This window comes from Cyrtonyx montezumae, unplaced genomic scaffold (assembly GCF_038088225.1).
Source record: "Cyrtonyx montezumae isolate F1298 unplaced genomic scaffold, pur_monq_1.0 scaffold_25, whole genome shotgun sequence".
Lineage (NCBI taxonomy): Eukaryota > Metazoa > Chordata > Aves > Galliformes > Odontophoridae > Cyrtonyx > Cyrtonyx montezumae.
In genome coordinates this window covers 15,904,366-16,132,352 of record NW_027071992.1, presented here as the reverse complement: position 1 = coordinate 16,132,352, position 227,987 = coordinate 15,904,366, and the positions used below count along the sequence as shown (strand labels likewise).

The window sequence follows — 227,987 nt, the reverse complement described above, 5'->3', positions numbered from 1 at the left end:
AGCTGATGGGCATGTCCTGGGGCAGCCTAAGCTGCAGCTCAGTGGTCGTTGAACATTCTTTTGTGGAGCTCACTTCCAGGGGAAGATAACCATCTCAGGCAACACCCGCCTGACGCCCAAGCAGGAGGGGTTCCTCACGTAGACTGGAGAAATCTGGGAGATAAATAGAGGGGTCCTGCAGCCACGAAGTTGGAGGGTTTACTCTGGAGTGGCTTTCTCTTGGAGAAGCTTTCTCTTAGTAGAGACCTCCCGAGCTCATCACTGCCTGCTGCTTCCCGGAGAGGCCTTCTCTTTGGAGAGACCTCATGAGCTGATCACTGTTCGCTGCTGCCCCTCCCTGTGCTGACCCCGCGCTGCTTCTCCTGTGCTGACCCGGTGCTGCTTCTCCAGGACAGCTGCTTGCTGCTCAGGGCTGCCCGTCGCTGCTGCTGTTCTCCCCGCTTCTGCCACCCCTGCTCTTCTGCCTTGGACCGTCGGAGCCGCTTGCAACCGGACCGCCCCTGGGATCCTGGCTGGTGACTTTCCCTGTGTTACACAAATCCTTGCTTCTTTCCTATCGCTCGCCTTCCCTTCCCCATCACCCTAACAGTGTCCGCCTTCCCCATCTCCCTGGTTTATAGTGGTAAACTGGTCGGACCAACATTTGAACCGTTGTATCTTAATCTCACGCTGGGTATATACATAATCTAAGAACCTCATTGCCCTCTTCTATATTGGAGCGTGACATTTTTAATGGCGTAGTCGGCAGGATACCCTTCGTGAGAGTGTTGTCCTTCCAGATATAATTTGAACCTTTTTTCTGTGTGTGCCTCTTGGAGTTGTGAGGAGTGATATTTTTTCATTTAAATGTGCGTACCACTCCAAGTAGATCACTCTGAATTCTGAATTTGATAACGTAAGTGTGAAATTTGAACCTTTCTCTGTGCACCTCCTGGAGTTGCAAGGAGCGATATTTTTGAAAACTTTGATGTGGGCATTTCTCCAGGAAGACCGCTCCAAATTCTGAAACTTTACTTTTTATGTGTATACCTCTCGAGGACTTGTGAAATATGCTTCCTCGGGAAGACCCCTCTGCATTTGCTGTTTGAAAATGGAACCTTTTTCATACGCGCCTCTGGGGAAGTGAGGAACTGTGTACCTCTCCAAGAAGTTTGTTTACCCTAGAAAGTGTTGTTTTCAGCTTTTGTCTTTTTGTGTGCTCCTCTCAGCAAAAGGGAGGAGTGATTGGAACAGTATTTACCTTTGCTTGATAGGTGTGTTGTGCCTCCCTGAGTGGGGGTGAGGTGTTAGTTGTGCTTTTGAATACCTCCTCTCTCCCTCGGTGTAGACCTTTTGTGGGTGTTGAGAAAATGTGTGACAGTGCCACAATGAGTTGTGAAGATGTATTGAACTTTTGGAAAAGCATGGTGCTAAACCCTCGTTAACAGGGGTAGACTGGGCATGGCAGAACTGGTATAACATGCAGAGCGTCTCTGACCGTATTAGTGTTCTGCAAAAGAATGCTCGTACCCAAGTTGGAAAAGAGAAGGCATTTATTTGTGCGGTATTGGGCTCTGCTCTGGTTGCAGCTGTAGAATTCTGCGACCAGCAGCTTAAAGCAGAGAGCCAAGCTTTACAAGCTTTGCATGAATCAGTTAAAGTAAGTCAGGAATTGATAAAAGCTCTGCAAAATCAAATTGTAAACCTAGAAGAGCAAGTAGAAAGAGAAAAACATAATTCTGATCTGTTGCAAATAGCTTTAAGGGAAGTGTTAACGAGTAAGGATGCCAGTGGTGCTAGTGCATCTCAAGAAAAAACATATCCAAGGGAGGAACTGCAAGGTATAATGACAAGTGTAGACAAATTAGAAGCCTCCCCAGCTCAGTTGCATCCTTTAATAAAAACTGAGTATTCATACGATAATAGCGAGGATTTAGATCCTCAAATGAACATTAAAGAAATTCCTTTCTCTACTACTGAGCTAGCAAAATTGAAAAGAGATTTTGGCCGCTCTCCTAAAGAATCAGAAACAGAGTACGTATGGAGGGTCAGCCTCACAGGTGGAGATCAGATACTTTTAACCGAAAAAGAGGCTGAAGGTTATTGGGGACCAGGAGTATTTTTAACTACTGGTAACAATCACGCTTCTTGGTCCCTTACACAGAGAGCTGCCTATTGGGCAGGTGGTCTTAATCCCCTAGAAAGGGGAGACCCCCTTGCCATTACTGGAACCGTTGATCAACTAGTAGAGAATGTTCAGAAGGCTGCCTGTCTCCAAATGATGTATGACAGGAAGCTGCAGTTATACCATGAATCACCCATGATGTTGCCTGTTGATCCTGAGAGAATGACCCCTCTAATCAGGGGGCTTCCAGAATCGCTGAAACCCATAGGCATACAGTTGCAAGGAAAGATACAGGCTATGCCTCAGGGAGAAAGAACCCGGGCAGTTCTAGAAGGAACTGCAACCTCTAAAGTATGGACATGGGGAGAGGTTGCCCAAGAGTTAATTAACTATGGAAGAAAATATGGGCCGGTGGTTTCTTCCACCAGTAAATCTGAGCCAAGAGGAGTAAGGCTTGCAGCAGCCAGACTTGTCCTCAGGCCACCTAGCCCAAAGCTTAATGGAACTGAAAAGCTTTCATGCCCACTAAGAATGGGTAGGCGAAGCATTGATCATAAACGTAATGGTCTTTGGACACTGGGCTGGAAAAAGGGCATTCCACGAAACTTGATGGATGGACTGACAACAGATAGGCTCAAAATGCTGGTGACTGGATGGCCGACTAGATCTGAGGAAGGCAAAACCCTAAGTCCTAGTTGCCTCTCCAGCATCAGAACTACCAGAGTCATCAGGAAACTAATTCCTTCACCTCTCAAGTGAGCGGGGGGGGGGGGGGGGGGGGGGGGGTTGAAGGGTGAATGTTAGGAAGCTCACGACTGACACTGAAGGGACATTTGATTTGTTTTCATTATGTATATAAACGACTACCTGTAAACTGGACTGAACATGTCCAAACATGTCCAAGCTAGTCCTGGGCAAGGGTTGTGAAATCCCTTGTCTATGAGACAAGCTGATGGGCATGTCCTGGGGCAGCCTAAGCTGCAGCTCAGTGGCCATTGAACACTCTTTTGTGGAACTCACCTCCAGGGGAAGATAACCATCTCAGGTGATACCTGTCCGATGCCCAAGCAGGAGGGGTTCGAGGGGTTCCTCATGTAGACTGGAGAAATCTGGGAGATAAATTGAGGGGTCCTGCAGCCACGAAGTTGGAGGGTTTTCTCTGGAGTGGCTTTCTCTTGGAGAAGCTTTCTCTTAGTAGAGACCTCCCGAGCTCATCACTGCCTGCTGCTTCCCGGAGAGGCCTTCTCTTTGGAGAGACCTCACGAGCTGATCACTGTTCACTGCTGCCCCTCCTGGGGTTGACCCCTCGCCGCTTCTCCTGTGCTGACCCCGCACCCCTTCTCCTGTGCTGACCCGGTGCTGCTTCTCCAGGACAGCTGCTTGCTGCTCAGGGCTGCCCGTCGCTGCTGCTGTTCTCCCCGCTTCTGCCACCCCTGCTCTTCTGCCTCGGACCGTCGGAGCCGCTTGCAACCGGACCGCCCCTGGGATCCTGGCTGGTGACTTTCCCCACGTTGTACAAGCCCTTGCTTCTTTCCTATCTTTCCTATCGCTCGCCTTCCCTTCCCCATCACTCTAACAGTGTCCACCTTCCCCATCTCCCTGGTTTATAGTGGTAAACTGGTCAGACCAACATTTGAACCGTTGTATCTTAATCTCACGCTGGGTATATACATAATCTAAGAACCTCGTTGCCCTCCTTTATATTGGAGCGTGACAGGTGTTAGGATTAGACACAAACAATAGAGCCGAGCAATGTCGTGAGGATACTGCAATGCCCAACCTGATGCCCATCTCCACCAGCTTGGGCATCCACAGCAGGCAAGAGGTTACCACTACCACCAAACAACACATGGGGCCGGTGCAAGTAGCTGTGTGTGCTTCTGGACCTACAAATGGGTGGGCATATCCCAAACAAGTTCCCTCCCTCTCTGCACTGGGGAGTTTTGGAATGCCAGTGTATGGGTGCTATCTTGGGACTGGGAAGCTTGATGGGGGAGGAAAGAAAATGCACCCAACCCTGGAGCAGAGCTGGTAAATTATTTGGGGAGACGGATTTCTGGAAGCTCTCGTCTTTCCTGTGTGAGAGGAAATAAATGGCTTTTTTTTGTTGTTTTTTTTATGTCCTAGATCTTCTTTGGGGTTTTACACTCCATAAAAGGTGGATCCTGCCACCCACCTTCCTCATCTCCACTTAAAACTCAGAGCAACAAAGCAGCTCCCTGCTCCAGGGACTCTCTGGATTGTCATCGCCCTCTTAGGAGGTTGGTTTATTATTTATGAGCACTCTGAATCTGCTCTATTTTTAGGCAGTTTCTTTTTCCCCCTCCATGGGTTGGAATTCGTGACATACACGGAGGAACCAGCACTGCTGCTGCCACTCAGGAGCAGAGCAGTGCAGTTTGTAGGAAAGGTTTTAGATCCAATCTGCCTTGTAGTGGTTCACAGCCCTGATGTCCAAGCCAGTAGATGCAATGCAGTCCATGGGTGTATTCTGTCTGTGGGTCTGGTGCACTGAAATGGGGATGTGATGGATGGCAGCGCAGAGACAACTGGAAATTGCACAGCATCACCAGCTGACTCAGGGAGCCAAAATGCCACCCTGCTTGCAGGATGGTGGCAAAGCCAACACAATGACTAAGCCAACCTCTGCAGCTCGGCTCAGGCAGCCCTCCATGCAGGCAGCACCACCTCACTGCAGAGGTTGGTAATCTGTACACCTCGGACATAGGCAGCACCCCAGAATGCTGCGTGGCACCATGCAAAGATGCTCAGACCCCAAAAAACAGCTGCAACTCAGCACCCATCATTTCTGGCATCAAATGATCATGGTTGGAGCAAATTTGCAGAGCCAAGGTAGCTGAGAAATGAGTTTGCAGCCTTGGGCCAGCAGAACTGAGCTACATAGGACCTTAGACTATGCCTGGCCTAGCACCTCCTGGGTTTTGTTAATGCAGTGTGCAGCTCTCTACCCATGATTAGTCCCAGAGCAAAGTCTTCCAAGCTCCCCCAAGATAAAGCCTGCCACCTCACATGCAAAGAGCTGCCTGCACATGCAAAGCCTCTTTCAACACATTCTGGAATGCAACCTTGTTATTTTGCTCCAAGATGACATTGCTGTGACCTCCAGCTCCTCTAAAAAAAGAAAACAGGCAGGGAGGACAGCAAAGACAAGCAGCGTGGTTGCAGCTTGCTGCGATGAAGCCTCCCAGCTGAACTAAAGCAAAGCATTTTCTTTCCCATTCCATGGAAACAGCCAGTCACTGTGCCTTGATCTGAGATGAAAGCACAGCATCCAAGCAGGACACACTTTGTGGAATAAAAATAAAAATCCCCTTTTTGACCAGTTCTATTTTTACTGATACAGCTGCTAAATGTGGGCTGCGAGACCCACAGCACCATTAACCCCGGCACCTCTATAATGAGGTCACTTGTTTAAAAAAGGTCTCTGTCACCAAACCAGTCCCTATTGCCCCAAATTACCAGCTCCAAACTGTGCTAGTGCCAAGTCTGTGCCCATACCCTGTACTGATTTCCCAGGCCCAAATGCCAAGAATCTATGCCCAGGGGTGCAAGGTGCCATCACCTCCACAAACACCTGGCAGGGCTCAAGCAGGCTTCACCACCAGGCATTTCCAGTCCCTAAAAGAGCAGCAAATTAGGGCTGCAAAAAAAGAAAATGACCTCTGCACAGTGTTTACAGGGGAAAAGACACCTCTGAGTGCATGGAGCCCTTGCCTTGCTAAAGGGACTTTGTAGTCTGTGAGCTGCAAATCTGAGAGGGCCTGGGATGAGCAAACCCTTCTGCATGCTCAATTTCTCCAGCACTTTTGAGTCAAATTGGGTGAAACCGCTGCCCCATCTGATGGGAGATAGGAGGCAGGGAGACCCATGGTGTGGGGATGACTGCTCCATGAACACCACACTCCTCACAGCAACCCTGAGTCACCTCACTCTCAGTTTGTTCCCATAGGGTACAAGCCATCTATAAGCCATACTGGGGGGGCACTGGTCACCAAGCAGAGTCACAGGAACATCTGGAGCATCCTTTCCAGGGGACACAAAAACGCCTGGTGTGAGGGACGTGCAGGGCATCCCTTTGCTAGCTACCGCCCTGCTTTTGGGATGCCACCTCCATGTCAATCCACAGCCACGCAGCCATCACCAGGATGTGGGGTATGGACAGCTCATCCCAGAGGGGACACGGCACATTGCAGGCACCTGCCAGTCCTCTGTCTCCTCGGGATGCCCTGCTCTGTCACAGCCCTGTGTCCCCAGCAGCCCAGTCCTCCTCATGGCACCCACCAGTTTCAGGGCAGAGCAGGCTGTGCTCCAGGCAGGCTGCAAGCAGCATATGGCTGCGGGCAGGGGCATCACTGGCTTATCATTTTCTCTGCTGTGTTCTCTCCAGCACCATGATGGCAGCATGCAGGTGGCAGCCACAGGCACTGTGGTGGCATGGGGTGAGCATGGAGGGCACTGCTGGCAGAGGCAGCTGTTAGAGCAGGATTTGGGCCCACCAAAACAGAACAAAAAAAAAAAAAAACAACAAACAAATCCAACACCTTTTTTTTTTTTTTTTAAACAGAACATTATTGCTTTCCTCCTGAAGTCTAAACACAGCCATGATTCAGCACTATAACAATGCTGCCTCAAGCAGAAAGAAACAACCAACTCCTCTGCACCCTAAGGACAAGTCCCAAAGTGTGTGTACAGTGCTCACCAGCCAAGGGCAGAAACGCTGCCAGGACATCGTGCGGATGCAGAACTGGGCTGCACTGTTCCCACTGCTGAGCCTTAAACACTTGCACCAAAACAGTAACGTTCCTTAAAGCCACCTGCACCAACTGATGCTCCAAACTCAATTTAACACTTCATGGGTGTTAGATCAGGTCTGCAATACGAACAAAAAAAAAACCCACAGCGAGTCAAGCCTGGCAGCAGAAATCTTACTATTTAATACACCTGACAATTCTCCTTTCACAATATCCTCTCTCTTTCTTCTTCGCGGCATGCTAATTAGTAAGATGAAGTTTTAACGAGCCAGCTCACACCCAAACCACGCCCACTCTCACAGCCCAAATTTCCCCAGGATGCTGAACCCTTGGCCTCTCAGCCAAGGGAAAGAAGAGCCCAACAAACCTGTCCCCAACACCTCGGAGGTACAGATGCAAAAAGCGATGCCGTTACAAACCGCCCCGGTTCCGCGAGAGCATACGCTCAGCGCTCAGCCTCAAAAGGGAACGCGAGCGACGGATGCAACGCGCGTGACCCACGGCCCGGCTCCTGCTGCACCGGGTCCGCATTTCGTTTCTTTTACCCCTCGCTGTGCAGCTCGATAAACACACCCTTCCCGCACACAAGGTCCATAACGGACCCCCCTCCCACCCCATGAGCCCACGGCTCCGCGCAGGGGAAGGCGACCAAATGTCAGCACGGCTGGAACCGAAACCCGAGCCCACCCCAACGCCCAACCGCTACCATGCGATACGGGGAGGAAACGGGAACCCCTGGCACAGCGTCTGCAATTTTCCAGCCTTCGGGTCTCAGCGGGCAGCCCTGCTGCTGACACGCGACGCGAACGCCCACCCTACTGCCCCGGAGGGAGCGGAGAAGCAGAGGGAAGGCTGCGGGCTTCACCGCAGGGCACCCATCGGGGGACGGAGAGAGGGAGGGCAGCAAGGAGGGGCTGTCCCCGAACCCACCGAGGACACCGCATCCGAACACGGCTCAGCCCCTGCCCCCCCCTCCCCGCCCCGGGCTCATCCCAGCCGCCCGCACACTTACTCGCAGCCCCGGGCCGCGGCACGGCTCCCGGCAGCGGCACGGCCTGCCCCACCGCGGTTCCGGGGCTGGGCGGAACCGGACAGCCCGGCCCGGCCCCCCGCCCCGCCCCGCCCCGCCCCGAGCTCTGTGCCGGCGGTGCCCGCGGTGCTGTGGTTGCGGGTCGGGGTCGCGGTGCTGCCCCTCTTCGCTCATTACACACCTTCCCGAACGACGCTCCTTCAGACGTCGCTCGCAGCCCCTCCCCCCCCCTTGTTAAGCCCCGCACTGGGGGATCTCAGCCCTGATATCTCAGCTTGGATAACTCGGCAAGAGAAAGCGTGCCCGGAGCGAAGGGATGGATGGCTTTTCTATTTCTGGAGGCGTTACTGTGCCCTAAAAGTGTTTCTTGCGTGCTTTGATCTGCAGCTTGCACTAACGGCTCCCAGACTATCATAGAACCACAGAATCACGGAAAGCCGTGGGTTGGACCCACCCACCCAACCCCTGCTGTGAGCTGGCAGCCCCCCACCAGCTCAGGCTGCCCAGGGCCCCATCAGACCCGGCCCTGAGCACCTCCAGGGATGAGGTGCTCATATAGAAGGTTGTAGCCCAAGGTCACAGCATTTACTGGTCTCCTCTTTGCCAGGAATTCCCTGGTCTGTAAGAACAGAGCTGCCAGGGGTGGTTGCCCAAAATGGTTTTATTGAGAGCTCATCTTTGCTTTCCACTAGTGCGCCGGTGTGTAGTACATCTCTGAGGTGAACTTGGGGTGCACTCTCTGCACTCACCCCAGCTTCTTGAAGTGGCTGGAGTCCCACCTGGGAGAGGAGACAGGATGAAGCTCAGTGGAGGAAGAAGAGCAGAATCAAGGGATCGTGGGGAGTTGCTGCATTAGCATGGTGCCAACTAAGCTGCATGACAACCTCCTCTCTCCCCTGGATGCTCCCCAGAAGCTGTTCGAGAGAAGAAGCTGCCTCTGCAGTGGAAAAGTCCCCAAGGTAAACACGCAGGGATTAAAGTGCTGCAGGACATGGGGTGGATGAAAGGCAGCACGATGGGGAAGAGCTCCTTGCATGAGAAAAGCAGGCGGTTGCAGAAAGCACAAGAGGTACTTAAGGCAGCACTAAAGTGGCACCAAAATCCTGGAGGTGCTAAGCCATGATCAGACAGGTTCAGGGGCACCACCAAGATTTTGGGTGCTGTGCAGACCAAGCGCTGCAACACCTGCCCTTGAGGGGTGAAATTTAGTGGCTTCTTCTTCACAGATAGCAATAACACATGCTCCAGCTCAGCACCACGATTGTGCCTGCTCTGCCTTGTTGCGGCCACTTCATCTTTAAGGTGAAGGAACAGTACCTGTGTCAGTGCCCGCATGAGCATCACAAAGGCACTGCCCCTCAGGGTCTGCTGTCTGCACCATCACACCTAGAACAATCCTCTGAGCAATTCTGCATCAAACACTAACAAAAAGGGGCCTGGCATCTCGCTGGTGTTAGGTAAAATAATAGCTTTACACCAGGGCACCCTGCTTGTGACTGGAGCAGTCCCACACATAATCCGTTCATACCTAGGGCTCACATATGGGTTTGATGGCCAGGGGTGTAGGTGCACAGACCATCACTGCAGGGCTGTAACTGCAACATGGGATACTCCTGCAAGATACAACAGAGACAGAGTGAACAGTGGTCCTGAGAATGGAGGGCATGGTTATCCTAACCCTCTCAACCCAACTCATTCCAACCAACCGACCTCATCCTAACCTGACCCAGCCCAACTCAACTCAACCCATCTCAAACCAACCCAGCTCATCTGAACCCAACCCACCCCACTCAGACCCAAAACACCCATTTATCCATTCCCAGCTCATCCCAGCCCAGCTCAACCTTACAGTAGGTTCTGCTAGTGCATGGAGATGTCTTCTGATGGCAGGGTTCCCATCCACATTGTAATCCATCCCTTGCAGGCAGTAGTAGCGACCAGAGCATGGGCTGTAATAGCCCTGGAAGGGTTTCCCCTCCAACATAGTGTACACAGGCGGCAGGGATCGTGATGAGAGCCGTGACAGCCCGCGCAGCACATCATCAACCTCCCTCTCTGCAAGCAGAGGGACAGAGAGGGTAGTAAGAAGGAGCAGCAGGCATCTGATCAACCAGGTGGCCACTGGTGTGGCACAGCTGGCACTCTGGATGAGGGCAGTTACCAGATTTGTTGAGGTAGATGGGTTTCAGTGGGTATTGCACAGGCATGCTTTGTAGAAAGGTCTCCATTCTCTTCTGCAAGGAGTTACTGCAGCTTTTGCAGCATTGCCACTGTTTCACTGCAGGACCCAAGGTTGATGGCACCTGAGTAGCTCCAGTTTGGCAGGATGAAAAGGACCAAGGCATACCTTGGGAGACAGGGGGGAGGTAGGTGCTGTACTTGTTCCAGGCTGCGCTGTTGTAGGGACCTGCTCTCCAGGTAATGTATTTGTCCTCATTGACAAAAACTGGGCTGTATTTCTCTGGAATTAGAAGTGGACATGCAAGACTGGCCTGTGGGGCAGGTGGCTGCTGGTGGGGTTGGGCATGTGTGATGCAGCTGGAACATCTCTACTGCTCTCTGTGTCTCACAGACACAACACCATGGGTTCAGCGGCACTGCAGAGGGGCTGATGCTGGGGTCCTTGATAAGGGCCACAAGTACCTTAACAAGTGTGGGCCTTGACCACTGGTCAAGAGCCAACAAAGGCAGGATGAATGATGGCCCTGAGAATGAAGGAGGGCATGTCCATTCCAGCTCAACCCAACTCATCCCAACCCAGCCCTGGGGCCAGGAGGGATGTGCCCTTCAGGCATCACTGACCACCAGTAGGTATTGAGGGGCTACCAGTGGGGTGAGCCCAACAGACCTCAACGTAGGGATGGTGACAGGTGGTTACAGCAAAGCCACAAACACAAATGGCAAGTGAGGATCCCTTTTCCACCAGTGGGGAAACACAGGATGTAAAAGGAGGGGTAGACAGATTTGCACCTGACAATGGCAGCTCCCGGCCTTGTGGCCCTTAGTGATATACCTTGTGTGACACAGGTGGACAGATAGGAACTTGCAGTACCTTCAAACTTGGTCACCCAATACTTCTCAGGCCAGTAAGCAGAGGGATCGATGGCATTTTGGTACAAATACTCCTGCATCACAGCCTTAGTCAGTTTCTCAAGGCTCTGTTTCTCAGGCTGAACTTCCTGCGATGTACTTTGCTCCTGGGACATCGTTAATCCCTAGGAACAGTGAAGAGTGAGGTGAGATACCCAGCTGATGCAGCAGCATCTGCCTTTGAAGGCACTGGGGAATGTGGTGAAGCCAGTTATCAATTATCAGGCAGACTCTGGAGACCAAAACCCACCAGGCGGGTGAACATCCGTGTAGAGGATGTGCACTGGGGACAGAGAGTGGCTGGGTACTGCCACCTCTTCTCCCTTGCATTGTGGTGTCTGGAGACATCCAGGTACTTTACAAAGCAGAGGATGGTGTGGGGACAACAGGGTCACTATGTATGGGGCCAGCAGAGATAGGGAAAGGAGCTATGGGATAAAGCCCTACAGCTGGCAAGACGCCAATAGGGTGGAGTCTGCCAAGGTGCCTGGGCTGCAAGAGATAGCTGTGACATTCTTCTTCTTGCCCTCTGCTGGCTCTCTAATTATAACACACGTTAATGAGGCTGCAAGAGATAACCCATTTTGTGGTGTGCTTCACATCACAGCATGCCTGCTGACTAAACTATGTGGGGAGATCTGTATGACTGTGGACCACAGGGCCTCCTCACGGCGAGGCTGTGTCTCAGGGGTCTGTCCCTCTCCAGAAGCAAGGCTGGGGGAGAGGTTCTGCCATACTCAGGGCTGGGCAAGCCCCAGGGCTGTGAGCAGGGGCAGCTTCCAGTGCCTCCCATCTGCTCCCATCACTACCATGTCACCCAGCTGCCCTGCCTCATTTTCCCCTCCCCAGCAGATGCACTCTGAAACCTGCTGACAGACAGGAATTCTGTGTGAGAGCTTATGCTTATCAGCTCCATAAGTGCACTGGACCCACAGAATTGCACCAAGCCCAGGAGACAAGAAGCCAGAAGCACAGACACATTGCTGACCAGGGAACATGAACCTCCCCTGATGTGGAGAGTGAGGCGCCCCATGAACTCCCCATGCCCAGCCCTGAGCATCCTCAGCCAGGTCAGGGTAGAAACCCTGAGGCTATGCTATTACCTTGGTCACAAATTTGTTTTCTTTACATATCTGCGGTGGAGTCCTTGTGTACTTGGTCTTTTTCAGGGAGCATGGTAGCCGGTAATCGTCGGTGTAAGTGCTGACAGGTGTCCTGTACCTTTTGTCAGCGCGGAACATGGTGCTGCCGCCACAGATGGATCTTGGGGTGGCTCAAGGACACTGCACAGGGCTGGAGCCACCCAGCTTGTGAGGGAACCTGTGTGGAAAGGGAACGGGGACCCGGTGCTCTGGGGTCTCCTGGTGATGTTTACGCCACTGGTGATGTCACAGTGTGGGAATGGGGATTTGGTCACATTCTGTCTGTGTTGCGGCGTGTTCCAAAAGATACCAAGTCCTGAAGTAATGCTCAGTGACTGCTGCCTGCAACCCCGCATCCCTCCTATCGTCCCTCTATCCCTCCCACCGTGGGCACTGCTGCATTCCCCTGATCCCAGCCTTCCTCCCCTCTCACAGAGTAACAAGGGCAGGAAACTTTCAAGTCCGAGTCAAGACTGTTGTACTTTGGGAGGTGCAGGACCATGGCTTGTAGGCATTTTTGGGAGCCTGCTTTGCAGGGGAGTTGAACTAGATGATCTCCAGATATCCCTTCCAACCCCTACAGTTCTGTGATTCTGTGATTCTAGGCCCTCTCTCCTGTATTCCCCTGAAAAATCCAGAGCAGCACCACACAGCTCCAGCCACCACGAGGCATGGCACTGGGCTCCCACCCCCTGTGGCACTGGCTTTTGTGTTTGTCCACCCCCAATTTCAGCATCAGTGAGAGCTGGGGCACCATCCCAGCACTGCTCGAACCCTCACACCCCAGAGCCCACTTCGCTCCAATGACAAAGGCTGGCAGGCTGTTTTTTGTATGTATGCTTTTTAATATCATTAATTGTTACACTACACACAACCAGTAACAATGATAAATACTGCCATGGAAATGTTAAAAAAAAAATATTATACGTTTCATGGTTGTTTTTTTTTTTTTTTTCAAAAAACAAAACCAAAACCAACACATTTTTAAATAAATTAATGCATAAAACTGATGGTAGAAAAAAAAAAAAAAAGAAAACCCCAAACAAACCACAACACAACCGATCTGTTTAAGGCAATACCCTACACGGACGAGAACAGAAGTACAACATGTGCTACATGTCCTGAACAAGAAAGAAAAAAGGAAAAAAAGAACATACTGGATGCAGACTGATGCTTCGGGAGTGAAAAACTCCCCAAACCAGATAATAAAACCAATGGCCAAGTTAAGTGCAGCATTAATACACTCCGCATGTCACATGATTAGCAGGTTCCTAACATGGACTAAGGTCAAGCTACAACAAATTTATCTTCCTAATTAAAAGGTTATTCAGGTCAAACCCTACATTTAACTCTACTTTGCATTTGGCTGTTTCAGCTATGTTTCACTATATGCAAGGACAGCTGGAAATTCATCCCCTGTTCTGAGATTAAGGAAAGAGTTGGGTGGTCTCTCCTGAAAGGCATTTCCATTAAATATATCCCAGAAGGATCCCATTTTCAGTGACCCACAAATGCCTCCGCTGGGCACCAGGCACTGAGTGGTGGAAGGAGACCTTGGAAGCGTTTCCTTGGGTTTAGTTTCTTTCAAGCTGAGGACATGAAATGGACTTGATCTGAACACAGAAGAGGGCTGCCTCCCTGCCTGCCAGGTCATCTGGAGCCTGCTGGATGCACAGCCTGCTCTTTGCCAGCCCAGGAGAAGCCCAGCCATGGGCACAGCCATGGCATTTGCTGTTGAAGTTGGTGTGAAGCTCCATACCTGTCCAGACAGCCCATCAACCCCCAATTATTAATGCAGCCCAGAACTTGGCCACTAGAAGGTGGACAATAATCTAAATGCCAAAAATATCCCCCTCTCCCTCCAAATTTAAAAGAAAAGGGACAGTAGCCACTCCCTGCCAGCTTCCCCTGGTGGATCCCCATCAGCTGTGACGCATGAGGTCAGCAGTGCTGGCTCTCACCAGCATCGACCCATACGTTCCCAGTAAGGTGCATGTCTGCAGGGTGCTGCCAGGGGGCAAAGAAGCTTCCTGGGACATGGTCAGAGCCTCTTGTACTGCCCTGCTGGGGTGCTTGTGGAGGAAGCTATAGTACACGAAGAAAGAAACTCAGGTGGAGTTACTAAAACTTAAGACTTGTGATAGCCAACAGCTGTCTGGACTGCTTCGGGTTTGGGTAGGAGAGGGAGAATGCAGGATGGGGCTGAGAATCAATTTGGTGCAACTGCCTGTGTTGCTCCACACCAGTTAAAGGTGGGGATGGGGGAAAGATGATGGCTGCTTTGAGAAAAGAGTGAAAGGAGGACGTATGCAATATAACAAGGCTTGCAAATCTAGAACTAACCATTGGACATAGATATTGAAGTTTACCTGTGACAACTATCTATACTTCTATCACTGCTGCTGCTTCTCTTGCTTCCTTGTCTAACCCTTCCATCGTTTGGGAAGCTGTAGCTGTTGGTGTGACTGATGGTCAGTTCTGGCTCTCCCATCACAGCCCCACACAGCACACAATGGGACTCAGTTCCAGGATGCAGTGAGGTCTGGAAGTTGCACGTTAGCCACAGAGCAGCTCTGCATGCAAGTGGCATCTGCTTTCAGAACCCTTCAGAAAGGGTAGTGGTTCATTCCCTTCTTTATTAAACTGAAGGTTCAATAGTCCCCATGGAAGGATTTTAAATGGTTATGAATGTATTTAAGGGGACAAAGGGGAATATCTTCCTGTATTTTCTCCCCTGCAAAAACTCTGTCCTCTGCTAGAGCCATTCTCCCTGCAGAACTGCACCCTCACCAGCATTTGCTTCATAGCAGACAAGGGAACCACTGACAAATGTCCCAGCTGTGCCTCCCATGGGCGTCAGGCTCATGCAGGCATCTTGAGTCCCAGACCCTAGCAGGGTGATGGTGGCTCACACCAAGGTTTTAAAATCACTTGAGTGACCCTCATCCCCACAGCCTTCCTCTGGGCCTCTCAGGAGGACAAAGAGAAATCCCAGCTGTCTCACTGGCTCTCCCACCATCAAACTTGCTGCATCTCCTGCTGGGCTGTTGTGAGGAGAACTGGCCCAAGTCTTCCACCTTTCCATGGGTCTGCATCACATCACAGCTTTCAGGAGACCTCGCCTGGGGCAGGTAAAAGGGCAGCTAGGGGAGGGCAAACACCTCAGCAAGTAACAGGACTTATCTCAGCATGGCCTTTTGGTGGCCCTTCTTTTCCAGTGACACATCTGAAAGTAACATTTTAACGAGGCTTCAATTGTACCTTCCACTCCCTGATATAATTCCACCACCCCTCTCACCATTTGTTGCTATGGAAATGGCTCTTTCACAGACCGGGCACAATCAGTAAGATTTGCTCCTTCCAGAAGCAAATGCAGTTTGTCCTGCTGGTGTGTGGGTGCTCTGCTCTGTGCCATGGCATTCTGCATGCTCTGCTCCACGTAACCTCAATTAGCACTGGCCCTTGCCTTCCCAGCAAGCAGAGGAGTGCTCATCCAGACAGCATCTAGCTGCTGTGAACCTGGGATTGCCACCAGTGTCTGGGGTCACATGAAAGGATATAGTTTTTGGAAAGCAAGGCAACAGTTTAGCTGCACTACATAGGGTCTGAAATCTCGGATGGCAGCCCCTGTGAGAAGCCTGCACCTGGGTTAGTGTGGCATTGACCTTCTGTATGCAATCCCAGGTCACAGCTGACTCTTCAGTGATAAGCTGATGGCCCTTCTGCTTCAGAGTTGCATGGCTCTGCAATGGACAGGTTTGTCTGATGAAGTTCAGTTCAAGGTCTGGAGTGATCTCTTGCACAAGAAAGCCTTGACGGGAAGTGATAAGGATGCTGTGTCCTCCTAGAGGACACTGACCGATTACGAAAATATTTCTTTAGAGACATGAACAGCAGAGAGAGAGAGAAGCTGTGAAGAGACTGCTTGGAAAGATGCCAGAGGCCAAAGCCAGGGTACATTCAAGGTGGCACGTGCAGCCTGTGCTTGCTGAGCCCAGCAGCAGCCAGGTGACAAAGCCTGTTTTGGTATAGGTAGGAGTGGCCACACCCCATGTGCGCTTGAAGGAAGAATGGAAAAATGAAACGAGAGACCAGACAAAAGCATCTCCTATCATTACACAAATGCTAAAAATAAAAGCATGAAACTGCCCTGGGACTATGACAAATGAGCATTTCAATGATCTTTTCCATTCAATTAGAGCTCACTAACTGAGCCGTAAAACCACCAGCACTTCAAAATCCCTTAACTCTGCTAGCAGGGGATGGTGCTGTTGGGCCACCGAAGGTACTACACATTCTCTGTATCAGCATGCACACTGAGCAGCCAGCTGTGCAAAGGCAGCAGCCAAATAACTGGGAAACATATCCTTGCTAAACATCTGCCCCTAAAGCTGCTTAATCTCTCTACTAAGCTCCACTCTGCAGCATTCTGATACGTGAATACAGTCAGAAGCTGGTAAACTGAAGGAAAGAAGAGTTGTCTTGCTGTTCTTTGTAGAATTTTGAAATGATGCGTAATACTTCTACAGCATGCTTTTTGCATCTTGTTTGCAGAGCTATTCTAACAATAGTACCCACTGTACACTTGGTAATATCCATGCAAGATGATAGTGTCAAGGGATGGCACATTTCTTCACAGTGTTGCAGAAAGTAATGGATGTCTAGAGCGGATGTGACTTGCCTGAGGCTAGAGCAAACATCTAACATGTGCCAAAAGCAGCAAGGGCCCCATATCTCATTTCTGTGCTCTGATGGTCCAGTAGAGTCTCTGCAGTAGTATTTGGCTGCAGTGCCAGCTCAGGGGCACAGTGTTTTTTGAGTGTGCATCTAAAAGCAAGCTTTGGTCCTTGCTGGTATCAGCACTGTACTGAGACAGATAAGCATGAACTACTGGGACCTGTCCTAGGCCAAGGCAGCACTTGGCAGCCATTGCAATTATTGCTTGTTTTCCTTCTATCATTCCATCTGGTGCTCAGCTGGGTGTCTCCTTCCTTCAAAAGCATCTTCATTTTGCTGTTGAGTCACATGCACAGTGCTGCACTTTTCAAGCTTCCTGTGCATGGCTGTACAGCTTGCAGGCCATCCTGAGGACAAACTGCATGGAGAGAGAAGGTTTCTGCTCAGCATCTCAGACCAATGTGTCAGCCAGTGCACAGCTGAGCAGAGCAGCTGCCTTCTTAGCAGAAAGGAGATGGAGATCCAAACCAGAAGCAGCTGAGTCTGTCCTGTCCATGGGTGAGCACAGCAACTAGAAGTCCCTTTTGAAGTCTGTGCTCCAAGCTTGGCCCTCTGCTTTTGCAGTTGCAAGGCATCTGCAGGCAAGATAGCAAGAGGAGCATAGGAGAAAGGAAGGCCAAATGTACACCTTGAGGGCTGACATGCAGCGACATCAGATTAGATCCAGTGCCTCTTCCAAAAGCTGGCTTCAAGATAGGTCTGATAAGATGAAAGGAGCCTTTGGGGTGGTCATCTAGACATCAGCCTCCTTCCAGCCAAAGATTATACAGCCACAGGGAGAGCAGACTAGATCCTGTTATGTAAGGACCTTATTTCACACTAGGAAGATACACAGACATTTGCAAATGGGGTGTTTGCAGACTCGAGAAACAGAGTTGAGCACTGAGACCTTGCTGTTCAAAGACAACTCATGCTAAAGAGCAAAGCTAACTGATATGAGGAAAGGATTTGCCTAAACTCTAGTAATTGGGAGACTAAAAGTACTTAGAATGCTAGCAAAAAGCCAACCTGGCTTTAGGAGGCATCCTAATCCTGGCTTTAGGAGGCATTCCTTTGCTGGAGGTGCCAGCATCGCTATAAAGAAGCTATCTTAATTGCTTGCTAATTTAGATGAACAGTAATGCAACCTTTCATACTCAGTGGCATCTCTCCCTCTGCTATTCTGTACACTTTGGACTGAAAACAGGGCCTGAAAAGGCCATCTGGTATGGTGCCAACACTGGTACAAAGAAATGATTCTCTTTCTTGCAAGCAACCTGCAGTTTGGAGGGTACCCTGCATTTCTACAGCTCTTATGGCTTTACAGTGCTGCAGCAAAGAGTCAGGGACTGTGCTCTTTGCTTTTACCTTCTCCACTCTATGGTAGCAGATAACCTGCTGGCATAAGAGAGCAGTGGCAGAATGGCCACATATGTGTACTCCTTCCTGGGAACCCACCACAACATAACCTTTAGTGAGGGCACAAGGAAAAGCTCATGGCTGAAACAAAGGTCTGAACACAAGAGCACACAGGGAGATCCAACCCAATCTGCTGTTAACACAGAATGCTGGGCTGGCCATCATGTTCTGTAACAAGCCAATAGCCATACCTCATGATCATAACTGATTCAAAGGCTGAAGTTCGGAAGGGTTAGTGATCAGTCTTCTACGACAGCCACACGTGCATTGCCTTAATTCGTTCAGCCTTCCTGATAATGACTCTACACAGGTAACTACTTATCCCCACAATTTCTACTTTAATCCCCTAATAAAATATATGAACACAAAGCATAGAGAGGAGAAGCCAAAAAATTGCCATTTTATGGTCCTGTACTATCATGCCAAAACAGCTATTTGTGCAACCAAATCCTTCTGTGAGCAGGGAAAAACACCAGGCTTGTGCTTCTCTTTGTATGTGGAGAAAGCACTGGCCTAGTTAACATTTAAATTAGTCTCCCTCCCTCCCATGTGCAAATGAGTATCTCCCTCCAAGGGACTTTGAGCAGTTATGCTGGAAGCAGTTGCACATCACACAATGGAAAGGGTGGAGTGTGGCTGCAGGAACTGGAGAGTGCCTCAGAGCGCATGGCAGGCAAATAAAAGCAGCAACAGGGGCAAAAAAAAAGACTTGGTTGAGGTGCCATGGTGCAATGGTTATAGGGAGTTACAGTCCTGAGAAACTCAATCTCAGCACGTCTTCTTCGACACGTTGTTGAAACATGCAGGTGGTGTGATGGTGACCTGTGGGATCTGCAGTTTGCCAGAGGTGACCCGTGGAAACAGACACCTCATGGCTTGAGCACAATCACTAAAATGCTCTGAGCTCCTGAGCAAGGGCTGTGGGAAAGGCTGAGTGTGTGCAGACTGGCTAGAAGGCACAAACACTGACTCAGGAGGGTAAGTGCAATGGAGATGTTATATGGTACTGATGCTCAACTGCAAAATCCTGCCTTGTAAGTGTGAACCTTTAAAAAGATTGGGCCATGTACTACAGGATTTACTTAGGTCATGGGGTTTCTTTAAGGTTTTGACTACAATACCCATTTGAGAAAAAAAAGCTTGATATTTTCTTCCTACCCAGGGCTGTTAGAGCTCCCCTCATCCCTTCAGACAACTTGCTCTTTTCACACCTAAGCTAGCACTGGAGAGTAATGCAGGCACACAAAAGAAACAAGGAATGGGGGACTGGAAGCTTTGTGCTTCTTTAGAAATGTTTTTGAAATATTCTCCCTTCATCATTGCTATATGATGAGAAATTGAGAGGAGTTCTAATAGAGGAGCACTCTTCCTAGGGGAGCTGGCAAGTTAAGTAGCACTTCTGCACTAGGAGGCAGAGATGCTCAGTAAACAAGCCTGCTCAGTCACTTTCTGCTCCTTGGCAAATAGGGCAATAGTCATGCTTTAGGAAGGGGGGAAGCACAGCTTTCACAGTTGCTGAAGACAGCTACTGAATAAAGCCCAGGAGTCTGGAATGCCGGCTCTTTTGCTTTTGCTGTGGATGACATCATGCCTTGTACTGCATAGAAAAATACCCAGGGTGTTAAAGGTCCTTCTCATCACTAAAAGTACTTCTCATCACCAAGAGGGATGAGACTTCTAAAAGACTCAGATCGTGATGTGTAAATTTGAGATCATGATGTATAAATTTGAGGCAGGAGGTCTGTTCTTCAAAGTGGAGATCAGGCTCTTTCTTGTGGCCCAGAGGAATTCCGGTAGGAAATTAAAACTGCCCTTTTTCCCTCCACCAGTCTCTAAAGCAATGCTGATGTAAGGCAGGCAGTCTTTCTGGCTGAGCAGAGAAGGAGACAGCAGTGCTTGTGTCAAAAGTTTTCTTCTCAGAGAATGATGCCAGCTCACCCACTATCTGTATCCCATGTCTTCTGAAGCCAGCAGTGTAAAGCTGAGCAGGAAAGGACATGTATCCTAATTCCAGAAATCATTCTGCATGGAAAACAATCTGTTGGTGAGCTGGCAATTCAGTCCAGAAATCTAATGTAATGTCATGTTTCCTGACACAATTGGTCCTGATGTGGGACAGCTCTAACAGACAAAGCTTGGTTCACAGGTGGGCAGAGATGCAATATAAATAGTGGTTTACTCTTGTGGCTTCTTTTTTTTTCTCAGCTGAATCTGCTCATAATCCATCTGTTGCTCAAAACTCCCTTAAAGTCTGACACCACGAGGTTAACAAATCTCTCTCCCATAGGCACCAAGAGACGCGGTGTCAAAAAAATACCAGCAGCCAAGTGCTGTGGAAATATGCTTTCTTCTACTAGCTTTTTCGGCACTGACCTTCAGTTCCTGTCTTAGTAGGTTTCTTTTTTTCTTATCTGTACAAAGATTGAGACTTTTGGAAGCAAATGGGTCTCACAGGAATTAAGTATAAGCTGAAGTCAGTATATTCAACTGAACTGAATTCATGAGTATGGCATTCTCAGTCAAAGACTGAATCCCCTAAGAGCCTGGATGGATTGTAGATCAAATGTGATATGTTTGGTGATAATGTGGTGCCAAAGGTAGACTGCATTGGATATGTGACACAACAGCTCTAGCTAGTACTGACTCACAGTGAAATGCCACCTATTCACCCTCTTTGCAAGCGAATGAATTGTTTTGCGTTAGTCCTAGCTAGAGCTGCCATAAGAAAAGATGCCCTACTCTGTTGCCATTTGTGCCCCTGTTGTATAATTTTGGTTACACAGATCGAATCACACTTAGTGAATGACCTCAGGTAAAACCTCTCGACACCTCAGATTCACTCTTAGTCTTGCAGACAGATTGGTTTTGGAGGGTAGGATTAACTGCAATCCAACTTTCTGTTCTGGAACTGACACCTTACAAAACATCTCTGGTGTCTACAAAACCCCCAGAATGGTCTCTCGACCCTTCTGCATTCACTCTTCATACCAGTCAGCTGTGTCAGGCATCTCCTGGCACTTTGAGCAACTTGTTTTTTTGTTTAACTACAGTTTAAAATAACTTATCAGTCAATCATAAAATGAATTTTTGGGTTTCTCCTGGCTCCATGAACACAAAGAGGTGCACGTCCTACCATAGGAGGAAGCAATGGCTGTTAAGTTTTACAGTTATAGTGGAAAGCACTGATCACAGCCTGCCGGCCTCACTACTGGATGTGACAGGCGGTGGAGGAGGTGGCTTGGCAACACATGCAGGTAGGGTTGACCGACTTAGGGGGGATTAGGTCAAGGTCCTCGTCATCTGGGATCTCATCTAACCGGTACCCATCCTTTAGCAGCTGGATGTTCAAGTCTTGGTTGATCTGCTACAGACAAAGAGACAAACAGTCAAACACTTGAGACTTATCTCTTCTGATAGGTTGTATGAGGAAACAGGTCCCTTATTCTGGAATGTACTTCCCCTATATCACATATTAAATATATATGATATTTCCCAAACAAGAAATAGGAATCAGGAATAATCCAACTGGGAGCTAGGCAGTCCACACACTTAGGTTGGGGCATTATAGCAGCTGAAAGGCGATCAAGCTATCTGGTTCTTTGTAATCTCAGATTCAAGTACTATCTAACCAACTTGGAAGGAACAACCCTTCACGACAGGGCCCTCTAATAGCCACTTCTCAATGCTTCAGTGGTATTTTTCCCCTAGGAAGGAATAAAAGGGGGAAGAGTTTTCAATGGCTCATGTGCAGAATGGCTGCTCAGCAACTCAGATATAAAATCAGATCCTACAGAAGCAGCAGCCAGAGGCTGAGCAACTAATTCACTGGGAAGTTTGGGAATATATTTAGAAACAATGCAAGGGATTAACAAACCCAAACTTCCTGCCTTTTCTCTAAGAGAGAGTTCATATTTGTAAGTCCTCCCCAGAATTTCTGCTTGCTCCAAGGAGACACCCATCAAGCAAACCTGGCCCCCAAAAGGACCGGAAATAGCAAGTCCTTTATTTGTGTCTGTGGCAAGCAAACAGACATGGAGCTGCCATGACAGACAAGTTGATGCTTTTGTCCTCCATGGGGCAACACTGTAGACTCAGCAGAACTGGGAAAAGTTTCAGTGAAACAAAGGGTGGAAAGAACTGATGTGCAAATCTGTGCTTGTGCTATGCCAGTGTGGGGATGGAACCAGCTAGAACACTGAGAAGATAGCATGGTTTCTGCCATGGACCCTTCCAGAGTCTACACTACTGGTAAATTCCTTGTATGGCCATTTTTGGCTTCAAAAGGCCACCCTAAGCTGTTTCTTGTTGCTCTACTATCAGCAATAATGGCAAGGATGGCAGGAGAGAGTGTAACTCACCTCAGCTGATGAGTATCCCGAGGAGGAGTATCTGGACATATCAAAGTCATCATCACTGCAGGGAAGGACAAGACAGAGCAAAGAAGGAAACAGTCAGAGAGTCCTGTATTCCCAACTTAGTCCTGTCTAGTGGTGTGAAGGTGTCCTTCAGGCACAGAGAAATTATATCAAGGGAGTCTGGAGGGCAACTTTCATTTGTGAGCCTCAGACATTTCCATAAAAGTGCTCTTGCCTCTTCCTGCTTGTTTACACACACACAGTTATGAAAGCGCACAAGGAAGATAGTGAGCAGTCTGCAAGAGTGGTTTCAGCAGGAGGTAACTTCAGTGCTACAATCTGTCATGAAAACTTGCTTGCACCTTAATGTATATCATGTTATTAACACTTTGCCATACCTGTCCGTATCCAGGGCTACCAGTGGCTTTTCGTCTGGACTCTGATCTAATGATGAATAGCCCTTATTGGGAACGACAAGCCTGAAATAATTAAAGAATGTCCATTAACCACACAGTAAAGCTCAGTAACACACACAGCTGTATCAAAGTCATATGATAGATAAGGTTTCCCCATTTCATTGCTTTGCACTGGACATGCCCTGGGAACATGCTCTTCCCTGGAAGACAGAACTGTTGGAAGAGTCTGGGTGTCATTCTGATTAACCTGTTCAGTTAGCACTACATGCATTATCAGACTATTTTTTCCCCTAGCAATGAGTACATGAGTAGGATTAGGTCTTTCTGCCTGAATCTCTACCCAGCCCATAGTACAGCACTTCTGAGGTCTCACTCTTAAATTCAATAAGTAATGTGATAAATATGAGCTAGTGGGCACAGCACAGGAGCTGAGATGGTCTACCACTTCTTAAATCCCATTATTCTACGATGACTTTCAGTTAATCATAGGTGTTTCAATGGATGGTGATGACTTTGCACCTTTAATTGCCTGAGGGAATCTGTGTAATGGAATATAGACTTCAGAGCCTCTAAGATAAAGAAAATACATTATTCAATGGCATCCAGTTCACAACAGAGTTCTTTCATCCGCAAAACCGCACAAAGACTTGAGTTCATATTTAAAATAAGATCAACCAGACTGAGCAAATGGAGCAAGATACTATGTTTAGCAGCTGTGAACTCAAGAGTGTGATGAAAATCTCCTTGTTCAGTGGGTTAAATCAGATTCTCTCCCAAATGAATGACTGCTCCTTAACAAGGGACTAAGAATTTGGGAAAGTTCAAAAACTTTCTAAAGTATGTCTCATTCACACTCCAAATACTGTTTAACCAGCTGAAATGTTCTTCTTCTGCTCAGAAAAATTCTGGAAGTCATTATGATTTTGACAATATAAAGGCATTGAAGACAGGAAAGAATCAGGGATAGCAAAATATTCCAAATGTTATCACAAAGTAGATGTACATGCTCATGACTGGTTGCATTTTCTTATTGTTTTCATTGAAAATAAAGTCTAACTAAATTAATTTTAAAATGATGCAGAATTTCCAATCTGCTGCAACAGGAAACTGCAGAAAATGTGATCCACTTGCAAAATTCAATAAGCCTTCCCTTAGCTCTTCTGCTCCTTGCAAAGTACGTAGGCAGGAATTCAAGAAGCAAAGATGTCTGGAACTAAAACAGAAGCTGTGATCTGGCAGCAGCAGCTTGCCTACACAGATACCAGGAGCACTCACTTCCATACTAGCTTTTCAATTTTCAAGCTTCTGCTCCATACACAGTCACTGACAGTTATAACTGTACTGTGAATGAACAAAGCCCTATTGGGGGAACAAAGAGAACAGCCTTTTGAGGTGTTCTTTACTTGATTAAAATAACTCACTACATCTTTTTCTTGAGAAATGTCTTCTTTTTTCTTAGCAAAAGAACTACAGTATCTCTACAACAGACTGAAACTGTGATAATGTCTCAGCCTCTGATTTAAGTCTTTTCTTCACATTCCAATTGACCTTTCTTTTGGTTCTCAGTGTCCTTGGAACAAAGCTGGGCTGCAATCATACTTGATTTCATCTGTGGAGATGAGCTTTCTGTCTTAGTTTTGTTTGCTTAACATGAAATACATTACACTAACATCCAACTTTAGCTTATACTCAGAGCAGACTACAATATCTGTGTAGAAGGGGTGCAGATGGTGTTGAGGGCTCTGTCAGCACTTATAATGACAGTGTCAGCATCGCACCAACCTTGCTCTCATTTTATTTGCTGTTAGGAAGGCTGAGTGTGTTATGGATCCAGATCCTCTCACCTCTAAAGCTGTCTGCCTCTACAACTCAGAAGACCAAATGGAAAAGGCAGCCTGGTAGGTAAGGCTGGATGTCAGAAATTCTTACAGATAATACCAAAGAACAAAAGCCTCAGGGAAGGAGAAGGTAGTGGGACAAGGAGAGGCAACAAACTTCATCTGCATGAAGGAAAACGTTTGGCAGGGAGAAGAGCAGAACTGTTACAAAGGGAAATGTCTTTAGCTTTTTCTCCTGCTAAGACTGGAGGAAGCAGGCAGTCTTAAAGGACTATAAGCTAGATGTCATGCAGTGTACCCCATTGGAGTCTCTCACATTGCATGCAGACTTGTGATCAAGCCTGTGGTATTTCTGCCTTCCTGGCTGCCCTGTCTATGGCAGAACAGAGCAAACCATTCTGAGGTATTATGAGGTCTGTGCCAATGTGCTCTTTGTTTCCAGAAAGCTAAAGAAGCTGAGAGATGAATAACCATTGGGCATCAAGAACCTAAGCCAGATACCTCTCAGTTATATAGGAACAATGGAGATTTACTACATTTTCTGCTAACCTGAAGGCTGCAAACTTGTTTTGCAGATCTGAAGGGAAGCTTCTCAAAGCTGTGTGAAAAGTAACTAGGAAATGCAAGTCTGTTGCTGGCAGGCTTAGTTTGTCTGTGTAGGGGTTTACATACTTTCTCAGCGGTGCTCAGATCTTCATGGATGGAATGAAATTGAGCTCACTGTTCTAAAGCTTTTGTCAATGGGTGTCACTGCTTTACCCTTTCCCACCCAAATCACTCCTCCTTTTTCTGTCAGCTCTGAAGCAGCAGCCTCTCCAGGCAGAAGTCTCTCATTTAACAGGTAGGCATCAGCACTTATTCCATGCTCCCTCCCTCACTATCTTCCCCCACTAATTTCAGTGTTTCTAAATCTCTTGAGTAGCAAATCTGCTACCATTGCTCTTGGGAAGCTAGCACGCAGCCTACTACCAAAAAATCCAAGTCTTCCCCATCTGCATTTGGAAACCAATGAGGAGCAGTAGCCACGGAAAACCCATCTGAAGGCATCTGCTGAAATTATTACTGCCTCCAAGAGCCTGGCTCCTTTATGTATTCTCAAAAACCAAATTCAGAGCAGTGAGCAATGCAGTATCTTTCACCAGTGTCACAGGGGCTTGCAAATAAAACCTGACAAGGTCCTGGCATGATTTATAACTATTGGTGTGGGTTTGGGGAACTAATTTGAAACTGATCTGCTGGATGCGCTGCATAGGGAGAGGCTCTGACCTGCTGCTCCTCTTCTACTTAGTATGTAGTAATCCATGACACCTTCTCATTCATCATTAAAAATGCAGCCTTCATGTTGTACTGGTTCAGCTGAGACAGGGTTGGTTTTCTTCACTGTGTATGGTAAGATGATATGTGTGGGACATAGGAGAAAAAAATGTTGATTATACGCTAGTGTTTTAGGTGTTGCTGAACAGTGCTGGACAGAGCCAAGGACATTTCAGCTCCTCAGCTTCTCATACTGACCTGCCAGTGAGGGGGGCTGTGGCACAAGGAGCTGGAAGGGGACGTAACCACGAGAGCCGACTCAAACTGGCCAAAGGGATATTCCATACCACATTACATTATGCAAAAAAAAAAAAAAAGTTAAACTGAGGGCAGTTGGCCAAGGGAGCTACCACTGCTTGGGGACTGTCTGGGTATCAGTCAGTGAGTGGTGAACAATCTGTGCATCACTTGTTTTGTGTACATATGCATATATACATGTTATTATCATTCCTGTTATTTCTCTCTTCCTTTTCTGTCTAAGTCAATAGTGTTTATCCCAGCCTTTGAGTTCTAACTTTTATTTTTTCAATTCTCTCCCCCATCCCACTGGAAAGGAGGGTGGGAGCAAATGGCTTCATAGTGTAGTTCAGTTACCTGCTGGGTTAATCTGCAACACGTGCAGATTCTGCTGTCATTTCAAATGTGAGATCCTTCACTAAAAATTACCACCTTTCATGTAGCATGCAAAATGTGCACTTCTGCTGTGGTTCCTGCTCCCCGAATACAGAGAAGCAATACATTATTGTAGTGCAGCCTGCATGTTAAAAACAGAAATACTCTAAAATAATATACTCATCTAAAACCTTTTTTGTTTAGAGTCAATTGTAGCATTGTCTGATGTCATACAGCAATGAGGCAAAGTAGCTCCTGACCATGCTGTTCAAAGTGTGGAGGAGCTGAACAGCAAAGCACACAGAGATGGATTGTACACAAGCCTTCGTTAAGTTTATCAGTATGAGGAAGGGGTCATTTTCAAAAATCAGGAGAATTCCTGGGATGAAAGCAGCCAAGTCTGAACTAAGCTTTAAAACACTTTGCTGTTACATGAAGCAGAAATGTACACTTTCTTGCTGGTAGGATTATTCATTATGCAGAGCTGCCCAGAGCATTAAAGACAAATAAAACCCCTGATTTTTACCATGCTAAGCTCCCTGCTGTCTGCAAGCTCTGTTATCACTGGTCCCGGGCCCATCTGTGCCTGCATCTTCCCATGGGACAAGATGCAACACAAGACAGCGATTTGGGAAGGGTCATCACTGCTCTTGCAGTCTGTTTAGCAGTAGGGGAATGACAACGAACACTGTCCTTGCCATCTTAATGTCATTAGGAATTACACCTTAGAACACAGCTGAGTCCATACCTTGTCCGTGCCATCACATTGTTCTTCTTGGGCTGCTGATTAACTGGGCTACCCATGTTGCCATTCTTCAGGGAGCCCTTCCGAGCCAGCTCCCTCTGCTTCTCTGCATGTGGGACAGACAAGGGAAAAGCAAAATTAGGACAACAGCTTGGGTGGTCTCCATGTAGCTACAGAAATCCAGATTTGATAGTACCAAAAGCATGGTAGAATTAATAGCAGAGGACATGAGCACTCAATCTCCCAAGTAGTGATACTGTGAAGGCTGGATGAGCTGTGTTCCACTGCTTCCAAGCTCACTAGGGGCTAAAGGTAGCATGCCCTGACACACAGCAGCTTGCTGGCAATGCCACACAAAGACAGCCATGGGGCTGCAAGATGAGACCCAGGACAAATCTTGCCTCTCTGCAGCCATGGATTCTAAAACAGTACTGTGTGCTGGGCAAAGAATTTATCCTTTTACATTTTTTCTACTACAGACTGCCACTGAGGGACCCAGCTGGGACAGAAAAGTGCCTCCATAAATGCAGAACCATCATTTTAATTCTGGTCCAGCCTGGCTTCACACCAGAGTTATTACTTCCTAGGAAGGCAACTCAACAGAATAACACCCCACAGAAGAAATGTTGCTGCCTTCTCTCCTTCTCCTCATAACTGCCTGTGTTGTCCCCAGTGTGTCCTCTTTTATCTCACATTGAATCTTGCAAGCTTTATTTAAGGAAAAAAAAAAAAAAGTGAAACCTTGTGCAGCTACATTTTTAAACAGCATATTGGTGCTTAATTTTCAGAGCATGTTGTTTGCTGCTGAAATATACCTTTAATCTCTGACAGTGCATGGAGCTTTCTTTGTGTATTCATTGCAAGAGGGGATTAAACTTAGTTTCTCATATAGTAGAAGCTATTTCCCTTCTTAATAACTTCTCACCACAGGATCACAACTAGAGTTCAGGTGCAAAAGCTAAGCCTTCTGCAGAAATGTAGTGTTTGTGCTGTACTAATATGTTGCTGCCACCAGGATAGGAGGGATAGAAGCCCACGTGTGATGGGTTTTCATATAAACTGATTTTCAGTTTTCTGATTCAAAGTCCTTCCTTGCTTCTTTTGGTAAATCCGTTGGGCTGAGTCAGCAAGTACCCACAAAACTGAGCTTGTTGCCCCACATTCATCCTGCAGTGCCAGGCAAGGCTTGTAGGGAAATGAAGACTGTGGGACCAACAGGACCTTGCTAAAAACATTCTTCAGAGTGTGAGAAAATGTTGGAAACCACTTTTGTGTCGTGCCTGAATAATAGGGGTTTACCAGACTGCTGGCTGGGGAACCTGAATACTGAATTCGTTTTGCTTCTGCTTCCCCTGTGGCGTGTGAAACATGCTGATATATTTTTTTCTCAAACTTTTTATTCTCCTTGGAGAGGAAAGCACCTGTTACTTGTTAGGGGAAAACTGTGTGACATTAGGGTGTGCAAGTGCTCGTTGGCACAACCCTATCCAATCCACATACACAAGGCTGCCTTTTTCTGAGTGATAAGCAAGAAGAGATGCCTCAACACTGTGGTAATGAGCACAGACGAGGAAATGGCAGAGTACATACCCACACATCATGCCCAACCCTGCTCCTGCTGACATCAGAGGTGAATAAAAGCTCATTGAAGTCGGCAGGGGAAGGACCAGACCAATAACTCTCTCTGCCATAAGCAACAAAGAGACAGATACAGGATCGAAGGCAAAACCTTAAATCACAGTAATTTCTCATGACTAGAACTTGCAAATGCACTGGTTATCATTGTCTCCAGAAAAAAAAGGCTGACATTTTGCAGGCCATGTGAATGTTGCTATTCAGACATAGGGGGATAAAGCACGATTTTATGGAGGAAAAGGTTTACAACCCAAAATACAAAAACAACTTCCCCCCATTTACATCAGAAGCTCCAGTGCTGACCACAAATCTGCAGTGCTGAGACAAGTTGCCAATACTTCAACGTGCTGTGTAATTCACAAAAAGCATCTGACTCACAAACAAGATTTCATCCTCTGTCAAGACAGTTAAAGCCTGACTGAGCCTTTTAAATGTACTGGCACTCTTGGATTTCTATTGATTACTCTGTACAAGCACTAATGCTCTTTTCTGATTCAGATTACTCATTTGGTTGATAAATCTGGAGTTTAGCTAAATGTCTTTCTTCCTCCAATAGGTCTCCCCATGACTACTTCTACTCTCTTATTTAGTGCTAATTCAATGTGTGGGTCTGACTGATAATAAATTTCCTATTTAACCCCTTCTCTAGCTTATTCATTAGCTTGGAGTGAGCAATAGCACTGCAGGACAAAATGTGCCATTATCACATTCTAAAAGCATGAATCAACATTTCTGTCCCCTCTTCGATGCTACGAAACCTGGTATGTGCAACAAGCTTATATGAAGGCAGCAGACTTGAGGGAAAACTGATACCAACCCTACAAAACCACCTAATTCTGGGCAACTTGAAGGCACTAGAAGAATGAGGAAGGGTGGTTAACAGGTACTGCTGCCCGGCATGGAGAAAATAGGACACAGGAGAACAAATGAAGAAATGGAAGACTGCGATTTCCAAACACCAGCTATTTCTTGCCTGCTGAGTTTGCTGTTGGATGACCAGTGAAAGCTAATACAGCAGAGACACAGCAGAGGTGAACAACAGAGACTTGGAGTTTGGGAAACCAGAATGAAACATCGCTGCTCGTCAGATGTTTCAGATAAATCACTAAATGTTGGCAGTAAAAGGCAGCGTAATAGTAGGGCTCCAACAATGCTCTTACCATTTGCAAGTATTTGAAATGGGTTGTTCAGCTTTCATTTCATTTAGCTGCTTTTATTTTTTTGTATCACTGTATCTAGTGAAGTATTCACACCCATGTGCTTTGCCATATGCAGCTGATGCACTGTAGAATTTGGTTGCACCACTTCCAGCTAAACTAATTCTGCAGATTGTGCAGGAAGAACTTGTGGAGTGACACGTACACGTGACAATGCGTGTAAGTGGGGAGGGGGTCCAGGATCCTTCTGACACCACTGCTGCTCTGAACAGCAGAGGGACTGCCCTTTGTCTGGACCTGCCTACCACACCTCACTTTCTTGTCCACTGTGTCATTCTACTTTAAGACACTTTGTCCCCTGTCAATATTAAAATGATTTAAAGAAGCAAGGTAAATCTACTCAATGAGGAGGCTGCACCTTTATTCTAGCCTCACATCACCCTGCTCTGCCTCCTGTCCTGTCTGAGCCATGCAGCATCTGCTCCACAGCTGCTTCAAGGTAAGCTCCACTGGTGACCAGGCCCCAGAGAATGATTACAAGCAATGTTGAATTACTCACTGAAATTTAAAATTGTTACCTGTTCAGCTGGCTGTATGTGTCTAGCTTCTTTGTGACGAGGGAAGATGGCAATGGGCAAATGAAGCCGCAAAGAGTAACATGAGTGTGCCCATGTAAGACTGCAGACTTGAATAAATCCTTACAGTAATTCCTCTTGTTTCAGACTTTAAACAAAACCAAAACCAGTTCAAATTATGTTTTCCTGCTGTTGCTTGTTTGTTTTTAAATGAAATGTTGAACAGTTTCTTTGGTACTTGTTGCTATGTGTGGTACCGGTTTTGTCAATCTTCCTAGTCAAAAAAGGTAAAAATAGTCATGTATTTTGGTCTACAAAAGAACAACTACTGCTTTTGTAGCACTGAACAGAGCAGATAGACAAGGAATTTGGTGAACATCAGCTTGTGCTGTTCTGAACAGTTATTTGAAAGGTCCAACTCCCCGTATGTTGGGTTTAGGATGCCATCACCTCTCACTGCCACAGTGTATGACTGCAAGCATCCCCCCACGGGTCACAGCCTGATCAGCACAAATGCTATTGTGTGGTGGCAGATGAGGCTGATTTCCTTCCTAAGCAGTGTGGGCTGGAAGCAGGCAGGCAGTGACTGCTCCCATCTCTTTGCTGAGAGCTGAACCTTGCAAACTCAATTGCTTTTGAACCTGCCTGAGTGGGAGGAGAAGGAGCTCCCTGCCACAGGAACCATGTGGTGTGGGTCCATGGGATTCAATGCAGTGGGAGGACAAAGAGAAATTTTGTGACAGAGTTCTATTTTTCCATCTTTAAGATCTATGAAATGAGATTTTGAGATGTATTTGCTCCTTTGTCCCCCACTGTCAGCCAAGACCATTTCTGAAGCTGAGGATTTCAGCAATTTCCTGATGAATTCCACCTTCTCAAGCAAGCTGAGAATTTAAATTACACAGTACATAACATTAGTCTGTCTGTTCACATCCCGCTGAATGATCAACAGAGTGGTGAACAAATGGAGGGAAAAGAATGAAGTGCTGACTTCAGCTTCCACTCTGAGCCCAAGCCCCAAGCTTGGCTCAGGGTCACTCAGCCCCAGGACGTCAGTATGCATCTCCTTAACACTGCAGCCCTCCCTAACTTCAACCTCCAACAGAGAGAATTTGGCAGCTGGGACAGTGTCACTTCTTGGAGACGTTTCCAGGCGCACATCAATGGGGCTTTGCCTGCAGGCTGAGTGGGGCTGGACATAAGGGAGGTGAATGGATGCTATGTACTGCAGCTATGCTAGTCCTGATGAACGGAGATTTGGATTGTGCATGCGTGGCCACATGCACAGAAAAGACTTCACATAAGGAAGTGTCTGGCAGCTAAGTCACCCAAATACCAACTTGGGAAAGTTGTGCAAAACAATATTTTCAGCCAAAGTATCTCATTTTTGCTGACCCAGACAAACTTGGGGAGATTAGTGAGCTATGTCCAACTGTGACTCAAGCAAGAGCAGGCAAACGAATATGTCCTGTGAGGTCTCATCCAGGCCAGGCTTTAAGCCCCCAAGTAAATGCATATCCTTCTGTTTTGCCATCCCTTTGGCATGACTGAGAGCTGGCAAGAAAACCAATGATCTCTGTGTGGCTTTAAGCACTCTGCCTGACCAGAGACAGACGTGGTATATGGCAGAATACAGTGCAGAGAGAACGTTTTTATCTCTTTTCCAAGGATGCAGCCAGAGCATTGAACAGCAATGCAGGACTGACTCTTACAGTATGATGGTCTTAAGCACAGGCTCCACATGCCACAGAAGTTTATGTATGGCTGAGCTGGGGATACTACTTGCTTTTCTCTTTGGAAAAACCGAAGTGCCATGCTTTTCCAAAGTGTGGAGAACAGGTAAGTGACTGCTCCAGTCCTAAACCAGAATTCACTTACACAAGTCTCTTGAGACTGGTTTGTGTTCCAACAGCAGCCCCCTTGCCATAGACATGCTGCCCCAGCCCCAAAGCTCATTTACTTGACCTTCGTGTGAATTCAGGAAAGAATGGCTTTGCTACGTATACCCATTGCTAGGCATTGAGGTGGAGGACAGCTGGACATTCAGTGCAGCTAGGTATCTAGCAAAGCCAGTCTTAGGGACATCAACTTTAGGGAAAGTGTTTTCTGTTTTGAACACAGAGCACTTTACTTCCTCATGTCATGGCGTAATCATGAATCACCTTTGCAAAGCAGCAAGCTATATTTTACTGATGGGAGAAACTATTTAACCGCTTTCCCTTCAAGCCACAAAAAGCATCTGTGGCAGCAGGGATGGAGAGAATGGGTCTCCTGGCTCCCAGGGCTCTGCCTGGTCTGTCTGGGCAGCCATCATACTCAGACAGGTTGTGACTGCACAGCAGCAGGCAGCAGCCGATCTCTTTCAGCTCTGAACATCTATCTGGGCTGATTTCAAATGCATCTATTGTCACAGTTCCCAGCTCGCAAGGGCATTTCGTTGTGATTCAGCTTGTGCTTTTCCACTTAGTAAATACTGAGATTTTTATTCCTAATGGCTGCAAAGTACTGAATATAAAGATTTCATCCATCACTGTCAAAACTGGAAAGCATGCACAGCATTTTATTTAAATGTATTTATTTTTTCTCCTTTCACATTTACCTTTAGAAAGGGCTTTTTCAGTATTTTCAAATACATTCCAAAAAACCATCTTTTTCCTATTAGTCAAAAGAACAAAGTTAAATATCTGGGGAAGTGTTTGCAACCTGACAAGCACAGCTAAAAAGTTTCCTTTTATAAAGTGAATTCTACAAAATATAATCCATAAATTTGAGCTACTCTCTCCCTATATGTGTTTTAAAGGGACACAGAAAATGAGGTTGTTTCATCTGGAAATAATTTCTGCAAATGTTTCCTCCCTCACCGTTTCTATTAAACTAAATACAGGTTTAAGACAAAGCCACTTGCTTGGCCTGAGTTTGCTTTATGGTATATTAGATATAAAAACAAGAAAAAGAAAGTCTATTAAATGCAATTTAACTTTACCAGTAATAGCTCTCTTCATTTAAAGCATCACTCACTAGAGTCACAGCAATAATCAACCAGAGAAACAATCATAATGCCCACATCACATTTGTTATGGGTCCCGATGTTCTGTGAAGAAGTATTAAGGTCAGTGATGCATGCAGTGAGTGTGTTGTGTATTTGAGTTACACACACACAGTATAGATTTGTTTAGCTGAATACTCTGGGCTTCAGTTACAGAGATCACTCTGTAGTGCGTATTTGTATAAAAACCACTTGAACAAAGCCTGACACAAGTAAGCTTGAAACTGGATACACAATTAATCAAGTTTCCATGAGTCTAAAATATCCACTAAATGACTGCTCTATGGCAGGGAGCAGTGTTTTACAGCCTATATAAACTACAAATTTAATTTATTTTTAATATGTTGTAATTGGGAAAGCTTTCACTGGCTGGCAGACACCATGGGCTGGAATGACTTGTTGAGATTCCATTCAGAAATCAAAACAAATAAGGACAGAAGTGCTCGTGCCACAGGCAACATACGAGCTTGGAGAGGCTCTCAGGTTGCTGACTCCAGCTTAATGCTTGGAAAGGTGCTTTGGATTGTTTCTGTTCCTAAGGATGGACTCCAGCTTACCATTCCAGTCATGTTTCTAGCCTCAGTTTAGCAGCCAAATGTCAAATATTTGATCCATTCTGTTTTATCACTTGCTGCACTAGGTTTCTGCAACCCTATGCATATCAAACACAATCCTACATATTCTACTCCATAAAATGAAATGCAATGGCAAAGGGGCTGGTTAACAAGCTTAATGTATGGGTATTTCTTATTCCATCAGGCTTTGACAAATCCCAGCTCTGCAGTATGGTACATCCTGTTTTCTTCCCTGGAAAAGGGAAAGCTTAGTGCTGTTATGGACTTTCAAGCATTGTTTCACTAGATGTTCTGCATGTTTACTGTGAATCCTTGTGGGAGAACAGGATGCGTACAGCCCAGCACGCCTCTTCCTGCTATTCTGTTTATCAGCCAGAGTATTTGGAACAGTAGCAGCTCAGCTGGCGAGCTGTCCCACACAGCAAATCCACTCCCTTAGTCGGATTACTGACGTGATCTCTCCCTTAGTGAGATTTCCATTGTCTGGAAATTTGACAAAGAGCCTTAGAGCTCAATTAGTTATTTAAGAAGTTTATGATTAGCCAATCTGCTGATTAAGCTTTGTTAATTAGGTTGGCAGGAATTCTGTTTCAGAGGAATGCTAGCATCTAATTTAATGTTTCCTCTTGGAGTTGGGTGAGGATCCATGTGTAAGTCCCATGAGCGGCACACATACCTGCAAAAGCTGTGAGGCTCATGGGGCTGCTGGCAGAGCACTGGGGCACTGTGGCCTATGGAGACAGCTCAGCACAGAAGCCTTGTCTTTGTACCAGGTGCAGCCAGAAAACTCCCACAGCTCACCTCTGATGTTTTGACAGTTGGAGAGAGGCAGGCAGTGTATCTAGGGCAGGCACTGACCTCACAAAAAGCCTGGCCTGGCATTTTGATATTCACATTGCTCTCCTCTGGATTTGGCTGGCTGGCCAGACCAAGGGATGAGCAGGAACACCCTTCTTCTTCCTTCTGGCAGAGGGCTTGAAGAAAGCTCAGGGGTTCTTCCGTGGCTTTACATCCCCTTGTGTGCTTCAAGGGGTAGGCCCAGCTGGGTGCTGCAGCCTGCCCCTTGCTTGGCAGAGGGACCAGCAGGTTGCAGCCTTCCTTATCCAGTCTTGCTCCTGCTAGTCCCAAACTGCTAAGTGATTTAACCTTTTCCCATCCTCAAGGCACCTCCTATCTCTTTTTTTGTGAAAGGTTGCAATCTGGCAGCATAAAGTAGAAGAGGATGATGGAGGGGATGACAGACTGCTGTTGTCACCTATTTGCTACTCCTTAGTGTATTCCTCCTTCCAGGATAGCTGAGGGCTTGGGAACTGCCATTTCCTTCCACCTCCCCAGGGGGCTGTCAGTAAAACACAGCCATGCCTCAAATAGCAGTGGGAAATAGGACTGGTCAGAGAAAACTTCTGTCCCCACTGAAACTCCTAAGAAAAGATCCTGGAAGACTGGTCAGACAAAAGGGCCTCAAGGTGGCTGCTGCTTTGAGTGATGGAAGGAAGCAGGGCTGGGGAAAAGATAGCTGTAATCCCAAAACACAGAGGCCTGCAGCTTGTGTGTGCACTGCCAAGCCAAAGCCTTTGACTAACAAGCAACAATTCCGGCTGCAGAAGATTTCAAAGGGACTCAAAGAAGAGCCTGGCTCATCCTAGAGGTAACAGGTAGAGATGATGAGGAGATCCCTCACCAGGCTGCAGCTGCAGAGCCCTGGCTACCTGGCTGCCCTCCTCAGTGATCTCGTGAGGTAGAGACTGGGGTAGAATGGCACTTATACCTCCCATGAGCTGTATTCACTGAGGGAAGAAAAATACAGTGCGGATTTGTTTATCAAAAGACCATCAGCTAAGGATTTTCTATGCCATTTTTATGACAAAAGGAGGAAGGCAAGCAAAAGCAACATGGGAACTACAGTAATTTCTGTACACGCTGCACACGTGGAGGTTTGTGTTGGGCCACAGTGCATATATATTCAGCTTCGCTTGGCTAATACATTTTTATGAGCTGAAATCTCCAACTGCATTACAAACATACAGTTCATTGCGGTATAGCTGCATGTTTGACCGGAGCTGGGATGAAAAGAACAGAAGAGTTGTAAGAGCAGAAGGAAAGAGAGAAACAGCCTGAGGGGCTCAGCAAGCAGGGTTTTATTGCACTGAGGGACTAGCGAGTGTGTATATAAGACATAGTTCTTTGCCTGAGGAAATTAAGACAGAAAACAGAATGTGTATAAGCAGTACAGGCAGCTAAAATAGTAGGTATTTCAGTGGTCTACAGTTCCAACTTCTGTTTGAATTATCTTTTAATAATTAAGATTTACAACAGGTTTTAACTTCAGCATACAGATGCCTAAACACAGTAAATGCAGGTTGAAATTAATGATGAAGAAGTGGAGCATGGAGGGTCACCTTTTTTGTTGTTCCTGACAAAGACATTTAACTTTGCCAGAGTCAGTGTTAATTCCAGTCCTTTTTAAATAACTTGCCTGTCCTTCAGCCAGGTGGAAAGGCAGGGCAAAGGGGAGGAACAGGGATTTGGGAGCAGAGAGAAGCTGTCTGGGTACTGCTGGTACAGCAGGATGTGCAAGGAAAAAAACTACAGAATGCAGCTCAGAGAAGAGGTGATGAGCTGTCTTAAGCCACTGTGGTATATCAAAGAGCCTTTGCAGAGATACAATGCTGTTTTCATTTTCTTGTTGGCACTATTTTCTTTTTAAACTAATCTGACTGCTCACAACCTGTTTTAAATCAAGAACACAGATTTTCATTGCCAACCGTGTGCAAGACAAGTCATATCAATTGTAGTCTCTTTTTTGTCTCATTATTTGTCTGTGTGGAAGATTCAGCAGCTCCAAGGCATCTGAAATTACCCTGGGGACAGAAAGTCAGGGTGATGGGATTTGCTAACCTGCAGACAACTTCAGTGTGCAGCAACATCAGAAACTCCCCTAATTCACAGGCAGGGGGTAGAGCTCTGAGCTCCTTGAGACAAAATGTTCAGGCAAGCGCAGGAAGAATGAAGCAGCTGTGGTGTGTACACACACACATCCATCCCTGCTCAATAACTCCTTCATGACTAAAACTCCAGCTCACACACAATATGCTGAAAAGAGTCTGGCTTTTGCCAAGACCCAAACAGAAATAACTGTAACACTCAGATTTCCTGACAGTCTCTCCACCCCACTGATTCTGGCACACACGACGCTCAAGAAGGATGGGAAAAAGCTGTAAGCAGAGGGAAAGAGTGGCAGAAAATACTCTATGCTTTCAGCGGGCTGGTTGCTAACAGCTGCGTTTGCAAGGTGACTGGAAGGGCAATGTTGAGCTTTGGGGAATAAAAAATATTTAATGTCTCTTCAGATTAGAAGAGCAAAGAAAGCCCACTCCTTTCAGGCATGACTCTCAAGCAAAAACTTTGGGGCACTGGGATGCGCTGATCTATCTCCATGGGAGTCTCTCTGTGAGGAAAGAATGCATTTTCCGAATATCCATCACACAACCCAGCAAAGCCAGCTGAGTGAAAACATGCATCCTGCCTCTGAGCACACAGGGACAAAATATGAGCCAGAAAAACAACTCCAGCTGGCATTTTTTTGCATTCCCTGCATGTTCCCCAGGCATGTTAAATATTGTTGGCACAGGCCAGTGACGGAAACAAGCATTCCTCCTACCGCATCCCCGCAGGCCAGCAGCATACATGAGAGAGCAAGCTGCATCTCCTCTCCTGACCATGCTGACAATGATGCAGCAATGATGCTATCACCCCTACAGCATCCTTAGGTGGGAAAAGCACAGAGAGCCATTGCTCTTCCATGTTCCTCTGGAAAGGATGGAATTAAGAACTGGAGGCAGAAGGATTTTTCTTCTGCAATTTGCACTAATTTGATGCATAAAGCCAGTGAGGTAGAATAAAGAGGAACACAGTGAAGGACCTCTGACTCTACTGTGCTGGTGACAGTGCTTCCTGAAAGCTTGGAGCTGCTGCTCAGGGGTGGTTTACTGCAGCAAGGATGACTTCAGTTCTATTGCTTGGATGCTAATGATGAAATTCCCATCTTTGAGAGTAAAAATTCCAGGAACTCCAGAAAGAGAGGAAAATCTGGGGGTTAAAACCTATCATACTTTGTGCACTGGAAAGGCCTCAGTGACTGTTTGTTGGTTTTTTTTTACTACAAAGGTTGAACACACTCTAGTTGGTCTTGTGGAAGATTCTACTTAGGATTCACTGCTGGCTCTGTAATCTGGTCACCTGCACACATCTCAGGATGGTCAGCAGACATCTACTGGTGATAGTGCAGATGCTGTGGATCTGGAAAGGCATCTTACTGAAAGAGTTTGTTTACTGAGTACAGCTGACACTCACCAAGTGAAGTCAGCAATTACAACTAGGATCAGCCAGCTGAAATGACATCTGTAACTCCCAGGCTCAAAGATGTCTTTGGAATTTAAAAATGTCTTAAAACATTGTGGGCATAAAGAAAAAAAAAAAGTCAGTGCTTGAATAGATGGTTCTCATTTAGAGCACTCCTTGCCTCTGGAAATCTCTGAGGATCTGGGCACCAGACTGGGGTGACTTCAACACTGCTGAAAGGTCAGAGGAATCAGTATTTAGAAAAGCCTGCAGGTTTGCAGAATCACTGATGGCCATGAATAAGCCCTGATATCAATACTTAACCTCTCTATCTGCCTATCATACTTCCATCTGTGGCCAGCAGGGAGAGGGAGGGGATCCTGCCCCTCTGCTCCGCGCTGTGAGACCTCACCTGGAGCACCGCGTCCAGAGCTGGAGTGCTCAGCACAGGAGAGACGTGGGCCTGTGGGAGCGCGTCCAGAGGAGGGCCACAGAAATGATGCGAGGGATGGAACAGCTCCCTACGAGGACAGGCTGAGAGAGCTGGGGCTGTGCAGCATGGAGGAGAGAAGGCTCCGGGACACCTGAGAGCGGCCTGTCTGTATCTACAGGGGAGCTACAGGAAAGAAGAGGATAGACTCTTCATCATGGTCTATTGCAACAGGACAAAAGGAAACAGTTCCATATTAAAAGAGAGGAGATTTAGACTAGAAATGAAGAAAAGTTTTTTACAGTAATGGTAGTAAAGCCAGGGCAGGGCAGCGGTGGATGCCCTATCCCTTGAGATTTTCAAGGTCAGGCCAGACCTGGCTTTAAGCACCTGATTGAGCTGTAGTAGCTGGACGATATGACCTTTAAAGGTCCCTTCCAATTCAAACTATTCTGTGATTCTATGGCATCTTCTACAGACAGCAGCCCAGAGTATTCATATTATCAACAAATTGATAACCACTGCTAAGGGCCCTCTTGAGTGCTAACTACATGGTGAGTACTCAGGAAGCATAATGAAAAATCTGTGTAATTAAAGGACCAAAAAAAATGCCCTCAAGAACCTTTATTTTTAGATTATTTTTCTGCTTTTTTTTTTTCCCTCACAGTTCTGTCATTCTGCTTCTGGATAATAGAGCTGGTCTTTGAGGTCTGGCAAGTTTTTTTTTTTAATTTGTTAGAAAAGTTTTCTGCATTAGGAAAGTTTTAGCATGACTCCATAACCTTGTTAAATATGACAATCAGCTTTTTGTCAGAATCTCTTTGTTCCAAGCACTCCAAGACCATGAAAGAGAATTTCTTTCTTCTGGGCTGTAAGCAATACATCACAGTTTGCTCCAGACCAGCATTCATTTTCTCCCAAGGGAACCTCTGCATCTCTAACAGTCTTGAATACCTGTCCGCTGCCTCCACTCTTGCCCTAAATTCCTCTAAGAAGATCAAAACAGTGTTTTTCAAATTATTAAAATAACAGACGTCATTCTTCAGGATGTTTTAACCTTTTCTGCTTAAAAAATGCTCCTCTGTCCAATGGAAAAAAATGCATAGGACATTCCCTTAAAAAAACAAAATTATATCAGACAAAAATCTCTCTGCCAAGTCGATACTGAACTGCCTTCCCAAAAGGTGCCTGAGACATCACCATTGCCAAGAAGAGCCCAAACTGGTCTAAGGAACTGAGCTTGTTTGTCAACCATACTGCGTTTCACATGAACACCACTTTGAACTTGCTTCTGCTTTGTAATGTTTCACTGTTAGACTTTGTGAATGCCCTTGTTCTGCTAGGACTAGTAAGTGCAGAAAATCAGCTGCTTGCTCATATTAAACAATCACTCAACATTGAGAAATATGAATAAAATGCATGTCAGGAGACACATCTGTGAAAGAACAAACTACCCTGTGTGCTGGAGTCAATAAGAGATAAAAGCTAAGGAGAAAATTAATGCAGTCACTTTACAATTCAGGAAGTTTTGTGGATTAAAGAGGAAGAACAGAGAGCAAGAATTAGAATTTAAAAACATCTGTAACAGAGTGAAAATGAAGCAGCAATTGGGCATATCTTGTTTACCAGTGGATCTAGCATTTATGAAGAAGACTGCCACCCCATTCAAGTTATCTAAATCAACCTCTGCAAATTCTACCATGCTTGTGCTGGGATGCCAAAAGAGTAACTAGGTAGGAATTAGATAGGCTTTTCAGTAGTGATTAGAAAGTATCTGGCATTTGAAAAAATAAGTGCAGGTCAAATTAGGAATGGGATCATAGGATACTTCAAGTTGGAAGGCACTTCAGGAGGTCAATAGCCCAGTACTCTTGCTCAAAGCAGGGTGACCAATTGGACTAGGGTGGAGCTTTACTCAACCAGGTTTTGAAAACCTCCAAGGATGGAGGTGACATAGCCTCCCTGGGAAAAAAATAAAAAATAAAAAAATTACATTGCTTGGCTCTTCTTGCAGTGAAAAAGATTTTTCTTAAGCTGATGAAGGTGAGAAAAGAAACATGCCAGGAATGAAGTACCCACAAGACGCTGCAGGCAATGTGTTGCCAACTTGGATATGTAGATATCACTCCTCACTAGAGCTGAAGAAGTTTCTTACAAGTCTTTCCACTCCTCTTACAACTCTCCAGGTTATCCTGGCGATCCCCCATCTAATGGTCATGACCAGGCAAATTCAGATAGCTGGCACAGTCTGTTCTCTCTTTATTCCTGCCTTTCCTCTTTCTTTGTCTACCTTACCGTGAAGCAAAGAAGGGCATTGTCTGGTTTTGGGTCATCAGATTGTCCTGCCATTCAGACTCTCAGCAGGGAAGTCTGTCCTCGAGACCCCCTGGAGATGCTTGGGTTCACCTCATCAATTAGATAAGCCAAAGACACAGCATTTTTAATGTGGCCATGACACCACTTCCTAAGGAAGTTACTCCTGGGTTGCCATTAATGTTTAACAGACATAAAAAATAACAACATCAACAAAGAACTCGAGACTTCTCCTCATTTTGCTGATCACCCCCTTTCAAAGAAGGGTAACAAAATACTTTAAAAAGCCAAACCCAAGGACTATCCTAAACCGTAGCTTTTCTGCATGTTGACAGAACTGAGCTGGCTGTGTGAGCTGGGAGGTACTAATAACATCTGCCTGCATTGAAATATCTACACCAAAGTTTTTGGTGTAGATATGGTTCATCTACATTTGGTTTATCTACACCAAAACCAGATTTGGTTTATCTATACCAAAGTTGTTCCCACATTTTGCAATTGCTTTACTCCCCGTCTCATAGATCAGAAACTGAGTAAAGACACATTTCATCCTGGCAGTTAAAGCATTCAGGCAGAGAAAGGAGCTGAACTTGAATCCTCCATGTTCTGAGTGAAAGTCTGTATTAGCAGCTAAAAAAGGCACAGCTGTGTTGTGACTTAAGCCTCCCTATTTTTTATAGCAAAAATCACCTTGTAAATTAGACCAGGATTTGTGAATACTTTCAGAATGAACAAGTTCATATTCTAGCAAACATAAAAAAAGTGCTAGGGTTTACTAAAGACTTTGCTTGAAATACTTGTTTTACTTTAAATATTTTAAACAAAACCTGACAGTTTTAATTTTGAAGAGTGGACTCTGTTCTGGACTCAAGCAACCCATGGTTGACAGCATCACTTTAAATATTAAATATGCTAGCCTTGTTCAGGATCTATTTTTAACACTGCGTCATTTAACATGTCAAGTGCTGCTTCTCTGATCAACTTATACAAAGCACAATTGTCTCACTTGTACTCTTCATTTTTACCCCATCATTGCTAGTTCTACAACCAGGATTTAAAATAAATCAAGTTGTTTGTTTTTGAAAGCCTGTTCTTACTCCTGGGCTGGGCAGAAGAGGCAGATGGAGAAGGGATGTTTTCTGGCATGATCAGAGAGAGCTCTACTGCAGTGAAGGAGCTGCCAGCAGCCTGTGGGTCCAAAACACCTGGTGTGATTAAGCTCTCTTCTCCTAGCTAGCTCACAGTCTACTTGTGGCTAAAAGCACTTTTAAGTTCACAAACTTCAGACTACTGCACAATATGGGAGAACTGCATCATTCCTCCTAGAGACATCAATGCCTGCTGACTTGATGATACAAATTTCACAGCAGGAAGCAAAAAAAAAGTGGGCATATATGTAGGTTGTCTGGAAAAAGCAGGGATTGTCTAGCATTTAGATCAGAAGGTAGAAAAAAATCAGAGTTATAGCAAACTTAATATGATGTCTTCAGGTTTACAGTAGAGTTGCCTTAAAACTCTGTAGAAGATTTATTTTATGGTACAATAAATAGCAGTACTTTACAAGAAAGAACTGAAACAGTTACCCACCCAGAAACTTAGGCAGAATCAATCTAAACTCCTTCTGAAGTAAGAAGCAAGGGGAAAAAAAAGGCACGAGAATAAAGAACTGGAGGAGCATAGGACAGAGATGAAAGAAAAGATTTGGTTAGAGCATAAGGGACACAAAGAGGAAGGCAGGATCTGGGGAGAGGCAATGGCTGGACTGTGCAGACTTGAAAGGTTTCACTGCTGAAGAAAGCAGGAAGACATATGGAGAGCAGCATTTTGCAAGGTGGAGAGACCACCACTAGAATGGAGGTGGGAGGTTACAAAGGAGAAGCTGGAGATGACTCTTTAAGTAAATCTATGAGGAGCTGGAGCTACTTGCCAAATTGCACCTGAAACCCCTTTTCATCTCTTAATTGGATCCAGAGAAGGGAAGCGAAGGGTTGTATATGGCACATGCTTTCTTTTACAGGTGACTTTAGAAAAGAGGGCTTGGGGAATAAATATTTTAAACATGAACAAATCCTGTTTTTCCTTCTCGAAGGAGTTTCACAAAGGAGACTATGACTGTTTTGCACAGTACCAGACTGCAGTGTCTAATTTCCATGAATGATGCAATAAATGCCTACTCTCAGCACAAGCTATTCAGCCATGATTCAGGCAGTAATTAAAGCTCTTTGAACGATAGCTATGTTTAACAACTGGAGAAATGGGATCAGACCGTCCAATTACTGTGACTTTACAACTTTTAAAATAAAATCTTATGTTTCTAAGTATGTGGCATCTCTAAAAACAGCTTTATTTTCTTTCAGTGAGACCGGCCTTATAAAGAATAGCTGTCAAGTGGAATAGGAAAAGAGCTTGAGGTTTCAAAGAAAAGGAGAGGTGCCAGAGGGCTTTCCATACACAGCAGAGCAAAAAAGCTGCAACTAGTATGGACTGTGGTCATTCCTGAAGAGGACATCCCCCTCACTGCTTCTAGAGGTGAAGTCAGGGAACAGGCAAAGCTCCCTCACAGTCCCAGCAAGGAGCTTGCAAGATCCCAAAGCCTCATTGCACAACTGGTCTACCACCTGCACAGTAGTTCTGTTCCTATTCTGAAAGTTCTCCATGAAGCAGCAGTTCTGCTGTAAGAGGCTGATGCTACTGGTTTCTAGATTTGGAGGCAAAAATGACTGATCCCAGGTTCAGGGCTGAAGGGCTGAAGACCACCGGGGTATCCTCACCTAACAAGGATCCTGCTGTTGCCAGGACACATGATATTGATGGCATCCTCTTTTCCTGCTGTGGCAAACTAAAGTTTGCGTATTTGCCTGAGCTCTGAGCAATCCTTTAAAAACCCAGTGAAAACAGAACGAGTTTTCAGGATCCTGAGGCCATCCTCTGGATATAAGGACAGCAATGAAAGAACACAGATTGCACTGTGCTCCTATACCAACACAAATCCCTTCCCTTTCAGAAATTATGTGTTCCTTCTACTTGATAGTGTCTTGGTCTGCTGACAGAGCACTTTAGCCCAACACCCAATAAGCCCAACACCCATTAACCTTTTCCAGTTAAGAGCTGAGTGAGCAGCACAGAAAAGACAAAGGGGGAGCCCACATCACTGAACAGTCAGAACAAATTCAATTAACTGTCAGGTACACACTTAAGGCTCATCATTAATAAATCAAACACAGAAAAAAAATCCTGTATCATCCAATCTTCTTTGTGGATGCTGCAGTCTGTTCTGCAGCCAGCTCACACTAACTACACAAGGTTCTACGTGCTTTCCTCGACTTTTGCACAGAAACTCATCTACCTGCAGAGACATTGGAAGGAATTATGAAAACAGTCACAACCAGGAAGGCATTCCTTGCAGTGGGTCAGAGGAGCAAGTGGAGACCTACACTTGAGGACACAGGGCTTTGCAAGCCAGAAAATGAAGTAGTATCATCCCAGTGTTGTTTTTGGCAAAGGTGCCAGCACTGGAGTGGGCAGCCTTGTCAGCTCAGCTGATATCTGTATTTTTAAAGTCAGGAAAAAAAAAGCGTAAATCACTTTTAAAGGCAGGTCTCTATTTACTTCACAGAAAGCTGAGATGAGAGCAATAAGTACCGTGAAATGAGACCTCTGAACAAACAAGGGTCTTATCACTGCTGTGGTGCTGCCTGTTGTGGTTAAGTTTTGCCAGACAGGGCAGTTTTTATTCTAATCACTACTTCAATTACTGTGTTTTTCTCTCCTTCTATCAGAGACTCTCTGTAATTTGCTTAATTAGTCTACCTCACAAGCTACTGCTAGTGAAATAACCAGGACATGATGTGAGCTGCCTCTGATATCTGTGACAGATTAAGGTGGGTCAGGGCAGTGCAAAAAAGAGAACCTGCAGTTTGCAGACCTGGCCTTCTGCTTCAAGCACAAAATCCCTATTCAGATACTTTGGCAAACTTTGATTGCAAAGTGAAAACTGCATAGAAGCACTTCTTCAGGATTAGCTTACTTTCCTGGACTGACAAAACTGTAGGTACTGTAAAAACTCAGAGGCCAAAGTGTTCAGTTTTCACTACTAACCATCATAATAACTCATAGCCTCCTCCTCTTTGATTTTTTAGCTGATGACATGTTAGTTGAGACTGTTGTGTGCAATATAGGATGTGAGTGGGTACATGTCTATGAGCTCGTGAGGCACAAGGGTGCCCAGGGGTTTGTCTCAGGAGAGGTACACGTATGATGGCAGGGGGCTGGGAAAGCCAGTAATGCCATGGTGGGCTGGCAGAGCAAATCGAGCAAACCGCAGTGATAGAAAGACTACAACTGTCTGATGTAAATCACGCCTTGTCATGCACATATTTATTTGTCCATGTTGTGCTCCTGGGTTTCGCTGACTGGTACCTCCCCTACTACCATCTCATCCACCTACAAATATCCTCCTGCCCAGAGACCTCCACTGAACTTCACTGAGTTTCTCCTTTCCAATTTCTCGTAATGGACTTACTAATTATTGGAGCTGGTGTCAGCTACAGCATGTCACATACCCAATCCATCTTGCCCCTCTATTTCTCTCCTAACTAATCTGCAATAACATGCCTGTCACAACTGTTTTCCTGCCCTCATCTCTGCTGTTTTGCCTGCAGACAGCCTTACTACACTTAAAGTGATACAGCTGTTCACCCCCTCGTCCCCTTCGAAAAAGCCTTGAGATATCCTGCAGAAAGGATGTTGCAATAAATCTGCATATGTAATTTCTCTTCCAAATGGAAAGAGTAATATCACACAAAATAACGTTTAAATAAATTCCTCCCAGTCCCAGGAGACCTCCAAGCGATAAGCTATGCTTCTGCCTTCAAGATCCCAAGGCAATCAGTAGCACAGCTACACTGTCACTGTTCTCTGACTTCCACATTATTCATACCCTCCCTGCAAAGTACAGGCTGTGTTCAAGGAAATAGGTGCTCCCAAGGAAGGAAAAAAGCTTTGTGCACCTGAAGTAATGGTGTCACTTCAGGTCACCATGCAAACAATTATGTATATGTAAATCTGCAGTTTGTCAATACAGCCAGAACCTCGGGATTTAGCTAAAGAGTTGCAGCTTTTTTTTAATGTTCCTCTAATTTACCTACAGAGCTCCTTCCCAGAAACAACAGCTGCTGTACCTAATTAACATTAATCGCCTTGTTACAGAAGAGCAACTGGGAATAGTACAGTACTTGAGGTACTGACAAAAGGATACACTAATGGCATTGATTTGTCCAGTCTACTGCTAACTTCCCTTATTATTCTGCTTTCTCTATGAAACATTTAGGAGTCACAAGCTGTGAAGCAGACTGGGAAGAGATAATGCAGAAAAGTAGTCAAGGTTGCATGCAGGTACTGAGTCGTTCAGACTGCAGAAGCAGCTTGATACCTGATCCATTTGGGACAGCATCTCCCAGTGCCACTTTTTCATCTTGATCTGCAGCAAAAGCAGCTCTCAAGGAGGTCTCTGACAGAGGCACCCTTTTCAACAGCATTGGGACAAATTACTCTACTGTGCTTTGTGGCTCTTCAACCCAGCTGCTTTAAAACAAGCTCTGAACTTCCACACAACTCTAAGAAAGTGGTCAAATAACTACACAAATGTGAAGACCGAGCAGGAGAGTTCAAGGTAGCCTGTCTTTTACAGAGATGAGAGACCATCTGTAAAGTTTCAACCAGAAATGCACCAATTTTGTTAAGGTGAACTCTGACGGCTTTGCAGTTCTCAACTCATTAACTGATATTCCCAGTACTCCTCTTCCCTGACAGCATAGCAATTTACTATCTGCCATGAATGTGCAGCAGCAAGCTGGAAGGCAGGAGTCAGAGCCACAGCTTGTGCTGTCAACCTCTGGCTCCCAAAGTATTATTTCCTCTGTTCACCCTAGTCCCCACAAAGATGGGGCCCAGCCACAAATTAGATTCTCAGCTTTCTACAAGTCAAGCAGTCCAGAGAACAACATGATGTATGTCCTTGGGACAAGATTTCTGTTGCTGCTTGCCAGGGTTACTTGCTGTAAGTGAACATTTGAGTTACTTGTTTGAGGTTTGGGAGACTCTTGTTATAAACAGAAATTATAAACAGACACACTTAACTGGTGTCTCTATGCAGAATCCCTGTCCCCAGCTACGTGTTGTGGAAGCCAGGGGAATTAAATCCTCTTGCTGCCAGTAGGTAAAACCTTAGGATGTTTGAACATAGAGAATTCCAGGGATGGAGTGGTGAGCAACAAACAGGGATGGAACATGTTTCCTCAGGACATGGTTTTACAGTGCCACTGCCCATGTCTTCATATTCCATGCTCCAGCTCTGGGTACCAATGGTACCTTTTACCTTTTACCAATCATCAGCAAGCCTGTCAGCATCAGTAAAATCAGCAACAGTCACTCTTACAACTCAAGAATAATCCCTCTCAACATCTAACATGGAGAGACAAGATTGATAGAGAAAGAGAGAAGAGCCTCAGTGGTTTAACTGGGGATTTTATCTCTCCTTGGAGGGTGAGCATTATGGTTATACATCAGAGCACAATTTTTCCTATTTCCCCCTATTTCACGCTGAGCAACCTGCATGGCTCAAGCTCCATTGTGGCTGCTCAGCTGCTCTCAACTCCCTCTTGTCACACAGAAAACCAAAAGGCCAATCTGGGCTGACTCAAGAGGCTTTTACACTCACCCTAGAAACGTGTACAGGCATCAGGCATGCAAAACCTCCTTTCCTGCAGTAACTGGATGGAAACTGACCTGCTCTGAGTAGGATCTGCGCAGTGCTTCTTGGAGAAGAAAACAATGTTCTACTTTGCTACTGGCTGGAGGAAAGTGTTTGCAACCTATTAATTACTCTGCTCTGTTAGTGTTAGGACAGCTTCATGTCTCTTGAAGAAAGGGAAGCCTCTGTTCAGGTTGGTAGACTATAAATGAGTGAAAGCAGCTTATATGAAAGGAAGTTATGAGCCACTTGCTTCTCCTTATGGGGCTGACTAGTATCAGTCACTGTGGTTTTTGGTACTGTGATAAATACTAGTATGAAATCTAAACTGGCAGGGGAACAAAACCATAGCTAGGAGAGTGGGACAATTTTCCATCACATCTGCAATTCTGGTCATTTTTTACAATAACTTTGGTGAAGAAAATCTAAAAACACACACTTTCAAATTGGCATTATCAACTGGGTTTCCTCTTGATCATTTAACAGACAACCCCATGTGCAAGTAGTTCACTGAGTCTTAAGGGGAGATCCAGCTGGCCTAGATTAGACAGTCACTTGTTATACATATTCAGGCACCACGCTGAGCAATCTTCCAAAAGCAGTGCCATATCCTTCTACCTAGTTCAAGGACAGAGGTTCTTACAGCTACCACAGAACTCCCAAAATACCACCTTTCCCTGTTAACTGAATGGGAACTTTGCACTCAGGTGGTTGAGAGACTGATCCAGAACCTATCTGAAATAAAGATGACAAGGAAGTGCTGACACTGAGTGCGCTGCAACCCTGGTGGGTGTCTAGAAGAAAGAGCCTGCAGAGAATAATCTGAAGGTCAAAGGGCTGTGGAAAAAGGTACTGACTGACCACACCATTCGAGTCTTATCTGAGTCTGGCCTGGAGAGCGTGCACTTTCACAAATAGAGGAGATTTATCCTTTTTCAAGAACCAACATCAAAGGAGAGCTTCTCCAATTTTCCACCAAACAATCAAAACTCCCTGGTGGCAGCTTAGTTTTCAGAACCTGCCATCAACCCTTGTCACTTTTATTTGCCTGAAGCCAGTTACAGACATCTCCCTCCAGCCCACTAAGAGCAAGGCCATGTATCACACCTTGAGCATTGCAGTTTTCCTTCCCTCTGCAATGGTTGAGATCACAGAAAGACAGCATGGAAACTAGATTGCATGCTAGTCACGGCCACTGAGTAAGTGAAGGATACAGGTCTCAGAGGGACAAAGGCTGCTATGAGTAACTCTGTCTGTCTGCCCTTCTCTCATATGTTCAACTGCAGACAGGGACGTGGGGGATTTACAGTCACATTCCCAGGATGTGCTGATAAAGATGCCATTGCCACAGTCTCTCATCAGTGCTGTAGCCTGTGCTGCAACCAATTACCACATTGCTTATTTTGTTTTAGTACAGTGTCACACTGGCTGCTAGGTAAGACAGACAGACTGTCTGGATAGAGATTTTAGGGCAAAAAGTGAAAATAAAAATGCAAAATAGCAAAACAGATGGTATAAGCTTCATTAAAATACTATGTCATCTCCTGGGTATCCCATGGGGATCTGTTGCTTTCCAGTGGGTATGGAGCCCCTGAGATTTACACTTGGGGATTATTCTATTCCTCCCTCTCTCCTTATCACAACTCTGTTCTGTTTTCAAAAGGCTTGTGGTATGTGCTCCATCTGGATATGCCTTCTAATAAGGATGTGTTGGAGACATCTCCTAAGCACTAATGGGCACCCAGCCCCCCACACTGCTGCTGGAAGCTTCCATATCAAGTAATTTGCAAGCAAGAAGCTGGCCAAGTCATGAAGTCTCAAAAGAAAGACAAAGCAGGAGTGTTAGGAAAGTAAGAAATACATAATTAATATAGATATAATAGGTGATGAATTACATGAACCGGATATTATTTCCCCTTGATGTACAGTTCCCTTTTTAAAAGTGGTACCAGAAACAACCTAAATGTCTTACTGCTCCATTTACAAACCAGATATAACCTTTAAGAAGTCAATGAAAGTAAAAACTCACTGTGAAAATTTTCTTGTATCTAACTAACTCCCCAAAAGATGTGTGGCAACGGAATGTATTTACTAATAGGCTAGGAAAACAACCACAGCAGCAGGGGTTTGCAGTGAAGTATGCTCTTTCTGTCACACGTTAATCACAGTGGTCTCTGTAAGCAAAACTCACACTCATGCTGGGTTGATATTTAATTGAGCTCGTTTGAACTAAGCTTCCAGTAAGCACATATGACAGACTTATATATAAATCTTCACTGAGTATAAAAATGACATTTATTAACCTTCCATCAGAGAATTTGACATTTGAACAATTGATTCTGATTTAACACTGAAAAGGACCACTATCGATATGGAAAACTTGCAGTAGGATTAAAACCCTAGTCACTACCATCCCCAACAATAGCTCTGCCAGGTAAGCTACTAAATGTTTACTACCTTAACTTTGTCTAGGCTTAAAGGGATTAAAAAACAATCAAAATCCTGATGAGTTTAATGTAGAAGAGACTAAGGATTGAGTTAGAAGAAAAAGAATCAAAGCAGAGAGATGTGAGACGTTAAATGGCTTGAAAACTGCAAAGGTCGGGCATATTTTAAGAATGACAGCAGTGGGAGCTGATGTGGATTAAAGGCATATTACACTGGCTGCAGACAATGCCATCCGTCTCGTTTTGCCCCAGGTAACCTTGTGCTCATCAGAGTAAGGCTAAGAACAGAAAGCCAATCCAAATACCATTAAATATGTGTTCACCTAATTAAAGAGGCATACTGTATCCACAGGCAGAGAGCTTTCTGAGCAGACTTTTCTCATGAGTCCAGGCAGGAACATGCTCATCAGCTTTGTCAGATAATTGCTGTTAAGCAGGTAGATTTCAACCACAGTGTGGTCAACTGAATATTCACAGGGCAAGAGCACTAGCAGGTCCTAGTGACAGCATTCCTCTGTAACACTGCAAAGCTCTAACATAATACAAGTTCTGGGGGTTTTCTCTTTCTGTTATTCCCAGAAGCAGCCAAGTGAAGCTGTTTTTACTTTCATGGTTAAACGTGCTTTAATTTTCAGATGCAATACAGCCCTCTCAACTTATACCAGCTTTTCCAGTGCTGACACCATCTGCGTCAACTATTCTTTTTTTTTATTCCCCTTGGTGGAACTGAGATTGTTATACAGCACTTCAAATATCTTGCACAGGTGTAGCATTTCTACACCTTTATTTACCAGAAAAAATGGATTAATACTCTTCTAATATCTACCTTTCCCACTTTGCTAACGGCTAATGGCATTCATCAGTGGCCAAATAGAATACAATTTTCTTTATATGGTAAAGTAAAAAATTACAGCAGAAGAATTAATCATTCTGCTGTACCTGCTGTTTGGAAAAAAGCTGGTAAATGCTGCAGAAGCGTGACTGCGACGCATTTTAATGTCTTAGTCCATTTTTTATCATTCCTTGTCTTGCAATGATGCCACACTTCTTTATTTACTTCCAGTTGGTAAATTCTAATTTACAGCAGATTGCATTTCTCCTGGCACGTTTTTCTCACTTCTGTTATTGAAGCTTTCATGTTTTTTCTCTATGATATTTCTGAGACTTTGTTGCACTGATGTCTCCTAATTTTCTGAGCCAACTCCTGATTTATGTGCCACTGTCATTAATGAACTATTAATCCTCTGACCTGTCCTTTGTCAGGATCTGTATGGCACAACAGTGAATAAGGCTTTGGAAACAAGATGGCCATGTGTGGATAGCTATCCTCTTGTAAGAATTAGTCTTGTGAGGAAGTAGTGTATTGTGCTAATACATGGTACTGCTTCTACAACCTCAGAAATACTGCACAGAAATAGCAGTGAACTATTACAGATCTATAATTCCTCCACTTCACAATAACACAGCTCTGTCTTCTCCTGATAATGGTCCAAGTATCTGATCCTTTCCCTTTCATTTGTAGTCATATTTTCTTTTTGCAGCCCCTCCATATTCCTTCTTGTTTTCTGGCCAATTTGATAAAATTCTGTAGGTTTGAAAAAATATGCCCCCTTTTCAAAGAGGGCATATTTTTCCCAAGACAGAAAGTCCTTGAATGTTTATAGATCGGTTCCCCGAGCAATAGAATCATACTGATAAACTGCTCTGTGAGTTTTCTGAGCTGAGCTGGCATGTTCAGCTATACAAGTGGAGATCTGAATATGATCTCACTAGTACATCACTGTATTTCAGACCTTGGATTAAGCCTTTTCACCCTCCAACAGCAAAGACTCACCTAATTTCACTTGGAGTGGGGACGGCTTATAGTTCATGGCTACAGTCTCTCCCTCTCTTGTATCACAATCTCTGTCCGAAATAGATGCAGCTGTTGGATCCTGTGGAGACAGAAAATGAAACAAAACAGAAAGGTTTAGCTTAAGATTATGCAGTCACTTATCTAACTGGCTGTTATACAAGTTCCAACTCCACTGCCACAGTCAGGGCCACCAACCTCCAGATCTGGTTCTAGATCAGGTTGCCCAGGGCTTCATCCAACCTGGTCTTGAGCAATATGCCACCCTATGAACCACATGAATCACCACCTATGAACATTATATGCCACCCTCAGTCCTTCCCCATTAGATGGGGTCAGAAAAATCTCAGAGGCAGCTGTTCCACCATGGGTACCACATGCTCTGTGCCCCACATGCTGGTACGGCCATGGGCACCAACAGAGCCACCCTACGCAGCTCCTGGGTACTTTGGAGTCCTTCTGTGGCAGATTTTAAACCCTTTTGGGCCTACCTCTGCCCTTCCTTTTGCTGTTAAAATATTTTATATAGATCTTTTTTGTTGCTCTTTACAGCACAGGCTGGCTTCACCTTTAGGTGAGCTTTTGTCATGAAGATTTTCATCCTACAGTGACGGACAGCATTGCTGTAGTCCTCCTGAGCCGCCTAGTGTCACTTCCAGGGGCCTCGCACTTTTTGCCTACGCTTCACAAGACCCCCACCCAGCAGGCCAAACTCCCACCTTGCCTTGCTTGACTTCAAACATTTTGGAATTGCCTGCAGCTGTGCTCTGCAGAGGTGATCCTATATAACTTATCACTGTTGAGACAGGTTTTATCCCTTTCCCCCTATGACAAATGTGGACCTATCCTCCTTCAAAGCTAGGACACCCCTCAGGCCATAGGCACTGAGAAACTTATAGCCATCACAGACACTGATGCCTGTGATGGTGACATGAAATCCATGGAAGTGGATCCACTTCTGGAAGAAGTCATATAGAGGGATCTACCATCATCAGGTCTGGGCAGGCACCACAGCACTGTCTGATGTCAGACGTAGCTACATCCATCAGAAACACACCACAGGCTCTCAAGTTACATTTAGACAGCCTAGCTCGCTGAGCATGTTTTGGTCATGCACAGCCTTCCTCCTCCTTCAACACTAGGGCACTTCTCAGGCCACAGGCCTCCTGGCACAAGCATAGCCATGTTTTGTTCAGCATGGGACACTTTCAGAATCTAAATGCCATGGTCTTCAGCTGTCTCTGACTTCTCTTCTAAACCCTAGAAAAGAGGGGAACCCAGTGTCTGCAGTCCCTGTCACTGATCTGTTTGTGCCCTCATGAGCAGAGTACTCTAAGTGAAGACGTGTGTTATTAGAGAATATCTGCACACCTGCTTTGGGATGTATTGAGGAATTTTCTCAAACGGGAGGACACACTCTCCTCCCAGTAAGACGTTCTGACTTCTTGGGAGCAGCACTGATATGGTACTGATGGATTCTGATGTCTATGATGGTAACATGGAGCCCAGAGAGGTGAATCCACTTCTGGAGGAAGAAGTGATGGAGAATGGATCCACCATCACCATGGCTGGGCAGGCATCACCATGCTGTGCCTGCCATCAGACATACCTATATCCATTTATGGTGCAGCAGGGGCTCTGCACCTCCCCCCAGTTGGCCAACTGATTTCTACCACTGAGAATCTCATGATTTCACCATCAACTGGGAAGAGTCCCAGCTCCATCAGCTCCTATGACCCTTTCTTTCCTATCCCCCACTCCACGTCCCAACCCAAGACTTGGTATCTCTGTTGCACTAAGCCCTCAAGAAGAGGGCAAGATGGGGATTCTCAGCTGCTGCAGTGAGGTACCAGGTGGGCAGTGGATGGCCTTCAGGTTCCCTGCAGACACCAGGCAGAATTAACTTTACAGAACTCTCAGGTTTTTTAACATCTTTTATTGAAAATTTGAAGCCCATTGGACTCTGCATTTAGTACTATTGCTTTCCTAATGCATTCTCACCTAGAATTTATGAATCATACTGAACATGCAGATATATATATACACATATATAGTATATAAATACTTATTTATAATAGGTAGAGCTTCAGCAGGAAAACAAACATTTAGTATTAGGTTCAAAGTCTGAAGAAACACTGGCTAATTAATATTGCCAATCTCTGAATTTCTGGAATTTGCATTTTGTACACATTTTCTATTAAAAAATGCTTGATTTGGTAATGATAATTACATAAACCAGTTAGTGCTCTAAATAAGAAAGCACTCTGTGAACTCGATGAGCTCCCTTTCCCTTTGTGGGCTCAGCAAAAAAAACATGGAATCCTGCTTGGTGGACACCAAAGTGAAAGTGAGTCAGCAGCGTCTTTGCTGTTACGAAAGCAGACAGTACTCTTGGCTGCATTAGGCAGAACACTGCCAGCTGGTCAAGAGTGGTGATCCATACCCTCTATTCAGTACCTGGAGTGCTAGGTCAACTTTGAGGCCTCCCAGTACAAGAGAAACGTGGGCATACTGGAGAGTTCAATAGAGGGCCACCAAACTGACAGAAGGACAGGAGTACCACTCCTGCAAGGAGGGGTTGAGGGCTGCAACTGCTTACCCTGGAGAAGAAGAGGCTTGGAAAGGCAGGGATCCTATCAGTATCTGTAAATATTTGAATACAAATTAGAGAGAGTCTTTTTCAGTGGTGCCCACTGCCAGGACAAGAGGCAATTCTCAAAAACTGGAATGTAGGAGGTTTCTCCTAACCATCAGAAAGCATTTCTGTGCTGTGCTGGAGGTGGAGCACTAGAACAGGCTGCCCAGAGATGCTGTGGAGTATCCTTGGAGATCAGGAACACTACCCTAGGTGCTGGACCAGATGGACACAGAGGTCCATGCCAACTTCAGCTACTCTGATGCTCTGATTCTGTGAACCAGAGCCTCTTCCCCCCACATGCCTTCCTTCTCTTTGCTTTTTTTAATACATTATCTATTTTTACTACATTGTGCTTATGAGATAAAATGTGATTCTTGTATTAGGCTCTATCTTAAAAGAAACTCATCATATAACGTAATTTTATCAAAACTCTGATGCCTTGCACTGTTCAGCAGACTTTCTTTGACAGTACTTAAAATGGATGGTGCTTACAGGACTTTGCATTCAGTGACAAAAAACAGTACTGAAACTTCCTTTAAAATGCAACCACTGCCAGGAGGAGTGTAGTTGCAGCTTAATGATACAGTGAAAAAGGTCAGAGTATGTTGTAAACAACCAAGCCAGACTCTAGGAGAACACAATTAGACATGAATGATGAATGACATGGATCTTAGGTTAAAAATCCTACTTCTATGAAAAATACAAGATCTTTAATAACCACACTGAATGACAAAATAAGTAGCCAAATGATAAAAATACAACAGTTTAAATTAAATGAAGATAAAAGTGGCAGACAGAAGAGAAAAAAATCCGAATTTCATAAATGAAAGTGATGAGTCATCAAGGAAGAGATCCTGGATGATAGATTGCAGAAGACCAGAGTAACAGAATCATCAGCCAGGAAAAGACAATGGATGGGACATCTGAAAAAAGTTTAGATAATCCAGAGTGGGACGTGAATAGGGAGCAGCCAGCCTTTATTTTCTGCAAGAATATGATATCAACCAGCATTTAACAGCAAGCAGCGCTAAACAAACTCAGTATTCCATGCAACAGCTGATGGGCTATTATGCTAAAAAGGTACCATCAGTCTTCATGTCCATCATTTTTCACAGGTTCTGCAACAATGTGCAGGGCTCCACAGGAACAACCTATCCCCCTGAGGGTGACAAGGGAGCTGGCAGAAGTGTCTGCCAAGCTACTTTCCCCATCTGACAGCGTTCCTCATCAACTGGAGAGGTATCAGAGGATTGGAGGCTTGCCATTGTGACTCCCATCTTCAAAAAGGGTTGTAAGGAGATCTTAGGAACTAGAGGGCTATCAGCTTGGCCTTGGTGCCAGAGAAGGTTAGGAGATCACCTTGAGGGAGACCACATGGCATATGTGGAACAACAGGGGAGATCAGGTGCAGCCAGCATGGGTTCATAAAAGCAGGTCCTGCCTGACTAACATGATCTCATTCTATGATCAGTTGACCCACCTGGTGGATGAAGGAAAGGCTATTAACGTAGTCTATCCAGACTTCTAGCAAAGCCTTTGACACTGTCTCACAAAGTATTATCCTGGAGAAGTTGGCAGCCTGTAGCTTGGATGGTACACTCTTTGCTGGATAAGGAACTAAGTGGCTGGAGGGTTGGGCCCAGAGGGTGGTGGTGAATGGAGTTACATCCAGCTGGTGACCAGTCACAACTGCTCCTCATTAGTTGCAGATGAGAAAGTGTCCATCTGCCTGGGGGTAGGAAGGCCCTAGAGAGCAATCTGGACAGGCTGAATAGCTGGGCTGAGGCCAATGGGATGAAGTTCAACAAGGCCAAGTGCCAGGTCCTGCACTTTGGCCACAACAACCCCAGGCTAAATATTACAGGACTGGGGCAGAGTGGCTGGAAGACTGTGGGGAAGAAATGGACCTGGGGATGTTGGTCAGCATTTGGCTACACATGAGACAGCAGTGCCCAGGTGGCCAAAAAGGCCAGTGGCATCCTGGCTTGTGTCAGTGTTGCCAGCAGGAGTAGGGAAGTGATGGCCTCTTTGTACTCAGCCCTGGCAAGGCCAAACCTCCAATACTTTGTTCAGTTTTGGGCCCTTCAGTACAACAAAAACAATGATGAGGCACTGTGGCATATCCAGAGATAGGCAATGAAGCTGTGAGGGATCTGGAGCACAAGTCTTAAGGGGAGTGGCTGAGGGAGCTGGGATTGTTCAGTCTGGAGAAGAGGAGGCTCAGGGGAGACCTCATTGCTCTCTACAACTATGTGAAGGGAGGCTGCAGTGAGGCGAGGGTCAGCTTCTTCTCCCACATAACTAGCAATAGACTACACAGAGTGGCCTCAAGATGTGCTAGGGGAGGTTCAGGCTGGATATTAGAATGAACTTCTTCTCTGAGAGAGTGGTCAGGCACTGGAATGGGCTTGTCTGTGGAGGTGGTGGAGTCACTGTCCCTGGATGTGTTCAAGAAACATTTAGATGTTCTACTCAAGGAGATGGTTTAGTGGGGAAATATTGGTGGTAGGTGGATGGTTGGACTTGGATGATCTCAGAGGCTCATGTATCTATGATTCTGTGCATAGTATCTGAGCATAAGTGTTCTCCTTGCTACTGTGCCTACTTAAAGCACTTGTTTCTGTAGCAAAGTTATGGGGAGAAATGTTTACATCACTAGTTTAGCCTTCTGCTACAAGCACACGGAGATTCACTGTGTTCTTTTTCCACTGGAATTCACCTTGTTATTTTATGCTTTTCTTTAGACCTTCCTTAGATGAGGCACTCAGCTCAGACCCCAGTGTCACAGCTGTGCAGTGTGACTAGTCCCAGGCCAGATGTGGTTTCCCTACTTACTGGCCAGCAAACAGTGCTCACATGTGAAAGACAAGTGCAGAGATATGGTTGCACATCTTCCAGAATGGCTCTAGGAATTTAATGTATTTTAGATGTCTACTTTTCTTTTTTTCTTTAAATCCTGAAACATCCTTATCCCTTTTATTCTTAGGAGAAACATACAGTAAATCAAGCTATTGCGGGCCAGAGTTTAATCAAAGTTTTCTTTCCACATGCTCACAGCTTAACTGAGCCTGGGAAGGGCAGCATTTAAGCAGCAGAGCAATTCATTATTAGTTTGTTTTTCTTCTATGGGCTCAACACAATGGACCTTGAAAACTTTGCCATCCTGCTTGGTAGTATCTTGTGCTGTGTACAGTGTGCCATGCGTGAACATTAGAAGTTAGTTCTGACAAACCTCTGTGGTGCAGAATTAGTGGAAATCCTCAGTACACAGGGGCATGGGGAGAAGCTGAAAACATTTTCAACTTAAATCAGGGAGCTAAGAGTATGGCACATTCAGTAGAGTTTTTATTCTTTCTCCATTCCACCTCACTCCCCTTTATTTTTGCAGTACTTAGTATGAAACACAGGATCTGCTATAGTGCACAAAGTCAGCAGCCTGTAGAGTCCGAGAGTAAAATCTCACTGCTTGCCTCTCCCAATAAGCACACACTGACTGCAAAGTGAAATAACCCCAAAAACCCAGGAAACAACAGCATTACACCCTGAGCAATGGTGCTGACACAAACACACCCTTGAAGCACCTTTGGAAATGCAGCTTCTTTTCCTTCCTTCACAGTCAACACCTCTAACATCTTGTAAGCTTAACGAACCTCTGCCTTCCACCTCATGTCTCCTCTGGGACTCCAGTGCACGAGGAAAGGAATCGGTATATGCAGTTTCTGTGTCTGTCAGCTGCTCTGATGAACAGAAATGGTTACTGAGATGTCACCATGTGCCCACCCTTACCAACCCTTGACATCAGTCATTTTTACAGTTCTACATTCTGTTCTCTGTAGGAAATTCTGTGCTAATTAAAGCAGCTCTGCTTTTTGATAAAGCTGAGGTAGAAGTTCACCCTTACATTTTAGCTTCAAGGAAAGAAACAACGTACAAGTTGTTGGGTGTGACTATCAGCTGGTGAATCATGACGATCTGGCTGCTTGAGAATGCCACCCATTAGCTTTGTGTCTCTTCAGTACCACCTGTCTTCTGCCCAGCTTAAAGATACCAGAAGTCTTAGTACCAATGCAAAGGGGTACATTCAGGTCATTGAGAAGTTTCTATCACTCCCATCCTAGACTCAACAATTTAATCTGGTTTTCAAGTAAGGCACTAAGATCTCTGATCTTTCTAGGTTCTTTTCAGCCCTCCTTCCTAGACACCTTAATTTGTTAGTCTTGTTCAACTTCTTCATCCTCTTCCTTCTGGATGTTCATTTATATTCACTGCCAATAATCTGTGGGTCTTGACCGCAGTTACATTATTTCACAGAATCACAGAATCCCTAGGGTTGGAAGGGACCTCTGAGAGCTGTCTTCTCCAACTCCCTTGCAATGAATATGGACACTGCAACTAGATCAGGTTGCTCAGGGCCTTATCCAGCCTCACCCTAAAAGTCTCCAGGAAAGGGGCATCAACCACAACACTGGGTAACCCATTCCAGTGCCTTATCATCCTTACTGTAAAATACTTTTTCCTTATATCCAATCTAAATCTACTCTCCCTGAGCTTGAGGCCATTTCCCCTTGTTCTATTGCCACAGACACTGCTAAAGCATCTGTCCCCTTCTTTCCCGTAGCTACCCTTTAGATACTGAGAGGCTGCTATCAGGTTGTCACACAGCCTTCTCTTCTTCAGGCTGAAGGAATCATAGAGTCACCAAGGTTGGAAAAGACCCAAAAGATCATCCGTTCACCTATCACCAATAGCTCCCACTAAACCATGTCCTTCAACACAACATCCAAACATTCCTTGAACACCCCCATGGTTGGTGACTCCACCAGCTCTCTGGGCAGCCCATTACAGTGCCTGACCACCCTTTCAGAGAAGTGGTATTTCCTAATGCCCAGCCTGAATCTCCCTTGGCGCAGTTTGAAGCCATTCCCTCTAGTCCTATCACTGATTACACAAGAGAAGAGGCTGACCCTCAGCTCACTACAACCCCCCTTCAGGAAGATATAGAGAGCAATAAAGTCTCCCCTGAACCTCCTCTTCTCCAGGCTGAACATTCCCAGCTCCTTCAGCCTCTCCCCACACGACAAGGATATTTTTATTTCTTGTGGAATGCTGAAACTACTTAGGTCTAAGGCTTTTCCAACTCAAACCACTTTATGATTACATGATTTAATATGTGTGGAGCAATGATTGTACTAAATTACAGTGAAATGGTTTTAAGTAGCAGGAAAAGGTTCAAACACCGCTACTACTTTATGAATCTGGATTCTAAAGAAGGGCTTAGAAAAGTTGCCTAGAGCATTCTCACACGTATAAACATTGAACAGAAAAACAGAGGAACTGTTTTCTAAGGTCAGTATAAAATTACATAAAACTTCATAAAGGAAATGTTTGATTTGGAAAGAGCAAAACACAACACAGCAGGATTGGGTTACTACAGCTCTTGCATCTCTAAATGACAGCATAAGCACTGGTAGAGTTTGTATTTATGCAGAACAGAATATAGGAGGAGGATCAACTTAGGGAAAATAAGTAGTTATAGTGGCTCTGAAGCTTTGTAGTTTATCTGGTTTAAAGTAGACAGCACTCAGGTGACAAAGTAACAGTGCCATGAAGCTGAACAAAGCCAAAATATCCACGCTCCAGCACTATTGCTCAGGTCATCACGGTATGCTGTTGGGTCAAGGAACAAGGTGTGCAAATGCACACCCTGTGTTTGTCCTGTGCATGAAAAAAGAACCATGGTGCTCTACGCTTGGCTTCAAACAGTGAAGAGTGACACTGCTGCCAAGACATAGAACTAAGCCTGGAGACCCTTAGCACTCATCCACCCAGGCTGGGGAATGTGATGCTTCATTGCACCCTTGCTGTTGCGCTCCAGCTTTTCTGGCACACATCCCAGATGGGATGACAAAAGCTGTACATCCTCATGCTCTGACCTCTTTCCAGCTGCCCTTAGGCTGCTTGGCACTTCTTGCAGCCACTCATTCCCACATCCTTCTGAAGAAGAAAGGAGCCTGCTTCTAACCCCATCTCATTTAGGCAAGCAAACTAGTTTATCCTGGGAATTAGAAGTTATTTAATATATAGAAGTTCAAGGGTCACTTCTCTCTGGGTGAGCCAGAGGAAAACATGATTTTTTTAAGCCTGACATATTGACGGAATTCACTTCTTACTCACACAGTGACCAAAGCAGAAGGCTCCTAAGACATCATGGTCACCACCCGTCATCCCCGTGGGCACCTTGCTGAACCTGATGTATTAACCACTCATCTTACCAATAGCCACTCTGCACCTGTGAAAACAAGTGGTGTTTTGGCAACACGGCAACTGATGCACTGAAATAAACTCAGATAGCTACTGACTCATTTTCAAAAAAGCAATAAACAACAACTGTTTATTGACATTCTGCTAGTTCTGCCAATGCACCAGTCACAGCACTGCTGTTTTCTGAGCAACTGCTAAATAAATCTTATATAACAGTAACAAAAAGGCCTGCAATATCCACTATAGGATCTAGGTTTCAGATGCAATTAGTTCACTATCATATACAATACAAACCAGTATTTGATGCCATATTTTTTCCAGCAACTTGAAAAGCCTGCAGTGTTAATACTGCTGCATGATTAAAACCTCAAGTCTTATTAATTAAACTGAACCAGAACTACACTGACTTTACATTCTCCCCTGCACACTCGCAATAGGTGAAGCTCAACCCATCAGCAGGTGACAAGGAGCTGAGGTCCCTGTTTTGTTTAAAATGGGTCCAGAATTGCCAGTCTGTCTCCCCTTGGCATGGTGTTGAAAAGCTCCCTGGAAACTCTTGCCATAAAAGCACTGCCTGACTTTCACATTGAATCTGAACAAAATGCAACAAGCAGAACATGTAAGCAGTAGCAAGTGAACAAGAAGTTTCAAATGTCTGTTTTCCTGATCAGAAATGACATTTGCAGCACAGGGAAGAATGTCCCATTTTTTTAGATGATGATGTATGGCTAATCTTGGGAGTCCACAGTAACAGGGGAAGCACCAACTCTCTAAGCAGACCAAATGCTTTGGGAAAGCAATTGGGGGGCAAGGAAGAAAAATGGGAGTAATTACATGATCTCTGTTAGATTTCCCTTAGAGAAACCAGCAGCACAAGCAGCCTCCAGTCTTTTCCTTTCCATCATGACAGAGTATATTTAACACCGTATTTCCCTCCAGGCTCTTCTCATACACAAGCACCAGCCATCCCTATTATCACTTGCATTTATAGCTTTGATATCTTGTGCTAACTTTACATGACTTAAATTGGATCATTAACATTGCAAATCAGAGAAGTGCCACATTGCACTCCTCACTGCCTGCAGCATTTGACAAGTGGATGGTGTACAATAACTATTTTAAACCAGCTATTAACTTAGGTATGTTGTCAGGATGCTTCAGTACTAAAACATTTTGTCCACATAAAGGTTATATACATGAGGGCATTATGTCTTTCATTTTCTATCTCTGACTATACATGCACAGCTCTGAAAACCAACGAGGCACATGATTAAGGCAATAAAACACCACAAGCACTTAGTAAACACAAAAGCTTAGTAGCTGTTGTAAGAGTTAGTTTAGCAACTGGCATGTAGCCAGGATCTCAACCCCCCACAAGCATTTTTACAATTGCTTTTTTAAACTCAACTCATGAGGAAGAATATCCTCAAAACAATTAAAAATTGAGACATGTGCCTGAGACAAAGTCATAATGTATTTGGAGTCTGGAGGCAGAAATAGGAACCTGAGCTCCTACAGGTGCATCCTATTGAAAATTACATTAGTTGGCTCCAGTGCTGCCCCTGGAGTACCACTGCAGGAACTTACAGTGACTGAATTCATGCTTGTTGTGAGAAGAGAGCTTCCTTCAAAGGTATGTCCCACCTCTTCAAGGCTTTAATGAAGCGTCATCAACACCAAAGCTGTGTTTAAAAAAAGCTTTTCACCACAGATGACCTGTGCTTCCCTCCAAAGGCAGCCCTAACACCCATGGCTGAGAACATGCAAAACAAGTGGTGCCATCACTGCTAAAATGCCATGGTCACAGACAGATTTACAGATCCTCTTGCCCATGGCCTGTTTATAGACAGCCAGGCTGTTCCAGCTGTATGTGAAATACGAAACCAAAGCTTGCCTGTAGGAAACACTGAAAATGTTGGCTGGTCCTGGCAGGTACTGCAGTGATGACATATTCTGACAATAATGTCCCAGCACAATACAAATGACAGTAGGAGAGCCCTGTTCCAGTGCTGTAAGTTCTGTCCAACATCCTGGAGATTGGATAATCACCTTCATAGGCCATGAACTGGATTTAGCATGGCAAATCCTGTGTTGCTAGGCTTCCAGAGACTCTGGCAGTAAGAACAATAGCAGGAAAAGGCCGGGTCAGCTCAACATCCGTACCTTTTGCAGACCAAGGGCTACAGTCCACCACTCAGTGTCACAGTCATTAGTAGCAAACCTCTGGGGCCACCTGTTCTCCAGTTAGCAGACAGGACATTTTTTCATTGAAAGGCAGCTGATTTTCACATGTTCAATTCCTACACATGTTAAGATGAATGAGGTCTTGCTTTTTGCCCTGGAATACCACTGGCACCTTAAATCCATTTCCTTATTTTTTTTCTTTTCTGAACTGCTTGATTGCTCTTCCTGTTCATTTCTCCAGGGATCATTCTTTGTCATGCAGTGCTTTTGCCCCCTAGTAAATCTCTCCCAGAGGGCTCTGCATACTCCTTGCAGGATGTCTTCACTGTACACCTACTCTGTGTTTGCCAGATCTACTCTCTTCAACCCAAGATACTTCATGCAGGCTGCCTGCTGTTTCAAAAGCTGAGTTTGCACACCCCCGTTATTCAGTCTGCTCACATAATTAAGGACAAGGAGAAATTCTGAAGGCTTTCAGTAGGAAGTCACTGCATCTCTCTTTAACTATTCAGCCAAAACCATCCCAGGAAAACAACTAAAGTCAACTGGAGGGAAACCCCAAGGGTTCCCTGCTTTCCAGGGAAGCACAGGGTCTGGAGATGCTGCTGTAATAAATGCAAACAGGCAGCATACTGAGGGAGGAGCAAACGTGTGCTTTCAACCAGCACCAAAGTCACTTTGAATCCCAGAGAGGAGGGGTACTGAGTGAATGAAGGATAGGAAATGGGCAGCAAAGCTGGATCCAGTCAGAGACATGAAGGAGTAGTGTGAAGACCCACCACTCTGGGAGCGAGATTTCAAGTGGTTTCTCAGGAATAATGGATGCCCAATAACATTCAAAGCCATTTAAGAAAACTAAAAACTCAGAATACTCCAGTGTGACCCAAACAATGAGCAGCTGCCCAAAGTTCAGCCTCTGACACACTTCTAAGTCTGCAGACAGGAGAAGATCTCAGCAGCAACCACAACCCTGTCCAGAGCAGGGGATTCTGCCAGCCCTTACCCACAGCTTGTACCTAGAATCATAGAATGGTTTAGACTGGAAGCGATACCTCCAAGATCACCTAGTGTCAACCCCCCTGCTATAGGAAGGGACAACTCTCACTAGATCAGTTTTCTTAAAGCCCTATCGTATCAGGGACAGTCCATCCACAACCTCTCTGGGCAGCATGTTCCAGTGTCACATCCTAGTCTAAATCTACCCTTTCCCTGTGTGAAAGACAGAAATTGTTTTCCTTTCTTTTGCCTCAAAGCTTGCTTTGTAAGGCCTTTTCTGGTGACAAGACTCTGACTGATAACTGCCGGTTATCTGGATGGGTGTTATGGTGCCTCATTGTCTCTGCTTACGGTTGTAAAGATAAGCAGGAATAGGTGCAAATAGTCTTTTCTGGGGGGGTAGGCTTGGAGAAGCTGACCACCACAAATCAATGCGCCTGCATGGCAATGAAGGCAACATCCGCTGCTGGCTTATCTGTTGGGCCAGACATGTCACACAAAAAAAAAACTCCTGAGAAATGGGGGATAAAAGGCCTTCACTGAACTACGGATTTTTGGAGAAGAACTCCCAAAGAAAAGATCTTTGAGGAGAGCTCCCGAAGAGACTTAGGACGGACCCCGAGGCCTGCTTGCTGCCATCTCCCATCCCCCGCGGTGACCAGAAAGGTTCCTGAGATCAACGGACCTACTACGAACCTCGCTGGATCCACGGTGGTGATTATATCTCTCTTGCTTTCTGCCAAGTCTCCTTGCTTTTCATCTCTTTTCTATCGCACACCTTCCCTTCCCCATATCCCTAAGCAACTAGTATTTGTAATAAACTGGTTGGGCTAACATTTGACCCGTTGTGTCTTAATCTCGCCCTCGGGTATACATATACATATAAAGAACCTCGTCTCCCTCCTTTATATTGGAGCGTGACACCCTGTTTAAAGCTATTTCCCCTCATCCTGTCGCTACATATCCTTACGAAAAGTCCCACCCCAGCTTTTCTGTGGGCCTCCTTCAGGTACTGGAACACTGCTATAAGGTGCACCCAGAGCCCTCTCTTTTCCAGGCTGAACAGTCCCAGCTCTCAACCTGTCTCATAGCAGAGGTGCTCCAGCCCTCTGATCACCTTCATGGCCCTCCTCTGGACCCACTTCAACAGCTCCATGTCCTTCTTGTGTTGGGGTCCCCACAACTGGATGCAGTACTCCAGGTGGGGTCTCACGAGAGCAGAGCAGAGGGGCAGAACCTTCTCCCTTGACCAGCTGGTTGGTCATGCTTCTCTTCATGCCACCCAGGATACAGCTGGCTTTCTGGGCTTCAAGTGCACACTGCTGGCTCATGTTGAGTCTTTCATCAACCAGTGGTCTCAAATCCTTCTTCTCAGGACTGCTCTCAAGCCAATCTCTGCCCAGCCTGCATTTGTGCTTGGGACTGCCCTGATCGAGGTGCAGGACTGTGTACTTGGCCTTGTTGAACTTCATGAGGTTGGCATGAGCCCACATTTCAAGCCTGTCCAGGTCCTTCTGGACATTATCCTTTCCCTCTAGCATGTCAACTGTACCACTCAGCTTGGCATAATCTGCAAACTTGCTGAGGGTGCCCATGATCCCACTGTCCATGTCACCTACAAAGATGCTGGTTACTACCAATCACCTCATCTTCATTTTCGATGTCCCTTAGTAGACCCTTCAGGAGGATTTGCTCTATGATCTTGCCAGGAACTGAGGTGAGACTGGCCTGTAGTTTCCTCCCTGTGTTGTGCCTTGCCCCACAGCCCAGGCTGAAATCTCAGCTAGATGTCTGGTGGGTAAAAGCAATGAGTTTCAGAGGGCAGCACTTTGAAGGACTGCTTCTGTTTTCACGTCACCATGCTTTAAAGCCGCTTTATTCCAAAGCCACATTGTCCTGAGCACAGCCCAAGAGGTCACTTGCTCTGCCTGCAAAGGTAGATCTTAGCAGGAAAAACTTGCTGTTTTCTTTCCACTAGCACAGAGAACAATGCTGCCAAGCAGAGTGCTTAGCAGCCTTTTTCTCTTCAGTGCAGCGCTTTGAACTTGTCCCAAGAGATGGAGAGCTCAATCAACAGATTTCCATATTTATAAGGAGAGTTTCTGTTTAGCCAAGCCTGTGACAGAAATAACCCCACAAACGAGCAGAAGCAGCAGCACAGCAAACACATCTGAGGGGCGGGGATGTGAAAGCCAAGGCAGAACTTCAGCAGCTCTACCTCGGCATGGCTTTCCAGTCACACGCGAGAGATTCCAAAGGCACAAAACATTTTGGCTTCTAAAATAGGAGCCCACCTCACCCCCACGCCTGTGTCTCTGTTACTGGGTAGCGGCTGAGGAATACAGATTCTCGTCTGAACAAATGCTGTTTGGCTCAGCTCTCCCCTGACACACTGATATGAGAAGCAGACTCCTTATGCGACTAACCAGGGAAACTGAGATGAAGGCACAATGGCTGACTTAAAGAGAAACCACTCATTTTTATGAACGTTGCTTATAAATTATTCTGTCTCCAAAGGACAGAGATGCTTCCTCTCCTCCCATACCTAAGAAATAAAGAAAAGCATGGAAAATTAAGATCTCTTAAGAAAAAAACTATTTTTATTTGCAGAAGTAGCAGTTCTCCTCCCTTATTGAAACCAGTGGCACTAAGCTGGCTTTATGTTTCCCTTGCTTACTGCAGGACTGCAGTCCATTAGCTGCAAAGAGCCAGGACAGCATGCCATTCCATTGCTGGGGCTGGGCTCAGTGAGGTGCTCGACACCAGCAATGCTGCCAGAGGATGCAGATGGAAAGCAGCGAGGGTGCGTGAGGTTTTAGCACGCTGAGCTTCCAGCCCATGGCATGCAAAATGCCAGCCACGTTCCTCACTGTCCCTCGAGAGCATCTGAAGATATTTTGTTATCTTTCACATAGTGCAGTGGTCCGAACAGGGACCAGAGTATCCCTGAAATACTGAGGTAAATTCAGCTCAGCAGGAGTTGTTTGAAATAAGGGCAAACAGACACCATTTAACATTTTCAAAGAGAAGTTTAATTCTCTCCGTGCTCTCTGTAATGGAGCTGGTCTCCATCCGGCCCCAGCTTGTTTCCTCACCTTCCATGGACTGTGCCAGAAAGAGATATCATACCAGACAGCTTCTGCCTCACTTCTCCTTTGAAGGCAGCCCCTTTATCAGCCTAAATCAAGCCATCTGTCACCAGACCCCCCTTCAAAGCAATGCAGCAGATTGCAGAGGAAACACCACACAACGTAGGACGAAAAAGTCAAGGAAGATACTTCCCTGCACAAAAAGCCAAATGAGATCCCCTTCCTCCAGCAAGGGGAGAAGCTGTTTAGCTGGGAATGGAGAAAGAAGGGTGAGCACAGCCATCAGTACACTGAAGAATGCTCAATGGCTCCTGCTGCTTGCTTCCCTCCCTGTGGGCTGCTGCTCCTGCTCTGAAGCCCTACACAGGGCTCCAGAAGGCCTTGTTTGAAGTAGGCAGCTGCAAGACACCGAGGGTTTTGCCCTCTCACCAATTGCAGCATGAGGCTGATGAGGGCAAGGGACTGGCAGAGGGATGTCAAGAAGGAACCCTTGGATCTGCTTGGGGGACGTGAACTAGATTGAGAAGGGAGAGAGAAAAGGTGTGGAAGGGTGGCCATGAGTGGTGGAAGGATATTCCTGGGCAAACAGATCCAAGAAAACAAAGAAGAGATAGTATGGGGTCAGCTAACCTACTGTTGCTATTATTTACCCAGTGGGTACCTGAATATCCTTGTGCTACGGTTCAGAAGCCTTCCTGAAATGGTAAGAAATCAGTAGCTAAGGCTGGTGGCACAAAGCTGAGTGCTCCAACGGCCCTGAGCCATGCTGGTGTTGCTGTGCCAGGCCATGCCAGACTTTCTTTACAGCTCACTTCCCTCTGTTAAAACTGCAGGGAACTGATGTTACAGAAAAACAGCAGGGCTGGTTAGCCAAGCTCTGAAGTACAGCTGCTGCAGTTCCTGCAACCTGTGTGCTTTAATGGCACATTCATGTAACCCCTTGTCCTTGGTAATTCAGGGGTCGCACTGCAGATGAAGGTTAAGGCAACCTGGGAAGAGAACCTAAGTATGTGATTTCGGAAGCTGGGAGTCACATAGGGAATGGGGGAGCAGAACACACTGGAGAAAAAGATGATCTTGCTCTTACAGAAACCTGGGCTGTCCTAGGAGACAGGGACCTTTACTTTCAAGGTCTTACATGAAATGGCCAAGTGTCCTAAACCATATTTCCAACAAGAGGTTCAGTAAGTAAGGTCTCCGTTCTCTGCTGGGCTCCCGGCTTATAGCCCTGGAGTATGATTTGCTGAGTGCTTGCAACTGCTTCCAAAATGATTTGCTGCTAGGACATGTGCTGTGAACAGGTGAAAATTTATGAATCAGGGTTAAAAACAATCATCAGACAATTGGTGTGTTATGCTGAATACCTCAAAAAAAAAAAAAGTTACTTGTGAACTGAATGAACTCTGCCCATCTGAACAGAGAAATGGTCTTCAGTCATAAGATCATGAAGTACCCAGTGCCTAAGGTTCAAATTAGAGAGGTTGAATTTTTTGGGGGAGCTTAACTTGTCAGCTTGTATGCAGCTCTGGACACTCTCCTTACCCATCAGCTCTCCCCTTCTGACTGGTGATGCCTTGTGCCAGTGGATCCATAAGCCACAGTAATGGATTTGCATCGCAGCCTTTCACCCCACCATGGGATGTGTTAAGCCTCACTAAGTTTTGTTTTGGAGTTGGAGTCCAAGTACCAGCTAGCTCCTTAGCTCCTTTTTCTCCTCTTTGATCATTTTCTCCATCTTAACACGCCTTGTAATACTCTCTTCTACAAGAAGAACCAAGCTCACTATTTTCATCATCTCTTTCTTTTTCTAAACCAACTTTTTCTGGCTCTACAATGTCCTTTTTGAAAGTGGATGATCAGAAACACATGCAATGTCCCAGGCACCATGCTACTGATCTAGATCAGCCCTGCTGCATTTTATCTACTCTGCAGCATTTCCATCTTCTTGAATTTTTGTTTGCCTTTTTGTCTGTTACTATATCACCCAGATAGCTTTCTTTGTGCTCCCTGTAGTGACACTAAGCTCTTTTTCCTGTGTCTCAGCTCTTCTGTTCTCCTTTTTATCTTTCAAAGTGTTTTTGAAAGGTGTCTGAATCATCACCATTTTATATGTGGGTATTCTGGGATCCAGAGAGGTGAAGTTTTGTTCAACACAAAAGCAGGAAAGCTGGATTCTCCTCCATGGTTCTGAACTGTGAGATAAGAGCGTTTTCATAAATGCATTTCTACTGAATACACTTGAGAGCACGCACCAGAAGTAAGCACCAATATTACACTTCAGAGTACACCACAGAGGAAATGGACAGGAGACCATATTATAGTCCTGAAAAGTGGTTCCTTCCTGCAAGTTTTTGATATTAAGCAGAAAATTACATAAACAAATCAAAAGCCTTACAGGCCAGATTGTTCTTCAGACATTTTAAAGGTTGGGTGCAGTGTGCAACTTGCTTCTTTTACTTGACATCATCTTTTCCCAGAATTGCCTTGTGAACGGCTTCATTCTCTTTGCTCAGTTATCTTCCTCAGTAACTTTCTCCTTATCATCCAAACACTGTCATTCAGACAGAGCTCCCCAACATTTCACTTCTGTCGCAGATCTCTGATCAATGAATATAGAATCACCTCTTCACCGATCTGTTACATCTGACCATTCCTTCTCTCTGCGAGTTTAATTTACCTAAGGAGATCACAATTAAAATGGTAAGAACAGCATGAGCTTAAAAAATAAATAAAAAATGCACAGCTTCCCTCAACATCTTCCCCCTAAGGTACCTTCTCAGTTATATGTGTTAGGTTCGCATTTGCATCTATCTTTTGCTGCGTAGAAACAAATAAGCAAAACACAAGTATGGGATATCTCCGAAGGGCTTCAATCTGGTTTCTAAGTTTCCTGTAGAATTAATGCATGGGGAAGCATTAAGAAGACCTCTCATTACCTATGAATTTTTTTAGCTTAATGAGGATGTCTCAAACATGTATCTGGATACAGGAGAGATCGTTCACGAAAAGTTTCTGTGAGAAAGGTCCCTCGAGACTGTTTCTATCTCTTTATCCTCACAGCTTTCAATTAACACTGTAGGTGGGCACAGAAACACTTCCAGCTCATTACTTTCTTTTCAAATGCTGGTGGACTTGAGATATTTAGCTGAAACAGCCTTTTGTAGATAACTTAAATTCTATTATCATCAAAAGGACAGACATAGGAAAGAAATACTATTTTCCTTACCTATTAGTTCCATCTTTTGCAACGTTGAAGCAGTTTTGTGAATTAATTTAAGGTTTGTAACATCTGCACTGCTGGAAAATGCTATCTGAAACGTGCATCTTAAAAGCAGTGATAGATTTAAGCTGAACTCGGACACTTCACTTATGGAAAATCACAAATCAGGAATGTTACTTGCTCAAATATCCAGAAGCCTCCAACAAAACAGAAAATAGTAAATAAATTGGAGTCTCTCTGGATGATTGTTCTCATTATCTGGCTATTCAAGACAACAAGAGAAGCAACTAAGAAAGGTTGTCATTAGCTGCTAATTGAAGCAGTTTCAGAAAGCCTTGTTTAAACCTGGAAAGATAGAATGTCTTCTCAACTGCTGCCTAGTAAGTGTATTAGAGCAGTACTAAAGCAGTCTCATTAGGTGCTTGTCCCAAGCACCGCAGCTGAAAGAGAACTTCTGATGCTTCAGATGGAACTTTTGGTTTAAAAAGCTCATCTACATAGAGCCTAACCCCTGGATGGTTCTTCAGGATAATTCACTGCACACACACACCTAACCAAGCTGATGCTCCTGTTGAACAAACAAAAGATACCTAGCCGCATCCTAATGACCTTCAGAAGCAGCAGCAGAGTCCTGGCCCATTATGATGCCTGATCACATAATGTACTGATGACACAAATCATAATGATTAGGCTGTAAGGTAAGTACTGCCATCTCAGGACACAATTTTAGGTTTGCTGGCTTTTTACAGCTCTTTTGCACAACCTCTTTGGCTTTTACCATCTCCCTCATTCCCAGATCTCTTATTTTTACCCTTAAGCTCATGGCCCATAGCCGGGAACCCATTAGTGTCAAAGAAGGTCTCATGTGGAGATAATCATTGAAGGTGTGAGAAAGCTCAACTCCTCCCTAACAGCCTACCCACCGGTAACCTGTGCTCTAGACTGACAGAATGAGGATGATCTCAACTGAAACTGGTTACATTGCCATTTCAACACTTCTCTGTCTCTACAATGATTGAAGTAAAAAAATAATAATTAAAAAGTTCGCATCACTATTTTACCTCCAAAACAACATTTTCAGTCTAAACTACAGGATCAGTGACTGGAAACTCAGCACTGTCACACAAGCTTGTGTACTGTTACTGCAGAACGTTGGAAAGATCCCAAAACAGCACAACGAGGCTGTTCTGAGCCCAACAGGATAAGATCACAGAGACAGAAATAGGGTCATGCTCAGAAAACACCCAGAACAACTGGCTCATCTGTGCCACACAGATCAACAATTTAGTCGCAATCTGTGTGCCACTAAAATAAATTTCACATGCTAAGAATGACATCAAGACTGCATTATGTTTAGTCATAGGGTAGCTGTTGTACATCTACACTACCCTTATCTGTTTCTTATGCTTCTATATCAGCACTATTTCCAAACATCTGAAGCAGAACAGCAGTCAACGCTGAGTACATAACAGTGCTTAAGCAGTAAAATATAATGCACTTGAATTTCCCACCTCGGTCATTTTGGCGTTATCAAGAAGATGGAAACTATTTCCTGTTTGCAGGAGGTAATAGACTTTAACATAGTAAAATTAAATTATTCTGCTTTTACACTATGCATAATCCCTGCAGAATTGCTCTGAACAGAAACGGATATTAAATTGCACAAACAGTATAGTTTAGGGCCATTTATTCCAACTGTTCCAAGAGCCTTTCAGATATAACTACTTCCCCAGCTATATAAGGGCAGGATTCAGGGAATTTGTGTCTGCTTTTTAAGTTTCTAAATACATCTGTATGGCTGAACTCCAGTTTGAGCTACTAGTTCTTGGATCCAGCTTTCGCACCAAGTAAATTACAGAGGTAGTTGCCTGCTGCTGTCATGCCCATGATAATTCTGAGGTACTGACAGTGACACATGCACCCATGCAAAGAGACAAAGTGTGGCATTTTAATTATATAAGATACCATGCCAAACACATTTTCAGTTACGGCTATGCCCAGTACCTTGAACAAACATTCCTGCTTGTCCTGCATAAACAAGTAATTGTTCTCTATTTCCATCACACCAGTGGGTATTCAATTGCATTAATAAGCCACATTTAAAATTCAGAATTAAAAAAATGACACCCAGTAGAACACCCAATACATCTCACAAATGCATGAGCACACAATATCACAGATGCTTTGGAGATGCATTCTCCATGTATATCAGTCCAATTCCTCACTGTTTCCACATCCTTCCCCGACTAGCAAACAGCCATACTTTATGGCTTCTCCTAGAGAACATTGTTTCACAGATGCCACCAGAAGAAACATAGGTCTTGTACCATCAACAGATCTTACAGGACACAATTAGAACAGCAAAGGCATTCTTTTCATGGGAGAATATTCCAGCCCACTAACAACCAGCTAACAGGGTTTCTTACTAGGCCACACCACAATGACATCCTGCTGGGCTCCTTGAGAATTCTGCCTGAAAATGACTGCTAAGATCACTTTCTAATCACATCTGCACAGAGAGCACAAATGGATAGAGGCAGGTGAGCACAGAAGAGTCTATAACAATGGCTTGAATCAAGATGGAGCTACTCAGTGAGCCTCACACTATAAATGCAGTGATTTCATCCTTCATCCACAACCAGCTGCAAAACTGACAGGTTATTCAACCACAAATCTGAGACATTTGCTTGCAGTATGTTTTGTATCTCTTCCACAGCTTACAACAGCACAGTTCAGCTGGCAACCCAGGCTGGAATACTCTTTTTCTGTGAAAGGGCGGAGAAATGAATTTTCTGGCAACTCAGGCTACCTTAACATCTGATCATCTCCTCCAGCCTGGGGTGCTCACAAACCTATAGCCTGTGCAGCTACTGCGCTCCCAGTAGGGATGTAGCAAGGTTGGGAAGCTGGAAAAACACTCCTTTCACACATGCATGCAGCCCAAAACTCATTGCTGGAGCCACTGGCCCTCAAAGGCAGGATGCTTCTCCTTGACGCCAGTGCAGCGGGGCTGTGCTGATTCATGGATTCTGCTGTCACAGCAAAGCGTAGGCGTGTCGCGTGTCATACTTAGGATGACTGTCACAGGAACACCACAGATGAAAAAAAAAATCATCTCTCTAAGCATAAGACTCCTACAGCTGTTAAAAGTCTGTGAGGTAAGAGTTTAGACATCAATGCAGTGTGAAGACTCACCCCTGCTTCAAAAACAGATTAAATGTTACTTGAGTAAGCCTGGTTTCTATATGCAAACAATTACATGGTTCAAAACTCCCTATTTTTATTATTATTATTATTATTTCTAATATGCTTTCCTCACTGGATACAGTAGAAGGAAGACAGTCTCAAGGTCTGAAGAGAGTACCTTTGATGGAACCACACTCAAGACCTCCCTTGTAAAACCACTTCCAGCTGAAGGAACTTCACATTTTCATTACACTTTCTCTAGCTGAACACATTGCAACAGAGCTGAGGTTTAAGGATAGAGTCAATAGCTTTTCTTTTATTGTAGAAGAAAAATTAAAGGGTAAATGGGACTTCAGTGCAGAAATGCTTGATAAACATTGTATTCTTACCATGCAAGGAGAACAGCAAAGACTTAATTCAAGTACTGTCAAGATAACTGGATTGAAGAACAAACATTCCACCTCAGGATGTAAGAAGCTGCTTTTGTAGAAGCCACTGTGAAAACCATCTGTTAAGAGATTCACTTGCATTGTTGGAGGAACAATTGCCCAGCTGTTCTCCATAAATTAAAAAAAAAAAAAAAAGTACAATTCTAAAGGAATAGTGACAGTTTGGGGAGATGGTCAAAAAAATCTATTTCTTTTTGTAGCATTTCGAAGAAATACAAGGGAAATGCCACTAGCAAACTCCTTTTCCAGAAGAAAAGAAGAAAGCAAACTGCTTTAAATCCAAACACACCAGCAATATTGTACATCTTAAAACTAAAGCATTTCATTTAACAGACTGTATCACATAGCAAATCATTAAAGAACTTTTTTAACCTGTTAAGTACCCTTCCCCAAAAAAACTGCATCCACCAATGGAGGACCCTGAATATTATCTGAACCTGAAATCAGAAGTGGAATTAAGAGAAACAAAGCAGAAGGAGGATATCTCACCTGTTCCCCAGGAAACAAGCTGTTATACAGAGCTCTTCTATATAAGCCAAGTGAAAGCTCTTCTCATTTCTTTTTATTCTAACGACTATGGCAAGCTTCATGTGAACTGGCACCTAATCAAATCCTAAACTGTAGGAGAACAAGATGTAAGTTTTAATGTCCTGTGGTCAAGCCAGCTAACATAATTACTGAACACCCTAATCAAACCATCCCCAACAGCATCTGAAATGCCCTTGGCTCTCATTGCAGCAAGCAGATGAAGGGGCTGTATTCAGACTGGTGGCTCCGGATGTCAATCTTAGCCAGTGTGACAACTTCTTTCCAGAAGCCAGGACAGGACAGCTTCAGACAGCTCCGAACTGAGCTCTGCTCTCTTGAACTCAGATGCACGTGGCTCCAGTCCCTCCCTGTTCCTGTGTAGCTTTAGCTCATTTCTTCCTGTGCCAGATGTGACATTGTCACTCTTGTTTCTCCATGAACACTGCTAGAGGTGTGCATCACAGCCTCTAATTAGTACAATCAGTTAAGTGTTTTGTTAAAGCAGCAGATCTGGACTGTAAGGTCAGACCATTTCTCATACAACTCTACAGAAGAAAAGATTTTAAAATCCAAGCACAACTGTTCAACACAAAGATTTTAAATTACAATTATTATTATCCTGCTCCATACAGAATAAAGACTATTTTTTTACCCTGCAGGTTCCAAAATCATGACCGAAACTAGTTAAATGAAGTCCTTTCTGAAATATTGCTTAATGTATATTGGTAAGGCTGAGATAAATTATTTTCTATTTAAGCCAGACTAAAGTAAAAAAGCCTGGGAATATTCAAAAATAATAAAGAAACATTAAAAAAGGTAATAATGACTTTAATTTTTTTAAACTAAAACGTTATGCTTTTAAGAGACTGTCCTTTCACCTTTATGGATTCACACAACATTATTGGATGTGTAGGCTGCCTAGCGCCATAAACTGTAAAGATTAGGGCTACTGCTCCAGGCTAATAGTGTAATTTTCCACTGGATGGTTTTCATTTACAATTCACCTATTGTATCTTGAAGTCTAATTGTAGCCAAGCACATTTCCAGGCTGTTCAAAGTGTAATAAAAAAGCAAATAGCTTAGAAATGCAGCTTTAAGTTCGTAATTAGAAACATTCACTATTTCACGTGGCTTCCCCACAGCATAAGTTTGCAATTGTAACTTTCAGTGTGCTGTAAAAATATGCTGTGACAGGACACAGAAACAGGTACAGTAAGAAACAAGAACAAGAGAAACCATGCAGGAAGAGTCTGGATAAAGCTGAGACAGCAGAGTATCAGGGAATGTTTCCTGCAGGAGTGAGTATGAAAGAATTGTTTGTATTACATTCTCAGGCATTCAACATAATGTGACAATAGAAATCAGTGCCAGTTTCCCATGTTTCAGTTGTGAATGGGTTTATCAGCAGATTTGAAGTGGAGGGAGGTAAGTGGGAGACAAAGGAGAGGGAATGGTATGGAGACCCCAGAAAATGCTGGGTACTGGCAGCCCTCATCCTACTATACCTGGAGGCACTTGCTGGAGTAGCTTGAGGTACACCTCTGGCCTTATGGCCCCAGCTAATCCTAATTCTTCAGACCCTTCAGAGCTGCCAGCAGCAAGCCAATTTTTCCTTGTAGTGACTGACAACAGCCTATCATGCCTAGGCTAAAGCAGGCCACCCTGCAAGAGCCATGCAGTCCCTCCAAGCCAAACGGTAACCTGTAAAAACAGATCTATTGACAGTAAGGAATAGCAAACTGGAGGACTGCCAACAACTTTCCTCTGCAGCTAGTAGTATTGCAGAATTCGCTCTTCCTGAAAATCTGTTCATTTCTGTCCAAATAGCAATGGCATTGTAATTATTCTTGTTTATTGCCTTTACTGGACTGGAATTGGCAGTTCAAATGTGAGAAGTTTTCTACCATCTCATCAATTCTATTACTTTTGTCTTCTAGAGGCTTATGAGACTATGCAAGGGAAGACAGAGAAACAAGGAAGCTGCATTTAAAAAAGTGACGAGTCAGTCTATTCCAAGAAGACACATAAATGGGTGCTTTAATGAAAATGTAAGTTCTTTTTAACTTCACAGATTTTAAGACTTAATCCTTTTTCACTGCTGCCCTAAACTGACTGTTTCAGAGCGATGCTGACTAGCAAGCATTTCAGACCATTCTATTATCTGCTCAGCATCAATGCAAGTTATTTTTGCTTTAAAATATCCAGGGTTATGACTGACTTTCCAAAATATTAAAGTAAGCACCATACATTGGTTCTTCTAAAGATTCTTTTCTTCTTCTCCTGCTAGTACAGTCCGGATGTTTCTGCAGGGATTCTGAAAGATACAGGTGATACAGACAAATCCTCCTCGAGACAATGCTTTACAAACATCCCTGACATCTACCAAAAAAGAATGAGCTGAATATAAATAGATAATCTCTTCTGAAGAGTTCCACGTGGCTGCAGAATGCTCTCACTGCATTGTTATCAGATGTGCCAACATCCAACAACCTCCTGTCCATACTGTGCACGCACAGCCACCATCCAGCCACATGCCAACAGCAAGACATAGGTCACACCAGTCAGGCTACACAAAAGTTCAGCAAACATAAGGATGTAGTTTGGAGGGTTTTCCTTCCCCACCACTGCTATTCTTTTTGAATGCTTTGTAGAAGCAAGCATGTTGCTGATGCTGGCTCTTCTGTTTTGTAGCTTTCATCAGTATAGAGATTTCTACACCTGACCTCACCTGACCGTTACTGTACTCACAGTCCACCACTGAAACCCGAAGAAAAACTTTTTCCTTCAGTAGCATCAGTTGAGATTTACAATAGCATTTCTGCAGTGTTTTACAGAGTATTTCTGCAGCTTTTGCTGTCTTGCTAAGTACACTTATCACTGTCAAAACAAAATTATGAGAGAAGACAATGTAACATCTAAAATGATCTCCTTTTGGTATATCAGGATATAAAGAGCTCTATACAATGGGCAAGCTGGAGAATAAAGAGAAGATGATGGGGGGTTTTGCACAGCATAGTGTTGTAAGCTCCACCCTCCCAGGATGCAGACGTCCATAGCACTCACAGGATGCAGGGCACATTTCCCTCAACCACACAGGCTTCCAGAAAACAATTTTATCTTATAAAATATTCTCTTGTTATGATATGACTAACTCTGTACTGGAAACAGAGTTCCATATGCCTTACTGTTTTCCTATCTGCCTTAAGACAGCTCTACCCGCAGTGGGCACTGGTAGCACATGCAGAGTAGTCTGATCTGCCTACATACTGGAGGTGCCTACATTCCAAATCAGGCTCTGATATACAGTCCATGTATGTTCAGAATGGCAGCTGACTGGCCATCCACCATCTGTGATGTGTACTGAACCAACCAGCACCTGCCCTCTGATATTCTGCAGAGAAAAAGATTTGGTTTGTTGTACCCACACAGCACAGTTTGCTCATTCCCAGGTTCCTCCTGCATTTTCAGCTGGCCACATTCCTACTAGCCATCACCTCCTCTCTGCCATACAAATGACATCTGCAGACAATGGATCAACTAGGTGTCTCAGGAGAGGTGTGTCTGCTTTGAAGTAATATATTTTATACAGCTGTCAGGTTAACACCTTTCTGCAAGATTCTCAGCAGGAGGAGGCAGGTGTCCTCCAGAGACTTGCACGTCGGCTAACACTGGGGCAGTTTTATACCTGCTATGCTATTGTCTTCTTTTCCATCCAGGAAACGCTTTGACAATTTTTCCACCGCCCCAACAGGCTATCACTTCATCAGCAAAAAAAAAAAAAACAACCCTTGAAGCTTTCCTGAGGTTATTATTCAGAGATACGAAATAAAATGTATGGATAAATAAATAATAGTAAAAAAAAGAAAAAAAAAAAAAACAATGTAAAAGAGTTGCAGACAACGTTGTTGTGCCAGCAGACTGCAGATGAATAGGAGGAAAGGATAACTATGACATTTGAGTTAAAATCAAGCCACTGAGCTTGTATAAAGAGTCCTAGTGTTATAATTCCCTGGTCATACGCTGAGCAACAGACACCTAGCTACTTCAACTGCAGTTGTTTACAGAAGCTTACAGAGAGGGGGCAAAAGTGAATTTTCTTACAATCGTGGGCTACCTTTAATAGGATTCCCAAGCCTAAGGTAAAGAACCAGAAATGCAGGCAAAAGCAACAGCAATGCTAGAGATTAACTAATTTTAGAATCAACCACGCGCTGTTTGCTTGCAGCTGGTAAGTGACCTTTGCATTATTCACAGCTAGCAGGAAATTCCAGTCCACATTAATAAGCAGAATATTGCTCACTCTTCCAACAAAGCTTGCTTTAAATGTTTCCTTTCCACATATAGTCCTTAGCCATAGTCCTTAGCCATTTTCTACCAACTTATTATTCACACTGCTAACTTCAACACATCTGAATCAATGCAGTGCTTTGCAACAGTGGTAACTGCCACTCACACGAAATGCTGGACTTTGGAGTACTATATGGGAATGTTTTTCATCCTTCATAGCTATGCTACCACAGGCATTTATGGTACCATGCCATTGCTACAAGACAGTTGCTTTCTGCCAAGGATTCACCTCAAGTTTACTGAGAATATAAGAAAAGGAGTAGGAAAAACTTCTGCTGCAGCACTAAGCACAGGAATCCTGGCTCACACTAGGTCTGACGCATTCGAATCCCAAAAACATATATTCCTCTTCTTTTCTTGTAAGACAACGTTTAACCAGCTAGGGAAAACAGCCAATTTAGCATTTCCCTGCAGGTCATAGCTATAGCTAGAAATTCTTAATTAACAAGTTAAAACTCATTTACAAAAGGCTCATTATTTTTAGGACTGGTATTTGCAGCTTGCCAAACAGAAAAAAGCCTGATACATTGCACCAGAGTCACCAGAACACAAGACTCCAGCAGATTTTACCTCTTTTATATTTAACTCCCTTTTGCATTTGTCTCAACTCACATAAAGCAGACTTCAGAAGGAAGCATGTAACTTGCTGAAGGTGAACTCAGCTATGATGGGTGGGTTTTTTTGTTGTTTGTTGTTTGTTTTTATTATTATTTTAAAACAATAATTGAAAGAGTATTGAAAACTATGGTCTGTCATTGTATTTGGAAACCATGTCTATGTGTTTACTGTCAAATACGGTGACTTGAAGGCTTTGACTCCTTTAAGAGTCAATGTCTCCAACTTATTATCAAAATGCAAGGGCAGTTAGATTAAAAAAAAAAGACTTGTCAATTTGCCAATTCCTTTCCTATGATTAACCCTAGTGACTCGATGTTGTAAGGCACTGATGAAGGATGACACAGCTTTTCACCTAGGTGCCCTGCTTTAAATTGTAGATTTTGCTAACAGTCATTTATAAAGGCTGATATGGGAAGATTCAGCAGCTCAGGATTCAGCTCTTAGCGAATGCTGGAAAAGCCTACACATCTGCTTGTGTCCTACCCATCAGCCACACAGTGAAAACAGGCGTTCGGGTACTTCTGTCAGAACGTAAGAAAAGGATAGTTAGAGGTAAAACATAACAAAACTAGTTCTGTTCTACTTGGCTGATATCGGAACAATCTGACAGCAGCTAACAAATATCAAAAAAGATCAAAAAAGGATGGGAACAGACAAAATCTCTCATCCATGATGCCTTCAACAAAGAGATAATGCTCCTTTCTAGTGACGAAACCGACTGAAAGGTTCAATTCAGATGCCATTCTCTTCTTTGTGGATGCAGCTCAGGATCTAGTTGGCTTTCTGGGCCACCAGAGCAGTCTGCTGGCTCACGCCCAGCTTCCTATCCACCAGTACCCCATGGTCCTTTTTTGCAGAAACCTGGGGATACTGTATTTTGTACTGGCTAAGTAAGAATACAACATGCCAAAGAGCAGGATCACTTCTGCAGTACCCCTGGTGCCTTTTTATTCCAGCAGTCACCATGGCAGAGAATGCACTGCCAAATGCTGGGGTATCATGGGTGTAAGTACTTCTGAGCCCTATATGGGTTCTAGTACTACTCCACCTTATTCCAGCAGTCTGTCTCATGGGAAACAAGCCTTCTACAAGCTTGCTTCCTCTTCTTAGACAGCTGGATGATCTTGAAAAGGTGAGTAGATTTCCAGGAGAATGAACCAGCCCTGTGGTACTCTAGAACAGCATCCCCTCTGCTCTTCCTTCCCCACAAACTGCTCTGCACTGTCAGTAAGGGGGACCCCAGAAGGATTCACAGATCGCAGCAACTTAGGTTTTGTAGCTCCATCTGAACAGAAAGATGTAAGCCTTCTCTGCACTGCAGTGTTACAAACAGCAGCTCTGAAATCCAAGACAACGGTAAAAAGCTACATCCACAAAAATTCCTCCTTCCCCTTTTGAATGAAAAAGGGATTAGTGGTGAGCAGAACAGTCCTGAGAGCTGCAGACTGGTGGCAGAGACTGAACAGTTTGTCTGCACAGGGACACAGTGCAGTGAATTGCCTTCTCTGCAGAAAGGGATGAGCAAGCGAAGATCAGAGTAGCAGGGCTCAATCCAGCAGTGCTGCAGTGACTGCTTTTCATCCATGGCATTACCATCTCCACTGACCGTCTGCATCTGACCCACACTGCTTCCACAGTCACTTCACAGGATGGAAACATTTAGGACTTCTTTGTTATCTCCCACAGGAAAATGTATTTGCACAAAGTTCCTGGGGTGTGAATTGCAGTGAGATCATTATTCAGCAGTGCTGTGCAGAAGCAGATGGCCCATGCTGATTCTGGCTAGCAGGTACATTCCTGCACCAGGAGAGCGGATTCACTCAGAGTATGAGGCACAACTCCTCTGAGGGACACTGGCACCAGCCAGCTATGGGAGACTTGGTGCATGTGCATTTTACAATCACAGAGTCACCAAGGTTGAAAAAGACCTCTGAGATCATGCAGTCCAACCATCCACCTGCCACCAATATTTCCTCACTAAACCATGTCCCTTAGTACAACAACTAGATGTTTCTTGAACACCTCCAGGGGTGCTGACTACTTTTGCAAGTGACTTTTCTTATCTAAATTAAGAAAAATAGTCTAAGACTTTCTAAGATTTAAAATGTATGATCATTCTTACTGCAGTCACTACCTATACTAAAGATGTCAGACTGTGGCAACTGAAGCTATGATTCATCTTTCCTCCCAGTTTCAGGCACTGGTGTCTGTCCGAAGGCAGACAGACCTTTGCCCCAGAGCACTAGAGCTTTAAATAGGAACTAATTTTTATTTTGATTCAGATTTTGACACAAGTCCATAGAAGCAAAAAATGGAACTCTGCTAATGAAAACAGCACAGCAGGAGTTGAGCTGCTATATATGTAAACCAGTTATTATGTGATGGACAGCTAATTTATTTAAAGGGTCTGAGACACCAGTGCACGTTTCTCCCAAACCATGTTTTCATTCAATCTAAATTTGTGTGGGAGTGGGAAAAGCCAGCATTACTGTAACTGAAGCTTTCACAGAGCAATTTAATCTATTGCTTAGATTTTTTTTTCATCTTCTGCCTGAAGGAAATCATCTTTTAAAGCAAAAAAACCCACAACCAATAAACAGAGGAACATTGGGCTATTGGGGACAATAGGAGATGCATCAGCGAAACAGGAACAGAGAAGCTGAAACAAAGGGTAGAAGGAAGAAGCTTACAGCCTCAAAACATGATGAAAGTTAACAAAATATAAAATAATATTTAAAAGGGCCTTTCTAAATCGTCTCCTACAGTCTTAACCCAAAAGCTCACCCCTCATTAACACGCTCTGTACCCTTCAAGTCGTTACTCTGCAGACTGTTAGCTTGCACTGAACTACTGCCAGATTTTTCTGTAAAAACCATCCCTTCTGATTTCTATCTGAAGAATCACAGGATGGTTTGAGTTGGAAGGGATCCCAAGAAATAAGAGGTTGTAGAAAACCAGAGGTATGAACAAATCTTGCTTCCTAAAAGATGTATTTCTTTTGCTCCCTGATGTACTTTCCATCATAACCATGCCAGCTTGCCCCAGGGAAAGCAGAGAGCAGAACACAGCCAATTCAAGAACTGGGAACATGCTGAACAGCTTGCAGGCAACTGCCATGCAGACCCCAGGATGGATCTTGTTTATCCTTCCCACAGTGGGGTTTGTTTGGGCTGCTCTTCTGCCCTGCTGCTGGTTTTCACTGAGGCTGAAATGTGACATCTTTGGAAAGGAGAGTTAAAACTGGCTTGTATCAGCTTACAAAAACTTACCTGAGGGGAAACTGAGAGACATCACTACAACGAAAGCTTCCCGTCCTCCTGCAATCCAGCCACATTATAGATACAGGATGCACTTCAAGAAAAACCTTCCAACACATCTTTGTGTTTTCACAAGCTTCTGAAAACATGCTGACATTTTCCTGTGTGCCACAGAGGTGCTTGAAAGCAGCACTTAGCACAGCTGAGAAAATGGAATAAAACAACAGCATTCCACGCCTTAGCCTACATTTTAACCACAATGAAGTGCATTTCAGCATTTATCTCTAAATCTGAACACCACAGACTGTGGGCTTTTGTTCTAAAAAAATCAGGAGAAGTTAGAGAGAGGTTTTCCAGGGTCAGCTTTCTTCTTCTCTCCCATGCATATGTAATAATGCTTACATCAAGACACAGCCTGCATTAAATCCTTTTCTCCACACTCCAAGCTGTAGAAATGCAAGTCTCTAATTTCTGATTAGTTTCATTAGACATAAATGTGCTTCTTCCAGACCCACTCAAGCACTTATAATGGTCAGCCGCCACAGCATTCTGGTCCTGCATAGAAATTAAAGCACAGTTCCACTTTTGGAAACCAACTCTAAAAATATCCTTACTGGACTCAAAGTTAGCACATCTCAATGGCCTAGATCAAACACACTCTACTTCAGTTCTCTAGGAACACTGTCTTGGTGAGTAGTGCGCAACACAACTTTGTGGCATGATTCTTTCCCTCACCTATAATTAAAGGGTTGAATGCTTTTGAAGATTCACAGCCATACCTCACAAAAGAGGATCGTTAGTCTCACACTTGGCCTACAGTTTCCATTAAGAGTGATGCTACATGAAGCAGAAAGTCTTATGTGACCATCCAGTTCATGACTGAGCTGCTCTTAAAAAGAACGTTTCCCTACCCAAGCAGGTGAGTGTTAACCCAGCCAGCAAATGTGGAAGAACAGCAACGCTGCCAGTCTGTGTCACTATTTGGTTTAAGCTTTGGGAAGCCACTTCCATGCTTGAGTGTTACCACTCTTCATGTGCAGTTCTTTCATTCACTTGCCCTGCACTCTACTAACTTCATACAAGCCTGTCAGAGAACAAAACCCAGCCAGAACTTTATTTCCTCAAGAAAATCAACCTTTGAATCACAGAAGTGTTCATGGTAAAAATGTATTTAAGAGCTTGGGAGGCTTCCTGGAAGAATCAGCCTGCCCTACACACAACCATCTAACAGCATCTGGGACAACAAGCACACATGGGCAAAGGCAGAGCCAGGGTGTTAGGAAAAAGACAAAGAAAAGAGAAATAGGATGCTTCATATTTCAGTCCTTTCCCCCCACTTCCACATAGCATACTGCATTGTGCTTATGGCAATGCTAAGAAAAGGATTTTCAGGCCAAAGACTGCAGGAGTTCCCCTGTTCTTTGAGAACTGAAGCAAGTTAGGACCAGCAGACTTTATGCCTTGAGACTGGAACTGAAGCTACTGAATGAAGACTGACTACGTTACAAAGACTGTTAGTCCATAGATATTTCAAGGATGAAAGTTTATTTTCCTTTTTGCAGTGATTTAACAAGCAGACATTCCCTGTGGTGAGAGAACTTTATTAAAACAGCTGAATCTCTAGCAGTAAGCTTTACAAACCATCACGTAGCACAAATAAACTTTAGTTAACTAGTTTCTCAGAAAGAAAGCCAACAGAACATACTGAAGCACTGTTTTACAGAACACAATCGCAGAGATTAGGTTGTACTATACCTATCACAAGTGCAATAAGGCACAGGGCTTCACCAGGTTGGAATGACCTGAGGCACTGAACTGAAAAGGTAAAAAATCCTTTTTGCTCCTGCCAGTATTCCCTCTGTAAGTCTGGTTGTTTTCACTGCTTAAAGTGCAAGTTAAAGATTCATGATCAGTTGATACATTTCAGTGAATTAAATTCTTACTGGTATCAGTGACTTTGGAAAAAAAAAAAACAAAACAGCAGTCTGTGAGTATGAACATGACTGATTTGCTAACTTTCATTTATGCAAGTCTTCACTCTGATGACTGGTCTATAATTTTTGACAAAGTTAAAATTTCAATCTGAAGCTAAATCTAGTCTTACTTCATAGTTACTAGTTTTGTTCCCAGTAACAGACTGCATACATACACCCATCTTTATGTTTATCCACTTTCTGGTGTCATGACTAATTCATCTGATTTCCCTCCTCCTACTAAACATCTACTGCTAAAACTACATTTGAATAGAAATTAGAGCCCAAGTGCACAAATACAACTTTGAACAAGCCATGAATGTCTAAAACTTTGCATCTGAGATTATAAATGCACACAGAGTCAAGGTGTTGCAAATTTGATAAAGTTTCTGCCCAGCAAGATTTCAGAACTGGTCTCTGCCTCAGACCTTCTTCGCAGTTTGATGAGAAATGGCTTTCTTCACATTTTTCCAACTCACAACTGATTTCTCAGTGGGGAAATTATTATTCAACTACTTCAGCTTAATAACCTAAAAATCTTCCTCACGCCTCTGAAGAGATGATTACCAAGGAAGCCAGTGCTTTTGTAATTCAAACCTGAGTAACAGGCTTTCAGACAGTGACTCCACCAGTGCACTAGACTGACTGTGAAGTCACATTCTTCTGAATGTTTTATTTATACAATAGCAAATGTCTCTCACACAGGCTCTTTCTGAAATAAATATCTGTCCTGAATCTTTGAAGTTGGTGATTACATATTTAAAATTAAATTCACTTGTTAGTGAAAAGGGTGTCAAGTTCCAAATGAACATTTTAATACATGACAGGTATCACTGTGTTGAGATTGCAAAAATCAGCACTAATATCATAATCAAGAATTCTCCAGGAATCTCCATCTCCTGTTTCTGTAGTAATATTTTAAGATTTTTTTTTTCAAACCTGGATATGAGAATTTCTGTCTGCTTATGTGTCTCTTTCACACAGGACATATGGTAGAGCTTGGAAGAAGCCCTGCCACTTGTTTGCAGAATGCTTCTTCATCAGATTGGTGCAGGACTAGGATAAAAACCTAACCAGAATGCTGCTATCATCCACCAGAAGAAACAAGCACTGCATACTCACAGTCATGATAAAAAACAGCTTGCAACCTTCAGTATTCGAAGGAAAATTAAACCCCTCCATTTTTTAATTCTGTTTTGCTGACAGACAGGTGTACAAAAGTGCACTGCAAAAGAAAGCAGGCCCCAAAGCTAGAGTCATTAATGCTCTGAGTGATTAACTGAGTGACTTATTTCCCCACGAAAGTATTGACAAGTATTCCTCAAAGTGCCATTTAAAATTGCTGTAAATTACAGCAAGGTCTTCTTGAGCTGCAAGTGCTTTCGGTCTCTGACACGTTGATTGCTATACCTATGCTGTGAGCAGGTTGGCCTTGGCTGTGCAGACCACTTACCTGGAGCAAGAAAAGAAGCTGAGTCTAGCAGAAAGCAGAAACCTCTTTCCCTCTGAATAATGAAGTGGGAGGGTAAATTTAGGCTGTTCAGAAAATAAGCTGCTGCTAAGAGGACTGCTGCAGTTAACCACAGCAAAAAGTGCAAAACATATACCAAAGTATTATATTCAGTATTCCCTGGGAATGTTCTCTCCATCCCACCAAATTTTGTTGACAAGTTTGTGACTACCAAAGTTTCAGGAGACTTGCAAGTGTTGTTTCTTCCTTCAGAAGCCTTTTTAAAGGTCACTGGCCTCTGGTACTTTGACATCAGCCCTACTCCTGCTTAATTGCTGCTTTCTGGCAGAAATATCATCCCAGTGACATGGAACCAGTCCATGGCTCCCTCTTCTGTGCATGGGGTCAATGTGTGGGCTGCTGCTTTGAAATTGTTAATGGGCTCCTTTTCTCTGTGGTGCTAAAGCTTACCATAAATGTGACAGTTTCTGTGTCATGTCTCAGGTGATCCCACAACCAGTGTGCTTGTGCATACTGTCACCCTTTAGGCAACAGTTACACCTTGTCAATCACAAACCCTTACAAGCATCAGTTCTTTCACTTGAGCCTCTTTGCAGGTGCACACAAAGCTTGATGGTTCTCCCACCAGGGACAGTCCCTTGCAATTGCACACAACATATGTGGCTATGGTATAGTATTAAAAGCTAAATGTGATTCAAGAGCAACCTGGAATAACACGGGGTGGGAGGGCTAGCAGCAAAGACTATTTAAAACGGCGTGTTTAGCACCATCTTTATAAAAGGAAACTTGCTGATTTGCAAAATACAGGCACCTTAATCAGGAAAAGTCACAGCCAGAACAGCTCACAGTGTGGGAAAGCCTCAAATCTCTGCTGAGCCCAATTGTATGGATGTTTGTGAATCAAAGGGCTGTTTTAGGGGGCCTGCTTAGTGCCCTGAGTGCCTTAGAGATTGTTCAGGAAATAACACTGCACATTCAGCCCTTTGGGGCTACTTGTCCTCAAGAGATAAAACTGCATGGCAGCTCAAAGCCAGAAACAAGTCATAGCAATACTATGATTAATCAGCTCTGACTTTTTACATCAGTCTTTTCCCCCTCCAGAGTATGCTGACCCAGCAGTGGTCTAGCAGAACTTTCTATTTTAACTCATGCAGTTACTACACTTGATACAATTTTCCTGGAACAAATACCTATTAAAAAGGTATTTATATTTACGCCTTTAACTATAAAGCACCTGGAGACTCATCCACCCAAGTCTCTGCTCGCCTAAGTTACTTATTCTACAGACACAACCAAGGTAGACAGTTTAAAAATTACCAGATGGCTTTAGTAGGGGCATTTTAGACAACTTCCATTGGCTTTCTATTGCCTACAGATCCTAATGCACCAAGACAGTACAGGAGTTCCCTACAGAAATCAAAACTTTTCAGAAATAGCTTTACTGGGTAAAAGTCTTTCATGAGCAGAAACTACAGGCCAATCTGCACAGTTTGCCCCATTCTTAAGCACTCTTCCAGTAGCATCATGATGCAAAAGTTCTCCCCTCCAGAACACTTTCCTGACAATTTTTAGGAGAGAATGGGGCAGCAATGAGACTGGGTACAATCTCCGATTAGGCTGCAGGAGTTGGAGAAACTGTCCACAGTAATCATTCCCTTGCACAAACAGGAGTGCCATGAAACTGCACAATATTCCACAGGGTAGAGACTGCTTGAAAACGTAATTACAGTTCAATTCAGTTCAGCAAATGACTTAAGATAAATCAAGTTTTCTTCTTTTTTTTTTTTTTTTTTAAGTGAAAATATGTGCCTGGCTTTCCACACTGCCTCCCTGTAGAGTTACCTACAAAACAACCCTTAGGATTCATAAAACTCAATTCAACTAAGCGAACATCCAAATAAAAAATAAAAAATAAAAAATAATCCCTCCAGGCTCCAAGCAAGCAACCTTGCTGGAAATAGCTTGAATATGTTAGCTAGCGAAAGACTTACAACCAAGAGGCAATACAGGCTGTGCCTGACCAGCATGCACTCTTGCATAGCTTGGAGGCAAATCTTTTTCATGTAGCTAAAAAAAATTGAGTGGCATGTACCTCAGAGCTCTAAATTACCACGGTGCAGCACAAAGACAACTTCACTTACTTTAAACCAGTTACCTGAGGTACATTCTCACAGTGCAATCAGAAAAGCAGAAGCTCCCTGAAGGCTAATTCACCTGGTTCTGGGACAGATCTGCAGTCCTGCTGGGCTCCAGGGTGATATGCCTGGACAGAGATGTTTAAATTTAACATTAATTCAGGAACTTGTACTATGCTTGATTAGTTGATGTGGTTACAACACAGATACACCCTCAGATATTCCTGGGAAGGGAAATAGTACCACAGACTCATTTATTTTCTCACCTGGTTTTAACAGCCATCACCACCACCAATGCCAAGGACTGCCTAGATAATGTTTGACTTCATTCTGGACATTAATAGGTTCCTCTCATGAAAGACATGAGAAACCCATTAGGAAAAAAAAAAAAGATGTGCTGCTTGTATATAAAGACATTGTCACATCCTATATCAATTAGCTAAAAGACACTGCCAAACCATTAAGCTGACACAAAAATGGTTATAGAAATATTTCAATTTATTTTACAGACATATCACATGCTTATGGTATATGGAAAGTGAAATGGTTTCAGAAGTGTACATCTCATCAGCTGTAAACAACCTGTCTGTACGAACAAGAGGAGCAGTGGGTGGTGAGGGACAACAAGAACAGAGTTCCCCCAAGTACACGACAAGGGGGAGGATTACTTCCCTAGTCCTGATCACCACACCACTCTTGATACAGGCCACTTGCCTGTTCTTGGCTACTGCCACTTGCCTTCTTGGCTAAATGAAAATGAAAAAAACAAAAGGCTGCGTGTAGCCCACAATGGCTGTTGACTACCATCTCATTTCAGTGAGAACAGCCAAAGGGTATAAGGACAAACAGCAATGCTGCAAGAACAGATCATAGATTGCCTATGAAACAAGCGTCTAGTAATTAGGACCCACCATATTCCCTACACTATTTAAGTATCATTGCAAGGACGGGATTCATTCTACTCTGAGCTGTTTTGGCTGGAGAAATCCCACTGCTTCAGGAGATTCACGAGCTGCTGAGCTAGAAATGAAAGCTGACATATGCAATCTCTTCATTTAGTCTTGTTTTGTCCTGAGTTTCCTTGTTGGTTTCTCAGGAGGGTGGCCAGAGCTCCATGGGGAGACCAGCCAGAATCCAAGGCACTACTGAAGTGTAAACGCAAAATTTGCTTCTTAAACCAAGAGACACAGGTGGAACACTGTGTGGCTCTGATGCATTTGCCCCTGATGACTCTGGAAGCAAAGAAAAGAGACTTAAACAGAAAACCTGTTCCACAGTGTTCGAAAGACATTAAAAAATAATCAAGAACGGAAATCAAAATCCTTGATCTTGTTAGCATGGCTTCTGCATGCTCTCAGGGCTGTCAGAGCTCTCCACACCTGTGGGAAGAAATCTTGTTTCTACAACAGAGACCATGGAATTAGTAATTTTAATCTAATATTCAGTAAGTTTACAATGTGTTGGTTGCCTATAGCAACACAAGGGCACCATCACCAGACTCCGGCTTAATTGTGACCGCAATTTTAATCAATATTAACTGAGTGCACATCCAATCAAAGGTTTTGTGTTGACACATAACTGACATTTAGGAACAGCTATTTGGTTCAAGAGCTATTTTTCTAGCTTTCAGACCTGGTTATTTAGACAAGGATACTTGAAGATACAGTGGTACAGCACCACAAAAATTAACATGTTCTTAATCCAACATTGCACAAGAAATGTAAATTTACAATGAACAATAATGAACAATCAGTTCTTCTGGAAAAAAACAAATTTAATCTTTTATACTGTATTCTTTTATTTTCCTGGAAAATATAAGTCTCAACTTCCTATGCAACATTTTTTTGAGAGAAAGAAGAGTCCACAGAAAGATAGTGTGCCACTGGAGAGGGCCACAGCAAGGCCCTCTCAATATGACAGTTTTCGCAATGCACTGACACATGACCCTAGGTAAACTTCACTCTTCTTTCCTGGAAGTTTGGGCAAATGTCCCTTCCACTTTAAAGAAAATACTACTGCTTTTGCTTTATCAGTAGGTATCTGTGGCTCTTACCCAATTTCTACACACCTTGTGGCAGACCTTCCACCACTGCTTGTCCACAATTGTCCTTTTCTATGATTACTTACTAGAGAAGTTCACAGGAGTTGACAAAGATGGCTTTGTTTTTAGAACTCTCTGGCAGATCACGCTGGATTGAGCTTAGGTGTTATTTCTTTACCTTACTCAAAGAATATTTTTTTATGGTAAGGCCAGATAGAGAAGTTCTGCCAGCTGCAAGTAGCAAACCAGACAAAGAGGTTATAATAAATGTTCTGAGCAGATCTTATTACGCTTTTATCAGCCGGCAACAGCTGGTAACAACACACTGCCTATACTCCAATTACTGCACATATGCTTTTGGGAGTAGCTCAAGTCAATAATTTTTATTTTTTTAGTGCAGCTATGAGCACATCTACTACACGGAAACAGAGGAACAGGTAGTAAGAAGTCTGTACACTGTGCTCACTGAAGTATTCCAGCTTACCTGAACTTGTCAGAGGCTTGTGGTTAGCCAAGGAGCCACAATGTGCATACCTCTTAGATAATTAGGCAGATGGCAAGCTTGCAACAAAACCATGAGGCAGTTCATGCTCTGTTCACTGAACCTTGTAATGAAGCTTAATTTCTCCAATATAAATAGCAGATCCTGAAAGCTACTATTTTACTTGTTTTCTAGATGGCATTAGGACTCTAGAAGGATCTGTTTGCATTAAAAATAGGAGGCGTCACATAAAGCCGTTGCTGCGTTCTGTAAAAGTTGTGGAAAAGCTTCACAAGAACACATTCCAAGTACTGTTTTTTCCTCTTCCCTTTGCATTTGAGGTGCATAGGGTAGTCAGTGCAGGGAAGGATGCTCCTTTAGTTGAGCTGTAGTAATTAAAGTCCTGACTCCGGACCATAGAGCTACATGTCTATAAAGCCTTCTATGAGCTATGACAAAGATGGGAATTCAAAGAGCAACTCCTCTAGAGATCAGGAAGAACTCCCGCTAGTTGCTTTAATAACACTGTTCAACCCAGCAACTGGATTTGTTTTCTGAAGCTTTAGCAAAAGAGTTGCTCAATATACAGCATGAGACGTGGCCTGACACTAGATCTGTTCACTGTCCCAAGATGTTTCCTGTATGACTTATAACTTCCATCTCTGACTATAACATCCCAGATCAACCACACAATTTGCTGAGGAACAAGTGACAGAAACAGGCAGCAATGGCACATTATAGATTCATAGATATATTAGGTTGGAAAGGACCTACAAGATCATCTAGTCCAACCATCCTCCTATCACTATCCCTACCCAACTACTAAATCAAATCCCTTAGCACCTCATCTAAACGCTTCTTGAACAGCGCTAGGGATGGTGCCTCAACCACCTCCCTAGGCAGGCCATTCCAGTGCCTGACCACTCTTTCAGAAAAAAAATGTTTCCTCAGGTCTAATCTAAATCTTCCCCGGCGCATCTTGTGGCCATTCCCTCTCGTCCTGTCATTATTTATCAGGGAGAAGAGGCCCACCCCCTCCTCACCACAACCCCCCTTCAGGAAGTGGTAGAGTGCAATAAGGTCTCCTCTGAGCCTCCTCTTCTCCAAACAATCCCAGCTCCCTCAGCCGCTCCTCATAAGACTTGTGCTCCAGGCCCCTCACCAGTTTTGTTGCCCTTCTCTGAACACGCTTGCAAGAGCAGAGGAAGCAAGTCCTGACTATACACAGGCACAACTCTGTTCAGTTGTTAGCAACTCTTCTGGGATGCCAAGAATCTAGAAAGTCTAAAAACACTGCCTCACTAGTTTACAGTATCTTTCCCACAAAGAATTCACCAAATTTGATTGGAAGCGTTGCAGTTTCCAGCATCCAACTACATAACATTTTGTTTATATGTAGACTCTGCCTGCCAAGGACATACAATTACCTCTGAATCTACAGCTATGACAAGGCAAGACAATAAGACTAACATCAATACAAATGAATTCTAAGTGCGTAGCCCATTTACACTAGCAATCTGAAAAGAACTGCATCACTCAGTTGCCAAATTGTTCTGAATTTGTCTGGAACAGACTTGATATTCTTTGTGGGGGTTTGTGCGATGCTGCAGTTTGGATCTTTGATGAAGATGGTGATGGCAAACCCACGTTTTGGTTGCTGCTGAGCAATGTTCATGTAGAATAAAGGACTACGCTGCTTCTCACATTCCCCTGCCAGCAAGGAGGTGAGGGATGCACAAGGAGCTGGGAGGAGAAAGAATCAGGATAGCTGACCCAAACTGGCAAAGCTATGTTCCATCTTTATGGCATCATGTTTGGCAATAAAAGCTGGGGGAAAGAAGGAGAAAAGAGGGGTGAAATGATGGTACTTTTCTTCTGAAGACACTGTTATATGTCAGGGTTAGGGTTAGCTCTGAACTATCATTTCTGTGGAGCTCTGGTTGAACAGACCTTCACTGACATTTCCTTTGCTCTGTTTCTGAAGGAGAAGGTACAGTGAATCTATATCTAACCAGCGTTCCCCACTCAGATCTCAAATCTCCAAGACTATGTTTTCAAAAAGCCTCCAATTGTCTTTATCAAAAATAACTACGCATGGTAATACTATTTTGCTCCTTTGAGAATGCACACTGAAATGACAGCTGGAGTGATTGATTTTCTTCGAGTATTCCAGAAGAAAAAAAGATGACATAACATCACCTTTCAAAGCCCCTTCTTCAAGGCTGAAAACAGGACCTGGATCCTTGTATTTAGCATACTTCAGATTCAGATATCCTTGGACATCCCTTCAGCTCCTCACCTTCACCTGCAGCATTCTCCTGCCTCCATCTCACTGCGCTTGTATGCTTGATGTATAAGGAGTATTTGTAGCAGCTGCTCTGTCCCTGTGGCATCAGTCAACCTGAGGATTTTCCTTGATACTCAGTTTAAGCTTTGCAGAGCACAACTTATATGAAGTACAGGAAAGGCAACATCTAAGTAACAAACTGCTTCCCACTTCCTGATTCAGAGGTATGACCTCCTCAAACTTGTAGCTAAACTTAATTGTCTAGGTTTTGTTCTTTTGCATTTGAGATATATAAAGAGACTGGTATAGGTCTTCCATATGCTGGAGGACACACAGGCTCTATTGAGAGCACAAATGGCAATGAGGGTGCCTTTCAGCCGGCTCTGAATACTGCCCTGCACCTGTGGAGTAGAGTAACATTAAGGCTTTTGATGAGCTTGAGGGACACCACAGGGTAAGAGCTTACGAAGCTATCATTCTCTCTCCCCATCACATTCATGATGAGATCTCAGGGACCAATCCTTACATGCAGAATGACACCTTTGCTTTCCATTTAGAGCTTCTGATGTACACTCATTGCTTAGCTCACCTCTTTGCTCTAAACAAAGGTTTTGTTCTTTCTTGATACAAACCCAGGCAAGGTTTAAAGCAGCAACCCAAGCCAGGAGACATTAATTAGGTTGAAACATCCCCTTGACATGGTTGGTAGTTTTCCAGGTGCTCTACTAAACTGAAGGAAGGTCAGATTTACAGAACCACTACACTTCAGCAAGCAGTAAAACAACTTTTAATAAACCCTAGTCATTTATTAGCCTTTTCCCATCCTCCTGTAGATCAATTACCAAGTCACCTGTAAACACTAGCAGGTAAAAACAAGACAAATTCAGTCAGAACCTTTAGTAAGTGGTTAAAACACAGTAGCAAAAATTAATCTAATATTTCACAATTCTATTTATGAATGAAATTTTTGTAACATAAAAAGTTTTTAAGGCTTCAGAAGACATCCATCTGGTTGCTCTAATCTTCAAGAAAAGTCTGTAACTTGAACTGTTGGCACACACAAAGCGGAACTAATTTGAATCTGAATTATAGGTGCTTTTTACACCACCGTTAGCTATACCTGTGAGGTTGCTCTGCCAAAGGGAGTAGTACACCTCACCATGTTCCAGCACTCAAAGTGACCACTGCACAGCCCTTTCTTCCAAATGTATGGAAAACCTGGATGTAACATATTTCTACAGGACTGAAAACTAACCGGTTAGGTCTGAGGGCACTATATGTGTTCACTGCCTGAGCACTGCTTGCACCAGCCAACCTAAAAGCAAACTAGTTCAGACAGCATTCTTAGCACAAGATACCATCTGAGGTTCAGGAAAACTTATCTGGAAAAGACAGATAACAAGTAACTTTTAAGAAGTCTGACCCTGAAATATAAAGCAGTGCCACATCTCTTAGCAGACAGAGAAGAAAATTTTTGTGGCCCTTCTCTGGACCCATCCCAAGAGTTCTGCATCTTTCTTGTGCTGGGGGCCCCAGGCCTGGATGCAGTATTCCAGATGGGGCCTCACAAGAGCTGAGTGGAGGGGACCTCCCTCTCCCTACTGGCCACCCCTTTTTTATTGCAGACCAGGATATAGTTGGTTCTCTGGGCTGCAAGTGTGCACTGCTGACTCATGACCAGTTTCTTGTGGACTGCTTCTCTGGAGACATTCAAGACCTGCCTGGATGCCTACCTGTGCAACCTGACCTAGGGAGCCTGCTTTGGCAGGGAGGTTGGACTAGATGATCTTTAGTGTCCCTTCTAACCCCAAGTCCTCCACAGGACTACTCTCCAGGAGTTTTTCTCCCAGTCTGTATAAATACCTGGGACTGCCCCGGCCCAAGTGCAGCACTTTGCACTTGGCCTTCTCAAACCTCATTAGGTTTACACGGGCCCACTTCTCCAGCCTGTCCAGGTCCCTCTGGATGGCTTCCCTTCCCTCCAGTGTATTGAGCGCACTGCTCAGCTTGGTGCCATCACAAACTTGCTGAGGGTGCACCCAATTCAATCATCTAAATCATTGGTGAAGATGTTGAAGAGCACCAGTCCCAAGACTGACCCTTGGGGAACACCACATGTGACTGGCCTCCACCCACACAAAGAACCGTTGATCACAACCCTTTGGCTGCAACCAGCCAACTAGTTTTTAATCCATCCAACAGTCCATCCTTCAAATCTATACCCCTCCAATTTAGATAGAAGGACGTGGTGAGGGACCATGTCAAAGGCTTTGCAGAAGTCCAGGTAGATGACATCCACTACCCTACCCCTGTCCACCAATGCCTGCCAGGCAAGATCTGCCCTTGGTGAAGCCATGCTGGCTGTCTCAGATTACCTCTTTGTCTTGTGTGTGCCTTAACATGGTAACCAGGAGGATCTGCTCCATGACTGTGTCAGGCACAGAGGTGAGGCTCACCGGCCTGTAGTTGCCTGGGTCATCCTTCCTTTCTTGTGAATGAGAGTAATATTTCCCTTTTTCCAGTCACCAGAGATTTCACCTGACAGCCATGGTTTTTCAAACGTGATGGAGAACGGCTCAGCAACCACATCATCTCAGGACCCTGGGATGCATATCACCTGGTCCTACTGACTCACATACATTCAGTTTCATGAGGAGGTCTCAGACTTGTTTCACTGTTACAGTGGGATGGAATCCGCTCCTCATACCCACACCTAGAGGATCAGGGTCCTGGCAGACACAGGGAACTTGATCACCAGTGAAGACTAAGGCAAAGCACTTACTGAGCACCTCAGCTTTTTCCATGCCTGAGGAAGCCAGTTCTCCATTCTCGTTAATCAGAGGGGGAACATTCTCCTTGGTCTGTCAATTAAGATCACAGCCTGAACTACAATTTCAGACAATTAAGAACAAGTTCCTCCAGCCTGCTTAACCAAAAGAACAAGTCTGCAATAACAAAGGAACAAAATCTCAGCAAGGGTCATAGGTTCATAGGTTCATAAGGTTGGAAAGGACCTACAAGATCATCTAGTCCAACCATCCTCCTATCACTATCCCTACCCAACTACTAAATCAAATCCCTTAGCACCTCATCTAAACGCTTCTTGAACAGCGCTAGGGATGGTGCCTCAACCACCTCCCTAGGCAGGCCATTCCAGTGCCTGACCACTCTTGCAGAGAAAAAATGTTTCCTCAGGTCTAATCTAAATCTTCCCTGGCGCAACTTGTGGCCATTCCCTCTCGTCCTGTCATTATTTATCAGGGAGAAGAGGCCCACCCCCTCCTCACCACAACCTCCCTTCAGGAAGTGGTAGAGAGTGGTCTAACATGTTTCAGAAGGTCATGCTTGAATGTTATTTAATGGGCCTGCCTTGACTATGACGTCTTCCACCTCTCCCATGTGGCAGCATGAAAACCTTATCACTATTGCTGTGGACTGCTAGTAATTCCCTGTGATGTGATGAGTTTTGAATTTATGCATAGTCCCCCAGCAGGTTCTTCCTTAGTATCTACCAGCCCATGTGCCCATGGAGAATACCTGCAGTAAGAAGCACCCAGCTTTCTCCAATTACTTATTAATAAAACAAACCAGACTTCACTGGTCATTTGAAAATTTCTTCCTATCCCCCCCTAGAAAAGCAATGGAAAAAAAACAAAAAAAAGCCAACCCCACAGAGCAACTGCCTTGAAAGAAGTAGCAGCAAGGACATGCATCAGGACTTGATTTTGCATTCCTACGTGTATATTAAAAACTCACAACGTCCTGTAATTCTGCATAATTCTTACTCTTCCACAAAAGACAACATAGAAACCAAAGTGAAGTCTTTGAACCTCAAAATGATTAAGAACAGTTGCCTGAGATAATAGAACTTAGCGCAGTCAAGAATGAATTCGTAGCTTGGTACAGATTTGGGAGAAGACTGAAGGCTTAAAATGAGTTTCTTCATACACTAGAGCAAAATTATTCATCGTCATTTCACATCACAGCCATCAAACTGCCACAGCTTACCAAGAAAAAAAAGACAACGCTTTTTGCTAATACAGAATCATAGAAGTGTCAATCAGTAAGTGAAGTAAGTAAATCAACAACAAACACACACCTCTCACGTCAGCACGAGCATTTAGTGTCTCTCCAGGGATGCTTTTGCTAGGGTATTAGCCACTAGCTCCTCCACTCAGCCACACTAAACAGGAACATTGTACTAAATACTGCTCTAAGTTTTAATTTCATGGACAAACAAGGGAAAACTTTGGTACTGATCAAATCTATATCCATCATGGACTCCTAGTTTACAGAGAAGAGCTGAAAACAGAACTGGTCTCTTGGCAACACCAGCACACACACCCCCTCATTCTTATGCCTAGACTGATCAACAAGCAGAGTCCTAGTTAGAACACAGTTTAAGTACACACATATATATGTCATATATATGTATGAATACATTGTCAAACTGAGTATACCCTATAGCCACCAAGCTTTACACCTCTGCGAATCAAAACAAAAGAATCTGCAGATTCCTCAAGTGTTCTACCAGTCAACCTACTGGAACACACTTTTTTTTTTCTTTTTTGCTGGACTGATTCCTACCTGAATATTTCTTCCCCAGATTCACAGCTAAATCTTAAAAAAATTCAATGTTATAAGTACAGAACCTTAGTATTAGTAATAGCTCATGTCTGATGTGCGCAGCACAAGGAAACTTTTTTGCAAAAGCCTGGATTATAAATTACATGTGGTGAAATAATCCAAATGAAACATTCTCCCATAACCAGATAATCTCTTTATAATCATTCTTATATGCACAGCATGGCTCATCTCAGTTGTTTCCACAGTGACTTCGCCCTAATTTTTTTACAGGAGCTACAAGATATTCCTTTCATGGAGAAGTTCTTTTTTGGTGTGCTGGCTAAAGCATATCCAATGAATAGTTTGGCTCTGCAGGAAAAGGAGTAGTGTATCTTTTTATCCCACTGGAGCATCAGAGAAATCACTAGTGCTTTGAAGAATACTAGACGATGCCCTCAGGCTCAGAATTAACCACCCAAAGTAGCAATTCCTGGCAGTTAGACCTTAGTGTGAATGTCATAACATATTTTCAGGAAGTGCTGGACTTCCTCCGTCCCCTCAATTTTAGGGCAGTAACAAAAATTAGAATCTAAACTCCACTTCCCACAGACTGATTTACCGAAATTGAATCATATTAGCTAGCAGCTTCTCCAAGGTTTATCAGCTACAGGCAACCCTATATGAAGTGCAGTTTTTACACACAGGCTAGGTGACTTAGAATCATAGGATCACCAAGGTTGGAAAAGACCCACAAGATCATCTAGTCCAACCATCCACCTATCACCAATAGTTCTCACTAAACCATGTTCCTCAACACAACATCTAAACGCTCCTTGAATACCTCCAGGGTCAGTAACCTCACCACCTCCCTGGGCAGCCCATTCCAGCATCCAACTGCTCTTTTGGAAAAGTATTTCCTAACATCCAGTCTCTGAATCTACCCTGGTGCAACTTGAACTCCTTCTCTCTCATCCTACCACTAGTTATGAGAGGCCAACCCCCAGCTCAGTACAACCTCCCTTTGGGTAGGTACAGAGGGCAATAATGTCTCCCCTGAGCCTCCTTTTCTCCAGACTGAACAGTCCCAGCTCCCTCAGCCACTCCCCTTAAGACTTGTGCTCCAGACCCCTCACAGCTTCATTGCCTATCTCTGGATATGCTACAGTGCCTCATTGTTTTTGTTGCACTGAAGGGCCCAAAACTGAACAAAGTATTGGAGGTTTGGTCTTGCCAGGGCTGAGTACAAAGGGGCCATCACTTCCCTGCTCCTGCTGGCAACACTGACACAAGCCAGGATGCCACTGGCTTTTTTGGCCACCTGGGCACACTGCTGGCTCATGTTCACTCACTTCCATCTTTAAAACTGTGAAGATGGCATTCCTACAACAATTATAGGGACAGATATTCAAGCTATTCAAAACTATTTCCTTATATAAAGAGGAAGGAAGATTTCAGAGATCTAGACAGACTGCAGACTGAAAGAGGTTGGCAGGGAGATCTGAGTGATACCTGCAGAAGCCCTATGTTTGTGGTGCTCAGCTGGAGAAAATGCTTCAGCCAGAGACTACATGTTTTCTATTTGCATCCCATGCAAGTGGATGACAAGAAATTCACGCTTTCTCACAAAAGAGTGCATTGTTTTTAGAAGCATCAGTCCTAAGATCCTGCAAGGCAAAAGCTTTGCATGCAATTTCTGGTCAGAAACATTTCTACATTAATTAAATTAAAGTGTGCCCCTCTGTGCAATGTAGACAGCTCTCCTGTTTCTCAAAAGGTCAATCTGTTCAGACAGCTCCTTGGATGTCCAGGTTCTGCAGACTTCAGGAACAATTTCGAAAGTTGCTTTTTACCTAAGCTCAACCTATTTGCTACAACTTACCACAAGACAAGTTTCAGATTAAAATTTAAACCCCACAACCAAGTTATTAACATTGAGAATAAGCCCTTGTGAGTATTCAAGTAGTACATTCCTCTATTGCATCAACCATTGCAGCTGAAATCCTTTATACTGAAAACATACCCCTGGCAACATTTAGAGGTTTCTAACCACAGCCACAAACACTAGGACTTGACTTACAGAACTGCTCTACCCATAAGGAATTTAAACATTTTCTGAATAGCTGAACACCATCACTAGGTTCTTCTGCACTTTGTTCAATTGTTCATCAATATCAGTAGCACTTCAAGTACCAGACTGTTTATTGGACTCTAGTACCTCTTGTAGAGTTTTTTGTTGTTGTTTTAAGACCTTAACAATCATCTCATACCATATCAGAGCAAGACAGCAATAGCCATATATGTCAAGAACTCAGCTAGCAATTCAGGAGAGATGACGGACTGCACAAGAGTGGACCTGAATCCCCTCATCTCCTCCTCTAACAGAAATTAAACCTGCATGCCCTGAGATGCTCCTAGAAGCCGTTTTCCTGGAACAAGCTTGGCTCAAAATATGGGAGGTGCTTGTCTTTGACCCTGAGACAGAGATCTGCTTTCACACCCAGGGCTGCAGCCAAACAAAAACCTCAGACAAGACATAGTAAATAGTTACTTTATTAGAACAAAATTGTACTAAATCACTAACCTACATCCCCATGTAATCAGTAAAATAGGCACAAGACAAAGAGAAATGTTGATCATTAGAATACCACTGCTGTGCTGGGTTCTTAGGAAAAGAGACTGTCTGCAGGATTGATTACACTGAACATTGCAGAGCCCAAAAGGTCAGCTACTGGTATTAATGAATCTTATCCAGAAGGATACTGAAAAGATACCAAGAAAAACAGTGTCAGACAAACATGAGATGAGACACTGTATCATGCCCATGGAGAAAGCATTCCTGACCAGTCACTCTGAACACTGAAAAACAAAAGTGCGACAGAAAAGATCCAAATCTTTTCCAAAAGTATCTTAGAGAGGTGTGCAAACGGAGTGATTTCCAAATAAATTATGAGAAAGGCTAGAGCTAAGTACTTCAGCACAGCACACCAAATCTAAAAGCTGTAGTCCAGCAGGCACATAGCGCTGGGTTACAGTTTTCAACGCCAGTTACATGGTGGCTACTATTTGGTGCTTTGTCCACCAACTCCACACAGGTAGCTTGACAACCTCAGCAATAAAGCTGCAGATATTCAGTAGAACTTGCTAAGTTCAGTGAAGAACTCTAAAATGCTCTATCAAAGCAATTGCTCATAGGCAGAAGATGTATCTTCAGTAGATGGCTTGCCAGTACTGTTGAACAGCTTTAAGACATAAGAAATAATGCTCTCTATTTTCCCTTTGGGACAGCAAATAAGGCTGTGCACAGTAAGGTGAAGAAACTGCATTTCACTAGCTTGTCTTTTAAGAGTGCCAGTAGTCTTCTCCACTGCTTCTGACCCTCAGCTACACTACTGAAAAAGACAGACTACTGAGAGGAGTTTGCCACTCATTTAGTAAAAGCAATTAAGATATAACCAGTATATGCCACACGTATTTAAGAGACCACTTCTCCCCAAAGAAACAATAAACCTCGCTATCCTGTGAACTGATAGTGGATATTTCCCACAGCCAAGTAGATTCCCCAGAAGCTTCTTCTCTTCAAAATCGAAGAAAATTTTCACCTACAGTTTCATTTACTGCAGCTCAATGTCCTCGTGGTCAAACCGAAGAAGAAAATGGTTGTTTTTTATTGTATGATCAAAAAGGGACACCACTCACCAAACAAGATTACAATTTAAATATCAGAAAGAAGTCTAATGGTCAGGAAGTCTACAGAGGGTTATAGCCAGAAATAATGGATTTACTAGTTGCAAGGGGCTGCATTTACTATGATGTTAATTTTAGTGACAGATACAAAATATTTCCACTGGGACCTTATATCCAAAATGGTGCAAAGCCTCATGGAAGATGCATGGTGTGTGCAACCTGAGGGGAAAGCACATACATTTCAACAGACTGACTGCAGAAAGAGACAGGTAATTGATCTGTGTAGAAGCAGGAAGACAACTGCTCCAGACAAGGTCTTAAAATGTCTGGAAGAAAACAGGCACACCACCATGACTGACTGACTCCTAGCTGTGCCTTCAGCCAGCTCCCTGCTTTACCTCCTACCTGCAGGTAAAGATAATGAAGGGGTCCCTCACATTTTCTTATCAAGTTCAGTCTTCAGTTTGACAGCAAAGCTGATGCAGCTCCACCAAGGACACACGTGCTCTACAGCCGAGACTGTAGGTGAGCAGAGAGCTCTCTCTGAATGAAGACTGCAGAAGTGAAGGTAAGTGCTGCTTACTTTCCTTGACCTGGAATCATGTTCATCTGGTCTGATTCCTTACTGACCCGCCATTGCTGCTGGCAGAGAGAATGCACAGTAATTTCTGTACCAGAAGTTGGTGTCACAGAAGATATTAATATCAAGCTACAAATAATGAGCTCCTGGGAAGTATGGAAGAATCATAAGAGATTGCACAGGTTTAATTCTCTGTCAAGTTCACAGCACCACCCTTTTAACACTTCACTCAGAAAAGGATCTCCCAACCTGACTGACAGAACGACATGTAAGAGTTTGTGCAAAACGGGGGAAAAGAGGAAGCAGCTCACAGAGCCAGAGCTCCTGCATCCCAACAGGTCATCCTCATCACTGTCCTCTGAGAGCCCGTGCTACAGTGACTGCTCCGTTTTTACCCTGGCTCAGGGGGAAGAATGAAATTGCTCCTATACTTACGTACCAAAGGCCTGATACAATATGAGGGAACAGCCACAGGAGAATGAAAGTACTTGGGGAGATCGTTTTTAAGACTACTGCTATAAATGACATTGCAGCACATCAAAGCAGGTTGCGTAACTGAAAGCAGCTCCTCTGGAATATTTCTATTTCAGGACTCATAGTAATGGGCCATTACAAGTATCACATACTGCAGGCATTTACAAAACATATAGCTGTGTAAGCCCCTGGCTATGTTACAATGAATATACATAGGAACGACATTTTCATTGTAGAAGGTTCTTCCTTCTAGAAAGATGAGTTTCTTGTCTAGCTGCACTGGAGAACTAATGTTAAATTAACATACTACTTTTAAGCCCTACAGGTATAACCTTTCATTTCACTTATTAGTAACTTGCTTTTTTCCAGCAGGGAAAAAAAAAAAAAAAAAAAAAGAAAGGAAGGGAAGGGAAAAAGGACTTAATACACTTAATAGACTGCATAACTTCCCTAGCAGGAGACAGTCAATACTTCCAAAAACTAAGAACACATTTAATAAGCACATTAAACACTCAATATCCGTTGGCTAAAATTATATATTATTTTTGATAACTTGAGAATCCAATAGATTGTCTATTAATATTTTTTTTCTTCTCTGCTTTTGGTTTGAATTTTCAGGGAAAATAAATAAGGTAGAAACACAACTTCTCTGTCTTTAAATGTCCTGGATATTTTACACCTCCAGCACCAGCATAGATCTGGCATTTTCGGCTGGAAAGCCAACAGTCATTGCAGGATGTGGCTACTCAACTATTACCTCAGTAATCAGAACTCAAGTTGCCAGCCCAGGAGACCAACCTGCCCATGACAGTTCAGAACATAACCATTAGCTTAATTTGTCTGAAAAGTCGTTCAATTTTTCAAGTGAACTGGCAGATTTCAAGAGAATCAGAAAATTAAACTATTGTGCTCCAGATGCCACTTTCAGAATGAAGCCAAAGTCTCAGCAAATTACAGAACATCTTCTGAAGCTGCTGTGCTTTGGCAGGTGCTTATTTTAAGGAAAAGTCATGCTGATGCCAAGTGGGCAAATGCATTTTTACCCTACTTGCATTTTCATGCTAAGAACAGCAACTGCAATAATGATATGCAAAAAGAGTAAGGATTTTGCAAGAGTTTAGACTACAGCACACAGTGCACTTCTAAATCAAGAAGAGAGCAAGTAAGATGTCTTCAAATAGTTACAGGTTACCACATTCCTACTTCAGAGCTCTTTAATGCTATTCCTCCATATCTTCCTTAATGTGCAAACATCTCTCCATTTCTTTTGTTTAGTATCTGCAACAAGAATTACATGCTGTGAACTTTTCCTGACCAAAAAAAACCAAACAAAACAAAACCACCACCACCAGGAGAAAAATGAACACCAATCATCACAACAATGCAATTACATCATTGAAGACAGCTACCTACCAGGTGTGAGTGCTGCAGAAATACTGAGTTTGAGGCACCAACACATTACACACCTCAGCCATTGCTGGAAACTGGTTTTATCTGAAAACAACGAGCTCTTGAGAAGCTCTTTTTGTGAGCACAAAAGGACTGTGACCAGACAGAGATCAAATTTATGTTCGAGAAATGCTTACATGTGGGGACATGGTTTGATAGGGAAAAACTGGTGGTAGATGGATGGTTGGACTGGGTCATCTCAGAGCTTTTCTGCAACCTTGGTGATTTCATGAAAGAGAAAATAAATGGAACAGAGCTTCCACAGGTGAGCTTAAACCATGTTGATAGATAAGACATGATAATAAAGCGTTATAAGTAAACAAGACTCCAGGTAATTAAGTTTCTATTAATTTGAAGGGGCAGCTATTTCGGAGCTACTGGAAGCCACCTGCATCTAAGATAGTTATCTGGAATCAAAACCATCCTATTCTTGTGTGTTGTGCCACAATATCAAAATATGTAGTGATATGCCTTGCAACAATGCGAAACACTGGCCTCATCTCATCCTATGACCTGGCACTGTTCAGTCAGGGCCTGTAGGCCATCCTGCCCATCTGTCTGCAACAACTCCCCCTCATTAAGACCTGTATTGTACCTTTCCTTAGGTTGGCATTAGAGTGCAGCAGTTCCTGCAAAACAGTTGTAGGGCTGAAGACAGTTTTCATGACTCAGCGATGCTTATTCAAACAGACTGAAAAGGGGGAAGGAAATGACTGACTACCTTAAGAGCCTCACTTTGAGCAGTGACGCCTACAGACAGCTGCCCAGGAGACATCTGAGTATCATCTAGGTGGGAGACTGTGCCTTTGCTTGACAAAAATACACTCAAAAAGTAGGGAACGCAACAAGTGGACATCAACCTGAATAGACAGTTTTCTTCCCCAGTGTAAAATCTAGAAGCTAAAGAACCAAACACTACAAAATGTGAAAATGTTTTCACCAGATTTGTCTACACTGTCACCCCTGACAGACAACTGATCAATAATGTATCAGCAGGTTTGGACGTTCATGGGCTTAGAAAGGCTCCAGACTACACTCAAACATGGTTTTCCTTATGCATTCACCAGCTGCATGTATTTCTTAATTCTGGCTTTCGAGTCAGACTTGGAAAGCTAGCTTCTACTTCTGCTCTATGGATGGGGAAAACACTGCCAGACTCCTTCATCCTTTCACACCAGATAGAGATGCAAAGGTTATTTTGTACTTCAAAGCACAGGAAGAAGAGAAATGGGATAAGAAACACTGCAATATAATGAAGCAGCAGCATGGGGCAGAGCTCAGTTACCCAAGCAAACTACTACAGCAAGCTACAGACAAAATGCAAACTTCTTGTTTCTCACAAGAAACAGTCCCTACTTGCAAGGAACCAACCAGGAGCTACTAAGCAGACAACACTGAAAATGCTACACCAGGCTTAGTCTGTCACATGTCTGAGGCTATTGCCAGCATTTCCAGGCACATGGAAGAATCTCACAGCACCCACTGCAGCTGACCCTCACGTGTATCAGCTTTCACTATGAACACCATTACTTTAAGGTCAGCTGAAACCCTGACGAATAGAAAGAAAACCTCTTTGAATGCATCTTCAGAGTACATTTTGAAATCACATGCAAAGTGACATTTTCCAAATGTTTGGCTGCTGAAAAGGGGAAGGAAACCTACTTAAACTTACTATCACTGATGCATGATACACCATCGTACCCTCTACTATCATGTTTTGCTGGGAGTAGAAAATTTCAAGTGTGTCAGGAAATGTTTAGGAGGTGACTTTTTTTTTTTTCTAATTGTGCATTTGGGTTTTTTTATGTTATTTTTGTTTTGGTGTGCCAGTAGATTTACCAGACTTTCTCACTGCCCCACCAGGAAAAACAAGGGCCAGCCTTGCCGTATCTTCTTCTGCTTGATGGAGCAGGGCATGCAACAAGCCCACTTCGTACAGGCAGTTTTCCTCCCCATCATGAAAGCTACAACTGAAGAACCAAACAACCACTACAAACAGAAACAAAACCAAAAATACATCCAAAACGTGTCAAGTCCCACCACAAGAAATGCGTTTTTCTCAGCGCTCAGAAGTCTGCAGCCCTTCACGGGAAGGCTCCATCTGTCCACAACTCACTGGCTTTGTTCCTGGTGCTTTACCAGCTGCAACAAGAGACCAAGATACACCAACACCAAGCTGCCAGCGGTCCGGCGCTCCAGCAGTCTCGGCTATATCCTCAGCGCTAGTGCTGACCTGCCGGTGACCTGCTGTCAGGAGGATCTGCACACGTACTGCACGTGGAGCTGGGGCATAGCACAGATAGCCCAAGGTATCGTAGCTGAGCGGCTCCGCGCCCATCACAAGGGAGGGAGCAGCGCAGCATCCCATCCTATCCCGCCCCATCCCCCAGCGCTACCTCCGGTGCCCCCCCAGGCGCAGCGCACCCATTGTGCCGCCGCCTCCAGCGCTCGCTCGCTATCTGAGCGCAATCAACCGCAAAAATATCCGGGAATGAAACAAAACAACAAACCCACCAAATGCACAAAGGCATCCCTCGGCGTGAGAAAAAAAAATATAGAATAAACAAACAAACAAAAAAACAACAGCAACAACAACAAAAAAAACAACTCGTGCCGACACAGGCTTTATTTTCAGATGCACAACTTCCGTGAGCACGCCTCGCCCGACGGAGCCCTCCTTCCCGGCCCTCACCCCCCGTCGTGACACAGCAGACCCCGTCGAGGCCGGGCGCGGAGGTACGGCCATTATATAACGGCCGTGGCGGTGCCCTCCATCCCACCCCGCACCGCTCCCCCCCCCGCCAGAGGCGAAGCGGCGGCTCCCGGGGACGGCGCGGCCCCGCCCGCCCCTCACCAGCGGCTGCATCTCGGCGCGCACGGCGGGCACCTGGAACCGGTCTATCTCCTCCATCATGGTGGCGACAGGGGCGGGAGGGAAGGCCGTGGGGCTCCTCGCGCTGCCGGGCTGCTAGGCTCCTCAGGACGACGACGACAACGGCGATGACAAAACTGCTACTACTGCTGCTGCTGCCGCTGCCGCCGCCGCCGCCCTCCGCGGCTGCTGCCTCATAGCCGCCGCCGCTCGCCGCCGCGGTGACTCAGCCGCACCGCTTCCGGGTCCGGCGCCGACGCCCCGCCCCGGCCTTTGCATATGTGGAGAGGCGCGGCCCCGGGACGCGAGCATCCGGGCTCCGGCCCCGCCCTCCGGGACGTACCATTCCGGCTGCGGAGCGTCGAGGAACCCGAAGAGAGGGGGGCGGGGTCGGAAGGAGCCTCGCGGCCGCTTCCGGCGCGTCGCCACGGCTGCCGCTGTCAACTTCCGGTGGTTGGCGCGACGCTCGGCGGCGCGCGGCCATGAGCGGAGCCGAGCGGGGCGGCGGGCAGCGGCAGGTAAGGGGCTGTCCCCTGTGCACTTCGTAGCGGGGCGGCGCGGCGGAGACGTGCGCCTGGCAGCCTGCTCCGGGGCTGTGTCACCCTCGCGGTTCCTCGTGTTCCAGTGTGTGCCCGTCGCCCCAGTGCTGTCACCGCCCGAGCCCCGTCCTCTTGGCACTCGCACTTTAGGTATTCAGGAGCAGTGTTGCGGTCCCGTTGCCCTTAGGACATACGCTCCGGGTCCCTCGTCGTCTTCCTGACACCTGCGCTTTCGGTGGTGTTTCTGTGTGTTGCCAACCTCTTCCAGCTCGACACATGACAGCGTGATCTGAGACAGCCAGCACAGCGTTACTGGGAGGGTCACACCCAACCCGTCTGGTGGCCTTCAATGACAGGCTGACAGCATCAGTGGGCAAATGCAACTGATGTTGTCTACTCGGACTTGTGCAAGGCCGTTGAAGTGGCCTCTCAACACGTCTTCATCTCTAAAGATATGAAGGGTCGTCTACTTAGGGGATAAAGAATTGGTTGGATGGCCATAGCAAGAGGGCTGTGACCTGTGGCTCGGTGTCCAGGTGGAGGCTGGTCACAAGTGGTGTCCCCCAGGGGGTCATCTGGCGATTGGTGCTCTTCAGCATCTTTGTCAGCAGCTGAGACAGTGGGATTGAGTGCACCCTCAGCGAGTTTGTTGATGGCACCAAGCTGAATGGTGCAGTTGACAAAATAGAAGACTCTCATCCAGAGGAACCTGGACAGGGTCAAAAAGTGGACCCTAATGGGATTCAACAAGGCCAAGTGCAAGGTGTTGCACATGGGTTGGGGCAATCTCAGATACGAATACAGACTGGGAGAAGAGCACACTGTGCGCAGCCCTGTGAGGTGCAAATGAATGAAAAGCTGGACATGAGCCAGCAGTGCCTGCTTGCACCCTGGAAGGCCAAGGATATCCTTAGGGGAGTCCTCACTGTGGTCTTCCAACCTTGAAGGGAGCGTATAAGCAGGAGGTAGAGCAACTTTTTACACATTCTAATATTGATTTAAACTAGAAGAGAGGAAACTCAGAGTAAATGGTAGGAAAAATTCTTTACTCGGAGGTAAAGTTGAGGCACTGAAATACATTGCACAGAGCAGCTGCGGGTGCCCCATCTCTGGGTGCATTCAGGGATGCCCATGGATGGGGCCCTGGGCAACCTGATCTAGTGGTTGGCAACCAGCCTGCAATAGGGATTGGAACTGGATAATCGGTAAGGTCCCTTCCAACATAAACCATTCTCTGAACTGTTAAGGTCCTATCCCCGCTCTGGGGTCAGCTGTATGGGTGTATGTGTGTCCATTGATCTTGCTGCCTGCTTCAGGCTGCACATAGGTTTGAGAGACTTGCCCACATATTTCGGCTTGCAGGAGGAAGTGCTCAGGTACCTTCACTCCTGGATTTCATGTGCTGCTGGAGTATCAAAGTGTTTGACGTAAAATCAGGAGGCAGTCTGGCAGATGAAACCTTTTTCTACACAGAAAATTGATCAATCCCAACGTTATTTGATCTCTGGGGTAAAACAGGGTTTAGCATAGGTAATCCTGAATCCAGAACAAGTAGCCTGCTTTTTCAATCAAGACTGCCAGAAAACCATAACTGATGACAAAAGCTGAAGGTGAAAGAGGGACAGGTATATGTATTCAAGGCTATGAGATGATATATGAGATCCCCAGACAGGCCTCCGTGATCTGAGTCCTGAGGGCAGCAGCCCTTTCAGGGTACATGCAGCAACAAGGGAACAGAAACCATCACTTGTCTTTCTTATCTAGCTTCTTTATGGTCAAGTAACTTTTGTTTATCCAAGAGTGATGCATCATATACTCTGTATAGATCTATACAGTTTACAAAGCCTGAGTCAGCTAAAGGTAGCAGAGCTAGATTGGACCTCTCTGCTCCTACTGCTGAGGGCTGGAGCCTGAAACTCTGAAGTGCCTAAGTGGTTCTCCATAGACTGTGTCAAGGCTGTCTTCAATTATACAGAATTAGCTAAAATTTAGCTATTTGGATTTAGATGTTCTTCGCTGGATGTTTGACTAGTCACTGACCAACAAAAACCGAAATACTAGCAGCAACTTATTGTTTCAGCTCTATCCATACTAGTGCACCTGGGAGAGCTTAAGTGAGGCGGGGAAAGTATAAAAAAAAGGTGTGTGACTATGTAATTAAGCCATGTGTCATACTTGTGCCCAATGGGATGAATTAAAGGTTGCCCAAGCAACCTCAATTCTTGCGTTTTCTTGCTTCTGAACACTTCTCTTTGAGGTCCTAATAAAATAGCATGCTTACTTATTTATTTCATTTCTGTAGCTCATAAAGAGCAAAAATGTGCTTGAATTTTAGAGATGTGTATGTGAAGGCCAGCCCCTCTCACCAGCACCATGCTGGTGAATATCTGATTATGCTGATTCACAGTTCTGGTTTATTATTTATATGTCAAATGCATTTGTGACCTTTCCCTCGTACAAACACTGTGTTATGTGGAAGAAACAGCTGTTAGAGTGCACGTATTACAATTTAAATAATAGCTTATATGTAACACGTTGAGGGAATAACAGAATGATGGGGACAGTGGTCATCATTCTGAGCTGCCTGGATGCTGTTGAGAACTCTCTACAGCTAGCGTGACACAGAGGAGTTTTAAGGAAAGATGAGAGGAAGAACAATGTGTTGGTTTGGGAAAGATCTATAGGAAGCTGGAGCTTGTGAAAGAATTAACAAAAGGACCAGCCACAGGCACACCAGTGAAAAGGGCTGTCCTTTCCAGCAGCTAGCACAGCAGTTGACTTTGCGCTGTTATCTGAATTGGAGGTGGTGCAAAATGTTTTTTATTCTTGACTGACCCAATTTTGTTATTCACCTTGCTTCTTTTAACAGTTTCAAGCAGACCTGCCAGTTTTAGTGCATCTTCCATAGTGCAAATATTAGCAAAATTTTAGCATCTTATCACATATCCTTATAGTTGTGTCACCTTCCAGCTGGACTGCAGCAGTTTCAGGTGCTTGGACCTGAACCTTGCATTGCCTCAGGCACTTTGCTGGCATGGGCTATTGTCACGCATCCCAGCCAGAACCATGTTTGCTTCCTGCATGCTGCTTTCTGCTTTTTGTATTGGCTTCTGTAGAATACTGAGTCAAATACAGTAGCAGTTGTTATCTTCTGAGCCTGGAATCCAGTATATCCAACAAATTCTATATTCAGATTTCTTGTCAGACTAGGTCTCTGTGTTAGCTGTGTCTGTAGCATGTAGCACTTGGCCAAGTATCTGCATGAAAGCCAAGTAGTCCTAAGGTGTAATCATTAGGACTTGGGGGTGGTGGTGATGTGTTTAGTGGTTCAAAATACCAGAGATAACAAGTGTGGTTTACAGAAGTGTCCTTGCCCTCTTCTGAGGGGAACTTTTTAGTTTAGCTGCTAGTAGAGCCCCCAGCAAGCTGCCCCAGGCCCAGTGTGGATTGTCTGAATACTTCTGTGTATAACAATAATAATAATAATGCAATTAAAATTGTTACGTGCAAGCTTTCTAGTTTGATGCCCCTTTTCTGATGGTGTACTCACCTGTCTTCTGCTCCTTGGCTCCCATGGTCAATGGCTTCTTTTTGCTGTTGTTGGTCTTTGGGGACAGCTGACAAAATGTTAGCATCTGGGTTTTTCTTTCAGGAGGATAAGATGCCCATGTTGATGGTTCCTTCTTCCTCACTCTAGGGCTCAACTGAGATTTCTTTGTATGTTAGCTAACAGACTTTATACCTTTGTTGGTGTGTTGTTCAGCATTGCTCATGAAATTATGAGTGTGATACTTTTTAAGTTTTAGATTCCCCTTCCAGTCTAAGCCATTATGTGATTTTAGATATATATATAATTTTTTTGTTATCCATAAAACCATCTTTTCCCAGGTGTGCAGATCTGTATTTCTTCAGCTGACCAATAGTGAACTGTCTGTAGCTGTAGAGTCTCCACCACCAACCCTGTGCCCTATCATGATTCATCCTGTGTTTGTGCTCCTCTTTGCCATGTTCTATGTCTCTGCTTCCAGGGTCTCTCTCGCTGTACCAGACCTTTTTTTCTTTCTGCATTATGCTGCAGTCATAAAACCATGGTGGTACTGTACAAAGATACAAGAAGTAAAGCAGACAGGCCACAGGCCTGTGATCAATTAGAAAAATTGCTGCTCAGCTAAAGTGGGTAAAACAAAGGAAAGTTCAGACAACCAGCCAACCAGCTTCAGTCCCAAGGCCCTCCAATCTCAGTACAAAGCCCAGAGTATGATGCTAGCAGTGGCAATCCCATATTACAGGGCTGCATATTACAAGCATGCACAACCACATCAGGAGGGATGTTTGTGAGGAATTCAGAGAAGTGAGAGTGGGAGAATGACAACAAGATGCCAAGACTCACAGATTGTCCTGTTGTAGTGGTGATTTGTGACTTTTTCACAGAGCTTAGGGTTTCACTGCTGTTCATTTTCCTACATTCTTCCTCACTTCTGTGCTCTGATGGGTTATTTCTGCCTTTTTGATACCTAAGCTCACACTCTGCCCTGCAAAATTTCACATGGTGTGGGGAATAGGACAGAGTTTGTGCTGCTTCCGTACACTGGAATCAAATCCCAGCTCTCTTCAATGTCACTTTTGGATCTTAATACATTTGCAGATATTTATTCATTTGTGGCTCTTCAGAGTATGTTAATTGAAATGTGTGCCACTGCCAAAAACAATTACCCTCCAGTTGCCTTGTCAGTGCCTTTACAGCTGGATAAATGCTTTTATACGCTCATTTACAAAGGGTAATAGTGGGTAGGCTTTATTTCCTCTTTAGAATTAGGAATTTGTTTTCAATTCAGATCTAAATAATATTCTGCTCTGAAGTTCTGTTTTAAGTTGTGTTGCTTTTATCACGTTTTATTCACATGTAGTATCTTCCTTTGCAGAAAGGAGTGCTCTGTTGCTGAGCAGTGCCATGGGGGAATCAGGCTGTCTGTGTTATCCAGTGGTTTGAGTAGAGGCTGTGATGCTGGGGCTCCTGGGCCCTCTGCTATGCTCTGCTGTCACCCCACTGAGGGGTTTTAAAGTAAATATCATAATTATTTTTTCTGGTTTTTTTTCTTCTCATGTGCATCCATTTGACTAATTGCAATTTGTATTTCAAAGCAAGGCACATTTTCAAAGCAAATAAATGTATCAGTCTGCTCATTTTTCATTACTTTTAGTGTACATTAACTGGAATAAAAATAATCACACCTTGCTAGTAACTGCAATCTTACAGCTTGTAAGATGTGAAACAACATTGAAAGTCACAGTCTCTCATTTCTGTGCCTCTTTGTTCTCATCTGAAAATATTTTCCTTCTGCATTTTAATTGCCACATCTTAATAAGTAATGGGCTTTAGAAATAAGATTTGGAGATTCTGTGTGAAAGTAATTACGGATACTTTTTTTTTTTTTAATACGTAAGAAACAGAAGTGCGTATTTATTCTTTCGGTGAAGAGGAATCATGAGAGGAGCCTAGGAATCTGTGCAGCAACTCAAGCTTTTTAACATATCAATAAGAAATACAGAAAAGGGGATGAACAAAATATAAGGCAGTAAAAATAGGCTTTCCAGCTGGAGAACTGGGAAAACTAGATGAAAACAGCAACTAGCAGTCTTAAACAGCATGCAGTGGTTCCTTGCATGTACATGTGCATGTTCCCATTAGCAAGGGTTGTGCAAACCTTTGATGTAGGGAAGTTGTCCATGCTGAGAGTGAGCATGGATTCCAAAGAGCATGAGTAAGTTTGTGGAGAAGAAGGTTTACTGATAAGAAACAAAAAGGAAAATATTTCAGGTTCAAAAATTCCCTGGAGGCTGAAAGGGTGTCCTGAAGAATGCATCGTAAATACCTGCTTTTGAATACTTCTGGAGCTGTACCTGGCTAGTGGGCCTTTGATCTGAGCTAAGAGGAATGTTTTTATGGTCTTCTAAAGAAAATCAATAAACACATGGGAGCTTACCCCTCCACCTCTTTGTTTTTGTTCCCTCTTTTTTTCATATTTCTTTCTATGTAACAAAATCAAATGCTTTTTCTAAGCAGCTCAGCTTTTCTCACCTGTCCCATCTGACGTTACCTGGGTACACCCTTAAACTATTCTTGTCAGTGTCTCTGATCTCTTCTCCTTTGTTTCTCAGTTTTCCTCTTAAAACGTGATAGCTTCATTCTTTGCTTTCTGAGTTCTTCATCTTATCTGTCTCTCAGCATCTTCTCAAAAGGATCTTTCATTTCTGCTTTCTGTAGAATCTTCACAAGTCTTTGTCATTGGTGCCTTGTGTTTTTCTTAACCTCTGGGCAACCTCCTTTAGAATTACACTATGAGGCTCCCTGCAAACAGCTGTCTTATCGTTCTCCTTAAAACCTATCTTAAAATTTTTCTTGGCTGTGATGTACTCAAGGAGGTTGCTGGTGGTTAACTTCTCAGTTGTTGATTAGTTTTCCATGTTTTTTCAGTAATCCTCTCTTTGTAAGTGCTAATCTGCTGTCTCTGACCTCACTGTTAGACGCAAATATCTGGGGCAAGAGTGGTCTTTCTGACGTTCCTGAGGAAGAACCTGGTGCATGTAGCATAAGTGTGAACCACAGATAAGCCATACTAAGGACAGAGTATAGCATTTCTTCATGCTGTTGAACTTGTCTTATATTTTGACTGTGACTACCTTTCATTCAGACAACATTTATAGAAAAGTATTGGTATATTTGGCTTCTGAGACATACCACTGCAGCAAACCTTAGCAAGCACATTAAAGTTATCTTCTACTCCAGTTAAATTGGGGAACAACATGTTTTAAGTTTATGTTGAATCTGTTCTCACTTCAGAAATGAAATGTACTTCTGGGAGGGAAGGTAGTACAACTGAGGCATTATGGCCTTAACTAAAAAAGCAGTAAGATCACGAATCCCAGAGCTTTAAAATACCGTCTTTTCTTCTTTGTCTATGAGATGCAAACTAGATTCTGTCTGAACAACAACTTGTTTTAAGGCATTAGTAACATTCCAATTGATTTAACAGCAAGGGATTTCTCTAGAATATTCCACTGAGAAGAGAATTATACTAGCAAGGTAGAATAAAAATGGAAGCCAAAACAAAGGCAGAATTTATCCAAGCTGCAAAATGAAAAGATTTTTTAAAAGTACGTAATACAGATTCCAAAATATAAACTGACATAGGCAGTGGGAAACCTGCCCACTCTGTTTGAAAATTCAAAACATATTCCAGATTCATTTCATTAACATAGGAATACAAGCATTAGAGAAAACAGTGTCAACTTTTTGGCTGTTGAACTTCTGATAATCCTTTCACAGGAAGACAGGCAGGTGCTTAGGATAACAACCTTAATCTACATTCTTCTTTTATAGAGACAAAACTTAAGCTGATGTAGATGGATTTATCGCCATTGGTATGAGTGGGGCAAGGACAATTTACATGCTTTTAAACAGACCTTGTGATAAGCAGCGTTTTACCTTAGAATAAATTATAGTCCTGTTAATTTTTTCCCCTTTTTGTCCCTTAAAAGGGGAAGGTATTGACTTTCAAATAAGAAAATGAAAGAACACAGAAAACACAACACTATTTTTATCTTAGTCACTAGAAAAATATCAGCTCTAAACTAACTGGCATTGAATTGTGTATGATAAATGTCCTCTGAGTGAGTGTTCGTGTGGGTAGCATTAAATCACAAACAAGTGTTCTGCCGTCAGTCTTTTGAGAATTGAGGAGCCTGACCTTCCTTCCAGCTTGCCTCATTTCAGCTTCCTTTATCCTTTGTGAGAGAAAGGCTGCAGCCTGTGAATTTCCCTGGCTTCTGGCATATGCAGAACCCTGTTACTTTCAGCCACTGCTTAACACTCATCTCTGTGTTTTTTACCTTTGTGGTGCTATGCAGATAATGTAGCTTCGCTAGGTCTTGCAGGCAGCCTTCACTTACACCCTGGATTCATTGACAGCTCCATATGGCTATAAAGTTTAATAGACCAGAGAAACCTGTTTTTAAAAAAGTGACCGATTTATTTTAAAACAACTCATTACACATTTCAAACTGAGCTAGAAATTTTATGCTGAGCAGCTAAACACCGTAATCAGCAACCTTGTGTTCTTGCAGTTTAGCTGTAATGACCAGTAATTGAAATTCATCCCTGCAGCAATCCATTTCCTATTAGTGATACTGTATCATGACTTTAACCCAAGCCCAGTCCCAGGAGAGCGGCTCTCACCATCACAGGAATGCAGACCTACTAGTCTTTGCCAGAAAACAGCATTCAGGTGGAAGTCACATCCTAGCAGCTTTATATCTTAAACTAATTTCTAAGCGTAGCTTTTATGATAACACTCCAGAAGTAATCGCAGCTGCTTAAATTATGCCTTTGAGTGGTTTTAAAAGTGTCGGACATTTCTGTTATTATGTGGTCAAAATAAACAGTTGTCAACTCTGGAACTGAAATTCAAGCGGAGTTTCTTGAGTTTTGTTATTGGAATCACTCCCATTTTACTGTGGGCCAGGAATTATCTTCAGACAGTATCTCCCCCAGCCCAGTGAACCACTGTTCCCAACTACTTGCGAATTTGGGGTTGTCTGGTCTGTCTGATGCAAAAATGCTGGTCTTCATTACAGCATTCATGGAGAAGTGCCTCTCTGCAAGTGAGCGAACCAGTCACAGTCTCGGTGTCTAACTGGGTTCCTTTTCCTGCACTAGTATGAAGATGCATCCACTGAAGTTGGAGGAGTGGATGAGTCATCAGCAGCAAAGACTGTGCTCAAACCTCCAGATCAGCTGGAATTGACTGAAGCTGTGAGTAAAGAACAGTGTCTGTATTTGTAATGAGAGGCATACAAAATTCCTTAAACTGAAGCCTACCTCTTACACATTTGTTGCTGTTTCTTTTTGTTTGTTTGTTTGTTTGTTGGGTTTTTTTTGGAGAAACTTCTGCAAGAGTAAGACTGATAGTGGTATAGCGTCTGGAGCACAAGCTAAAATGGCTTTCAGCTTAAGGCAAAGAAAATCTACATGGAGTTGAACCAGGAGGGGAATGGAGCCATTTACTTCCTCAGATAAGGACACCAGTACTAACCCTGAGCTTTTCAGGTGCCAGAGTGAGAGTTTGACTCAGAGTCATACAGAGAAGGGTCCTTTTGTTTTGATGCCATTTATTGTCCTCTTGGCTAATGCAATCATTCACCCTCCTAACTGCATTTTTCTCTCTTCTAATGGCTGTATAAAACTGCAGTGTTGCTCCCTGTCCTCCAAACAGCTCTCAAAAGGAAGCTTCATGTACTGCCTCCTCTTCAACTAGTGAAAGCAATTGATACCAGTACTGCTTTTTGTTTGGACTGGTTGAGCTTCTGTGCTGTGTGTTCACTGGATTTTGTGCTACAAGACAAGGGCTTGTCTTTTTTTTCCATACAAAATGCAGCTAGCATTTTTCAAGTGTTACCACGGCTTAGATAAAAATTAACATGATGACTAAAGAATTCAAGGAACCCTATCAAAGTGTTATGTTGGGAAGCAAGATGACTTTGTTCTTGAACCCACTCTGAGCTACCTTGGCTCACACCATTGTTCTTGTGGAGGCATCAACTGTGAGTGAGATATCTGCAGCAAATATCCTAGAAGTAAGTGTAAAAAATCTGGTGATCTTTGTATGTTCAGTGTAATGACAGCAAAATTTTCTTTGTTATACTATTTTGTTTCTCTTCCAAAGGAATTAGAAGAGGAATTTACACGTGTTCTGTCAGCTAATAATCCGCATGCCCCTCAGAATATCGTCAGATACAGCTTTAAAGTAAGTGTGACATAACCTCTAAAATGAGGATGAGTATTTTTGCAATTAGCTGTTTTTGAATTTTGTTTTTATTACTTACCAGGTGATTTATTTTTAATATGGCTCCATCTCGTTACATACTTACTGTCAGTGCTTCCTAAGGGGATTTTGCAGAGGGTGAAAGCCTAAAAGTGTTGAAAAATTTATACAGAAGCTGGAAATAATACTCTACGAGTTTTATCAGTGAATATAATTTGTGCACCTAATCTCAGGCAATGTTTTGGTGTTTTTTTTTTTTATTGTTATTTATTATTTTTTTCCCTGTTCGGTGGTGATTAGAGTCTAAAAGGCAGTATTTTATTTGGTCTATAAGTAGTTATGCCTCCTCAGTATTTGTAGATAAAGATTCAGTTATTTGCATTGTAGGAAAATTCAGAAATGTGTTTTGTGAAATCAGTGACAAGGACTTTATCCATTATGAGTAGGAGTGAGCAGGGGAAGGTGCATCAAACACTGCCAGGAAGCATCCAAGAGTCACACCTTCTTATTTCTGTGTACAGAATATATGCTGCATTACCCTGGAGAGGCTTTCTCCAGCTGGAATTTACCTCTAGCAGCTTAGGTTGCTGCAGCAGCAAAAGAGAAGGATGGCTCTGCGTCCCAGTCCTCTCTTGGAAGGGTCACACCTCCTGAAAGAAATGAGAGCCCACAGGGACAGCTCTTCTAGCTCTGGCCTGGATTAAGCCCAGCTTTAAGCAGGGAATAGACAACCAGGTGAAACAGACATGAGCCCGTCTCACTGCTGAATTTCTGTAAGCAGTTTGGCAACCATTATGCCAGATCATCAGAAATATTCAAGTCTCGTGGAAGCTGGTGGGTTCTCTTTCTCCTCTGCTTGGAGTTGATGTTTTCCATCTTTATGGGATGGAAATATGTGATAAGTGGTCCATGTCTCCAAGTCCTCCACAGTGAGTGAAGTAGGCTCAGTACGATGCTCTCATGAGTACAGGACACTGTCATATTTTTAGAGGAAACTATCAAAGCATCTGTGGTCTGCAGTTGTTCTGAATGCTTCTAGGTGTAGCTCTAAGTCTTAATATATAATTTGAACCTGACTGCATGACTGCACTGTACAGTGACCTTCAAGCAAGAGCCAATAAAATTAGTTTCAAATAGCTGAATTGGTGTAGTGCTTATAAGCCTGAGCACAGTGTTAAGAGCCTGTACTGTTTCCAAATCAGAGCTGCTCTCTCTGTGTGGTGCTGCTCTCATTTAGGAATGACTGGTCATTCAGATATCTCAGCACAATAGAACATCAAAGTCTTTCAGGGAGTGCTGTGCAAGAGATGTACTAGAATTATATTTAAACTCCCTTTCTGTGGATTTTTTTGAGAACTAGAGGTTTCATGTTCTCACTTATTTTCCTTTTATCTTTAATTTATGACTTTCAGTGTCTTGAGATACAAATAACTGTAAGAAGAAACTGTAAAAACGTTGACAGCAAACATTTTATCTGTATGGGACTTCTTAGCTTTAGCAATTTAGGCTAAACAGTATTTCTGGCTTAAAAATATATTTCATCATGCTGACTGTGTTGCTTTTTCATTTTTATAGGAACAGTCTTACAAGCCAATAAACTATGTAGATACAATAGCCATTCACTTATCTTTGGGCGGAAACATGATACTCAGAGATTCAGATGAAGGCAGGCGACAGAGTCTGAGATTAAGCAATGCATCAGGTTGGTTTATTTTCTAAAATCACAAACATTTTCAGCTGGGCACTGGTACCATTTATTCAACATGAGGGAATAATCATACTTTACAACTGCAGAATTGAACAGATTGCATCTTTCTGATGCAAACAAAAAAAGAAAAGCACATGAACAGCCAGCCAGGAGTTTGCCACAGCATAGAAAACAATGCCTGCTTTTGAAGCCAGGTGAACACCACCCACTGAAATTTTCAGAGCTATTTTGTGTCTTTTGAATGCCTTCTACTTTTTTTTGACATATGTGTCCAGGCTTACCCTGCTTTGAGAATTTCAGCCATGGTGTAAAGTTTTAAAGCAGATGTGTTTAGAGGCAGGATGATTGTTTGGGAAACTGTTATATACTTGATGCATTCTTCTCTTATCATGACATCTACTAGACAATGTGAAATATAAGAAACTGAGCTAATTGAACCTTTGATTTGAGCTAGCCATCAACCTGGACTTGTGCAAAGTGTTTAACACTGTCCTGCATGACATCCTGGTTGCTAAATTGGAGAAGACTGGATGTGATGGATTGACCACTGGCTGGATGAGGAATTGGCTAGATGGTCACACTCAGAGAGTTGTGGTCTACAGGTCAGTGTCCAAGTGGAGACTGGTGATGAGTGGTGTTCGTCAGGGGTTGGTTCCTGAACTGGTGCTGTTTAATATCTTTATAAGCAACATGGACAGTGAGATTGAGTTCACCCTCAGCAGGTTTGCTGATAACATCAAACTGAGAGGTGCAGTTGACACACTAAGGGAAGGGATGCCATCCAGACAGGCCTGGACAGACTTCAGATGTGGGCCCATGCCAACCTCATGAAGTTCAACAAGGCCAAGTGCAACATTGTGCGCCTGGGTCATGGCAATCCTAAGTACAAATACAGGTTGAGCAGAGATTGGCTTGAGAGCAGCCCTGAGGAGGATCTGGGTCATACTGGTTGAGAAAAGACTCAGCATGAGCCAGCAGTGTGCACTTGAATCCCAGAAAGCCAACTGTATCTTGGATTGCAACAAGAGAATTGTGACCAGCAGGTTGAGGGAGGAGGTTCTGCCCCTCTGATCTGCTCTTGTGAGACCCCACCTGGAGTATTGCATACAGTTGTGGGGATTCCAGCACAGGAAGGACATGGAGCTGTTGAAATGGGTCCAGAGGAGGGCCGTGAAGATGATCAAAGGGTTGGCTGGAGCACCTCCCCTATGGGGGTAGGCTGAGAGTTGGGATTCTTCAGCCTGTACATGGGAAAGCTCTGGGGACATTATATAGTGGCCTTCCAGTACCTGATGGGGCCTACAGGAAAGCTGGGGAGGGACTTTTTATAAGGGTATGTAGTGACAGGATGAGGTGAAATGGCTTTAATCAGGAAGAGGTTAGATTTAGGCTAGATATTAGAAAGTAATTCTTTACTGTGAGAGTGGTAAGACACTGGAACATGTTGTCCAGCAAGGCCGGGGATGCCTCCTCCCTGGAGGTGCTCAAGGCCAGGCTGGATGGGGCTGTGAGCAACCTGGTCTAGAGGAAGGTGTCCCTGCTTTTCAGCCCCACAAAAGGGGCTGGAACTAGGTGATTTTAAATGTATCTTCCATCCCAAAATGTTCAGTGATCCTATGGTTGTAGTATTGTGATTCTTACTTGTATCAGCGAAGAAAGATACTTTGATCAGACACAAAAGGGCTATGTTGTCAGGAAACATTTCTAGGTTAGAATTTTCCTCAGGGAAATACAGTTTAGTGATTTTCTTGTATTTTGTCTGTTTGAGAAAGAAGCTGTGTCACATAGAATGTTCTTTCAAGGTGGTAACACAATGACATCACTGTTCCTGAGAACAGTTGTTACCTGTGGCCTCGGAGGGGCAGTGTCTCTTTTCTTTTACACTTAACAAAATATGTATCTTGATTTGAAGCACAACAAAATCCTAAATAAAACTGTCATAGCCATGAAAGCATGGATTGTTGATGTTGGCAGTACTTCTCAGCGTAAAGAAACTAACTAGTTTACAGCAGCTTGATGCTAGCTATAGCATCACTACACACTCAAGGCTGTGACTGGAATGCAGATATCCATCATCCTCTTAATATGGTGTTGTGGTTTAACCCAGCAGTCAGCTAGTACATTTATTTTTATCTTTATAAATAAGAACAAATCACGTTGCAACTCTTCCTTACCTTGAAAGCATTGCTTATAGGTGTATATAACAGCAGAAATGTTTGGAGTGCAGCAGGTCCAGAGGTGAAAGGATACTCCAGAAACAAAGTTACTCAGATCAGAATTTATTCCAGAAGTTTGACTTAAGTGAAAATCAGACTTTTTTATTTCAGTCCAGAGAATTGTGGAAAAATGGACTAATCAAATAATAACATTGCTTCTTTCTTGTCTTTGAGCAGTCAGTGTGCAAAACTGGGGATTGGTTACTGTGTTGTCTAATGAAAGAGCCTTAGAAAAAGATGCGTTTGTATATTAATTATATACTTCAGAAGATAGAACAGACTGCTGAATATTATATATCGTATCCTATTATCTTAGATTCATTCACTTTTCTGTCATTAGAAAAAACTCCTTCTGAGACTTCTGCAGTAGAACCTGAAGAAGCAGAGATTAAAGATGAAAAAAGCACAGAAGATACTCAGGTAATTCTCTATAGTCAGCTGAGGGCTGTCATTCTATTTTTAATATTAGATTGGAAACCCTCTTTATTATAAAATGAGCTCACTGAGATGCTTCTGTGATCTATTCTTTTGTGCCTGAAATGTCTTAGCTGTTGATAAGATCCTGCACTTCCTACTGAATAGCTGGAGTACTCGTGGCTTTCTTTGATTTGGAGGTGTACAGGGGAATGACAGGTCCCTGCATACTAGGTCTGTGTTCATCCAGATACTGTATCATGATAGACTGTAATGTGCTGGGACCTGGAATCTTCCCAAACAGTATGTGAAATCTGAATTTCCCTGAAAGGGAAGTTGGTTAAAAAAACAAACAAACAAACAAACAAAAAAACTGTGGAGATGAGATGAAAGCAGCAAGAATAATAGCTTAGCTGAGGAGTGGCCGACTTAGAAACAGTTGGCTGATCAGGAAAGGAGTATGCTGCGAGCAGTTTGTTCTTACCAACACAGTGTCATGCTGTGTAATCAATTCCAGACTAGTTTCAGGTAGAGCTGACTGTCTAGAAAAGCAGTGAAAACATAAATGGCACTCTATTACAGTCCTCTGATCCTTAGGTCTGATTCATTTTATCAAAGGCAGTCGTGCTGTATTATCCTATTCATATCAGGCTCTGTTTTAAAGTCACTTCATTTCCTATTCTTCTCTCTCCTCACTTAGATACTTGTCCATCATCTCCTTGCTCTGATAGCTAGAAGTTTCTTAATTATCATCTTATATATTTTGATCTTAATTTTTTCCACTGTCAACTTATGACCATTTGAATAGGTACCAATATTGCTGATCCTCCCAGGGTTCTCTTGCAGGCTGCAGAAGAAGAGGCAGCGGGGGCAGAGACAGCAGAAGCAGCTGAAGCAGCAGTGGCAGAAGAGGCTCCTCCCCCAAGAGTAAAGGAGCAAAAGCTTGCAAACCAGTTCAATTTCATTGAAAGATCTTCAATGACATTTGTCAACCCTCTGCGGGTAGGCTGCTGCTGCAGTTTCCTTCTGTTAGAGCGGGCAAGTGGGGCATCACTTTGTGTCATAGTGCATAATGATTGTAGGTGCTGCTGGGTAGAAAAAAAAAAAAGCACAACAGTTTTTCACTATAGTAAAACATGTTTGACAATGGTAAAACATTTGGGGTCATGAAAGCGGTGACCAAAAAATTCTCACCTCGTGGACTCTAGGACAGCCTATAAAAATTTGGTGCTACTGTAAATCCTCACACGTCTTCTTGGTCAACAAGAAAATATGTATTTGCTTCATAACCAGTAATGTTTGTTCAGTGATCTGGGAGTTATTTGTATTTAGATTCTGAGTCAATCCCAGATCAATACTATTCTCAGTACCTGCTATGAGAAGGTAGTTTCCACAGTTGCACTATGTCACTGCAAAGAGTCTCAGTATATACATTACACTTTTTTATGCTTTTTTTTTTATTATTATTATTTAGGAAAGAGCATGCCAATTGGAGCCTGCACATTACAAAAACTTTTCAGCCAATGCTAACCAGGTACATCCATTAACCATTTTGGAATATATACAGGAAAATTGTTGTCTTTGTGTTCCTTGCACTGGAATGAACTCCTGTACTGTCGCTTTGATTTCTGGTTTGGAGAGCAAACTAACATGGCCCTCCTTTCTGCCTTTATGGGTAAACTTTATTTCTAAGGTCAGGTGCCCCTTGTTCAGCTGGCTGCTTTGCTTCAGAAGGCATTAAGTGCATAGAAATGGAGACCCACACCATTAAAATGGTACTGGGCTCAGCAAGAGCTGAGCTGAACTAAATATACCTAAAAATTCTGCTTGGAATGAAATATGCTATGGCTTTTACTGGAAGGCCAGTTCTGCTGATTGCTTATCACAAATATTTGACAAATATGTTTATGTATATACATTCATAAAAATCTTGTCTCAAAGCATATTATCAAAGCATCCTGGGAACACACAGGAGAAAATATTAGGTAATAAGAGCAACTAAAATGGTACTGTAAGCAAGTGGTAGGAAGAGGAAGGAAGGGGTCTCTGTCAAGCTGGAGATTGCTTACTGGACTTGAATTGACAGAGTAACTGGCCAGAGAGCTTTCACCCTTTTCAGCTGGAGAGTTGGAGTTTTCTTTTTTTTCTTTTTTTCTTTTTTTTTTTTTGATCAGTGAGGTGACCTCAGAATTGGAGGATGTAGAAACCTTGCATGAAATTTTTGAAAGCTAAGAGAAAATTTTTTTCTTTTCATTTTCCTGAGAAAAAAACATTTTAACTTAAGCTGTTTTTTCCTCAGCTCTTTTGCCTCCTTGTTCTTTCTTGTGCTCATAATTTCTTCTTACAAAGTCTTCTGTTCTGCTGCTTCTCTCACTGTTTTCATAACGTTTTTTTGTCCTTCCTTTGATATTTGGAATATCTTTTCACCTGCAAATTTATGACACAATGTACATTTTCTTGCTACAGGTTTTCTTCTACTTTCTATATTCCAACATTTTAGTCTACTTTATGTATTTGAGTCATACTCCCTCTCTTAAGATGATATGTCAGATTTAGACTACTGTTTCTCTTTGCTGAAAGTAATATAATACTTCAGATACAGTACTAGCTCTGCAATACTAATGAATAATTCTCAAGTGGAAAAATTACTTTTGAATCAACTCAAGTAAGACATTCCTGGCATGTGGCATAGCAGAAGATGTTAAACTGCTCTCAGTTTCCATTTCATCATATGATTCAGAGTTGGAGTCCAAGATTTAAACTATGCTAAGCAGCTACAATTTAATTTTCCAGTACCACATGAGAAGTGTCATAGAGCAGATATTTAATGCATGTTTCCTATTAAACACTGTGAATCAGCCAAACAAAATGTCCTACAAAAAAAAGATATGGAGTCAAAGTACCAAGGATAGTGTTGGGAAAAGGAAATTATTATATAACACTTTGTTCTCAGAAAGTGAGACATGCCACATCAAGATTTAAATATATAGTTTCAATCTTTTTTTCTTTTTTATTTTTTTTTGGCTGTGTCTTTAAGAAGATCCTGGTGACATTATCTTTTTTAGTTTGATGGGGTGGATGATTCTTTTTTTTAATATAATCAAGTCCTTACAAATTCTGCCTCTTATCTGTCTCTCAGTGGGAGATCTATGATGCCTACATAGAGGAGCTTCAGAAAATGGAAAAATCAAAAGAGAAAGAAAAACCAAAATCTCAGCTAGAAAAAAAAGAGGAGAAGAGGGGAAGAAATTTAACTTCACTGGAATCACAGGTATATTTCACAGCTCTAGAAGATGCTTGCTGAGTGGTAGTGAATGCTTCCATCACACGAGCCAGGTGGAATGTAGCAACCCATGCTGACCGTGCAGCAGATTCTGCCAGTTGGCATGTAACAAACCTGAGAAGTGCAACTATGATTTTTTGCTAGGAACTGTATTTCCAAAACAGGAAATTTCTTTCATGTTTGGTTTGTTGCACTCTTTATAGGAATGCAAAACAGTGTGAAGCTGTAATCAAAGCTCATTTCCAAGATTTGTAACTTTCTTTTTTACGCATTATCATGTTTATGTCTCATTTTTTATTAGCGTGTGAGGGGTAAAAGAATGAAATAAGTAGAAACACTCTTTGACTTAATACAGACTTTTCCATGGGATGTAGGACCATTAAATAGGTTCTTCTAATCTGAAAAACAAAGAAATGTAGCATTTCTTCAAAATGTTACTTGAACAATCTACTAAAATACATTTTGCTACTTTTTATTATTTATTATTATTATTTTAGTGATAATGTTATGTAATTGTAACATATTTTACAGCTGTACACATATAAATTTTGTATAATAGAAGCACAGAGTTCAGTTCATAGCTTGCCTGCACCATAAGTGTAGGTGTATTAGTGTAACTCAGATACGCCTCTGTAATGTAAGCTGGCTCCTGAAATGGACTTCAGCACTTTCATACCATACACTGATTCAGTTGTAGAGGATTTGGCTGCCAGAGCTTTAATAGCACTCTGCCCTTAAAAGTCTTGCAGTTTAAACAGTCCAGAAACATGTTCTGACAGGCTTCCTCCTGTGAATAGTGCCATTGATTTCCACGGTACTTTCTAAAACTAATAAACCTTTCACCTGAATAAGTGTTGAGAACTAAGCCTGAAGTTAATGACACAATTATGGGCATGAAGAATGGAGTTTTTACAGTTGGCCATTAAAATGAAATAAAAATTCTACCAGTGAAACCATATAGAAAAAACAACTATGGCATGTTCAACTGACAATGATGGGAAGCTGAAATCCATGTATCTACAGTCCCTTCCCTTGATGCTTTGCCTTTCACTTGTAGCGCTTCCCAGTGTGATTACAAGAAAACCAAAAAGTGAATGCAATGAAGTGTAATGGAAATCTCTTTATGCAGAGCCTGCACTTGAAACTGAAACACACTGTGAGACTGGTAGGGTGGTTTAAAGCACGTGAAAAAGCTGCTGAATTTTCCAATCACTTACTGGGAACATGCAACCTGGAGTAATCCGAAGCATCCAGGCATTACAGTCTTGTTATGAGTAGCTCTGTATGGATTTTGGATCTGTCTGCATAAGGAAGATGTTGAACTGCTCAAGTGTGTGCTGAGAAGAGCGACAAAACTGTTGAGAGGACTAGAAAACAAGTGTTCTGAAGAGCAGCTCAGGAAATTGGGACTGTTTAGTCTGGACAAGAGGAGGATGAGAGGAGACCATATTACTCTCTACAACTCCCTGAAAGGATGTTGTAGTGAAAAGAGTGCCGGTCTTTTCCCTCAGGTGACAAGCGATAGGACACAGGTGTCATGGTACACTGGGGAGGTTTAGGTTGGACATTAGGAAGAATTTCTTCATGGAGAAGGTGGTGAAATGTTGGAACAGGCCACTGAAGAAGAGGTGAAAACCCCGTCCTGAAGGTATTTTAAAGATGTGGATGTGGCACTAAGGGACGTGGTTCAGTGATGTGACTTAGGAGGTTAGGTTGATTGTAGAACTTGATGATTGTGAAGGTCTTTTCCAACCTAGATGATTTTATGGAAATTGAAGATTGACAGCATCAGAATCTATACCTCTAGTCTCAAGTTGGCAAATGGAAAAGTGGCTTCCAAATTCTGACTCCTAGGTTATATAGTTTTGGCTGCACATAGCAATTAGGAAAAAAGCTTTTCCGGATATACATTTTCTGATGATTTTGACTGTTGCTGAGGTAGAGCTGTGGAACCTCAAGCAGGAAATACAGGAGACCTGCACAGTGGCTAAAATCAAGGAACCTGTGACTAGAAGCAGTTACTGATTTCCACTGTTATTCCTGTATTAACTGAGTAGACAGTGAAGCTACTGAGGTAGTACTGGGTTCAGCCCTAAAGGAGAAAGAGAATAAAGTGATCAGATATTGCCAGAGGTAGATCACTGATGGAAGTTCTTGACTATGGTAAGAGGCCATGAAAGAGAACATCGAAGGTTGAGAGCTGCAATTTGAGATGATTCATAGTAGGAGTTAGGTGAGGAATTAGAAACAATGGAATAAAATAAAGGAATAACAATGCTAGAACTGACTTTGAGGCCAAAAGAACAGATGACTGGCTGAGGAAGATAATAATCTAAAAAAGAAGGCCAAAGGCAGAGAAAGCTTTGATAGTTGAAGTCAGGGGCACTGCTATGGAAGAAGAGGTAGAATCAGGCCATGTATTAACACTGGGGAATGAGGAGAAAATGCAGGAAATAAATGGTTTGGCAAAGTGTAAGGGAGAAGCAGGCAGCAGATAAAGGAATTGAGATTACCAGGATTCTAGCTGAATTAAGGATAAGGATGATATAAAGAAGAATACAAGTGAATGAAAGACAGAAAGTGTTTGTCCCGGTCTGTGGTAGACTTTCAGACTTTCTCTATCTGCCTGTCATTCAGACGGGTCTACAGAGAAGAGGATGTGCTATGCTACATCCAAGAGCAGGGATATAATGTTTAAAATTTTTCCTTAGTCTTCAATGAAGGTGGGAAAATAGAACATGGAGAAGGTTGAATACCAAAGAAAAATAATAGGAAACCTGAAAATAGCTTAAAGCGGGGAGAACTAGGCAGAAGTGTTGCATCTGCCTGTCCTGTTCTTACTGTTCCTGAGCCATCTGCTTATGCCTCTGATTGCAGAGAGGATCCCAGCACAGGGATAATCTTGGTCTGATCCAGTATGACCCTCCTTATATTGTTACGTGAGCATAGAAATTACCTTGTTTGACATAGATGCAAAATTAAGTAAAGAGCAAACTGGAAAAAAAAATTAAGTAAAAAATTAAGAGTAAACTGGAAAGGCTGTTGCTGGTATAGATTGGGAAGGACTGGTGGAGTGGGAGGCTGTGTGTTTTGGAGCATTAAAGAAGTCTTAGAGGAAGTGAGGGCTTACTGCTTGAAGTGAAAGGGAGAAACACGAGTCTATCAGTTGATGAGTTGTGGTGTGCATGTAAAAAGAAAGGTGCACTGATGGAAAATCTAGTGTGAGAGGTAACAGAGGAATACTATTTCTGTTACATCTATCCCACAACAGTATTACTTCTTTCTGAGTTATGCCTAGTGAGACAGCCCAGATCACAGGGTCATAATTATAATTTGGAGGCTCTTGAACACTCACCAGTATTCTTGTAACAACAGCAGAAAACCAGATGCAATTAACCTTCATATTAGTGCTTGTCTGCTTCTGTTCAACTGAAGGACAGGAAGAGTTGTTAACAACATCCTTGTCTTCATGCTATTGTTTACAGCGTGTCAGTTTTAAAAGCAAATAATAAAAACAGAGTATAATTCTAGAAAGTAACAGTTACTTGACAAGATTCAGGGTGGGGGGCTCTGTTTGGGATTAGCATTACGTGGAGGTGCTGGCTAGGCAAGAGATGGCAACACACCTGTAGTATGTTTTCTCTTTGAAAGCCTGGAATTCCTGTAGTAGCCATATATGTGTTGCAGGTGATATGAGCTGTTGCTGCAGTGACTTTAGGGTGGAGCTTTGTTATTACGGATCAGCAGAAGCCTTTTTCCATGCTCCAGTAAAGTGGAATTGCACATTGCAACTGGCCAGCTGCTGAGATGCAAACATGAAACTGTTAATGAGTAGTGCAGCAAGCCCAGGACATTTATTTTCTAAGTATTAACCCATTAACTATCTTATCAGATGGTTCCAATAACATTATTGGTGTTGAAAAAATAATTTATTCACAGAAGTAAGTAAAACAAATGTATGAGCTGATGAGCTCTCATTACTTTTTGCTAGCTAAAGCAGACTTGCTCTACAAAGGAAAAAATCAGTTTCAAACAGATCTTTGAAAAAGGATAAATTAGGCCTTTTACTTCCACTGAAGATGTATTTCAGTAAGATACAGAATAAATCAAACCTGAAATAGCAAAGGATTGAGTGAGAAAGTAACTTACTCTGATGCAGCTTAGTGCCAAAAATGTGGTTGTTCATGACTGCATTGCTTACAGCATAGCTACCTAATAAGAAAGGTGACCTAAACCTCTTTCAGTTCATCTGGACAGTTTCCTGCATTGCAGAAAACCTTCAATTGAATGATTCACTATTTCTGGACTTAAAGAGTTATGTTGTGCTTTTTTCCCCAGTTTTTTTCTACTTCCCACTGACAACCACAACAAAAAGATCTTATAGATGTTTCAGGACCTAGCATTCATCTTTGGGAACACAATAAAGTAATCTTTGTCTTCTGCTCTACAGCCCAGAATGGATTCTCAGGTTGGAAATTCTGACAGTTTTCAGTGCAGTTTTCATTGCACATGTAAGAGAAAAAATCTACAGTACTGCTCATGTCTGTCAGGTCCAACACTGCCATTATTTCCCAGCTCCTTCCAACAGCACAGGCATATCAAAAAAGAAGAGAGTTTATCCTGCTTAGAGGGTGAACAGACGACAGAGTAGATAGCACACCTGATGAACCAGCACTACTCGAGGGGATCCATTCCTTACACCCAGCAACCATTACTTTTTCAGTGCTTATTGCTCATCTCTAAATCAAGTTGTAACCTTTTCAGCACTTAACCTCTGTCAGCTAAGCTCACTTAGAGCAATATGCAGGTGGCAGCCCACGCCGTTTTTGTAGTTGTGATCCTAGCATTGCTGAAGAAATGTTAGCAAAGGTGAATTGCTTTTTTTTTTTCTACAAAGTATTTGAGAGAAAGACAGGTCTTTTGTGGCAGAAGCAGTAATAGCAACCTGAAAGAGTGAAACTTCAGCAACTGCGAATATTGATTTCTGCTTGGGATGCTTCAAGTATCCTCTTTCTCTCACTCTTTAATTTCTGTCAGTACTTATGAAGTCATAGTGTCTAAGGAATATTTTGCAGAAAATCAAACTATGTTAAAATTTAAAAACCTTCATCCTCATGCTGTCTGAAATTCTGAACATGACAGTAAATTCTGTGCAGATCTCAAGAAGTCCTCCCACCAACCTAGGGAAGAACTGACAAATGTAACAGTGGTCACATTATGTGCTTGGGGCTCTAACCACAAGTGAGTGTGTGAGAAAGGCTAAGAACACAGAAGCATGCATCACACCCCTCCCTAACCCACATGTTCTTCCAGCATTCAACTACTTTCAGCTGTTTCCTGGAGTTGATGTTGTTTGGCACATAGAAGTATGTGTGCAACCTTCCCTGCATCCACGTACAATTTTTGCCTCCGCTACACTCTTTGACAAGGTGTTGCATAGATGTCATCCTGCTGTGGAACACCTCATTTTCTTTAATCCTAAGCTGACTTTCATTAACTTTTCTTGACAGCTCTAGTTTTGTATTGGAAAACTCAACGACTAGTCAGCTACTGTCCATCCTCTCTGAGCTATGTAGGATTTCATAGACTTGTCTCATGTCTTTCTAAGCTAACTCTTCTCCAGACTGGCAAGTCCCAGCCTACTCAGTTTTTCCTGGAACAGAAACTATCCTGGATCATGGGTCAGCCCTACTGCCCTTCTGTGAACTCTTCCAAGTTCTACTTGATCTTTTCTGAGGTGGGAGAAGACTGTACACATTAAGAAAGATACAGGGAAACTATGTAATGTAAAAAGTGTACCAGATTATAGGATTGCTTTTTTTTTTCATTTGTCCTGTCATCTTTCAGTATGGTTTTTATCCTCTTTACCACAAGGCTTTGTCTCTCCTGAGCCTGTTTGGGGCCCTCAAAAGAAGCAGAGGGTTGAGATGCACATAATTCAAAGCCATGTTCTTGCTTCTGATTGTGACTGTGCAGTGTAGTTTTGGAAAGTCATTTCATTTTTTATTTTTCTGTTTAGGTCAACCTCTGGGCTGTGCCAAGGATGACAAGTTTCTTTTGACTGTAGGGGAAATCATACTGTGCTGGCAGTCTTTGGTTCCTAGCAGGGGTTTGAAGATGAAAGGCTTTGAGACCCTGCTGGGGTTTTGGGGCAGCAGAAGGATTTAGAGGGGGATTCAGGTCCTTGGAGCAACATGCTGTCAAAACACTCTGCATATACTTTGACATTCTCTCATCATTTTGCAAAGCTGTTCTGGCATTGCCCTTACAGTCCCAAACTGTCTGGGGAGCTTTAAGCTCTGTCCCTCCTGTTGCTGGCATGAAGATTTTGTCCTTCTTCTGGTTAGTTCAGCTTGAATTTTACTTCTGTTCACTCAAATAATTCACAGAATAGAGAACATACTGATAGAGAAAAAATAGTTAGGAATAGAGTTTAATAAGAAGATGGGATGAGACTGTTGTGATCAGGCACAGGGCTCAGTCAGACAAGTATGCCAACCAGCTGTGTGCTGGTGGCTACACAGTTAACCAGGGACCACTGGCCTTGCAAAATGCCACTCCCCAAGAGTGGGAATATACCTGAAACACTACCAGTGAAAATTCTCGTATGCAGGTCTGCCCACCTGTGGTGTTCTCTAGTGAGGAGGGTGAGATTTTCCATGGTATCAAAGCATTTTCCACAAAAGCTGGACAGCAAGCTGCCCTTTGTGTGTTTATTGTATATATTGCATGAGCTCATGGATCTGTGTATGCACTGAGCTGGAATTAACAGTGATTAATGGGAGGATTTCTCCATCCTTTACTTTAAGTGATCTTTACTTAATACAGGATACATTAAAGCTCTGCAGGCAAATATAAGGGGTTGCTGATACGTGATCAAACATGGCTGTATTACTGAAGCTAATGAATTCTTATCAAGTGAGATGGGGGTTGGGTCATGTGTGTGCTTTTAGTTCATTCCATCAAGAAACAGACTGAATAAGTTGAGGAAGCTAAGACTAACTGCTTTCATAGACAATCACCTTGCCACTGAGCTAAATCAGACACAAACACAGAAGTTAGTTTATCCCAGATGTGAATAGCACCTTGCTGAACTTAATGTAGATTTGTTGCCTTAATTCAAGCGCCCTTATCATTAGGTGGTGGTATGAGGAGCGTCAATTTACCCTGTATTCAAGGTGCAGAGACTCAAGCTTTTCTGTAACAAAAGGTCTGAAGGACTTGTAACCCGTAGGATACACATTTATTTGTTTATCTTTTCAACAGAGTGATGATATAACCAAGATCTCCAGGACAGCCAAAATAATGGAGTGGATGGTGAATGGGAACATATTTGATGACATTTTACAAGGTACAGCCCTACTGTGAGATGCTGTTTGCTCTCAAAACAGGATTCCTGCAGATGAATGGCCATAACTGTAGCAAGAATCACAACGTCCTCTGGGAAAGCTGGCTGTTAGTAAAAGAAGGAGGCAAAAGATGCCAAGGCAGTTGTTAGCAGTGGAAGATTGGAGCACAGTGCCTTTGTGTGAAAACTGGTTTGCTGTCTTACGGTGTGCTGATGTCTCCAATGCTGAATGTTAGGCAGATAGAGCTAAAATGAGCAGGACTAGCAACCTGCTGACTCACACAAGGCAAACAGGACAGCAAGCTGCAGTCATTCAAAAGACACACGTGTCAGCCCTTCTCTGTGCAGGCGGGGCCAGCAGGTCTGGTAAGCATTATCTTTCCTCAGTCAGTAGTTCCCTCCTGGATGCAGGTCCTAGTGACAAAGCAGCCAGTGTAGAGCAAGCCTCTCCTAATCACAGAATCAGAGGAGTTGGAAGGAACTTCTGGAGATGACTGAGTACAACTCCCCTACTAAAGCAGGTTCTTCACAATAGGTTACAGTAGGAAAGTGTCCAGGTGTGTTTTGAGCATCTCCAGAGAAGGAGACTCCCCAGCCTTTCTGAGCAGCTTGTGCCAGTGCTGTCACCCTCGCAGGGAAGGTGTTCCAACCGAACATCCTGTGTTCCAGCTTCTACCTGTTGCCCCTTGTCCTGTCACTGGATACCACCAAAAAAGCCTGACCCCATCCACTTGGCTTTCAGCTGTTCCTCTTAAGGCAGGTGCTTCAGAGCCTCAATCATTTTTGTGGCCATTTCTGCCCTCCTGCTGGACTACAGGTCCCAGCCACAGGGACATATGTAGAACTGATGCTGTTTTGCAAGGGTTGTCTTCTTTGCTCAGCTCCCTCTTGAAAGTCTGCATCTACCTCTGAGAATGACTTGAGGCCACTCCTTGCTCTCTCTGCTTTCTCAGTCGTTCTTTGGCTCTTTTCAGACCACCAGCATTTTGTGTGGGGACTTGGTGCTTGGTAAAGCAGGACTTCAATGTTGTTTTGGAGACTTATAGACTGAGACAGTTTTGATACTAACAATTGCATTGTATTGAGGCAGTGAGAATGACATATTCTTTTAAAGCTTATCTGGTACTCCACCATGGTTATGTGCTTCAGACTTTTTCCATGAGACATACTCCATGATTTTTGGTTTTAGATTTTAAATATTTTGAGGATCCCTCCGATGAATACAGGGACAACAAGGGAACTCTCCTCCCACTCTGGAAGTTCCAGTATGACAAAACCAAGAGCCTTACAGTTACTGCCATCTCCTGGTAAGTCTCCTTAATGCAAACTTGCTCTCAGTTTTGCAGCCCAGTGGAGTTAATTGTCATACCACATTACAAGGTGGTGCTGGTTTCTGTGGAAACACTTTTTTTGAGTAATTTCAGTCATCTTCTTTGACAGCATTAAGCTTGACACATTCAGCCTGAGGTGAAGACACAGCAGGTGTGGGACAATGCTAGGGCAAAGTGAGTGCAGTGAACAGAGCAAATAAGTGTCCTTTCTTGGGAAAGCTGAGATAGATGGGACATATCTTGGGATAATATGCTGTAAGAATCAATCCTGAAAAGCCCAAGGAAGGAAAAGAGGCGGTGCCTTTTTGACAAGTATTAACTTGTGTTAATATGTAAAGCAGCAGAAAGGGAAATGCAAACATTGCATGTGCTGGTTCCGTTATCACCATGTGCTGTGAGATGCTGAAGCACTCACACCTGGCCTTTATTCAGGACAGTGGCACATGTTTCAGGCACTCCTGAGACAGCAGTGGGATTTGTCTGTAGGGTTCTTACACACTTCAGTTTAGCAGCCATTTGACCCACTATCCGCAAACTATCAGTCATACTTTCAAATCACCTCATGGTCTCTACCATGAAAAAAACTGCTCATCAACCTGAATGAATCCTTTACTTTTCAGTGTACTTGATCCTCCACAGAACTGGCAATGGCTTGCTCATGCAGTTGTGCGAGACTTACACAGCTCTTGTCCTGTGCTCTCCTACCTCCTCTTGTTGATGGAGCAGTGTGATACATCTCTGTCTTGCCAAGCAGGATCTCTAGAGAGACAGAGAAGGACTGCTATCTTGCTTTCTTTGGAGCCATTGCAGTATTTATACTTTAATAGAATACTGAGGAGGATGCTGTGTGAGAATTACAAAATAATACTAAAATGAAATGTGAAATTGGGAAAAAAGGCATCTTTTATATGTTATTTGTGTTGCTGTTTTTCCTGCCTCCAGGAAATTATAACAGAAGGGTGGCCCAAAACCTGGAAGAATGATCCCAAAATGCTTTACATAATGAGCTTTTCTAATAAACTTCTGTTCTCACATTGCTATCAGTGATGGTGCTTCTAGTGGACAGAACAGGAGCAAGAGCACTAGGATGCCTAGGTGATGATCAAGTGAAAAAAGGAGAAATATTTCTATTTTATCAATTCAGAATAGTAGGGGAAACACTTATTAGGTTAAGTTTCACATCCATTCATTTTGTGAGTTTATGGACAGCAACAATACTGAACTATGTCTTATGTAAACCCTACAGTGACTGTTCACACACAGCAGAAGTTGTAACAGTAGATGTTTTTCACATCAGTGGACTTTGGAAGGTATAACAGCTATTTAGTCAGTATGCTTTCACAAAACTGATCACTAATTGAATCAGAAGAGAATTTCCTTTCCTGAGCTGTGGTAACGAATTTTTGAACTGTTTCTTAAATCATCCATCATTATTTAGTGACAGTGAAAGCATTATTCTTTGGTGTCTTTATTCTGGCTTCTGGAAGATGGAAGCCAACACATTCCTGCCTTTTTCCTTTCCTCAAAGACCTCATCTTTAAAAGTAAATGTTACATAATCACTAAGTACATAAGCCAAGAACTGCTGGAAATTGGCATCATATGTGGGTGTATGCCCTTTTTATCCCTTTCATCTACTGCTGTGCTCATCAGATGTTATATTTATTTTATGCATGTTGAGTTCAGAAGAATTACTTGTACATGAACTTTACTACTGCATATATTGAAAGGGGTCTAGCCCTCACTCTGTACCTGGTCCTGTGAGAATGGACTACAATATTAAAATATGAAACACTGCATTTCTGTAGAATTATGTAGTTAATTATGAATGCATGCTTATATGAATTTTCTCATTACAGGAATCCAAAGTACAAGGACCTATTTGCAGCAGGGTATGGCTCTTGTAAGTAACAAATACAAAAGTGACATTGGCAGATTTAAAATATTAAACTGGTGCACTGAGCTTAATTCATATCACAGCGTGGGGCACAGACTACATCCTGTAGCAAGGGCTCTTGCTACTTAATTTCATATATGTAAACTGAGATTTAATTCAAGATAGGGATTATATCTCTACATTCCATGATCTGAGCATTCAGAAATGCATAGTTATAGTCAGTGTTAGCTGGGAGTTTTGGCTTACTATGGTGCTGACCCTCCCTTTGGTCAAGGACTTGCCTTGAGAAGCACCACTTAATCCCTTTAATCTCATCTGGTGGACTGTGACTGGGATTCCTCTGTCCTTGCCCTTCTAACTGCTTAAGACCAGATCTGTTCTGCTTCACCAGAAGCTAATCATGAGAGACATCTCTAAGTATAAACTCATTGTCCTCTTGTTGGGGAGCATCCTCCAGAGATGTCTGAAAAGGTGAGCTCTCTATTAGCACATGCCAGGCCTGAATTCTGAGCAAATGCACTTTTCCTGCCATACTGTCTGGGATTAGATATGCAATTATTATGAGCCGCTATGGACAGCTGGTTCGGAGGTTCCTGTGTCAGTCCATTACAATTTCCACCTGATGTTACTGCCCCCACATTCAGGGAACGGAAAAGAATTCCAACAGGCTGATATTTTCTCAGAATTTTCATGCTGTTTGTGTGCCTTGCAACTACCTGTCTTACACCATTCACTCTGAAATAAAGTAGAAAATAACATTACAAAGGCAGCAGAGCTTTCTCCTTGCTTCCAGGAAAGGATAGGAATGGTACATGTAATCTGTGAGAAAGACTGGGTGTGTTGACCTAGTCTGTCTCCCCATTGATTCTAGCAGAAGAGCTGTGCTTCTTTTCTAAGTGTTAGTATTTACCTTCTGAAGTAAAAGCTGATTCCACAATGGAACACAAATAGTCCTTCATCTTGCTTAAAATGAAAATCAGCCATGGGGCTACAGGTAAACAGTGTTTGAGAACTGTAAATAGCAGGATTACTCACAGAATGTATTACCCCAAGCACTTCAACCCTGGGAGTTCTTCGTGGATGACAGAGCATGGAGGTCAAGGAGCCAGAGACAGGGCCTTGGCTTTTCCACCTGCCACTTCAGTTGCTCTATATCTACTTGCAAACCACAGACATTCTTTTCTGCCAGTGTTCTTTGGAATGAAAACTTCACAGTCTGTTGTTAGGATTCTGTATTAACAAAGCAAATCAGTTAGTGTTTATTTTTAGGGAACACCTATTTTGAATGTATGCAGAAGGATTTCAATTGTGATAAAATGACTAATAAAATTAACTGTTGGGAAATTTAGCCATGTGGCATAAAAAGCTCGGCACTGAGCTGAAGGAAAATATTTGTTATTCAGGAAAGAAATCTTGAGATCATTGTAGGTGTTTCTTTTCAAACTTTTACTAGTGCTCTACACTAGTAAAAAAGGCAAAACAAAAACTGATGGGAATTATTAAAAATAAAACAAAACTTCTGGATACAGTAGAAGAAAAACAGAAAACTGCATATGAAGCAGTAGTAAAAACAATAGTAGAAAACTAAAATAAGAACAAGACAAGACCCATGATATACCAACATCCCAATTACTGCATGCAGTCCTGTTTGTGAACTCTGAAGAAGGATGTGCTCCCAGTATGGCTATGGGAAGATGGGAACGTGTTCAGAAAATGGTAGCAGGAATGAGCAGAGGTATATAACAATATCTGTATCAGCCAGCATAAACAGACCAGTGCTCTTACAACAGGACAAGGGAGAGGGGGTTTGATATGAGTCTACAGAACCCTGAGCAGCAAAAGGGAATAAGGGTCAAATATACATTACTGCCTGAATTCAAAGATGAGGGAGACTATATGAAATTCTTATACTGCTGGACTAATACAAATTTAAAATAGAATAATATGATACTTAACAAAGCTGTGGAACTTTTCTTCCCATCCTCTGTGCTCTGGAGAACAAAGATATACATGGGTTCAAAAGATCAATTCACAGAGGGGCAGTTTGCTCCTGGCCATTGCCAAGGACAAGTCCTCTGATTCAGTAAGTTCATAATTGCAAGTTGCAAGAAGCTGAAAATGAATCACTTTTGCTGTGATTCTTGTGCCCTTTGATCAGTTACCACTCAGTGCTCTTGGAGGGAAGACACCTAGCTATGGGGGCCTTCAGTGTGGTCCCAAATACTCATTCTCATGTATTTCTCTGTACTCGGACAGTAAAACCAGATGGGTTGTCTTAATTTGTTCCAGTAAAGATTACGTTCTGTGTACAGTATTCTAGCATTTCATTTTTCTTTTAAAATGACTTATTATTTTCTCTTGAACTTCGCTCCATCTGAGCCCAGGAAACATTCTTTAGTTTGTTGAGAGACCTGAATTAGCCTGACAACTTCCTTAATCCAGCAGGAATTCTGAAAAACAGATTAGGATCAGTCTTTGCAAAACAGCATGGCAAGAAGTGCTCAGGATATTCCTCACCTTGTCCAGCAGACTGAAATCTTACTGTGCTCACAGCCCCTATGCTCAGAATGCAGGAGTTAGGCAAGGCTTTCCCACTGCTCTGCCACCCAGCTGCAGAAGTGGAGATGAATCCTGGCTAGAAGAAATAGTCCTGCTGTCACATAGGGACTGGGCTGGAGCCACAGATGGAACTCAGATCTTTGGGTCTGTGGTGAGCATAATTACATCGCCCCTCTTTTGTGCAGCATGCATTTGGCAGTGCTGCCAGGATACAAGCAACACGTTTGTCCTGTTGCCCAGAGTATATTTTTGAAACAAAAGATCCCTTGTTTTCTGTGGGTCCATTTCACCCCATCATGGTGAGTTCTTTACAAATTGGGCCCTAGCTCCTCTCCTGCTTTTGTATCCTATTACTGGAGGTTTCATCCGTTTGGATGAGGTTTCTGATGCTAATAGCATTTCATTGGCATGTGACAGTCCCCTCTGAACAAGGAAATACTGCCACTGCAATTTGCAATCCAGGATCTTTGCTGCTTGGCTAGAATTGTTATTCCCATCAGGAAGAGCTGTCTTCTTAGTTTCCACATAAGTGAGATTGCTGGATTTCTGGCTAGGCTGTCAGCCTGCAGCACAGGTTTCAGAGGGCTGTGGTGGGTGTTGGGCTTGTGCTCTCCCTCGTTCATGGGAGCACAACAAGCCCAGGCCTTAGGGATCATCTGAACTCACGTTCTGAAAGCAGGCATGCTGCTGACAACATTCAGAGGTGGCTTTTGATGTGCAACTCTCACCTGCACGTGAGAAGAGAAGGAAAAAACAGTGTCTGCCTGGCTAATGTACTTCCTCTTAATCTTTCTTTGCACACTGTGGGTGTAACTTGCAAGTTACAAGGATGTGTGAGGAGCACAGGCTCACCCCCAGAACACTGGAAACCTGAAGAACCTGGTAGAGGTTTCTAATCTTCAGTTCTTCATATGAAAGGATTCTGTTTGTTGGGTCTAGTGTGGGCACAACTGGACCATGTAGAAGTGCCTGTACTGCTCTAGCTGTCCTCTGTAAATTCATGAGGAGTGGTACTAACATGGAGTCCTGCTGGTGTGACTGCATCTAAAGTAAAAGTTGTTATGCCTTTGTGACTGAGCTAAATTGGTGTAAAATCCTGGCAAGAGCTTTCACAGGGAATAACTGTTTAGTAATAGACACACTTGAGAATTTGTGATGCTGAGGAATTATGACTGAACACTGAGACAACACACCAGCTCTTACTGTGCTCTTCTAGGACATAGTAGCACAGGAAGAAGGGGCATACCAAGTCATGTATTTTTCACTTTCTCAAATGCACTGTCCAATGAACACAGGCATCATTCATTTACTGCTCACACAGACTGAAATTGTGGTGTAGACCATGCAGTAGGGATACTCCCCATTAGGGCATACTGTTGTTTGTTAGAGAGAATAGGGAGAAGGAAAACAAACTAGATGTCTTAAATAACAAGGTGCTGCAGCTTCACTTGTGCTGTTTGCAGGCATTGCTTACTTGTCTGTAGGTTTCATCCCTCAGCAGATCTACCAGTTCAGCTGTACCAGTTCATCCTCAGCACTCCTTGAGCACTTACCACTGAAGGATGAAGTACAGCTCTTCAAGAAGCTGGCTGCTTGGTGACACTGAGAAACTTTTCTTCTAGGAGGCATAGCAAAGAAAGATGGGAAGATAAAAAGGAAATGAGACTGCATGGTCAAGGAGTATGCTTCTCTTGCCTTGGAGACAGTTTTCCTCTGTGAGTGTAAACTTCAGAAACAATTTCACCCACAATTGGTGATTCTATTATTTGTACAATCTGGACTTCTGATTGGAACTAAGAATGAAGAAAATGTTTGGTAACAAAATGTATTTACTTCTGGAAGTTAAAAACCATCCTGCAAGGGATGGAGAGAGAGAGACTGTTCTGATGTATGCCATTTTTTCCCCCTTTATTGTGCAAGAGGCCTGGATCCCCTCTAGAAAAGGTGCTGTGGAAAAAAGTAGTTAGTACAGAACTCCCAACCCATTGTTCTCTCCAAAGATTTCATGACGATTAAAATACCTACATGTTGCAAATCAATTAGATTTATACAGAGCCTTCCAAGCCCAAGAAGTTTCTTTTAGGTCAAATACTTTGTTCCCTGGCAACTTCTAAATACTTATTTGAGAGGCATATATCAGAAATAGGGGAGATCAAGGTACCCTATTTCCAAGTTCTTCCAATGGAAGGAAATTCATTAGGCATCTTCTACCCAGGTGGTTTCAAACTGCAGCTCTTACCTCATGATCATGAGAGTAAACCTTGAACTCTTGGCAATGTGAGCTAGGGCAGATATTCTCTGACACTGAGTACAGGCCCATGCCCTGTCCTGCCAGCCACCTTCTCTTGAGTTGTGGACTGTCTGTTGATTAAGACGAACTTGCAGAAAATGCAGATCTGATAGCTGGGTTAGGTATCAAAAGAGCAGTCTTGCCTGATCCCAGTAGAAGATCAATCATAACTGAAACACAAGCTGAGGTCATAATTCTCCTAAGGCAAGGCAAGCCTGAGACGGTTTTGAGCATATAACATTCTTGAGTAAAGAAAGAAAGCAATGGACTGCAGAACAGGATCCTGTCCTGCCTTCATATGCTGTCTGGAGGATTTATCTTAAAGGCTGGATCAAAGCTTGCCTTGTACAATCGCACTCAGTTTCCATGTCAAAACTCCATCTGATCGTGAGTCTTTCATCCACTCACCCTCAACCTCCCACATGCTTCCTGAGTGCAAACACCATAGTCAGACATAACAACCAAGTTTCTCTCAGGTGTTCTTCATACAAAAGCACAGATTCACCTCCCCTGATGGTCCTCACAGTTCTAGACCAAGCCATTCCATAGTCACAGCTTGTGGCAATGGTAATGGCTGTCAACAATGACTGGCATCAGTCTTCTAGTTTTTGATTTCCAAATTGTAGCTTTCTGTCCTCGGTGTAATCTTTATTCACAAAAGGACACTTACAGTGGTGCTCATTCAACTAAGGGGATCAGAGCATACTGTAAAAGTAGCTGATTTTTTTCATCATTTTTGTACCAGGAGAAGGTTTACATCATCACAGGGATTACAATAAAAATACCAAGCAATGCAGGACCAGAAATGATGCCCATAAATCTGCAACAGAAAACATTTCTCCATTTTTATTTACAGCTCTGCTTTAGGCCCTGACAGTGAACCAGGTTTTAATATATCTAGTATGTGCTCTGCTAATTCCATATCATATGAGATTACATGTTATGATGTACTTAACAGAATGCCAAGGGAATATGCAGATATATTCTTGTCAGCTCTGTTACCTCATCAGTTCCCAGTTAATCACCAGTTACTTCACCAGGGATGGCAGCTTTGACAAGACATTTATCCTCTCCATAGGTCTGGGTACCTCAGTAATAGAGGAGGCAATTTAGCAGGGGGACTGGGATCCTCACTTTGAAAGAATCTTACTGCATTTAGGTAACATCTGTGTTCATTAATTAATTTTAACTACATATAATATTACAATGCTTTACCTTGAGATCTAATTAGATTGAAATGTAGATAAAAATTGAAGTTTTCTCCAAGGTCTCAGAGAATTATGGTATCAAAGTATCAAAAACTTAGGAAGCCCAGCTCCCTGAAGTTCTCAGATACATTAGGAAGTCACAGAAAAATCACAGAAAATGGGACTGAAAAATGTTTCAGAAAGTTATTAGCCCATTTAAGTACAAGGTAGGACTTTAATAAATTATAACAATTTTAACTAATAATTAGTCCTTGTTAGATGTGAGGTTAACAGAATGATTAACACCAAATGGTATTATAGCCAAGATATTTTATAGATGGTATAGTTAAACATTACTGTGATGGCAAAGAGACAATTGAAATAAAGAGAAAATGCTCTCCTGTGTCCTAGGCTTGCAGTAGAATCCTCCAAAAGAGCCATCTCCAACCAGAGATCCTTCCCCAGTGGTGGTCAGCCCTTAAATGGGGTCTGGGAGAGGTGGAGCCAGACTCCACCCCTTCTGATCACACAGGTGCATTGCCTTCACCTGTGCTCCTGCAGCTGACCTGGTGCTCGCCTCAGGTGATCAGTCAGCGGTTCAAGCTGTGATTCAGCAGTTCCCATACAGTCCTCAAACTCACTGAGGATTAAGCTTAGTCCCACTTAGCGTGCAGTGTAATTGCTAGTAAGGCTGAAAGCAATCCATGTGACAAGGACAGAAGCATATGTAGGAGAAGCAGAATTCCACAAGACTGAAAGCTCAACTTGACAATTCAGGCTGTGGGTTTGAGGGCAGGCTGTGCAAGAAGTTGTACTAGGTGCTCATTTTTCTCTCTGCTGTGGCACAAAGGCGGTGATGCAGCTTGTGGAAGATAGCCTGGACTGGATTTACATAACTAGCAGCTATTAAACTTGATAGATGCTGATGAATGGCCAAAGAGCTTTAAGTAAAAGCACTAAGAGGATTGAAAGGTGCTAAGGAATTCAGATCTCTGAACCTGTTTGTGGAAAGTCTCTTTCAGATGGCTTTTGGGATGTATGTATTTAAACTGTACTCTCAATACAGACACAGAAGGTTGCTCTGAGTGGAGTTCTCTACTAAATTTTCTGTAAGCTACATGACTTTATTTTTGTATTGATAATACTGACACTGAAAACATTGTCAGAGAGGGAAAAAGCATTTTGGATTTATCACATGAAATTCCTTGTCTTATGTAAGGCCGTGTGCATGTGATTTGCACTGGAGTTGGGTCCCCGGTCGTGAGACAGCAGCTGTGCTGGGCTGGGACAGCAGGCAGCTTTGGCCTTGTGAGACCCCCCAGTGAAAGTGCTGCAGTAATCTAAGCACAATATCACAAAGGCTCATTGGGATTCATGTGGCCCACAGCTGCTTCCACACACTTCAAAGGGAGACTGATACTTTTAATTTGGATCAGTTTGCTATTTGGGCTATATTTATGTAAAGCACTAAAATGACATAACAAATCTCAGCTTTGAGAAAATGTCTCCATGTCAATTCAAATGCTTGTGCTCAGCACTGATCTAAAGTTGCTGAAGTTAAACATAACTTCAGTGTTCAAAAACCCAGGAAAACCACTCTGTCTTTTTGTAGCAGTTTTGACAGCTTTGTTGTGCCAACATGGTGACTGAGCATTTCATTTTAGCTGTGAATGTGTTGCTTATTGACAGTGGGTATTTGTACTCTGAGTTGAAAGACTCGTCACTATTCACAAATGCTGATGATGCCAGTTATTAATGGTGGTTAGTTTATTAGTGATATATTAGGACTTACTTGAGAAAGAAAAATGAGGCAATCAGAATTAAAACGTAATTGTAGCTTAGTTGTCAGTCATTTTAATTGGTTACATTTGTTGTAGGCAAACATAAGCCTCACTAAATCATATGCCAAATTGGTACTGCAAAGGAGTATTATAATGCAGAAAGCACGTACATAAGCAAAGAGAAAAAGTATGTGAGTCCTCTTTGTGAATCACTGAAGAACATTTTTATGGACACTCAGTACACCCACAATCAAAAAGAACTCTGGAGAATATGGGTCTGCTCTTTGTAATTCATGAGTGTAGTGTGCTGTGAGACATCTTCATAGCTGCAAGGAGCTCTTCCATGACCACACTGTATTGATTAAAAGAGGCTGAAGAAGAAGAAAAAAAAAAAGGGGGGGGGGAGGGGCTGGGTAAAAAATAATGCACAGCATTTATATGCCTCTGAAGCAAACACAACAAAAGAAATTAGGCCAGGCAGCATTTGGCCAAGCAGAGCTTGCCATCATTTTAGTGCCTCTTGAGCAACCAACCCAAACACTCCACCATAACCAGACAGCAGTGTGCTGTTAACCCCATCTGGGTGCACTGCCAGCTCAAGTGGTGGCAAAGAAGTTCATGCCTTTTCAGATATTGCCTAACACTGTCCTGTGAATGGCGAAGAATATGCTGCTTTGCTTTCCATTTCAATAAAGGAATTTTAGAACAGCTTTCAAGATTGCAAAAAATTTAGCAATTTTTTGGGGTCTATTCATGACTCCATTTTCAGTCAACTTAAGTATGTTATTGCAAATTTCCAAATGGAATCAGATAACTGCAATCAGATGTTCAACTCAAAAATCCGGTCATGTCTCTCTACTGGACTTTTATAAGCCTTAACTTACCAGGAAGAATTCCTCTCACTTCACAATCACAACTTATGCATGTCATCACTTTTTGGCATTACATGAAGTACAGGAGGAAGATTTCATCAAAAATCTCCAACACCTTGAGACCTCACTAAGAATAGCAACCACTGCTGTCAAACCAGACCAAGCCATTAGTTCCATAAAAACAGGCTCAAATATCCCACTCATTTTATGGTTTTGTTGCTTTCTTTTTTATGTTTTAATTAAAAATATATTAAAAATGTAAATGTTTTGTTAACTGTACCTAGTTACCTATTTTTTTCCTATTGTGTCCAGTTCTGGAAAATGAGGAAAGGCTGAGAAACCTGGGTCTGTTTAGCCTTGAATAAAGAAGTCTCAGAGGGGATCTGATCCACGTCTTTAAATATCTAAGGAGCGGGAGGCAAAGGGATGAGTCTGGACTCTTCTCAGCAGTGTGTGGTGATAGGATGAGAGGAAATTGCCACAAACTGAAGCATAGGAAGTTCTGCACAAATGTGTGTGGGAACTCCTTCCCAGCGCAGTGACAGAGCAGTGGCACAGCTGCACAGAGAGGTGGTGGAGTCTCCTTCTCTGGAGACGTTCCAGACCCGCCTGGACGCCTACCTGTGCAACCTGGGCTAGGGAGCTGCTTTGGCAGGGGGTTGGACTGCATGATCTCTTGAGGTCCCTTCCAGCCCCTACAGTTCTGTGATTCTGTGATCTACATATACATTTTATGAGGGCAGCTCCAAAAATAGTGCCTCTAATTTTATTCTCTTGGTCCACGATGTCTGAGGCACATGAGGGTTAACCCTCCCCACTCTCCATGTTCTATTCCATTTTGTTGCAGTGTAACAGATGGCAGCAGAGGGGCAGAGTTACAAAGTATTGTCTGACATAGAAGTACATACAAGGAAAAGGTATGGGAACTGAACCTACGAGGAAAAAATATCACCCACTGATGTTCACTGGTGCTTGCTGAATGATTTTGGAGACAGATCAGTGTTTGTGAGCACAGTGAGGCAGTGGGTGGTGTGTTTCAGCAGTGACAGTGGCGACAGTGGGTCACCTCTTGTGGTATAGATTTTTATTAGCACTGCATGCAGGCTCTTGTTCTTGCTAGCAAAAATGCTGAGATAATGGTGATGATTATGTTGAAAAACAGTGTTTCGGAACTGAGAATTTGCTCTATCAAACATTGCTACTGTGCTCATTATGTATCTGTTGTAGTTCCCACTGAAACAGATAGGAGTCGTTACTTTCAGAGCGACTTTCATGCATACAGCCCAGGACCAGACCTTTTCACTTGGTGTGGCCCAATGAAATAGGCCTTATGCTAATCTCTGTTTTCATCCACAAGGAAGAATTAAGCAGAAAATCACTGCTAATATTTTGTTGAGACAAATGTCTGAGAGGTGATGAGAAATGGAATAGTCAGTGAAGATACAGAGTGATTAAAATCTCTTTCTGTGTGAGTACAAAAAATCAGTCTGTTTTGTGGTGTCCAAGCATAGGTGTGAAGGCATAATCCATATGAAGACAGCCCTACACTGAGGAGCTGTGATATTTTAGAATAGTGACCTTTGTCACAGAAGGAAGGATTTTGCAAAGGAAGTCTGAGTTTCAAAGATCTTTTTATGACTTGGTGCTGAAGTGAGCCCCCCTTCAAAGGTGTTCTCGCTTCTGGTTTTGACATGCCAGGGAGAAGGATGACAAAATAGAAAGCGCTCAAAAAAGAGTGAAGGAATCATCTAAGGAGGACTGACTTGGGAAAAGAAGTCAAGGAGCTCGGTTTGTTCAGCTTGTCAAAGGAGAGTTTATTAGGCAGCTGGATCCTGGTCTGTTAATTCCTATATTGTGCAGACAGATCATGTAACAAAGGGCTCTTTAATGTCCCAGACAAATGGTGTAACAAGATCAAAGAGAAACTGAAGCTCTGTGAATTTAGGCCAGAGAAAGTGTGGGTTTTTAGAGCAGATGGGTAATTGAGAACAATTAGTTTTGTCACAATGAATTCTCAATCTCTGGAAATTTTTAATTGTGTCCATTTTAAAGGGTTAATATTTGTCTCCAAGTTTTGCTCTGTGGCAGTATTTTTTTTAATTTTTTATTTAAAACAAGAATTAATGTAGAAGAAAGTTCTTAATGTATTTGTTCCTCAGGAGCCTGATTTATTCCCTCTTCTGGCCTTTTCAGAGGCTGATATCAGCAGTGTCTCATGTCAGAGACCTTGAAGTTCACTGGAAAAAAAGCTGTATCCTCCTCCATGGTCTGGAGGTCTTTGAAAATCCTCCCTGATGGAACTGGTATTGGAAACTTGAGCCATCATGCATCCTGTTTATCGAGATAACTAATTATGGTCAATTTTGCATAATTACACTGAAAATTACAACACTTTTAAATCTGTTCTCTAAATACCAAATATCTCTTACCACGCATACACGCTCTGAGAGTGTAAAATTGACAGTATCTATTATACTGTCAACTCTGTTAGTAAATATAACGTACTAAATACAATATATTAAGTGAATCATATGAAAAGATTAATTTCAGTTGCTGTCTTAATTACTTGTAGTTTAAATACTCTGAGATTTTTCCTATTTTTTTTCTTGTCATAACCTTTTGTTTCATTGAATTTTCAGTTAAATCATAACGTAGTCTTTTGCTGTGGTGTTTTGCTAAGCATTAAATAATAAAGGGCTCTGTTGAAATGTTTGGGGAAAATGACATTTTAAGAGATTTTTTAAAGCCTGAGGATCAAAGGAACTGCTCAGCCATCCTGTTGTGTCTCTGGTGCATTGCAGGCCATTAACTTCCATCCACTTACCTGTCTGTCTAGCCCAGTTATTTTAATTAATGCATTTTGGTCCACAGGAGATGAAACATTTGTATGCCTCAGAGTGTTACTTGGTTGATAAAGACAGTCTGACTCTTTCCTTTTTTTAGCTTTGTCTCTGAAAACAGCTACATTTAAGTCACTGTGGGAGTGATTTTGTAGCACTGCATAACTGAAACTGGGTTAAGATGGTTTAATTGTCTTTGCCACTGGTATTAATTGAGGTTAGTTAACGTGATGCTCTCATAACAAAAATCAGCTTACAAAACTGTCTTCCCTTCTATACTGAGAGTATACTGTATACTTCTATACTGTCATTTGGCAAGAGATTATCAACAGATGATAAGGACAAGCAAAACAGCTCTGTACACTCTTAAATGTGTCATTTTATGCTGCACGTATATTAAAGATTCCTTTTCTGAAATATAGATGTTCTTATGCTTAGGATCTATAAGACAAAAAGTATTCATAGCTTGACTTTTCCATAGCAAGAGTCCTAGAATCAGATCTATTACTCACACTCCATTCTAAGCAACAAAGAAACTGCCAGCTCCCTGGACACTAGTGGCTTTGGTGGTCTGGACCACCCTCAGCAGCATCACTGTTTGAGGGCTGCCAAGGCTGTTACCTAGATGGATATTGGCTCCCCATTCCTTAGGGGACATCCCATGATTCCTGTACCCAACCCTGGCACATACTCCGTTCCCACAGTAACTCACATTTGGATAGTTAAATGGCAAAGTAAAAACTAAATAAATCAAAACCTCATGTAACTCAGCCAAAATGTTTTTACTTATGCCAGATACCTAGCTTACTTACTAACCTTTTAATTTGGAGTACTTGTTTTTATTCTTGCTTCATTTTGCCTTGCCAAAATCTTCTTGTGAGCCACAAAGCAAATTTCTTAATCTATTTATTGTTCTATCAGAGAGAAAATAGTAGCAAAAGTATGAAGATCCAATCTTAATTTAATTCTTTGCATTTGGACTTTGTTGTGGAGGTTCACAAATGTGTAAATGCACAAAGGATGGAAATTTTGTAAAATACTGTGACATATATTGTGTCACTTTCTTTAGAGGAATTCCATTGGCTCCATACAAGAGAAGACTAAATGAATTGCTTTGTTCAGCTTCCATACTGCTCCCTAAGTGTCTCACCAATGATAAATGCCAAGGAGGCCAAGGAGCCAGTGCAGACACATATAGTCACATATTTAAGGGAGAGTTTGGAATGCTGTAGGTTTGCTGTGGTTGTCTGCCAGGAAATGGCCCTGGATCCAACAACCTGAGATTTCTCCATTTCTTCCTTCTCAGACACAGCTGTAGTTGTGAAATCAGCCACATGGATAAGGGGAAATCAATCAGATTTATTTAGTGCTTGGTATGCATGGTTTACTGTGGTTAATCAGCTCAAAAAATTCCAAGTCTTTGATAAGAAGATAGAGGCATTGTTAATCTTCTCATGGCTATAGGAAGCATATTTTGTAGTTAAGTGTAAGCATTGAAAAATTCCACAACCACACAAATCATTTGTACAGAATTCCATTATGATTTTTTTCATGTTAACCATTGCTGTCTTAGATGTGATCAGGCAATGTGCATTCTTCAAGTGCATTCAAAGTCTCTCATGCTAAGGAGTCACTTTAATGCTGAATCCTTGTGTGGAGTCTGTAGTTCTGCAAGCACATCTCTTGGGGCAAAAGAGTAGGATTATCTGTGTGGGTTTCTTTTTTTTTAAGCGATAGAAAACATCCCTGTTTCAGTCCTGTGCTGTGGAAGGTACTAGAGAAATTCCTAATGAGCACTCCACTGTATGTCTGAGATGCAGTGGATGTAACAGCTTGAAATAAATTTGATGCTTTTCAGCTATAATGTTTAAGTACCCTTGAACATGCTACTCCAATCAGTTTGTTGTGTCAGACTACATTGTGACAATACTTTCATGTCAGAGCACTGAGATGAAATCATCTATCTCCTGTCCCACTCAAACTGAAAAAAAATAAATCACAGACAGTGAGGTCTGCAGAGCTTGTGGTCAGCCTTCTGTACAGGCAACGTTAGCAGTGGCATAACTGTAACTGGGACAAGGCTGCCCAAATGGACAGGTCAGTAACCAAGGTGCCACTTTTATTGCTTGCTTTCTGGATCTCATCAATGTGCTGAGTGCTGTAGAAGAATCTGTTCAGAGAATGTGGGTTATGCAGCACTGCTGTATGTATCAGCACGAGCAGCATGCATGTTAATAAACTCTGTTTATAATAGTGACGTTATAGGGCAGTGACGTTATAGGGCAGAATACTCTCAGATTTAAAATATATCAAAAAGTAAACAAAAATTCCGCTGTTTAACTTTGTGTTTTTATCTGCCCCTTGATGCATGCCACAGGCACCTGGTAGAGCAAGACTGTATCTGTAAACACTGTTTTTACAAACCACCATAGAGGAAAAGGTCTGTTTTAAGTAGTAATTTGACAAGCATAATAACTAATAGTTGTCTCTTTTAAAAGTTGTCCTTAAAGCTATAAGGACAATAAAATGTCTTTTTATTTGATAAAAACAATGTATTTTAAACCATTCTGAGTACAGTGTACGAATTTATGAAGTCTTCAGTGAAAAGCTGTTTGACATATGAAACTGGGAAGAAAGGAAGGGCTACAAGTGGAAAAAGCAATACTAATAAGCATTGGGAATTTATCTTTCATGGAATAAGGAAAATTTCTTTGTCAGTCAGGAAATTTTACCCTGAGGGTGATACAGTATTGCCAAGTCTGATTATTCAGAGGTCACAAAGCAGGCTCTCAAAAATCTCTCAGGAGATTATTACAAATGATAAGACTTGACCTCGTTTTATTTTCCTCCTTTGATTTCAGGGTAGAATTATGTTTGGTGTTGTAAAACCTTCCTTTATTGGTATGAAGGCTGGCTAAGTATATTTCATTCTGAAACAAAGTGGAACTTGTGTTTAAATAATGAGGCTCAGGCTTGGGAAAAAATCTGCTGCTACCACAGCATTTGTGATACAGCAGAAGCTGGCAGCTCTATTGTAGCTTCTGTCTGTAAGATGCCCATTGTGAACATAGAGAGAGTGGTTCCCAAGTTAATGGACTTTTGACAAGAGCTCCATTTGCTTCATGGCTGTGCAGATCTGATGAATTACAACTTTTGCCATTTTGTGTGTTTTGTGTGGCTGACTTGCAGCTCGACTCTCATTCTTGGAATGCAATTAAGACATCACTGGTAAGTTGTGGGTCTGATCCATCTTTGCTAGTTTGGTACTCCTTGCAGTTCATTTTTGCTTTCTTTGATGTTATGCTTTTTATCTGTTAGTGATTGGATTGCTGCTATGGCTGAACTGTGATTAAAAATCATTTTCTGAACATTTTCTGAATTTGGCTTCCCACTGAGAAGGAAGAATTGTTTTACAAAGGAATGTTTCAGCTTTATTTTCAGATCTGCAAAAAGGTTTTCAAGAGTTCAAGCCAGACCTCAGGCTCCACTGGGATCTTCCATACTTTAAAGGCATCACAGCTTAGCTTCTTCCTATATTCCTGTTGTACTGCAGAATCTCTGATAGCTTGTAGTTCTTCCAGACTTCACAGCATGCCCTGAAAATTGCAATTTCCTTTTCTTATTTGAAACAAATTCTTATCATTTCTGGCATATGGTATTACAGCTGACAGCCTGTAGTCCCAGCCTGCATACTAAGACTGTAATGCTGTTTCTTGAGTTCCAGTACAGTGTATAAATGTCTTCAGGTGAACTCTCGAAGTAGGCACCGCAGAAATCTCAGTTAATTTACAAATGACAGTCAGATGGGGCCATGTTCTGTGTTGACCACCAGCTGATTCACAAGTCATTGTCTTCCCAATATGAACTGTATTATTTCCTGAATCCTCAGCTTTCTCCAAGCCTCTCTGGGTGGCATTTGAACTATTCATCATGTATTAAAGTGTATTTACATACCTGCAGATTTAGTTAAAGTAGGGGAAAAAAAGTCATATCCAGCTGAAGTGGAAAAGAAAATTGTTGTCAGTTTGGGTAAACATCTTCAGAGCAGGAAATCTGAATATTGCGTATAATGACCGAGATAACTGGGCAACAAAAGCTGACTGTGAGTAGGGGTGATTACCACACCTTACCAGTAATTTCTGCAGTCATCACATTCCCTGCTTTGTTCAATATGAAGTATCTAAAATACTGCTAAGCTGTATGCTGCTTTCATGATCGGGCTTACCAGCCTCTCTGGCTATATTTAAAATGTGTTTATTTAAACATCAGTTTCAGCCTACGCTCTTCACTGGAAAGGTACTTGATCATGTCTTCCTTCTGCATTAAAGCATATTTCTTTGTAGGAAAAAATGGTAAATTAGCACATTGGTCTGATTTTAATCTTTGCCTATTGCAGTGTTAGTTTCAACAAAAGCACAATAGTGATATACAGTAGACTGGAATGAGCCTCTAGAAATCATTTACTCGGGGTCAGGACATGCTTAATTCTGCCTAATAGCTTACAACAGATGTGTGGCGTTTCATACATCCATGTCTTAATGTTCAAGAAGATGGTAGCTGTCTCCACTTAAGCATCCTGTCCCAGCAGCATCAGATTCACTTGCTGGAGAAAAAGCCTTCGAGACCTGACACTCGTTGCCATGTGGGTTGGTTTTTCTCCAAACCTGAAATTCAGAAGTAGAAGGCCAGAGCTTGAGCTGGAAACTATGGGGAGGATTTCCTGCTTCAGACTGATGGAAGGGCATCAACACGTCCTTCTGGACATGTCTCCTTGTGGCAACAGAAACCCTTTTCTTCCTTGTGCAGATGTGTATGCTGAAGGTCTTGAAGTTCTTCACAGACTGTGTCCTATTCCTTCTCTTTGGAGAGAACATCCTGCAAGGGGACATCTCTCCAAAACAGGTTTCTGCTGCATGAAGGCATACACAGAGTCATGCTTGTGTTAATGACCAACAATATACTTTGCTGGGAACCTTTCAAAGACCACTTTAGTGCCAAATTGCTGCCCTGAGCTTTGTCCCCTTTTCCAATGGGCAAAGAGGGGCTGAGGCTGTGTACAAACATTTTGAGGATGCTCCCATGTTTTCCTTTTTGTGTGTTGTTTAAAGGCAGAGCAGATCTTAACACTCTGTGTCTACACGGGCTGCTGTCTATCAGCTGTTCATGGTCTGGATCTATGGATCTGCTGGCTTTCTAAGACCAGAGACACTGGTGAAGTTCTTTCAGAACACTGAAAGGATTTGGTGTTGTACCACATATGTTAATGTTGTCTGCCATAATGTTGTCTGTCTCTCTGTATTATAAATATCCTTATTGGATAGTGGAGCAGCATTAATCTGTACATGTTTTCATGCCAAATTTGCTTGCCTTTTCTAATCAAATATTTACAAACAATCTCAACACGCTGTCTGGCATCAGGAGGCAGCTCTCTGAATGAAACCATTAATTTTCAAGCTGCTCAGCATTGGCTGATTAGATGCTTTGTGGAGAAAGAATTGATATAAAAGCACAGAAATGAAATCAGCACTACTCCTGCCAAGCACTGTAGCTCTTGCTTCATGTTGCTTTCATTCAGCAACTGGTTTTATTCATTTATCTGAAGGGATAGTGAGTGAATCTTACTAGAGAATGGCACAGGCTGTGAAGCAGCACTCAGGAGCATGCCAGTGTGGCTTCTTCACTGTTTTCTTTCTGCACCTCTGCTCCCAACACCAGAGGTCAGCTTTCTGCTGTTTGTTTGAAGCACTTCCTGCTCCAGCTGTGACATCTAGCCATTACAAAATATAAACAAACAAACAAGATCTCAACCTCCTCCAGGCTGAACATTACTTGTGAGAAAGGTTGAAATAGGAGTAGCTATGGGCTGGGTAACCTGCGCTGCACTTCTCCTAGCAGTGCATATTTCTACTTTTATTTGCCTTTCAGCCTTGTGCTGCAGTTATCCATTTTTGTTCAGGCTTACTTCAGAGCTGGTGGATCTGAGGGTTTCTCCATGGTGCCCCGGGGTTTCAGAGGGATCTGAAGGATTCTAAAAAGACAGGATCTCTGCCTGTTTTTTTAGATGCTTAAGTGGTCTGTATTGCTCTGATACCTCAGTTCCTTTCTGCCTTGATGGCCTATGTTTTCTCAAATGAGGTTGGGCAACCCTGCCTACATTCTTACTGAGGAAAATGCCAAGGCTCACACAGAAGACAACATCTATCCAGAGCTGCATTCATCTCAGAACCCGTAGGGTGGTCCTGGAAACAAGAGGCTCTATTCCAGTAATTCCAATTGAGGGAGAAGTGTCTCTGGAGTTTTGATTTTCAGAGAGGTTATTCAACGCTGAGTGCTGCTTCTCAGAGATAGTACCCCATTACCATGTTTGCATTTTGGAGGGCTGCTAACTAGTCCAAACCATCTTCTGCTCCTGCAAAGAGCAGAAAACTCAGCGAGTCAGCTGTCTGTCCTTTCTGGCTTATGTCTAGTCCATGAGCTGTCACAAGACAGCTTTGAAGACTAAAGGCTACAAGAATTCTTTAGGTTTCATTTAAGAACTTCGAATTATGTAGATTGAGTGTTATACGCATGTGATATCACGGTCAGTTCTCTGAGGTGACAACACCATTTAAAATGAGTGCTTTCATGCAGATCAGCAAGCACAGGGGCACAGAGTTAGAACAAAGAGGGGTAAAAAGAGATAATAGAGGGAAATAGATGACCAGCCAATATTTAGATTGTGTTGGGTCTGTCATGAAACTGGACTTGAAAATGTTCTTCTGTGTTGATGTACACTCTGAAAAAACAAAACAAAACAAAAAAAACCTATGAGGCAGCTGCACATCCTCTGGCACAGGACGTGGAATGCTTTCACCGACCAGAGAACAGCAGGAGGGAGGAGGGACCACTTCAGCATAGGACTTTCTGAAATGTTGTGTCCAGCTATGAACAGTTCGGTCTTCAGTATGGATACCCAAAAAGAACTTCAGAGGAGAGCCACAGCGTGACTTGGGTTTGGAAACAAGCTTACAATTAAATACTTACACATCTCTACTTAGCTTAGTTACTAAAGAGTAAGCTAACTAAATAGTAATTTTCTTATTATCCATTAGTTACTTGAAGGGAAAGGAAGGAGTTATCTTACAGAGCAGAACACTTTTTGTCCTGCTTTACCATCTAGGATGGAATCTAGCAAATGGAATTCAGAGATCTCAGAAAACTGGAAATAAGTTGATTTTTAATAGTGGAATTAATTAAGCATAGGAGCATATACTGAATTATTTCATCACAATGATCTCTTCTGGCCTTACAGTTTACGAATCTGCATAGGGCTCATATCATCATTAATTCTAGTGATATGTAAGTTACTTTGTAAGCTCCTGAGTTTAGATAGCTTGTCATTATTTGTAGGGCAGAATGGTACAAAGAAATTGCATAGGGCTCCATTAAAGGCTTTTTCTTCTGAGAATTTTCTGTCTTTTTTTCTGGAGATGAAAGGTGATCATTTTTCAACAGTGGGGACCAGTGAAAACCTGAAGGAAATCCATCTAATATAATGTTTTCACTGGAGTTGAAATTTGTGAGACATTGAAACTGTTCTTCACTTACCTTTTGGTTTTGTCACTCCACAACAAAAATACATGTTGTTCAGTATAACATCTCTCCCTACTGATCTGCAGCTTTGGGAATGAAGTCATAGTTTTTGTTTTAACTTCATGCTTTACAGTGTTCGGCAGGCTGCTAAACCAATAGAATATACCCAGGAATATCTGGATTTTACCCTCCACTGACTCGTATCATAGGCCACCATATGCAATGATTCCATCAGGAGCACTTAAAAACTGTTCATTAAATATTAGTACAGATCAAATTCTGAGGTTTTAGAAACTTCTAGCACCAGAATAGTGTAAAAATCACTGTTAGTTGTTGTTGTTTTTCTGTTTTAACGAATACCACATGTTCTCAGGGCTATTAACTTTGCAGTGATATAGATGAGGGATGATAAAATGAGTTTTAGGATATTGTTACATGAAGTCAATTAGAGAAGGTAGGAAAGGGATAATCAGGGATGTTTACAACTCTGTATCAGTGACGAATCTGCAAAACATGAAACCAGCTTTTAGCGGTTTCTTCAGCAACTTCACTTCTGTTTTGCTGGTTATAAGATAGGAAGAATGTGAATTTCCTTCATGGAGTGCTGAGGGTTTACTTTGTGCATAGAGTATCCTTAATTCTTCAAAAAACATTACAGTAGATGTAGGTCATAGTTAAAATTTAGAAATTAATTGCTCACCTGCCAAAAGGGACAGGCAGCAGGTATAGCTCAGAGTCCTGTTGTCAGCTTGTTCAGCCCTGAATTATTCTCATCAAATTCCTCCTCATCTAAGAGAAATGACTGGAGTTCTGCTTCCAAATGGGATTCATTAGCATTCACTGGCTCCTCTCATCTAATGGTGCCTGATACTGTATGAGAGATAACTATAGAGGGACAGTATCACCTGTTGTTGTTTGGTGAGGACATAAAAGGGAAGCCAGCATGGTAGATTCTCAAGGTGCTAGTATTGTGAGCGCCAGATTGGGTGCCAAGGATCACAGAATCACAGAATGTCAGCGATTGGAAGGGACCTCAAAAGATCAAGTCCAACCCCCTTGCTGGAGCAGGAACACCTGGATTAGCTCACGCAGAAAAAACATCCAGGTGGGTTTTGAATATCTCCAGAGAAAGAGACCCCACAGCCTCCCCAGGCAGTCTGTTCCAGTGTTCTGTTACTGTCACTGTGAAGAAGTTTTTTTGCATACTTATGTGGAACCTCTTAAGCTTGTACCCATTCCTGGACAGCCTTCCTGATGTGTGTCTGTTCGGAAAAACAGTATAATCCCTGATAGACACCGAGTTCTGATTTTCATGTTATAGTATGGTATTTGTTGTGAAGTATCTGAGTGTTTTTGTAGAATAGAGTCACAGAGTGGTTTGGCTTGGAATGGACCTTAAAGATGACCCAGTACAACCCCCCTTCCATGGGCAAAGGAAGATTCCACTAGATTCAAAGTCCCATCCAACCTGAACACCACCAGGGATCAGGACATCCACAGCCTCTGTGGGCTGCTCTGATTTTATTGTGTGGAGTTTCCAGTAGGTTATCTTAGTTTTTTCCAGGACTAGATGCAACCCCTAAAAGAACAGGAGTGTGTGCTCTTTACCCCATACTGTCTCACACAGGACAGGACATGGATGCTGTGGAACAAGACATACTTCCTAAATGCCATACAGTCCCAGGCCTCTTCCTTATCCACGGACTGGGGGAAGCTGGACTGCCCAGCAGTAGTCTGACTGGTGGGAACAGGAGGAAATGGGAAGCTAAACTGACCTTTAATTCCCACTGTGAATCTGTGGTCTTGTAGTTTGGTTTGATTTACATAATGGTTGGCTTTTCAGGGTGGAAGGGTACAAAGTTGGCTGTCACTAGAAAAAACTGGAAGTTTCTTCTTAGGTGTATAAATATCTGACAGGAGGGAACAAAGAAAAGTGGATCCAGACTCTTCTCTGTGGTACTGAGAGAGAAGACAAAAGGCAATCAAACTGAGACAGAGTTCATTTAGACATAAGACAAAACTTCTTGTCTGGGGGATTGGTTGAACAATGACAACAATGAACAGTTTACCTATAGAGGTTGTGAAGAAATATCCTTGAAGATAATCAGATCCTGACTTGACACATTCCTGGGCAACATGCTGTAGTTGGCCTTGCTTTACACATGGTCTAGATGCTCTCTAGAGCTTCCTTCCAACCTCAGCTATTCTCTTTTTTCTCATCTTGTTCCCACCATATCTAAATGTGAACCAAAGTTTGGCCCATGGTTTGCACGGGTGTTTGATGCTTTCTCCACGTGAACCTTTCTGACAGTTCCATTCTCTTATAGCAACTGATGGCTATTCAGAAATTCCACTCGGAAAGATCCTCTCCTTGCTATAACCTCCTTTTCTTCCCTTGCTTTTGTTACCTGATCAAAGGATTGAAAGCTGTTGATCTGTTTCTGGACTGACTTTATTTGAGACTAATACATGTAGAATTTGCTTTTGTTTTAGCTCTTTTTTCAGAAAATTAATTGTTTTGCTCAGAAATCTATATTTAGTAGTTCTTAAAAAACACATACACTTAGACTGATTGCCAATTAAATGCTTCCCAGATCTTCTTGAGATGCACAGTATTTCATGAACTAAAAATAAAAGCAAGCCAGAAAGAAATAAGTTACTATGAGAGGAACAGAATAGCTGGTCTGTATTCCAGCCATGTACAAACAGGAATGCTGAAAGATGCTGTCCAGATTTAATCAATAGTAGCTGGCTTCTGCAGAGGATAGCAGGAGGAGGACCTTTAGGGATCTGGGAGATGCCTAACAACAAATTAATAAGGACCTAGATGGTATTCTGGAAAAAATATCACTTTATCAATGCCTTGTTTTTATGCACTTCTGTAAGTATCTGATGTCAGCCACTATTAAAAATGAGACATGGATGGGTGTCTGAGCGATATAGTGACTGCCCTCATATTTGCTGTTACTTACAGTGCGTGCCTGAACAGATCAGACTATGGGTTGACCTGTGCGTACATCTGTGCTGCTTCTGTGCTCCTCAGTGGAATCGAAGTCTTTGGAAAATTTCTCTGAGCTGCATTATCATTGCTAATTGCCACCTCTGAGTTCTAGGCTGTACACATCCATCTCAGGCATCTGTTTGCTTTCAGGAGGCTGCAGCACCATCATAAAACTCTTAACATGTCTGTCCTTTAATCATAGAACACATAAGCATCTCCTGCAGTGCATGCACCCCCCTCACTGCCCATCAGTTCAGGAGCACTGATATGCAGCAGCCTGGCTTGTTTGCAGTATCCGCAGGCTGGTGTGATTATCAAAAAGTGGAACATTCGGGGAGGTCTGTTGTGTGATCCAGGGGATTTCTGAACGATGTGTGCCTCCTCAAAGCCTCCTGCCGCTAACAAGCACTTCGCCACTTGATGGCACTCTTAAATATTTAGTGGGCTGCAAACGCTATCGATGTGTGCCCTTTTTTCCTTTTTTTTTTTTTTTCAGAGCAGGGTTCGAGGACCCAGAGCCTAATGTATTAAACAGTAAAACACTACCAAGTGTGAAGCCCGAGCTGACCCAAACGAGAAAGTCAGGAGCAAGAGCTGAGTCGGTTGTGCCAGTGGCTCCAACTGTGTGCCAGTTGGTTTAGCACTGGTCTGACTTCCCAGCTCTGGAGTGCTCTGCAAACATGAGTGTCCTGTTGAGTGTTGGGGTTGGGAATGCCCTTCACTCCATGGCTTCTGAGAGGCTGTGTGTTGAGTGAGACTGTTAACATGTGTGTCCGAAGGTCACGACTGTATTCCTTGTTAAACTTTACGGTGAGGGTGACGGAGCAGTGGCACAGCTGCACAGGGGGGTTGTGGAGTCTCCTTCTCTGGAGATATTCAAGACCACCTGGACGCCTACCTGTGCAACCTGGGCTAGGGAGCTGCTTTAGCAGGGGGGGTGGACTCAATGATCTCTTGAGGTCCCTTCCAGCCCCTATGATTCTATGATTCTATGATTCTATGAAACAGGAGTGCTGCTTTTGACAGTACTGTTGTTTGGAGCTTACGTAGTCCCCATCAATCACCCTTCTCTTACCTCTTCTGTGGTGTATACTCAGGAGTGCTGTGAGAAGTATGGAGAAGAAAGAGCTAAAACCACCTTAGCTAGACTGGAATACAAATCTCCAAGTTGCTGCTCTTCAGTGTATGGACTCTCTCCCTTTTATTTGAGTACCTTCAGAGTGTAAGTTAGCATTTGTAACAATAGGTTGTACTATTACAATTTATATAGCAAAACCAAATCTGCTAAACCTATAGTGCAAAGTTCTTTCTGATCAGTGTCAGAAAACTCTGGCACTCTACTTACAGCTCCATGAAGTCAGCCCAGCTGCATACTCCTTTTCTTTCCAGTACTCACCTGCTCTCATTCATGTGAACCAGAGGAGGGCTGAGCTGCAAGTCACATACTGCTGTTGCATTCAAGAAGGCACGGTCTTTTCATCCTGTTTATACCATTCTTGTCTGTTTCTGAGACTCTCCTCTAACCTTATTTGCACTTCTTTGCACAGGTGTTTCCTAAATCTCTATTTTCTGTTGTACCAGTTGACTGCAGTGTCTTGTATTTCTTTGCTAGACTACCTTTTAGAGAAAGATGCAATAGTGTGACAGCTTGTTTCCATATAGGCTGTTTGTATCTCTCAGTCTGGGTTTCTGGAGTCTGTGTCTTGATTCTGACTTGTTTGGAGCCCACAGCAGTAATTACAACTGTGGCATGGCCTTGGGTCACGTATAAATTACAGCCTGCCTTGTTGCCTTTCAGTTTTGTCTTTTCTAAAATTTCCAAAAAACTTTAAAATCCTATTTTTTCTCTCCCCTGTTGGAACTGCAAGTTCCGTACTTCCCAAGCAAAGCCACAACTAATAACGTTAAGTTGATCATGAGTATCAAGAGTTGGTCCAACAGTTGGTGGAAGACGTCAGGCATAATGCTAAATGTGACATTCAGATATCTGAATCAGCACAAACCAGAATGGTCTGCAATTTGCCAGTGCTGGACTGAGGGGATTGCCCCAAGCTTGCTGCACTTCCTGCTGAGCAGAGGGCATGTGCTTATCCCTCTAGCTGGGAAACACTGAGCTCAGCCTAGTACAGGTGGTCTTAGCAGCAGGATTCAACTTCTACTGACAGATGGCAGAAAATAAATACTGGTGGAGTTATCAGCTCAGACAGCATCTCTGAGAGGGTGCTGTTGAGTTCAGTGGTGGCCCTGGAGCTAGGCTTTATTTTCATTGGTCATCAGGGTGGAAATATAAACTCACAACAGAAGGAATGTGTAACTGATGAAAAGTCAGGTGGAGTTGCAAATGCTAGGAGCAGGGCTGTCAAACAGTGATGAATTTCACGGTAAACAGGAGTTACTCAAACCAAATGCATTTTAACGCAGCCAAATATAATATACCTGTCTAAACGAGGAGTGCTGCATCTTGGAAGGCTGCAACTCCAAAAAAAAAGAAGGCTTTTGTGGACAATGTGAGTTTGCAGTGTGAGATTTTGGCAAGGAGGCTGGACGTGATCTTGGACTGCGAACAGGGAAGGCCGAGTGGCAGCAGGGAGATGATTTAAGCATTAGTGAGACTGATACTACAGTACTGTATTTGGTTCTGGAGCCAATATTTTTCAAAGAATGCATCAAAAACAGCAGATATTTCAGAAAGAGCCCCAAGCTGTTTCAAGAGATGGAGAAGCTGCTTTAAAGGTGGAGAGAGAACAATACATCCAGTTGAAATCCAGGATGCATGTGAGTTTTTTTCTGATCTGAGCACAAGTCCTAGCCATGTGAGGTACTGCACATCAGTGGAAAATTTCTTAATAATTTACAATTCTCCACATCAACTGAGAAGCAGCTTTCTCTTTGCAGCTCTGAAGGTAGCACCTTAGACTGAGGTGGCAAAACTTGTGATGGTCCCCAGCTCCTTGCTGAGCTCTGTGCCAATCTGGAGAAATTAAATTTTTTACTTCAGACTGAGAAAGTTATTAAATACATGCTGAAAGCTGACTTGCCTTCAGCTTTAAGTAACTAAATGAAGAGAAGTACCAGTTATGAAAGCACTCCTTCATCCAACTGAGATAAGCAGAGTAAGAATTAACAGTGTCAAGCCAGACAAGTCCATTGAGGATTTAGGTGTGACTTTTTAATCACATTATTAAGCACTCAAACTATAAAATGATGTGGCTTCTGTCCTCAAGACCTGCAAGTGAAGAATGCTTGTGCAGCCTTAAACAAGTAATAGAGTTCAAAACAGGATACACACTTGTAACATTTGTGAGCTGTGAAATAGAAAAGACCAGGCTTTCTGGCCCTGACCTACAATGTAAGGAATTCTCAAAACATTTTCTTCTCTGAGGAGGGATTGTTTAGGTAGTTCTGTGTAAGCTGAATTTTCCCTGCCCACAGCGAGTTTCGTAGCCACATCCACAGAGATCAAGGTTTGTATCCAAACAGCAATACACTTGAGTACTTGTGGCCAATTTGAGTAGAAACAGAATGAGCATCAGCAATTTCAGTTTAAATCTCTCAGGGATCCTGGGCTGAGTCAACCTTGAGCAGAGCCCTTTGAAGTCCTGGTTCTGCTCCCAGTTCTTCTAGCTCACTCTGATGTCCTGGGCAGTCCCTCCATTCACCTTTCCTTTGGCTATGAGAAGTAGTGCTGCAGATGCATGCTTAAAGAGCTCTGAAGTGCCATAAAACTCCCAGTTATCATTGTTAGTCCCTGTGAGCCTTTGTAAACACATTCAACACATACTGAGATTCTCTGAGCTCCATGGAAAGATTTGTTCTTTCCTGCTTTTTCTGAAGTACTGGCACACAGTGATGCTCAACTTGCCAGCCGTTTCCCTTCTTACAAGCATGCCTGTTCTGCGACTGCAGAGAAGCATGGAGTTGGCAGAGCTATTTAAGAGAGTGAGGAGAGAATCTTGCTGAAGCAGCACAAGCTCTCCCAAGTGTGTTTTGCAGCAGGGTGGATGAACCTGTGCTCAGTTCACACTGCACAGGTTTTGCTCACTGATAGAAGGAAAATGCATTGAGAATTCATTAATTTGTGACTTGCTCAGTCAGCTGTGCTGCACAGGTTGTAGCACAAGCATGTGCTTAGGCTATGTACTGGGTTTTATAAAACTGAGTGATGATTATAATTTATCTGGGGACATTTGGTGGACTGCAGATAGCCTTTTTTATCCTCTACTCTTACAACAGTTGAAAGGCAAGTAAGCAGCTGAGGCACTTCTTTAGTACCAAAACTTTTGTCATTGAAACTGATCTCCATGGAGGTTATCGCATAGCTGGGTGAAGAGCACAGCCAGCCATGGCTCTTGGCTTCTCCGAAACCCAAGCCTAAATGAGAGCCCCAGCCAGCAATCAAAGTGTGGGCATATCTAGGAAAGGAATGTAGATGCGCTTCTGCAGCTGTGGTGCTCAGAAACAAGCAGCTGTTCAGAGCCGTTCTTCTCCGTCTTGCTTCTTTTTTTAGATGGGCAGATTTTAAGCAACGGTGTTTCCTTTTAGCGTGGTGATTTCTTGGTACAAGCTGTATCTGTGAGTCAGCTGGTGGTCTTGATTTATAAAAAGACATGTATCTTAGGATTTAAGATGGAAGGCTGTAGCGTTTGGGGTTTTAAGCCCTGCAGAGATAAAATAATTTGCAAGTTTAAGACACAAGAAACCATAACATCGTCTTCGTCTGTAGTAAAGAAAATCTCTACTGTGACTCATGACCAGTGAGGATTTTCCCTTCTAATGTGAATACAGGATTTACCCCGGGCACTGTAACTGGCACTAGCTCCAACTGTTGTGCTGAGCTTCCAGGTTTGGCCACCAAGCATTTTGTAAGGAACGGAGGAAAAACATGCATGCCTCGGGAGTTTTTTGGTGACCCAAAAGGGAAAGATGAAAAGAAAAATCTGTCCAAGAAGCAGAATATTTTGATCTGATACGTATATTGTATATCAGTGCTTTTAAATGTGCAGGAAAGCTACAAATGAAAAATCTGCTAACTTGGTAAATGTCAGAACAATAGATTTAGATGCATGAGCTATGGGGTGATAGCAGAGTGATATTCCAAGGTACTGTGCTCCCACTAAGTCAGTATTTTTCTTAAAAGGCTTGGGGTTAAATCTGCCCAACTCTATATGCAAATGCAGATGAATATTTTAGACGGCAGTAACAGTTGGTTTGAAACCTACTTCTGATTGCACATGATACTTAGAGGCTCAGTTCTCCTGGTTGAGACCAGTAACAACGCTGTCTGCGTCTGTCATGAGAGAAGCTGCTCTTCCAAAGAGGGCTTGTTATGTGTCAGGCTCCGATATGTAACCTGTGCTCAGATGAACACTGAGGATCCTCAGCACATACAGCTCTTCCTCATTACAGCCAGAGTCTGTTCACTTTCCTCTTTTTGCTGCACTGCCTTGCATCTTCCTATAAAGTGGAATACAATTCCTGCTGGCACACTTGTCAGAATAACTGTCTAGTGTCTCCAGGCCTTCTATCTCAGAAAAAGAGCCACATTGCAAATTGCATTTTATGGGTCTGCAGAAGGCACATACTTTCAAGTCTTCCACTATGTGCTTGTGTATCTGTACGGTGCAGAGCAGCACAGTGCAGCTGCTCCTGATCTGAAGTTGCCACTTTTGACTCTAGCAGTGGTACAGTGGCCCCTGCCAGTTCTTGAGTCTGCCCCCTTTGCTTCCTCAGTACTGGCTTAGAGAAGATTCATTCAAATCTGTGGTGGGCTGAATTGGCCTCTCTGTACAGACAACATGGGGAACAGCCATCCAAGACCCCTCAACTCAGTGCCAATAGGTAGAAAATGAATGTGCACTGTGGACTTCTTGGAGATATACTCGGCTGCGCAGCACACCCAGCTTGAGATCAAAGGCTGTCAAACAGATCTGATTTACTAGTCCATTTAATCTGAGTCACTCCTGGTAGGTCATCTTCACAGCCTTCTGGGTGTTTTTGTTTCTGAGGGGACCTCAACCTAATAGCAGTTCAGTGACATTACTTGGCAAGGACAGTTCTGTGAATTCTGAGGACAGGGAAAACCTCTGAAGGAGAAAACAAGTTTGCTTCCTTTTCATCTAGAATTCTAGGAATATGTTAGTAATGATATTTGTGGTCAAATACATTTAAAGTGATGCCAGTTTTGGAATCTTGCCTTTCTGCAAAATAAGGAAACTGTTTTCCTGCCTGGCCCTAGTGTACAGAGGGACCCATGAAAGGTAGTGCAGCATTCTTGGAAAGTTAGAATATTTCCACCATCCAAACACAAAGCAGAACTAGTAGTTTTATTGATGTGTGAGTTGCTTTACTAACTCTTTGGATGTTCTGTGTGTGCATGGTAAATGAGAGGTCAGCAGTGCCTGTACCTGTGTGTTGATTGGGGCTCAGCCTTCTGGCAAGGAAAGTCCTCTGAAGTTAGTGCTATCACTGTGACACACATTTACCAAGTCCTTATCCTGCAGAGCATTCAAAATGTTAGGCAAGGCAAGAAGCACTGTTCTGGAAATACATTGTTGTACATTCGCTACAGCACGGAGAAAAGTGAATTTGTTTCCCATGTATTACCCATCAGAGAGATGGCTAGGATGCCCTGACAGGAAGCACTTTGTTGACAGATGAGGAAAGCTCCTCTTTTGCTTCTGGAGAGCTTATCTACATCAGCAGCTTCTTTTTCCCGTTGGAAGAATTTAGAAATTGTTTTTTAGGCAAGCAAAAAAACTTGAGAGCTGCAGAGAACAGTCAAGACATAATGAAAATGAAAGAAAAATGATGCTATTGAGAATAGGAAGAGAGGATTTCAGGCAGCACAGAGTAAAGGTAAAAGTAGTCAGAAAAGGAGAAAATGAAAAGACTTAGCTAGAGAGAGCTTCTGTGCCACACAGAGAGATGCTGGACATATGCAAAATAAAGCTGCAGTGACTTGTGGATTGTACGATTTGTGTGTTGGCAATAGGTATGATGCCTTACACATACTTCACTGAAATGCTTTAAATGCTTTTGATGAAAATGGGGAGATTTAGATTGCTGAAGGGCAGTGAGGCACTGGAACAAGTTGTCCAGAGAGGTGTGGATGCCCCATACTGGGGACAGTCAATGTCAGACTGGACTGAGATCTGAAAGCCTGGTGGAGCTGTTGGTCTCCCTGTTCATGGCACAGGAGTTGGATCAGAAGGACTTTAAAGGTCCCTTCCAACTCAAATGATACTATGATTCTAAGAAACAGTGCAAGCTTTAATATCTCATATTGCCAATGGAGAATGTTGAAATACATCTATCCTTGGATCCTTGGTTCAGCCTGAGAGTGAGGTGTTAATGAAATCCAAACCAACTGAAAGAGTTGTCCAGGACACTGCAATACACTTTTCCTCCCAGGCCTCTCAAATTTCCATCCTAGAAAAAAATCTTGCATGCAGGCTAGTTTGGGACATGGGTGAGCGCTGTTAGATCATTGTATCTCAATAGCAGAGAATCTTAGAAACAGATTTAACAGCAAAATTTCTTCTTGTTTAGATGACTTCATGAAGCAAAGCCAGGGCATGCTCGCGCTCTACACTCTGAAGAATCCCTCCTTTCCAGAGTATGTCTTCAGCAGTCAGAGTGGCATCATGTGCCTGGATTTCAATAATGACCACCCCCACCTTCTGGCAGTGGGCTTCTATGATGGCAACGTGGCCATCTACAACCTTAAGAAGACATCTTCCCAGCCAAGCTACAAGAGCAGTGCTAAGTCAGGAAAGCATACAGATCCCGTTTGGCAGGTGAGAGTGCTCTTCCTTTCCCCGAACTGAACTTTTAATTTCAGGCACAGCAGGAAAATATGCTCTATGGGCAGAAGTGTAGGTTTAATACATGCATTAGTGATTGAGTTAAGTTGTATTTAAAGCCAATTTTGAAATGCACAGAAAGGCAAAGAAATTGTGTGAATCCTTGGTCCTCAGCAGAAACTGAACATGCATGCAAAATGTTGCTTACAGAACTATTTCTCCTTAGTTCTCATTATTACAAATTATTTATGTTTGGGTAGGAACCAGTCACCTCTGAGTATACCAGCATACAATGCTTTTATGTTCCAAATACTAAATCAAAGGGCAAATCAAAGTAATGCATCATCTAAAACACATATGTCAGCCTTAAAACAGACTTGTCCTGAGTACAACAAACCCAGGGACAGCTGTCTTTGGAACTGACTGTCACTGAAATTCAAAACACAACACCCTGTAGTTGATAAGTTTTCTAGTGTACTAAGAATTGCAGTGTGCAGGTAATGCTCTTAATGCCTTTTAAAATGCCATCAGTCACAAAGAGTCTCCAGAGGGATACTGTAAAGGACTGGAGTTGCTTCATCCATCTATCTTTGTAGTTATGTCTGCAGTGTAATCTGAGTTAAGACTAGAGCACAGCAAGGAATATGTGCTTCTGATCTAGTTCATAGTATGTCAGCACAGACTTTAGCACAGCCTGTATGGGCCTGCTGAGGTGCAGTTGTGCATATTTTGGTATGGACTACAGGTGCTGCTGATTTAGTCTTTGATGTCTAATGCAGTCATACCTCTATGCACATGGTCAGTATTCTTTGTACTTGGTCACATAATGCATTATTTGTCCCCTAATCATAGGTCCTTGTTATTTTTTCTTTCCATAAAAATACAAAAAAATCAAAGCATACCAATGGGACTTGCAGATGAATGTGGGACCTGCCAGAAGCAATACTGGTGTTTGTTACAAACAGGTTATGCAGAAGTGACATGTTAGAGAACATCAGATTTTTTATTTGCTGCCCGTCTGGACAAAGCTTTTCTTCAAGTGCACATTTTCACTCTTCTTTCAAGTTTATGTGATACCCCAAGATTGGATTGTTCTCATCATACAGTGTGTCATATATACACATACAGAAAATCTATCTTTGCACATGAGGGCAGAAAACTCCAAGCCTCTCCAATTGCAATTCAGGCTTCCAGTGAAAAAAGAAAAATCAAAGTAGTAAGTCCTATGTGCAGCCTTCCATGACCTTGCTGCAGCATGCTAGAGCTGGTCATGGTTGTTACTGCACTTTAGAGACACAAGAATCACAGATCATTTGTGCTATTGGTGATATGGGGAAAGGCAGAGTATGCCTAAGTTGGCCTCATCCATGCAGAACAGAAGCAGCTACATGCAGCAGAAGATGCAATCTGTAAGGGGCTTTTAGAAGTAGGTTCATGGGTACCACCTGACAGCTCAGAAGTGAGGAAAACTATTAGGCACTCAAGGGAGATAGCTTTGCAAAGGAAAGAAACCACATAATGGATATGGATAGAGGTAGGTATGAGTAGCCTGTAGTTCCCATTTATTTGTTACATATCCGCAGGTTGAGTGCTGAGAATTATTATCCTTTTTTTTTTTTCCTCTTCAGTAAAGTACCTGTATTTTTAGTAAACTTTAGAGTGTCTGGCTTACCTTGCTGTAAAATGAGTGTGCAAAGTTAGTAATAACGTAATAGCATCGCAATCAGGAAAAGAGCTTGTACATCTTGAGATGTAGCTATTTGTCAATAACAGGCAAAAGGTTTCTAAGAGTTTTCTCTCCTTTTGTTGGGAAAAAATTGGTCCTGGAGAATGATTTGTTATGTTGTGACGCTGGATTGCTATTCCTCATTTGATGTTTAACGGTTCTAGAAAGTGATGTCTTGTTTCTCCGATTTGATTCAGAGATGCTCTGTTCTACCCCCACCAATACCCCAATCAGTCTAAATCACTTCTTTGTCTAGACCGTCCCCCGCAGCCCTCACTGATATAGAGACTGCAAGCCTGGACTATGAAGGCTAATTAGAAGAGTAACAAATTTCTCCTGAACTATTAAGAACCTTTGTTCTCTGGACTGCCTGGCTTCTTCCTTTTGAAACAGTGCAGTGTTTTTGAGATGAAAGCAAAATAGGAACTGAGTAAACCATCCTGACAGCTCTCTTATTTCTCCATTTCATCTTCAATAATTTAGTATGGGTAAGTTTGCATTAAAAAAAACAATGTAACATAGCCCATTACTAAGATAAAAAAATGTAATATAAAATTTCCGATTCTGTTATCTAATAGTGAGTTCATCTGTCTGATGCTGGCTTCCATATTTTTAAAGATCATAACAGTGGTTTCTTCTGAATTTGGCAAATCTCTTCTTTGTAGTAAGTTGCACTGCAATATAAACAAAGGAAAATGCTGACTTGTTTTAGATATTTCTCACACTTCACTAGCAATTAAATTCCGAAGTCAGAACTCTGAAGAGGGAAAATAAAGGAATAAACAATTACACAGCCATGCAAATATATGTGCATAGAGTGCGGTGTGGCTAATACAGTCACCAAAGCTTTAGCTTTTATGGGAACATAAAATTAGAAATGATCTCGCAGATAAGTCAGGACAGACCTCTGCCTAACAGCTGTGATGTCCTGGGAAGCTGTGCCAAACCTGTCATGTTCTGCTGGGCAGAAGTTTTTGTGGGCTCAGACCACACCCTGTTATTATTGAAATAAAGCTCCGAACAAGCAGCACGTGCCCCGTACACATCATCTCCATCACTGAGTACTCCTAGAAAGCATGTCCCTGGACAGGATATCTCCTTCATTCAGCCAGTGGCTCAGCCACAGGCTTTGGCTTTGGATGTCAACTAAGGAGCCCAAAGTGGTACAACTCGACTAAGCTTCAGCATGCGGAGCCTGTGAGAGCAATCTCCTCCAGGAAGAAGAGTCAGCCTGCTGGGAAGAGGCATTCAGCATAGCGGTGCCCTCCTGTTGTCCAACTTTCAGCTTTGTTTTCACTTCTCTACTTAAAAAAACAAAACAAAACAAAACAACAACAACAACAAAAAAAAAACTATTTTTTTTACTTTACATCTTAAAAGAGCGCTTTTTTCCTTACTCTTCCTCCCCTGAATGTTTGAAATATTTTAGGTTTGAAGCATTTGGAAGCTGGAGCAGTTCAGAAACAGGGATTGGGTGATAAAGTATTTGCTGTGTTTTTCTGCTGTTCAGTTTCCCTCTTAAACCACATCTTATTCAACAGATTTGTTTCCCCCATGTGCTTCTTGGTCCACTTTCCTATAGGACTTCATTTCTGCTTGCTTCTGGGATTAGTATGGTGCCAGCACTGCTGCAGGGGATTGACTTTTTTTTTTCACCTTTTTTTTCCAGTCAGTATTACTGACTGAACTCTCAGTACAGAGTGCTGACCCTAAGAACTGTGAAGAGAATATTTATTTTGGCTGTGCTTAGAGCAAGTCTCAGCTGTGGCAGGCTGACCCATGCACACAGCTTGCTTTGGAACTGCTATGGAGAGATCACTGATCTGAAAAACAACTTGGTTCATTGTTCGTGTACTGTATCTGATCTGGCCTGCCGTGGTGCTGATGCCATGGAGCTTCAGATGGCATCCTGAAAGAATTATTTTCTGCCTTCTGCTTGTGCATGGGAGGAGGAAGGGCTGGCTGCTGCCTGCCAACTCTTCACCAAATGCCTTTCAGGTTAAATGTGATGCTCATGATTATGACAGAATGGGCAAGGCAGCACAGTAGCAGCCTGCCAGCTCCCAGAGGAAACCCAGCTTGCATATTGGCTTACCAGTTGAATTTATGTAATTCTTTCTCAAATGTAAACCACATAAAACACACCTGAGACCAGCTGCATGAAGTTCAACAAGAGAGGCAGCCGGATTGTGCACCCGGGAGGGGGCAGCCCTGGCTGCAGGTACAGCCTGGGGGATGAGAGGTTGGAGAGCAGCCCTGGGAAGGGGGGAAGGCTTTGTAGGGCAAGGTGTGTATGGCTGAGGGCCCTGGGTGTGCTGGGTGCAGAGCAGAGGAGCTGAGCGGAGGCCTGATGGCGGCTGCAGCTCTCACAGGGAGCGGAGGGCAGCGCTGAGCTCTGCTCTGTGTGACAGACACAGGGCCCGAGGGCACGGCATGGAGCTGTGCCAGGGGAGGGCAGGGATCTATTACCACAGTAATATCTGCAGTCAATCATGACAGTCCACGAAGCCACCCCAGCCTCACCTGACAAGGTTTCGGTGTGCTGAAGGCAGTAAATGAGAACAGTTGCACACCTCCTTCAACACCAGTACGGCTTGCTGTTCTCCATGCTGCTGGACACAGCTTCACACACACACACACACACACACACACACACACACACACACACACACACACACACACAAAGACCTCTCTAGGAAGTAGATTGTATTTGTTGCACTTAGAAGAAAAAGCATTTTGCTCATAATCCACTGTCACACCAGCACATTGCTTCATTTCTGATGACAGCCCGTCTCCTAAATCTGTCATCTGCAGTCAGACAAACTGCTTTTGTGGCTTGCTTTGCTTCTGAGATGTTAACGCTTCACATAATATTTTGTTCCTTTGGCTTCAGGCAAACAAAGAGTTTGTTGCAAAGAAAATAAAAGGAAGAGGCAGAAGGTTGTTATCAAGGTCAGAATAAGGATCAGCTGTTTCAAACAGGCTTGATTCTTCTGCTGTCACGTTTGCTGCTGAGAAGCGCAAACTAGGTGTGCTGTGGGTAATGCCGTGGTAAAACCTTGTTCAGCTCCATGAGGATACTGTTAGGGGATAACTTCAATGGAGAAACAGAAATGTGGAGAAGGGAAAGCAATGGAGGCCTGAACTAAGAAGGCTGGGCAGGAAATGGGGATGAGGAGAAGCAGGGATGGCTCGTCACAAGAGCTGGTAAGTGGGATAATGTAGGGGAAGAAACTTGATGTCAAGGGTCATATAACACAAAACTGGGATAATGCAATAAAAACTGCATCTTGTGCTGTGTCAGTTCAGTGTCTGCACCTGCAGCTTTCTCAGTCTATCCTGAAGTTTTAGACTCAATTAGGGTGGTGATGAAGGTAGTGGAAACCGTGAAGCACTGCAGTGGCAGAAATGTACCTTGTTCAAAACCCGTTTGATACTTTGTGAGCCAGTGTGAGGTTAGAAAAGGAAGTGTCCAAATGCTTCCTTCTAAGTATCTTTGACAATTATAGACAAAATCCTTCATTTTTTAACTTCAATGTTATATTTTTTTAGATTATATCAGACTGTATCTTCTAGAGATTTTTGTTTCTTTTAACTGACTATTTTTAAACTATGCCTTGGGTATGGATTCTTGCAGGTTAGAAATTCTCTTGAAAAGCATTGCAGATCATGTAACATTTGTCTGAGAGGAAATTTTTTTCCACTTTGATGGTGCTTTTCCCTCTGTACTTCATACAGATGCTGAACTTATTTTCTTTCTTTTACTCTCACCACTGCTTGTTAAAAAGGATTCTTCTGAAGTGCTGTGTTGTTCTTCTCTCTCCCCATCCTTTTACTCAAGATCCAGGTCTCCTCACTGTGGATTTCCAAGTTGTTTATTTCTGTTCTAGTAACAACAAGGAAAGTATGTACAATTTGCTTCACCCAGTAGTTGTGCTGGTGCTAGTTCACATAGAAAACTTCACTCATTAAACATAAAGTCAGTCCTTGGGATGCAGGAACATGTTAGCCTGAGGCTTCAAGGGACAGAAAAGTTGTAATGCACTTTTTGGTTACTTGGATCTTTGAATCCTCCTCTGCTGCTTTACAGCCATCACAAATGTTAACTAAATATTTACGAAAAATCAGGAAGCTATGTTAGATCTTTTTTGGAAAAAACATGGCTTGTAAAATGTAGCTGCTGATAGTAGGATTTTCAAAATAAGTGTAGAAAGCACACGTGGGTCTTAACAACACTGACACAGCCTGTGAAACAACAGAGCACTTCTGCAAGAAAGATGATGTAGAGGTAAGGGAGGGATAAGGGCAGAGCAGGCTGAGCAGATAGTGCAGGCGAAGTCACGGTCTGCAGGGAGCAAGGGCTGCTGCAGCTCCCACCCCTCTCCTGCAGTGGCAACCACCTTGACTTGGTGTGCTTGGGGACAGAGCCCCAGCCCTGCAATGATGGGCACCTTCTGTCAGGCACATTGCAGATGCTGTCTCTGCAGATGCTGATTTAGCAGCATCAAACAGCTTGAGGATTTGGATGCAAGCCTGCCTGCCATGTGCTGTCCCTGTGTAAGGAGTGGGGAACTTCTTATTTTGTCTGTAAATTGAATATCTTGCCCAATGAGCACAGTCAGAATTGAAATCAGGAGCTGTGAATTCCAATTGGTTAAATATCCCCAAGTTTTCTGGCCTCTGGCACCCATCATTCATCTGCGTGCTGTCTGACATGGGAACACCACCACTGACAGGACAAGCAGGAGAGAGTCTGGTGGCTGGGTCCTTGCTCCTCAGCTGTTGGTGTACCAGCCTAATAAATGCGGTGAGGAGTGCTGTGAGGGGAATAAGCAAGCAGATCCCTGGTACAAAGCAGAGTAACCACCTCCCAGCAGGAGGAAAACAAACTGAAAGTAGGGCCAGCCCTTATCCAATGCTATTTATAAATGAACTCTGCTTCCTCCAGATAAATCTGAGGCTGTGAAGCATGAGCAATGCACAAGCCCCAGGCTGGGCCTTTGCCCTGCATCAGCGTCACTTCCATGCCATGCTCGCTGCTCAGCTCAGTGCTGAGTCCCTCTATCACTGGGTGTACTCTTTGCTGAGCATTCTCTATCCTCTTTCTGCATTTCCAACTCGTGAGGTGTCTGAAGGCACTGTGGTACAGCCAGTGTATGCTGATCTTGCACCCCTGGGTTCATGGGTGTCCAAAAAATGGTGCATGGGGCTGTGGTCTCCAGAATGATGGCATCAAGGTGGAAGGCAGTTGGTCCAGCTGTGGGGGAGAAGTGATTTTCCAAAAAGGAGCTTTTATGGGGTTAAATAAGATCTGGGAGTGTGTTTCACAAGGAGCTCTAGTGCTGGCCTCGGGGGCCCACTTTTGCAGAGAGGTTAGACTAGATGATCTCTAGAGGTCCCTTCCAGCCCCTAATTCTGTGATTCTGTGCTGGTAAACATATCTGAAAGTTTTCTCTCAGCTATCAAGAAGCTTTCAAGTACTACAAAGGAAGAAAACAACCACCACCACCAATAAAGCTTTCAGTAAAGCTTGGTTCTTGCTATGCCTGTAGCAACAAAAGCAATCTTTCACCAGATAAGCTTGTTGTTTGCTTGTACCTGTGAAAAAGTCTCAGTCAACCTCACACCCGTGGTGCAGGTGACCTGTGGTCTCTGGGAGCACCCAGACTCACCTATGCTGTACCTTCCTTTCCATGGTACTTTGAGATGCTGAGGAATTCTTCCTCCTGGTTCTTTGCTTGGTGAAAGGCAGTCCTGCTATACTGCTCAGGTGACACCCAACTTCTTTGTACGTGAAGAAGCCACCTTCATTTCAGTTCCTGCCTACTGTTTTCAAGCCTGTGAGCTGCTCTGACCATTGTAATTGGCATATTTATTATCAGGAAAGCTGTCTTACACAAAATGACAGTATGTAAAATTAGAAGACAGCCAATTAAATCCCTATTCTGCTTCAGGCAGGCAGTACCGTAGGCCAGAATTGCTCACTGCGAGTGCAAGAGAGATGAAGGAAGCCCAAATTAGACCAAAGGCTATTGCGATCTTCAACGATTTTACCTTCATCAGCTGTCTAAACAATTTTCTCTCTAATGCAATCTGTGCATCCCAATTTTAAGTATTACTCACCTTTAGGAAGAGGCAGTGATTACAAACCTTATCACTTTAACAGCTTATATTGTGGGGACAAGTTCTCTTCCAGAGCAGTCTGATCCATTCTGTCCTGTTGCATAATTTTGCAGTAAAGCATCAACATATTTTTCTACAGTGCAAAGAAGAGCACCAAGGACCCTCCTCTGCTTAGCAGCTCCCATATCTCTAGATTGCTGTCATAGCCATATTTGCATTTAAAAGAAAATCCAGATTCTGAGATAGGAACATTCTTCACTGGATTTATTTTTAAGTGCTTATTTGTATGTATGTAAATCAAAGTAGTTTTTATTTATATCTTTCCATCAGCTTTTACTTACACTCAAAAGACTTGTCTGCTGTACAAAGCAGTCTCATCTAGAGCAGCGGATGAAGCAGTCACAGTATGGTTGAACTTGATGTTCAGTAAAGTTGTGAGAAGTGAGACTGAATTTACAATCAAACTGAACCTTCATTTCTGGAAAAAGGAGACTGTTCCTGCCGCACAGAAATGAGAACTGGTAGAGCCCTGGAGTATCCTCTTCTGGTTACGGAATCATAGATGCTACAATATCATTCCTGAAGTGCTTTCTTCAAAATGAGTTTGTCTGGCTGTCGTCACCAGTACTGACAGACTGAAGTCATTATCTGGAAAGTCTTAGATGTAACATAACTCTTCATCCATTTGAGAAAGATTTCTGTAAACCTCCCTGACCTGGCAGTATCACTTTGCTGATTTCTGCACCAGCCTCTGATCCTTTTCTGCACTACTGCCACTTAGCTAGAAAATCCCTAATTTCTACTTGTTTACGTGCTTTCTTCTTCCCGTGTTCCTCTGTACTTGTCTTTATCAAATTTAGTCTTATTGTTTTCAGGCTGCATCTCCAATTTGTCAAGATATCTTCGAGTTCTGATAACAACAGAAACCTTTGCCTCCAAACTGTGTCATCTGCAAATATTCTGTGTATGTTGCCGTCCATTATGCAACTTACTAATGAAAATAGTGAATAGAATCAGACCTGGGACAATCCCCTGTGGGAACCATCTACGGTTGTTCTCTCAAGCGGTCAGGAAGTCACTGATCACTACTCTTGCAGATTCATTTTTTCAATCACTCATCCACTTCATAGTAATTACATCTGGACTTAATTTTCTTAGCTTGCTTCTAAAACATCACGAGGAATATGCCGAAAGCCTTACTAAATTAAAGGTAAATCACATCTGCTCCTTTCCTCTAATCCTGTAGACCCATTACCCTGTCAGAGAAGGAAATCAATTTTGTTTGAAAAGATCTTTCCTTGACAAGCCCATATTCATCGTTCTCTGTCTTCTTGTACCACAGATGCATACTGATGACTTAATACTTTGCTTCAGCATTCAGGGTTCTGAGGCAGGCTGACAGGTCCGTGATCTTTAATGTGTCTTGCAAGCTAGCTTTTGTTTTTGGGGGGGACATCTTTCTTGTTTTGTTGGGGGACATCTTTCTGGGGACATTTTGACCCTGTTCCTATCCTCCAGGACCTCTCCTAATTTCTGTAGATAATTATGTATGATTTAGAGATTGTTTTGGCTGCTCCTTAGGCACCTTAGGGTGAATTTCATATGGTCTTGCTCAGTTGGCTGTATCCATCTTAGCATTCCTGTGCTGCTTAAAGTTAATTTTGTTAAGTATCTAGTCTCAGTGTATTTTTGGATGGCGCTGAAAGAAGGAGAGCTTTCCTTGTGGCTCTTGGTGGCATCTGCCTTCCTCTTTGTGAACCACAAACATGGTCTCAGGTAAATATTCCTGGGTTATGTGACTTTGGCTGCTGGCAGACTGGTCTCCAGGCTCAGAAGGTCACATCCTTCATGGAAGAGCCTCCAGCTTCTTCCCCACACAGACATCTCAGACAGTATCAGAAAGGTATTATTAGCACTGCTGCACTTCTGACAGTTGCTTCCTTCTTGAGGTTTCTGCATATGCAAAGACTCCTGAGCCTGGCAGTGGCAGCCCAACTTTCCCCATTCAGCAGGCTTAATTCTTCTTCTTGGGAGCAGCTGTTCCTCTTTAATTGCAGCTGGATTCACCCATCTGCTCTGCTTTTACCAGCACCACATCTAGGGCTCAGGGATGGGAGTGGAGATGACCCTTTTACAGCAAGGCTTCTAAGAACAAAATCAAGTGCTAGTGTCTTCTGTGTTAATGTTGACAAAAACTGCTATTTTGTCACATTCTTGCTAACAGCAGAAATGCTGTCTGCTTCCCAGTGTAATAGTCAGGAATGATAAAAGCCTTGATACAGCCCAGTGATGTCTTTGGCCAAGTGTGCACCACTGGGCAGGACTCCAGACACTGCCCTACTCCTCACTTCTACAGCTTTCTCTGTCTGTCTCTTGGTATGCATGAAGACAAACACTGAAGTTACTTTGCATATGAGTGAAGTAAACTGTGCTTTCTAGGTCAGGCATTTTGGAGGGTCTCTTGTGACTGATTTCAGGAGAGCAGCCTTGTTTCTCAATGTTTTCCTCCAGGTGTTTGGCCTTGGCTTCACTTTTAATAGCTGGCAAGAGATTCTCAATGAGGCAGCAAGGCCTGTGTATGTGTCCAGGCTGGGAAGGCTGGTAAGCAGTAAACAAAGAATACCTGGCAATATCTTTGATGGAGGGCATTTGGGAAATTTGTTACAGAGGCACTACTTTGTCTTAGCAGCCAGGAGGAACAAAGAATTTGCTCCAACAAAACTGAAAGTCAGCAGACTCAGGATCAGCAGATCCCTTGGGTGAACAGCAGAAGTGAGTGATAAAGGGAGGGAATAAAAAAATGACTGTCATTAACAGGAGGAGGATGTGAAAGATTTCTTTTCTGCTGGTAATGAGCTGATGTTTCTGGATGCCATTCTGTTGAGAGTCACTAGCAGGAACCAACAAGAAACACATTTGGAGGTGATGGTGGGAGGAAATGAGAACTGCTTCCTGGCTCAAATTAAAGGCTGCTGTAGAGGAATACAAGGAATATTCACACCAGAACACAAGAGAGATCAGCCTGGCACAGCAAGGGGTGACCCACAGAGCAATTCATTGTAGATCAGCCTGCAGTGGGCTGCTATGGAAGCCTGAAAATAGGATAGTGGCAAAATGGAAGAAGTCTCCTTTATGCAGACTAAATGTGGCATGAAGACACAGAAAGTTAAAGAAGATGAAGGTACAAAGTGAGCTGTGATTATGTGGAGTCATAAAAAGGAAAGGATGATACTTGGGAAGTGTGTTGGAAGTTGAAGGAACAAAGAATACAGGTTCATTACTAAGGCAAGCTTTCCACTAATACTGAGTAGTATGGATAAGAAGGCAATATTTGATGCTGTATTGTTTAATCTTAAATTGAGTGTAAAAACTGACTGCTTGATATGATTAATGTAAAAAAGGAGTGAAAGCATAGTTCAGAATGAGGGAGTGCAAGTTAAATAATGTTTAGATGAGACAGGTATGCGCTCACCAGCAGGATCAGCTTAAGCATACCCTGCAGTACATAAGAAATTAGGCAGAGCAATTTCAGACCATTAGTGAGTGTTTTAGGAAGTCTGTTGTGCTATATCCATCCTGGATCTTAAGCATAAACTAGTGGTTTTTTTGTGCAAGTCCATAGGCAGCTTCCAATCTTATTGAATACAAGCTTTTACTCAGAGGCAGGGCTCCTGGGGCACGGATGGAGGGAAGCATTACTCTGCCTTTTTACTGTGGATGGGGACGACAGCACAGCAATGTATTGGCTGCACTCCAGTGCTTGTCATGTAGGATAAGCGTGGCCATGAAAAGTAGGGGAGGTCTCAATGGGCTGGAAAAATAAAAATAAAAAAAAAATCTAAGTTAAAATGTTATGTTTGAACCAAGAAAATTACTGGCCAGGGAGACCAATTTCAGTCACTGGAAAAACACTTAGACAAATGGCAGAATGATTTGTAAATGTCTAGGTAATAAGGTAATTCAGAGAAACGGGCATAGATTTGTCTGGAATAAAATGTTAAGCTACTATAATTTCTTTCTTTTTTGTTGTTGTTGTTGTTGTCTCAGAGAAATGGGCATCATGAAGAAGGGGGAAGCAGTCAGCATTATCACCTCAGTTCATCTTGTCTTGATAAAGCATCTGATCCAAGCTCACACAGTGACATTTTTATAACTACTGCGTTTAAATATGAATTTGATAAAGTTACTGTAAAGTGTTTGTTCAGGTGGATCAGACCGTGTGCTCTAAGAACGGTTATCCAGGGCTTGCTGTCAAGCCCTGAAGATACTTCAAGTGAGACCCTCCAGCTGCCAGCCTTGGTCTTCTTTTGATCAATACTTTCATTAACAACTCAGGTTACAGAATAAGGAAGCCCCCTCGGGAGGCCCTGGTACTTTTCAGGGCATGATTATGTTCAAAATGATCTTGATAAATTGGAAGAATTTTCCAAAATCAATGTAATGAAATGCAATAAAGTCATGAGTGAATTCTGTATTTAGAAAGGGAAAATTAAATGCACAGATACAAATAAGGGAGTGAACAGTTAGGCAGCCGGGTGCCAGAAGGGGTTATAGCAGAACATCAGTGGTCTTCCTGTTGCATGAAGACATATAATTTTCATTTTTTTGTAAGAATATAAGGTAGGGGAGGTTGTAACTCCCATTTGTGTGTGCCTAAGGAAGGCCCAGTACTGTGTATTTCCAGCTGTGTAGAAAGGCTGAAAGGGAAGAGCTGGAATGCTTAGAGAGCATGACCTGGAAGGAATTCATGGTAAAAGAGATTTTCTCTGTAAGGCCAGTTAAGTGCTGACACTTGTCTGTATGGCAGTAGTTGAGTGCCTGTTGCTGGAGAGAACAGACTATGTGAACCACCACCAGTGGTTGCGGTGTACCCAACCCCACCTCAGAAGAGATGCTCCCCCAAACCCTACAGTGCCATGACAGCTTTGCTTAGGACTGTATTGGTTGCCAGCTTGGTGCTGGAAGGAATTTGTCACTGAGTCACATTGGCAGGGATTTTCTTCAGCAGCCTGTAGCTCGCTCACTTATCTGCATGTGTATTACTCAGCTAGTTCCTGAGGGTTTCATAAGGCTTGTGTCATTCCCACTTCCTACCTTTGACAGACCTTATTCTATTTTTTAAGTTCAAATGACCCAAACTCTTTTGTTTCACCTTGGGCAGGAGTCAGCAGGGCTGCAACATTTCAGTGTTGGTTAAGAGCTCCATGGAGAATAATGAATAGGAAGGGAAGGAATTGCTTGTTGTTTAATGTGTATGTGCCACATGTGGCACCCCGCAGCTGAGTCTTGGCAAGCCAGCAATGAGCCGAAGGGGTTGGTGTTTGCAGTAACAGTTGTCTCCTTGGAAGAAAGGAAGGCAGATCCTGCCGGTGGCTATCTGCAAAGCACTCGGGTCAGCTTCATGGCCAGGGAGGCTTTGACCAATTTTATTTGTCAATGTCAGTGACTAACAGCCTCCATGCCAGGAAAACTGATCAAGCATTATTTCTTTTCTAGGAATGACACTAGAAACATGGGAGTTTTCAAATCAGATTGGATAGACGGTCTAATCTCCTGTTGGACAGCAGCCACTGCCATCTGCTATAGACAAAGATTATATTATTTTCTAGCTAAGAGTTGATGGATTGCCCTGCTAACCTGCTGTACATAGCAGTGAACATGCAGAGCTTTACCTTTATTTTTCTGTGAACAAATAGTAGTTTTGAATAGCCTACATTACGAATAGCCAGGCTCTGAGAAATAAAACTTCAGAAGTGTTAGGCTCTTCTCACGGGTACCCCACAGCAATGTTTCACAAATTAATTTTGTACTAAAAGAGTGGTCAGGCTAAAGGTTACTATAAAGATAACAGTATATCTTTGATTTTATTATAGATCCCATCAGGATCATTTATAGTATTGTGTGTACTTGTCACTTTTCCACTGTTCACATACACTTTTCTTTCTCATGTGGTGCTTTGCTTTTACTATATCAGAGTTGAACTTTTGCTATAAGTCATCTCAAACAGCAAAAATCCTGGGATCGTTCTCACATGCTTCCAAAAAAACCAACTTCTTTCAGTTGCCTACTTTTCTTGTCAAAAGTCCCACTCCTCACAGCATGGATAACGCTAATGATAGGAGTGTGTGCCACATTTCTGGGCCTCTGGGAGCAGGAAAAAGGTCACTTCTGAGCAGATGCCCAATTTGATTGCAGTATCATGAAGGCTAATTACCCTAATAAGTGTTCATGGGATTTAGAGGTTGAGAGAGAAGAGATCATAAACAATATTAAGGTGTCAGAGGTGTTGACAGCAAACTAAAAGTATTTCTGTTTTCTGAAATTCAGGGTAAAGTCACGGAGAGCTGCTGACAGTCGTATGAGGGCAGATCTTGATGCCCCTGGAAGTTTGAGTTCAAACTGCCTGCACTATGTACCTAACTCAGATGCTGTTAACTGTTTTGAATGTGGGAGCAAGAGCACCAAAGCAAATCAGCCTACTTGCTTTTGAGGGCTGTTGACTCCACTGTGCAACTGATGAAAAGAAGTAGTTGTGACACTTAACTGATAACAGAAAAATTGAATTTAAAACTTTCAGAGAGATGGCATTTGGAGTGAGCAAACCCTGACTAAAGCTCTCCAGCTGGGGAATGCTGAAAAGAATTGGATTGGGTAATAATCCATAAGGTCATGGAAACACTTGTGTTGTTGGACGCCTCCAGATGAGGTTTCTTCAACACTCTGTATCAGGACAGATATGAGGATTCTAGAGCTGTCTGCTGTGTGATTAGAGCTGGACTCCAGCTATTTTATCTGTGCATTTTCCATTGATGTAACGGGCTGTTGCTTGGTTCTAGTTTGGGTGCAAAACATCTGCACTGAGCTTAACCAGAGCAGAGAACTCAGGTGCAGAGCTCAAGCAAAGCTCACTAGGGAGCACCTAGCATGTGCTCTGATAGTGGTCAAGCTTGGACTCACCCGTTAGAGAACCTCTGGACCAGCTCAGCACCTAGCATGTGCGTTGTGTAAGCAGCCTGGGTGGTGACTCCAAGCCTAATCTCAGACCCATGCTGACTTCAGCACAGACATGTCTCTTGCACTTCCTTTCCATGTGCCAATCAAGGTGTTGCTGGGTTCAGCCTGAAGGTGTCAGATTCTGGAGAGCCCCTTTTTTTTCTTTGTACCTCTGTCCCAGTAGGAGATATTTAAGGTGCTGGTGCCAACTGCTTCCAGGTTTAAATTTGACTTTTTTTTTCACAGAAACCTACCTCAAGCTAAGTAACTTTGCCTTAGAAGGAGGTTGGGAAGTGAGACATTTTTCCATGTATTTGGGAAAGTAGAAAGTACCTGAGTTAGAGGAGAGTTAAGTGAGACATGCACATAAATGCACCTTATTGTTGGACAAGTTTAGAGTGGCATTTTAAAAAGCTCTAATTTGAAGCACATCCCTTTTCCTGTGCCCTGCGTGAGATACATGAGTCAACTTGTTTGTTAAGCAGTACCTCTGAAGCCTGCATTTTTCTCTTTGAATTAAAATTCCTCACTACACCAACCTAATTATCTGAAAGCAGCTGCTGATGACCACCATGATCAGCAGAAGCTCACGTTCCCAGGGAGATGTTCCTGGAACAGATATATATGCAACACAAATGTGTGCAGAGGCCAGCCTTGGAAATCACTGTTCTCTGTATGTTCCATTGGACCCATCCTTTCATCAGTAGCCATTTATTCTGAGCAATTTTGGATTATGTCACTCCTTAATGCAAGACAGAAGTGGTTCCACTTAGAGTATTTTGATTTCTGCAGTGTAAGGATGGATGTTCAAATCTACTTGAGACTCTTCAGTCATATCTTCTGGCCATGTAACTGTCATTGTGTACACTCACGCATGCATTGCCTTCCATTTTGTTTTTCCTTCTGCAGAACAGTCTAGGTAGGAAATCAGTAGAGTTCACTAGAGAATTAATTACTCCTTAGTGAGTCTCTCACTGAATTTTCATGCTCCACAGAACTTCATGGTACAAACCATTTCATAAAACAGAATTAACACTTTTTCCAAAGAAGTAACATTGGGATACCCGAGCTGTGTAATTAAAGTATTGAGAACACAGCTTGCTTTTTGGAATAGGCTCCAGATTAGTAGATGTTCACAGATTATTTGATAAGCTCTAGGATTCACATGCCCATTTATCATAGACGATGTTTAGGGAAATGTGTCTAATGCTCTGCTTGATAGGAGCAAATATACCTTTGAAAACCACAGCAGAAGCTGCCAAAGTCTTGTCCCCATCCTGAACTGACAGATGCCCACAAGAGTTTATGCTGACAGGCCCAGTGGCAAGTCATCCTTTTCCCTTCAGTCTGATTGAATTCCCAGATCTGAAAATCGAGTGTTCTTAATGCTTTTGGTCTAACTGAAATGTCTCTTCTAAACTGTAAGCCATTTATCTGAGTTCTAATCTCTCCCGCTGAGCTGTCACAGTCAAAAGGCAAATCTCCTTACTAGGCACATATATGCTCTGAAAGTGTGGGGAGGATTTCAACTTTAATGGAGACCTTTTGATCCCCCTAAAACGAAGTGCTGCAAGGACCCATGTCAAACATTGCTTGCAAGGCCTCATCTGTGTCCATCATAGGCACAGAAAGCTAATTTGAGGTGAGCTGGCTGAAGAGGAGCCACATAACACTGGATCTGCAGTAATTAGCCAAATGGGAAGTGCACAGGGAAGTGATGTGTCCTCTGCAGCATCCCTTCAGTACAGTGAGAGATGGGAGTTGCGAGGAACTTGTGAAGTTGCCTGGGATGATGGCAGTGTGTTCATACATGCTGTGAACTAGCATCAGGCCTTCAGGGTGGAAACCAGCTGCTCATTAGGAAGGGTGTGAGAAGACAGTGCTGAGGGCCAGAGGCTCTGCCCTACTAATTCAGAATGCTCTGTGCTAACTGGGATTATCTGCTTGTTTGAAGGTCAAGTGGCAGAAAGATGATGTGGACAACAATTTGAATTTCTTCTCTGTCTCCTCGGATGGGCGAATTGTGTCATGGACTTTAGTTAAGGTAAGCAGTAGGTGGCAGTTTCCCTTCCTGGCCAAATTAGAACCATTTTTTTTACAAAGTTCAATGATGTTTAATTGTATTATTATTTATGATGAGCAAGATTTGAAAAGAAGTGGCAGCAAAACATTTCTGGTTTAGTCACAACTTGCTGATATCAACCTTCAGCTGAATCTGAGGCTCTGAGTTAAAGTGAACTGAGCAGAACGAGCCTACTCCTTGCTCAGGACACAGCCATTCAATGGGCATACTCAGCACCCCATCAGCTTGATTGTGAGACAACACTTTTCTGTTTCACAGATGCTGTGTCTCAAGACTTATCCTTGCTCTGAAACCTTCCTTGTTCTGAGATAGTCATCCAGAGACAAGGCAGAATAATCTGCCTTCTTTCATAGTTTCAAGATTCCTACTCAAAAACTGCTGCCCTACAGATTGTACTTAAGAAAGGGAGAGAAGATGCAGAATTCTATCCTGCTCCACTACAGTGAGTGGCCAAAGTGGTACAAAGTAATTCAGGAATTCAAGTTGCTAGATAAGAGCTAGATAGGTAGCTGCTGCTGGATTTCCTCAGAGCACCTGGTGCAAGGAAAAGCAAATTGTAGTACTACGGCCATGGAGCAGGGAAAAAGCTTGTGTTTGCAGTGGGACAGCAACACACAGTTGAAAAGACAGAGGGTTTCCCATTGCCAAGACGTTGCTGGCTCACGCCCTACAAATCTCATTTGCGTTCTCTGCCTTTCATTACTCTTTCATTTGCAGTACATGCATTGGCAGAAATATCCCTAAACAACCCTTAGATTTAAGTCTCTCAATCTCAACGTGTGCTTTCTCTACTGGGTATTTGATTTTACGTTTTGAAGATTTCAGTGTTTGTTTGTTTGTTTGTTTTACTTCATAAATAATCGAATTACCCTGAATGGGAATTTGAAGTAGCTGTCCCATTATTTCCCAGAAAGCAAAGACATTTCTTTATATCGTTTCTTTAACCTTTTATACCAAGCCATTGAAAGCTTGTCTGTTCTGAAAGTTTTAGGCCTTGTTGCCATGAGCAGGGTTTCATGTGTAACATTATCTGTATTTTAAAGTCTCATGCTCATCTCAGGGGTTGGAGCCTCTTCTAATGAACACAGCAGGAGTGTGCAGAGGGCATTGATAATCACGTTCTTTCTTAAACTCCTGGTTCATACACACAGCTTTGGATACAAAAATCCCTCCACAAACCTGTCCCAAGTCCTTCTCTGAAAAGAATGCTCAGAGCTCCCTAGATAGAGACAGACTAATATTGTCGCAGCACTCAACTCCTATTTTATCCCCTGTATAGAAAAGCCAGAAGGATTTCTGCTGAAGTGGGTAGTACATTCTTAGAGCTAAACACGTCCAGGGAAGGTGATATGGCAAGTTACACCTCTTGCCTGGGCCCCAATAGCTGACAGTGCTCTCATATCTGGGTGATGCTGTTTCACACAGAAGTGAGATATGCTGGATTCAACCTTTTTTACATTCAGCTTCAGTGAAGTGCCACAGCTTGGATAACCGAAGAATCTGCAGACAGATCCTGATGACAACTCACCTGTAAGAGGGCTTTTTTGCATCATTTCTGTGATTCAGCTGTGCTTAATTGTGTTCCCACGTCATAAGGCTTTTTTTTTATCCTGTCCCTTGAACACAGTGATACAGCTAGTTAAGAGTCACCTGGTATGACTTCTAAAACCTGTTTAGCAGTGTCATTTATACTTACTCTTTGCACTCCTTGGCTATACCCATGCATGAAGCTGAGTTGAAGTTACTTCTGCCAAAACTGACGTGTACTTAGTGGGCGGGGTGAAAAATGACAAGTTTTTAGGTACATTCTTGTTTCTTTCTTCCAAAGACAAAGCAAGAAACAGAACAAAAGGGGCTTTTTGTTACAATCCATGGCTTTATGCACAGCAAAGAGAAATGAATAATTTTCTAAAAGTCCAGTTTTACAAGAGACTGATCTCTGAGTTTTATTTAGAATAAAATTAATGATATCCCAGAGATTTTCTAGTTTGCACATCTATTGTGCAAATATGAAATAAATGAAAAAGAGCTTCATTAATCTTTTTGACAGGACTATCCAGAAGTAAAGCTTCTTCAGACACTGATAACTTTGACATTTCCAAAGCTGAGAGCATGAAGTGAATAAATTAATTCTTACTTCCAGCTGGACAACTGGCAAGCACCACTCAAGATTTGGATAGAAGACATCAGATTTTAGCTAAGGATGGTTGAGCTGCCTCGGCTGTGGTTCTCATCTCTGTTAAAAACTGGCACAGTCACTTTGGACAAGCTTTCTGAAACATACACCTGTTCACGTTGTCATCTTGGGTTGGGTTTAGGTCACCAGGAAGGTGTAAAACGGAGGAGGAATGTGGGAATTCTTCAGCTGGAAGGCTATGTATTCATGCATTGACTTCCTCCTTGTATTCATGCATTGACTTTTGAGGAGAGCTGTCAGAACGAAGAATTTTTTGGTTGGAGTGCAGCCTGGCACTGCTTCTTGGAGTGACCCCCACTGCTCCTCCATTTGCCTATCAGCCACAGCACACCTTTCCTATGTGATCTAGAGCTGAATTGCTGAGTAGGTCTGGGCCTCCTTTGTGACCTGAGGTTTATAACAACAACTGAAAGGAAATAGGCAGCTGTAAGACCTAATTTGCTAATGCTTTCAAAATGCTTTACAGTTGTTCAGCAGAAGTAACGTATTATTGTTCAGTATTCCTGAAAGGCCAGACTGTCAACAGTCTGTTTACCCAGGAGAGTATATGAATGGTTCTCTCGGTAAACAGCCCCAGGAACAGATGCATTTTCCAAACTGCTAGGCTACATACAAAATAAAAGCAGCACTATGGAGAACTCTGCATAAGTAAGATCCTTTGTGAAGGCAAGTGCTTACAGAAGCTACCCGCTGTGTAGGCCTTGGCCTGATGGAGGTGCTGGGAGGCATCTTCAAAGAAAGGCTGCAGAACGACTTGTGCTTAGATAGAAGGTCTCATGCAGACCATCCTTCTGCCAGAACAGAGTGAGTGTGCTGGTATACCTGTCTGCCTGCCCAGAGCACACCTCTGACCAGTGAGACTCTGCTAGGCACAGACTGTATTGACACGTGCAGCTCCAAAAGCTGCTCTCCAGGCCTGACTCAGTGTCCACAAGGCATGGCTTGGATGTGACAGACACTCTCAGGGAGCCTGAGCAGAGGTGAGTGCCAGTACAGCATGTCCTGACTGCGCTCCAGCAGCCCATCAGCACTTCTGTTTGCACAGGCAGGAGGTGGCATGAGGAGCATGCTTTGCTCATGGATGCCCAGGGCACTGCTCTTTCCAATTCTTGCACACGTGCACCAGCAAATACAACCTCTTCCTTAATGTTATTTCTGCCTATACCCACTGAATCTGGCTTGTTTTAAGCCATGTGCTGCAAGAGGAGTAACTAACAGAAAATAAGACTCCGCAGGCTACAGGAGGCTTCTTGCTGCAGTCTCAGGGAAAAGTTACTCCCATCAGTAAGCAAAGGCATGTGGTTAGATGGCAGTGCAAGCTGATGAGAGGGAAATAAATTATGTTATGGATTTTGACCTTTCTGGGACCTTCTGTAAATGTGTTCCCTCAAAATTTGATTAAATTGTCTTAGAAAACACTGTCCCCTCTGAATTGGAGTACTGAATAAGTTCTCTCAAGGCCTTCTCACCCATTCCTAATGCAAAATTCCCTGGGACTGACTTTTCCAGGCAAAATTTCTTTTTTCACTAAAGTCCTGCTCTGGGTTTAGAGAAGCTCCAACTAAAGCTTGATTCAGTGAGCTAAGAAGTTATGTTTTGTTCTCGCAGTAATCCACTGGGAAATCTGCAGATTCATGAAAACATCCAGTTCTCAGCCCACACTTCTCACTAATTTAATGTTTAGTTCTTTGTTCTTTTTATTAGCCCCAGGGTATTCTTATATTCACAACCAACTCCAATCTGCAGAGGTATTTTAATTCCCAGAGCTAGTCTAAGAATGAATCTTTACCCTCTCTTTGTTTCCTCATACTCACCCACATGGTGTCTATTTTCATCTGTCTTTTGTCTCCTAGCTAGGCTGTAAACTCTTTGGGACACAGTCTTTTTGCCCTATATTCATACAAAACCTTGCATGTCAGTATTGTGCCCTGCAATGAGAGCTCTTTAGGGCTCTGTTGACAACAACATAGTGTGCGTTAGCTGTTCACTGGATATTCTTGTTGGTTGAATCTCAGAATCTGAGAGAATGTGAATGCTGGGACCTGAGGCTGCTCTTAGATCAACAGGGAGATGGTAAGAAGAGAGCTCTAGTGAGGTGGTATGTTATTAACCCTTAATGTGAGTTTTAGCTGGCTCCACAATTACAGACAGTTATATATTTTCCACTATTCAGAGTGAATTCACTTAACACAATTCACGCTGACAGTGTCATCCCACACTTGGAAGCACTGTCCTCAAAACCCAAAGCTGTCCAGGTCATATGCCTGTGCCTGTGCAATGTGCAAGTGGCTCTCAGCACCAGTGCACCAAAATGTCAGTTTCCTGGAGGTCTTACGTAAAGCAGCATATTAGCAAGTTGCCAGCTGTGGGCATGAAACATTAAGCAATTTTTGGAAAGCTTTTTAAAATTCCTTCATAAAATTTGCCATTTGGAAGTACTGAATGTCTCTGTATTGTTGCCGTTGCTGTAAAGCCTGTTATTCATGTGGAATCTCCTCTGCCTGCAGAATGAGTTGGTTCATACAGATGTCGTCAAGCTGCCAGTAGAAGGAACAACGATACTGGGGCCAGAAGTCCTGCAGCTGCAAATGCTTGGTAGGAGCCCAAGAACTCACCACGCTGATTAATTACTGACTCAGAACCTCTTATCAGGCATTCTGGGCAATTAAATTGGGAGTGGGATGTTGAGAAGGAAAAGGGCTAAAAAAGTGTTCCTCCTCCTGGCTTTGAACATGTAGAAGGGCAAAGTCTGTCTGTAGCAATGGCCACTAATTGAGTCAGGGTTTGCTGCTTGTCTCTACTTGCAGAAGAAGATGAATATTAGTTCTAAAAATAGGACTAGAGGGGATGGCCTCCAGTTGCACCAGGGCAGATTCAGGGAGGACGTGATGAAGCACTGCTTCTCCTAAAGAGCAGCCAGGTGCTGGAATGGGCTGCCTGAGGAGCTGGTGGAGTCACCAACCATGGAGGTGTTCAAGGAATATTTGGATGTTGTGTTGAGGGACATGGTTTAGTAAGAACTATTGGTAAGAGGTGGATGCTTGGATGATCTTGTAGGTCTTTTCCAACATTGGTGATTCTGTGATTCTATGTTTCTGAGGCATCTTGGTGTGGACAAGGCAAGGAAATTACCTGTATTACAGGATTAAGTCAATTGCACTCCTTCTACTAGATGTTTTTCTGAGTGGGCCAAATCAAAATTGAAAGTAACCTCTCCTGAGTTCACAGCTAACCCATCCTACAGTGGGATGTGCCTCACATAGCTTTGACCTTCTAAAAGCACAACACCTATTCTAAGTTACTGTGTTAGACTCTCCACAGAAGGTGGAGACTGCAGTCTTTCTAGGTCGAATCCCCTTATCCTGACTATCCTGTGCTTGATATAGGATGGGATGAGTCAGCTCTGGAAGTCCCAGACTACACAAGGAGCTTTGAGGATCCCACGATCATACTACTGTACCCACTTTTTGCATTGAAGCTGTGGCTTTGGTTTCAAGAAGGCACTTGCTCTGCATATATAAATGTTTCTAGGCTAGTAATTCCTGAATACGTGTTTGTGGAAAGGTTTGAACTGCCACACAGATTGTAAGAGACCAGCTAAATCTGAACAGTGCAGAACTCCCAGAGGCTCTGGGATTATTTGTTGGTGTTGCTGGGAAATGGATTTTTCTAAGGCTTGCCTTGAATATTTAACAATCTATTTAAATGTTAAAAAATGCAGACAGTATTACAGGGTTGAGACAACCTTAGCAATTCCTTTGAGGTCTACATTTTCTTAGCATTTAAGACATAAAGCTGTTTTCAGCCGCCTTTGCAGAAAGTTCTCTGTAATGATGTACTTCTAAACCCTTTTTGCTTGTTCTGGTTTCTCCTCTGATGATTGCAGTGCATTTCCCTTCTGGTCAGCAGACCCAGACTGCCCTGGCACTACACAGAAATCCCATCTTCTGCTCAAGAACCTTACTGAAATTTTCTTTCACCAGCATAAGAGTTTATTTCCATGGATGATGTCATATCTGATATGGGAGCAGAAGCCAGAGGAACTGAAAGGAAACACATTCCCATTGTGATTGATGCTTGTTTTGTGTATGTGTTACAGTGCTGCTTAATTTTGGGCTTTTGAAGTAAGAAGAATCCTTGTGTCTGCCAAAAGATTTGTTCTCAAGTCACATCCTTTTCTGTTGGCTTTAATGGAGTGAGCCTGCTAAGTGGCTTCTGAGCCAAGGACAGAAAGGGCACAAGGAGTTATCACGCTTCCTCTCTAGACCCTTTAATGCTCAGAAAACATTTATGTTTTTGTGAAGACCAACCAAACACAAGAGATCTGTTCTTCTCTAACAGGAAGCAGACCGGGTCCTCACCACTCTTACATTTGCAAAACATTTGCTACTCTATTGTACTAGAGGATGCTGATTTGCTGGAGGTTCACAGATGTATCTGGAGTCTTGGTGACCTTAGAGATGTTTGGAATCAAAGACAGACTCTAAACACAATAATGGGCTTGGTAGGACCAAAGAATGGCAGTGATTGAGTGCAGAGTGCAGTGCTGATCTGTGTTCCGCGTCTAGCAACATCCTTGAAGTTGTATCTGAGAGAAAAGACTGAACCAGAAGCAGCAGTCTCTGATGGGGACCGAGGTTGATCCCAAAGAGAACAACAGAGACTCCCTTGGGTCCCCCATGCCTTTATAGGCCATCTGTCAGACACTGCTAATCACAGCTCTGTGTCAGTTCTTCCTGGAGCACAGAGTTATTTTTTGAACAGACAGAATTCTCAGAGGCAGTCTCAGGGTATTTGTTTCTTTAGAAAGCAAATGACGTCCTGTGGCTCTTGTTATGCAGGCTTTGGATCTCCTCACTGAGTGATCTTTGTGTCCAGCTAAGAGGGAGCCCAATCCAGTGTTTAGAGCATGGGGCAGCTGCTCTGAGAGCTAAATGTGCTACTGACCTCCTGTGTGTATTACTCAAGTCAGTTCACCCTTTTTCAGTTCCCTTTCCCCTTTGTGTATGTTGTTTCTTCAAACTGAAGGTCCTGGAGAAAGGCACAACTTGGAAAGGGTTTTCAGAAGGAATGGCTCTAACATGTTTGAGGAGCTTCTGGCTAATAAATCACGTTGGCAACGTGCACGTATAATGGGCAGGGAGCATGTGCTGTGCCAACAAACCAATTTTATGTGCGACTCCTTTCTTTTCTTCACAGGCTGCGGGAGATCATTTGATTTTCACAAAAAGATAGACCATTTGTTTCTCGTTGGTACTGAAGAGGGAAAGATCTATAAGGTAAGAGCAGCTTCTTTGTCTCTTGTTTTACATTCCCTGATCCATGCTTGTCTTTCAGGTTTCTCATATGTACTGTTTGCTCAGAGAGCAACAAAGTGCAACTTCAGAGGCCCGTCCTGCCCTCCGATCACTATGGTGAGCCCGACACCAGCACAGAGCCCCATAGGGTCACAGGGAGCTCTCTGCACAGACCCAATTAAAGCATTATTTTGCAGAAACTTTTAAAATGCAAACTGTGTCCCAGAATGCTTTGCAGATTACAGCTGTGCAAGTCAGGCACTAACCACGATCAGAGCAGAAGTTAAAAGGCATTGATCCTCTGTCCTTGTGATTGTTGGGAAATGGCAGGAAAAATCTCATCTATTTTCCTTTTCAGACCTGTTGTGAGCAGTGAAACAGATGAAACCTTTTTTTTTTCCTGTAGATTAATGTCCTTGAACCCTCCCTTATGTCCCAGTTCCTTTCTCATTGCCCTCCTGTCTCCAGTTTCTCACTGCCTCCTCTTAACCGCCTGGATGCTGTCTGACCTCAGCAACTGTGTTCCACAGTTCCTCTGTGCTATAGCCCATCTCCCATTTGGTGCCTTCCTGCAGCCTGATGCCCAATAGCTGCAGCCATGTGGTGAGGACAGTGGCTGAGTTTTGATCACTCTTCCATGGTTAGGGGCATTGCTCAGATGTTTGCATTCTGCAGCTGTCCCTTTTTATGAAGTATGTGAGAATATAATATTGCCAAGTCCTCTGTGCAGCATTCTTTGGCTGAAATTGCTGGTGTGGTCAAAAGTTGTTTGAGATGAGAGAAATGGACAGCAGGAGGCAGACATTGTTTTTTTTCTTAAGAAAACAAGATAAAAATAGGAAGTTTTGTTCTCTGCTATGTTTAGCCCTGGAAATTAAGCTTGTTACTTCTTGTGTTACTCATATAACTTTTGTTTGGCTGGCATTCCTCCAAGCGGGCTTTTTGGCTTTGTTAGCAGCCTTTCAGTGTTAGGAATGGGCCATCTCTGGGAGGCTGGGATGCAAACCACAGTCATCCAGCCATCCACTGAGGATGCCGAAAGTCCCTCTGTCCTGCCTGCCTGCAAAATGGAAACAGAACAAAGAAAAAGAATCCAAAGGGATTTGCATTATGAAATGAATTTCAATCATTTAGGCAGAACAGACGTAACAAATGTGTATTCTGTCCAGAGGAATGATGCTGAAGGAAATTTGCTCCTCTGCCAGGTACTATCTAGGGAAGGTTTCTGATCAGTGCTCACCTTCATTTGACAAGGCAGATGCAGAAGGGAGCTGGGAGCAGCGGGGTGCTCAGCTGATGGGTGATGGACAGTGGGGTAGTTGCAATGGCTTTTCATTGATGCTCTTGAAGTACAAAGCATCTGTTCAGATACAGGCAGATGTTCTGAGCTGGCTGATTGCCCGCACTAGTTGGTACCCTGGGTATTGTACTCTAATTTGTTTGAATACTGTTGCATCTAGCCCTGATTGAAATGCAGGAAGGAACCACAAGTTTTGTTTCCTCTATGCTAGAGTGCAGGATGTAAGTGAGTACGAAAGTGGATGACAGTGGGGCTGTCAGTTACCCTTGAGGAGAAGTGTTCAGGCTGCTATCCAGGCTCAGTTACACAGCAAAGAAAATCCTTTATGGATGAGGATTGAGTCAGAACAGGATTTGGCGGTGATTGCGTGGACAGAGCGCTACATGTTCCTGCCTTGAATGATCTTCAGTGAAACTAGACTAGGAGAATTTTAACACAGGGATCCCATCCATGCATCACAGGCATTTTAACCACTTCTTGAGTAGACAAATGCAGAGAGAGACTGTTGCACAGAATATTTTCTTTTATTGATGCTAAGGCTGATTTCAGGGTTACTGATGAGGAAAAAAGATTCTTGTGGCATTGGTGGGCCTTAAGGAAATATGGGGCCACTGTCACATTGTACCAATGACCTTATCAAATTCAGGTGTTCCGAGGAGAAGGAAGAGGCAGTTGTCCATCAGACTGTAGGCAGTAACACAGAGATGAGAAATTTTCAGTGTCTGGACAAGACAGCCTTAAGAGGATCCACAAGAAATATGGGGAATGTGCTTGTACCGTCAATGTTCCCCAAGAATTTTCTACAAGAAGCTTCAGAAGTTTTGGAATCAACAAGTTGCTACTGTTCCAGACATTTCCCAAGGATTACTGCATGCTCTAATTCCAGCTTTTATTGAAAACTGCACATTTGAACGTTACATGTAGTACAAGCCAAGTATCAAAAATGGAATGCTTTTTGCACAGGCTGAATTTTAGATTATTTATTAAATAAATTGAGAAATGAATTTCAGAGAGGCAATTTTCCAAAGACTGGGAATGTCCACAAATAGCATTATAATGTGTTAATTCTTCAGCTGCAGAATGACTACAGCGGATTTTTTAAAATGGCTTAGTTAATAGTGCTTCTGAAGCCAAGAAATCATTATCTTAATTATACACAGAGCCATCTATTGCCCTTTTACACAGAGGACAAATTGTTTCTGCATTAATGTGATTTTGTCATGCAAAACTGCCTCTTTGCATATCTTGTTTGCTGTTTAGGAATTGTTCAACTTTGGTGCCAGAAGGGAAGCTCTGTGAGTTTGATGCTGGAACATTCTCGTGGCTTCAGCTTTTTGGTCAGAATTATTTCTTGATCAGCAGAGCTTCACAACAACAAATTTGAGATAAAGTTTGAGCGCTTTCATGTGAGAGAAGGTTTTTTTTTAAGTCCTAGATGGTTTGCTTGAGAACAAGTTAAGGCAACAAATCTCAGTTGAAGAAAGAAAGAAAGAAAGGGATTCTTAGTTTAACACAACTGTTTTCACACGCATTCATTTTCTCGTACCAAGCACTAGGACACTTGTGTCTACGTGGTCAAGCCAGGCAGTCCACAACACAGGACACATTTATGTTGGCAGTTTCTGAAGAGCAGCTGGGAATACTGGCTATGGACAGTACTCTTTCTGCTGCCAGATAGAACATTCCTTTGAACAATATTATTTTTTGGATTTGCCCATTACCTTGAGTCTCAGCATTTCTGATAGTGAACTACAGAAACCCTCCACATTATAACCACATGTCCATTCAACATGGAAGCAGAGCAGCTTTGTGTCAAGTTAACATTTAGGATAAATTGAAGTGCTTTTAGTGAAGGTTATGAATAAACTGCGTTCCTTGAAGTGGTCCTTTCCTCCCAGTATTCCTCCAATTTGTTTTGGAGCCTTGTCACCAGTCATCTTGTTACTTGTTTTCTGTATTATCTTCTTGCTTTCCTGTCCCATCATAAAAATACAATTTAGTATTCGCACACATGTACCACCATTTATATAAGAGAAGAACACTTTCAGCAAATTTGAACAGCACTCTAGAGGATCAGACAGGCTGCACAAATGCCTGCTCCCTGAATTAACTCATCCTTTTCAAAGCTATCTTGTCAGAAGTTAAGCATCACATTTTCCAGCAGTTTTGTTTTCCTCTTGACATGTGTCTAATAACAGTATAGTTTTTAAAATGAATAGCAGGAGAAGACTTTGCCAGCAGTTCTGGGAAACTCAGAAACTCTTATGCATTAAAGTCAAACTTCTTTCTGAACTGATTTCATGGTGCTCCTTCAAAGCGGGAAGTTACTTCCATGGTGTTCTGTCAGAGTCCCTTCCTCTTGGGAAGGCTATGGCTGTGTCACACATCAGAGATATGTCACTGAAGGTCTGGACGGACATGGTGGGTAGGGTCAGCAGTGCCAGGGCACCATGTATGTCACATGGAGTTGGTTTTTCACAAAGGACACCAGCCAGGCCCTGCAGAACCCCTCTTGCTGCTTCTTTAATAAGACTGCAGGTCCCTTTCCTGCCAAGGCCTGGAGCTAAGCTCCAAGCCAGACCTGCAGATTGCAAATCCTATGTTGAGGGTCAGAACATCCCGGAGTGTTTCCCACTGTACTGCTATAGGAGAGCTGCCCTGATCACAGGCTCAACTCCAGCGAGGCTCTAAAAACAGAGCACTAAGCATTACAGATCTGTTGGATGCCGACAGATCTTGTTAAGATCTCCCTGATCAAAGCCGTCAGGTATTAAGGACCTTCAATCCACCTAGTTGGAAAGACAACTAAATAAAGCAGCCTCTCTCTTGTGATGAATTACTTGAGGCCTATTCTGTCTGTTCCCAGCAAAGTGACTTTCAAAACAAACCAAGTATCAATTTTCCTGGTGGCTGAACATGTTGAATTATGAAGCAAAGTTATGGAACATGCCATTAAAGGCAATGTCGCTGCCATAATTACGTGCAAGCACAGTTGCTCAGAGCCAGAGTATGCACCAAACTGTTAGCAAGCTGTAGGCATCGTCAGTAAATTTCAGTGGGACATGAGCCCCATTCCTGTTTCTGTTTCCTGCCATAGCCACCCCCTCCTGGCAATGGTAGAGCTGATGCAGTGCGGAGGCTTCAGCACCTCTCATCCAGTACCTGTCCTAGCACATGAGGAACTGTAAACAAAGCAGGTGTGAGTTAACAGACAGTGAATGTCATGCGCAATAAGTAGTTAAGCCTCCTGATTAGTTAGAGCTTTGGTTTGCCAGAATTAAAGTCATGCAGCAATCCTGCTGCTCGTGCAGATGATGTTTTTCTGCATTCCGCAGGGAGCAGGGAAAGGTGCTGAAAAGTCCTTGTGACAGTACTGAGGCAGACTGACAGAAAATCCTGAAACCAACCCAAACTTGCAGTGTAGATATGGTTTCCATGTAAAAAAACAACCAAGACAGCATTACTAGTGAGTGGGGATCCTTGTGGCTAATGAAGGAAGCCTTCTGTAGGAGGAATGTGGGGGAGGATAACCTCATTTTTCCATGAACATGAAGCTGGCTGGATCCTGATTGAGTCCCAGATCCTGATTGAGTCCCATATCGTGTTAGTGCCAGCAAGTAGATCGTAATTTCTCCTCCCTTTCGTGAGCTCACATAGCCAGTAGGGCATAGGGTGGCCCAGCAGCCCAATGGGAACATACCATGTCCAGTGCTGGGTTCTCATACCCTTCTGGGAAGTCATGAGTGGCTGAGTCATGGGAAGAGCCACAGGGCAGAGCTGTGTGGTGGGGCACGCTGCTGGGATAAGCTGTCACAGGATGGTGGCAGGCAAGGGGCTTTAGACATATTCCCAAAACTTAATAGAATCAAAGGTCTGATAGGTCCTTCTTGCACTGAGGTTTTAATTGCAACAGTCCAAATGCACACTGCTGGTGAGCTCCTGTGCAACATGAGAGCTGTTTCCCCCTGACTTTGTGAGAGCCCATCACAGAGGCACTGCAGGAGGTGGGGGAGTTCCTACAGTGGAGAATGGGCTCTGTAGCCTGCCTTCAGCTTTAAATCCAGCCTATTCCCATCTGTATGTCTGGCTCAGTATTGCCTGCACTTGAGGTGAAACAGCATGTGCTAAATGATGTTTGTAGCACTCCTGGGTACCAGCTGCCTTTTCCCAGCTAGCCCAGATGAGCCTGGGAGGCCATACAAATATTTGCACACATCTTTCTCTGGGAATACAAGCTCTGGAAGAAGGTCTAGCTCTGATTACTGACTAGTTCTTTCCATTCCAGTGTTCAAAATGGTATTCGAGACAGTTTCTGGATGTATTTGAAGCCCATCACATGCCCGTGGATTCAGTCAGCTGGAATTCCTATCACTTGAAAGTCTTCATTTCCTGCAGCTCTGACTGGACAGTCAAGATCTGGGATCACACCATCAAGTAGGTCCTATTGGTAGTGAGGTCCAGCTCAATCCAGCTGTACATGTTGATTCTGCTCAAACTGGAAACTGTTTCACTGTAAGATGCTGTCATTGCTGTCTTACTGATGTTATCGGTGTCTGATGAGTCAATCCAAAGGATGACATATGAAGTTTAGCATTGCTCCAGAAGTTTGCTAGGAGGTGCAGCTCAAGCAAAATCACATCACTGCCTTGCCATGGAACATGCTGCCTTCAGACAGGACCTGCTGTGGCAGGGTGACTCTTCTGGAGCAACAGCACAGAGAAATGTCAGGGGCTGGTAGGTGGCTTCAGGGGCCAGACACCTCCTAATAGACAGAGAGGCAAAAATTAAAACAAATTGGAACATTTAGAAATGCGTAATGAAGTTCAGGGTTAGTGGTTAAGAAATGTCTGGTTTCAATCGGGAAACTGATTTCATTGTAAATCAGTCAGAGTCAAATATTTCCTGTTGCCAGTACTGCTCTAATAGTCAATGTCAGAGGTACAGAGAGGGAGGATTACTTTTTTCGTGTATGATTATTAAGCACAGAATCTGTCTCTCACTGTGTGCAGTAAAAGCTTTCAAAACGCTTGCAGAAAGAAAGCAACATGCTTCTTCTCACTGCAATGGAATTAGGTTGAGGTTCAACTCTGCAATGCCTTCTTATGCCAGACCCTGGCATCCCATCTCCCACCTCTGAAACTGGCATTTAACAGGCTGCAACATCAAAGTGTTTAGATCTCAGTGTCTCACTTTCAGAGTGTGGTATGTTTATAACTGAGCCTGGATCTCTCTTTACAGGACTCCGTTGTTTGTTTATGATCTGAAAACTGCTGTAGGGGATGTTGCCTGGTCGCCTTACTCTTCCACAGTCTTTGCAGCAGTCACCATTGATGGCAAGGTGAGAGTCTGGGAGCATCACTGCTATAATTTGAACTGGGAAAACGTCAGGGGAGATGAAAGCCAGGTATGAGGACAGGTCAGCCCAATCCTGGCCAGGCACATCTGGGAGCTGAGGATCAGCCACCAGCAGGAATCCAGCCCATTGGCTTCAGCTGGTTTGTCTGAGGCTTGTCTGGGCTTCTTAGAGGGACAGGGTCACTTTGGTGACTTGAGCCCTCAAAACTATTAATTCCATTTTTTATCAACCTGATTTCAGAGGACATGGGTGTCCAATGCAGCTGGGAAAACCTAGACAGCAGCATTTCTTATTCCTCCTGCCCATGGACCTGCCACACTTAGTAAAGCATCAGGGCCAGCTGTGCAGGCAAGCTGATGTTAAATCACAAATCAATGAAGTCTGAACAGATAGTGAGTATCAGCTGCATGTCTTGTTCAGCTGACAAAACCTTCATTGATGCATATGGACATTCTTCTGTAAGCGTGGATCCTTCTTGACAGGACAAGCGATAATGGCCATACTCAAGTCTGGGGAGGTTTGGGTTGGTTATTAGGAAACATTTCTTCTCAGAAGGGGTGGTGATGTATTGGAACAGGCTGCCCAGGGACATGGTGGAGTCTCCATACCTGGAAATTTTCAAGAAGAAGGTACATGTTTCAGAGGGTAACATGGACTGGAGTGGTCACAGGCATAGGTTGATGATTGGACTATGGACTAGGTGACATTATTGGTCTTTCCAACCATAATGATTCTGTGATTATTGGGGGCCAACAACCTCAGGCATAAGAAAGTCAAACCTCTCTGCAGTCCTGGTTGTCTCCTCATACCCCAGGGATGGTGATTCTTAGAGGACAGAAAGGAAAACCAAGCAGGAGCCTGGGAACAGACTGTTGTTCCTATATTTCCCTGCCTTTGGCATGCATATTGCTGGACATACACTGTTTACTCTTTCTTGATGCTGCTCTCTCTGCATTGAGATGAATGTTTCAAACACATCCAAGTCCCGGCTTCTTCCTGCTGACCACATCAAAGGAGGTGTACTGCTTGCAGCCCTACATGCCAATAGAAAAACACTTAACTCTCTCTGTGTGAAAACAGTTCATTAATGAGTACTTCCCTGGAGATGTTTAGATGGTGCTCAAGAGAGGCACACCTCCAGCATGAGCTGATACCTGGGCACTGATTCCAAACCTCCAAGGTACAGGGAAGCAGCAGATAGAAGCTAATATATACTTAGAATGTTACAAAAAAATAAAAATCAATTATAGTAATAATACAGGCTCAGCCAACAAAACTCTGTTCGAGTTAAATAAAATGAAATCAGCATTTCCCTTTGTGTCAGGCTGTCTCCAAGAGTAATGACTTGGTAATGAAGTACTTAGAACAATCCTAATGTTGAGATGATGGCAGTTATATTTTTGCCCCTAGCCATCCATTCTAGTAGCTCAGATGGTTAATTTGGGCCTGGCAAGCAGCCAGGGCACGTAGCTATCTGTCAGTGGTGTTTCTGGACTGTAAGACCACATTTCTCTGTCACCACAGACTGCATGTTTTGCTGATGAAGATTGGAAAGTCTATACAGTTTGGCCAAATTACTCCAGGAAAAAGATGGCCTTTATATATCCATATCACTGAATTAGCAGCTCTATTGCAGTTTAACCTTTATATTGTAGCAAAAAATTCATTTCACTGATACAGTGGCTGAGACTGAGAATTTGTCTCTTCTGTGCTATACAATGGAGATATCTTTACTGGTGCACCTGGGCCTCGCTAAGGATTTCAGGTTACTGCAGTCTGAAGAAAGCAATGTTGGTGCTTTTCTCTGTGCAGGCAGGATAGCTTGGGCCACTTATGCATCCCTCTTCTCCCATACACCAAGTATGTTCCCTATAAGAGCACTAGTCTGAGCCCCAAACCTGGCCAGAAGCTGGGCTGAGCAGAGCAGAGACCTGTGTGTAGTCTGTTTTGTCCTGGCATTGAACTGTGAGGAAGAGGATGAGACATCTGCAGGCAGTGAGACGCCCTGGACACTACTCACTTGAGCCACGTTCTTTGTCAGAGCTTTACCCATTGCAGAGAAGCTCCTATGGACTTAGCATGTACAATGAGGTCTTTCCATCCCAGCTCTTCCCAGCCGCTGCTGTCATGGCTCTAGTTATGTTGCTTCAGAGACATATTAGCTATGTTATCTATGAACCTAGAGTTCTTCTAGGGCTGTGCCTAGGACAGAAACTGTCTTGTTTGGCAGTGCTGCACATAGGGTATTTTATGTTAGCCACTAATTCTGCTTTATGCCTTTAATCTCTCAAAAGTGACCATCAGCCAGGAGCAGCCCATCATTGGGCTGTCTAGCAGGAAAGACTGAGGCAAGAACTGCCTTGCTTTCACAGTAGACTGGCCAGAACTGATGCTGAAAGCAGTCCTGGTCCTCTGCAGTAACCAACAGGATAAGTCTGAGATGTGGTTTAGCTTATGATTTAAACAAAACCTTTTAGATCTGCAGTGGAAGTGGAAAAGAGAGTTGTTTACAAACTTTTCATTCTGGGCAATATTCCACTTTGTAGTAGAACTCAATCTTTGGGAGTAACTTGGCACTTCTCAGAGGATAGGCTCTACTAGTGCTGGGGAAAAAAATTTACATTAACAAGATACGGAAAACCAGCGGACATGCAGCCAGAAAATAAGACATTAAAGGCCTTGTGTTCAGAAACAGGCTCTAGTTTTGCATCCACATATATGCCTGCAAAACTTGAAGGTTGCCTGGAGGTAGTTAAAAACCAGGCTCTTATTGCCATCTTAAAGAGATATTGGCTATATGTTGAAAAACACATTTCTTTACTCAAGCTGATATATATATTGGCCTCCTTGTTGATAAGAATGACTTGGAAATCAGTCTAAAAATCTCCTGATATGCACGATTCCAAGAGGTGCATATTTAAGAAAAGCTGTAAATATCTGGAGCATTATGTTAAAATGTACGTGTTGGCAGCTGGGCATCTCCTTCAAACAGCACCACCTCTTCATAAGTAACCAAACGTGCACGTTCTGCAGCTGGTGCAATGGACACTAAATGCTCCTGTTTATCATGTTCTGGATAATTTCCTGAGTGTCCTGCTCTGCCTGACGGACATTTTATTTCAAAGTGAGCATAAATGGTTTGGAGTGAAAATTGAAAAAAAGTAAAATGACCCCTGAGATGTGCACATCAGTGCCAACACTGCCTGAAAAGAAGCTCCCAATTCTATAGCTAATTAATCAGTTTGATTTTAAAAGAATAGACAGGATGGATGGTCAGCTAGTTTTATGGGTGAGCTCAGAGTGGTTGCTGGTGAGCATTTGGCTTTGGTTTTAATCAGTTTGCTAAGTCTGATGGAGTTTTGTACCGTGATTGCATTTCAAGTGACACAATGTTCCTTGAAGACTCTGCAGTGTTTTCTAAAGCAGGAAGATACCTGTCATTTCTGAATGTGAGTTCTGCAGCATAGCTGGCTGGCTCTGTGACCCCTCCAGGCCATCTCCTGCAGGGACCCGGGTGCAGATATTGATGTGATTATCCGAGAAATAAAGTGAGGTTAGATAACACCTCGTTTCCATGGCTTTAGGCTGCAAACAGTAGAATCCTAACATGAAGAAATAAGGCTAGCTGAGATGTGAGGCCTGCTTTGAAAATAATAAAATACTATGGAGGTGGATTTGGATGCCTATATCCTACATTTAGGGTGCAAGAGATTTAGTGACATTGGCCAATTATTGTAAGGATAGAAGGCAGGTAGATGTGTAGGAGTGGGATTCCCTCCCTGTGGCATTCAGCAGGAACTGTATTTGGGATCTTGGTTTGAGCCTATCTATCTCAAACTTATACGTTAAACAGAAATAAATATCAAAACATGTAGAAGTAGGGCTCAGACCCCTGAAATTTCTCTCTTGGGGTTCTTTACTTCCTTTCCTTAAGAAAGAAAATGGTGTTGGCAGGTTGTGCTGTACAACAGCAATGGCACAGAACTCTAAGGCTGGCTCACTCTGGGCACGTGAGTGTTTTCTTCTGCTGAATTCATCCATGAGTTAATATGCCTGTTAAAAAAGCCAGAGACTCCTGTTGCAAGTGTTCCCAAATGCCCAGATCCCAGGCTAGAGGCTGCAGCCACCTCACAGAATGACTGATGGTGCTGTCAAGCTGGTTTTAGTGTGGAAAAGGGGTGGCTTTGTGGATGCCCAGCAGCAAACTGACAGTGCCTACAAGGAGGTAATTGAGAAGTTAGAGCCAGGTTCTTCAAAGCAGCACATAAAAGGATGATTCCAGAAATTAGACATTACGAAGACATTCTTTCCTATGAGAATGCAACAGGCTGTTTGGGGAAACTGTGGATGCTGCATCCTGGAGATGTTCAAGGCCAGGCTGGCTGGAGTGCTATACAACTCAATGTAGTGGAAAGTGTCTGTGCGTATAGCAGAGGGGCTGGAATGACATGGTCTTTAAGGTCCTTTCCAACCCAAACCACTCTATGATTCTATGACAACATCTGAAATGAGTTCAAACAAGAGAGGTTTGGACTGAATGTAAAGAAAAACCTTGTCATCATGAAGGCAGTCAAGCAGTGCAGCATCTTACTCAAAGAGGTTGTATCATCTCCATCCCCAGAGGTCTTTAAAGACCAGGTTGGGTAGAGCCCTGAATGGCTGCATTTGACTTCAGGAGGTTGGACTAGAGACTTCTGGGAGATTCTTTTAGCCTGAGTTATCTCCTAACTCCGTGACACTACATCCTCATGTGAAAGGGAGGATCTAGGGGTTTTAGGATGTGAGCTTGAAGCACAAGTCCATATACTCTTCTGTTTTTGTGTTTTGTGTCCTTCGTGACTAATACAGAAAGAGCAGGGTGATATTATAGTTATCCTTAGTAAATATTGGTAGCCTCAAGATAAATGCCATCTAAGTGTGCACTCTGCAGAGAAAGCCACTCAGACATATGCTTCACTGCTCTTCCCCCATTACTGAAGCTGTTAACCTTTCAAAGTATGAAATACTTGAGATGACCCAAACCTTCAGGAAATTAACTGATGCTGTGTGCTTCTCAGGAAAAGACTATACCCTTTCCTGATGATATAAACAGATTTTACTGAACAGCTGTTTAGTGTGAGAATTCTTCAAGGCTGGGTTTCTGTTGTATCTCACTTACAGGGTAAGATGCTGAAGAAATACATGTCATCTTGATAGCCATAATTTCCTAGTTAGGAGAGAAACACTTGTCTAGCACTGCTGTGTGCATGTTTACAGAACATTTCACAGAGGCTTTCTGCCTATTTAACTTTGACTGGAGGCAAAAAACAATCTCTGTCTTTAAAGCTTGTGTGACTTTGCAAATAAGAGCCTTGCCTAACATGTCAGGTATGCTAGTATTTCTTTAGGTGTTTTGGACCTTATCGTGCCTCACCTTACAGAACATGAGCCAGGCATACTACTAGCAGACCTCTCAGCATCAATGATTTTGCCCAGGAAAATCAGAACTGTGAACTCGCAGCAGCTGCAGATATCCCTGTCATGTCCATGTCCTTCTTCCTACACTTTTGTAGTATCTTACCTGAGCCTTGCATGGCCTCCACTATCTCTGCAGGGCTGCACAGTCATTAGGGTGTGGAAATATTGGGTACCGGTCCCTTTCTCATCACACAGAAGGACCTCTGAGCATGCTGAAGTGGGCAGAGACTTTCTTAAAATGGCTTCTAAATAGCATTCAGAGCAAAGTGGTTGTTTTCCAGTAAAACTGTTCATTTTCTTCCACCACAAAACATAAGAGGCTCTTTCTTATTCCCTGCTGAATCTTTAAGATTTATGTGGATGGATGGGCAGACTCCTGTCTGCTTTAAAACAAGGGCTGGTGACATGTCAAAGCTAAGTGAGGTAGATGGGCAGAGTCCTTAGAATTAATGCTTCCTTCCTCATACTTTGTGCCAACCAGCCTGTCCTTGCTGCTCTTCCTCCAGCCAGCATGTTCTCTTTGCAACAGGATTTCTCTCCCCAGCAACTGCTGTAAGTCCAGAAGGCTTTGGTGCGTTCATACAGGGTCTGACTCCTCACCTCTATCCTGCAGCTCCCATGCTATCATGGGGTGTGCTGGTGGGCTCTAGACCTAAAGATGCATCAGGCAGCTCAGGGCTGTCTGCTCACTACCTCATGTCCCATAGCAACTGTGTCAGAGGTGAGGTAGTTCAGTGAGCACAGAGGTTGTTTTTGGTGAAAAATCCAACTGTTGAATTTAAAACTCTGTAATCAGTGTTTTTTGCATGTATTGTTTTTCATTCAGATGCTCCCAGGCCAGTTTTTCATTACTGTAGCTATTGCTCTTTCAGGTTATGAAATAGTATTTAAATAAAACCCACCTGCTGAGAATAACCAGTTCATTCAGCCACACAGGAACTAAGTTTGCTCTTTTCTGCTTGTATGAATGTATGTGTAGGAACAAATGCCTTGGGCAGCATCTCCAAAGATATCTTTGATTAACCTGTTTGACTTTGTATGAATTTGCTTACTTGTCAGGGGTATCTGAGAGAGTTTAGAAAGCTGCTCGTAGATACTTTTCTGCTTTCTGCTATCAGCAGCAAATAAGAATGACCCCTAAAAAACCTTAGGTTTGAATTTGCAGGTGGGGACAGTTGGCATTAAGGCCACTTAGAACAGCTGTATTCTTCATCCTCCTGTACAAGGGCAGCAGCTCCTAAGCCTTGATGTTTATTGTTTGGCATTTTATGGTGACCTGAAATCTGTTCTGGTTCTTTTTAAATGCCAGTCTACAAGCCACGACAGTTCGATCTCCATCTTATGAATAGCTTTGCTGTCTTGTCACAAGGCTGCAAGTGGCAGACAGCAGAGACTGCATGCCCCATCAGACTCTGTGCTGCCCGTACTTGTGCCATTGCCCATCTTCTCACCCACTCCAGCAAACAGTGCCCACTCCATGGGGCATAGCCAGAAACCAGGACATGCGAAGGGATGGAGCCTGATCCTGATCTAATAAGAGGTAGTTTCAGCCTGGCGCCAGGGGCTGAGTTGTGGGTCACTGTCAGAATGGAGCAAGGGGCTGGCATAACTGGGATGAACTCATGTGGCATAGCCCAGGAACCAGCAAGGAACTGGTTGAAAAAGTCTCTGTTCTTCACCGTGTATCTGAGATGAGATATCAGAGTAGGGAAGTGTTGGAGGACTGAAGGACAGACTTTTTTTGCCCAATATTTAAGAGCATGATGGTGCAGGCGAGATTAGGCAGCCTAAATACACTATCCAGAGAGATAATGAACGGTATGTTTGTAAGCAGTGCTAGATCTAAGAGCAGCCAGTCTAGTAAGGCTCTTGTAAGGCCATATCACATAAAACTAATCTAACACTGGTTTTGAGAGTAACAGCCCTGATAGATCAGAGAAACAATATACAAAACATCTATACAGGGTGACCTCAGGGACTCTATTGGCACAAATCCATAAACAAAGGTGAGAAGGTGAATGTGGCACAGTGGAAATCATCCTCAGAAGAGCGTGCAGGAACTGGGGCTGGTACTGAAACCCAGCAGCAATTATGGTAGGACTAAGTGGACAGGACTTAAAAGTGCTTTAGTGCCAGACTGAAACTGTAAATGAGCTCAACAATCTCAGCAGCAATTTGCAGTCAGTGAGATGAAATTCAATAAAGACACAAACCAAATGTGCAATATGAAATGAGCACTAACTGGGAAGCAGCAGGACCATAAGGCCAGGACTGACTGCACCATCATGTTCCTGCCAACACCGCAGCTGTGCTTCCAACTCAAACCCTGGGAGATGCTGGGGGCAGTCACCCCAGGAGCACCAGTGGGGTTCAGACTGGATGTTCTGGACACTTCTTCTGTTAGAGCAAGCATTGCAGAGCAGCACAGAGGTACTAACTGCTGCTACCAGACTGGCATCACACAAGTTCACTGCAGATTAGTTTCTCTGTTTGGCTTTCACCTTTCAGAAGAGATCTGAAAAGTAACAAATTAAATTTAGGATGATACTGGGGAGCAAAAGGAGGCTTTGTGAGGAGGTGTGAAGAAACATTAGCTCAATTTATGATTCATTCCAAAGCGTGCTATTAATGTTAGAGAGGAAAAAATAAAAGAATCGTTGGCAACATAAGAAAATCTTATTAGACCAAACTGAAGTGCAACCAGCTCTGGCGTATGATGTATCAGCTATTTAACACCAGATAACAGCATTCAGGAGTGTGCAGGACCAGGACATGAAGGAGATTATCATAATCGCTGAAACTGCCAGAGCAGAGCTGGTTGGCAGGAAGTACTGACTGACAGGAAAATTAGCTCAGATATACAAGCACTTTCTTGTAAAACAATGTGACAGGGTTTTCTGAGGAGGTTAAATGGTCCTCAGCCTGTCTGAATGAATAACAACTCTTCTTCATGCTGAGGCTTTGGTTTCGTACTGCCTTGTGGGAGCTCAGTCAAATCAGCTGAGGTGGTTTTCCAACCATGTCAAATCAAGAGTGACCCAGTTCTTAGTGGGTGAGGAAGAGAGATGCAGCCCTGAAGAGAAGCCTTCCCCTCCATCCTCGTGTTAAGCCAGCTGGTACAGAACTTCTCTTCCTCCTGTTGTGCACCCCAGAGCAGCATGCTGTGATACTTCAGACCTGAGGGATGTGCTTGGTGTTCTGCACTCCAGAGTGTGTAGCCAGTCCTGGATAGTGAAACTCCCCAGGCAAGCAATAGCTTTCATGGATGCCTACTCGTCCTCCTGAGCTCAAAGCTGACACAGAGATTGTTGTAACAGAACTGGAGCCAGTCCTTCTCCCCTAGAATGTGTTTGTAGGCCTGTCTGGTGCTGATATCAGACAGCAGAGAATCTGTATTCCTGAGCCATCCTTGCAGAAGCAGTGCAGCAATGAAGATTTCCTGAGTCAGGTCCTCTGCCCTCCTGTGGAGCCTCTGCCTGCCCTGTGCATCAAAGGGACCAAGGAGTGTCTTAAATTTCATTCAAATTACAGATGTAAACTGTACATCTTCCTACATAAAATGAACAGTATTTGGAGCTGCTCCCCTGATTGACCTGGCTGCAGTGTGACTGTAGCAATTGCATAAAGTAAATCCTCCACCACATGGAAGTTTGGCCTTGGTGCAAGCAGGGGCTGCCCTGCCTGCACAGTGCCTTTAGGATGCAAGGGTTGGGGATTACCTGCCAACTTGTTAAATGTATGACTTAAGATTTTGAAACAAATCATCTGTGGAGTTTGCCAATGGGTGAGGTATCATGATTCAGTCAAGAAAACTAGGGAAATCTATCACACAGACAGTGAAAGTCAAGCAGTGAAAGAGATGTGAACAGATAAGGGGCAGCAGATACGCAGTGTGATATTAAATCATTCCTCACCTTTTGCTCTTGCACCGATTTTATTCTTTGTTGCCAAGTTACCAGGTACATCTGCTTTGCTCTTACTTACATGCATATTTTCCTCTAGCTGGGTTTTGTTTGCTACCAGATTGTTTTTGAGCACACTGGCGTTGTCCTGGCCACTGGTAGGGGGTGAGTTCTTGTAAACCCAGGAGAAAAGTTCAGGAAAGGCTGCATCTGCTGCAGACTCAGCTTGTGTTGGAGGCATGCAGTAAAGGCAGGGTAGGTCTGGGTAGCTTATGGGCTCCCATCTTCATAGGTCACAAAAGTTGAGTAGGCTGCTGTGCTGTAACACAGTGACAGCAGAGGGTGCAGGTCACCTCAGAGTTGCTGGGCTGTGGGAGCTTGGGCTGGCCTTTAAGTTGAAGGTGCAGTTTGCAGAGTGAGCAGGGAGATGTGAAGTGTCTGAAATTAAGAACAGGGTTTGATGCTGGAGCTGTAGCAGTAGCCTTGGATTTGCACTGTTCCAAGCTTACAAAGTGCCCATGTAGAGTCTCAGTAAGATCTGGTGGGTGTGGGATATATTTCCATGTCTCTGGATGCAACTGAGCTGGATTTCCTCTCCAGCTGTTTGAGAGTCAGGCATCAAAGCAGCTCATTTGTGTTAAATGTTTTCTACAACTCTAACACAGCAGTTATAGCCATTATTGCCAGTACATCAAGCATGGAGTCTCTGTTGCAACCTTGATTGTAATTTAAAAAAGGTTCTTATTGATTAAAAGCATCTGACAGAGATTTCAGGGTTCACCTGATCCTATCTCAGAGATAACTGGGCAGCTACTTAACTTCAGTGGTCCTCTTCAGGGGCTGCTGACTTCGAGTTTTTGCCCTTCCATCTAGGAGATGGTTGCTTTGGACATCTGGCTTACACATCTACCATCAGAGTCAGTCTCTCTGGGGCTGTGAGTCCAGGCTTCCCCTGATGGCTGTTGATAGCAGCTCATAAATCCCTGTGCTGCTAGGAACTGCCTAGGTGAACATGCTGGGCTTCATTTGTAGTGTGGTAATTGTTCTCCTGCATTTCTTTGGGGTGGGTGCACAATTTTCATGGGCCATAAATAAAAGAGCTGTTGGAGTTGTCAGTTACTGCTCTGTGCTTTCTTCTCTGCAGATAAGCTGGGGAGTGCAGATGGGGATTCTTGCCCTTTCCCATTACAGCAATTTTCAGATTTCCTTCACCTTTCTCTGTACCTCTCCACAGGTTTCTTGTTCTCAGGATCTGATTTATGCTTCTTTAAGGAAGTGGCCACATATTGTTCCTAAGCAGTGTATAGCAAGAGAACTGAAATGCCCTTTCCCATTTTTTCAGTGCTTGTTAGCAGCATGAATGAAAATGTCTCCTGTGGTCTGCAGGCAGCCAGGCTGCTGCCCCTCCAGGCCTGTGTTTGCTCCTGCAGGATATGCAGAACTATCAGAGAAAAGCAAGAAATGTATACTCTCTGCTTTGGGGACCATGAGCAAATTACTGTATTCTCTGTGGATTCATTGAACTGTGCAATGTCACATTCTGTGAAGCATCACTGCCTTGCTGCATTGCTGGAGGTACAAGCCAGGGTGATGCTACAGCACTGAGTGAGGAAGACTGGATGTGTAGGAATAGGCCTGGCCTGCAGGTCAGTAAGCACGTAAATGCATTTGTCTGCCATGCTGGAAAGTTATGCAAATGTTGGCTCTCATCAGACTCATTTGCACCTGTGTATGTGTGTCTGTGTGTGTGGCAGCTCTACCACCCTGGGTCTGATGCTGGAGTCACACGCAGGGTCAAGTGACACTTGTCTGGGTTTTGTACACAGAGAGGGCTCATCTTGTGAAAGCTGAGAGGCAGGCAGTCTTTGGAGGTCATCTACAGCTGGAGAGGTGAAGGGCACTGGTATGATGGATGGATGGATGGATGGATGGATGGATGGATGGATGGATGGATGGATGGATGGATGGATGGATGGATGGATGGATGGATGGATGGATGGAGAGATGCTGTGTACTGCTTGTGACTCTTTAGAATGGTAGATGCAGCTGCAGCTGTCTCCACACCCTTAATCCCATGACCTGAGCTGCCAGGGCAGCTGGCACTAGGAACATCAAGGACAGTTGCAGGGTTTCAGTGTTCTGCTCTTAGGGCAGAAAGCCTCACCCCAAACCCCATTCCAGTCTGCATCCAAAGATGGTCACTGCTCTGCTGCTTTATGGCAACATGAGGCTGCCTCAAACTCAAGTGTTGTGTGTACCCTTTTAGGATACTCCCGAGGCATCAGTAATTGAGTTGGTCTGACCCCATTTTCCTCTCCCTCAGTGTTCCTGTAATCAAAGCCTCTGAGGTCCTTCCAAATGCCTGTGGCCCACCCCTCCATCTGGAGAGTCTGCCAGCTGATACAAGTCAATATTTCCAGCTGAAATTGTTTGGAATTGTTTGTTCTTTTCCATGATTCCCTTGGCAAACGAAAACAAGCCCATTTGTTTAGAAGCTCATAAAAGAAGAGCTTTACAGTAGGAACATTCATAAACTTGTTTGCTTTTGACCTTCTCCACTCTGCTCGTGGTTTTGAGTTCTTGTCCTAGGCATTCTGCATGTCTGGGCTGTCAGTGGCATTTCTGAAAAACAGCCTCACCCTGAGTAATTTTCATTGGTCAGCACTCCAAAACAGAGCCTTCAGACCATGCCATGTTTGCTGCTGGCTGTGGTGTGCAGGTGTGATACTTTGACAGCCCTATAGAACAGACCGTGCTGCTGAAACGAAGACTGGCCATTAATTCTGTGCTGCCTGTTTTAAATCTGGATTAATTGGTGCTGCTCTAGCAATGGACATTTCATGGGCTCTCAGGTTGCTAAGTACTGAGCTTGTGTCATTGGTGGGAGAAGTGAATCATGCCCTTAAATTAATAAATATGCATTCTGTGAAGGCAAGCAATTAAACCTTTGGTGAGTGGGGGTTATGTGGGGCTGATGTACTTAAAAGAGAGCTTGTTTCTTTTCAGAGATAGGAAGATGGCAGGATGCAAGCCAGGACATAAACTCCTCTGTCTATCGAGAGGTGGAAGTTAGGATTACCGTGGCTGAAATGTGGAGCAAGTTTCAGGTCTAGATTCAGAATTTAATACTGGTATCTGATATCTTGTATGGATCAAACTGAAATCATTTTTTTCCAGCCTGATGATAGGGGATAGGGTTACTTTTCAAACTGCAGATTCTTAACTGTGTCTGATGCTTTGAATCCCCTTCTTGAAGTACAAACTGCAATGGGTTCCTCCAAAAACACTTGAGAAGCCTTTGCTCTTCCCTGTTCAGGAAGGTCTTGCTGCACTTTGATTCAGAGGAAGCTCTTCCTCATCATTTATTTTTTTTTGCAGCTACAAAGTCTTTGCTTGATTCCCCAGCTCAGGACAAGGATATCACAAATGGGCTTCAAAGATGCAGTGGTATTTGAAACTGCCTGGGACCTGTGTCCTGGTACCTCTTTGATTTACTCAGATCCAGATAAAATTCACCAACTTCGTTGTGTGTGATGAGAAAGTACATGTAATGATTTGATACAAAATCTTTCACACTCTTTGGAAAAAGCTTTTATAGGGATACTGCTGTCAGATTTCATACAATTCCTAGATACAAATTGTGAGCATGGCACAGTGTTGAAATGGTGCAAGTCACCTGGCTCCTAGCTGCCGGTAAACAAGATACAGCTGGCAGGAGATGCTCACAAAGTTCAGTTCTAATTTGTCCCTTATTCCCACTGTACTTGTTAGCATAACATTTCCTTCCTTAGGATTTCTGAAGGTAATAAAGGGGAAAGAAAACTAAAGGTGAAAGTATACACAATGGATTCAAAGTGGGAACCCAGCATGCTGGAGAGTCCTTCAAGCACCAGCGAGGAACGTCGTGTTTGATCAGCCTTTGCAGGCTGTAGCACTGACAGGAGCTAATTGCAATTACTGGGAGACAATGTTAACACGCTCTCTTGAGTATGTTGCACTGTTCCCATCAGAGTCATGCTGAAACAGTCACTGTCATGCAGTTGCTGCTGTGCTCTGTATCAGTGCTGTAAGTCCATGCTAGAGGAAATTCTGCCTTCAGGTCTCTCTCCTCCCTCCTTTGCCTTTCCCACTTGCCCAGCCCTTGCCTATAAGTGCCATGGCAGTTCCATGATGGCACAGCATTTACAGCGTCTGATCTGGAGTGGGCTGCTGTCCCCACTGCTGTCTTGTGCTTTGCAGAGTTTGCCAGTGCTTCACCCCAAGGTACATCCTGAATCATACTAACCATGCTCATGTTATTTCCCTATTAATTACTGATTTGACTCTTAATTGTTATTGTTAAGATTCAGATATTAGAAAGGTCTGCAATAAAGAGTAGTCAATATTTCGGACAGCATTTCCACTTTGTGAGTCAGTCTATGTTAGACTGTGGTTTCACACCTGGCTGACTCATTGCTTGCAGCACTGGGAGGGGAGGTGAGGACCTTTGGGTCTAGCAATGCCAGATTTGAGCTGTCTCCTGTCCAGATATGCTGGAGCCTTGGGAGGAGTTTGCACCAACCTCAGGGAGTGGGTCATCATCCTGTGAGTTCCTGCAGGAAGGAGATGGTCCCTCAGAAGCAGCAGGCAGCTTCTGGACATAGCTTGCTTACAGGATGATGAAGCTTCTGAAGTCAGATGGTAATTGTGTGCTGAAGTTACGTTTCCCTAGAACCTTTTCTTTCTGTGATTTCCCCAGGCATAGTTCTTCTGCTGGGGCTTCTTCTTGCCCAGCTGATCTCTTTTGTGTTGTTGTTTGTGTTTTTTTTCCCCAGGCCCACGTGTTTGATCTGAACGTTAATAAGTATGAAGCTCTGTGCTCCCAGGTAGTGGTGGACAAGAAGAAAAATAAGATAACCCATATCCAGTTTAACCCTGTGCACCCTGTTGTCATCATTGGAGATGAGCGAGGCCAGGTTACCTGTCTGAAGCTCTCCCCCAATCTGCGCAAGATGCCCAAAGTAAGTACAACTGAGAGACCAAACCACAGCAGGTCTCTTCTTGCCTTCTATTACTGTCCTTTCTACACTGTGCAATGATGTTGGCAAAATGGCTCTCCCTTGCAGAGTGCCTAAGATTACCCCAAGCCTCCTTCTGTTCTTGTCGGTGTAACAAAGCATAATTCACTCCTGGGCGGGAGAATGGAGTGGTGGTGAGGCAGTTTGATCTCTTTGGGGTTATTATGGATCAGAAAGAACTTTCTCATAGTGCTTCAGGCAAACCTACAAACTCTATGGAGGTTCGTAGATTTCCCAAACATCGTATCTTGTCTGAGCTTTGGGTTTTGTTTGCAAAACTCCTGGAAACTTGAATAAAGGTGATATCAGTTGCCCCCTGAGACCTCCTGCAAAGCCTGTGCTGCCAGTCTTCTTGCTCCTCTGGATCATCAGAGCCTGTGCTCTGACCACTGTGTCACCCCTCCTGTAAATGAGCAAGTGCTGTTTAATTCAGCAAGGAGTCATGGGATCCTAGTTCCAGGAGACAGCAATGAAATGTACATGCCTGTATGAGTTGGCAGAGCCCCTTTTCCCACCCAGCCATGAATGCCAGTCTTGCAGGATGCTGAGCCTCTCCCACACAGCACCTTTATTAGACTTTCTGGGTTTCCTCCAGCCACAGACTGTATTGCTGCAAATGCATCATCATTTCTGATCCCATGTAATTCTCATAGCCAGTTACCCTTTGCTTTATAGAGCTTTTTCAGTTTCAGGCTTTTTAGAATTGATCCAGGAAAGCAATATCTCAGGGTGATCATTTTTTATTCATATACCTCCAAAGGTTTTATATACCCTACCCACCAGATATGTAAGGTGAGGTCTTTGGCCAGAAACTAATCACCCTGGTGTCAGTCCAGAACGTTCTGTCTGATTTTTAAAAAGTCCTTTCTTCTGGACGCCACTGGAAATACAAACTTCCTTGTGCTGAGAGAGCGTAGAATACTGAGCAGTGTGGCAGTCTGTTTAGAGGTGATGGAGCTATGGAGGAGAATGTCCCATAAGTTCCATGCCTTTGCATTTCCATTAAAACTACAGCCTGAGATAACCCAAACTATCAGGGCTGCCACCAGCTTGGCTCAGGACAAGTTTCCTAGCTGATTTATGAGTCCTTTCTGGCATGGCTGAGCACTGTGTCTGCCACTGGCCCTGGTTTCATAAGGGTTCACCAATGGAGATGGGTCACAGGCACAAGTGTGGCTGCTCTCCAGCACAAACCTGGCTATCAGGTGAGCAGCACCCAGCAATACTCTGCCACGGGTCAGAATAAATCTGATTGTCTCCTCCACTCCTTATGGCCAGCAGCAGCCCTCCACACAGGTATAAATGTCATTAACTCTTCAATTCTCTTCCTTTGCAAACTTTCTGCAGAGGCAAATTGCATGCTTGACAAAGCTGAGTTTACTTACTGCTGACCTTAAACCTATAGGTAGCACATCCCAAGCAGCACATAAACGGGATGGAAACGGGCTGCTGCTCTGGTGTTATTAAGCCATCTATCTTCCACTTCTTGGTTTGGTTTGAAGGGACACTGAACACTGAATTAAATGTTTCCTCCACATGTGGAGGAAAAAGAGGAATGTACAGGCATGGCTGACAGTGTGTGCAGCTCCCCTGGCTGCAGCCAGCTCTTCTCAGAGAGTGAGGAGAAATTAAAACAGATGGCGTGCAGGGTGGAAAGAGCAGTGGTGGCTCACAAGTGAATGAGTGGCAGGGGTTTCCGGGCCCATCTTTTGTGGCCAGACGATGGTGACCACAGCCCTTTTCACAGCTACTGCGAAAAGGTGATTTGAAAGAGGTAAGTGAAGCCCTGGCAGGGCAAGCAGTGCCATCCAGTGCATCTCCTGTACTCCTCCTAGCTGTGTCAGCACCAGCCTCCATGTCCATAGTGAAAACCTCCAGCTGTAGCTGCATGAGCATCATCTTGCCATGGGGATTCAGATGCACTCTAACAGTATTGATCCCCTGAGTCTGTTTGAAATCTGCGTGCTCTATAAACCCTTACCATGTGCTATCAGCTTCCTCTGTAAAATGTCTTAACTTCTTGCCCTTTTCTGGGAGTTAACGGGAGCAGAATATCCATAGATATTTAAAAGTGCAGAGAGCCTAGAAGGATGTGAAGGAGCCCTTGCATCCCAGCTGTCCCACGCAGACAGACAAACCTGTTTGCACCTGGTGAATATCCATATTCCCCAGTCCAGCCTCTCCAGGGACTGATCACAGAATCACAGAACTGTAGGGGTTAGGAGGGACCTCTAGAGAGTCCAACCATTTAGTCCATTTAGTCCAACCCTCCTGCCAAAGCAGCTCCCTACAGCAGGCTGCACAGGTAGCGGGTCTCCAGAGAAGAAGAGTCCACCACCTCACTGTGCAGCTGTGCCAGTGCTCCATCACTGCACTGTGAAGAAGTTCCCATGCACATTTGTACAGAACCTCCTAGGTATCAGTTTGTGGCAATTTCCTCTCATCCTATCACCATGCACTGCTGAGAAGAGTTCAGCCTTGTCCCTTTGCTCCTTAGATATTTATAGACGTGGATCAGATCCCCTCTGAGTCTTGTTTATTCAAGGCTGAACAGACCCAGGTCTCTCAGCCTCTCCTCATAAGGGAGGTGTTCCACGCCCTTTATCATCTTTATGGTCCTCCACTGAACCCTTTGAGGAGATCTCTGTCTTTTTTGTACTGGGTAGCCCAAAACTGGACACAATACTCACCAAGGCAGAGTAGAGGGGAAGTATCACTTCCCTTGACTTGCTGGCCACGCTCTTTTTAATGCACCCCAGGATGCCATTGGCAAAATCCCTGCGAAGTCCTAAGGGGAAATCTACCTGAAACCCAGAAGAAGCCAGAGATGGTGCTCCTGGGGCTTATGGCCTCCACATCAGCTGACTCAGCTGCCTGGTTTGTGTTTGCTGACTCCTTTAGAGATGGACTGATCTTACAGAGCTCAGTGTGTCAGTGGGGCAGGACAGCCATGGGGTCATCCATGTCCCACAACCTCTCTGTATTGATGTCACATGGGTCTGCCTGTGAAGCGTCTCTGCCAGCATCCCACACAGCTGGGATAGCACTTTTGACAGGTATGACTAGCAGACTGATCACCTTTTTTAGAGAGAGCTCTTAATAGCCACGTGTCAGTCCTAACCCTCTTTCTTACCCTAAAAATAGATGCGGTGCTGTCTGCTCCACGTGCTGCGGACTGCTCGGCTGCCACTGCACTTCCGGGATAGGGCTCACTGGATGAGGCTGAGCTAACTTCATCCCAATGGGATTTCAGCAGCTCTGAATGTATTCTGATTTTCCTGTTAGTTAATAGTGTGGTGGGTTACTGGAACTGAGGAGAGTCAGGACTCTTGGGTTCTCATCAGGCTTTAGTTCATTTGTTCACATCCTTGAGATATAAGGCAAGGTTCAAGAGCTCAAAAAATAATTTTCAGGTTTGATATGCAGCTTAATCAGCTCATGTTTGTAAAATACTTTGGAATCGTTAAGAAGTGTTTTTAATAGTCCAAGTTTTGCTATCACAGCAATATCACAGCCTTGTTTATGAGTGCTTGGCAGAAATAAGCCAACAGGGGGAACCTTTGAAAGCACTCAGGTTGCATTTTTTAGAAGTGACTTTCACCAAGACAGAGAATAATAGGTTCAGAAATGCCTGAAACTCCCTGTGAGCTTTGGCCTCCTAAATCCTTCAGTGGCACACGGGAACAGTTGCCCTTGGTGTGGAGAGAAAGGCAGGGACAGGTACTCTGTCACCTACCAGGCTGTGTCGAGAGCAGCCTTGTGCCAAGCAGAGCAAGTGTCCTACATCCTTACTCGAGTTATCTGGGCTCTGGAGCCCTCCCCGTGAACTGAGGTCTCTGCGGCAGGGACTTCTCCATGCCTTGAGGTAGCAAGCTCTATTTTCATGGGTTGTGAGCCTGGTAGAGGCTTTCTGTGCCTGTCGCTCTTGTCCCTAGATCATACGAGGTTCTGGGAACACACTAAGTATCTCGGAACACACTAAGTATCTGGGAACACACTAAGCGTCAGGGAACTGCTAAGGATCAGCTCCAAGAGCCTGGAGAGCATGGAAATTGGGGAGGGAAATGTCTAAGCATAAACCTTGTGGGAAGAGCAACCACAAGGCAGAGAGAGGAGCTTGCAATCATCACTGCAAAACTGAAGTTCGCATCCAAACTGCCACCAGCATGGCCCTGCACTGTGTGTGCTGAGCAGTCATCTCCCCAAGCATTCATCCCTGCTTGGGCAGAAAGCTCTTGACAACAGACATTTCACTGCCCAAGCAGAGAGACTGCTTTGGATCCTTCTGCTGAGAGCTCAGAGCTGGGGCAGAAGTGTTTGCAGCATTTTAAGATGGAGCACCAAGAACAAGTGGCTCTCTGCTGTCATCCAGGCCACTTTCGGACTCCAAGTGCTCCCTAAATATTGCAGCAGTCATTAGGCAAGAGTTGTTTAACTAATAAAATATTGTTCCTAATTTATAACGACCTTGGTGTTGAGTTCACCCGAGGGAAGCATTGCTGGCAGAGCTGTTTAATTAGTAAGCCTTTCGGGTTTCATTCCTGAAAAGAAATTAAAGCATTTTGTCATCACAGTCAGAAGAATGTAGCTGCTTGTGGGCCTTGGTTTGTTCTTAAAGAATGCTGCTCAAATAGTACAAACCAACAAGGCTGAAGGCAAATAGGAGAGGATCAAAAAAATGCAAAGTGTTTTCAGAAATGTTGGGAGAGCATAGCAGAGTGGGAGAAAACAAAAAAGTCAGTCAAACAAAGCACATAAAGCAGCCTCTGCTGAGGCTGTATGAAAGTTCTCGGACAGTGCCCAGGCTTACAGCCAGGGAGCCAGCAGCCTCCTGGTCTGCCAGTTGGCTCGTTTATTTGTACCAGATTATCTAGGATGATCATTTCATCCTCTGTACCTGTGGGCACATGCGCGAGTCCAGTGCTGGCTACAGTGATGCTGCTTTTGGTAGCTGCAGGGGTGTTACAGCATCTGGTGGGGACAGACCTGACCAGCACAGGGAGAGGAACCCGGACTGCCTCCCTCTGTCCCAGGATGTGCAACCCATCTGCTGGTGGGGACAGCCTGTATTTACAGAAGCCTTAGATTAGATGTACTCTCCAAGGTCACATCAGCACTGGACTAGTGAGTGGTTTAGCACTGGAGAAAGTACATTTTGTCCCCAAAATTATTGTTTCTACAGTTCTGAAGTGTTATTCAGTTTAAGAGACGACTTGCTGTTCCTTTCCAAATGTTTCAAGGGTTTCATACTTCTAGTGGTGGTGTTCCAGTGCTGCTGTTTTCATGCAAATGTTGCTCTGTCATTGAGATTCACACAGTCACTTCTGTGCAGCTTGATGATGGCAGGATTTCCTTGTGCCTTCAGGGCTGGCTAATTGTGCAGTGACCCGAAAGCACTGAGAGCAGCGCTGGAGGAATTCGGTACTGAGCACTGTTGTGCCTTGCCTCTATCGAGGCTGCTGCTTCTGGATGCAGCTTGGCCCCTGATAAGGAGGCAGATGCAGATGATAAGCTTCAATCCCATAAAAACTGATCTGCAGCTTGATAACTTTTCTTCCTCTGAGGTTTGTCAAAGCTGTTTGATTTCCTTTCAGTCCTTCTCCTGTTGTTTGGACTGGTTGCAGATAGCTACTCTCTGCACTGCTAGGGGAGCAGGTGAGTGCTGCGAGGAGGATCCAGGGACTTGTGAAACCCCACAGCTGCCCCTTCACAGCTCTCTGTATTGCCTGCATAGTTCATTTAAGAACAGGTGGTTTCAGCAGTGATACACAGTGTCTCAGCAATGAGTGAGCACCAGTTTGCTTTAACTCTGGAGCTCACTGCCTTATAACCTTCCTTTTCTGGTGTCTTAGCCTCTCAGGGTGCTGCAGGGATCCCCCAGGTCTCTGGTACCTGCAGAACACTCAGATGCCATGACCTTGAGCTATGTGTACACTGTTCCTTTGTGTTGCTGACCAGGAGGGAGTTGGGGCTCTCCCTCAAGTCACTGTCTTGGGTCAGGAGAGCTCTTGGTGAGCAACTACAAGCAGCACTCCCTCATTGGGATTTATACGTATCTGGGCAGAACAGCTGGCAGACCAGGTCTGGAGGGCAGCAGCAAGTGATGTGCTTGCCCACTGGCCTCACTGTGTGCTTTCTGCACTCCCCTGGGCTGGAACAAGGCTCTTGACACACAGAGGAGAGGTTCTGGCTCTTTCTCAGCTCTTTCTTGCTGGGTTATGAGAGCTCAGGCTGTCTCCTCTCCCAGAATTAACTCTGCAATGGAATTATCTCAGCTAGAACAGCTATAAACCCTGCAGACCTCAGGAGAACACTTCTGTGAGGTACCTTTGTCACAGTGGTCGTGCATTCCCCTCTGCCTTGATAGCCAGTGTCTGGCTTATTAAAGCAGCATGCAATCCATCTTGTACCCCATCTGATAAGTCCTAGGTGTTTGTGCTTTCCTGCTTTTCACCCTCCCCTGGCATCCTGTGCCAGGCTGGGCTCACACAAAGTTCTGCTGCAGAGAGAAAGGCAACAGCCTGATCTCTGTATGGGTGGTACTTCAGTGTTCTGAGCTGCAAGAAAGGCTGAGCATATAATAAAGGGGAGAAGGATGAGCTGGGAAAGCAGCTGTGCTCCAGCATTGACCGTGGTGCCAGCAGGAAACCCAGCACTGGAGGCCCTTATGAACAGGTCAGAGGCACGTCTGTAGGTGTGTGTTGCTCTGAGCCTGCCTTGGAGCAGGGTGGCTGAGACAGTCCCCATAGTGCTGGCCCTAAGACACAATGAGGCCAGCAAGAGGCCATGTGTGCAGCTCGCCTGTGTGTGTGTGTAGCATTGCTTATGTCCTCTGGCCATTCTGCTATGCAGAACTGTGACTCACAATAGTAAATTCACATATACCAAGAGGAATATTGGCATGAGCTGGCAAAACCATTCTCCCCTGCCCCTTTCTCCCTCCTTCCTTCCTTTTCCCCTCCTGCTCTGAGAAAACACATTGATTGATAGGAAGAGCTCCACTGCCTCCCAGCATATTTCTCCACTATCCACCAATGGAACAGATCCTGTTTTGGGATTGCAAGCCCAAGATGATGGGGCTGTGCAGCTGTGGAGAACTGTTTCAGCAGTTTCTCATTCTTCTTGACCAGAATTCGAAGCCTTTGGATATCTGTCTGGACATATGCCTGCACATATCTGTTATGCATGGGAGGTTAGCTCTGTGGCACAAATCCAGATGCCTGATTGTGTCACACTACAGATACAAAGAGTTCTGGCTCCTGGGCAGAGATGTGGCAACCCTAGACAACAGCACAGCAAGGAGAGCTAACCCAAATAAGCAATCAGGAGATCTAAAGGACTTGACTCTTTCATTAAACCTGTGTTCTTTATAATCAGTGAAACAACTTCTGGCTTGCACTGAAGGATGTGAAAGGAGAAAAGAGTTCTGTCTGTGAAACCCAAGTGTGAAACCCAAGGTCAAAGAACTGAAGGTTTTCTTCTTTTTATCATTCCTGGCCACGTGGCTCCAATCTTGTTTTTGTTGTGTAATGGCACTTTCTGTGACCTCTCTCTTTGGCAGTTGGTGGAGAGGTTTCATCATATTTACAGGTTATTTTAAGCTGTAGTCAATTCTCAGTGGTCTAGATGAAGCGTGTTTAGTATGTGAAATGGTAACACTGTCAATTGGAGCAAGAAAATGTCCCGATTTAGGAAAATTCAATAGTACTTATGAATTGTTTCTAAAGTGCGAGCCTTATCCTATGAGATCCTGAGGTTGCTGTCTGGAGGTTAATGCACGTGTGCTGGGACTGGCTCTGACTTACTGGTGTCCTCTTCGAAGATCTGCATAACTGAAAGTGGTGCAGGGCTGCTCATTGCATCGCTAGGGATTTGGAGAGGCTCTGGGGAAGGATTAGTTTTTGTGATCAGTAATAATCCAATCACTGAGCTAATGTCCCTCACTTGAAATAAATCTGGTGTCTTTCCATTGAACTTGCTTTTTCTTGGGTAGTCAGGAGTAACTGAAATCTGAATTGGGACAAGTGAAATGGTTTTGATGGTGCCCTTTTTTTGCTCCTTTCTTTGCAGTCCTCCACACTGGCACAGTTATGTTGCCAAAGAACTGCTTTGTGTGAAGGCTTTGCATCCACTTCCTCATGGACAGATGGTGTCTGTGCTTTGGCGTCCTCCTGGCAGCCCGGGCATTGCTCCTCTGCTGTCAGAGGAACCCATCACTTCCTGCCCTGGGAAATGCCTAATGCATGAGAATAAGGAGTCCTGATTTACATCCTAAGAAGGCTTTCATTTTGAGATTGCCTTAGCATGCCTGTTCAGCTTCCACAGCTCCTCTGAGCCGAAGTCTCTGCTTTCTCCCACACTTCAAGAGCTGTTTGGTGCAGAGAAGTGGGCACAGCTCAGTGCGAAGGCAAGAGAGGCACTACCCAGCCCCTGAGGCAGCTTGGCTTGCCTCTCTTCCCTGTTTCTTTCTTTAGCTACCCTCTGTGTGTTCCTTTCTGTGCACATGATTTAAATCCTCTCCAGAAAACTGGGAGATCCTTAGAAACCACCACTTCTTTAGGTGAATGACAGCCCCAGCACAAAGGCAGAGTGAGCTCATGCCAGCCGAAGCCCCGTGGGAACAGGCTGCTCTCAAAGCATGCCCTTGGCAGCATCAGTGAAGGAGGCTCTTTGGGATGCTGCCTGCCTGCAGCCCCTAGGGCAGAGCCTTTCAATGCTCAGAACCTGCTGAGGCCTCCCATCTTCCTGCAGTGTCCATCACAGGAAGAAAGCTGGATGAAGGGACAGGACACACTCAGCAGGAATGACAAGGCAGGCAAGCGCAGAGCTCTCAGAAAGTGGGCTTTACTCTTCCTCAAGCTTTTTATTGCTTGTGATATTACGTATCTTATTCCTGTGCGTTGTCCCTCCTCGGAGAGCCTTTGGCATCTGCTGCAGCAACGAAATCAGGAAATCTGACATGGCCTGGAGTGGGAAGGAGTCTGGCTACAAAGGCTGGGGGAACAGCTTGAGATTGACATATCCCAGTAACTCCTCCCAAGCTGCTGCCAGAGCCTGACACAGCCTTCCCCAAACAGCCAGTCTGGCCTGAAAAGTGCTGAAACTGCCGGGGCAGACAGAGAGGGCAAGTGTGCCTGTAAGGCTGTAAAACCCATCCCAAACACATGGCTGCAAAATGCCCCTTGCTTGCAGACTTTGCCTGCTTGACTCTGGATGCAAAGATTTATAGAGCTGTATGGCCCTGCTAAACCTCCGTGTCCTCGCATGGAGCTGATCAGCCTGTGCTGCTCCCAGCCCATGCTGAGCACACTCACACCATCCACCAGTCTCCTCTGAAAGAAAAGGAGACACCTGCGCCAGCAGGCTGGCCAAATAATGGCCCTTGCTCAAATTAAATTGATGGGCTCAATGGGGAATTGTTTAAATGATAGGAGGGAAGGAATTGCAGATGAATAAAACGTTTTGCCACTCATGGTGATGGAGCTGACGCAAGAGGATTATTTTTATCCCATGGCGAAAAGGAAGAGCCTTGCAAAGTGGAGGAGAAGAGGGTCTGCCTAGCAGTGCTGCTGGCTGCAGGAGTGGCAATCGCAGCAGCTCAAAAGCTTTCCCAGAGGGAAGCTGCTGCCCTTAGGTTCACTGGCTGTTTCTGTGATGCGGGATGCCTAGTGCTGACCATGCAGGGTCATCTCAGGGCACAGTCCCCCTGCTATCCCCTGCTCCTGCATCCTAATGGGGAAATGCCTCCTCTTTTGTTTTTACATCCCAGTCTGTATCCCACGAGCCACATACTTGCTGCATGGTTTAAATTCCCATTCTACCTTCCTAGACACCTGCAGCTTTCCCATCTGTTCCAGTGTCCAAGCTCAGCAGGAGCGCTGGCCGAATCCCCAGTAGCTGTGGACTGTGCGTGTTACACAGCACATTCCTCTGGGCTGGCAGCTCTGGGTGCAGCCATTTGGAATGACAGGTTTTGCCAGCTTTAACCCATCTTACCTGGATCTCATGCCTTACCTGAGGATCACAGTATCGAAGAGTATCAGTGGCATCTCCTGAAGTTGAGGTAAATGTCATCCATGTCTTTTCTGTCCACAGGATTAATTATCTTGTTGCAAAATTAAATCAAATTGGTTCAGCATGACTTATTTGGTATAAATCCTTGTCAGCTGCACTTACAAACAGATTGTTGGCTTGTTCCATACATCTCCTGGAAAGCAAGGTTAAGCTGATGGTTCTGAGGTTCTCCTTTTTTAGCACAGTTACATTTGCCATTTTCAGCTTTTCAATCCGTCATCCTTTGATATTCCTCAAGACAAATGCTTTGGATTATGCATGCTAGGTCAACCCTGTGTGAAGACAGCTGCCTCTCCAATGGGCTGCTGTGTCCAGGATGGTCTAACACTGTCAGTAAGCCAGTGCCTGTGGGCAGGCAGAGATAGCATCCTTTATTAGACAAACAAATATACGTGTGAAGAAGAGACAAGTGCATGTGCCCTACAGCTTGTGCTTTATCAGTTGAGCTAATAAAAAGCATTGCCTCTGCCAGTCTGTGCCGAGCACACTCCAGCCCAAGCCTGGCTAGAGCTGAAGTCTCACCACTTGTTGCTGGTATTGCTGTGGTGTCCCAAGGATCCCAGGATCACAGAAGGAGCATGGGTGTGAGCGGAGTTTGCTCTCTGCACTTTCACGTACCTGCCTCCTCCGTCTTCCTGGTGATGATATTGAGTTGGCATAAAAAGTCAGGTACCAAAACCAAAATGACCAGAAACTGGCTGCATGACTGCAGCTGAGACTGTAGGATAAGGTCTCCCACTCTGATCTGCTTGGAAGGAACCTGCTAAGCCAGGGAAAGGAGCTCAAAGGCGCTCATTTCATCTGGCCTGGGCAAACCACAGGACAGCCAGTGGGAGTGCAGGATGTTAATAATTTAGTTTCTTTCATGTCATTAAAAAAAAAGTGCTGGGGTTTGCTGCACAGTTAGTGTTTGCAATAGAGCAGAGCCAGCGAGCAAAAGGCTCTTGGGTTTCAATTACAACTGTTTGTTCAAGGAGAAAAGCTGTGCTATGAAAGCACAGCATCCCTGATGCCTCCTGCAGCCCAGGGGCTGGGGAAAGAGGGAGAAGGGAATTCATGCTGCAACTGGAGAGGCTGAAAGAGGCTGGAAGGTTGTAGAGGAAAGCATGAATTCCCAATGTGATGCTGAAACACAGAGCCAGACCCAGTCTGGCTGCTTCTTGGGAAGTAATTCAGAGTAGGAGTGAAACTGCTGCCTGGGAGCAGCAGTAGTAAATCCTTCTCTGGCTGCACATCTCCAGGTTTGACACTTCAGTGGAGGTGATGAAAAATGCAAACTAAGTCTGGGAGGAACAACAAGGTTGATCTGAGGTCTGGAAAGCATAATTTCGTGGAGTTCTTCAGGGCCTTGAAAATAAATTAAGCAATGACTTGATCTCAGCCTAAAAGCACCTGCAAATGGAAGAGATTTGCAACAGTGGAAGGCTCTTTAAATTAGCAGAAAAGAGATATAATGGGATTTCTCAGCTGACTGCAGCCGAACATTTTCAAACAAGGACAAGAGCCTACACATTTAGAGTGTCACTAGCATATCTGCATCCCTCAAATTCCTTCAAATCAAAACTCCCTGTTCTGTTGTAGCTCCAGGAAAGTCATTGGTTCGATGAGTTTACTCACTATTGCTGTGCACATCATAAAGGTTTTGTAACTTCTACTAAACCTGCTTCTGCCTTTGGTCTTCCTGAAGTGATCTGAGATTGATGGATGGCGTTACAGAGGAAGATTCACAGCGTTGATAAAGAGGAGTTCACAGCTTGAGACAGCCCAGGTAGCTTTATATGAAGAGATTTACAGGCTCCTGGACTCTTCATTTCTCTTGATTCTGGCTTATTTACTAGTTCATGTGTTAGAAAATCAAACTGTAAGCACTCAGAGATAACAAAGTGTTACTGTAACAGCAAACATGGGACTGTCAAGGACAAGACATGGTAAATCAATGTTATCCTGTCTGCCATTGAAATAAGCCTAGTGGGAAAAGATATACTCACCTGTCGTGCGTGGAGAGTATGTAATCTCCCATCTTAATTTATTTCAGGCTGGAGCTTTCCCAGTTGTCAGTAAGCACAGGGAAATAGTCCTCACCTTCTGTTCCCTGGCATGTCAGCTCTCAAAGACCCAGCACAGTGTTCTCCTGGGTCCTCTGGCCTTCTGCTCCCCATGGGCATTCTCCACTGCTTCCTGGTTGTCACTGGAAGACCTTCCTTCCTCTCTTTATTTCCCTTTAACACCAACCTTCAAATTGGTACATCAGCCTTTTGATACCCTGGGATGAGAGATGTAGGCAGCCTGTCCCCTGGTACAGTGTGCTGGCATTCCCCAAAGGCTGGGAAATAGCTGCCCTGTGGAGAGCAGGGTCACTCTGGTCCCGACTATGTTCAAGTCAGAGCCTTCCCTGATTCAGTTTGTGGCTGTTGTGTCTCAGTTTCCTGCCATGCACTCCTGTGACGATCCATTCTCTGTCTTGCTACCCTCTTCCTGAGTGCAGGCAGGCTCCTGTTAGGTCCCCAAAGCCCTCACTGCTCTGGGCTAAACCAGCTCAGCTCCTGTGGTGCCTCCTCAGGCTCTGTAGCCCCAAGCCATCCTGGTAGTCTTTGCTGGGCTCAATTTGGTTTCCTGTCATTTCATTTCATGCAAACTACTTTCTACTTCCCTTCCCGCAGGTGGAACTGGAACTCTTCTATCAATTAACTGAAAATTAAGATTTTTACAATCTATTTTTTTTTCATCACCAGAGGCAGCAAACAGAAGCACTGAGCCAGCATAGCCATCATCTCCTTATCTCACCTCTTTCCTCCCTACGAAGCTCCTTTCCTTTTTTTTTTTCCAGGGACTGTGTATGTGATAGCAGATAGCCCTGGGGACACGAGGTGAGACGGTTCAGCTCTTTGCTAGCTCCCACTTCCCAAAGCTTCTTTCATTAACTACTCTCACCTCATTTTTCTTAATTAACACCTTCTGCCTTTGAGCTGCCTGCTTGCATTAGATCCTCCTGAAGAAAATCTACTTAAGCTTTATCCACTGTAGGACACAATATACTGAACATTACTAGAGTGACAGCTAGTCTTACTCCGTAGCACTGCACTGGGGTTGAGCGTGATTAACACCCTTGGATCCGGTAGCTTTCTTGGGCTTTGCATGTCTCTCCTGAGGGAACCTTCTCACATAGTTGTGTAAATGCCTTTCTTCAGACTTCTGACGCTCATCCAGTTGACAAGTGCATGGCTGAGCTAAGCCAGGGGGTTCTGAATGTTATTCCTGGAGTGGAATGAATAAAAGGCTGAAAAATAACTCCAAAGAAAAGTTGTCAGGGGTTTGCTCTCAGTCTGGGATGGTATCTCAGAACAGATTCTTCTTGGAGGGTTGTTTATTGAGCTGACTGGCATTTCAGCCTTTCCATTCACACCCTGGATGATGCAGGAGATTGTTGACTTAATGTGGCAAGGACTATAACGATTTTGGGAGACTTTGGGTCAGATGTCTGTGCGACCTTGTAACACTGGGGAGATGGATTGAAGGTGGTGAATTCTGCAAAGACCCGCTCAAGGTACTAAACCCACCTGCTAGCGGTGCTTGATTCCTCCTCAAGCTCGGAATAAGTTCCTGCAATCCAAGGACCCAGAGTTGCATTAAGGAGTCCAAATTGGCGAGCAAACCCATGCCTACCCTTGAGGCTGGCACATGGTCCCAGGATTGCATGGTTTCACACACTGGCCGTGCTCATGTCCTGTGTCACAGGACAGGACCGGCCGCAGCAAGTTGTGGACTCCACCTCAATGGTGAGAAGTTCAGCTCAAGCTGTACTCACTGCGTTAGCGCTCAAGCCCCATATGGTCACATAGGAAACATTGCATTTGTCTGTAGTTATATCAGGGGAAGTTGGAATAAATCAGCTCTGTTACAGGTTTTCTGCTGCTCTCGCTGGATTTCTGGCTGTCTGGCTCATTTACAGATGATTGCTGTGGGAGTTAAATTACAAGCAATAACCATTCACAACGATCCAGGCTTCTTAAGGATTTTATGGGCTAGGGGAGGGCAGTATTTCCCCAGTTACCTTCTTTTCACCTTCAGAGCAATTGCAGCTTTCACTTAGGGATTTTATGCATCTTTATGGCAAATAGGGTGTTAATGAAGGTGTAATTACTGGAATTAAATTTGGATTTAATTTTTGGAGAACAAGTGGCCATTTTTTTTTCTTTTGTTTCCTACTTGATTGCCAGCTGTGAAAACATATTTCAGGATTGTTCTTGGTGCAGAGTTACTTTAACAGTGTGGGGCATGCTGTAAAACAATGAGCTCAGCTCCTGCAGGGCTGTGTTTCATCCAACTCTTAAACGACTCTGAGTACCCTGCAGCATAATCAGCAGAGTGCCTGGAGAAGGCACCGTGTGTCACTTGGCATCTGTAGTGTCTGTGGTGGATCCACATAGTTAACTGTTTTGTCAGAGGAACCAGTAAGATATAGGAGGCTGCTACGATTTTATTTCTATGAAGCAATTGTTCCCACCATTCTCTAGGCCAGTTTAGGCTCAGCACTGATGGAGAAAGATAATTTTGGTTACCACCAAAATTTGGGACATCACCAGGTTCTTGTTCAGCCTTTCTGACTTCTACCCAGACCTGCAGCCTGACAACACACCTGGGGCTCCAGCAGCTCCTCACACTTGGACTATACCAGGAGGATCTGTGCTTTGACTTAGCTCAGAACAGAAAAGCCTGGGAAGAAGTGACCCCTCATGAGATGATGATCTGACCATGCCAGGGGAATCTGGAGCTAGAACCAATTCCTGAGTGTGGTGTGATCTCTACAATCTCTACGAAGGAGGCATCCCACAAAGAGCAGTGGTTGCCCCAGCTGTTTCCCTCTGTCCTAGCTAGAGTGACACAAGCAGTGAGGCAAGGATCAGGCCATTGTTGCGCATATATTTGCAGCCTGATTATGGTGACAGGTTCTGTAATGCTGTTCTTTTAATGTAGCTTACCTGCCCATTCTGTGTGTGTATCAGTTTCAGTTAAACTCTGCTAGTAGGACACTTCTAATCCTTAAACTTGGCAATTACTTTTCAAACACCTGTTGCTGCCTGCTGCTAGCTCTGCTGGCTAACCTCCTGCCATCAGTGGTGCTGGTGAGATGAGCAATAGAGAGATTATTACCTTGGGAAGTGCTCACCTTAAGGTCTTTACTGACTTCCACATCATTTTCTGTGCACTCTGCCGTTATTTTTACAGAATCATAGAATGGGTTGGTTTAGAAGAGATCTTAAAGCCTACCCAGTCTCAACTTCTTGCCATGGGCTAGTTGCTCCCCACCAGATCAAGTTGCCCAGGGCCCCATCCAACCCAGCTTTGAGCGTCTCCAGAGCTGGAGCGTCCACAGCTTCTCTATGACAGCACCTCACTACTCTCAAAGGAAAGTGTACTTCCATATATCTAACTAAATCTCCCTTCTTTTAAAGCCATTCCTCTTTGTCCTACTTCTATCAGATTATGTAAAAATTCAGTCCCCCTCATGCTTGTAAGCTCCCTTCAAATACTGGCCTTCTGGGCTTCAGGTGTACCCTGCTGGCTCACATCCAGCTTTTTGTCCATAAGAATCCCTGAGTCCTTCTCCACAGAGTTGCTCTCAGTTAAGTAGACATGTCTGGGATTGCTCTGATCGAAATGTCACACGCTGTACTTGGTCTTGTTGAACCTCATTTGGTTCATGTAGGCCCAATTTTCAAGCTTGTTCAGGTCCCTTTGGATGGTGTCTGTTTCTTCTATTGTGCCAACAGCACCAATCAGCTTGGTGTCTTCAGCAAACTTGCTGAGGGGATGCTCATTCCCACTGTCTACATCACTAATAAAGAAGCTGAGGAGCACCAGTCGTAAGGTGGACCCGTGGAGCACACCACTCATGTCCGGCCTCCACCTGGACACAGAGCCATTGGCCACAACCCTCTGGCTGTGACCATCCAACCAATTCCTTATCCACGGCGTAGCCCACCCTTCCAATCCATACCTCTCTGATTCAGAGATAAGGATATGGTGTGGGAGCATGTCCAAGGCCTTGCACAAGTCCAGATAAATGACATCAGGTGCCTTCCTTTGTCCACTGATGCTGTCATTCTGTCACAGAAGGCCAGCTGGTTGCTCAGGCATGATCTGCCTTTGGTGAAGCCATGCTGGCTGTCTTGGATCACCTCCTTATCTTGCATGTGCTTTAATATGGCTTGCAGGAGGATCTGCTCCATGATATCCCCAGGCACAGCGCTGAAGCTCACCAGTAGTTGCCCAGGTTTTCCTTCATGCCCTTCTTAAAAATGGGGAAGGGCAATATTCTGATGCAAAGAAGCTCCATTGGTTTCAGCAGCTGATTGAGCACATAGACCGAAGTCATCAATGGCAATGAAGGAATTGTGTTTTGGTACAACAGAGACAGAACAGTGAACATATGAAATTAATTGAGGCGCAGCATCCTGGTCAGCTACCCAAAGCAATGTACTCTGGGGAACATGCTTTAGC

General features: G+C 43.7%; 3 protein-coding genes across 5 annotated transcripts; 1 reads left to right on the top strand and 2 right to left on the bottom strand.

Moving 5' to 3' along the window:
• Positions 1-8,594: 8,594 nt before the first annotated feature.
• On the bottom strand, positions 8,595-12,237 carry SPMIP6 (sperm microtubule inner protein 6). The gene is given in 7 exon segments (XM_065740142.1): positions 8,595-8,753; positions 9,462-9,519; positions 9,751-9,961; positions 10,068-10,140; positions 10,264-10,367; positions 10,959-11,121; positions 12,100-12,237. Coding segments are annotated over 7 exon segments (906 nt in total).
• Positions 12,238-21,082: 8,845 nt separating this feature from the next.
• On the bottom strand, positions 21,083-107,608 carry FAM219A (family with sequence similarity 219 member A). 3 transcript variants are annotated; one of them, XM_065740119.1, is made up of 6 exons: positions 107,444-107,608; positions 52,658-52,757; positions 27,557-27,659; positions 23,027-23,107; positions 22,632-22,686; positions 21,083-21,637 (listed from the first exon to the last, which is right to left on the bottom strand). In XM_065740119.1, the coding sequence occupies exons 1-6, from the start codon at positions 107,501-107,503 to the stop codon at positions 21,479-21,481; spliced, it is 558 nt and encodes a 185-aa protein (XP_065596191.1). In that variant the 5' UTR covers positions 107,504-107,608; the 3' UTR covers positions 21,083-21,478. The 3 variants fall into 3 exon arrangements, with proteins under 3 accessions (XP_065596191.1, XP_065596192.1, XP_065596193.1); XM_065740120.1 differs by having other exon boundaries at positions 21,083-21,634; XM_065740121.1 differs by having other exon boundaries at positions 107,477-107,608.
• Positions 107,609-107,929: 321 nt separating this feature from the next.
• DNAI1 (dynein axonemal intermediate chain 1) lies at positions 107,930-211,641 on the top strand. Its single transcript, XM_065740122.1, has 18 exons — positions 107,930-107,979; positions 116,717-116,812; positions 117,723-117,803; positions 119,397-119,523; positions 122,086-122,165; positions 123,006-123,161; positions 123,634-123,693; positions 125,299-125,430; positions 132,709-132,793; positions 133,980-134,097; positions 135,980-136,023; positions 165,668-165,915; positions 182,718-182,807; positions 187,551-187,638; positions 190,243-190,322; positions 195,926-196,074; positions 196,879-196,978; positions 211,170-211,641. The coding sequence occupies exons 1-18, from the start codon at positions 107,944-107,946 to the stop codon at positions 211,431-211,433; spliced, it is 2,034 nt and encodes a 677-aa protein (XP_065596194.1). The 5' UTR covers positions 107,930-107,943; the 3' UTR covers positions 211,434-211,641.
• The last annotated feature ends 16,346 nt before the right edge of the window (positions 211,642-227,987 follow it).

Excerpts from the sequence above, each read along its gene's own strand:
- FAM219A (XM_065740119.1), bottom strand. The coding sequence starts at position 107,503 with ATGATGGAGGAGATAGACCGGTTCCAGGTGCCCGCCGTGCGCGCCGAG. Across the intron at positions 22,687-23,026 it reads GTAGCCCTGGATACGGACAG|TGATGATGACTTTGATATGT; the intron begins GTATGGCAAAGT and ends CCTTCCCTGCAG. Across the intron at positions 21,638-22,631 it reads CGGGATACTCATCAGCTGAG|CAGATCAACCAAGACTTGAA; the intron begins GTGAGTTACACT and ends CTTTGTCTGTAG.
- DNAI1 (XM_065740122.1), top strand. The coding sequence starts at position 107,944 with ATGAGCGGAGCCGAGCGGGGCGGCGGGCAGCGGCAG. Across the intron at positions 134,098-135,979 it reads ACAGTTACTGCCATCTCCTG|GAATCCAAAGTACAAGGACC; the intron begins GTAAGTCTCCTT and ends TTCTCATTACAG. Across the intron at positions 190,323-195,925 it reads AAGAGGGAAAGATCTATAAG|TGTTCAAAATGGTATTCGAG; the intron begins GTAAGAGCAGCT and ends TTTCCATTCCAG.